The sequence below is a fragment of the Cololabis saira genome, chromosome 3 (assembly GCF_033807715.1).
Source record: "Cololabis saira isolate AMF1-May2022 chromosome 3, fColSai1.1, whole genome shotgun sequence".
NCBI lineage: Eukaryota > Metazoa > Chordata > Actinopteri > Beloniformes > Belonidae > Cololabis > Cololabis saira.
The window spans coordinates 17,706,602-17,994,959 of NC_084589.1; the positions used below are offsets into that span (position 1 = coordinate 17,706,602).

At 40.1% G+C, this 288,358-nt stretch overlaps 4 protein-coding genes across 7 annotated transcripts in view; 1 reads left to right on the top strand and 3 right to left on the bottom strand.

Moving 5' to 3' along the window:
• The first annotated feature begins 3,127 nt into the window (after positions 1–3,127).
• On the top strand, positions 3,128–148,062 carry LOC133426545 (RNA-binding motif, single-stranded-interacting protein 3-like). 3 transcript variants are annotated; one of them, XM_061716390.1, is made up of 16 exons: positions 3,128–3,418; positions 3,510–4,492; positions 43,358–43,527; positions 53,676–53,734; positions 61,245–61,336; positions 100,751–100,908; positions 104,627–104,706; positions 118,529–118,635; positions 121,516–121,559; positions 126,232–126,328; positions 129,123–129,173; positions 141,433–141,549; positions 141,967–142,050; positions 143,456–143,580; positions 143,828–143,875; positions 145,726–148,062. In XM_061716390.1, exons 2-15 carry the CDS (start codon positions 4,418–4,420, stop codon positions 143,832–143,834), a joined length of 1,266 nt encoding a protein of 421 aa, XP_061572374.1. In that variant the 5' UTR covers positions 3,128–3,418; positions 3,510–4,417; the 3' UTR covers positions 143,835–143,875; positions 145,726–148,062. The 3 variants fall into 3 exon arrangements, with proteins under 3 accessions (XP_061572374.1, XP_061572373.1, XP_061572375.1); XM_061716389.1 differs by having other exon boundaries at positions 43,355–43,527; positions 145,726–148,061; XM_061716391.1 differs by lacking the exon at positions 143,828–143,875 and having other exon boundaries at positions 43,355–43,527; positions 145,726–148,061.
• Positions 148,063–148,370: 308 nt separating this feature from the next.
• Positions 148,371–167,222, bottom strand: entpd3 (ectonucleoside triphosphate diphosphohydrolase 3). The gene is made up of 10 exons (XM_061716392.1): positions 167,004–167,222; positions 156,559–156,696; positions 156,108–156,225; positions 155,778–155,937; positions 154,990–155,149; positions 154,653–154,880; positions 153,541–153,804; positions 153,351–153,461; positions 150,964–151,101; positions 148,371–150,221 (listed from the first exon to the last, which is right to left on the bottom strand). Exons 2-10 carry the CDS (start codon positions 156,691–156,693, stop codon positions 150,033–150,035), a joined length of 1,503 nt encoding a protein of 500 aa, XP_061572376.1. The 5' UTR covers positions 156,694–156,696; positions 167,004–167,222; the 3' UTR covers positions 148,371–150,032.
• A 7,700-nt stretch (positions 167,223–174,922) lies between these two features.
• Positions 174,923–198,877, bottom strand: ddc (dopa decarboxylase). The gene is made up of 14 exons (XM_061716393.1): positions 198,730–198,877; positions 197,255–197,462; positions 194,480–194,593; positions 194,260–194,379; positions 190,147–190,281; positions 188,918–189,061; positions 186,729–186,795; positions 186,349–186,443; positions 185,006–185,073; positions 180,145–180,221; positions 178,781–178,800; positions 178,579–178,677; positions 176,808–176,909; positions 174,923–176,378 (listed from the first exon to the last, which is right to left on the bottom strand). The coding sequence occupies exons 2-14, from the start codon at positions 197,453–197,455 to the stop codon at positions 176,178–176,180; spliced, it is 1,443 nt and encodes a 480-aa protein (XP_061572377.1). The 5' UTR covers positions 197,456–197,462; positions 198,730–198,877; the 3' UTR covers positions 174,923–176,177.
• A 5,173-nt stretch (positions 198,878–204,050) lies between these two features.
• grb10b (growth factor receptor-bound protein 10b) overlaps positions 204,051–288,358 on the bottom strand; it is a 91,901-nt gene continuing 7,593 nt past the window's right edge. The window contains exons 2-17 of one of the 2 annotated variants that reach the window (XM_061716396.1): positions 263,198–263,323; positions 258,230–258,323; positions 245,873–246,152; positions 242,614–242,755; positions 219,339–219,495; positions 215,038–215,153; positions 214,450–214,524; positions 212,834–212,971; positions 212,546–212,656; positions 212,103–212,201; positions 211,671–211,748; positions 211,355–211,471; positions 209,957–210,023; positions 209,767–209,854; positions 209,572–209,665; positions 204,051–208,823 (exon numbers count right to left, since the gene is read on the bottom strand). In XM_061716396.1, coding sequence (XP_061572380.1) covers positions 208,677–208,823; positions 209,572–209,665; positions 209,767–209,854; positions 209,957–210,023; positions 211,355–211,471; positions 211,671–211,748; positions 212,103–212,201; positions 212,546–212,656; positions 212,834–212,971; positions 214,450–214,524; positions 215,038–215,153; positions 219,339–219,495; positions 242,614–242,755; positions 245,873–246,152; positions 258,230–258,323; positions 263,198–263,248 — 1,854 coding nt within the window. In that variant the 5' untranslated portion in view covers positions 263,249–263,323 and the 3' untranslated portion in view covers positions 204,051–208,676. Of the gene's footprint in view, positions 208,824–209,571; positions 209,666–209,766; positions 209,855–209,956; positions 210,024–211,354; positions 211,472–211,670; positions 211,749–212,102; positions 212,202–212,545; positions 212,657–212,833; positions 212,972–214,449; positions 214,525–215,037; positions 215,154–219,338; positions 219,496–242,613; positions 242,756–245,872; positions 246,153–258,229; positions 258,327–263,197; positions 263,324–288,358 lie in introns of both variants that reach the window. The other variant, XM_061716394.1, reaches the window with a different exon arrangement.

Below are 288,358 nucleotides of genomic sequence, written 5' to 3' on the forward strand. Positions count from 1 at the left end.
CGAGGCACAAACATACTTTTCACAGCTATAACAACTTTTTATCATACTAAATATTCTAAATTTTGGTTTATACAATATGTCCCGTGAGCATTTGATCTGATATACATCAAACAAGGCTTCTTTAGCCAAAGAAACATTCACAACGCTCACATTCTGAAATACATACAATGCACCAATCCTCATAAATATATCCTCTACTTCACTTGCCCATGCACCTTTTATTGTGGCATCCCATTTTAATATTTTCTTGGCAATTCTATTCTCTGGCATCTTCACTATTCTGTTCCATAAAGCTAACATACCACCTTTCCAACGTACCTCACATGGCTCCCATGTCAGTGAATGTCTGGGTGCAAACTTTAACAGCCTCCTTCAGGAGTCATCTTTTTAGCAGCTTCTTCACAGACAAGCAGAGCAGTTAAATGAATTAGCTCATTACTTAGCTGCTTCTGTTCGCGACACTGGCCTTGGCCAGACCTGGCACTCGCAAGTATCCTGGGTAATCTGATCACCCAGGTGTGAACACAGTCAGGACACACGGTGGATTGGGACACCTGTGGCCGTGTTCTGATAATTATGTATGCACATTAAAGGACCAGCTACTGATCTGATGGGACTCAACACAAGCATTTAGTTTTTGCAGTGGTATGTTTTCTCACTTTTCTGATCTCTAGAAAAATTATATTCTGTAAAAAGCAGCACCACAACTCACAGGATGCCTAATTCACAGAAAATCTCCTCTTTTTCAGCTTCACCATCACTACACTGTCAATAAACAATGCAGCTTTGAGGGCAACACTAAAGCTCTGTTTCTCTTGTCAGTCTTGGGAGCCTCCTTTCCAGGTGCTTACACTAAATGCTTTCAAGCAGAGCGGCTCATATTTCTTGCGTTTAATAGTGATGTTTTAACGCAGGGGTAGGTAAACCTGGTCCTAGAGAGCCGTAGTCCTGCATGTTTTGGATATCTCCTTGCATCAACCCACCTGATTCTAATTAATGATCGTCACCAGCTTCTCATTCAGGTCTGCACAAGTGTGTTAGTGACACATTCCTTTGTATCAGGGTGTAAGGAAGCAGGGAAACATCTAAAACATGCAGGACTGTGGCTCTCTAGGACCAGGGTTCCTTACCCCTGTTTTAACGTAACACAAGAGCAGAATACAATGTTGATCGTTGCAAGGCACAAACACACAGAATTCATCGCACTTAGTAAACATATAGATTTTTGCCATCTTTCAGGCTTTTTATTTTTAAGACTGGGTCAGATTGGAACCTGGAGCATTTAAAAGCTTCAGTGTGTTAGTTTGAAGGGAGCTGACACTAAGAACTGCAACATCCCACCTGAAACATGTTTATGTTTAAATAGCAATATAGTTCAAGTCACTGAATGTTTTATCTGGTTTTAAACCTAGAGATGTCTGAGGTTTTTTGTGCATACAGAGCAAATAAATGAGAGCTGATTACAAGTGATCGCTCAAGGCACGTGTGGGGATGCTTTTTAATACCAAGTTGTCAACACATTTACTTGGAGCTGATCGTTTGTGATCAGATCATCCAGGACAGATGATTATACCATCTTTGAATAGCTGGCATTGGAGAGGACACGTTCAATTACAACATTTTCAAATGAATGATGACATTTCAAACCATATGAGCAGTTTTATCAAATGTGTGACAGGCAACTTCATCAATACATTTGCTACTTTTAGTTGTTTAAATGTTTAGCCACGATGAACTACTTGGAGTTTAAGAAAATATTCAACCCTAGTGAAGAATATTAGAGAATTGTTTTCTTAAACTTTTGTGTCTTTTTTATAGTTTTTCTATTTTACATCAATTAAAGTTATCAAATACGAATCGTATTTGATAACGATAATGATTTCCAGATACAGGGCTGGAGAAAAACAGTCATTATCAATGAAATACACATGAGAGACCGATTCAGCTGTGTACAACACAGCCTAACTATTGCACAATAGATTGCTCAAAACGCATGTATTTAGCCCAAATGACATCATCCACTGGTTTGTGGACTGTTTTTTACTAATCATCACTATTTTAAATTTTTGTAACAATTGAGTAATTCACCTTTGTGTGAAAGTCAACTTGCTCATGATGATGTGTATATTTTTTGAAGACTTAATATAATCAATTAGGACAATTATAAATAAAATAAAAATGACCCCCTGTATAGTTTTCATGGTTGTCAAACTGTGGAAACCCAGAACTGTTTTAGCATCAGCATTTCTGCAGTAAATTTGGGTTTTCAACATGGGAATCTGTGGGGATTCATCCCTTGTTTCTCAGGTTTGATGCTTTTATGTGAACTCTCCGTGAGTAATTAAACTTATCTTACAGGAGGTTTTGAGTTTGGATTCCGTTCTTGTGGCCCTTTTCCCACCACAGTGAACCTGCATTGTCTGCTAACCCTTGTCTCTTCTCCCTCTCTCTCTTTCTCTCTCACATGTATACTCACACACACACACTCTCTCTCTCACACAGGGAGAGGGAGAGAGAAAGAGAGAAAAAACTGCACAGGTTAGAGCAGTCTTTTCATGCACGCTTCGGTGTGCTTATGTAAGAGCACTACTTAAACCTGGTTACATCATATAACAGGCAGCACTGTGTCAGTGGGTCACTGTGCCACACAGCCACGTACTATGTGCACCCTTCATATGAGGCCCTTCACTGGGCATAGGTGAAAGGAGCATGTGTGCATTTTGGAGCGTCATTCAAACCTGCAAAGCTCACATGTGACAGCTGTTTGTAATGGAGAAGGAAAGTGTGAGCTTTACGCTGCTCTGATTAACCGTTGCTGCACCTCGAGAACCAGCAGAGGAGTCTGTTTCCGAAGCGCCCCCCCACATGAGGATACCCTACTTTGTTCCCCCGGCCCATCTCCGTTTTCCCAGCAGGACGGCCCCATGTCTGTCTTTCTCAGTTTCTTCTGAGAGAAAACACACACATGGACTCGGAGGAGGGCAGGATCCACCACTCCCACTGTCCTATAGTGATAAACACGGAGGCAGAGAGACACCGGCAGGGAGAGGAAGAGAGGGACTGAGGGAGGAGCGTAGCTGCGCTGAAGCCGAGCCCCTCCATGCCTCAGCACGCAGAGTGGAGCAGACGCCAGCAGCCACACAAACGCACTCTCCTCTCGGTTACATTCACAGTCACACACATACCGCACACACACACCGCCGCCGCCGCCGCTGCTGCTGCTGCCACCACTCGCATACACACAGGAACACACACACACACGCTCACACGCAAACAGAGACAGTGACTGCTGCCAGGCTCAGTGGGAAGCAAGCCGTCAGGAGGAGAGCTTGAAAAGAGAGAGGGATCGCCGAAGGGAAGAGAAGAAAAGAAAACAGAGTTGGAGGGGCACCTTGTGGATCAGAAGGGATTTTCCTCTGTGAGTGCACGTCTGGATAAGGCTATCTGCTTCTTCCTCAGCGAGAGGAGTTTTTACCAAGGCTTTCTCTTTTTCTCATCCTCCACACCAGGCTACAGCGTTATCTACCTATCTATCCCCGGAGCTTAACAAAAGAAGGAGGGAGTGAGGAAAAAAGCAGTCACAGCTTCAGCTCCAGACCACCCTCTCTCCTCCTCCTCCTCCTCCTACTCCTCCTCCGCCTCTTCCTTCTCCCGTTCTTTCCCCAGCTCCACATCCATGTGTGAGTTCATCGCTGATTTCACTGTCTTTTGAGGATAGAGCGGAGGGCAGCGTGCGTTCTCCAGGATACAGCTGGGCTCCCACTGGGATCAGGGTCTCGTCTGGTGTAGAGAGAGAGAGTGGAAAGAGGGAGACTGGGAAACGGATACACAGAACGAGAGAGAGAGAGAGAGAGAAAGAGAGAGAGACACTGGGAAGCAAATTGAGGGACATGCTCAGGGCAGCAGAGAAGAAGAGTTAGTCTGTTTTCTAGAGCGGAGAGTGCACAGACCCAGCAAACGAAACCCAACCATTCACCCCCCTTCTCCTCCTCTTCCCTCTTCTTTTACCCTCTTTCAGTCCTGCACTTTGATTCCTTCTATTGTTTCCTGTCTTGCTGTTATCCTTCCATATCTTCCTTTCCACATCCCACACCTCCATCTCCCCTGGCATCTCTTCTGCTGCTACTCCGGCAGCTCTTCTTCCCGACCCACAAGAAAGGCAGGTTTTTTGAGGCTCTCTTTCGAGCTCCAAAACAAATCGACAGACCAAAATCCCACGTACTATCTGTCCCTGCAGCCATCCCTTCTTCTGTGCTTTGGACATCTTCGCCAGAGAGAGGAGAGCGTTCTCTGTGCATCCTCCACTGTTGCCAACAGCCCTCTCTGAAGGATCCAAGCCAGCAGCTGGAAGTGATCTTGCCCCACCTGTGAGCTTCCATCTCCAAGCGTCCAGGACCTTCAGTTGGATTCCAGCTACATGGGAAAACGTTTGGATCAGCAGCCAATGTACCCCCACTACACCTACTACTACCCCCACTATCTGCAGACTAAGGTAGGATGGCCGGCACGGGTTGACCTATTTTACCTAAAGGTGTTTAAATGATGCCATGGGTGTTTTAAATGGCTTGCAGTTGTGACTTTTGCACTGTAGGATTCCCCAAAAAGGTCTGATTGAAGCTGTCTAAAGAGCATATCCTGGTGTGTGGTTAAGCAATGCAATAAAAGACCAAAAAATTACCAACTTTAGGTCCCATCATAAAACGATATCTAAATGCATCAAGATGAATGCTGGGAGTATTTGTGAAAGAGAACGAGGTTCCCTATCTCCCATCTGTCCTCCGGCAGGGAGGTATTGATATCACTCGACTGTGTTTTTCCTTTCCCATCCTCTATGAGAGCTTGACTCTGTCTTCCCCTCTCCAACCCCACCAGCTCCCACCAGCTCCAGGTTCAAGTTCAGGGCAGGGGGCCCACCCTTCCCTCAGCCCTTGTTTTCCTCTCTTACTTCATCCCTTTCCCCACTCCGTAACCCCCATCAGACCCATCAGCCGCTACCCCTCCCTGCACTGGCCGTCCCCAGTGCATATTATGGCATTTTGCGGGGAATGATTAATGGAACCTGAAATACCATTTAGATTACCCCAAATTCAAAAGAACATGAGGTTGCTGTCATTCTTACTTCTTTCAGATCCACACACAGAGTACATACACCAACTATCTTGATAATTTCATTTCACAAAGGCACACACTGACACACTCTGACTTTTCTACCACCAAGAGGCAGAAAATGGATTACAAAGGCCTGATCGATTGCTCCTGCATCATATCACCCGCCTTCCCCTTTGTCTGCTGTGATTCATCTGGGTTTTTTTTTTTTGCTTTTTTTTTCTTTCTTTCTTTTTTTATGTGTGATAGTAAATGTGTGGAGTTCGCTGCAATATTTAATAAATGTTGATGTGTCATGGGCAACGAGATGGGAAGAGAAGTAGAAAGAAAGTGTGGGAGTGGGATGCTGTGAGAATAGAGGGATCATGCTATTTTGTGGACACAGTGTGGGAAGAGCAGGTAAGAAAATTATTGCTCGACTGTTAAAAATAAGTTGAACAAATAAACCAACAGCAACACGTTTTTGTGTATACCAAGATACTATCAGTCGTGTTAGAAACCCACAAATGCATCGTTTTGATTTACTTTTCAATTTCCTTGAATCCAAAATTGAATTAACACACTTCATTTTGTTATAAACGTTGTGTTACAGAAAGTTCCACGCAGTTTAGACAGGAGTTAATAATACTGTGTCGCCTTTGTATGATCACAATTTGACAATTTTTGTGTAAGGCTGGAGTTGTCAAAACACGCAAGATTAGAGAATCTACAAAATTGGACCAGCCTCATAAAATACACGTTAGGCTGCATTCACATTCATTTTCTAACTTAAAATATTGACTGTACTGCTTGGCAGCTATTTGTCTCATGCTCCCGCAAGTTGTGGATTAAATCACTTTTTGACATTTGCTGCAAAGACGTGTGGACTACATAGACGAAATGATTAATTGAGGAAATTTCACAGGTTGCTATCAACCTCAACGTGCCCTGATTAACCAGATATCAGTCCCTAACTGTTGGATTGTATCATATACAAGTTAAATGATAGACATATTTACATTTTTGCCTATTTTGTCTGCCTTTGTCCACATCCTAAATATAGCAAGACTGATTCTAAAACAGATTTCATGAATTTGTTTAAACATGTCAAGAGTGGCATCTCTTTGCATTTAGCTTTAATATCATAATGAATCTTCCCCATTAAGTGCAGGATGTAGCTGTAACAACGCGTACATACTGAATTTGATAATCTGATGATCTCAGAGCTGCACACATTCATATGTTAGAGTTGTCACATGCCCTTAAAAATGTGCTCAAGATGAACAAGGATTAGCTGAGAACAATGTTTGTTAATTAATATGGAAGAGTAAATACAGTAAAACTCTGGTACTGGATTGAATTAGCGGTGTTGTCCTAAAATGTGGTTTTAATTAAAGAAACTCCAAGGATATAAATCGTTATTATCTCTCTAGATGTCTTTCTCCTTTGCAGGACAAATTCCAATATAAAAAACACAAAGTCAATCTTTTTTTTTTAAATTCATATAATATTAAAAAATGTCCACAAATCGTTTGCCAAAATTAATTTTAGCAAAGCATATTAACACTTGCTGCATTTAGTGTAGGACAAAATATGATCATCTTTAATCTTCCAGCAATAAGAATTAGGGAGTATTTCACTGCAAGGCGCCAGTAAATTCCACACTTCACTCTGTAATCTGTAGGTTTATTGCTCAAGAAATGATGCTGCATGCACATGTAGGTCGGATTTACTTCAACGTTTGATGCATGTCTGTCACCCGGTTTTATACGTGCAGATGTCTCTGTGTTGCACCTCGCTCTTGTTCCATGATTTATCTCCATCAGTTCAAGGTCATCTCATTTCTCTCAAGTATCTGCAACAGGCATCTGGCCCAGACTATCACTTCATTCCTTACACTCCATCCATCCCCCTCTTCCCACTACCCCCCTCTCCCCCTTCTTTCTGCTGTCAAGGTCAAATCAAATTGGATCCTACCTACACTGAGTGTATGCTCTCAGCTGCGGTTGCACTGTGAGGATGTGTGTGTTCACAAAGGCATTTTGTGAAATAAAGCCTGGCATCTGTGCATCAGTTTATGAACCTGTAACTTTGTCCGGCCGATCATGTGTGAGGCTGAATTTATATGATCACTTTTGTGCAGATAAAGCGTGAGTGTGTATGACAAGTGGTAATGTGAGTGTGTCTGAACGGTGACTCCCCCCTGCCTGACCCCTTTTCAATGCGGCTTGCTGTCATTAAAGCTCCCTAGATCCCAGATGAACAATTGTGTGCGTGTGTGTATGTGAGGGTGCAGCCAAGGCCCCTGAGAATAGCTCAGTTATACATCTGTATGGACCTTGACAGTGCCCTGTAGTATGACCTGCCTGTTCTTCTCTCTGATCTCATATATAGGTACATGTGTGTGTGTGTGTGTTAATGTTGGCACGGAGCAGTGCTGGGACTCCCATTTCTTTGTGTACAGTGGTAAAAAGAAAATGTCAGACTGAACCTTTTGTATTTATGGTTTGATCTTTTACCCCGTTCTCTTACTCAAGACATTTATCTCCTCTTGCTTACTTATCTGATTGACCTATTAATCTTAATTGTACTGAGTGGCAGTTCACCTTCTGTGGAAATCAAGCATGTCTTTGTCTGTTCAAGTACGCTACTTCACTCATGCACATGTGCACTACCTTTACACGAGGGCTGCTATGAAATGACCAGCTTAAACTAACAAGGATAAGCCAGCCAGATGATAGACTGCATCTGAATGTGTGGCTCTTAAACACAAATTTGCTCATGTTCTGCCTCCATAATGGGCTATAGGATCAGTTGGTGTACATTAGCAAGGGGCAGGGAGGGACAGTGTATCTTCTTGTGTGGTCTGAGTGGTCCTTAATCATGCCTGTAAGAGGAAAGGAGGGGATGAGGGGAGGATCGAGGCTCAAGCGCTGCTTCATTGTTGCATTCTCTGTGTGATTTGTTAAAATGTATCCAGGGGGTATGTTGAAGCTGGGGAGATGAGCTATTTATTCAAGCTATCATTCTCAAGTGCAAGCAATATTAAGGATTTTATTAATTTCCCCAAGAGCTAGTTTCATTTAGTATGCTTTAGATGCATATTCATCTGCTTACCAGTCATAGCTACAACTGCATAAAAAAAATTGGGACATCATTGAAATTTTGACTTCCTTGCACAGTGTGAATCCAAGATATATGCTATTTTTACTGTCCATTTCATCCGTTAATATACATAAATTTTGGATTTTAAGCCTGCAATACATTGTAACAGAAGTTGAAGCAGTGACGTTTTTGCCAATTTACATTGCAATGTCAATGTTCTTTCTCAGACCACTTAAGAGGAGAAATGTCATTGAGGATCCAAAACAATGAAGTCATTATAGGGATGAAGTTATTCTTTTGTCCTATTTTTTTGCACACATGTTCAGGTATTGTCCTCATTCAATTATTTGCTTCAGACTGCTCCCCACATCCTCTGTTGTGGACCAGTCAGAGCAGCTGGCAGGCCAGTCTGTAACTCTTCTTCCTCAGCCATGTCTTTGCAATGTGTGCAAAATGTGGTTTTACATTGTCTTTTTGAAAAATTCATGGACATGCCTGGTATTCTAAAGTCTCTAAAGACGTTTTTGCATTAGTGTTGCCATCACAGAAGTACTTACAAGCCCATACTATCACAGTCTAGATGGTTCTTTTTACTCTTTTGTCCAGAGAATACAGTACCCATGTATTTAAAAAGAAAAAAAACAGATCCGAGGTCCTAATTTGTGTGACCACAATACATGTTTCCACTGTGTGCTGGTCTGGTGCAGATGCCCTCGAGCCCAGAGACGTCAGCACCTGTTTTGGATAAGTCTTCTTTCTTGCACAGTAAAGTTTTAACTGGCATTTGTGAAAGTTACTCCATATTGTAATGCTTGAGAAAGTAATCCCTTGCTCTTGTGGTCACATAAGATACTGATGAATGGTGGGTCTCGATACAGTGGCGTCTGAGGGAAAGAAGAGCATGTGTGTTCAGCTTAGTGTAGCCCCATTACCCATTACCCTCCAGATTATTTTAATGGTTCAATTATATTATGTGTACTTTGAAGGGCAAATATGTACATTTCTTACAGTCTTTCAATTAAGAACATTTCCTTTAGACAGTTCATTGATTTGAATACTGCTTTTGTACCAAATCCTTGCAACATACAACTGTTTGGAACAGCATCATAACCTTTTTCCTTCACCTCTATATTAGCACTAAACTGTCTGATGACCAACTTTTCAGGAATGTTTTACAGACGTGAAAAGCAAAAACAGATAAATATTAACAAATGAATTTGACATGTGAATGAGATACTGTAAAACATTGTATACCTTGGATTTACTTGTCTTTTTTCACTGAGCCTGTAAACTAGGATTGTGCATTCAAACTTTCGATTAAATTCAATTGAATTTTATTTATATAGCGTCTGTTACAACAGAAGTTGTCTCTAGGCGCTTCCCAGAGACTTTAAGCAAACTTTAAGGATCTAATTTAATACCTGCACTGCTGAACGTATCTGTAGACTGACCCTGGTCTCTTTTTTTTTTTTTTTTTTAACAAACTCTACTAAATTCTGTCGGTCCAACTGAACACCAAAAGTATTTTATTTTTGAGACAACGTCAAAGGTTATAGCACATAGGGCTGGGCGATATGATCTAAAATCAATATCACGATAAATTGGGCAGTTTTACCTCGATAACGATAAATGCATGATAGCCAACCTCCCACCCCATCAGAATAATGATATCTTCTGATTGGCTGATAGGTTGTTAACTCCAGACAGCTGCTCTGAGGTGAGAGCTCAGTGTTAGGTCTGAGCTTTTTCCATTGTAAGAAACCCCCCCCTCCACTATTGTACACGAATGGTACGTCCCGGCAGAAGCTGCTAAGCAGTGTTGTCTTCATGTTCTGCACTTCCTTCCTAATGAATACTTAACAGAGGATACGCAAATGAGTCTCCTGACTCTTATTTCACACAAACACTCAGCACACAGTAGTGTAGTCTACCTTGGACTCGTGTGTAAGATGGGCTGTTGGAATTACTGTGCGGTGAAGTTAATTTTTCAGCGTGAGAAATGCCATGTTTGGCGTGAGTTATCTGGACTTGTTGAAATGCGTGAGTCTCACACTCAATGCGTGAGACTTAACAGCCCTGTTATTAGGGCCCGAGCGAAGGCCCTATTGTATCTGATGCACATCAAAATGTGCATCTCGATGACTTTTCTCAGTCAAAAGCGTTACCGTGGTGATGATAGACACCAAAAAGCGCGCCCCCCCTTCATCTGATTGGTCCATATTTGATAGTTCCTACTTTCTGACATAACTTTTGAATGGTTTGACATAAAGAGTCGTGGGTGGTGTCATCGGACTTCATTTTGAGTCCTTGACCTTTATTGGTGGAAATTGCTGCTTGCAGCTTTACCGTAATTTCGTCTTATTTTCTTTTTTTTTGTCAAACCGCAGAATTAAGTCATTGCAGTGAATGTCAAAAACGTTATATTTTCGGTTTATCGCCCTGGCCTAATAGCACACGTCAAAATGTTATTCAGTGAAAAAAAACAATATATGAATGTTTTTGTCACAACTATGTAAAAGCTCACCATAAGTGGCAGCTGATACTCATTTGGGGGCCCGTACCTCCAGTGATGCAGTGGAGGATGTTGGTGGCTTCACTACATAAGCAAAAAGCAGTGTTTTAATGGTTTTAATTGACATCAAGGTCCATATTTGGAGGTTGGGTGGTACTAAAAGTTATGTACATCTTCATTGAGAGCTGAGGCTTACAAGTCATTGTAAACTCTTTCATAAACATGGTTCTTCACAAAATAAGTCAATCGACTAACATTTTATTAATATCATTAAATTAATATCAGTTTTATAACCACATTTGTAACCCCCCTGGTACTTTCCCTTCAACTTAGCCCTCCACAAAATAGGAATCATAGGAATATTTGAGTTTGGAGCCAACAGTGTTTTGTTAATGTGACCTTCCAGGGAAAAAGTAATTTTTGGACAAAAGTAACATTGTTTGCTATGCAGTTGTTGAATTGCTGTGGTGAAGTCGAAGGGCAAAGTTAATTATGGATGCAAAGCATCGATTCCTGATTTTTCCAAACCCCCAAAGAGTCCTCATCAAAGATGAAGAAAATGTCTATCTATACGATTCAATAATGTACACTTCACTCTGTTTTCACATTCAACAACCACTTTTCATATTTACAGATATAAAAGTACATCTCTAAATGAGCTTTCCATGGCCTTTAAAGTTCTGATAATATTTCCATGTTTTTTTCATCTTAATTTATGTCCAAAATTCTCTAATCCTCAACATGTTTGGCTCTACTTTGACTCTGTGTGTGATTTTTTTTTTTCTCTCTCTCCATATGTCTCTGTGCAAATCTGAGTCTAGTAGAGCTACTCAAGTTTTTTAATCTTTTTACCCTCTGATAATGATTGGCTTTGGAATCTTTGATGATAATCACTGAGAGCAAGATAAGAGAGGAAAGAAAGTCGCATTATCAACCAGCCGATCATTAGTTTGCTGCAGATCAGTGTGCTAATATGCTCAGTGGCACACAAGGAGTTTTAATTAAGGTAATGAGAAACAGCATTCAGCTGATATCAAAGCAATGACACATGCGGACACGCCTGGACATCTAAATAGAATATTGCGTCCCTTCAAAAATGAGCTTTTCACATTCAATTACTCTCTATTATGCGCTAGATAAATGTGGTCAGTCGTTGGCTTCGCGATGAGCAAACATAAAAGCGGGAGAAAGATGGGCACAAAAAAAAACGGAAATAGGAATGTGAAAACACAAGAACAGCCCTCAAAAACTGATTAAGTTATTGCTCAATTTTCCATATCACATTAGCTTCCTTCTTGATTCTTTGTCTCCTTCAAAGCCCCTGTTACTCCTCTTGTCAAACACAAAGAACTTTGGCTTAGCCGAGCCGGCGACCATAAATTATGCAGCACACATACAGACACAGAATGGTGTGTGTTTAGCGTGCTAAGTAAACAGAGGATATAGGGTTTATGGCTCAGCGTGCATTCTGCTCATGCCGTTTCTCCTCACACATCTGGCTGGCTGCATCAGTCGAAGTTTTACAGCCGGCAACATTAGTGTCTGCATGTTGTTTAAAGACCCAGCTATTTTGTTCGGATCTCAGCTCTGATCTCAGTAGCACCATGTGCCAACATAAGAAAGAAAGAATGGCCTTATGTTGCCTTCTCTTAATGCCCAACCCAACACTCTCCCTGCTTTTTCTCTGCCCCTCTCCTGCCTCTCTCCCACTGTGTTCTGGGCTCTCTCTCTCCCTCTTCTACCATCTGTTCGTGTTGCCTAGTTTTTACTGCTTCAAAGGGACTCTCCCAGCCACCCATATATGTCCATTTATTATTCTCCGTGGGCTGTTCTATTCTTGTCCTAGTACAGTAGCGGACGCTGACCATTGCCTCAATAATGCCAAAGAGGGGTGAAAAAGCTTCAGCAGGTCAGAGCATACATGGGAGGGTTAGGGAAGCTCACCCCTGCCAGTTTGGTAATAGAAAAATATTTGATGGGAGGGAGAAAGGAAGAGAGAGGAGGAAAAGAGATGCAAAGGGGTGTAGAGTGAGATGCATCAAAAAGAAAGCAGATGGCTGTAGAGAAAAGAATTGAAAAGAGAAGATGAGATAATGTTGCAAAGGGAAATAAAGAGCGATGCAGTGAAGTTGCAGGCTGGGTCAGGGAATAATGGGGCTGCTGCATTTTTAATAGTTGGCCACTTTGTAGCGACCCTTGTCTAATGGATTCTCTGCCTCTTAAAAGCTCCTGTCAGAGCATTCAGCCTCAAACAGTTATACACGGAAATTACTCATAGCTCCAACAGCCACCAACACTTCCTCATAGAAGGTTCAACAATATAATGTTGTCTGGCAGCCAACAAAATTCCAGCTAGTACACAGATGTATTGGTAAATTGCGTTTTGAACAACATTTACCCATAGGAAGCAGGAGCTCAAACACTAAGCTAAAAGATGTTTAAGATTTGCGGTCATGTCACAACTCTGGGACGTATGGCTGTGTCCGCTGCCGTTATGAACACAGGTTTCAGTGCCTGACAAAGACTTTATTGGTGAGCGGCTACAACATCTAGCTGTTAGCTATTTTAAGGGTACTGTATATGTAATTCACTGTTAAGGGTTTGACCCTGGCCATGGATGTAGGAGATGAAATTATTCAGGTTTTCACAATTGATGGCACAGATAAATGCTTAAATATTAAACGTAACGTGCCTTTTAACCTTGTCTTGGTTCTACAGAGCACTTTAAAGTGTATTTTTCATTCACTTTTACATCTTCAACTGGGATATTTTTTTACTACAACCTTGCACTCAGTCTGTTTTTATCCTTTCCATATCTAAGATATGTGGTTAGTTTGAAAGTAAATGAGCATCAGACCAGAGTGTTCAATTAGACATGAAGTGAAAACACTTGCAATAAGATTAATGCACAAAAGGGCATGCCTTAAAGCAGCTTGGAATTGGTTTTCATGAAGTACAAAAAACAAAGTAATCATGCTTTATGCCCATTTTTTTTACCAAAACCTTTAAATGCGTTTTGAAAAGTTTTATATTTTTACTTAATTTCTATAGTGACTACAGTAAAATTACACAAATTCCCAGAAGGCATTGGAATTTCTTCAGTGCGTTTTATTTAGAGCCCGTTGGTGCTGATCTGCTACACTAACATCACACATCTCACAGTTAAAGATTGCACATAAGATCACACTTCGTGGTGTTGGTGGAGATTCAATTTGGAGGTTCGTGTCTTTCTTTTTCTTTTTTGTCCTTTCATACTCGCCAAAAAAGGTCACCAAAGTAGTAGAATACACAAACCGAAGTGTTTTTCCTGCGTAGCATAGTTTACTCAGGTTTCAGTGAAGAGCCTCATCTGATCTTACATTATGAAGTACACTCATCAACAGAATTTGTCATTTATTGTAGTTCACACCTTTTTGTCAATACTGGTGGCTAAATGTAACACTTTTGCTCTGGTTATTTGCTTGTTCAGCTGAAAGCATACATGAGCAAGTTTCTTGTAATGAAAACCTGGGATTGTTGTCAATTTTTGTTCAGATGTTCTGTTGTTACAGAACCATTGGCTAATAGTGCACCTGTGTCATGTTAATTTTTAATTTTGTCAAGTATATAAGGCATTATGTATGGGCCAATGTTACCCAGAACACCTAAATGCTCTTTCAGTTTCTTTTATTTTAAGTATTTTAGTCATAGACCAAAGCTTTTGGAATTCATGGACATGGCTAATTGTTTGGATTTAGAGTAAGTGATAATCATTTTTAAGGTAATGGTGTTGCTGAAAATATAAACCTATAGCTCACAAGTGTCTGATGGGAGTACGATGGGGTGGGTTGTGAGGGTTTGTGCATCAGTGGATAAGCGATCTTCACACCCGGGACCAAAGAGATAATTGAAAGGATTGCCAGAGGGATTTTCCCCACTTCTCTCATCCTTCTGGGATGTTTCTTCTTTATGCTTCTCTTGATACTCTTTTTTTTTTTTTCCCCATTCACATTCCTCCTTGTGTTTTTTCTGTCTCTGTTTTGTCACAAGGCAGTGCAGGTAAAAAAGTTTGAGGGGGAAATCCGTCAACGAACATCCCTAAACAAGTCTTTCGATTTTGCAACATTTTCATTTGAATGTTCATTTGATTTGCATGATGCACTTAATTGGTAGTTAATGGAGAGAAGTGATGGTAATAATAGCAAGAAGTATAGTAAACAGATTAAAAATTTTCACTTGCAAAAAAAATGTGAATAACCAAATAACCTGTTGCTACAAGGAAAGACATTTCAACTAGTCTGTTAGAGTTGCTCTCGTCACCTTTGCACTTCGTAGCATGAGCCTGTAAAATGTAATCCTCCCATGGCATTTCCACCAGCACTAACAGGAAATATAACTGCGCTATAGTTGAAGGGATCACCCGCTTCTTCTGTATTATGGTTTCATATCTTTTAATAAAACATGGAAATCCTCCCTACTGTTTCACTTATAACAAAGTAAATTTAAAAGAAATGAGAATGCATGCTGTATCATGTGGGGAATGTGATTAAAATGCAACACAGCCCAGCCATGTAGCTACAACACATCCCTCTAGTGATCGTAAGGGGTTAGGGAAAGCTTTCCTTGTGTGTGCCAGTGATATGATGCCTACTTAAACCTTGAATCAACAACAAATCCATCATAAGATAGGTTAGGGCCAGGGAGCTCACGCGCATACTTTTACACCACGTATGTTTTAAGGTTACAGTCCACTAAATAACATATTTTAGAGAGATTTCTCACCTGACACTGGATCAAGTAAATGTACACCACTAACTGGGGGTGCAATGGATCAAAAAACACACGGATCGGATAGTTTCTCGAATCAGCCAAAAAAAAAGATAAGACAAATAAACATGAGTTTTGTTTTTTCGTTCATTAACACTTTTTCATTTTTAAATTGAAATATATAAAATCAGCTAAAAATGCAGAAGGCATCATATCTTCTTTTTAACATAATTAATGAAAAACGACTTAAAGTGCAACATAAGAAGGCAAGTCATCTTCCTTGACTCATGGATAGTGAAATGAAGCCAATGTCCACGCCATCAAAGAAGAATAAAGGAAAGAAAGCAAAGCATACCTGAGCTTATATTTTCAAATTATACATTGTCTGGGGAGAGTGTGGACCTCTTTGCAGTTACTATGTCCCCTGTCTGCACCTATAAACACGCCGATAGCGTTTGTGAGGGCTTTAGCAAGGTCGGTTTGTGCAACAAGGGGCTGCATAAATGCCGCCGTGATGTGCGGTTGTTGAGTGGCCTTGGTTTTCACTCCTGCCAATGAAACACCGGGGTGATGTTGCTTCAAATGTGTGGCCATGCTTGATGTGTTTCCACTGTCACATGGCTTTCTTGTGCCACAGTGCCTCCACACCGTCACGGTTTTATCCACTAACATCGTTCCTTCATCATTATATTTGACTGGGAAGCCAAAATGCTCCCATACAGGGGATTTAAATGATGCCGGGTGTTCAAGCTCTGCCATTCCTCTGCTCGCCATGAACACGTTGTGGGTGGACTGAACGTGCGCACAACTTTTTATTATATTTTTTCCCATAATTTAATCAGCAGATCACATGTGTACCAAACCGAATATATTGATCTGAACGGATCACGGATCAATGATGATCCGTTGCTCCACTACCTCTAACTCTAAGGGTGTGTTCACTATCCGCACCATTGTGGGTATCCAAGAGTGTGAAAGCCTTGCACCGTTTGTTTAATCTTCGATCTAAGACATCAATCATGCTGTTGGTACAGCGTCTTGAACATGAGCAAATTGAGAATGTGATTCGCCGTAATACGGATGATTCATGACCTGTTTGCTAAGCATTAATTACTTTCAATCTTAAAAAAACGTGTGTTATTACAAAGAAGTGTTCTGGAATCAATACTTACCTATATATCTTCATTAAAATGTTATCAGGAGAGTAAAGGTAGGCCAATAAAAACTGACAAGAGAACCAAGTTTTTCCGTGAGAAAGGTAATATATTCCTGAGAAGCTGCGATCATAAAACCCGTGTAAAAGATACTTCAACTTGGTAACCCAGAAACTCACCTTTCAAGCTTTTATTCTCTGATGGTTTAAATTCATGTCACATTTGAGCGCTTGTCCATGGGAAGATTTTTTTTTCTTTTGTTTTTGAATCCAGAAGCACAGTGGGACAGTTCCCAGAGAGAGCAAACTCTGGAGCTCGACCTCTTTCTCACTTTGAAAGAAAAATATGTAAAGAAATGGAGTTAAACTCAATAAAACTGCCACAGTGTTTGCCCTTGCACACTGTTTAGCTGGGTTACAGACACACTCTTGTCCCAGAGCCAGAGGTTGCTGGCCAGGCCAAACGTCTCCTGTTCCCCGCTAATGAAAACCTGAATAAAACCCTCCCTGCTCAGCTTGATTCCACACACACGCACACACACACACTCTCACACACTCTCACACACACACCTATATTTGAAATCGAGCACAAACACAAGAAAACACAGACAGCCACTCTTCAGGATTCTGCTACTCTCACATGCAGAACTCATACAGTCCCAGCCAGGGATTATCCAGTGAAAACACTTCTTTTGTTGGACCACAGTCAAATTACTTTCTGGAGCGCTCATGCTTTTATCAGACCTGTCTCCATAACCGTGCGTGAAGACTGTATATGGCTGTGTGTGTGTGTGTGTGTTTGTGTGTGTGAGTTTTAAGGCTGTCCAGATTTAGGCTGCTGCTGATTGCAGTGGGTTCATCCAAAGTGAATTGTCACAAATGTCGCCTGAAAGTATCCTCTTTAAATTTCCCTAAGTTTTTGTGTCTCTTTGTGATAAAAAGCGCTCATGCTTTTATCAGACCTGTCTCCATAACCGTGCATGAAGACTGTATATGTCTGTGTGTGTGTTTGTGTGTGTGTGTGTGTGTGTGTGTTCCTGCTTATATGCCAGCGATTGTCTAAAGATAGTAGAGCACTAAATCAGCATGTTGTGTTTTCTGCTGGCAGGGTGACAGGGTGTTTGTGACATTTACACTTGGCATTTAGGAATAAAGACAATGACAACAGCAACATGGACCTGTACGTCTGCCTGAACTCTGGAACTGCAGTCAGTGTATAGCTATACCTTTTGTTCAGTGGGTGATTATTTACAGCAGTACCAACTTTCAGCCTGGGCAATGGCCAACTTAGCTGACGAAGCACAGATTGTTAAGCCGGCCGCATTCTACTCTTCATCTCCTCTGAGACTCCCAGCCTCTTCCAGACATGAGTGAGAGTGCGTTATAAGAATGTTTCGCTGCATGGGCATGTGCGAAAAATGTGTGTTTCTGCTTGTGCCTGAAACACACAGAAATAAGGCTAGTGAGCCAAACTAAGAATGCCCAGAGACTAACAGCAAAAGGAGAAGAAATAAAGCACTTGCTTGCAAAATATGCGGTGCAAAATATCTGTGGAGGTCCCAGAGAAATGTTAATGAAAGTGGAGGGTTGGTACTGGAGGAGGGTTGAACCTGAGAGGTGACTGAGAAGTGAGTACTTTTATGACGAAGTTCGAAACGGGTTTATGTGTGCAGCTGTTGGATGCAGTTACGCTGCTGCTGATATTGGTGCAGCTGAACAGTAAAGCAGCAGATTAGTGGAGCCACCAGAGCCACTTCACTGTAACAGCTCTGAGACTTATCATTGCCCTGACATTTCAGCAATGTACTGTGCCGTACACAGGGTAGTTACCCCTGTGAAGTGCTGTTATATGGGGAGAAATTTGGAGGTTTTATATTGCTATCCACACTTTGTACCATATGTCCCAGCTTCTTTATATCATTGGAGGAGATGGGAAGTAGATTGCAGGCAGCGCAGCTGTTTTCATCTTTATTTCTTTAAATGTTCTTGTAAATTTTCAGTTCCTGCCAGTAGGAAGCCAAATTACTTCATATTCAATCTTCCCCACCCAGACAGCCCAGTACTTAAAGTCAAAGCACTCTCCAACAATAATAGTTCATTCGCTAAGTTGCTGCAGAACTGTCTTTCTACGTTAGTGTATCTGCGCGTTTGAGCTTGACAGTTGAGGGTAAAAATAACATAAGAAGTGGTTTTAAATGTTTGAGGTGTGCCTGATTTAACTTGAAGAAGCAACATAACAGCTTCAAAAGCAATAAGATTGTTTGTTAAAATGACACGTTGTTTGCCCTCTTGCGTTTTCAAACATATTCCACTGCTCAGTGGGCAAGGCTACTTTTTACCAGAAAGGTGTTTGAATACTAAGGCTCACAAATAATTAGGTCTTTTATATTAATACACTGATGCTCAGAAATACAGGTGAAAGTGGCAGGAGCACATAAGTGTTGCTTTAGTTTATAACAATTTATTATACTAACGATTAAACAGAATGCACGGTGAACTGCACTAATAAGTTGTCATGTGCTGAACCATTGGAGGGGACAGATTCATTTGTCTGCTGCATGTGTTACAGCAACAATCTGCATTTTTCATTGATTTAACTTCCTGTATGAATAATTTAGAGCCGAGAAAGCAGTTTCTTGATGTGCATGCTTGCATCTTTGTATGCACTTGCTTGTTGCCTGGCTGTGCATGTACTGCATAGCTGATGTGTGCATTTACAGGCGTAGTAAGTGTGTGCATGTGTCCGTGCTTGTGAATCTTATCTTGAGGAGTTTCATGTGCACTGTACATCCTTTTTTATGTAGTATGCCTTATAGGTACGCAGAAGTTGTTTTTTAAAGCTTGATAATGTTTTGTACTCTGCATGTTCGTTTCTGTGGGTGTTTTTAAGGGTTCCTTCTGCCATCTGTGTTATTTTGGTTGTGACCTATGACTGGGTGTTTGACTCATTGCAACAATTTTTAAGTTGGCTGTGCTCCTGAAAATTTCCCAAACTATCTTGAAATATAACATCAGTTTTGTTTGTTTATCCACCACTTTAAATGCATGAGTCTTCATCTGCTCTCCCACTGTTATTTAGTTTGATCCTAGTCCCCTAATGATTCTCTGCATCTTGATGAAATATGACTTGCGCAGAATTAGAAAAAAATAACAAAATCCATAGTTTTCATCTAAATAAGTCTAAGAAACGATTTAGGAAAACGTGCATAGTGCTACATAATATTCATTTTACCTGATACAATAAATTAGGAGCTGTCACTTTATTTGCTTGATTACATTATGATCTTAGTGTTACTGTTGAGTTTGTTTTTACTTTTTTGCAGCAGCCTTTATTTATCTTGCCTAAGCTGTCACTGAAATCCATCTGCGTCTTCATTCCATTGTTCTACTGTGCATTGGGTTGCATTTGATTTACGCTTGATGTTGGTTTGTTTCTAACACTAGCGTTATAAAATGTAAGAAATGGCTGCTTGAGTACCATTTCATATATACAGTAAAAGCACAGGCACATGCAGTAGTAAATAGGATGCTCATCAATAATGTAGATATATATGGTCAATGTACTTCATAGTCCTTCACCCTAATGTAAAACTTACAACCTAAGAATTTAATTGTCCACACATTTTTTTTTGAGGATGCATTTTAATTTCAAGCCATTTTACTTATTCCAAAAAGACAAAGACTCTTCATCAAAGTAGAGGAGATTCATTCCTGTCAGTGCCTGTCCATCTTAGGTTGAATTTTTATCTTACATCAAATGGAAATATCACAATAAAGGACAAAACATACAAACAAACAAACAAGAACAAAAAAAGAAAGAATATTTCTGGGACACTGAATGTTGCTGGGGAGTGTTACATCACACGTGATGTAACTTAGGTGAACTTTGTCCAGACTGATGTGAGTGGGAGCACCTTTTTTTGGCAATGTGCTGCAATGAAGATCTCTCCATTCACCTGTCAGCCTGGAAAAAAGAAAAAATCTAAAATGTGTCTTATTCATGCAAGTGAACACATTTGTGTGTAAACTGTTCATAGAGTCAGATCTACATGTGAAAATGTTAGTGGTTCCAACATTTTTCAACTATGAACAATACCTACGCGTAGAGCTTGTATAAATGAAGAGTGCACATAAATATAGCTTGTTATTATCTGACTTTACAACATTAGTGCTTTATATGATATGGCCCCTTTTTTGTAATATGCAGCCACCTTTAAATCAATATGAATACATTCTTTTTTTAAAGTTACCCTCATCTCCTGATTGATTTGTTAGAGCTATTTGCGGGCAAACGTGAAATGACCCACAATTTAGAAAATTAATGCAGTATAAATTTTATTCCAACCCATCATTTCTCAAAATGCTTTTAAAAAACCAATACACTGGCACGGTGCAAAACAGTCCCACAATGGATAGTGATAAAGCTCACAATAACACATAATGGCAGTTTCAGTTGGCAGTTTGGTTTTCTGTTCTCCTACGTGGCTCTTCCATTGTCCAACATTTTTGCTCAACTTCAGTTAAAATGACCGTTATGACTGCGTCTGATTTAGTTTTTTTCATTGTTCTCTTTTTTAACATTGGACATGTGTATAGACATGCAGGCAGGTCTAGGATGAACCTTTACACTTCTTTGTATGATGGTACCTGGGCAGATGTTTACGCTAATTAATAAGGAGTAAGAGTAGCCAGTTTGCACCACTAATGATGACAGAATCAAAGTCTTGAGTGAGGTTTATGAATCCAGAGTAGGTTTTTAGTAAGTAGGTGATTTATTTGTAAATCTAATCAGATGTATAAAGTTTTCATGAATGAGGCACATTATGTGGACACAACCGATCGTGTTACCAAATACATTATAATTAGTGCTGTCAAGCGATTACAGTTTTTTTGCGATTAATTAATGAAGCTCTGTAATTAATTAATGTAATTAATCTCTTTTTTAATCTCACCTAAAAATTGCATAGAAAAGCCCTCAACTTGAGGTGTTTTCCTTTAAATTCATTACATTATTGTGGCAGATCAAAAGATTGATGTATAACAAGAAAAGAAGTGATTAAAAAAAGTAATTTATTTATTTTTTTAACAGACTTGAACAGATGCAGTCCTAGCCATTTACATCCACTTGGCAAGAACATTCGCCAAGTGGATGTAAATGGCATTCTCCATTCGCCTGCGATCATGTAGGTGACGTGCGCATGCGCGTGGTCCTTTCCTCGTGTCTAGTTTGGGGAGGAAAGTTGCTGTGGCAACATCGTTGCTGCTCACGTCAGCTGTGGCTGCGCTCGCGACCGGGTGCTTTGCGTTTATGTGGCTAAACTTGAGCTGCTTCAGTGGTGAGCAAAGTCCTTTCCACAAAGAACACATATCTCTCTACCTTTATCAATGGTGCCGTTGGGGCGTATTAGGAATGTAAATTCCCTATTCACTGGACCGACAACTTTCACATGCTCCTCCATTTTCACCTCTCCTCATCGCCCCCCCCCCACGCCAGTCCAGCTACAGTGGGAGTCTACCAGCGTAGTTAACCACGCCCACACACTGGGACAGCCAATCAGTGTCCACTTCAACTCAAGCACAAGAAGCCCACCACACAAACACAGATTTCAAAATAAAGGCAACGTGCAAACAGAAAAAGTAAAGTTAGAAATGAAAAAATAGATTAAGCGATTAAAAAACACTACATGCTAAATATGCCTGTAATTAATTAATAACAATGAACGCGCTAATTTGACACCCCTAATTATAATAAACCTTAACCCTCAAACAGTTTACTGTCAGTAAATCTGAGCTGGTCTAAATCTTCCCATCTATCTCAGATCTAATACTCTAAATGTTCTTTACAGAGTTTGTAGCAGCTGTCAACTGTTATATCCGACAGTGAAAGCTCCGAGTGCAACAGGAGAACCATTCAGGTCACTGCTGTGGCAAAAGTATACTAACTGAAGTGCTCTTACTCTCCCTAGCCTCAGTTTTATCCTGTCAGCAGATATCTCTCCGAGTCAGGTGGCTCTCAAATACAAAGTAATGTGGGGGGCAGCCAGTACCGTGCAATCAAGCTGCATACTAGGCTTACACTAACTAGAACAATGGTGGTGGGTAGCTGTGGCTCCAACCACAACTGTGAGTCCCATGGAATCAAATTGTCAACATTCCTCCATTTGGAAGTTCAGCTATTCGATTGCAACCCCAGCCACAAGTCGAAATGCTGTTGACATTGAAGCCCGCTCAGCCCCTGATATGTTCATTGAGCTAAAATTGTAAACAAGGGACCACATGCTGTGTATAGAATGTATGTATTGTAAAAAAGTTCTTTGGAGTGTTTAACACTTTTTAAAGTCCTTTTTAGAACTCCAAATCGTAGCAGTTGGGACAATATTGTAAGTACAAATTAAGAAAAAAAATACTTATTTGGCTACATAAAGGCAAAATGCGTAAATGAATGCATATTAGCAAGTAAAACAAATGAAAGGAAGTTGACAAGAAAAAAAAATCTTGTTCATACTGACTGAAAAGAAATAAAAGTCAAACCACATTTTTTTCATACCGTCTTGTTTGATTTGGGATTAAAGAATCTAAACACAGTTCAAAAAGAAAATGATTGCAATAATGAATGACTTTTGCTCTTTAGTTTTAGTTTTACGCCATGGTGCTATTAAGTTCTCCACAGACTGATGTGAAATTGCAGTAATGTGGCCTGGATTTTTTTTCCCAAAAGTCAATGTATTCCAGTCGTGGACATCTCTTCTGGGGGGTATTGTGATCACAGCCGCATGCTCTCAAGAAGCAGTTCAGCTTTTCAGGGTGCCTGAATTTCACGGCAGAAGTAATCCAGGACGGCACAGATGAGACGCGTTACGGTGCTCTGTCTGCATACACTGTAATGAACTCACAGGTGTACTGCTGTGGGCACAGCATTGCCTTTCACGGGATAATGGGCATTACGTAATGGCACTCCCTCTTTCACTCCAGCCTCAGGTCATATTCACAAACTCAAAGACTCTGGAGTGAAGAAGACTGGCACGGATTTGATTACAGCATGGAGGTTTAGGTTATTTATATCTACACTGAGAGTCTTCCTCCAGAACAATTGAAGTCTCAACAGAAGAGTAAAAGTGGAGCAAATAATCCAAAACAATGAATCTGAATGAAAGAGGGCAAAGCCAATTGGAAGAATAGGGGCAGAGAAATATATGAAGAGTTTATCAAATAATATGAAATGAAGGTTGTTTAAATCACAGGGTTCTCCATCTTGTCCATGGGGAAGGTGAAGCCTCACTTCGCCCCAGCTTTAGATTATTTTATCTCAGGAATTTCCCCCCGACATATATATTTTCTCATAGAGCATCACAGTGTTTTTTTTCAGCATGTCAGATGGAAAGTTGATGGCAGCCATGGAGAGCTAAAAACCGCATAATCTGGACTTTACAAGAGTTGATCAGAGACATGAAGTCTAGATGAACAACAGATTGAGTGATAAAACCCAGAGAAAAGGAGAAAAGAGCTGACAAAAGTGTGGAGTGGCAAAACAGAGACAAAGCAGTGCAGACAGAATTTTTTCTTCTTTTTTTTTCTTCTCAAAAATACAGCCACAAGCTGTTGGTTGCAGTCTGCCAAATAAGCTCAACTTCTCTGCCACAGATAAGCCTGGTTTGTGCGTGTGCTTGCCTGTGCACACATGTACATAATTCATAAGCGTGGCCAAATCAAGATCTAGAGATTATCTGAACCAGTGGCATAAAGAAGATGCAGAGAGAGGGAGAAAATGGGAAAATAGAGTATAGCAATGGAAACGTGCATATGTAATGAAGGAAAATAACTAAGGAAGTAATTTAAAATTACATTTATTCATCACATGCTTACACGTTCATGTACACACACTCCCATCAAAATGCTTTTCCTCTTCTGTTTCTCTGTTTCCCTTGAATGCCTCCTACCCCGCACCTTTTTTTTTTCTTTCTTTCAAAGAAGGGTAATCCCTCTTGTAGCTAATGTGCTGTGACATTTCATGCTACAATAGGATTTGGGAGACACTGTGTATTCTCATAGTGCCAGAGCCTGGATGATAACCTCACTGTCTGGGTGATTTTGGATGCCAGCAACTCACGGACTAGTTTTTATCTCACTTTGGAAATCTAATTCTCAAGGTAGAAATTCAATTCCCAGTAATACAGGCCGTGAGGTGACACTTTGGGGGTTATTGGTAAACCACAGTCACCGCACACTGTCATGCATCGTGTCAGATTTAACCCCCCCACCGCCACCACCACCACCACCAAAAAAGAAAACAAAAAAACAGCAACATGCTGTTAGTAACATCTGATACACAGATTTAACATGGCATCAGCTGCTATGACAGATTCATGTTTTTGAGTGGCGGTGCAGGTGTCAGCTGTTGCAATCATACTTAGCAAGCGGTGCAGGTTTGAGACGCCACAGCACGCTGCTGCATTGACTTTCCTTTGTGAGAAAGAAATACTGAAAAATAGTGAATACTATCTAGGAAAAGATGGGGTGGTAAATCATCTGGTGTTGTGTTTCTGCTGGTGCGACTACTCACATCTCGACTCGGGGCAGAGTGGCCACACGAAAAACACATTTAGAGATGCCAATGGCAAACTAAATTCAGTGAAGGCCCCGACTCCAACTCATGGTTTCTGAAGCTATTTAATAGTTTGGTGAGGTACTTTGGTCAAATACCAAATATGTGTATATCTGATGAAGAGGAAGATGAGGTGCTGTTCAGCCTCAGAGAAAAAGCAAACAGGACTTGGGCTAAGTGTTAAATTGCATGATGACATAGCATATTTGTACAGTAACAACACCTCAATCGTCTCTCTGAGGAGACTCAGAGGAAATCTAACAAAATGATGATATACAGATTTGTGCTTCCTGTTCAGTAGGCAGCTCTTCAGTGTAATTTTCTAGCAGGATTTCCCCTCGGGTCAGCTCATGGCCAGAGCGCCTATCTCCCCTACACACCTAATGTGTAATGGATGGATAAACTGCTCTTCGTATGCTGCCTACGTTACCTGCATATTAGCATTTGCACAACTCCTTTCCATGGAAACATCTTGAAAATAACACATTCTTAAAGACTATTTAAACAGTTCAGTCTGAACTGTCCATGAGATTATTTAGTTAAATGACTGTAAAAGTCAACAAGTAATATTTATCAGCTTCTGCAGGGATATTCTTACTTGATAACTTGTCAACTAAAACACCTTTCCACTGGACAGCATTTTATGATGACACAAATCTCTGGATTCTGGACCTGGAACGACCAAATACGATTGTGATTGGTGTCAGGAAATACAAAAAAGTCAAGCTTTTTTTTTCTCCTTCTCGGACTATAAAGCCTGTGCAACCAGGGCATTTTGCACCAGTGGCACAGCACTGTGGATATCAAGTAATGTTATTGGAAAGGATAAATGTCAGTTCTTTGAATGGCATTTAATGGCACCCTAAAGGTTGCCTACTAAATATTGTTTGTGCTGTGCTGTGGGGTGCCAGTATTTTTCAACTCTAAACTGTTTCTCTGCAAGAGACGGCTGGATTATTTGAAGCTTTGACACCTCCAGAAACAGTTTATCTGATTTTGTTTGACACATGGAGTCATATTGAGTCATATGTGGAAAAATTAAATTAACTTCAATTTATTGCAAAATACCTGTATGGATTTTAAGCTACAAAATTGTTTCTTAAAACAATTGTTTCTTGGCTTCTTAAAAAGACTAATGCTATAATGTAAAATTACATCAAAATGATGATTTGCAGTCGTTGCATGACAATAATTACTACTCTTCATATTATTTCCACAAAATTCCAATTGTAGTGAAGCCTGGAGTCTCGAAAAGGCTCATTCAGTCCACAATCTGTAAATTTTATCGCACAAAATTGAGCCTTAAATCATCAAATGAATGAATTAAATTCAAGTCGTGCAGAAAGCCTTTAGTGCTGTGCAAAACATCTTCAGCTTCAGTTAAATGCAGATTACAAGTGAAGTGGGCCAAGTATTTATCTCACTAACAGCCATACTAGGGAGCTAATGTCTTGTCGTTTTGATTTGCTGTAAGATTTCTTTTGAGAGCGTGACAGCAAGCATGAGACAGTGAGAAGTGTCATGCTTAGATTCATGAGACGGGCTTGGCAGGGCTAATATTGTTGTTTTGGCTGGCTGCGTTATACCTGGAGGGAACCCACTGCTGTCGCCGGTACGCTGTAGCCAATTTAGCTGGAGCACAGCTGCTAAGAGGCTCCCCAAGGTTTGTGTGTTTGTGGGCTTCAGGATTAGCCACAGCCCCAATTAAAGCATCACAGTAGTTTTTAAAGGATAAATTATTAACAGCAGAAGTGACCTCTCTGGTGGCCTTTCTTCCCTCCTCAGCTGCTCACTTGTCCTTCCTATTTCTCTCCAACCTTTCTAAACCTTTGTGAAACTTGCAGCCTTTTCATCCTAATCTTTCTTTGCCTGTTTTATTCTCCGCTGTTCATTTTGTCTCACTTTTTACCAGTTTAATACAGTGGTAACAACCTCAAAAAACATAGTTCTATGACCTCTAAAAAATGATGAAAAGCTTTATTAAAAAAGAAGCTCGATGCTTAATATTTTACATTAAGAGCCATCCACTCTATCCCGGTTGCCACTGGGTGAGAGGTGGGGAGCACCTTGAACAGGTCACCAGTCCAGTTACACAGAAACAAATGAGACAAAAAACCATTCACACTCACTTCCATTGACAGTTTAGTCTTCACTCAGCTGGAGTACCCAAAGAAAGCCCATGCAGACGGAGAGGACACAGCGGAGATTCAAACTGAGAATCTTCCAGATGAGAGCCGACAGTGCTACCACTAATCCACTACAGCCCATAGCTTTCACATACTGTATTTCCTCTAATTAAGGAAGAAGCCTTTATATACCTTAGCTTTTCCAACTTATAAATATCTATCTAGCCATCTGATTTATTGCTAGACTTTGCCTCGATTGCATTGAACACGTTTGCCTGTGTGCAGTATTCTAGAGAGAAGGACTGCTCCCTGCTCATGAATTTAGATATTTTGGACAGGAACCCTACTGTTATGAGGGATGCATACAATAGCATATACAATTTATACAAAGTTGGTTCTGAATGAATAAATCAAATAGCTTCGTTAAAACATCACTTTGACAGATTTTCCCGTACAAATGTATAATTTTGGAATTAACTTTATTAATTTTCCTTTCCTCTTCCTTCTTGGCTTCTATTGAGGGCCAGCCTTAATCTGATCGTGTGATCCCACCTCCAGGCATGATAAGACGCATGTCTTTTAATTGAATCCCAAATTTTTATTTGAGGAAATAGAATATTGCAATTAAAATCGGAAACAAGCAATGTAGGTTTTATGTGTGTTCAAAGTTTTTACTGAAAATGTAAACTCCCATTTCCTCACAAGGCTGAGATGGTGGAATAAAGGATTATGTTTTCTCTGAAAAGAGCCTTTGAGAACGATTGCTTTCCTTTGTTTTACTCCACTGCCTCCTTTTACCTTATTTCTTTCCGAGACATAGCTTTCCTCCGTGAATCTTTTGGTATATTGATGCCTGCAGGATACAGTGGGGCTTGATTGTTGCTGTAAGCAGCCCAGCTGCATTCTCGTTTTTCTCTGTGTTCAATAGCAAAAGCATGTTAGTTGGTAATGGATACTTTTAACCTTTACTGAGTAATTTGATCAGGCCTTTAAATCAGTCCAAGCATACATAGTGTCAGGATTATTATCAGTGAAACCACTAGCTGCTGCTCACACTGCTCAGTTGTTGTGTTTTAAAAGTGTGATGCATGTTTCTTTCTGATTTACTGAATTGTTTGGTTCTGCTGTGTATCATCTGTTGTGAGGACAAAGGAGGAGAGAGCTGGAACAGTCCAGACACCTAAATCCATTTACCATCACTGTATAATCTCCTGAAAGTGACAGGGCATCTTCTCATTGTGGCCTTTCATAATCTAGATGCAATTTTGTCTTTGGCAGTAGCCTCTATTAATTTACTCCTGGATTATGGCACGGTATAAACAGTGAGCTTCATTTCAGCAGTGAAGCTTGGGGTACATTTTTGAATTAGCATCCCAAGTGTAAAATTATGAGGCTTCACTCCAACCTTGTGCATCTGATACCAGTCTGGTCAGCTGTATTATGGATTTCTTTTTGCTTCATTCTTTCTATGTGTTTCTGTCTCATTTTCCACCCGAGAAAGAAAAAAAAATATAATGATTGGACTGAGTTCTACCTTTGTTCTGATACCCTTTTATGGATTTTCCCTCCAGATATCCTCAGGTCATCATCTGATCTCAGTCAGTGGGCTTGGATTCCATTCAATATGTTCTTACACTCTGATCTCTTCCTCTGCTCTTCTATTCCTCCCTCTTACCCTTGCTCCTTCTGCCCCTCCCTCTTCCCCTATTCCCTGAATATTTGCCCTTCTCAGATTTGATGAAGGAATTTAATTATAGCAGGGAGAGAAACATGAAGAGTTAGGAACAGATTTTAAGAAGGAGGCAGACTAATAATGAATGGCCAGTGAACCTAAGAGTGGACAAGGTAAAGATAACTATGGTTAAATCAGACTCAGCCAGACCGAAAAAGAGACATATCAAGCCTTGTTAGTACATTTGCAAAGGCTGTGCAGATTTGATGCTCCAACACTGCCTCCATTACTTGTAAAATTTACCAGTAAATCCTGCAGCACCCGTGCAGAATCATGTCTGAAAAGTTATCTATGAGGGGAATCACGTCTTACAGTTTCACATTCTATCCAACTCCAAGATGTTCTTTGTTCTTGTTTACAGACTTTTCGCATGACTTCCATTAACATAGATTATGTGAGTAGAATACATCAACCTTGATTCTGCTAACTGTAAAGCTCTTCTTGATGCTGACTGCCTAAATACATCCTGCCATTGAAGGGAGATGGATGGGTTTTAGTAAACTTGCAAAATTCATATGGTTAAATATATGTGGACTGCATGAAACATGAAATGTTTTGAATAAAACATTATGAATTTGCTATGTAACCGAAACTCATTGGGTGACAGATGCTCTTGTGGCTCGCGGGCTCCCACTTAGTTGTCAAATGTATTTAGAGTGCTGACCCAACAAGCTATGATCATGGTTGGACATTTTATGTTATAATACCACAGTGATATTTTTAGTTTAGTACTGGCATTGTAAGGATGTTACCTACGTGATGTAAGCATCTAGCTCTCACTGCATCCGGACTGGTTACTGGAATTGAACAGCCTTCCAGTAATTCTAGCTTATTTTCAGTTTCCGTCATTTACTGTATTTATATGTGCGTGAGTGTTCTCGTTTTTGTCCCTCATTAGGACCATTTTTGTAGTACTGAACTTGTTGGGACAACTACCCCTTCAGCGTTTTTAGATTAGACCCTGTTATTATCCCAGGATGAAGAAAGCCTCTTTAAAGCGCGCTGGGCAGTGTAAATGCAGGGCGTATTATTGCCTCCCTGGTGCCTGAAGCTGAGTTAAGGCGGGGGGGGGGGGGGACATGACTCGGGACGTGTTATTGAGCGGTACTACGTCACATGACGGCTCACTGTCTGTTTAGTTGGCCTCTCTCAGGAAAATATCAGAAAAGCTGGCTTAATTCAGGAGGTGGAGCAGGTGGGGGATCCTTGCTGAATAACAATATGATCTGCGTAGCGACTTCCCCCAAATCGTGTTGCACAATTATGACCTGCAGTCTCCCTCTGCCACTCTGCCACAACTGCCATGCTGTTGTGTTCGTTGACCACAAAGAACTTCTTTCTAAGTCTCCTCAGTTTGTTAATGACCTTTGTTTTGTGTCTTGCAAAACTCAGGTAATTTTAAAATGAATAAATTACACAAGCCAGTTTATGGCATCCACTGCTCTGAGGAGCTCGTGGACAGCCTCATTCTGTCTTCAATAAATCCCACCCACAACCTGCCATCCTGCATCTATGCTGTTTACATTAGGCTTGACCCGCGATTAGGTGTACCGTAGGAGGTGAATTATTGACGGGGGCAGCTCAACTCTCTTTTTGCATTAACAATCAGTTAATGCAGAAAGGACAGGTGACACGCTAGATTCGGGTGTTAAATGCAGGGTATCCGCCAATTACTAAAGCCAAGCAATGAGGCAGAATGCCATTCCCGGTGTCCTGGTTTGGATTAGAATAAAGGTGTGACTTTAGATCAGTTAAAGGTTCATGTTTGGCATAAACTGTTAGGGTTTCTGTATTAAGCTACACAGAGTGAATGGAAAGTTGTCCTCATAAAGATTGCTGGACAAATGCATTGTGCAGCTCCCTTGAAGAGTTGATGGTTCATTTAAAGGAATAACTCCTGGTACTCTGGCAGGTAATACAGCACCACAGTGAGTCAATGTGTTTTCAGGCTGAAATCTTTTCATCAGTAGGCTACCTGATATAAAAGCAACAGTCATAACTCACATTCCAATTCCTCTGCTGGCCTGCAGCATTCATCCACATAACATACTGTATGCCTGGATTTCTGATGTTGCTCTGCTTATAAAGTAATTTTAATTGATTCGCTAATGAGTGTAGACACCCCACCCACATGCACCCTCCCCCAGATACAATCATAGACATATACACAATTGCCAATTCCTATTGTTCAGTTTCCCATTGTTATGAGAAGATGAATCCAACATAGACACATTTCGTGCAGCCTCACACAAATACACACTCTAAATCTTTTTAGCCTCTCATTGTTGCTCTGGAAGAACACTATTCTGTCTGCACACTTATTCTATAGTCTCCTGCTTTGACCTGATGCTATATAAGCATTGTGTCTTTTTCTTCTGCCCCTCTTATTCTGATGGTAATTTGACTGGCGGACAGGAATGCGGCAGGATTGTTTTGTCTCATTCAACAAAACATGGTAAAAAGTCATCCCTGGGATTAAAAAAAAAAAAAAACCCCTACGGCAGATTTCCAAGACCCTGTTGTCATGTCTGTAGTTGCCTGTCAGCTCTGCTATTGCCTGTCAGACACCCTCATTCATATGCTAATGAGCAGAATTTTGATTGTTTCCTCGTATTTTAATCTCCTGTACGGTGTTGGAGGGGTGAGGGTGGAAGTGGGAAGAAAATAGGAAGAGTGCCGGAATGAGGAGGAGATGAGACTGAAGGAAAAGAGATGATGGACAACGAAGAGAGAAGAGAGCATAAGGTGTCTGCAGCTAAGGAATGGATGGAAGGGGACGTTCGAGATGAGGAAATTAAGGTCTGTAGGGGAGAGAAGCCCTTCGTCTACCAAGAACAGTAAACAATACGGGAGGGCGGCATGAAACCATTATCATGCATGCAGGAAACAATAACATAGAGATGGATAGAATCACTCCTGTATCATGAGACAGATAAGCATGTGCACCTTATGAGGAGACATTTAAAGTTCATTAGCCATGAGAGAGAATATTTTAATAAAGCATTTAAAATTGTGAGGGGGGTGGGGCTCTGGGGAACAATAAAGCTTTCCTACTTTTCCCTCTTCTGGGCTTTATTAGACCAATCACGATTCATGAACCCTATCCACGGCTGCTGTTCATGCACATACATCTGCGTTAAAACACTGACCAGGGGGCAGTAAGAGGAGGAGCAAGAGAGAGACCCCTTGAATAAACTAAGATAGCATTTGCATAAATATACATAATAAAAGAGCTTTGCGCAGTGCTCCTCTTTAATATGCATGTTTTTTCCTCCCTCGTTGGAACTTACACATGAGAGGTCATATTTACCAGAAAGACTAGCACAAAAATGTATTTTGGAATAAAGTCAGAAAGGTGGAGATAAAATCATCTGGGTGGGTTCTGAAGTAAATGCATTGTCCTTGGACAACACTCTGTAAAAGTTTTCTTTTGTAAGGGCCTACCCCTTCATTGTGATTAGATTTGGGATTTGCTGTAATTGTTAAAGCAGCACAATATAACTTTCAGTTTTTGTTGAGTTTGGCGGCTCCTTTGGACAAAAGCAGTAGTGTGGAAGGGTTCCTACCATGACAGAGGTGTCATTAAACCTGTTGGAAGTTGATGTACCATCACAATGACTCTGGAAATATTATATTAAGGTGGAAAAGTTACATTGTGCTGCTTTAAAGACAGAAAGAAACAGGAGTAAAGAAGGAAGTTGAGTATGAAGCAAACCAAACCTATACTGAATGATGTGCGTACAGTCAAAAACGTACACCACTAAATAGGGATCAATACTAAGAAAAATATCATAGGACCAATGGTGTATTAAAACAGGTTGTTTTTGACTAAGACTTGCTGTTAAGCATGAATAAAATGACGTAAAAAAAAAGTTTGTTCTCCTCTATGTTTGCTCTATGGGATTATAGACGTTACATTTTATGATCATTTTTGGAGGCAGTGCCACATCTTTCCAGGCCACACCGGTACAACTTGTAAATGTGTTTTAGTCATCATATATATTTCAGAGGGCAGTCAATCAATTACATCTTTTAAATGTGGTTAATTGAAAGATTTTCATTGTTAATTCACTATTATTTAACAAATATGATGCTTCGTGCATTGCATTTTACAGTCTAGTACAGCTGCATCGCTTCTTGTTTCTCCAAACTACAGGTTGGGCCGGGGTTCATACGTCCTAAAATGTGCATGTGTTAATCACCATAATAAATAGTGCCATGAAACAAAATGTACGCGTTAGTAATGCTTTAACTTTGACAGCCCTAATGTTTTATGAAACACATAACCCGAGTACACTCACTTTCATTTGGGCCTTTGAAGTTTTAGGATATATTTTAGCCTTTCATGAGACACAACCGATCCAAAAAAATCTGCTGAGGAAAAGATGAGGAATCAGCCCACGATCTCTGTTTGAAAAATCTAGCAAAGTGAGCAAAAATGTATGTACTTTCTTCTTCGGGGTGGCATTAGTGGGGAAATACATCTGCTAAAATGATCCCAAACTTTACACATGAGATGTTCATAAAACTAAACAATTAAATGATGTGTAAACTCATCCAGCAACAATAAAATCCCCAATAAAAGATAAGTAGTAACAAAATAAGGCTGCACCAAGGCTGTTACCTCAGTGGAGAAATGCCACTTGCTACACTGACTGGGTCACATTCACTGATTTGTTCTATTTTAACCTTATTACCAAGTTTTTTAAGGAATGGACAGTTTCATCCATTGAAATTCCAAGCGCTTGTTTTTAAATTAAGTTTTGTAATACAAACAGATTCACTTACGGTATTTGGCAGCTGTGTTTGAATAAATCTGTTAAGCATAATGTTTTGTTTTTAACATATTAAAATGGAACAAATATTATTTTTTTTTTATTTAAAAACTGAAATCATTTATTTATACATATAAAAGTGTTGCATCAGAGTCAATTTAAGGAATACATAGTTGAAATCACGAAAGCTACTGATGGAAACAATGCCTACTTATGGAAACACAATGTTAACCTGGTGTACATGGCACATCCTTGTATCGTTAATTCCCTGTTACATTCCCCGTCAGCTCATTACAGCAGCGTGCATGTTCAGGGACACACGACTCAATGTCTGAAAGGATTCAGTCTTTTTGAAAGGATGTGTGCTAATCTTTTCACCAAATTTGCCAATGCATCTCCACATTATCACCAAATGTATCAGTTCTCAACCAATTTCTTTGTGATCAAAAGGCTTACAGAAATTAAAAACAAACACAAACAGCCCTTTCCAAATTGGTGCAAAAGACATACACCGTGTCAACCTGACTAATGAGAAAATAAAACAACTAGCAGTTAGTTTTGTGAAACATTATTCTGACTTGCATCATTCAGTATCTGTATGTGGCAATTAAAGTAGTGTTGTAATGAGGGAAAGATTGCCATCATGGCTAGCACAGTATGATAGAAAGAAAGCTCTGGTAAGAAAATAAAACTTTTGGTTAACTGAAAAATTACAGGGAAAAGAAAAAAACATAAATTGCATGTTTTCTTCTTGACAGCAAAACCTGCTGTGTACCCAGCATCCTCCTTGACCTCCCTATGTTAATTTTAACTCGTCTTTGCGCAGTATGGAGCCCTCTATCTCATGGCTCTTAATTGTGAAATGCAAAACTGACCCAGCAGTTATACTCTCCGAGCAGGTTTTTAAATCTTGGACCTATGAAACGTTGCAAACTGCTGATCCATGGTGTTGCCAATGTGTTTTATCTCATGTTTAGAAGTTTAGACTATTTCTTATGGCAACATACTAATGGTCACTTATTGCATTTCAATTTTTTTATGGTTAAGTTGGCACATACTGAAAATAAACGGTTTAATATTTACAGTTTACTTAAACAGGTTGTTTTTACATTAAAAAAATCAGACATCTTTTTGCAAAGTATTTGAGTGCATCGACCTAAGAAAAAAGTACACGGTACAAAAGCAAAAACATAATTTTGCAATTCAAGTAAAGTAGTTCATGTTTTTGCTCAAGCTCACATTTGCGGTTATTTTATAACATTTTCCTTAAACCGAAACCCAAACAGTAACTTAGTCTTGATCCCAAGAGCAATAGCTGGGCAGGCTAATTCAGATTCAAATCACTCTCAAGTTAAACAGCTTGCCTGTACAGTTGCATACAGCCCACACCTCACCTCCCTCTGGCCTTTTCAAAAACACAGCCACAGGAATTTGCCGTGGAGTTCAGCAACCTACCACAGTCACTCTCCATCACCCCCTTATCTCCCGCAAGGTCACCGAGCAAGAAGTCCAAACTGGATGTCCTCTGGGGATGTTTGTGCAACTTGTTTATGACAACCCAAGTGTGTGTTGATGCTGTTGTGGCTGATGTTAACAAGAGAGATGGAGAGGTGGAGAACTGGAACATGCCGTTCCACTGGGAAGCTAGTCTAGTTGACCTGATCTTTTGATGGGAAATGGTAGGAATCATATGGGATGGAGGCCGAGAAGGCAATGGGGAGGGGGGGAATCAGGGAGAGGTGGAAGCCAGCAACACAGCAGCAGGAGTGAAAGTACATGAAATGTAGTAGTGAGGGGGCTGAACAGACAGATAGCAAGAGAAAACCAAATCTAGATAAGCATTACAGTTAGTGGTGTTTTTACAAAACCGGTTAAAAATTCAGGAGACATTGGGCGCATTTCAAGTCAAAGGTTAGATGTTTCACTATGATTTTTTCATGAGTCAAAATACAAGTTGAAATTACATCTTTTATTTGATTTTAACAACCTTAATATGCTTTGGTCTCCTGTTGCACTGTTTCTTTGATGCAAGCTTAAAATAATGTGTAGGCTATATTTCTAATAGTTCCACTTTCTGTATTTTATTAAAAGGAACTTTTACCATTCTGATTGACCTCACTGTGATGTTAAATCCACACTGATGTAATCTGCATGCATCCCGGTAAAATGTGATATCAGCTCATTTTTGCCTTGACTACAGTACAATGTGTCTGCAGACTTTAAAAGCCACAAATTACAATAATTATGGTATTTTGGCTCAATGGTCTAGCTAAGTGTACTATTAGTGTTGTAATAAAATACAGTGTTTGGTCTAGTAAGTTGGTGTCCAGTAATACACAGGGACAACAATAGAAGGGCTCTCAGAAAGCCTGCAATTTGTAATTAGCACATTAGGGAAATTGTTATTGCCTGAAGATTTGTATTTCTTTTACAAACCAGTTTTTAAATCTCAAATATTAATTTCAAAGAGCCCCCATTCCCGCTGAAAGGGGTCAATAGATTGAAGCACTGCTGCAGTTCTCTGGAGCTGCATTAGCCTGACTCCAAAGGCAATAAATCAACTGATGCCAAAAGGGGCTAAATCAAAATCATGTCATTAAAAATAAAACTGTGTAAATAAAATAGAAAAAAAAGGAAAAGGAAAGAAAAATATGCCTGGAATTGAATCAGTTGCAGCTCCATTATCATCCCTGTTTTTCCCCCCATCATGTTTTGAATGTTTATTATGACGAAGGACGATCAGCAGTGATCTTCTCCAGTTTTAAAAGTATCAAACATGTGCTGAGCTACTGTTCACAATAGTTCAATTTGACATATATTTGAACGTATTTTACCATAAAATTCCATTGAAAAAGCCCAGATGACTCCATATATTGCTGATCATGATTTTACCTCCTGCAGATCAGGAATTCTAGGATTCTCATGGATTTGGATTTTAAAATAAACATTTTGAAATTAATTTTAAATGAAAGTTTAGGATGCTTTTAGGCTTATATCCAAAACATTTGTATTTCTTTTGTGTTGTTCTTTAAAAATATTTAAAAATAACTAATATATTGTGTTGACGATTCCCAAAATGACTTATCTCTTTGAAATATCTGATAAACAAAAGCCAAAGCTAAATTTAGATGCTTGTATAATCGACAAACGGATGGTATATTAGGTGCCGTGTTTCCATTCCGATGTTTTCATAAGCTTTTCCTTAAACCCTTCCGCTTCTGTGTTTAGAGGCAAGGAGAGTAAGAGACAATCTCAGAGCTGGACCCAAAAATAGCCTGCATTCTTTCCTCTGTCTTTCAGGAAGCATCAGAAGAGGCCGGAACAATCCTCTTTTTTTTCTCTCCCGTTCTCCCTTTTTTTTTCTCCCAGAGACCCTCCTCTTTCACTCACCCTTCCTCACTTAATTTATTTTCATTCATCTTTCACCATTTTGCTGTCCTTTTTTGTCCCCCTCCTTTCGACATGTCATCCAAAGTTCATCCCTCTCTGGGACTGTGAAGCATTCTCACCCACATCTCTACTTCCAAGTCACTTACTAGAGACTTCCTTTCCCCCTTCCCCTGAGGAGTTCACAATGAATGCAGACAGGCTGATTGTTAAAGCTTGTGTGTTATTGCCTGCACATTTGTAGAGCTCAGGAGTAACTCATTGTTTGCAAAGTAAATGACTAAAGAACAGTTTATTGGGGCAATCAGATACAGTCAAAACCTGCTGATATAGTACTTGTACACTGATATGTATACTAGTGGAAGTATTTTTGCATACGTGCAAAGATCAATTTCATGAACTCCTCTTACCTTCTAGCAAGCTGAATTTCAAGTGTTGATGCCTGAAGGCACTGAGGATTTGTCACTGCTGTGTAGCACTTCTTTTCATTTAAATGAATACCATTAGCAACTAATCTATCAAATGTGTTAACTGCAACTTTGAAAGCTTATAAATTCCAAGACCTTTTTTTTCCCTCATTTGGTTTGTTTTTTTTAATCAAATGTTGTTTATTTTTCAGAGTTATTGTAATTCCCTAGTGCTACAAGTCCATGCTTGGCTGTTAAGTCAGAAGTTATCTCACAAGCTACAGAAGTACACAGACTTGCCAGGGGGAGCAGTTATATGTCACTTATCCTTGAGAACTGCATATTTTTATTAGATACATGAGCTTTGCTTTGCTTCTTTCGAGTGAGGCCAAAGTCAGAAATCCTATTACTGTTCGATTTTCACAAAAATACATTTGCAACTTAAATATTTCTGCCGATAAAAATTGGACAATGCCCATTAATTGTCCAGCTGGTCCTTAAATTGTGCATCTCTGTTCTGCATCTGGACCTCTAGTCATACGCTGAAATGAGATACTTTTTAGGTAGACTCAAGCCACCTATGACCCTGAACTAAATAAGGCAGGTATAACAATATCCTGGGATGAGAAGGACGAGGGATGAGAGATGATATTTTTACCCACACTCCTCCTTACCATTTCCTATACTGTATTTCAAGATGGAACTTCAGCCCCAGCTGAGTGTAACTCCACTCACTGCAACATAAAAAAAAAGGGAAGGCAAAAGACTGGGAGGGTTGGGGCTGATTTAATGCCCAATGTACTCTTGTAGTCATGAGTTTCACCAAGAAACTGTACGTAGGCTAAAATATTGGTGAAACGTTTATTCCAATCTTCTGCTCATCTCCCCTTCTCCACTTACCTTCAGCTAATGAACTTGTGCATAAATAAGATGGTAAAATGATTAGGGTTATTATTAGTATACCATTGTCCAAAAGAGAGAAGAGTCTACAGATCACTGCTAGAAAGAAACCTCCATGGAGAAATGCTGCACTGGTCAGAGCTGAAAAAGAGTGTTGAAAAGCCGAACGCAGGTGGCAGAAAACTTATGACATTTATAAAGAGAGACTGAGCATATATTATATGTTGCTGAGGAATGCAAGGCAATCATATTTTTTCTGATATCGCTGCCAAAAACAACAATAATGCACATACTTTGTTCACTACTGTTGACAGGCTAACAAATCCCCCTGAGTCAGTAGACCCTGAACTTCTATCCAACCGTGCCTGCAATGAGTTTGCCTCTTTCTTTACTGTCAAAATTCAGACAGTCAGCCAGTGTTCCTATGCTAGGCGCAGGGTATGTGCCCCCCTCTGTGTCCACTGAGACAAACCACAACACAATTTTGTTCAATCACTCATAAAAACTTGGATGACATTATATATACATCACCTGAATTCCACCACTTGCTGCCTTGATACTCTGCCAACAGGGTTTTTCAAAAGTGTTGCACATTCGATGGCCTCAGATCTTCTAGAGCAATTTATCTTTCTTCAGTGCTTAAAACCAGCTGTCATTAAGCCACTTTAAAAGGTCACTTATGAACAGCTTTAGGTCCATAATCCATAACCCTAGCCCTAACCCTAAAGTCTTCCAGTCAGGTTTTCAGCCAAACCACAGCACTTAATGACAGCCGCTCCAATAGTAATATTATGTAATAATAGGATAGCAATATTTCAGTCTTTCTCTCACTGAATCTCAGTGCTGCCTTCGACACGGTTGACCGTGACATCTTAATAGACCGGTTGAAGAAGTGGGTGGCACAGCACTTACCTGGTTTGAGTACTATCTAAAAGACAGGGACTAGTTTGTGTTTTTTAGGGAACTATAAATAGGAGCTAACCAAAGTAATGTGTGGAGTTTCCCAGGGTTCAATTCTGGGGCTTCTTTTGTTTAACATCTATATGCTCCCACTTGCTGAAATTATGAACAAAGAACAAAATGTGTTATCATAACTATGCAGATGACACACAAATCTATATAACCATCTCACCAGGAGACTATAATCCAGTTCAAATATTGATCACATGCATTGATCAAACTAAAGAGTGGATGCTCCAGAATTTTCTTCAAAACATAAATAATAGGGTTTGGAGCCAAGGATGAAAGATTAAAAGTCAGCACTCAAGCTTCAAGTAGTGAAGCTAAAAACTAACAGCCAAGCTAGATATCTGGGAGTGGTTCTGGACTCAGATCTGAATTTAAACAGCCACATTAAGACAGAAGTGAAGTCAGCCTATTATCACTTAAAGTACATATTGCAGATGAAAGAACTGATGCCTCAGCAGGACTTAGAAAAACGTGTCCATGTTTTTATCTTTACTAGACTGGACTACTGTAATGCTGTTTTCACGGGTCTCCCTAAAAATCTATCAAACAGCTGCAGTATGTCTGAACGCTGCTGCCAGAGTCCTCACTAAGAGCAAGAGATGAACCATATAACCCCAGTTCTTAAATCTTTACACTGGCTTCCTGTCTCTCTAAGAATAGATTTTAAAATCCTGCTGTCGGTTTACAAATCTCTGTTTGGTCTAGAGCCAAAATGGACCAGCTAGAGACCTCAGATCGTCAAAAACAGGCCTACTTTCTGTACCCAGAGTTAGAACCAGCATTCAGCTTTTATGCTCCTCACCTGTGGAACAAACTCCCAGAATGCATAAGTAATCTACCACAATACAATGTGACCTTTATTTCTTGCAACACATTTGTTTTATTCTTTTCTATTCTTGAACGTCCTAATCTGGGAAGATTATCAGTTGTCTTTGGTGTTTTCCACTTGTAAATAATCCATCCTGTTGCACTAAGAAAGCCTCCCAATTGTTTGGAAATGGCTTCATAACCCTTGCCACATTGATGGGCATCAACAGCTGCTTCTCAATGATGATTACTGATGTTTTTCCACCTTAGCATTATGTTAACACACACTTGAATGCCCCAGACCAGCAAACTGATACAACTTCTACATTTTATGAAGGTGGTTACACTTACTAATGATCAATTTATTTTGTGCATTTGATTAACAACACCTGGCACATGCACATGCTTACTCTTTGTTTTTATTAGATACATAGTGACATGGTGTATTATGTCATTTGTTGTTGAGGTGATGCTATATCTATCTAATTTAGAAAAAACAGTAAGGATCTTATCAGGGGCATTGATGTGTGTTGCTGCTCCTTGCCTCACTCCTCCATGCAATCCAGCATCCCAGTAACTGTGTTTGCTTTGTGTGACAGTTTGTGTTGATGCCTCTGAGCCTTTTTCCCACTGCGAGAGCTGCTCCACTGTACTAACTGTGTCAACAATACCAGCTAAGAGGCAGCCTTCAGTCCATACACACGACTGGAGACTAATCCTTAAACAGAGAAACTGGGAGAAGGAGTGAAGGGGATGAAAGCAGAGACAGACAGTGTGTGGGAAGTGGAGGGCAGAGGTGAAGAGAGCAAGACATGGACCAAGGGTGGAGTCAAAATTGACAGTGGGTGACAGAGGAAGATAGGAGAAAGTGTGGATTCTAGAGAGAAAGAGATTTTAATGTTTCAAAGGATTTCCTATATCACAGCCTGTGACACAGTACACACACAGCTCACTATCAGCCAGACCCCGACAGCTGCACAAATTGGCTGAAAGAGGTTCCCTGGGCAAGGTCTTTGATCAGGTGTGTGTGTGTGTGTGTGTGTGAGAGAGTGAGGGAGAGAGAAAGGGTGTCTATGTATGTGTTTATGTAGCGAGACGAGAGAAAGGATAAGGATTTTGTACATTTCTGCATACCTGGACATATGTGCGTGCAGTTGGAAAAAAAAAAAAATTCTGCACCAGACCATGATGGAGTAAAATGAATGTAAAAAGATAAGAGTAACAGCATGTGTGCTAAGCATTTCTTAAATGTGCGCATTTGCTTTTGCATCTTAATGCAATGAATGAGCTGCTGCTCTGCTTCCAAGCACGTTTGCAACACGTTTCATAGATTTTGTGAAAGTTTGCTTTTATGAAAGATCGCAGTGATGCCTACAATCTTTTATCAATGTCTCACCATTTCCATTAACCATACATCCGTTTTACCTTTGAATGTCCTGCCAATCAAGCCATTGTGTAAAGGCTTTTATAGGGTCAACACAGTTCAGGCTTTGAAGCTATCAGCTTTTCATGATCTTGGTCACAGATGCAGTTTTCAAAAACATGCAGGCACCTCCCGGTAGAGATTATCCACTCCCTCTTTTTATATTTACATGTAGCATGATACACTTTTACAGAATGTCCATGCATGTCTGTTGTTCGTCTGCTGAACTTGTTAACAGCGTCTCTCTGAGCTGCCAGCGTGCCTGTGTGTGTTTTTGTGTGTCGGGAACTGAGGGAGATACAGGTAATGGATTAATATCAGGGCTGGCTCCGGCTTCACATCGCTCTGCAGTGACAGCCTGTCATTATCACAAACAGTGGCTTACACACAGTCAAGCTCACATGCGTTCACTTACATTTGTTTCTTCACACTCAGACACACTTACACATGCTCCACTCAAGCACAGCCACTCTTTCTCTATCATTTGTTTCTCTTCCTTCCATCCTCTCTCCACCTCTGTTGGAACTTGCTCTTTCCTACTGTGGATACTGTCTGGAGATGAGACCTCTGTGTCCAGCAGCATCAACAAAGAGTACATTCAGTACAGTTGTCATAGGAGCCATCAAGCTTGTTTACTTCCTCCAAACTGACCCTAATAGTTTGCCTAAGGCAATGAAGGGTTGGGTGCTCCATCAGTGCCATACACTCATTAATCCTCATGCTGCCCTTCCTCCCTGCCAGAAACAGTCATCTTAATAAGCCATTTAGTCAGTATTGAGCTGTATAATTGGAAAGCGGAGGCCAATGAGATGTTTTGGTAAGCTAGTGATACAGCACTGAGGCCAGGATAAGACTGTAGATGGCCTGTTTTGTGCTTGCAATACATTACACATGACACACATTTCTTAAAATGCATTTCTGTATTGACTTCATTACTGTTTGGTATATGGCTTTCAATGACATGGTTAATGTTAGACTGTCTTGATAGCTATTTGCATCAAGACATTTTACTCTGATTCCTTTCAATCGCAATTAAACAAGCTACAGCATCAGATTATAATATTTAACACATGCATTTACCAAAAAGAACCAGATGAGACAAAGACTTTGCAAGTTTTAATATGGAACAGTTGAAACAGAACACTAACAGACACATGATTTGTCGGTAAGACTCACTATCTCTACAAAATGATCAAAACTGTATCTGAAAGACAACAATATTCTAATTTTGATAAGGTAACTCCTGTCATGACCCAACAGGAGTGTGTGTGTGGCTTTGTTGGTAATGTGAACTCTGTGAAGAAGTCATTGCTAACATTTTAGTTTTTGTTATTGGTGTGGTTTTCTCTGGTAAAACTACCATAGTCATCGGACTCTGCTAATTTCTTATATCCTGCTCCTTAATTTGTCGTGCTTCCTGCTGAATCAAGACATTGGTGCGGGACAGGAAAAGATAACTCAGCAGGATGTGAGTTTGGTACACAGACGATGTTTGCATACGATTGGGATGAAGACAGATTTTTTTGTTTGTTAAATAGAATAAATATGTAGTATATTTAACACAGAAAACACAATCCATTAAGTATTAACGTTTTTATTTTTGTCTCTCCTCTTGCTCTTTCCAGCAGTCTTATGCTCCCCCCCCCCAACCTATGGCTCCACCCAGTCCAGGAACTACAGGAGGAGGAGGTGGAGGTCATGGAGGAGGGCTGGCCGAGCAACTAAGTAAAACCAACCTGTACATCAGAGGCCTGCCGCCTGCTACCACTGACCAGGACCTCATAAAACTGTGCCAGCCGTAAGTTCTATTCTATTCTATTCTATTCTATTCTATTCTTGTCTATTCTATTCTTGTCCATTCTAGTCTATTCTAGTCTATTCTTGTCTATTCTATTCTTGTCCATTCTATTTTATTCTATTCTTGTCTATTATATTCTCTTCTTGTTTATTCTATTCTACTATATTATTGTCAAGTCTATTCTATTATTGTCTATTTTATTCTATTCTACTCTATTCTATTCTATTCTACCCTACTCTCGTCAAGTCTATTCTATTCTTGTCTATATTATTCTATTCTACTCTATTATTGTCTATTCCATTCTATTCTATTCTATTCTTGTCTATTTTATTCTATTCCATTCTATTCTATTCTATTCTATTCTTTCCTTGTCTATTTTACTCTATTCTATTCTATTATATTCTATTCTATCCTTGTCTATTTTACTCTATTATATTCTATTCTATTCCATTTTATTCTATTTTACTCTATTCTATTCTACTCTATTCTATTCTATTCTATTCTATTCTATCCTTGTCTATTCTATTCTATTCTACTCTATTCTATTTTACTCTATTCTATTCTATTCTATTATATTCTATTCTATTCTATCCTTGTCTATTCTATTCTATTCTATTCTACTCTATTCTGACCATGTTCTCAGTCAGCTGATACATTAAACTGAGCCTGCCAATGAAACTGAGTTCAGTTCATTTCTGCTCAGTTGAGTTCAGCTTGTGGTAATTAGTGTTGCGTGAGTCCTACAGCAGCTCCCAATGAGTATCAACAGTTTGCTCTTGACCTCTGTGTTCCTCCTCTCTGCTTCCTCAGAGGAAAAAACACAACCCTGCTGGGCCCAACCCATCCGCTCCCTCCCGCACAGCCTCATCTACTCGCACAAGGACACACAAATACATCTCTGTGTCTTAAAGCCCCTAAGTCAAGATTTATAAAGGTTTTTGGACATTTCTCATGTAGCATCAGTAAGACAAGTTACTTAGCACATTCTGTGATAACAGTAATCAAATTAGTAATGGAATATCATTATTTCATTGCAGCTCTTTCAGTTCTGAGATTTTACGTATCAAGAGATAATAATAAAAACAAAGCATTGCAGGTTTTTTAGGTCTTAATGTGAGGTAAATACCACCTCAGATGAACAAAAGCACATTACGTATTACACATGGTCATTATTAGTATAACAAAAATCCACATGAAGCGCAAAAGAAGTGACTTTCATACACGTTTCTTCCTCAAAAATGCCCTTTGTTTTCTGTTAAAACTCTCAATTTATAGATTGAAGGTTTGTTCATGAGCCTGAACATAACTGGTCCAATTAGTGGGAGAACATGATGGTATAAATGTTTTCTGTCTCTCACTTAATCAATCAAAATCAAGAAAGGGGTGGTACACTGTCAACAACTTTCGGAGAAGAGACTTATGCTGCTCAGTTTTTGCGGCCGAGCAACAATATCAAACTCTTTTATAGGATGATCACAATCGCACGGAGTGCAAAACCAGCTGTTTGTGGGTAAAGACACTTAGCATGCAAAGCAGCTGGATCCTTGTGACATCTGCATGATCATGATGGTCATGAGAGAATCATATAATATGCAATCCTTCAAGTTATGTGTTTGTGACCATAACACATGATTTTGATTAACCACCATCTGACCCTGGTAGTTGTGTTAGATGTGGCAAGAGTCACATCTGTCTCCAAGCATTTTTCTTTTCTTTTTTTCCATGCAAAGCTTCTGGTTATAAAGTTATGAAGTTAATAAATGCAACTGCAGTATTTTCTGTTCTTAATAATAATTATTGTTTATTTAATCTATGAAGCTATAAATGATCTTATAAACAATCCCACTAATTCCAGCTAATTCTAGAATGAACAAAAAGATGGACGAAAGTCAAATGTGGAGACACCACCTGCTATTCTTTGCGTGCTCTGCAAGCCAGTTGTATTTCAGGGTAGTCCTGAAGGCAATTTGGAGAAACAGGGTAGAAAATAGGGGCCAATAAAAGTTTAATTGGGAGCCCAGGCATTGTGCCAAGTGCCCAGTAACATTTAGGAAAAGTCACTGGGGGAGGAGGTGATCTGTGGATGCTCTTGGGCAGAAGTCACAGCATTTGGGGTCTAACTCTCTCCGGCTTTCTTAATTAGACAGCCTGCTAGTGTCATGTCACTCACTCAAGTGACGTACAGATGTGAATGCAAAAACACACACCCGGGGATTTCCTTCATGCACGTTCACGCAAGTGCCACAGTGGATAATAGAAAGAGAGTCCATTGTTACTGATTTAACGGGTATACAAGTTTTCAACTCCGCGTCATCCATGTTGCTACCAAGCACGGCTTGTTTATGTTCCCATCCGCCCCTGCCATCCTCCTCTCCCGGTCCCCCCTCCTTCCCCATCGCTGTCTCCGTGCCAGTTCTCAGAGTGTCAGTGAAAAGTGCTGTTGTCAGCTGACATTTCCAATCACTCCCTTGGTCGCCCAAACTATGGACACACTTTTAACGTCTGGGGACAGAGCGGAACGTGAGCGGAATCTGAAGCGGGGGACAAGGGCAATTTCTCTCACACTCACCAGCTTTAACTCACAAATGTTGTCCGTCTTTTCCACACGTGTCACTGATTCACCACTCCTATCTCCCCTTCTATTGAATCCCCAATCCTTCTTACACTTGTTATTACCATAACCTTGTTGAAAAAAGTGTCATTTGTGACTTAATATGCAAGACAATTATAACCATCAAATCCACAGAAGCATACAGTTCTAACAGCTGCTATGACAGACCCGCTCCCTCTCTCTTAGCCATTACTTTAGTGTGATTGGTTCAATCTCACCAATAGCATCAACGCTTGTTGTTAACAGGCAAGTACCGGCTGCATGAGCCTGACTGCCTGTGGACTGATGTTTCACTCAAGGCAATTAGGAAAATACAGGACAAGCCCCATCCTGAAATGATTTGGAACAGAATGTATTATTTCAACGTAAAATACAGATTCTGTAGTTTGCAGAGTAAGTGCTAAGTCTACTCCGTGATGACTTTAGTTGAACTAAATGTGAGAGGCTGCATTAGACTGGGATTTTGTTTTCCCCACTGCTCACTTAACAGAGTGAACTAATATGTTAATGTGTTTGTAGTTATTAATTTACAACAACACAGTTTATTGAACCAGTCAGCATTCATTTAAACTTACCTGGGTGAAGCACTTGTACTCCTCCTGCACCAGCACAGCAACACTTTCCCTGTCACCAGCTGTTTTTGCCTTTCAAAGACTTCTTTTTGTTATTTCTGTCTGGCATTATTTACATCTATTCCACTGAAGCCTGTGAGGAACAGCTTGTATTTATTGGAGAGACTCTTGTGCACACACAAATGTGCTGTTTTTCTTTTTTTTGTTAATGTTGCAGCCTTGTCTCTTTTTAAGTTCAAAATGTTGCTCTTTTTTTAAGGTTTGATACGCTGTTGGTTTTAGAGTTAGAACAAAAAGGTACATTGTTGTCTGGCTGTAGATTCCACTATTGTCCTGACTGCAAGTTAAGCTTGCACTCTCCCCGGAAAAGGCGATTAATCCTGCATCATTTTGTAAGAAAAAGGATCATAGAGTGAGGACTAGTTTTCACCTCTGTGTTTGTCGAACCTGATTTGTGCAAACAGTGGCGACATGCGACTTCGTGAGCACACAGTCACACTTTTGTAGGTGCATTTATATCGTAAGTACATATTCAATTTTCTTGTTTTTGTCTGGTTTTCAAGGGAATGGCGCCTATCCCAGCAATCCAGGAAAAACCCTGGAGGGGTTGCCGGTCCTAAAATGATATATAGATTCCAAATATTGAGAAGTGTCGTATTAGTGTGTGTGTGTGTGTGTGTGTGTGTGTGTGTGTGTGTGTGTGTGTGTGTGAATAAGAAACAGACTGTTATTTGCTTTGTTGAACTTAAATAAGGTTAAAAAGAGCTGTATAAGTAGACCATCAGCAGACCTTTTTTATAAACTTGTGGTTGTTTAACTTGTGATGATGCCAGCTGCTGAATGCACCAACTAAACCAGCGTTCACAGGAGATTATGATTTAAACTTCATGGAAAGCCCTTTTGGCAGATAAACTTAACGATCCACAGGCATTAAGCTATCTTCCAAATTCACAGTACATTGCCTTTGAGTCCTGGAAACGATCCAAGGCTTCATTTCTTTATAGTGTCTTATGATATTAAACTAAAAATGGGGAGTGAATTTGAAGGCTTCTGAGGCACTACACTCTCTCTGTCTTCCATCAGTGTTTGTCTCTTTGAGTCTAACCGGCAGAGAAGTGGAAAAATGAGGGAGATGTAGGAGGCTAGGCAGCTGTATCGGATTCCCAATTAGGAGTTACCACACACAGAGACTACCTGCGTGGTCGCGTGCACGCTCACACGCGAGTAAACACACAAAACTAAAACACAACCCAATTTACAAACATGCAGGATTTGCATGTGTACTTATTTTATACATGCACTCGTAGACATCCTGGAGAGTCACAGAAATGATGCTGGCGCTCGTCTACGTTTGTGAGTGTGGGTGGGAAGTGCGGACATCAAACGAAGAGCATCCATAGGCTGACGTTCCACGAGGGAATGAAAACACAGTTCTCAGAGGGCCCACAGCTTCAGATCAGTCGTCGATGCTTCAATCCAACACACACGCACAGACACACACAGACGCACGGATGCAGAGCGAGAGTGCAGGCAGATTTGTCAAGCCTGCCGGAACTGAGCAAATTAAGTTTCACATGGACAGGAGTCGTTAAAGATCTCAGCAGTCTAGAAAAACACTGTGAGCTTAGCAGTTCTACTGTTAATTTTGCACCAAAACATAATAAATTGGCACAAATTCTAAGGGGTTTGTATTATCTTGAAGCAGGCTTGTAGCTTTTCATAAAAGGACATTCATGGTGAAAGTTAGTCCTTAAACCCTGGTCTCCCTCTGTTCCCTTCCTGATTGATTGTGTGGAAATGTGTTCTTCTTTGGTGTAGTATTGTTTGATGGGACTGTTTAGCATTTAAGTCCAGCCAAAGAAAATAAGGAATTTTAATGCAATTGGGGTTTGCATGTTCTTCACGTGCTTGCATAGGTTGTTTTGTTTTTTTTTCTAGGTATTTCCCCCCCATTCTCCAAAAAAGGTTCACCTTAGGTTGATTGGTGATTCTGAGTTATCCTTAGGAGTTAGCGTAGGGCTAGGGAGGAGTGATATGTAACACTTAAGAAGTGAAAGAGGCTGACAGAGATTGAAAGAGGAAAGAAGCTCTTTTTCACTTTTCTTCTTTGACGCTGCATTTACATTAGACTAGGACTTGTGCTCAAGTTTTATGCATTGTGAAATACTATGTCTACACTTTCACTTTTACTTTTATAGTCTGAGCTATTCAGTGTTGGAAAAAAATCCATTCACTTCAGACATGGTGAAATGTCATCCAATACGTCGGAACATCCAAACCAGTGAAACACCAGGGATGTGCTGACCCCAACCATCTGGCTCCCAATAGTCCTTATTTGGAGTCTCTTAAGTATTCCAGTATTTTTTATGAGTGTCTGACATGTGATTGCCTTTAGGTGGATCACAGGTGGATGTTTTTTCAATTCACCCCAGGCAACAGCTGGAATTAAGGAAAAGGCTCCAGCTGGGTCCAGGTCAGGACATTCTGAACTCTCCTCTCGTATTATTCCACGCCTGCTTCTTCGTCGGATCTATAATCAACGTTATATTGTTACATAATTTTCTTTCCATGAAAGCACATTGTTTTAGTTGAGATCAAATGGAATATTACCACTGAATCCAGTCCAGAATGAGACACCATTTTGGATGGTGGAGTGTTTTTGTAATTTGACATTTCCTTTAAGCCATGGCGTCATGCTCTTCTGTTTTTGTCTTCTCTTTGCAGCCTGAACTAACTAACACACAAAGTAAAGCATTTTGTTTTCTTTTCATATCCATACATCTACTGAACTTGACTTATTCATCCTTGCAGTTTTGTTTCACGCATACAAATTGTGGCAGTTAACAACTCACTCCCGGGATGCCATGGGATCTTTGTAATGCATTCAAACAACACAATATACACTTAACACATGCACTATAGGTGTTTACACACATAATTGAGACTCATGCTGGTATCAAATTAGAGTCAAACCAAGGCAGAAGTTGACAAAAAGACGTTCATGCCATAACCACTGGTTATGTGTAATGTGTGCGACTGCTATTTGGCTGTATTTCATTTGTGACATTGCCTTGTATATCATCTATATGAGTGTTTGTCAGTATGAATATGCGTCAGTCATCTATAAAACAGCGCTCGAAGACAAGACTTTAAAGCAAAATCACCAGAGAAACATGTGCTTTGTCCTATACTTTGAACCTGCTGTACATATCCCAAAATGTCTTAAACTGCCAAAAAGGAAATGTGCTTAAATTTAGCATTGTTCCAGTGTTTGAATTATGCATTGCAAAAAAAGCTTGTGATTTCTTCTCTGACAATTTTGAGATTATAAGCTGCTCATCTCCCTTGTTACGTGTGATAACAGTCTTTTAGAGCCTTTTTTTGTCTTTATTTTTCATGTCTCCCGTCCCAATAGAGTTTGATGTGAGGTTGTCAGGCGAGCAAGTCTAAATTATTCTTCTCACTGACTGAAGCAGTTGGCTGACAGAGTCTCTCTTGGTGGTGACAGCTAAATGATCTCTTCTTTATTAAACACCTCTTACTATCTCTCCATCTCTCCCTGACTACTGCGCTTCCTCCTTGCCTTTAGTGTCTCCTTTTATCTTTTGACTGACTGTTCTCCCTCTCCTCCTCTATTTCTTATTCCTCAGGGTCTCTCCCTCCTGTACCTTACTCTTCTCAGCCCCCTCCACTCAGGACTTCCTGTGTAGTATTCATATTGAATCGTTTATGTCTCCATCTTTCTCTTTTTTTCCCCTTTCTCTAAAAAAGAAAAGGGAATATACCTCCATCCTTCACCCAGAGCAATCAGCCAGTCAGCCAGCTTGTCAGTTTGTCAGTCTGTTTGACAATCGTTGGGCCAGCCAGTCATTCATTGTGCACCAGTGCAAACAAATTAATAAGAGCGATTCATCCACAAAGCCAGACAGGGATCCAGGCTGATCTCAGCGATCCAAGCATTCTGTCTCACTATTTTCCTGGCTCTACCCACACTTCTTTCTCTGTTATCCTCTTTCCTCATACTTGCTCGGCCTTCCTCTTGGTTTTTTTTCTTTTTTTTTGTCTGTTTCCTTCTCTTTCTTTCACGGAACACAGACAGACTGGTCTGATAAGAAATCATTATTAACTTCTACTTGATAACTTGACAACAGAGCTTCTGAAAACAGAAGTAGAAAGAAGGGAAGTGAGGGAAACAAAGAAATAGCTGAAGGTGTATAGCAAAAATGGCGAGGCGGAGAAACAGACAGGAGATGTTAAAAACACAAAGAGGTAAAAAGATTGTGCGTATCTCCTGTTGGCTCTTTTGGCAGGACTGGGCCTCATGCAGATGTCTGGTCACTATAATCATTTATGAGGCAGTAGGCTACTCTGTGTTCTCCGGCTCAATGGAATGATTTTAAATGAACTAAAATAATATGGGAAGTTTCTGTGAATATGCAAATGTATTATTGTAGCTTCAAATATTTCATACAGATGTGGACATATTGTATGGTACCCTTGCATTAGCAGAAGGAAAACCTACAATGGAGATTACTTGAAACTGACTAGTAATAGTGAATAATTAGTAATAGTGAATAATTACTGAAAAATGTACTAATGACATTCAGCCATTGCTTTTGAATTCAGGTTCAACAGAATCATTTTTAAAACCAATCTGATGAAACTGGCATTCATAAAGTGGTTTGTACTTCTAGAAATCATTTTAAAAAAAGCGTTCAACATAGTAACATGTTAAACTGAAGTGTGTCCTATAATTAATACCACTAGGGTCTTCAAACTTGCAAGTTACTTGCAGGGAGTCTGTGTATTTCAAACTTTGTCACTCTGATGTTTGGTGTCATGGTGTTCACCACATTGCAATAATGGACCAGAGAAAGCAAAGGAGGGAGTTGTCTGTGGAGATCAGAAAGAAAATTATAGACAAACATGTTAATGCTAAATGTTAGAAGACCATCCCCAGGCAGCAGGATGTTCCTGTGACCACAGTTGAAAATTTCATTCAGAAGTTTAGGGTCCACAGAACTGTAGCCAGCCTCCCTGGACATGGTTGCAAGAAGACAGTTGATGACAAGTTAAACAGACGGATAATAGGAATGGTAACCAAATAGCCCAGAACAAACTCCCTATGAGATTCAAGGTGAACGCCAAGGTCAAGGTACATCAGTGTCGGATCACACCAGATCAGACTAAGGAGGACTCCACTGTTGAAAGCATATTGAGACTGGAGTTTGGCAATCTGCAAAGTTTCTTATTGACGAGCAACAAAGCTTCTGAGAGAATGTCATTTGGGCAGATGAGACAACATTTTCTTTTGGTTTTCTGCAAGTCACATCAACTCTATGTTCACAGATGCAAAAATGAAGCATCCAAATAAAAGACTTTATCTACTGTGAATTATGGAGGAGGCTTGGTTATGTTCTGGAAATTCTGTGAATAATGAAACTGAACTAAGAACAGTAACAGATGGCTAAGAACAAAACATTAAACTATTCTATTGCTCTATGAACCCTGATCTAAATCCTGTTGAACATCTGTGAACAGAGCTGAAACATACAGTCTGGAGAAGAAACCCTCCAAACCTGTGATAGCTGGAGCCGTTGGATCATGAGGAGTAGACCATAATACCGGTCTACAGGTGCAGAAGTCTCATTAAGAGTCACAAAAATCACCTGATTGCAGCAATTTACTCAAAAGGTTCTGTAATATAATATTAGACTATAGGTACAGTGTTTTTTGTCCAGATCAGTTTCATCAGTTTGTTTTCATTAAATAATTATGTTAAAACACAATTTAAAGCAATATATGATTTTCATTAGTATGTTTTAAGTAATTATTATTTATTATGACTTTTGTCACTTTCAAGTCACCATTATGGTTTGGTTTTTTTTAGTTTTTTTTTTAAGGGTATCAAAGAATACTTACAAATTTTTCCACAAATGTAATTAGCTTTGAACAGAAACTAGAGCTAGTGCTGGTGAAAATCTATATTGTTTTATCGATATCACTATATTTGACAACCTGAAATTGCTACATGACAACGATGGAAAACGAGTTAAATGAATTAAGCAAATTTTCAATTATATGATATGAAAGTGAATGTTTTTGCCAAAGTTAAATCTCAATCCATTTTGTACACATTAGATAATTGTACATTTTATTATGTGGTGAAGGCATGCAATGTCTTAAAACAGTCTACTGGTGTAATGGAAAGGTTGGTCCTTTCATCAGCCTCTTAGACTGCTCTGCTTGGCTTACAAGAGAGAGATCTATTTAGTCCATTTAGAAGTGAGCAGAAGTCAACTTCTTTTGTAGCTTTTTCTGGTAATGTCTGCTCAGACCTAATGTTTTCCTACCCACAGAGATGCGTAACCCCACCAAATATCTTTTTCTTAACCTAAGAAAAGTGTTAAAGTAAAAACAGCATACCAAAAATGGAACAAAACTGCACCTGAAAACAAAACTGACAGCTTAAAAATCACTAACCAACAGGGAAATGCAACCATTCAGGATCTAGAGTTTTTTGTTTAAAAATCTTGCTTTTCATTCACCCCAGCACATCTATCAATTCTAACCCCTAAGGAGAATCTTTATTGGTCATTATCCTCTCTGTTGAGCAAGGAAACCCAGGTCCACATGGTTTAAGGAAAGAGTATGTAAAACCGTTGGTCATCCCGCGCTGTTTCAGTGGCCATGTTTTTTTCTTACATGTTTTTCTCAGATCTCAGATCAGAGATGGATAAATATTCATCAAAAAAGATTCTTATACTAAGGCAACATCTGGAGATGATGTTACCTCAGACTAAGATCAAATACGCCAACAGGCTGACCGACCAACATCCTTATCCTTCACCCGGTCCTTTGCTAAATATTTGCAAAAAACCCAAATAGCCAAAGTGTCCAAAGTGAGTCAGCGGTTAATCAGAATGTTTCGTTATTGTTTATTTATTCATTTATTTATTTTACAGATATGGGAAGATTGTGTCAACAAAGGCAATCTTGGACAAAAACACCAATCAGTGCAAAGGTAAGTGAGCATCACTCGCCTCAATTCAGCATGTTTATTCGTAGCTTTGCAAAGGCACTTCAAAAATGTAGATGCTGATATTGGATTTGAGTCTGGAAAACATCAATTAAAAATTGATTTGCTTTGGCAGCTTAAAGGCAGACCAATCAAAGTAGACTGCTGGGAATGGTTTTGCTTTCATGAACCCCATAACTTTGTACTTTTTTTTTCTTTTTCTTGTGCATCCCCAATTAATTAATGCCCCAAAGGTTTTACTAAAATGTCAAATGTCACAAAAGTATTAAAACCACGTGTTTGCCTTAGATTCATGTGGAAAAAATTGTAGCAAGAGCGTCTATTTTTCCCCAATCGTACACATCACCACAATGCTCTCTGTTGTAAAGTCCATGTCAGCCTTTCATCTACAATTTGATCTAAATGATGCACAGGAAAAGTATTTTTATCTTGATTCATGTCTCTATGGTGGTGATTTCAGGTCTCCACCCTAATGATGCTCAGAGTTAAGCAGCTTTTGATAGCCAGATGTAAGCATTGTTGTCATAGATCAAATCAAAATGAGCAACATACAATAGCCACAATGTGTTTGGAAAAGTCTCAGCGCTGAGTGAGCTTCACTCAAGTGTCTTTTGAGAAGGGCTTGCTTGATTGTTGGAGTGGTCTAACCAAAGCATTAATCAATGTGATTGTTGTCATCTGTTTCTGAAGAGGCACATGAGAGCATGTGTTCAGCGTGATTGCTTTTCATCTCTGGGGTGCTCAAAAGTATACTGTCATGGATTAGGACAACAGCACACATGTCCCGTATTCAATAATACGAGAGCAGGAAACCCTAGTTTGATTGATTGTGATGGCACCGATGTAAATGTGATTCCTTAAACTTTGCCCACACTGATTATTTAAGATACATTTTTTTGATAAAATGATCACACTGATTGTTTCAACCGTATAATGAGAAAACCAAATCTTTTTGAAGCTCTACCCTAATCTCTTTTACGCCACTTATCATCTTGGATCATTCTAATTGGTCAGTACCACAAATCTTACAAACCTCATCATTCCAGTATCTGCCTCAGCATCACAGAACCAAATATGGCTTCAAGCTTTCAACACTTATTGAAATGTCTTTCCTGATATCATTAGAGCATACCCAAAGGTAAGGCATAAAATTCTGACTGGGGAGATTGGGTGATAATCATCAGGTATTCTTCCATTTTCTCTCCTCATTAAGATCCTCTTATCTGCTGTCTCTTAAAATTAGGTTCTAAAACGGTCTTTTGGTTTTGGCGCCAGCATCATGAAAAGCATCATGCAGCATGTCTATATGAAACTGTTTAACTTCCACATTTAATAGCTAAATTGTCCCCTGAAGTCGTTGGCTGTAGCCAGCAGCTCTTGTATCGGATACAACCCCATGACACGATCCCTTTCATTCATGGGCATCTTTTCTGTTCTCAACCTTCAACTGATCAAGGCAGATGGCTCCCCTTCCTGAATCTGGTTCTGCCAGAGGTTTCTTCCTGTTAATAGGGAGTTTTTTCCTTTACATAGTTGCCTGATGGTTGACCAGGATGGGGGATTGTATTGAAGAAAAGTTTTTTTATGCAATCTGTTGGTTTCCTTAGCGAACAATTAATCGTATTAGTTTGACCAATTTTCTTTTTAGCTTACTAGAATCTGTAGTTTGGTGTTACACATCTCCAAATATGTTTACATGCATTGTGGATTTTCCCTGGGACAATGGTAGTTTCCTTTTTCCAAGATAAAAGTGTAATATGTGCTAAAGATAGTCATTGGATATTTATGATAACTGAAATGCTGTTTTCTACCTTTGCAGCCTGCAGTAAATGTTATTGGGAACTGCTGTTGGCTTATGGGCTACACTTTCAGAACCTTTTTTTTTCTAGAGATTATTCCTCCACACCAAAGATTGATCATGACAGACTGACGCAAACTGGGACAAAAATGAACCACACTGTTAGACATGTTTTTCAATTAACAGTCGTTTTTTCTTTCTAGTAGCAGTTTGATCGTTTGTTGAGGAGCCAAAAATCCTAAAAATCCAGGAAATAAAAACTGAATATGGTATGCTTCTTTGAAATAATGATCCTAAAGTTGCTGTGTGTTTCACAACTGAATAGTAGGGGGTTAATCCCTGCATAAGTTTTATTCTTCAGACATTCGTATATCAGGCTGCACAAAGTTTATTTTGAATGCACGTAAACACGCAGGATGACTTTAATAGACTGTAACCCTCATCAGTAATTTCATTGCTTGCCGTGTAGACTTCATACGTCTCATGGCCAGTTGTTAACTCACAATGAAGGAGTTTCATTATTAGTCAACCATTAGAGTGCTGTACAACCGGATAAGTGTTGGTTTGATTGCAAAGGCATTCAGCGTGGACAAGATAAGTGCTTGGCGTGACTAAGAGAGTTCAAATTGGCACAGAGAGTTCTCCTGGAAAGAGAGCGATGGATGGCCGGATGCACAGAGAGGTGGAGGGAGGGGGTAAAAATAACCTGGGGCTGACAGAAAAGGAAGGGGATCCTATGAAACTGATGATTTAGCAGACAGCTTCTTTTCAGAAAGGTTTGTCAGAGGGGAAAGAAAGAGAAGTAAGAGCGTGAGCTATGTAGGTAAAGAGAGGTCATTGTACGTAGCGGCTGATTTGTTTACTTACTGCTGCGAAAACCTTTGCAGATGTCTGCAAAGGTTTTTACTTTGTATTCATTCAATTTGAAAATGATGCTTCTGGAAGCAGCGATGTAACAGAACAAAGATGCTCACAATAGAATCAATCGATTGTCCTTCTCCTTTTCCTCTGAAGCAATATGAGGAAGTTATCTGTTTTGCAGCAGATTTGCTCACATTGACAGGTTTCTAGTTAGCAGTGTGGAAGCTTTGGGGGAGTGACAGGGCAGAGACACCCCAGGATGGAGGAAGAGAAAGGGAACCACTTAAGGTAGTAAAGGATTTCCAAGCCCTTCAGCGCCCTAACTCCTTTCTCCCTCCCCCTCTCCCTCCTTCTTATCCTACTGTACTTGGTTAGCCTATTCTAATGGCCCAAGACCAGAAACTCTGGGAGCTCAGGGCATTGGAAGGATCTAGTGAAGTGTGCATGAATGTGTCTGAGCTCCCGTGTTTATCCGGGCTTCCATCTGTGACTCCGATCGCATATACATATGTGCTTCGTTTTATATTATTTTTCATTCATAAGTGGAATATGTGTCAGGCCTGACTGAGCAAAATGAATTTTAATCTCTTTGTTGTCCTAAGGCAGCAGATGGAAAAGATGGGGTTTGAATGACAGGGATTATATAATTCACAGATATTGCATATTTTCATTCTTTAATTTTGTTTATGCCCAGAGAAGCTGTCATTTACATGTCCTGAGAGTTTTCACCGAACTAAGGATTTGCATCAAGGTTAAATGAAAATATAGGGATTACATGCTGAGGCGAAGCGTGCTGTAAAGATTTGGAAAAGCTGTCCATCACCGTGTGGAAGACGGGCATCTGCTCACCATACGAGCGTCCATCCTGTTTAGGTGTCCTTGAAGCAAGACAATGAATCTCCACAACATCCTGTGATCTTTTCTGCCGCTGATGCTTGACCCTTGAACTTCGTAAAGAAAGGGACAAGTGCGTTTCAGAAAACACAGATCTGTTCTTGAGTGATGCGTCGCCTCAGAACAAATGGCTTGTTCCCTTCAAGGCTGATGTTTTGTCCCACCAAACCTGTCACCGAGATGAGCACTTGAAGATAAAAACCTCCCTATCTTTCATGCCTGTTGAAGTATGAAGGATGTCTGGCGATAGATGTCATGTTTTTGCTGCTGGCCGACATCCATCTGTGATAGAGCTGTAAAATACACAGCACGCCTCAAATGTCTTTAGACTGACTTAAATGTGCAGGGCAAAGCTAGATTACATGCCAGCATCTACTGTGACTCAATATTTTATTTAGAGAGCATGTACACGGCTCCTGAGAAATGGATTCAATTTTCTGCTACTGTAATACCGAGGAAGCATTTGATTGGTATATCACTGTAAACAGAGCCGCTCCCAGAACGGGCTCTTGGTTACATCGCAGATCAAATCTGAAGCCTCTTGTTTGATTGCTGTAAATTCATGTAATCAGACGATGGCACCTGTGTTGTTTTCACTGCTCAGAATCTAATGGTCAGTTAATGGAATTTATTACGTTTCATTTGTTTTGTCTCAAACCCATGTCTACGGGCCGTTGGCTGTCTGTAGCTGCTGCGTTGTGCTGCAGGGATTTCAAGTCTACAAATTACCATGAAAATGAAAAAGGCAGCAAGCTACTCTAGATTTTTTTAACAATGTGAAACGATTAATAAATCATTACAAAGATATAGTTCAACTTCTTGTTATCAGACTCATGTCCACCTCTGTTTTTTGTAATACATTTTCATGTAAAATTTTTCAGATTTCTGTAGTATCTGTAGTGCATCAATATTATTAATAGATAAATAATAATATAATAATAGATAAAATTTGCTTAAACTAAATGGTGAAATCGTGCTCAGATACGATTGAAGAGGTAATGATTAGTTAAAGGTCAGATGAATGTAAAATGATCAATGAATTAATCAGGAAGTGATAGCTAATGAATTAACACATTTAGATAATGATGAAGGCCTTCTGGATAGCATGCACCAAGCACTGGCCATACTGCAGCGGTTTGGCACAGCGCTGGAGAGAAGAGCACACAGGTACAGATTGCATCTGTGTTGGACCTCAGGTTGGCAGCTAAAAACCTCTCCAGGAAGTAGTTAGCTGACTTTAAAAAGTTTTTAAAGTTGTACAAATTGAAAGAGTATTGTTCCACCTATTAGTGAAACGTTCTGACTTTACTTGTATTAATTAGGAGGAGATGAGCCACGCCTCCTGGGGTCACCAATCATTCCCGCAGAAACATTTTATTATTTTATATGTAACAAATATATGTATATATTTTTGATATATACTTCTTTTAAACCACGGTTATTGAATTTTCTTTTCCACACTGGAGCCTTCTTCTTTATTTCATAGTAGGCCCTTTGTATTTCACCTTGTATGGCAGGCTACAGCTCCGGAAAGTGGGACATTTTCAAAGTCAGCTCCCCCACCGTGTTTGCGGTCTGTCAAGGTATTTGTAATTGGACGAGTCAAGATGTCGTCGCAGAGCGCTGCGCCATTTTTCAGCACAAAGTACAGAGACGATATGTGTGTCCTTGTGCTGTACTTGGCTTAGTCTTTTTAATTCTCATGTAATGAGTGAGTTTTGTTGCTGAAATTGTTTAATCAAACCAAACAATAATAAAAAAAAGAAGGTTCATATATATATATAATATATGATACAAATAATAACATGTAGTGCATCAACAATTATGCAGGATTTAAACATTTTAAATATAGTCACATTGCATATATGTTAATAATTTAATATGGAGCGATGCGTGAAACCACGCCCACAACTAACTACGCCGGCCGAGGCTTCCGCCATTTTTTCGTAGCGGTGTATCGCGTCATCGCGTCAGGCAGTCAATCAGCACAGTGCTCATCATCATAGCCTCCCCGCCCACTCAGAATCCAGCATAGAGAAGGAGGTTAGAGACTGGGAAGATAAAGACATGGCTCAGAGGCTGAATTTCTAATTTATTTAGCAAAAACAATCAAAAGCCTGTTTTTAAGACATTCAAGACTGTAAAATAGGTATTAGATGCCATAATAGGTCCCCTTTAATTTTGGCTGTTTAAAAAAATCACATTTTAAGTGGCTTTATTTACCTTTGGGGCATCTAGAGTACACCAAAATCATTGAATGCTTATGAATATAGTATAGATGTTCATACTCGCATACTTTTTTCTTTGCATATCTATTCCCTCGCGCTTTTTTAGATCCATTTTTGTCACAGTGAATAATACATGCACAATATATTTGTATATTCCGAGGGAGAACTTGCATTTGTGTCGGTATAAGTAACTTTTGGGTAATTTTGGGGTTTGTCATTAGCAACAGTATAAATATTTGTGAGTGCAGGACGGATCTTGGTTTGAAAGCCGCTTGGTGCCTTTCAACAGTAAAAGTCATCTGCTTATCAGCAAAACAGAGCTTGGTTCCAAATTTAGGAAAAGACAGGCAAGAGCAGATGTTATGAATGGTGTGTGTGTGTGTGTGTGTGTGTGTGTGTGTGTGTGTGTGTGTGTGTGTGTGTGTGTGTGTGTGTGTGTGTGTGTGTGTGTGTGTGTGTGTGTGTGTGTGTGTGTGTGTGTGTGTGTGTGTGTGTGTGTGTGTGTGTGTGTGGTCTGTGTGTGTGTGTGTGTGTGTGTGTGTGTTTCAGGCATTCACTCTTTCAAACGAGCTCATAAGTAAGGGTTTTAGATCATATAGATATGTTAACATTCAGCTCACTTAAAACGGCATTTGAAATCTTTCTTTATGGCGTCTCAAGTGTGTCAGTAATTCTTTTTTCTCATTGTCATATAGCCCAAGTCTCACACAGTTCTCAGTTTTGTTGTCATATGCCACACACACACACACACACATGGTCGTTCAGTCTGGCAAGTCTCACTGCAGACAGACTGAAGACAGACTGTCTTTTCTGCCTTTTTGACATTTCTCTGCAGACCCACCCGTGTGATCCAGTAAAGCAGTGCATACAGCCTTTTCTGAAAGGAGAGATTTATCTGTATGTGTTCAGACCTTTTGTCCTCCAGTTCTTCCTGCTGGGCCCCACCCAAATCCCCAGAGCCTCAACAGTCTAATAGATGCATCGCCCACATACACACAAATTAATGTAGACTTTATAGTAATAAAACTGAGAAAAGCTCATTCCCCTTGCACATTTATTTCTTAAACAAGACTCTGAATCACACAAATGACTGCAATAAATGTAGACTTTTTTTCTTGATGTTGCTGTTGCAGAGGCAATTGTGTCGGGGTACTACTACGAGACTTTCTGTATTTGGAAACGTGATGCTGTAAAGAGGACAAAAAGAGTCCGTGTGCGATGCAGAGGGATATTTAATGCCAGACAATAAAAAGGCAGTACATCTCATTATGTTAACTAGATTCTTCCGCAGTGAGGCGCATGTACATTAAAATGTATAGTGAACATGCATTAAACATGTGTTTCGGGGGTGTTGATGACTTGTACTCAAAGATGCTGAAGTCATAAAAAAAAAAGTTCACCAAAATGTGTATCATAAGCAAGATAGGAATGTTTACTGCCATTTTACAGCCATTTTATTAAAACTTGCTGAATGGCAAACGAGCGGCTTTCAAGTGATACGTGGTCTGAGTTGCTTTTTGTACATGTCATCGATATATTCAGTAGTGAGTACAAAAAGAAAAAAGATAGGCCTTGATGTTTGATTGAAATTAGTTTTGCACTTCCAAAACCATATTTGGAACGTAGTCTCATCCAGATTTTCTTTTGTCTTTCTCCCCCATCCCGTCCTTTCTCTTTTGTTCTTCTGTGGTGTGTGTTCTTTTTTTGTGTATAGGCTACGGTTTTGTGGACTTTGACAGCCCTGCTGCAGCCCAGAAAGCTGTGGCCTCGCTCAAAGCCAATGGAGTCCAAGCACAGATGGCAAAGGTAAGCCTCAGCTGACCCTGCACTCCCTGCTCTGATTGTTTTGTTGCTATTGTTGAGGTGTTAGGCTCTCTAGAGGTTCTTTAAACCCTGAAGTAAGCTGGTAGATATGAATGCTGAAGATTGCTTCCTTGTTGCCATGACGCCAACAATGAGATGATCACAATCTTTCTAATGACCACGAGATTTACTGTGTATAATTTTTAGAGCTGATTCATGTGCTGATTCACGTCAGGCTGATGGGTGCAACTTTGATTAAGTCACTTATGAGATTATTTATTGTGTCTCTGGTTATTATTAACTTTGATCATATAGACAAAGAGTATCAGTTCTTCAAAAGAGAAAATAATGTTCTATTATTAGTGCTATTGCTTATATCTGTAACATCATACTCAAAATATTTATCTATGATGACATAAAAATAAACTCCTTCAAAGAGCAGAGGGGGCAAGGTGATGTTTTAAGTGCTATTTTTGTATTTCCACACACCCATGCACTCATAGAAGGAAATCATATTAGTTACAGCTTTTAGGTGAACCCAAGCCGGAAGGGACTCCAAAACGTGCCTCCAACAGACTCTTAAAATACATTGAACTTCAAAATCCCCTCAGGTCATTATTGTTTCATTAACAAGATTCACTTCTGATCAGTAAGCTGGTGGTTCATTTGAAAATAATTACACTATATGATGAAACAAATATTTGACCTCAAAGACATTTATCAGACAGCAAGTTTCTTTCCAGCTCTTCTAATCCAATTATGTGCCCCCAAAAGGGCAAGATGATGATAATGACCAAATACATGGCTATGTCCAGTTCTACTATGAGCCGGTTTGAAGTTGCTGACTGACCAAAGGTTGTAGCTCAACAACAAAATACGAAGCAAACAAGGGAAAGAACAGGAGGAAGGCATGGTCTTCACAAGGTGCTTTTAGATTTGAGGTGTTATCCGTGAAACAAAACGTAACCTGTGTGGGCGTGTAGAACAACGTATTGTCCTTACATCAGCACGATTTGTACGCAGTCAGACAGGTGTAGTTTTCAAAACAAGGATTGATGAACATCGGGATGAGCGTTTTTGGCTGAGTTTTGCTTCTTGCAAAGCTTGGTTTGTCATATTTGTGTCCAGTTGTTCAAATAATGGACCATCCTTCGTGGTTCTGGACATACCCTGATTTATGGCGTATGGAGTATTTTGCGGATCTCCTCGTCTCCCCAGTTACTCTTCTTGCTAATATAGGTCCTACCTGTGGCTGTTGGTACTCATCAGCTGTTTCCTTTTTTATAAAATAATTATCAATAAATAAAAAATAAAAAAAAATCCCTGTGGGTTACGTGATCTACAAACCCTGTTTGTAGATCACTCTGTTTCAAAAATGAGGTTTGAAACAGTTTTTTGTGTTATTCTTCACACTGTTTTACTACGAGGAAGAATGCCCCATCTTTCTGTTGTCTTAAACTTATCACAGAGCAGAGATAATTGCTGAAAACAGAGATACCTGCAGACAAGGCTTACCTCTATGTTTTTGCTCCTAATGTGTTGTGTTCAAACTCACCTACATAATTTTAAACAGGATACATTTTTAAACGTTTTCCCTCAGTGGCTTTAATAGAGTTAAATCAATTCTGTGGCTGAGATGACGAAGGACTGCAAGTTACTGACAGATGTGCCACGGCTTTGTTGCCTTTGTGATGGTGACTGTCGATACTTCTGTACAAAATAATGGGGTGAGATTATCATATTCACCAAGGCGTTAATGAGTCTATCACTTTTGAAAAGAGCTGGAGCCAATACATGAGTCAGATGACCTGTGGATGAAACCTTTCCTATTAGAGACACAATCCAGATGTTTGTGGGTATAAGTGAGCTTTTTGGCCAGTATGGGCTTCAGAGACAGCATTTAGGTTACTCCGCAGTAGCAGCAGAAATTTGCAGACTATAAGGCTTTGCCAAAACATGTTGGCCTCACTAGCACAATCATATTATCTCCTACATGTCTGTGAAAGAAAGACAATAAGACGTCACCTTGTTTCGAAATTCATTAAGGCTTCATTGCTGCATACTACCTTTTATAAAAGAGAGAGAAGTGCAATTAAAATTGGCCAGTCTTCAGGCAGCAGTAGCATCCCATTGAATTAAACAGCAGCAAGCCTTTAAGCCACCTTTGCCTTGCTCCTCTATTAAACCTCTTTTCATTAGTCCTCCATCTCTTCTTTTAATTCTAACAGCTTTGGGGTGGGGGCATCACGAGCACTGTTGATGTGTTTAGCTGGTATTATAGAGGCGAGAACCCTCGACTCCTCTGAGATTGACTTTTCCAGGAAGATGGAATGGGGGCAAAGAGTTAATTCCAAATGAAATTACAAATGCTTCTTTCAAACTCAACCTCAATGCACAAAAAGCATGAGTGCACAGCCATTTTCAGGCTGCGCTGGGTTACACAGGTACCTTCAGAGTTTTAATGTGCTTACTGTTGTTTTATGTGCTATGCACATAAAAAAAAAGAAAACTGACAGTTTTTTTTGCCAAACAAATCGTGGCTCCAACCTGAGATGTTTAGCACTTTAAAGAAGTTATTCTCTCATATAATCAAATTAATAATATAATAATTTTACCTTTAAACATATTGGTCTCCCCAGCTGCTATCACAAAACAGTTGTCCAAACAGTATGATCATGCCATCACCATGCTTGATTGTAGGGATGTTATTAATGACAACATCCTCAGTGTCTTTCTTTTTCCTCACAGAGAAATAGGTGAATCTTTGATCACATCAGAATATTTTGCTTTTCATGGTCTGACAGTCAATCAAGTGTGCTGCCTTGTAAACTCTGCAAAAGGTGGCTGCAAGTGACTTTCATTTTGAACAGACAAAAATGGGATATAGTTCATCAACATATCAGTCTAAAAACCTTTTTGCTTTCTCGCTGTGGAGTATTGCCTACATATTTATGAGAGGAAAAACTGAGTTGAATCCATTTAAGACTGGTCTAAAACATAATAAAATTTGCAACACTTGATACATATGCACTGCATATATTTATTATTGCAGAAAATAAATTCACCTGTGCAGATGCAGATAACATAGCAACAGTTTTGTCAGTAGATCTAAATGCTTTCTCTCACTTTATTAACTCTGAACTTGGCCCACAATTTGCAATCTGGTTCACCGTGCAAAGGCACCTTCATGGCATTTTTCAAGTTATGCTTTAACTGTCTTACTGAATTAATAGGTGCTATAATACTGAAATGAAATGCAGTCATCGTTGTGCAGTGCAATCCACAGCACAGACTAAAATGTGACAATGAATTTCACATAACTGCCTTTTTTTATTTAGCTTCCCCTGAGTGTTGGTCACACATTGTTAATCTGATGTTTGAATTTATAATTGAAAAAGCCAAAAAAAAAAAGAAAATTGCGAAGCTACACATGAGTAAGAACCTTGAGTTTGTGTAAATCTTTCTGAAACGGGGACACATCAACCGAAACCTTCGCCAAAACCAGTTAAATTACTCATTAAGATTTATAAAATGGTTTATAGTTGAGTTTGGTTGCACCAAGATGATTGTTTTACATATGGTTTTAAAACACACAAATAATACAATATATATTCAAGAATGTTTGAACACAATAATTTTGGAAATAAAGAATTAGAACTGAAGAGGATACTGACATTACATTATACAAAGCAAAAGCTTTCCATCATATTTTCTTAAACAGCCTTGAATAAAAGTAAAATAGAGGCCACATAATATAAATGTATATTTGGGCTTCTACAAAACCAAGCACAGCAACCATCACACTGTATCATGGATGATGTAAAGTATATAGACTGTGAATGTTGTCTGAGAGGCTGAACTCAAGGCTGTTTATCTCATGGTGGAAGCAGGCTGCAAATTCATCTGCTAACCTCAGAGTTAACCACGATTAGAGCAACTTCCTGACAGTGCCCATGAATTAATTAGAGCTCAGCTAAAGCGAGATTAGACTGTCGGAGTGTTTGTAACTGCGTTCAGTGTGAGAAACCTTTACCCATTAAATCGTGCAGCTTCCTCTGACATCTTCTTTGTGGCAGATGCATGTTTTGGTTGTGAAATAAATGAAACGAGGGGAAAAAAAACAATATAACAAGATAAGAATAGAAGAAAACGGGGCACTCTGTGTTTGTCTGTATCTATGTTCAGCTCTCTCAGTCTTCTTGGTAATTACTGTTGACCTGAAAGATGATTACTGCTACAGATGTATTCCCCCTCTGTTTTGCCAGCTCATTCACACTTAGTTTTTCTGCCAGCCTCTTGTTTTCTCTCTGTTTAAGTTTATCTGTCCGATGAAAAGACATTGAAAACTTTAGTCATTCTGGGACCCATTCCAGTGATATTGTCTCTTGCTTATTGAATACATACCATGTTAAATGATGCACCGTTATGGGTGTAATGAGTAACAAGGATGTGTGTAGTTTTTTTTTTGTTTCGATTTTCTGTTCTGCCTGTTTTCAATGCTTTTTTTCCTATGACTTCTTGACGAACAACACGGGAAAAGTGTTTGAGTATGTGTGAAATGAGTGTGAACTCTTCTAAAAAGGGAAATGTGCAAAACCTTCGGCTGTGTGTTAAAATTCAAAACAGGCCATTGCTGTTTCTTGGAAACGCAAAAGCATCAACTCGACAGTGCAGCACTCTCGGCGTGTGTGTGTGTGTGTGTGTGTGTGTGTGTGTGTGTGTGTGTGTGTGTGTGTGTGTGTGTGTGTGTGTGTGTGTGTGTGTGTGTGTGTGTGTGTGTGTGTGTGTGTGTGTGTGTGTGTGTGTGTGTGTGTGTGTGTGTGTGTGCATTTGTGTGTAATAAGAGTACCACAGGATCAAGGTCACTATGTTAATTAGAGTGATGGTACCACTGGCAGTGACATTTCACACCTCCTTCCTCTGCTCTCTCCCTTTTCTTCTTTTCCCTTTCGCTTTCGTCCTTGACACCTTCTGTCTTTGCCTCCACCTTTCTGTTACTCCTTTCTGCTTTACCTCCCCTTCTTCCTTTTTTTTCTCACCTGGTTTATTCAACAAACTGCAACCTCCCCAACCCCCCCCCCCCCCCCCCCCCCTGCCTCGTCTTCAATGCATGTGTGTTTTTGTTTGTCTGCAGCAGGTGCTGCAATGCCTTCTCCAAAGTCATTAGTTACATGGCTGAGTGAGGACAGAGAGTGATGGGCAAAGGAAAGGTGGAGGAGAAGGGGTTCTGTGTGGGTTGAGTGAAGAAGAGCCTGATGAGAGCTCACACTGATAAAGTGAACTAGAGTTGGGTGTCGAGACCTTTTTCGATATTTGGCTTTACCCAAATCTAGGGTTTATGGAAACACGCCCACTATTGTGGCAGTTGTCGCTGTGTTTTTCTTCTGTTTTGTTCTCTTCAGTTTGCTTGCTCTGGTTTGAATCATTTGATGAGTTGTAAATGTGTAGCATTTTATCCTTCAGTTCGGGTTCTTTCCACACAGACCTAAATACGAGAAGATCCTAACTGCTTTTAGGTCAAAAATGTCACCTGTGGGAACGAAAACTAAATACAGGAACAAAATCCTTCATTGTGGAACATATGGTTTGCTGCATGGCGAACATATGTAGACTGTTTTTTGTCCTGATGATCCTGTATATATTATTTTTACTCATCACTATCAGCAGATCATATAGCTTGAGAGGGAAGTGCACCAAGGACTGGAGAGGAATGTTTTTGAGCACTGGAGCCGCCAGAGGTACATAGAGAAACGGTACAGGAGGTTGCTTGCAATAATCAGACAGAGTTGATTCAGCTCTTTGCTAATCCTGCAGAAATTAAAGTTTACGATCATCAATCAAATCATGCCATTGTTTGCTTTTGGCCGTATTTTGGTTTGGTATACTTCCTTACTGGGAGAACTGTGCCCAAATTTGATATTTAAAGGGAAAGTTCCGTTTTTTACAACCTGGACCTTATTTCTGGCATTTTTTATGGTTGTATACTCACCCAGAAAAGTTTGGTGTCATTTGGAGTCCTTCGGAGGATATTAGGAGTTTTGTGCAAGCCGCTTTTCCATATAATGGTAGCGAATGGGGGCACAGCGGGACACAGACGATGCAGCGTCTAAATAACACATTATTGCCGCGAAACTCGTTCATTTCTTTTATGAATCACTAGATCTGCTTCTGCGCGTCTTCCAGGACCTGTTTACATCCGGGGCTGTGTGTGTAACAAAGAAATCAGTTTGTAAACAAGACCTCTGAACTCATGACGTCATCTCTGTGCGCGCATCCCGGACAGGTTCAGTGACCTCTTCAGCCATATACTCTGGCTCAAAACGGTAAGGACGTCCATCATATTCAAAGTCGTCGTCCACAACCTCAGAATTTGACAAATATTCAGACATGTTTCAAATAACTAACAGTAGCAAACTCCAGCTGTACACGGAGCTGTGTCTGGGATGCGCGCACAGAGATGACGTCATGAGTTCAGAGGTCTTGCCCCCATTCGCTACCATTATATGGAGAAGCGGCTCGCACAAAACTCCTAATATCTTCCGAAGGACTCCAAATGACACCAAACTTTTCTGGGTGAGTATACGACCATAAAAAATGCCAGAAATAAGGTCCAGGTTGTAAAAAATGGAACTTTCCCTTTAATTCAGATTGACTTTTAGGGGTCTTTGTTTTTCCCTGCATCTGAATACAACTGCTATTTTCACATTGTGTAAAACAAAATAGACTAAGCTGTGAGATGAAGTTTGCTGTAAGCAGACAAAAGCATTTAGTTGTGAAAGCACCTTTAGTCTATCATCTGTTTTACAGAATCCAACGCCAGCATCTTGCACTGACGCTGGTGACGGGAGTCTTTTTTTTGGCAGACTGGGGGTTGGATGGCTATTCCAACCTTCAACCAGAAGCTGCAACAGGTTGAGAACCAGTTTGTGTGCCGCTGTGCCAAAGAAATTAGGCAACATACTGTAGATCGAGGTGGTATAAACTGTCACTGATAGTTGCCTATCATTCCCAACTGATGATGGGAGCCCAATCGTTGGAATTCAAAACCAGCTAAATTTAATTTTCAGCTGTTCCTTTGCCCCAAAGTGCTTGGATATTAAAACATTACTTTTTACATTACTTTTTTTTTTTGCATTTCTCTCTTCTCTTTCAATTTCTATACCAATCTCATCTATTTTCTTAACAAAAAAGATATTACTTTATTCCCTCAAACTTTGGTTTTCTTTTTGTTCTTCTTTCACCTTTTGGTTGGAATGCATTACTTGTTTTTATCTTTATAGATTTTTTTGTTGTTGTTTTTTTCCCCTATCTTTCTGCCTTTCTCATCCAGTTATAATATGCTTCGATCCTCTCACAAGCCAGCATCTATAATATGTAATTTGGAGGCAGTTTGCTATCTAGGGCAAACTGTGACTGAAAATCTGTAAATGGAGGCTTACTGTAATACTGCAGCTGTATTTTATTTAATATTATTTAATTTATGTATGTATGTGTATGTATATATACTGTATATATGTATATATATATATATATATATATATATATATATATATATATATACCTCCAAAACATCTAACATGTATGGTCCGATGTACTCATTTCTGATCCTGTCCATACTTGTCACTTCCTAAAGAGAACCTCACCATTTTCATTTGTGCTACCTCTAGCTCTGCTGCATGTCCCCTCCTCAGGGCCTCCGTCTTTAAACCAGTCTCTGTTGCTCTGGACTGTTGACCCTAAGTATGTAATCCTCCTCCTTTGTTATCTTTTCTCCCTGTAACCTCACTGTTCCACTTGTGTCCCTCTCATTCACATACATGTAATCTGTCTTGCTGTAGCTAACCTTCATTCCTTTTCATTCCAGTGCATACCTCCCCCTCTCCAGATTTTCCCCCTGCTCCCTGATTTCACTACAGATCACAATGTCATCTACAAACATCTTGTCTGACTTCATCTCTCATTTTTCACCATGGTAAACAAGAAGGGGTTCATGGCTGATCTGTGGTGCAGTCCCACCTCCATGTTGAACATTATATACATACACATATATATATATATATATATATATATATATATATATATATATATATATATACACATATACACACACATACGGTAAAGACCATATATATATAATATGGTAGATTATTTAAATTATTAATTGAATTATTCAAAATGACTTAATCAAACGGGGCACCACCTGGGCTCTAACCAGGAAAATGATAACTTTAACAGCAGAATCAGTCTCAAAATAGGGATTATTCTACCAGAATAACAGTAAAAGCTATTATTTCTGCAGAATAATGTTGAAGGCTCTTACGAGTTCGGCTCGAGCTCTGTCAAACCAGCCATTGTGACAAAATATGTGCAAAACAACACAAACAACTTCTCTCATTAAAATCAATCAGAATTTATTTACATTTAGGTGTCAAGCAAATGGAAAAGCAACACCTTGAGTAAATCCTGACGGCATGCTACATTAAAAACTAAACACTAACTATACAGTAGAAGTAATAATAAAAATAAAACGTTAACCACATAAAGGAAAAGAAACAAACAGTAAAGCACGGGATACAAATCTTCCGATCATCTGTGTCTCAAAACAACGTGGCGCCAGGGGGCACGGTGGCGCAGCTGGTAGTGCAGCTGTCTCACAGCAAGAAGGTCCTGGGTTCGATTCCCGCCGGGGGATGCTGTGGGCGCTGAAGTGCGTGTTAGTTCCCCCATGACTTCAGTGCCCACACCCTGGGTGGGGTTGGCGAAAGGGCCTTTCTGTGTGGAGTTTGCATGTTCTCCCCGTGTTCCCCTGGGTAGCTAATGGGAGCTACCCTCACAAAAACATGCACACAGTCCTGGGCTATACATGCCCCCTCTGGCCAACCGGGGCGCCAGATGGGGTGGGGAGGATCCGGCCGGAGGTCCACGCGCTACGTCCGGCCGGAGAAGTCCCACCCTGTCTGGTGAAAAGATGCGGCCTGCTCACTCCTCAGGTTAAGGAGGAGACCTGAGCTCAGTGCAGGGCCCTCCCGGGGTTGGTAGAGGATGGCAATGCCCAGGACTGTCACTTAGGTAGGAGCACGGGGTGCTAAAAATGGGAAAAAACCGGGATAAAAATATTTAAAAAAAACAAAAAAAAAAACAACATGGCTCAGTAAAGATGGCGGCGCCCTCGTCACACCACGTGCAATAAGGGAAATAGCGATCACGGTGTTTAAACCGTGAATAACTGGCCAAACGGCGCCACAAAATGAACAAACAACAGTAATATGCATACAGTAAACAAATAAAATTAAAACTAAATTAAACTGATTACCCAACAACACAGCCTCACGCCTCCTTTGATTCCGGGTCTGCAAGCTTTTCCAGGTGTGGGAGAGCCCTCGGTTCGGTTCGGCTTCACCATGCGGTGATCCCGATGGCTGATCGCTCCTGCCGGGATCCTCCGGTAGCGAGCGGCCGCTCGGCCCCTCTTCTACTTCTAACTCTGAAATATAAAGACAGTTTTGCAGAGTGCAACAGCCGGGGCGATCCTTCCGGATCTATGGAGCCTCTCACGCGGCCTCCACGCGAACGTGAAGAGAGTAAGCTGAAGCGAAAAGCTGAGTTTTGTCCATCGAGGTGCGGTGACGTCATCAGCGCCTGGCCAGTGATTGGACAAACGCCCTTCGGGCGCCACCATATTTCACACCTCCAAAGCATGCTGGGCCTTGGAGTCCTTTACAAAGCGGCCATTTTAGGAGGCATTCGAAGCTGATTTCAGACCTAGGATTGAGCCAGTTTTAAAGTTGAATTTCACCGAAACACAAATGTTCATAAACATTCATAAGAGTTCAGAGTTCACATGATCACATGACGGTAGCACAACATATATATATATATATATATATATATATATATATATATATATATATATATATATATATATATATATATACATACGGTAAAGACCAAAAGTTTGGACACACTTCCTCATTTGTTTGAATGAGAAGGTGTGTCCAAACTTCTTGTCTGTATTGTATAAATTAGGTATTTGAAGGTTGATGAAGGATGAAGGTTGATGTAACAAAGAGTGACTCATTTTGCTGCAACCAACTGTTTACCTCATTCCAAAAAATTAGTGTGAGCTGTGGCTTCTTTGGATGTAGATCACACCAATACTGCCTGCTGATAACCACATAATTATGAATATTATAATGCATTTCTGCCTGTAGGTTACTCTTCACACAGTATTCCACACACACAACTGCCAACCCGAAGAAAATGAAATACAATTAGTATCGTTTTTTTTAATGAGGAATATAAAAGAAGTACAATATCGTGGCTGATATATACTCAGCTTTTTGTCAGTTGTTAGTAAATGTAGCTGTCAAATTCGAGAAGGAAGAGAAGGACTTTTTTGTGTGTCACTATTACATTTAAAGCAGAAAACTAAAGCCTACAAGTCAAGTGACTAGTTTCCAAACAGTCACGACATAAAAAATACTCTAGATTCCAAACACAAGAGATAATACAATATCATCTTTGACATTGTCAAGCTGCGACACAGTGAGAGAGCCCATCCAACATCACTGTATGAAGGACGGAGTCTGTGTCTCTGCATATTTGTGTGTGTTTGTTTTTCACTTTTCTTGACAGTCATTCATCCTGCGTATATGACAGATGTACAGCTAGCACCCAAGGGAATACTTTGTTGAATGCATACTCTATCACTTCAGTCACTCTCAAATTTTGGGGTGAAGGGTTGTTTTTTTTACCTCTTTTTTTTTTTACATTTTTTTTTTTTACAATTGGTGATTTGTTGAAAACCAGAGAAAACACATGGCCACAAATATCTCAATATGGGATTGAGATGATATTGTCATTTACATATTTTGAATAATGTTAGAGTAAAAAAGCAAAGAATGGCCAAGTGGTCGAAGCTTTGTGTACACGTGTATTCATTGTAAATCCAAATGACATGCTAAATGTATTTTGTAGGGCTTCCTGCCCTTGAATCCTTGAAAAAATAAAAACCTGTGCCTTTTTGTGAAACCACTTCCCATCCAACAAAAGCATGAAGAAGACAATGAAGAGAACAACAAAAATGGAAAGATGAGTTAGAGGTATTGTTGTGAGTGAAGCAAAATCAAATTAAATGTAATCTGGCATGAATGTGCACAACCATCAGCTACTCTCCAATCATATTAACCCTGCATTACCAGCCCTATTTTGTGTGCCTCTGTGTGTGTGCACTTGTATTTTTTTTTTTTGTTAGTGCATGTGGTGGGTGATGGGAGGGAGATGGAAGAATTAGTTGGAAAAGAGAGAAAGAAAAGGAAAGGACAAAAAGGATGTGATGACGAGATGTGGGAGAGATGGGAATATGGACAAGGAAATAAAGACAAATGTCTGTGTTTAGGTGATAAATGTGCCTCATTTCCATTGATACTCAAAAATATATATTCATCTTTGTTATAGCGATCGTGATAATATCACATTCCAAAGCTTTTTGGTTTACCATCTATAGTGACATCGACCAGTAGCTCATGCTTGGCTTTTCTCGACCTTGTAATGAACCATGTGACTACTTCTCTGTGCCTTATAGTAGCTTCCATGTTGTATAGAGGTGCATTATTGACAAGCGGTTGTATGGATTTGTCCCGTACTGGAGATCCTCCATGATCAGGACTGTCCAGTCTTGGTTTAGCTAATCTTGATAGGTTCCGGTCATTAGTATGTCTGTTTTTGTCATTACGTCTTCACAGAGTGCAGTTAAATTGTTCAGCATGAAGGCATGTGTCATGTGACACATGCAGTTCAACACTTCATACTTCGAACTTTGTCTTGGATATTTACCATTGTGATGGCCAGTGGTTCTCGTACCAGGAGATTGCTGTCATCAGCTCTCACATTCACTAGGCACAGAAAATCTAAAACTTGTGAAAACCTTACATCTAAGCTAATGAATAAAAAAAAAACTCTAACTCAGATGAGGCAGCAGGTCACCATCGGAGAAAGGGTGCCAAGGTAGAAGATTAGCAGAAATTTAGCACTACATAGAACACCAACTGATCCTACTGGGACCACCACAAAGGTCAATAAACTGTGCACCACAACAGCAATGATCCTAGAGATACCTAGCTACAAGATGAACACCACATACCAGAAGGATCAGTATCCCCCTTGGAAAGAAAGGCTAATGGCGCTTTTCCACTAGTACTGACTCGGCCTGCCTGGACTCGGTTAGGCGCTTTTCCACTAGCGGTTTAACCGTTCCGAGTAGATTCTTTTCTGTAACTACTCTGGCGAGGTTCTAAGCGGCCTGAGGCGAGCCGTATCTGACGTCATCACTCTACATGCCACCGATAGGTCAGGGGGTTGGCCAGTCAGAGGTCTGAGTCAGGATGTGGACATCGTTTGAAGAGCGACTCTGACGGCGGCTTCTTGTTCATTTTTTTGACCAGCAATGGCGGCAAAAGTCTGTTCCGTGATCTGACTCTGAGGTGCAGATGTTCATAAACCTGGTGGCCGAGAAGATAATTCAAAGGGATCTAGACGGGCGATAAGGAACGAAAAGGTCTGCCAGAAGCTTTCTCAGTAGCTGCTCGCGGCTACCAACGACAAGCTAAAAAAAAAATTAAAAAACCTTGCCGCTTGAAGTCTTCTCTCACTCTCATTTTTTAACTTGATATTGAACACACGCCACAGACCAAGCAGCACATTATACCATCTCCTTCCTTCTTCGTTTGTGTCACACACTCAAGTACGTCACAGAAGCTTCGCTCCAACCCTGCCTACTTCTGCTCCAGGTACTGGATTGTAGTGGAAAAGAAGTTGAGATGAGTAGAGACGAGTAGGTACTAGTGGAAAAGTGACAAAAGAAGCAAGACGTATAGGCAACATGGAAAAAAGCAAACCAGCTACTAGAGGAACTGAAAGGGGAATAGAAAAAAAAATCCAAGAAACTAGTTAAAAACTTTGAGGGGTCCAGGAAACAAAAACTTACATCTCTGGCTATAACCTGAAAAGGTAGAGAAGTAGAAGCTGGAAGAATAAACATTATGCTACTCACCATCACAGATAGTAGGTCTCTCCATCCCAGCAGCTCAACCTTGTTACTTACTAACTGCTACTACAGTATGTGCTGAAATTTCTTCAGGGCATCTTTAACAGTCTGCATCGTGGGTTGTGCCTGCTGTGGTTGACCTTTGCCTCTCTTGCTCTGGTCCTTGTAAGCCCTGCTGCTATGCTATGATCAGAGCCTCTGTGTCATCCTACAGGCCATACTTTTTAGCCACTGATTGGATTTTAGGATGTCAGTAACGTCATATCAATGCATCCCACAGAGAAACTTGGTCATTTTATTTTACTTCCTATTCCTCCTCAGCACCGTCTGTATTATCCTGCCTGAGGAACAATCTCATCAGTTCACCTTGCCTCTTGTTTCTTGTTTCTTTCTTCATTGTGGCTTTTGCACTCACTAATCCTTGCTCTCCAATATTTAATTGTTTTAGAGCATTAGGGTGCTGGATCGGGTGACTTGAAGTCACTGACCTCAATTTCCTTTTGTGGTCAGTTTACTGTGCTAGCTGGGTATCATTGACCAGCAGGGCATGCCTTTTATGGCTTTGATCTGGCTTCACAGCCTGTCTCAACCCTCTGCTAGTAAGAGGGTGTCTCATAGGTGATAGATCTTCTTGCCTGTGGGATCTTCTATGTCTGCTGTCCTGACTTCTGGCAGCTCCATTCTCTTGGTCCCAATGACCTCCCCTCTTTTTGCCACTATGCATCCACAGTTTTCCGATTGAGTGGGTTAAGGCCTATGCAAGAGTAACAGGATCGAGGACAGCCATTCCCTTGCTATATGTAATACCTGATGCAGTGTATTGGCCTTGGAGTTACCTTTTAGGGTTGTTTTCCACAGCTGCAGTGAGTCCCCAGGATTGCTGCTGTGGTTGCAGTAATATATATAAGCTTATTTGTCTCCATGATGTCCCCAGTGGGTATAATCACATCCTCTAGCGGATTTTCAGAAAGCACTTATTCACTTAGCCTTGGCGAATAGTCATAGGTATGATGCAGCTTAGGTACTGTATGGTCATCAAGTGGTTGTTTGCTTATTAAGGTGGCCAATAAAAGTTTCTCTAGGACTTTCATGATGTGTGATGTTAGGTGCTATAGATATATAGTTATTATGAGAAGATGGATGAGATCTTTTTGGCTCTGGAACCAGGCAGGATGTCTTTCACAGTACTGGAACCTCCAACTTATTCCATATAAATGTCCTTGCCTGGTTTGACTTCAAATTTCTAACCAAAATGTCATCATCTCTCCACTTTTTTTTACCACCATCTTGAACAGCAACCAACCACTTAATTTAATTTTCATTTTGGAAAGCAAAGGTTTTTTTTAATGGCATGCATTTGCATGAATGTTAAAGTTCCCAGTTTTGTTGGAATTATAGACACAGCCCTTTAACCTGAAGAGTTGCAAAACTTCATTAGTGATCTTGTTGAAATATTGCATCCTTTTATATATATGCGTCCCTGCATCCGCTGGCGGTTAAGTGGCAAAGGCTGAATCCTGAAAGAAAGTCCCCAAGAACTACCAAATTTGGAAATTTATTTTTTGGAATTCACAATGTCTACCACCACATATAGAGGTATCTCCCACCGTGATTTTGGGACTTATAACCCATACTCAGTGCAGATCTTTCTGTACAGTATAACTACATACATACATACATACATACATACATACATACATACATACATACATACATACATACATACATACATACATACATACATACATACATACATACATACATACATACATACATACATACATATCTGTGTGTGCAGTTAACAGTGACATAAGATCATTGTTAGACAACTGGAACTCTTCCTGAAACCAAACAGATTAGCTGTGGTGTCTACAATAGATCAGTGTTGCTGCCCAGACCAATCTAACTGGGAACAAAAAAAAAAAAAACAGGCCCATTGACTTATTGTGTTGGCACCTCTTCTGCCTCCTAATTAGAGTTTTTGTTATTCGTTTAAATACCTGCATTTGCTTGCCTGGTCAAATATTGCAGAGGCTAGCACATCATGTCCTTTGGCATAGACACGAAAGAACATCTTGTGCGTATCTCAGAGTCGGAACTGGCTTTCATAAATTGACAATATCTGATAAATGTAAAATAGGTAGAATTTAAGTACAAGCAGTGTAGAAAATTAGAATACATCTCAACTTAAGCTGAAGATGTCAGGAAAAAAAAATTCCCAATGGAAGAAAATTATGAATTTCAAAATGATCTAATGTCTTTTCAGTACTTGATAAAACATGGCACTTTCATACCGTCTCACATTAAATTAAAAATAACACAATAATTACATGAATACAAGACTATTCTAAATATATATCGGGAGAAACTGAAAACAGGATTTGTTATTTTATTCATCATTTATTGAATGCCAAGTCTATGGGGTAATTGATCAAATCAATACGATTTTCGCTTCCTTCAGATTCCCAATTACCATGTTATTATCCCCAGGAGAAGGAAAACGAAACAATTAAAAAATAAGGGAATATGATTAAATGAGGAGGAACGGAGTAGGGATGCGGAGATGGGGGTGGTGCCTGCATGATTCAGAACAGGTCTATAAGGATAGGAGATAACTGAAAACATTATAAAATGCCTGTTTTCACATTCTCTCCCTCAGCGGAATTACCCTTTGAGTGGGCTGCTGGAGTGAAGAAGGTTGCAAGGGAGAAATTGATGGAGGGAGGGAGAAGAAAAGCCCAAACTGTCACATGAGAGGATAGAGAGATGAAGTGAACATAGAGTGGGCAACCTGAACTCTGAGAGAGAGAAAAATGCAGTGATCAAGGAGAAGTGGAAAGCACGGGAAGGAAATAAATGGACAGAATAAATGGAGGGTTTGAGAAAGAAAAGGGTTGTTTTGCATTTCAAAGCTATTCCACACTGTTTAAGTCCTATACATGTGTGAAGTATATTAATGGTAGAGAAAAGGGATGACTGAAATGTCCCTATTTTATTGGGACACAGTTGCATCTATTTTCTGATAGGCTGTTCAGTGGTCACATCTCTCATTGTTAATGGTGGCGAGCCATGTTTGTTGTTTATCATTGGGCAGACAGCAGAGTCGGCTCGATTCACACTCCCAGGGCATAATTCAACCATCAATCAAACTTTGTAGACAGGAGTATCCAAACTGCTTCTGCAGACAGAGAAAGAACGTTTAGAGTAGAATATCACAAATCAAATGCTGTAACCTTTAAGAATGTCTGAGTCTGCACATGCCCACTGAAAACCAATGAGGCTTTTCTCTTACTCTGCCTTGCAGTCTGACTGCTCTGCTTCTTTACTTTCTTTCATATGTTTGTCCATTTTACCCACGTGTCTCTGTTTCACCTGCTCTTCTTGAAAACGCTCTTATCGGAGTTGCCTTGGGACAGTTGGGGTCTTTTTTGACTCGTTAAATAAACTGGGGAAACAAAAGAATTGTACTGCTGAAAATGCCTGCTGCTCCTTGCAACATTTACTCCGATGAAAGTGGCTCCAGAGAAAGTAATGGCACCAGTAAGTAATGCACTGAGTTTATTACTTCAGCTTCAGGCCCTGGTACATTGTTTTGATGGTTATTTATAACATGCCGTTTCACACAAAGGCAGAGTTAATGCTCAAAATATATTATTGCTCAACCAAATGTGTACTTGCAAGGAAAGAATCAATTGAAAAACATTCACAACATCAACATAATGAACAATTCAGTCATTTAATGCAAGAAAAATTATATTAGCTGAATAAATGTATCAAAATATTTTCATCATTTCTAGTTCAGACTATGTTTATCTGGTCTCATAAGGGATATTCTCTGTTTTTTTTTTTATTACAAAAGCCTAAGTATTTTATTGTATATTCCTTTTGGTGTGTAGTTTTGCTTAATTTCTAAAGTGATGGCATTTCCCATGCAGCTCAAGTTTGTTTCATTTCTGTCCTTTTGTAGATACCTGAACTTTTTTAAGAATTGCCAGGAGATTATTTGATGTAATTTAAGGATTCTTAGTTTAAACACCACCTGTAGATGAGTATTGACTGATTCCATTTAATCAAAAATCCCCTGTCAGACACAAAGGCATTAACAACCTTTTTATTAAGGCTCTACAGAGATCTATGCAGTAAAGTGTAGCATTATAACAGCAGACACCTTAGTAGAAAAGAAACGACCTGTCACGATTGTTATATTTGTTTCCTGTTTTATTTTGAAATCCCATGTCCTTGTGTTTAAGTTTTGTCTTGACTTCCCTTAATCCCATCTGCCCTGATCGTTTGCACCTGTGTCTCGTCAAGCCCTCTGTGTATATCTTGTCTTGTCTTCCCCTTGCTCCCTGCTGATCTGTACTGTTACCTCCATTACGTCAGGGTTTGTTTTTGTTTTTTTTCCCCCCAAGTTTAGGCTCTTGGTTTTTTTAATGTGTGTAATTCCTGCTCAGCAGCACTTTAGGTTTACAATAAATCTTGTTTCTTGGAACTCCTCCTGCCTCCGTTTCCTGAATCTAGGTCTTACTTATTCACACGCTGACACCACCAGTCTCTGACACCATATTCGGCCGAGCTGTGGTCCGTGATGGAATTGTCACCTGTTGCTCTAAAGATGTTCATGTAGTAAAATTATTAACCATTATCCAATCTGCAGTCATTGTAAATTATGTCAAAATATCAATAGTAGAGAAAATTCATGTCATAAATTCATATTTGTTTGAGAGAAGGAGTTACTTTGAGTATAGAAGGGAGCAGTGTTCCCTTGTTCATTTTAGGTAAATAAGATAATCATTTCTTTGTTAAATAAGTTTTCATATAACTTTTGGTTTGAATTATTATTTTTTAACTTAAACATAATAACATTATGATTCTTATGGAAACTAGAATAAAATTGTTTAAGAAAAAGGTGTGGTGCAGATGTGACTTTGTAAGTTTTATCCAAGAATGTAAATGGTCCTTTTTGCAAGAACAATGCAAATAAAATTAAAAAAATAAATAAAATAAGATCTTAGAAGGCAAACGTGGCACGAGGAGCCTTGGATCAGCAAGTTGATGTTACAACTGCTCTTATGAATATTAAAGGTTCCATATTGTGTTTTCATTGACTTTCAAAGGTTCAAAATTGACCTAAACTGTAATATACCCAGTTTTTAGGCCATCTAGCTGTAATTTTAAAAGGTGCATGATTTGATTAGCCAGTAATAAAAAAGCTTCAAAAGAGCAGGCATATAATGAGCTTCTGTGACTTATTTATTTATTTTCCGAAATGGTTTTCTGTTCACTTAAGCAGATGCAGATGGGTCTACAGCACATGCATCTATTACCATATAGGATTAGCCCTGCTAATCCTATATGGTGGGATTCAGATTAAAAAGAAAGAGGCTCCAATGGTTCCTGTCAGCGTGGCATGTTACTGGCAGTAACGTGCTAGATTGATTTTATCAATAATAGCTGATTGAGACAGAGGGAGAGGAATGCCAAACAAGGTGCTCACAGGTCACACAGAGAAATAGAAGATTACTGTAGTCGTGATCAGACTACGACAAACGACTCTATTATGGATTGATCAATCTGAATAAATCTGATCAATATGAATAGAGATCAAAATTGCATGATATTGCACCTTTTTTAAGAATTTCTTTGGTTTATGCTTCTGTTTATGACTTTGTAATAAATCACATATATTTGCTATCGTTTTTCTGTCTGTGTGCTGTTTGTATTATAAGATCAATATTATGTGAAGGGCTGGTAGCTATAAGTATGTGCATTTTGAACTTATAGCATTGCTGTCAGCCAAAACAGCATAGGGCCCATTTGCGTTAGTTGCTCCTATGATGCAGCTTGAACAAAGCTCAGTCTCTGGAGAACATTAAACCTGATCAACTTAAACAGCGTTGGTTTAAGAACCCTTGTTAGAGTCTAATGGCTTTGTAAGAGGGGAGGCTGGGGTTTGTAAAAGTAAAACGGATAGATGATTGCGAGAGTGCTGTCATAATGCGTCCTTGAAAGAGGATATAGGGTAATTAGGGTGCCGTTTTCTTAGTGGTGTACCAGTGATGAGATTATTTAAACTCCCGTTGGTGCATGTGTATGTGTATTGTAGGGAGTGAAATTCTTCCAAGACTGTGCACATTTGAGATGAGAGAGTTAAATGTCCATGCAGGTGCCATGCCAAAGCCATATTCTTTTGCAATAGCCGTAGCAGTCTCAGAACTTACATTTTCTTCCAGCAGATTACATTAATTACCCTAAATGTTACCACATGTGCTGTACTTCATCATCTGCAGAACAGAGACTGATGTGAGATTTTTGTTCAAATTTACACACTCGAGATTATGAAAGGCAATCGTTTGCTCAACTGCTTGTTCTTAAAACTGTAATGGATGTGGCTTTTGCTGGTTTCCATAACAAAGCATTCTGAGGGAATTCCAAGACTTGATTCTGAAATTTACTTTGTGGCTGGGGTTTCTGTACCACTAAAGCAAACCAAGCTGAGCCAAACCAAACAAAACTTGGGAAGGTAGTAAAGTTGGCTATGAAGGTAATTAAGTTTATCATTTAATCGTTTTTTTTTTAAGTTTTGCAATTTTATGTTGTAGTTCTCAGTTAAATAGTATCGAACAACTATGTTACAACCTGGCAACCTTCCTAGTTCACAGTCACAGTTACCAATGCATTTTTTTCCCTACTTTTACTCTCTCAGGATCAATTTGAACGCATCAAAATGTATCTAATATCGCTGTGGTGAATCTTTTATTTTTAATACCACTCTATAATCTATAATCATTCCACTATGATCTAATATATGGATAGTGCATTACAAAAGATTTACATCATAATAACACCCTTCGGGGATAAAAAAATAAATCTTTAATAACTGCTAACATGTACTCTGAATTACGACTGGGCAAAAATATCATATCATGATTTTTTTTTTTTTAATAAAATCATGATTTCGATTTTATCACAATCTTAAATCGAAAAAAGAAAACAGACAATTGGAAAAGTATTTACGGCTTGGCAGCTCCTACCAGTGGCTACTTTAAGCAGTTTAAGCATTTGAAACCCTCATTTGTGTACTGTCTTGAACGGTACCATATCTTTTGAGAAATAAAACGTAACAGCTTCTGTTACCTCTTTCCATCGCTCGCTTGACTTGTCATTGGCCGGGTTTCCCAGATCAGTTAAGTAGTTCTTAACAGCGAAAGACTTCTTTCAAACCTTCTTAAGGAACCTGTGAAAGAAAATCGCGTTTCCCAGAGTCGCTCTTAGCTTAAGTATCTCTTTCATTAAGAAGGAAATGAAAGATGCTGCTGACCCAGTCTTTACAACCATCTTAGTGAACAAAGACTCACAGATCCAGGCGCGTCAGGCAAAACAATATTACACCAAGCAATGAGATATTAAAACAATGCACCCCGCACAAGTTTTGATCTATTTTATACTTTAGATTTATATTGTTTAGCATTTATTGGTGACAGCAAAGGGGGAAAAAAAAGAAAAATAAGGAATAACAAGTGTGTTCCTGTATATGCTTTATGCATTACGCACAAATAAAACGATCATCATGAATATCATTTATTTGATGATTTGGCTGCTATACAACATGTTCTCGCTGCAAATCAACCGCGTCACCGTGCGCGAAGCAGAACTGTTTTTATGAACGCATTCGTGCGTCAGCACTTCAATCCCCTGGACGTGTGTCGGACCGCGCTGTCCAGGCAGCCGGGACACCGATCCTCCTGCGCCGCGCCCGAGCGCATCTATGTGATGACAGGGAAGCAGCAGCTGATCAACGGGATCCTTTGATGAATCGTTCATTACAGTCTCAAATATAATCAATGGTGTCGGTTTATATTAAAGAATCTTTTTGCCCAGAAGAAAAAAGAGCGAAGACAACGACCCATAACTATTTTCTTCTCTTGAAAAAACCCACCTGCGGGATGCAGCAGCATCAGAAGAGCAGGAATACGTGCGTGGCAGGGATGATCTCTGCAATCTGAAGCCCTCTATAATTGTAAAAAGAATTTCACTTATCACGGGTTCTTTTTGGAACATAACCCCTGCGAAAAACCAGGGATTGCTGTAATTCCACGTTGCGATTTGCGAAACTCGCCTTCTCTTGGCTCATGTTTTTGAACGCACACACACGCCCACCACGTTTCCTCCCGGTTTCTGCGTGTGGGGAAAAAAAGCCTCACTGTAGCCAGAAATAACGGAGTAACGCACCGTTTGGATGAAAAAGGGTCATTGAATTATATTTATCATCTTAATTTTTCATTATAACGCACAGGCAGCAGGGAATTAGTGCGTTAGGCAGCAGCGCTGCTGTGAAAATGCGCTGATAGTGATCAGTGATCGATTTGCCTGGCATCGATTGATTTGGTTTCAGAACCGGACAGCTGCTCCAAAGAGCTTCTGAAAGAGCGAAACTAAAGGACGGTGTTAAGAAGTCATCTGGGAAACACCCGTATCTTAGGGTTCTCTCTTAGTGTCAAACCTTCTTTGAACCTCTCTTAAATCCTTAAGAGAGGTTGGATCTGGGAAACCCGGCCATTGTGTGTGCCTTTGTCAAATGTCTGTTAACATTGTCTGTTTTGTTCTCACGCTAGCTGCTGCCTCGGCCTGCGGTGGTGCTGGGCCACTCGCTGTTTGGCTCTCAGCATACTGCTTGGGGTGTTTCTCTTCAGGGGATTAAGCAGATTCGTCGTGGTACCACACTTTCAAAATTACATTTGCTTGAGCTCGATCACTTGGGGAAAATCCAAACCAAAGTATTTTTTTTTCCAAACAACTCCGTTTGGCTTTCAGTCATCGCTCTCCATGCGCTACCGCTACACACAAAAACAAGGATGCGGGTAGGAAAGCATGTCACTGCCTGTCATTCGCTATGATTGGTCGGTAAGGTTGATTATGTGAATACGTCTGAAGAGTCGGTGCATCAGCATAGAACTGCAATCTATAGAATGTGCCCTAGCCAATTCCACGGCCTCTGCAGTTTGAAAGATCGTCACATTGTAATCCTTCACGATCTAATATCGTCATATCGCCCACCCCTACACGTAATCAACAATCCTTTACGTCATAAAATATGGCATAAATACCCATTGGCCCTATGCACTATGCACTATGCGCTCTATTTTACAGCGGAAAATGTAAAACACCAGTATAAATGTTTGCATGACACAAGAGCACAGCAAGTAAGTAAACTAAAATGTAAATATTCAGGCATACTGTATAAAACCAATAATAATAAACATTACTATGTTGCAGTACATTTAGAAAAACTTACAGAGTAAAAAAAGGGAAAAAGGAGGGAGTGAGACATAGTTTTAATTTTTGGGATTATGCTTGACTATTTTCCAGAAAGCTTTACCTGGGGTGGTTTCCGTTTTAACAAAGCAAGAACCCGAAGTACAACGCTAAGAAAACACAGGAATGGCTTTCGTTAAAATTTTAAAGCCTTTGAGTGGCAAAGCCAAAGTGTGGTTCTGAATACAAGAAAGCAACTCTGGAGAGATTTGAAAATGGTTGTGCAACAACGGTTCTCATCAATCACTGTGAACATGAACATTCCTGCCAAGAAAGATGGGAGAAACTTTCTAATAAAAGGTTTGCCAAGTTTGCAGAACCATTCTCCAGATGATTTGAAGCTGTAATTAGTGAATAACTCATAACTAGTAAAGGGTGTGAATACTGTTGTAAAATTTGTTATGAATGTGTTAATTTTATTTACACACTTTGTTCTTTTCAGGGTCATCAAGTTTTTTTTTCTGTAATTCTGAATAAATCAATGTTTGTCATTTCATGAAAGAAATAGGAAGTCAATTGAAGATGTTTCTGAAATGTATGTTAATGTTAAGGCTTCTCTTTTGCACAGTGGAGCTTTAAGGCCATTGTGAATATGTATAGTAGTGCTTGACGAAGGTTTCTCCAAGTAATCCTTTGTACATGTACTGTACATACGGTTCCATTGGCATCTAGGGGTTTGTACATCACAGGTTTTAATCATTTGCTTGTATGCCTTGCTCTCTACACCCTGTCATTCTTCCAGATTCCTTGAATAGTTAAGGAGAAATATGACATTCAATTCTTGTTTAAGAAACATTGACTTTTATGCAGAATGGCTCTTTATCAGCTCTTTAAAGGAGCATGAGGCAGGATTGAGGCAGGATTTATGAAAAAAAATTGTATACGTTTTAAGTTTTCTAGTAATAATGTCAGATGAAGCATTCCAAACCAAAAATAATGAGCCCTCTAGTGTATCTCTCTGTTGCCTTGAAACAGGCTGTGTGCTGCAAACGCGCTGGGCGGCGGATGTGACGTCACTTGACGCTGCATGCACGTTCTCCCCGTTCTCCCGTGCCGGCTTCACTGTTGGCTGCAGTACCCCCGACGGCCGTCGGGGCGAAGGGTGGCGCTAGAGAGTCTCATTTCTTAAAAGGAGCCTCATGCTCCTTTAAAAGTAAGGATAAAATTCACAAAATGAAAAGTTACTGCCTTGGGTTCATAGTATCTCCAGAGAAATAAAAAAAATAAAGGTGTTTTTTTTGTTTTTTTTTTCTAAAATCTGCTCCTTCTCAACATCCCAACTTTCTGGGAATGGTGTTGGGTGTGTACAACACAACATCAGTTTGGCAAATAATCGACACTGCCCTGTAGGCACAAAACTGTTATTTCTTAAAATGACCATGGAGACACAAGGTTTTCATTTATTTATATACGTATTTTCAAATAATCTCTTTATATATCTACCTACACCCTCTTCCCCTGTTGTCGGTTCAACTTTATCTGCTTCTGTCAATATGTTTCTTGCTCATTCTTGTTTTGCCTCACTTTTTTTGCTCCAGTTTTGCTCCCCTCTCGCACTTTCTATCTATCTTCGTATTTCTCAGCATCCCAAGCTATCCCCCAGAGGTTAATCCCACTGGTTTCAAATAGAGATAACCATGGCAACAGGCCACAGCTTTCAAGCGTTCGCTCTGTCTGAAAAAAGGCATTGATCAGGATGAAATAGTGTCAGGTGAAAGCACAAAAGACACAACAGACATGCGGGCATACACATTTGTGCGTGTTTATATTGGAGGCAGTGAATCCACTAACCCTGACTTGGCTGCTCAGTCAATAACATTACACTGTGTGAAAATCATCCAAGTATACATGAAGACACTTTTGTTTAATCGATGCTTGTCAAAAATGACAAATCCCTGTGAAAAGATGTATAAAAATGATGAAAAGGATGACAAGGGAAACATGAACCATGCGTTAAACGTAAATTGAACTTTAATAGCCAATTCGGATGATTAGAAAAGAAGGGAGACATTCAGATGAGTCGTAACGCTCTCTGTTTTCTCATCACTGGGAAGCTGTGCAGAACATAAACAACTTTTACTAAGCACAGCATTCTTGAGTAAGCTTAATCCCACATCTATGAACTTGGTGGCTTTTGAACTTTCATTCTTGTTACTCTGATTACATGGCTTCAAAGTTATGCTGGTAGTATATATAGGATTTTATATAGCTTTATTTTGATTGCACTAGGATTTAAAACTCACACTCTCACAGCACACAAACTCATTCCTATATACTTACAATCATACTTTATGTGGATAGCTGATTTCAGTGAGACATATGCAGTGAGAGGAGTGGGGTTGATGAATAAAAGCTTTCACTTAAGTGTAAGCCAGTATTGCTCTACTGCAGTTTATATGCCAGGCCCAAGGAGAGTGTAGGTGGATACAGGCAACATAACTAACAGAATGTCTTACAGAATGTCTTATATAATAATTTATAGCTAATAACTAATTTAAAGTCATAAGTGTAATTATACGTTAATTACATTTTGCAACTGTTTGCATTTTGGTGATACAATTTTATTTATTTTCAGCATAAGTGTTCAGGTTTCTTAAAAAAAAAAAATTCCAATAGGTGTTTATTTCAAAAAGGAAAAAAAAGACATTCTTCTGTGTTATGTGACTCATTGAAAAATGAACAAACTTTTTTCAGTTTCAGATTATTTTCCCTCTGCTTTGATGTGCTTCTTGTTGATGAGCCAGGGCTTCATATTTTAATCACAGCAGTGCCAAGAGCACAAATCTACTCTTCTCTTGCCCTTTTCAAGAACTTATTTTCATTTTGCAGTCTTGTTTTAATATGTTTTCTTTCTGGTTGTGAGTTTTATTTTAATTCTGCAGAGACGGCCAGAGAACAAGCTACATAGCATTAGCAAAGAGAAAGAAGAATGCAAAATGAATTCAATAAGTTTGTCTAAAAACTTTCCTTATTATATTTTCTCTCATGGTATTCAAGAAAGTGTTTCCTCAGTGATAATACAGGTAACCAGAAGGTCTCCGTCTGTATTGCAGTTGTCAAATAAAATGTTCTGATATAGAGAGACGAACAAGGATCAGTGAAAAGAGAACAAAGTGACAGGATACAAAAGGTTTTGTGTTTTATTTTTAAGATGGGATGAACTTGCTTTGGTTTGTTTCATGTTAAGAGCTGGTACTGCAGGTTCTCTATGAGCAAGAGACCAAAAACTGAAGACTGCAGTCTGAATCTGTCCTTGACAAACTGGTTGCTTCTTATCAACTAATTCCCTTGCATTAGCTCACATTCAGGATGCAGTTCAATAAAGCAGAAACATTAAAAAGATGTTCAAATGTATTGGTTGAACTGAATAAAAGCTTTGTAATGAGGGATAAGGATATAGAGCTGATTATTCAAACTGGCCTAGAAATGCAAAACACCAGAGAAACCTGTTACTGATGTTTTGAATAATGATAATCTCTATGATTAATAATAGCAGCTCTCAGCATATAATCCATGATGTTAAGAGTTGCATGAAACAACCTTGTTGGCAACTAAGTGGCACCTTAATTGCCAACAAGGGAAATTGAATCATTTCCTTTTTACAGGAAATGATTCCATTTCCTGTAAAAACAAAAGGGAAGCTGCCCATCTCTAGAAATAACCCTGTTTGCTCTGATTGGCTGACTGTGTACTATGTGCCTTTCTGCATCAGCTGTGCTGAAATTTTGAATTCAAGAAAGCATCTCATTCATACAGAGTTTGATGGTTGTACTCAATGCAGGATGAGTTGTTGTTTTCATTTAAACTCATCATAAGGGTTGTATCACTCTCATCATAACTCTCATTGTTTTTGTACTGTAGTTTTGATGTTTTGAGTTTGGCATTTTGGCCTTGGAGTATTGATCTGGTGAAGTTCATTTTCATTCATTTTTAATTTTACATGTATGCCAGCTTAAATAAGAAGAAAAAAACATTAAACAATACAAACAAACAAATGGAAAAATAAACCTCCGGGTATTTAACAGAAAATAAAAAAATTTCCAACTTTAAAAAGTATACAATTATATTCTAATGAAATTCCATTTTTCACTTCAATCCATTTACAGCCTCATTCTTCAGGCAAATGAACAAAGCAGTTGGTTGGACAGAGGACCATGGAGAGAACTCAAGGACACTGGGTGGTGGTTTGTCATCAAAAGGCAGCCTTAAACTGAAGTATAGCATTTAAAAAAAATACTCTGGTTAGGACCATAATTTCAAATTGAGCTACATGTTGCACTCAAGAAGACAGTAAACACTTGGGTACTGAGCTCCTTTTACAATAGATCTTTAGACTTCATCTTCCTAAGGAGTCATCACCACTAAAAACATGGTTTAAAAATCAATCAAATTGACCTTTTTAAGGCATAATTAAGTCTAAACAAAGACATTTTAACACTAAATTTAAATTCATGGGGATGTGTGCACTTTTGTGGCACTTTACGTTGAGTAAAGTGAAACTTCCAATGCAGTGACAGGCGGTTATATCCTAAGTGCCTGAGGGGAATGGTATGGATGGGCTTTTCTTCCTTCTGCGGTCAGACTTTACAATCAGAGCTTCTCCCACTGAACCACCGATGACTACTAAATACTTTTGTCCTGAATATCTAACTGTTATACCATTCCACGTGCAATGACAGTCCACAGATTTACAAAAGTGCCACTTTCTTTCCATTTTACACTTTTTTGTTTCAGCATGCAGATATGCGAATTATACCAGGGTGCTCAGTTCCTACCCTCTTTATCAGAGGAACAGCAGCTTCTAAAGATGAATGCAACAAATCTGTGGTTTTATTGACAAGGCAGTCAATATCTGCAGGGGTAAAATTGAGGTCATTTAGCATTGTTTTTTTCAACATATTCTCTAGTTGGAAGATGACAAGCGATGGGCTCCTTAAATATGATTTTACAAATGATTCATATTATTAATATACATGCATTTTCATCAAAAAAAGTGTGTGTGTGTGTGTGTGTGTGTGTGTGTGTGTGTGTGTGTGTGTGTGTGTGTGTGTGTGTGTGTGTGTGTGTGTGTGTGTGTGTGTGTGTGTGTGTGTGTGTGTGTGTGTGTGTGTGTGTGTGTGTGTGTGAATATATATATATATATATGCGAAGGATCCTGTTTCTTCCTGTTTGACCAATAGTAGAGGAGCTACACCAAGATGGGCAGCCCTCTTCATTTGCATAATGAGGTTAAAATGCATAAGGTAAAGTAAAAAGAGGAGATGAGGGAATGTAAAAACAAAGAATGCATGTATAAGGAAAAACTAAAAAAAAATGTGTTAACGAAAATGCATGTATAAGTAAAAGGGGAAAAATATATATACATTTCTTTTCAAAAATGCACATGTAAGGAAAAGGAAAAACTAAATATATATATTTCTGCTTTTATTTCTAATTATGTCAGTTTTGGTCCTCGATAATTTAGGGTCAGCAAAAAAAAAAGAAAAAAGAGTAACTGAGCTCAGTTTTACACTCTTGACATCATATGCCATGGTCAAAGTGATGAGTATGTTTTAATCATAACCATATACAACTTTCCATATTACTGTACTGTATAAAAGGTTGAACACTCATTCTGATCAAGTGCATGAATTTTCAAGGAATCCATTAAACTCTCAATCGCATATGCATTTAGCTGAATCCTGTTGTTACGTCTAAAATATCAGCCCTTTTTTCTTCCTAATTTCATTCTCTCATTACATTAATTTCAATCTCTCCATCACTTCCTCCTGTATGACTCCCACCTTGTTCATCTCCGGACAGTGTCACACTTCTGATTAAAGATGATTGTGTGTGTGCGTGTGTGTGTGTGTGTGTGTGTGTGTGTGTGTGCGTGTGTGTGTGTGTGTGTGTGTGTGTGTGTGTGTGTGTGTGTGTGTGTGTGTGTGTGTGTGTGTGTGTAATGTGTGTTCCTAAGTAGATGCTGTCATTAATGTCTCCCTTTAAACTAGCATGAAACACTCCTCACAGTACTGATGATGCCGCTTCTAAAACCAGCTCTCTCACACACACACACACACACACACACACACACACACACACACAGAACTATCTCTCAAACACGTTACCACAGTGTGTAGCTGCAGAGTCACAGACTACTCCTCTTCTCGGTTGCTGAGCCCATAAATCATTTAGAACGAGGCTTCCCCTGAAGCCGTCTGTCTCCTCTGGCAGACAGCGTAACATCAGACTGACAGGGCCTCTGTGACACTGTGACACATTTATCTGACATACAAAAGGTTTGTTTCAAAGTCTCCTTCCACGAACAATCAAGTTTCAACATCTTTCTGTTCTATTCAACCATTCAACTCTTCAAATTTAATCTTTTAATAGTTGGCACAATTATTAACATGTGAAGCTAACATTATGTTTTACATCCTTTCCTTACTCTGAAAGATACAAAGTATATGTTTTTTTAGCATATTGCATTGTGGGGAGTATTTAAGAATTTAATGAGCAATTGATGTCCCACTTTTTATTTTTCTTTGTGTTTATTTCCTTACCATTAGTGATTTGTCTTACAAAAAGAAAAGGTTTGAATTTCAACCCAGTTATTTGACTTTGTTTCCAGCTGTTGTTTGAAAATCCATATCCCTCACTGTCAAACAAGTTGTTCTTTTTCAGATGGGTGAAGTTTTATTAGAACTAAGCAACATGAATAAAGTGAGAATAACAGAAATCATGCAGAAATAAAGATGGAGACATAGAGACTGCTGATGTTTTAAGCAGATTTTATAAGCTGCCCACTGGGAATGCCTGAGTGTGAGATAGAAAAGGAAGATTTGTTTGAGCTTTATTTACCTCTTACAATAACATGTGCATGTGCACTTGTGCTAACATGCACTGTTTTATCCTGTTAACCCACAGAAACACATAAGACAAACACATGCCGACCCGGGCACACTCACACTTATTTAAGTGGCAGGTGCGTGAAAGCCGAGCCAGTCTGTTTACACATTCATATTAAAGGGAACTTCCTCACTTTTGGGGACATTACGTAAACGCTTCCGGGACTTTTCTTTGAATTCCACAAAGACTTGGTTTAAGGCTGGGATTAGTGGTGGGATAAGCTGTGTAGTGGTGTATATATATATATATGTTTTAGAGTAAATGGTTGTTATGTCCCCTGAACCTATAAACTTCGGCATGTGCGCAAGTGCGTGTGTTGCTGTGTTCGCCTGTCTCACAGATCATCTGTCTGCATTCCAGGTAATTAGACCAGCCAGCAGCTGAGTCCCATTAGCTTTGATTACAGCATTCAGTACAACAGAGATGGGGGAGGGGCTGAAGAGAGAGGGAGTGTTGTACATTCTGACGTTTGGAGACATTAAATCAGTTACGAGAGTGTGTGCGTGTGTGTGTGTCGGGAATGTTGTCCAGGAGTTTTATGTCTACCCGTGGTGCTGCTTTTCTAAGCTGGGTCTTAATTTAGTCCGCTGGTTTTCAAAGTGAGAGGCGGTCCTCCCCGGCGGGGGCTCCAAGCTGTTTAGGATAGCGTTAGTAAACGGAGTAAAGAAATATGACATTAGTTATAACATAAGTTATCAAGAGGAAACCATGCAGAGAAGTTTAAATGCGTGGGATTTGATTAAAAGGAAAGATTAGAGATGTTGCTTTGAGGAATTTGAATGTTTGTTTTTTTCTTCATGAACTAATTAATCTCTTGGGGAATACTGTTCGTTTGGTTTCGTTCGGTTTGTCTGAATTTAAACAAACATAACCAATAAACTTTTTTTTTTTCCCCAAAACAGACTTAGAGATGTATATTTTGTAGTGTGACCTTTTTTCAAAAAATGTTTTCTTGTGTTTATCAAAATGAGAGGTCAGGCATTTTTACTATCGTACTAAAAACTGTAATCGAAAACCCTATTTGAGTCTTGGACCCGTCTCTGGTGGATCCAAAGAAAATAAGTAATCGTAATGGTTTTTGTGAATAAAAAGGTAGAACCAGATTGAATATGGAAGCATGAAGAAGGATCAAAAGCCACTTAACCACAGGAAATGACATTTGTGTGGTCACTTTGAAGAATAAACATGTAAATCAACAACGCAACATTTACCACTCCGCCAGTGTGTTGTTTAGTCTATGCATCTGACATCACCGACACTAAAAACATGACACAAATTGCATCCAAGCACAGCTGAATTGCTTAAATGTTGAGGCCTTTTGATCTGCATGCAGTCGAGGAAGTATTACATTCACCCAGGGCTTCTCTGGCTGCCTGTACCTCCACCCTTTTTTGTTCCTACTCTCTGGCTACATACCTTTTTTTGTCTTTATATATGCCTGACCCTTTTGGAGGGTTTCAGCGTCTCGACATTGGGTGATTGATTCCAGCTCTGGACAGCTGGGAGACAAGCAGCCTGCAGACTGGTGTGCAACGAGGGCTGCTCTCTGCTCAGTCTGTGATGAATTACGGGTCTCTTAATTCACAGTGGAGACAGTGTAAATGAAAAATGAGAAAAGTAGGCTAAGGTGAGAAACCATATTGAAACTGCAATCTCATGAGCAACATATGACAGCAGAGAGCACTGCAAAAGGCAAGAAGAAAGAGAAATATGTAAATTGGTGCGTAAGGTGTCTATTACCAACATTAGTGACAATAATGTCAGAGCTCCAGCCGTGTTTATCTGTGTGTAGCTCTGGTTATCCAGACACGCCTCTCTCATTGCTTCATACAGGTCTCGCAGAGAGTGAACATTCAGAGTTTGAACCCAGAGGGTAAAAAAGGAAAAACCCTCCAACCTATCTTAAAACTGAATTAGCCTGTGAATCATTGTCAAGAGTGATTCGATGTCTTTGAATCATTAGGGTTTCATTGTCGTTTTACACTAATTGAAGTCTCAGAGTGGAAAAACTACTCTTATATGCCATTGCATGACAACTGCCTCCAACTGCAATGCTCAATGTAGTATTTTACTTGTGTTTATTGATGGAAGGTTAGAGGTGGTGGCAGTGGTGAAACACAATCTAATGATATTACTCTTTTTGCTTTAACTTTCCGCACATTAATACGCAGGATAAATAACAAGCTATGGCACGGAATAGAGGCGTTCTGTTCGCTGACTTTGTGCCCTTGCTGTGGCTGAAACATACATCAGTGCAGTAATATATACGTTAATGATGCATGTAGGCAGATGAACACAAAGCTGAGTGGGTGTTGTGTTAAGATGTCTGTGGCTGGGAGAGCATCCATTACCTGTACGTCTGGCTAAAATGAAAACTAATACAAACATATCTGGTTTTATACTCTGCTTCAGTGACACTTTTTTTTTGGTGTGACTTTAACATATTTATTGACTCATGCTCTTAGACACATTTTTCTCACTTTAATGTCTGGATGGACATCGAAGTACTTACTGATAGAACTGTATTCTTACATCTCCGTAACAATGGATTGTTGGCATTATTAACAGACAAAAATTCAAGGCAGGAGGATATGACATAATAAATGTGACAACTTTAATGTAAGAAATGGTTAAGTGAGTTTGAACTCCTAAACCAGGCCTTGCCAGTATTTCACAACAAAGATGGTTTTTCTTTGTTATGCACTATGAGACGAGTATAGTTGGGGTATTCACTTGGTGTGAGATTAATATTATTTGAAGCCAGAAAATACAACATACTTGCCTTTAAAATTGAATTTTTCATTTTTTTTACCACAGAGAAAGCTTCTTTTTCGTGCTTTTCAGGTAATACGTCTCATTTCATCAGTAAAAGGCACACAAATAGAAATAAATACACTTTCTTTCCTGGGACTTCCTGAAATTTTTAACTGTTAAAAGACCTGAGTTTCTTATTCTGAAATGAAATATTGTTTATTTAGCTGAAAAATAATTGCCTGACAGAGTTTGGCACAAAGTGCTGAACCAAGACTCATCCTGGATAGGCTAAACTAATGCCTTGTGTACACCTTGTATTAAAATCCATCCTGAGCTATCTGATCACACATGGACAGGTCAAAGCATGCCTGTTTCTGCTGCACTATCTGCAAAGAAACAGGTGTGTGATTTCTCTTATGCGATGCACTAAACCACACCCAGTCACCTGGAAAACGTAGAATACCTTTCCTGTATCACACTTTACCATGGAGAATAACAAAAGGTTTCAGATGGCTTGAAACAAAATGGGATAGGCCAGAAATTAAAAGGAAGACTATTAATATAAGGACTTCTGATAGGCAAATCAAAACAACACAGACAAGCTGCTTGCTTGACACTTTAATACGAAATCACGGTCATGCAAAACCCTTGGTCCCTTGCGTGGATGACTTGTGACTAAACTGCTAAAAGAATGCGGCCACATGTGAGCCAGTCCCAGTGTGATTTAACAGGCCAGATCTGAACGCATCCTCAAATGTGCTCTGTGTGTATTTATAGCTCTACTTAAGATCGTTCACTTGTTTTTCTTTTTCTTTCTTTCTTTTCTTTTTTTAACCCAATCTTGGTAACCTCACCTGTCATCAACGAGTCTTTTAACGCCTGCACACAAACATGTGCATTTGAAGCAATTGCAGCAGATGAAGCAACGCAAAATTAAATGATGAGGTAATCAGTATGTAGCGTTGATTTCGCCAACTCTCCAGTCATTATGAAGACGGGTATAACATTTTTATCTCCATGGTTAATGAAACCCTGGGGATATCAGGGTTTAGAGTTTATAAAGTATTTATGATATGTTCATTAAGTATTGATTAAGCCGTTAGACTGCGTTTAGACACCCAGACAATCATTATGAAAGATTAGAACTCGGCCTCAGCAAGAGCACGGTAGGAAGGCAGAAAATGCAGGCAGGGAAGGAGGTTGCCAAGATGAATAGAAATGAAGGAAAATAGAGATGACTGGGGTGTGAAGACCTGCAGGAGTCGAGGCACAAAGGTTATGAAGGGAATGAGATGGGAAGAAAGGGAAAAGTTCTCCTCATTAATTATTAACTAAGCATTCAGATCGTGTTTTAGGCAGCAAGGCTACCATTAAAGGAGATTAGGTTTTAATCTTAAAGAGAGGAGGGGTGAATAGCAAGTAGGCAGAGGAGGAAAGGAGGCGGATGAAAAGAAAATTGGTAGAAGACAAGAGATGGAAAAGAGATATGCCAAGGGAGACCTAAGGAGAGGTAAGAATAGATTTATTAAAAGGGGAAGTGTGCATAATTGTTTGAACTCGGAACTTGCTTTTCTAGATCGCTCACTAGTTTTTTATCTGAGTGTTGTGTTGTTTTTTTGTGATTATTTTCTACTAGCCACTCTGGCTTTACTTAGTTTTTCCTCATTTTTTCATCCATTTATTTACAGTACCTTCTCATTCCCGTCAAGGTTGTCAGAGGCTGCAAAGTTCCATATCTGATGTGAAGTGTTTCTATTTGAGAGACAAACAGAAATGTAAAGAAATGAGGTGTTCAAGTACCGACTGCCCCCATATATGCATGCGCGCTGGTATACGGACAGACTGCTGGCATTTTCCACTGGTGTTTAACCACTGCTTTGCCCTTACTTTATCCTCTATATCTTCAGCAGGTGTTACATTGCAGGATCACCAGGAAGTAGCAGGGTAAGAGCTGCAAAAATCATGCAGCAATGAGGTTTAATGAGGCTGAAAACACAAGCTGACTGGCTGGCAGGCATGCTACTAAGTAAGGGTGAGGCACAGTTGGCCGAGAGCTGTTTCCAGCTCATGACAGATGTTACAAAGAGAGACACGGAGTGACAAAGAGATGGAGGCAAGGAGGGTACAGAGACAGAGAGGAAGGGGAGGCATTGAACATGCAGAGTGAGATATTACTGTGAGCTAACTTTGTGTAAACTGCAACTTTAAGCAAAGTCGAGCAAAGTTCATTGATATGTGGATGCGCTATAGCACTTCAGCTTATATCCCAGGTGGACTGCAAATATACTGGTTTTGCACTGAACTGTGCCTAGAGGTAGTGTGGAAAGCAATTTTAATTACCCATAAAAAGGCCTATATAGAAAATGCGCGGGTCTCGCTCTGTCTCTTTAATTCCCAGAGTATACTGTAAGATACAATTGACTTCAAGGATTTTCAGGCAGGAAGCAAAATAACCACCACAAACATCCATTACATTCTGCATTCAGATGGAAAGTGAAGAGGCTGCAGCTTCCCCTTTGTTTGTTCAAATCCACACGTATTACCCGTCTTAAATTAGTATAAAAAGGCCAGACGATGTGTGGAAGTCACTGGTGTAAATATTAACCAATATGAATTTGAGCCCAAATTTAACATTCAATATGTAATTACATTGGAGCGCAATCCTTTAAAATGAATTAAATGTCCCTTAACCAGCAAATGCCCCAATTATAAAGTCATGTGAAAAAAGATAGTGCACCTCTATTAATTGAATAATTTTACATTACCGGGAGATAATTATTAGTTATCTAGTCCTCACCAGATTTTCAAATTAGAAAAATGTAGACAGATATGTCATTTTTTATTGTTGAAATGAGGTTTTAAGAGCTGCTTAGGCCCAGATTATTCTTTATTACAGTGTGCCCTGATAAATAACACATCATAAATTAAAGAAGGGATACTTTATTTTTCACAGGACGGAACACTGAAAACCCTGTTGACTAAAGTTTTGCTGCAAATCCTACACAGAATCAGTGGGAGATTTCTGCATTGTCAGAGTAAGAGTTCATTTATATTGGCAAATAAGTATGCGTCTGCATCAATCTCCTCCCACGCAGAGTGAAGGATTTTGGGTATTTAATCAATGCAGACCAGCTTGCATTCAGTCCTGCAAACAGCTAGCAGCACATAACTCACTTGAGATGACACATACTTAGGTTAAATACTGGCTGGTTAGAAAGCTGTTGCAACGTTATCTGCAACAAATCTAATCTCAAAGAGTCTTTTTCTTCAAAAACAATTAAGAAAACAAGAAAAACCACAGGTGAAAAGCACAAACAATAGCTGTGCTGAAGATTCTTCATCATTTTAACAATTTCTGTTTACCACAAGGCAGATCCTTCTGTTTTTCACATCAGAGCAAAGCTTATGACACAACAGGAGCCCACAACTATAACGAAGAACAGCCCACACCAAATATTAGGAACAACATGCTATAACATGAAGATGTGCATTCGTGAGGCAACGATGCAGCGAAGCATACTCAACTCTGAGCTGTAAAGGTTGCACCTAGTACCACACCAGCACACTGCTAAATGCAGGATTTGGGCACTACTTCATCAGAAAATGTGCAGTCTCAACAACTACCACACAAAGACCAACATATCATAGAGGATACCTGAATGCTAATACAGTCCGCACAAGCAAGAACAACAACAACAACACAGACAGAACATAGGCAAGACAAAGCAGGTTTATCAGCACATTTGAGCAACAAGGAAATTCAACGTGCTTTGCATAATAAAAGTATGAATAGTGAGGAGGAGAGAAAAAAGTTACAGTGCAGTGGCAGAGTAAAGAAAAGTTGGATTTAAAGTAGAGTTACAATTCAGTATTAAAATGAACATTGTTCAAAGTTAAATTCAGAATAGCAGCTGTAAACAAATGAGTTTATAACCAGGATTTAAAAGAATTGATGGATACTAAGGACTTGTTTTGACACAACTTAGCCTCAGTGCTGAAAGGTTAAAAGTAATTAATGCATCAGTTGTGCTGTATTTGTAAGTTCTTTCCATATAAGTGATGGTTTTGGTGACAATATATATACCGTACTAGAGTCTTGGTAAAAGATACGAACTAGGTAGTGTTTCAAAATTATAATTTTCTCCCATGATTAGAACGTACACCAAATATATTTTGATTTCCTGGCCCTTTATTACATGTATCTGTTAAAATATTTGTTTTTTGGATGGAATGAGCTCCCAATCACTTTTAATCACATTTTATGTCTCACTATTTGCGTTTTATAAACAGAGGTTTTACGATCCCTTTCCTCTTGCCAGGGTAAAAGTGTAATGCACCGCATAAAGTCTGGAGCTAATTTGGAGCTAATATACTTTAGGTATGACATAGCTAGCTGATGTGCTCGAGTTTCTCCAGGGATTTCAAGAAAATTACTTTAACTTGGCTGTGTAGTGGTACCTTTTCTAACTTTAGCCTTATTCGCTTAAGACTGATTCCACTGCTGAACCTTTTCCCGGGTGTTTACATCTGTAAGAACCTTGACGTTTTTTTTTCTTCTGTTACAAAAGTTTTCTCACACTAATATGGTTCTTAGCTTAAATCTGTGTCAACCGAAGATTTAATGCGTTTTTTTTTCTTCTCTTTTTTGTTTTTTTAAACCCACTAAAAAACCTATGCGCTGCAGATTGCCACTGGACATAAAGTCTCATGAAGCTTTCGAGAAGGAATCTCAGTCTAAGGTCAGACACATGATTGTCGAAGATGATGAAAAAAAGAAATGAATACCCAGCCTTGTAGCAAGGATTAGACTTTGAGTGACATTAGTTCTTGCACGCAGATGAATCTAAGACCAACTTCCACAACTGTTACAGCTTATGTCTTTGATGTTTTTGTTTGTCTGTCACTGCTTTTGTGCATGCGAGTGCACGCAAGCACGCATACAGACATGAAAGACAATCCAAAGCCTCTTTTTTTTTTTTTTTTCTCATGTGGGAAGAAAATTGTGTCACCCTCTGTGCTGGATACTGCCACAGGAAAATTCTTGCTGACGCACAGAGAAATTCAGAATCCATCAGGAAATGTAAAATATTTCGGACTTCTGCAGTGAAGCTGTTCTCATCATTCGGAGTGACTTATTACATCGATGACTATGGTCACAGTCTTCCAGGCTTGGAGCTCCCACTCTTCAAACAACTCTGATGCATGCAAAGGAAAAGCCTCCATGGATAAACGAGATATTTAGGTTTTAAATGAGGTCCACAGAGGAGCTTTAATGTCACAAAAAGACAGAAGTCTCTCAGGAAAAACCACTAATGCACATGTTGGGTCTGCCGTAGCATGAAAATGACAAACAGAATAAACATCTGATATACACAGCTTACAAGAGGATATATATTGTATACATTTGTTTTTGAAAACACTGGGAGCAAAGTATGAATTGTGACAGTGTTGTCTGATAAAATGTTTCTTCCCAGGCACTTTAGTGTACTTATTGAAGTCTTTTTTTTTCTTATTTACAAATTCAAGCATGTATCTTTCTCAAGGCATCTCATAATGGTCAAGCATTCATCTTACCACCAAGATTTGCAAAGTCATTCCCAAATATATAATACATTGTTGCTATATATGAAAGATACACAATATTACTATAAACTCTTCTGAAACATCAGAAGAGTATTTAGAGTGACAGCAGAGATACACTGGGGGGCTCTCAGAACCAAATAGTTTCATGAAAATATGAAGTACCCGTATTTTCCGCACAATAAAGGCGCACCTAAAAACCTTTAATTTTCTCAAAAACCGGCAGTGCGCATTATAACGTGGTGCAGCTTATATAGGATAATTACGGTAATTTCTGTTACTGTAGTTGGGGATTTTGGGTAGGCTTCTGTAGTTGATGTCGCCGAAGTAACGCCACTAAAAACGGCGGTAGAAAAACCTAATGATTTATTACAGTCCCACATGACTTGTGTAAAGACCCCCAAAATGGCACCTTTAGAGAGACACGCGTTCACGAGTTCAAACTCAAGGCTGTCAGCCACGTGGGAGCAGTGGATGGCGGAAGGGGAACACACGTTTACCACAACGGGACGGCAGCGCGTCGTACACCACCATCCACCAGTGGATTGCGGATGCCTGGGCTGATATATCAGCCTCAACTGTGGTCCAAGCTTTCACAAAGGCAGGAATCGTCACAACGACGTTCAAAACACAGCAGCGATGCTGACTCGCATAATGGCAAGTCCCTCGAGATTTCGAGGGATTCGGGGATGGGGAATGAACTGGAAAAGTTCTCCTCTGCGTTTGTTTTGGGAGTGAACGAAGTTTTCAGAAAGCTGGTTTTTATTTTGTTAATAAAGTTTGACTTACGGTACTTTTCTTCTTGTTTTTTTTTTTAATTTCCTGTAGCACAGCTGCATCAGGTAGATACTAACTCAACCCCAGCCAGTATAGTATGGTATCTTACCATATGTGCTGTGCGCCTTATAATACGATGCGCCTTATGGTGCGGAAAATACGGTAATGGCTTGAAATTACGCCTTAGTAATTTGAAGACTCATGCGTGTGTCGTGCTTCCTTGTAACAGGTTCTGTGAAACGGAGCACTGTACATAAAACCCTCCTCTACATCCTTACCTCTTTAATTTGCAAGCACCACACACAGACACTTTGGTCTCCCGCAGAGCATCATTTGAATGGAGTGCTGCCAAACACAGCTCAAATAATTGAACTATACTTGTCTGACTAACTGACTGGCACATAAGAGAGAGTTTCCCTCATTCCCGTGGAATAATTTAACGTTACTATGTTATCATTTATCAACCCGGAGGGGATTTCCTTATTACTTTAAGGGATTTGGGCATGGAGCCAGTGCAATGTGGGGTTTTTTAAGAAATCTTATAAGCAGAGGACAGTTTGTCACATGACTTCAATGCAATATATTCTGCAATGATTTAGTCATAGAAATGTAAATAACTATACTGAATATATTGATACTAAATAATTATATTCAATGTATTTTCAGCCACAACCTAGCTTCTTCTTTATTTTGAGAATTTCATTCATTTGACTGGAAATATAAATATTGTGTAGATGTGTTGAGTGTGTAATGCCTGTCCTCCTTCACAGTCAGGTTGTGTTATATTAGGTCTTAATTGTTCCAAGAATAGTGTAAAGTTGAATTATTTAAAGTAATTATCATTAATGAATAAGTTGCATAAACTGATTCCACATATTTTTCCACTGTCTTTAAGGAGAAGCTGCATTTATTTTAACCCAGGAGCAATTGTTTAAGAAGCATTTTCTGTTAATGTTCAATTTCCTTATACTGCAGAGTAATATGCATCTTCTGTTTTACAGTTGGCACTGCAGCCAATGAGAAGCTTCCCCTCATCTTCTTCTACCGTCTCTCCACAGCAACAGGAGCAGGACCCCACCAACCTTTACATCTCCAACCTGCCGGTGTCGATGGACGAGCAGGAGCTGGAGAACATGCTGAAGCCCTTCGGTCATGTCATTTCCACACGGATACTGAGGGACGCCAGCGGCCTGAGCAGAGGAGTCGGCTTTGCCAGGTGTGCTCTCAGAGAAAGATCTCACCGTTAGTCAGAGTGACACCCACACTTTGTAGGGTAAAAGGCCAGTCCATGGTTTACACATTCATGTCTTTCAACTGACTTGAAAAAAAGTCTCTGTTTTTAACAAAATGACAGGGAAATAGAAAAGGAAGGAAAGAAGAAAAGGTAATCTGTGTTGATTTTTAGTACTTCTGGAATTATGAATTATAAATATATGGAAAAATACATCTCCTCCTACACAGCTTTTAAAGTCAGGGAGTGGGCACAGTCATAGAACTGGAGTTGCACCCAATAACTGCTAAGCCTTGTTCAGATGCACGTGTTTATCATCTTTGCAGACTAGGGCAGACGAGGACATTTACATCACATGGATCCATGTGGACTTCCATAATAGCATGAATTGCGGCTCATGAGATTTACTAAGCCTGGCAAATTAGTTTTTGGAAGTAATGTAGAAGTATCACGCATGGTCAACTCTGCATGTTGCTATTTTAATAATCACTCTCACAAGATCCACTAGATTTACTAAAATTCTCACTTCTCTAACCCATGAGAAAAAGGTCATTATTAAATCATTAAGTTCTAATCTGCGAGCATAGCAAGAATATTTAAAACCTTTTAAACTCGGCCAACAGGCAGCAATTACCAGAGCTTCCTTTTGTTTAGTTTTTTTTATGTAAAGGCTACAGATTTTGGAAGTGAAGACATGTAAACCCTTCATACATAACATAAACCCCTTCCCATCAGTAACCCCAGGACCTGACACGACACACTTGAAAATGCTGACTAATAAAGTTCAACTGGAAAAACCATGGAGCGTTGAAGGAAATGAACAATAAATGAAGGAAGAGAGGGAATCTTAATGCACTAGGTCTTACGAGACCCTTTCTTTTTGCTGATGTCTTTATTCTCATTTTATCCACCTACCATGGATTTATTCTTTTTAGCGAAGCATTTTTCTGACAGTTTCAAGAAAAGTGCTGAATAAATAGAATGTTTCGATAAAAATATCATTATCATCATATAGGAAGGTCTCAGGTGGGGCTTAGATTTCATCCAGGTAATTATGAAAAAACGTGTCTCGGTGATAAATATGCTGTGATAATACCTGTCACTGGCATTCTGAATAAATTGCCTCCTTCCAGCATCACCTCCTCCTCTTCCTCCTCCTACATGTCATCAAGGGCAAAATTTAAGACTTGCTTGTTTCAGCAGCAAATATTCAAATTTTTGGGAAGCAGACGATATCTGGTCCTTTGATTTGTAGTACTGACGCTGCGTTGATGTGAGGGGATTTACTTCTAGTTTTCAGTTACTGGAAAGTTACTGGAAAAGATAAATGAGAACGTACACATTGACTCATATTGCACATAAATAATACAGATTGATAAGTGGTCCAGATACTGTAAATTAAACGCAAAGAGACAGCAATCAGCCTGATTTTATTAATTGGTATTAACAGCAAAATACATTTCCCGATCCAGTTCCACATAACTGCAGCACTGGCCCCCTCACCCTTTGCAGGCATGTGTGTGTAAGCGTACGTCTTCTCGCTTACATCGGAGAGTGTGCCAGTGATTAGAATGCAGTCAGGGATTCATTCTGGGTCACTGATTATATGAAGAAAACCCAAGACCCACACAGAGACATGCATGCTCACATCTACAAACACACACAAACCCCTCAGTCACCATTTTTCTCTTCTGCACAAAAACACACACAATGACACACTGGCTCTTGCTTGCCAAGCAGGCAATTAGTCATTGAGCTGTGATTGGGTGAGCAGAGCTGAATAGGGGCAGACAAAGAGGACATGACACACAACAGATCAGACTGAATGGAGCTTTTAAACTGGGACAAAGGAGAGGAAACCCCATAGAAAAGACAGTCGCACATACACACTCACAGACCTACCTAAGGCATTTTTCACCGGAAATACATTGAAAACCAAGTACTAATACTCTTAGGGCCCGATTTACTAAGATCCTAAATAAAGAGTACTAAATTGCGTGTGCACTGAAAAAGTTTGCGCGTGCAGTTGTTGCGTGTTTTGCGAGTGATCAACTAAGATTGCGTGCGCAATTGATAACAGGTGCAAACTGCAGTATTTAAATTAGGTGTTGCGTGTCTTAAGGTTTGCGCCATGGAGAGTCTGGATGGAAAGCACAGTCACAAGTCACAAGCGCAAAATGAAATTGAACGAGTTGGAGTTAGAGATATTAGTGGAAGAGGCAAATAAACACATTCATGAACTACAGCAAAGAAATTTAAACATTACCAAAAGAAACGCAATATCGGAGAAAACCTGCGATAGAATAAATGCTGTTGGTAACACAAAAAAAAGAAAAACGTCTGGTTTTTCATATTTCAATTTTAGGCACAGATCAAAAATACGAAATAGAAAAACGGGCCACAGGACCGAATTTGATTTTAATATTGAATTGGTCGGGTTTACGTGATCCGGCGGTGCTCGGCATGATCTGAGGAGAAAAAGACATCAGCTATAGGCTATCAGACGCAGAGCTGGAAAGCGCTTTGATTCATCTATTTATGAGTTAAGTTTTTATTCAGATGTCAACAGTATATTGCAAATAGTATATATTGTATAGCAAACACTGACAGTAAATGTGTGACAGACGGGACCAGCATCCGAAAGAAGAGACGTGTTCAGAACAGCGCACAGCGCACACTACAGGCTGATTTATGGTTCCGCGTCACACCAACGCAGAACCGACGGCGTAGGGTACGCGGCGACGCACGCCGCCCCGCGACCCTACGCGTCGGCTACGCCGTCGATTTAACGCAGAAGCATAATTCAGGCGAAGCTGCAGTCTGTCTGCGCTGATCCTGCACAGCAGGTCGGAGCGGATTTGGTCATGATGTTTAACCTGTGTTTTGTGATTAATAAGCACGGGTTTTAATTAAATGTAATTTACGAAGGATGATTTCACGTTCAATAAGATAAGTAATCAATAAAATACAAAGTTTTGGCACAAAGGCTTGGCCTGCGTGTGGGCGAGTGGAGGGGGGCACAATAAGAGAAGGTGGCAAAGATATAAGGCGAAGAACTAAAGAAAAAGTGACCTTTTAATAAAACTTGTGCAACCATTTTTAAAATAGCATGCAGCAGAATAAAGACTCTCTCTCTGCGTATTCTTTGATTTTGGATGTCGCCTCCTTGCCACAATAACAGCAGCAGCAGATTAGCACCTTCCTTTCAAACGTATTAAATACAGACGCAATCACAATACGCGCAATTACTTTCAGGCTTGGTAAATCTCATTGCGCGTGGTAAATGGAGCAATTTGCATCTTCCCCTCCCAGTATTTAGCGCGTTCTGGCGGGTACGCCCCATATTGATTATTCATCAGGGCAAAAGTACTAACTGAATTGCGTGTGCAATTTTGCGCATTTCAGAGACGCAGTCCTCTTTGCACGCTGTTAGTAGATCAGCTGGCACTTTGGTTTGCGGGTGCTGTCAAGTTTGCACACGTTTTAACACACGCAAACCTTTAGTAAATCGGGCCCTTAATAGGCAGGCGTTTAGTCTTACTGAAATATTGGACATCCTTGCCAGCACTCCACGGCACTCCGCATATCCACGTACAGTTCACTCACTGTTGCACATTTTTTGGGAGCCATACAAGTGTTTTTTTACCTGTGCTATGAAGAAATCTTGGTCCTGAGGCCCATCTTCTCTCTCTCTCTGTTGCAGGATGGAGTCAACTGAAAAGTGCGATGTGGTGATTCAAAATTTCAATGGGAAGTTTTTGAAAACGCCTCCAGGCATGACGGGTAAGTGTCAGTAGAATAAACAAAGTTGTTCTCACACTAAATTTAGTTCTACGTGAAATTGAATGCATGCAGTACATTTTGGCTGTTACACAATGTTGTAGCATAAATACATTGCTTTTATCAAAGTGGGAGTTTAGTAAATCAACACACCTTCATGTTTTTTATCTTTTATTAGACTTTTAATTTTGGTAATACCTCTATTTTTTATGAATTAATTCATGTTGTAAATATATATGTCATCTTTTTATATTTATCTATGTCTGAAGCTAAGACATCATTGAGTTGATTTAGTTGCAAGATCAGCGTGATTACTTCTTTCTCTGTGCAAGACCGGATTGGACACGCTCATGCATGAGGCACGTGTACATACATAGACAGACGTCCCCTAAAGCAGTCAATCTGTCTCTGATTGTCCCCAAATAAACAGTGAAAACTTGTTGTATTTTTAACACATAAAAAAGGAGGAGGACCAAAGTGAAAGGGACAGAATGAGAGCAAAGAGATGAAGATATGAAACGCTTGGGTACAGAAAGAGAAAAAATAGGTGGGAAAAAAACAGTAATCAAAGCCTGAATAATTTTTGTTATGTGATGATTATAATGAAAGAGCTCAGAGTTAAAAACTATTATCACAATATAATATATATATATATATCGTATATATATATATATCGTATAAAAAAATGTCATATGAGAATATCATACTAATACAGGTATATGAACATTTGGACACATTTACTGTATCAGATTAGAATATACTGTATTAAAAGCCTCTGGAGACCAAGCTGGACTCCTACACCTCAATGCAGCATATTTAAATAATCTACATCTGCAATGGACCTTTAATCATCTCCCTCTGGAAGTTGGTGCAATTATGCGATCACTGCTAGTCTGCGCTCATGGCATTTGTCCTCATTGTCGATCTCTTCAATTGGATTTCAATTGTTCTTTTGAATGCCTTTCATCCGTCCCATCATACACTTTTCTTGGCCGCTGTCTCCTAAAAATCAGCCGTTGCTTGTTGACATGAAATACATAATTACTGGTGCACTAGCACAGAAACGTCTACACGGACTCCAAATTTAAAACTCGGGCATATTCCAGAGTACAGTAGGAGCTTTACAGTCCGTTGATAGACTCAGTCAGCGTTCTGAAAACTTGTCTGACAAGCGCTTAAATGGAGCAGACTTTCATCAGTTTGCAAACGATCCACACAGCAATATTTAGAGCTCTTCTACTGCATATTTTCATGTTAACAATGGATTAAATGATTTTGTGCAAGCTGAAGGGCCAGACAACAGCAGTGAAGAACCCAAAGGGTATATGATACCAACCACTTCACTCCATGATGTATTTGCATCTTATTGAGCTTAACCCAAGTGGCTGAGCATTTAATTAATGCACAAGTAGACCCATGTCTTCTATACCCACCAAGTAGCTGACCTCCATAATAAATCAGATGCAGCGCTTGTCTTTCCCCCTTTTTTTTTCTCTTATACAGTTTGTCTCCTTGTATATGTATTAATGCACATTACATTCTTACAGCTCACAGATTAGTGGAAGGAAATGAACCACTTCATCTCTCTATAGACCCTCTAAACACTCTTACACACACATTGTGCTTACCGATTTTATTAATCCACTCAATCCAAAGCCAGGTTCATCTGAATAATAAAATCACATCAGATCCATTATGTGCTCTTAAACCATATATCACACCTGGATTCTTATTGTCGTGAAGTCCAGTGTCCTTGTAAACTGAAAGAAGGTTGTCTCTAATTAGCAAAAGCACATCCCCCGCAATATCCATAAAGGACATGTAACTGCAGGAAAGTGCACGCACACAGAAATCCCACACAGAAGGTGAAAAGAAAGTCAAGAGCAGCCGACTAAAGGCAGAAGGGAAGAATTTGTGGCTAGTACATCAATAGATATCACCTACAGAAAGTAATACACTTTAAAAGAAATAAAGATATGACCAGAAAAGAATTCTATGTGTTCTTTCCAATTAATTGTAACATACACACAATATAGAAAAACATTGTTGTAAGTTGTATATTCAAGTTAATATGACTTGATCCTACAAACAAACAATGATACAATGAGAGTCATTCTTGGAATAGAAATCAATTTTTTCTTGGGTTTATAGTCCTGCATCTTTGGCAACACCCTTGTTAGCACAAACACACAGAACATCTCTAAAATATAAAGACTTTTTTACGCATCCTGGGAAGTGGGGGATTCAGAGGGATGGCTGTTGAGAGTTGCAGAGGAGCTTAGCATTCATTGAGTGGTAGTGCAGTTGAAATATTGGAAGGGATCCGGACCTCGGTGCACGCCTGCCCCCAGTCTGTTGAGGCTTAAGTGGTGAAGGAGCAGTAAATATGTCGTTGCGACAACACGGTCAGCTAACGTTTCCTTACTTCCTTACTGTATAAGTGTGCTCTTAAGTGTCTTAGGATTTTGTTCTTACATAAATCTAAGATAAGAAAGCAATAGTAAATGTCAAAGAACTCGTAAAACTGCACAAGTGAGCTTTAAAACACATGTTCGTCTCAAGAGTGGATGGATGAAGAGGTCCAGCGATACCAAAGGTCACCCCTTCGTATTAGCTGGAGGTCATGTTCTCCCTGAGTTGTGTCTTCAGGTCTCACTATTGACGCCAGATTGACGTATTGAGAGGCTACAGTTATATTTTAAACTCTAGCTGCAGGATAAAGTGCTGAAATTGATCACATAAGCAGAACTTCCATCAGCCTTCGCTACCAGGAAGTCTATTGATCTGCAGCTTTTTGAGTCTTCCAGGTGGTGTTGTTCATATAAATAGAGGAGATCAGATATATAGTTTCATCTCCCTTATGTTTACTTATAATTCAGACAGAAATGTAATAAAATCTGATTTGGCAAATCCATACTACTTTTTTTTTTTCACGAAATCTGAGATATGCAGTCTGTGATCTCCGGAGTATAAAAAGCGTTTAAAATATTCTCTACTGTTCAGAACGCGTCAATACTGTAAGTGAGAAAAGTTGCTCTGCAAATTTGACTTCTTAGTCTAAAGTGTAGAAGCGGTAATCACTGGCTATGTATTTACGCTGGGTTGTGGGCCTGTCTCCTCTGTTTGTCATTCAATAATAGTCTGCCTCCATACCGAGTGTAGAAGTCCGAGTCAGTAGGAAACCGTCTCTATCTAGCCATAAGGAGCACAGATGCCGCACGGTTTCTAAATGTGATATAAAGATAAATCTGTCTCATCCTCGGTGACAGATTTCGTGAGCACTTGGTACAGATCTGTAAGGAAATTCATGTTGTCTTTGAAAAGTGGATAAGTGATGATTCTTTATTCCCTTTGATTTCATGAACAATCATGAGAGGCTGCTCCTGCTTTATTATTTACAGGCAAAGTAATGATTCATCTCCCAATCATGTAATGATCGGGAAATGAATCCCCCCCACACGCACATCCTTTTTCTGTTTTAGTTAATTCATTATTTCCTCCCTTTCTGCCTCCACATCACACATTTTAACTTCCATTCCTCCATCGCTACCACTCCCATGATATTTCTTCCTCCCCCAGAGGGCACTCTTCCTTTCTTTTTTTTTTCTTTTTTCTTCTTCTTTTACACCCATTCATTCTGTTTATTTTCCCCTTCCCTAGCTAATAGTTGTATTTGTCCACGAGCACCATAAAGGAAAGACAAACAGTGCGAGGGAGATTCCACATCCCAGAGATGGCCCTCAATGAGCATGAGGCATTACTTCCCCATTCGTTGTGGAACTTCATCAATACAACGATAATTAATGTTAGAATGCTGATAATAACACTGCACTCTCTGTGGTACTGCACTGTCAGAGCTTGTTTTAGCTTACATCTGTTATGTGAACGTGTGGGCCACATTATTATCATGTTCTGAAAGTTGTAAAAACAAAACTTCTTGTTCCTTGAGCTGCTCTCAGGGGATGTTTTGGATTTGTCACTTGAAATGAGAACAGCTGAACAGGCGTAGTATGGGACATCACAGCATCTAAGGTGTAAATATCATCCGAATCTAAACAGATTTTCTGTCTCAGCCTCCAGTCTGTTTTGGTGTTTAAGTAAATTTGTCCCTTAGATTTTTATTGCCTAAACAATGAACATCCATCCACCTATCCATCCAGTTCATCCCATCCCAGATCAAACCTCTCAGCAAACGCTGTCTCTGGGTGGAGGAACCCTGTGAACAGGTTCCCAACCCGGCACTGAATTAGCATTTTAGAGAAAAACGTTTTCATTTCTGGCGACAAATTCTTGGTAGGGCATCCTCTCTTGTGTGGTGCTTGAGAATGTAACTATTTGGAGTGCATGTCATTTCTCCTGAGGCTTTGAACTCTTCAATGTCTCGAGTCTTAAATAGAAAAAAAAGCGAATGCATTCCATTCATCCCAGTTCACTGGTTCCCCCTTTAGTCTCTTTTGCGGATTGGGCTGCATTTTTCAGCTGAATGATTTCCCTTGTTGTTTGCTAATGGATTGGATTTTATTTTTAATGGGAACTTTCCCATGTGAAGAACTGGGTCCCACAAATTGTATATATTGTAAATTAATTCTGTCATTGTGTCTAAGAAAAATTTTGGGAGTACCACATTAAAAATAATGGAGTTTCTAAGACCACCATGTTTTGTTGTAATGAGGAATCTAATACATGCATGGCTCCGACGCTCCAATGTGACTATGTATTTCAGTTTTTTGTTCCAAACTCTACTCAACATCAACCCACACATTTAAATGTATGTATTTATGTGACAACAGGGATCATCGCCACTGCACTTTGTTTGACAGAAACGACTTTTTTATGCTGATAACTTTCTACATTCTGCTTTTAGGAGCTTTGACTGTTAATTTACGTAACAGCCATAACGCGGAGAGGTTTTATCCACAAACACTTACAAGTCAGGAACACACTGGGAGACAATCCAGGACTACAATTCTTTCCCCAGGAAGCTTTCATATTCAACTGGAAAATTTTGCTTTCCAGTTAATGTGTTAATTTCAAATTTAACTTAAAATTTAACAGTTATAAAATATAGTAGATCTCATGATAAATTTATAGCAATTCGTAACCGTATTTTGCTTTAAATGTGGTGCGACTGGAGTTACAGTACCTGTGGGTCTCAACCTTTGCTCGTATTTCCTTTGCCTCCTGTTTTCTTTCCTCTCTTGTGTGCTTTTTACCAGAGCTAAAATAAATGTTTGTTTGCTCTGCTGGAGTTTCAACAGTTTCTTTAGTGCCCTACTGCAGTTTGCAATATCCCACAGCTCCACTGACTGTTAACAGTATGTGATCTACTCTTCACAGTACAAACCACCCAGCTTGTTACCAATAAACATGTCCTGTCATTTAAACATAAAATGTCATGGATTGGAAACTCCATTTCAACTCAATAAGCACTTTTCCTTTTACCCCACTGCATTCTCATGTAGCTATTCTGACGAGCACTGGTCAGTCTCACGATGCACATTGTGGTTGAGGTAAATACAGCACCCTTGATTCCCAGCTTTGTCCGTGCCTTTTTATTATGTTTAAACTGCTTATTGCTGTAACAATAGGATGCCCCAATGGTTATTATTATTTTCTTTACCCAAATAACACTCAGAAAATACAAAAGATTTTTTTTTTTGTGAAATAATTGAGTGCACAAAGCTGCAACTCTGTGATTGGTAAATTGAGCTGGTAAAACAGCTATTACAAGATTTGGCTAAGAAATAAAACATTCCAGTTACAAAGGAGGACAAATGTTACTTGTCTAGTGTTGTATTTTTCTCTTTGCATCTCATACTTTCATTTATCATGGGTCTTGGCAAAAACGTAGGTTGTTCAGTAACAGCAAACTCATTTATAGTAGCAAAACACCACTTACATTGTAGCTTAGTAGTTGGGTGTTTTTCTTCTTTCTTTTTTTTCAATTTACCTTAACGTGTATCAGGCTTATGTCTGCTGCATTTGTCAAAAGACGTGCAGTAAGACTAGTTGTGCTAAGGTTGATGCTCGGCCAAACAACAATGACATAAGAGTATTTGTAATTGCTCATGTTGCTTTCTTATTTCTTTCATCTTTCTTTATAAGTACCAGTTTGTATATTGTCAAAGACATACAGTATGGATAGTTTGTGTGTGTTTCCACGTTGTTCATTCATCTACGGGCTATAACCTGGTATGCAAGAATGTGGAAGCAGTAAATAAAAATGTCTTTATAGGAAAAGCCCAGTATGGCCCATGTGCAGATAAACCAGACCCTCGTCCTGCAGCAGTCTCAATCCAAGCTCCAGATGCTCCAAAGCAACCAACACATTTGAGCACTGTTGATGTATGTCTCTGTGTAGGCGTGTTTGTGCATGTAAACACTGGCTCGTAGCACTTGGCCAGTGTTTAATGTCTGAGGCCATTTTGCAAGCCCAGATATAAAAACAAGACAACAACCTACTGTGTATTATCATTATTATTATTTCATTTTTTAATGCCTGTGTGATTTATACAATAATCAGGGCTTATAAGAAAGAGAATGAGAACCATATTCCTCATCTTTCCCGCTAGAAATCTCCTGTTATCGTGCTGCACTTTTTGTTCACTTGATGCTAATTTGAATTAATACTTCAGAAGTGAATGAATGAGCAAAGATGTGGTGATTTATTCACTAGCCATTCATTACCAGGGGCCTGTCGGCTCTTTAGGAATTTAATTTGCTCCAGTACTATTTTACATTTTTGCATAACCGCTTCTAACAAGAAATAGCCCCCTATTTTTAATTCCTTTAAGTCACAAACCATCAGAGGTGTGATTTTTATGCAAATATATACTGTAGGACCAAGTACTAGTTTTAGATCAGTCAGTTTGTTGCCTGTTCTCAGGGGGGGGGGGTTCCTGACAGCAGAATCGACATACTGTAGTCTGTGTGACTGTCTCTGTCTGTCACTTCAGTAAACGAAACCGAGTAAAGATATAGCTTTCAAATCTGTATCAAGACTGCAGTCAGTCATCCTGTCAAACCGTCTCTCAGTCATTTGTCATTGTTCCGAGGATGGTAAAACTGACTTAAACCCAGAACACAGGTTCACTAGGCAGGGTGATGTGGATTTATTACAAAAGTGCAAATAAAAGAAAAAAAAACTAATCACAGACTCCAGCTTGTAATGTCCAAACTGGTGGACAGGAAGCAGCCTGCCAGACAGGCAGGTCGGACAGATTAGCTGTGGCAGAAATCCTAGGAACAGGGAGGATATGGAGCATTAGACAGGCTAGAGATCGAAAAGGCAAAAATCCAAAACGTCTCTGAATTATGAAGGTCAGACATGGTTGTTGTTACTGGACCGGTACAAAACAACAATCCTGTGAAGAGTGAAGGAGCAGAAGAGCTGGGTCGATATGTTGCAGGATAACAAGCTGATGCCACACGTTATGCCAGAGAGCCGAGGCCATGCCCATAACACATAGGCACAGGCAGGGGGGCTTCAGGCATCTGCTCAGACACGCACATCTGTGTTTCAATCATGTGTTTCAATCATCCAGTTGTATATATATATATATATATATATATATATATATATATATATATATATATATATATATATCTTAAATTAATTATTTGGATTTTTTTAAACAGTATAGTTTAAAAGATTGTGCTACCTTAAAAGTATTTCTCAGACATAATACCGCTTTCACAAATATGTGAAATGACCATGACTTTCTTAACCTTCTGGCATAGTTATGGTTTGCAGTGTTTGAGAATTGCGTCGGGACCTTAAAAGGCAACAAACCTCTCCCTCGACTGCCGTGGTTATCCAGGTGAAGAGTTCTGCCTCAGGAGTTATGTTTCTTTATTTCTTTCTTTCTTTTTTCATTTTCTTTCTTTTTTGGTTTGGCTACAAAAGCATTATTAAAAAGAATCATGTAGTTTTGCTAACTAGTCCTAGAGAAACAGCTTCAAGTGGAAATACACAAAGTCGTGTATAGTTAAGCCGCACATGATTCACTGGAAATGACCCAGAATGTCCAAACTGAAAATCTTGGAACTGTACCATCCCTCCTCCCACCAAATGTTGAATTTTGTCTGTATTTATATGTTCATGCTGACTACGCTGTTAACTATTGGTATTGTTTCTGTGGTGCTGGCTTGTAACCTCAACACATCATTTGCTTCTATAATGTGACGGGGTGTTGAAAACATTTTGTCACTACACATGGGAACAAGCCTCTCTCTGGTTTTGTTGTTTTTCCAGTGGCATTGGCATACGACCATCATTGATTGGCCAAACTGCAGCTTTGCAATTCAGCAGTGTCACTACCCCGATTTCCACTGGAAAACTGTGGAGATAAAATGTGACAATTTCAAGAGAGAAAGTTTAGTCAGGAAATTATAATTATTATCTGAGTTCGGAGAATCCATCTTTTTTGGTAACACTTTATAATAACTATCCATTATAACTAGTTAATAGATCATTAGTAAACAGTTCATTAATAAGCTATTAATGAGTTGTGAAGTATTTGTTAACAGTCTGTTAAGGATCCATAATGGTGCTTATAGATAGTTAAAAGGTCATTAATAAACTGATAGTTAATGAGTTCTAAATGACTTGCTAAATAACAGTTAACAGTTTGTTAAGGATTTATAACTGTGCCTTATAGATAGTCAATAGATAACTTACAAGCTGTTAGTTAACGAGTTATGAATGACTTGTTAACTGCATGTTAATGATTTATACCTATATCTTATAAATTAGTAATAGATCATGAGTAAATCACTTACTAATGACTTGTTAGGTATCAGTTAATGACTTGTTAAGAATCAGTTAATAGTTTATATACGTTATTGGGACGTTATTCTAAAGTTGCAACTATTCCTCATTTATTAATTGTTAGTAAATGAGGAATAGTTGCAACTTTAGAATAACGTCCCAATAACACACATAACCTAATAACTAATACTTAACTAATATATTAACTCACACTTTACAGATCAGTTGTTAATAGTTTGTTAACCATCTACTAATACCAGTGAGTAGATGGTGTTTTATTTATTGACACATACTGAGCCATCACATGGCAGAACAGCAGTATAAAAGGTTTGGACACTTTTTGTGCAAGACATAAAAACAACATACCAGTGAAACTTTGTAGAAAAGCAAGTGGATGGAACCATAATTTGATGTGATATTTAAAGTATCACATTTTTGTACCTCAACTTTGTTTCACCCATAGGCTTTTCTGTGTACTGTATTTTACCAAAGAAACACCACGGATGAAATGTTGAACATTGAACATCCTCTGTTATTTCCACACACGTCACTCAGCTTCCTGAGTCTCTGTGACTAGCTCCCGCCAAATTACACGTTTGAATTGTATTATAGGTCGGGGGTGACGAGGGGGAAACAAGCCAATCATGATTGTCTCATGGGCTGGGGGAGGAGCCACCCGGCCTCCTCCATCATATTGGCTGGTTGTCACCTTGTCAATCACCCCGCATCACACTGTACTTTGATGAGTGAAAACCGGTGACAACCTAGAGAGGACACGCCCAGACACGCCTTCACTCGCTCAGCAAGCTCACTGGATGGGCAACTAGCATTAGCTAGCTGTACCGTGAACAGGATGAATACACGGTCTAGTAAAATGTCCGACAGCAGTGTTCCCAGTAGCGATGCGCAAAATACCGAGATAAATCCAGGTACTGTCGGGAGAAAGAGAAAGAAGTCAACAGCGGGGACTTCGAGTAAAAAGAAAACTACTCTTCTGGACCCTGCTGCGCACGTGGACAGCAGTTCGGTTGTAGCTCGGGTCTGGTTCACTTAGTATAGAGGGTCCAAGTTGTGCTAAGACATGTTCATATTAGTAGATTTATTTTGTTTTTATGTTGTTTTTATGTCTTGCACAAAAAGTGTCCAAACCTTTTATACTGCTGTTCTGCCATGTGATGGCTCAGTATGTGTCAATAAATAAAACACCATCTACTCACTGGTATTAGTAGATGGTTAACAAACTATTAACAACTGATCTGTAAAGTGTGAGTTAATATATTAGTTAAGTATTAGTTATTAGGTTATGTGTGTTATTGGGACGTTATTCTAAAGTTGCAACTATTCCTCATTTACTAACAATTAATAAATGAGGAATAGTTGCAACTTTAGAATAACGTCCCAATAACGTATATAAACTATTAACTGATTCTTAACAAGTCATTAACTGATACCTAACAAGTCATTAGTAAGTGATTTACTCATGATCTATTACTAATTTATAAGATATAGGTATAAATCATTAACATGCAGTTAACAAGTCATTCATAACTCGTTAACTAACAGCTTGTAAGTTATCTATTGACTATCTATAAGGCACAGTTATAAATCCTTAACAAACTGTTAACTGTTATTTAGCAAGTCATTTAGAACTCATTAACTATCAGTTTATTAATGACCTTTTAACTATCTATAAGCACCATTATGGATCCTTAACAGACTGTTAACAAATACTTCACAACTCATTAATAGCTTATTAATGAACTGTTTACTAATGATCTATTAACTAGTTATAATGGATAGTTATTATAAAGTGTTACCTCTTTTTTTTTTCCAATTTCTCTAACGTTTCAGGAACTATATGGTTGACAGAAGTGATCATAAACATAAATTTTCATAAGATGCAAAGATTTTTTTTATTATCTGTATCTAAACTTTACTTCATATTCTATTGACAAGCACAAACTGCAAAAACGTTTGCTTTTATAAAGATGGTCACACTTGCTGATTAACAACAAAAGCACATACATTTTGTCAGCAGCACCTGGTTGCAAGACATATTATTTTAAAGGTAGGGTATGCAGTTTCTGTGTGGCATCGTGCCTGTTAATGTTTACAAAAAGCCAACTGCTCCCTCCCTGTAGTGCTCCCCAGGAAAACACACCCCATTATCATCTTTTTCAAGGCTCATCCCCTCCCCCCGAAATCGTGTGCACAATCCCTCTCCCTGTCTGTGATTAGCTGCAGTAACATCTATGTTTCAGTACCAGGGAAAGTCTGAAATTAAAACATGGCTGTCCTCCTCCTCAGTCCTTTCAGCTGCCATGTCTCAACGTATTCAGTGAGCGCCTCAGCGAGGAGGTTCCTGTTGGCCAACCTGAGTACCTCTACTACTACAGGGCCGTTTTTTGCCCCATAAAGGTTCATGAAGACCATTTTTACAAGGTCGTTCCTGGTAATGGAGACACGCACAAACGGCCCTGAAAAATATACCCAGAACCCCCGCTAGTGGAAATGCGCCTCTTGTTATGGTGCCGTTCCAAATATTGTAGTCACGTGCCAATGAGTTGAACCTCGTAAAACGTCCTCAGAATGGAAACAAGCTTAGTTTTTGTTATGGTTTGGAGGGAAGGCCACCCCAGCTCTGTTTCCAGGCCACGGAGACAGGGCTGTATATGAAGATCTTTATTTATTTATTTATTTATTTATTTTTTCACAGTGTATTCACGACATGGGCAGGCAGCAGGTGACAAGGAGATATTAGCCAAATGTAACACAACGTTTTCTTGGTTTGAATTAATACAGAATAATGCTAATAATAATTATTATTATTATGCAGAAATATATAAAACCTTAGAAGCAAAACATATAGGCCTACTTTCCTTTTTTACATTGACGTATATTTTGTATGAAATTGAATTCCTTGACTACATTAAGCACAGTGTTGCTTTTTTTTAAATTTTTCTTTTAGATTCTAGAGTTAAAAGGGAAACAATCGGGATATGTGAATAGAAAAGGCAAAGGATGATGACAGAGGCCCACAGTGTGGCCTGTTATTCAGATGAAAGAATCCTAGTTAAAACACTTTAATGAGAAAGTGCAGTGATCCTAAATGGAGTGTAATCACACAGGACTGTGTTTTTACATCTGCTTACCTCTGGAGTACTCTTACTGGCCCCAGGCATTCCAAAGGACTTTCATCCCAATCTTCAAGCTCTCAATCGTTTTCTCTGCTGTGAGCACCTCTTCTCATTTTCTAGTTTACTGAGATGAAGAAATGTCTGTCTTGAAGTAGGTGAGGTAATTGTGCAGTTTATTATGGCATTCTTAATGTGTGAGTAAGTATCGGCATGATCGTACTGCAGTCTGTTCGTCATTTTGGTTCCATTGAAAGAAAGTCTTTACTTTACGCATAAAGATTAGGATTTGATTTGACTGTTTGAGATGATTGTCTGTTTAAAAAAAGAAAAAATCGGAGTTAACGGGTTATTTAATGCTAAATGATGTAACTGAAATTTAGATATCACTGTGTATTACGTGCTGTTATGAATTTAGGTGCCTCAGTGGTTTCTTAATGTGGAGAAATCTTTGTTTCTTTGAAAAATATTCAGGCGGATCATCAGGAAAATGGCCAAATAAAAGTTATGTTAACACCACATTAAACTGTGGATGCACATTAAATAGTTAATATTGAGTGCTGGTGGCACAAGCAGCCGGGGGAAGATGATGAGGTTCCTCCAGGTGCAACCTTGTTCCTACCACAACCGTAGAGTGAGACATGACTCCGTTCCACCTCCACGCCATCCACACAGCCCAGGGGAGTAGAATTAGGGTGCTGCAAGCCAAATCAACTCAAATCAACTTACATTAGCATCCTTGATTTGATACATTCTGTCCAATTATATTTAGTATTGAAGAGCAGGAATAACCTGATTCAATCCGGGTAAGTAGCAGTAGCCGGGTAATGGAGCGATGAATATTAACTTTACTACATGAGGTTCAGCTCTATTAATGATGATACTTCACTGGAAATGTACATATTCAGTTATTTAATAATACGTTTGTGACTTGTTACCAAAAAAAGAAAAAAAATATGGTGACTTAAGCTTTTTTGTCTCAAAAGATTAAAATATATATCCACATGAAAGCAATACATTTCGTTGATCTAGAAAACTGAAAAGTTGGTAAATACTACAAATTGATATCCAACCTACTTTTATCCTGCTTTTACAGAAATTTTTTAAAACATAAAACAGTTGCTTCATGTCAAACTGTACCACAGTTGGAGAGGTGGGAAAATATAAGTTAGAATAGAAAATGCTGTTTAACTTTTGAATCTAGTCATTTTACTACCAAGCCTCACTGGGACAGATGATGAAGATGATGATGTCATTTGTTCGTCAAAACCCACATTTATAATATCAAGCATCACAGAACACATTAACCAGGGAGTATCTAAATACCTTAGCTATGAAATATCTAATCAGGGTGTCCTGCGTTACATCTTTATGTGTTTCTTGAGTCATGTTCTTCCAGAAGCATTTCCCAAAAACAGAAGCCATGACTTGCACTGAGTTGCTGTCTAACAGTTTGCTGATGTTTTGTGAGAGAGGTCACACTAAGTTAATCATATGTGCAATCAGGCTTTTCTACTTTTCTCTGGTTCAGAAAAGAGCCATGTTTTCTTTGGAGTGATTAGAATCAGCATCTATTTCCCTGAGGTCACAGTGTGCGGTGTTATTTAACGTGTTGAGATGCATGTTTGGGTTGTTACTTGAACCATACTCACCATGCTTTGATGAGTGGCCTCTGGCTTTGTTTCCGAGTCGGGAGAGATGGCGCGATAATGCTGCGGTTTTAGATGTTTTGATAAGGATTGGAGGAGATGAATGCAAGAGCTGTAGCTATGTTGTGTTTTGTTTAAACTACACTATAATGCTCTGTCTTTAAATCTAGTCCTTAAAGAATTTTCAAAATGTTTTTTTTCCTTGCTGTTGCAATGATTAATCCTTCTCTTTGCTTGTCCTTGTCTTCCCCCACTCACGACCCACGCTGCAGCTCCTGCAGAGCCTTTGCTTTGCAAGTTTGCTGACGGAGGCCAGAAGAAGAGGCAAACCCAGGTCAAATATCCCCAGAATGGCCGACCATGGACACGAGAAGGAGAGGTGAGTCCCCCACCCTGACCCTTCATGTAAATGTCTTTTCAGTAGTAAAAGCAGTTTGGGGAGAGTGTCACACAGGCAGAGTTGGAAAAACACAACCCTTGTGGTCTTAATCAGAATGAGTGCGGAAATGGTACAGTTAAAAAAACCACAAGTACTATTATTCTAACTTAGCTGCAAGTACGACCACAGGAGATCCACACACCGCTTATAACATTTCCTACTCAGCTTTAGAGTCAACAAATGACACTAGTCTCAACAAAACAGCTGAATGGCTACAATGAGCTGGTCAGCTTCTCAACATCCAGTATTTGTACTTTCTTGGACATAGTTTAAAATCGAATCAGCTTATTTTCCACATCTTCCACAAGTTTAAAACCAAGAAAAAAAGGAGTTATCAGCTTTCATTTCCAGTAACCTCTTTTACAGTAATATGGAGATGCTGCTACCAATATGTAAGCCAGTGTGGATAAATGTGAGGTATTAGCTTTCGGAAAAAAACCGCAACGATGAGGTTGTTTAAACTATAACTTCCAGCCTCACATCTTCAGGAATAAAACCTTGCAGCAGAGGACTGGACTGACTGCAGCACAGTGACTTGAGTTCAGATTTATGTCGACACCACAGCTGTAATCTAAAAACCAAGGGAAAGTGAATAATAATGTCACCACCCACACACAGAGTGACGTTTTCCTAATGCTCACATTACATGAACGTTGGGAAAGAGCAGAGTGGTGAAGTGGACTGAAATAACAGCAGGCTGCGACTGCACTGCAACAAGAGCCGCCACAACAACAACAGCACGCTGTGGTGGATGGGTTTGACCTTCGTGGGTGTCTGTGTGTGGCACGCACACATTGCAGATTTACTTTTTACTGAGAAAGCTAACAGTAACGCCTCCCTACCGTCTGAGTTCTCGGTGTTGGTGGTACTTATTTTATGTCCACATCTATATCGGTTAAATGTAAAATAAATGATCAGTGCTTCCAGTGAGATCCCTCACATATCTGTCAGTGTTTCATGACCTGCCAAGCCCTGCTTGGCCCCCGAAGCGTCTTGTCAGACGTGTATGCATTTGTCGGAGCCAGGTCTCTAAGACCAGGCTGACTAATGGAGACATCTGGCCGTAGAAGATGCTTTGAGGGGCTTCATCACGCTCAGTCGACCAATCCTAATCTCCCAGAGTCCCTCATTCCTAAATGACTTTGGCCTCGGGACAAAGACATGAGCACATATTACACACACAATCACTCACACATGCACTTCTTAAGGTATCCACATGTGCACATGTGGGATGTGCAGCAATGCAACAGATGGGGAATGTTTTCTAGCTTTTGCTTTCACTGTTAGAAAAAGGGAAGTTAGAGGAAAATAGCTGATATCCAGCCCTGGCTGCGACATATTTTCTTGCAAAATACAGTTTAATAGATTGGTGGGAAACCAACACTTAATATAAGTTTATTTCTCAAGGTGAGCTGTGGAACTCTTTTGCATGTTTAATATGTTTTTTTCTTTATTTTTTTCTTACCTTTTTAAACCAAAGCTTTGTCGTGGAACTGGTGTGGAAATGAATCCATCCCGAGTTATTAACTTTTGCTCTTTAATGTTGTTGATATCATTATATATATATATTTTTTTTGCTGCTTCTTCAGTCAGCCTCTTTCCTAGAAACACCACTTGAGGAAAATCTCAACGTTGCTTCAGAGTTCAGCGTCAGGGCACTTTTTCAATTCATGTGCTAATTTGGAGAGAAGAGCTTTGTGCTGAGTAGCTACAATACAGCTTGGAAATGGCTTGTAAAAGCCTGCAGAGAGAAGATGAGGATGAATGCTGATTGAGAGGAAAATAGACTTGTTAAGAAATAAGTAATCGAGAACTAAAGCACCGTACAGTAGTTTGTTTAGGTTGACTCCAAAATTGTCAAGAGACGTTGAGATGCATGATATTCTTAGTAAAACGGTTCAAAGTGACACTATCAGCCCTGTTACATTTGGAACACACTTAAATATGATATGTGCGTCACTCCAGCTGCCCCTTCTGACATATGATAATTGATCAATCTAATGGTCGGTCTTGAATGTGTCAACCAAAAATAAATGAAGAAGAATTTGTAGGTATAATAACTACAGCAAGACACATTATATGTAACTGCCTTTTTCTAAAAATGTAACATGGTCCTGGTTTTGCTTCTGACTGGATGGTATATATTTCCGCTGCGATGTAAAACCTTATGAAATTAATTGGCATCATAAGTTCAGCAGCTAAAAGCCGACACTGAAAAGATTGTGGCATTTACTTGTCGTTTCATGACAAGCATGTTTTTGCAATAGTGATGTAATAATGTTTCAAACTGAAAACATTTTAACACAATCTTTATAGTTAGTTTGAAATATTTCTGGGTTTATTCGATATGAATTCAATTTGGATATTTACTCTTTTTGGCTGCTGTTTTGTTCCTAAGTGACACATATGACCACAAAAATACAGTATAAGTACAAAAATGGACCACAATGAAAAAAAGGTCAAACTAAACTCACCAGCAATCCAAATTAGACACTGGGTGAACATGAATAGAAGCATAATGATCAAAACCATTGGGATAAACACTTGCACACTCAAAAAAGCAATAATTGCTCCATGGTTCATGGCTGCTTGTCCTTCAGACTGGATGTCTTTATCCTCAGTTGGACCAGTGTTGGGACCTTTGTTCATGGGTCCTATTTTTTTATTATCCATCCATGTCTGAATTAGATTTTAATGTTACGCCCCGAAAACTGTTTTCACATCAATGTATAAAAATGTAATAAAAAAGTGGTTAAACACAAGCTATTCAGAAGTTGGTTATTTACATTTGGTGTGTCTGTGTGTCTCTGTTTCTCCCAGAGTGGCATGGCGTTAACATATGATCCCACAACAATGCCGAATGGGTAGGTGGATATTTTCTTCTTTAATTTACAAACAATATGTCTGTGGTTTCTAACTTTAGACATTTACAAACTTTTCTTTTGATGCCCATTCTCTGCAAAGTATCTTTCAAAGCAAAATGTCTTTTACTGGAGTCCCACCCGCAGTGAAGTGTCACTCACACTGGAAAGCTGCAGAGATGAACATACGGATCAGTCAAGTATCAGCACTGATTTGCTCAAAAGCACTTGAATACAAATGTGGCCTCACATATTGTATATTCTCCCACTCAAATTGATGCAGAATACAGGGTCGTTATCACACACACACACACACACACACACACACACACACACACACACACACACACACACACACACACACACACACACACACACACACACACACACACACACACACACACATGTTTACTCCATCTTTCACAGACTGATGCAGATGCAGCATTAATTTATGATTCTTTGGATACGAGTTGTCAGCATGTTGGTTTTGATTGCGGACAGGGAAGCTGGGGGTTGTTGCAGTGCTCCTGTAAGACTCCAGTCAGTGGAGGGCAATGCAACGTTTCCCAGCTGAAAGCAGAGAGCAGTGTGTATGCCTGATTCAGTTGAAGCTGAGCTTGTACTTGTCTGCTAGGAATGCTTCTGGTGATGCAGTCCCAGGAGATCCTTCCCCCTGGCTCTGTATTTGTCTTTTCCTCTTGTCAGCTCAATTTCATCCGTGCTTCATCCTGCCTTTCCCAGTTGTCACAGCTGGATCTGCGTTATCTTCCCTTTGCACTTTTCATCTCATTTAAAAAGCAGTCCCCTTTTACGTGCTTGGTCCTGTGTTATGTGCTAAATTGTATTTCACTTGTTTTCAACTATTTTTTTCCTCTACACCATCTTGTTTTGACTCATCCATTTCATCCCTGCTCTCTACTCCCAAGCAGCTGCTTTAGTTTCAGTGATCTCTGGTGTATCATTTTGTGTGCGTGTCTTTGCGCATGCATAAATGCATGCTCGCACGCAAGCATCTGTACGCTTGTGGTGTTTTAGCCCTCTCTGACCTATCTTCCGAGGTCATTCAAGCTCCTTCCGGCAAAGCACTAAATGACTATGAAATGCTAATGCAGTTAATTAGAGAGGCAAAAAACCAGGAGGGAAGGGGTTTGAATAAAAATGGAGGACTGAACAGGGTCAGGAGGAGGGCAAAGGCAAAAATAAAGTCAGCCCAAGGAGAAGGGAAGGGTATGAATCAATTGCACGTCTGTTAGTCTCAGAACTTGAGGACAGCTGGTTTTTAAAGTCCAACACCAGTCTGATATTATTAAAAACATGTGTCTCTATTGGCCAGACTGCTTTGGCTTGACGCCTGTCCTCTTCTTTTTATCAGGACAATAAAACATTCACTTACTGAATGTCTCCTTTTTCTCCAGTCTTTATACTCTTAAACACCTCTGCCGTCCTTTGCTTTCTTGTCCTTTTGTCTTTTGAGAAAAACTGAGCTTAGCGCTAAATCATTCTCTAATTTTTTTACCAGCAACCTCCTGACAGAGCGTTTAGATCACACCAGAGGTTAGATTCAATCCTGTGGTAATGTTCTGCTCGCAATTACATGTTTAGTACATTGTTTAAACGGCCGTGCTAGAGTCCCCATTGACGGTTTTCTGCCCAGGGTTAATAGCTTCCATCAATAACCTTGGATCTGTCCTCTGTCTGCTACTTTTCTCTCTCTCAATGCACATCAGTCTAATGAAAAATACAATAAACACAATCAGAGAGCCATATTGAATAACCCTGTTGGTTTCCCTAATTTGTATTCATCAATGCCAGTACTACAGTATCTCTAATGCAAGTCATATATTAATTGAACTTTTAAAAAAATGGATCCATACCACTACATTAAGGGATTTCTTTTTTTGGCAATACTTTTACGATCATATTTCAGTCTGCACTTCAAATCTGACCCAGCTACTGTATGTTTGTACATTTCAGAGGTTTAAATCCATATCAGTCTGGAACTGTTCGGATTTTTTCTTCCTTATTTTACCTTTTCGGCTTTTCACAAAAACATATTTGAGTTACTGTTATATAATGAAAACAGACTCCTTAGGTTGTGGCTTGGGGCTTTAATTTGAGGATATTCATATACAATCAGTTCCCCTTGAGGGCTCAAAAGTTACTTTGATATGTTGAAAAAAACAGAAAATCATTGTTTTAATTGCTCGCATGCAGAACAAAGGGTCTCCTTCAAACTAGTGCTTTACCAGACCGTTACTGTTGTTGTCTTCAGCTGTTTGTGTCCTTGTCTTTCTGCCTTTCGTTTTATTTTCTGCAGGGGACTCAGTCATTGCCGAATATGTTTCAAATGATTGTCCATATTTACTCTCAAATAAAGTCCAATAAACTTTATTGCATTTGGCTGCATTTGAGAAGACAGTCAGACCGCATTCTTCTCTTTTTGTCACATCGTCAACAGTCCTGAGTGATCCAGGGCCATTCGGAGTCATGCACGTTCATGTCATTACATTAACTCCATGTGTTTTACATATGATGTCATGTGCTTTTGGAGCAAACGATGCGCTAAAACTTTTTCATATGTTTTGTCCTGCCCTACTAGTACAGGTTGAAATGTTGTTGTTTTAGGTTCAAGTACTGGTCTTACTTTCCAGGATTTATTTCCATTCTTGAGGCTTCTGAAAGGCCTCTCATACCTTGTGGTGAACGCTCTCTCTTTTGAAGTCAGCTATCATCCACAACTGTCTCTTTCATGGGCGTCCAGGACTTTTTATGTTGCTGACCTCATCAGGCTATTCCTCAGACTGCACCAAATGGTTGATTTGACCTCTTATGCTATCTCTCTGATGGATTTGTTTGGTTTTAACAGCACAAAGTACAGTCTGTTTCTCTTATACCGAGAGCTCTTTTAACTGCATGTTTTGGTTTCAAAGGAACCTCTTCCAAAAGCTAATGAAATAAACTCTTTAAGCTGCTTTTTAAATAAATAAATGAGAACTAAATAGCTCATATTTGTCCATGAAACTGTTTTATTTGAGCTTTTTTAAATAAGGCTCTGCATTTTAAAGAGTTATGATTGCAAGGGTTTACGTTTAGGACAGCATTCCCCAGTCTAAGTCCTTAAGGACCACTGTCAGCATGTTTTAGACTTTTCTCTGTTGCAACACACAAGATTCACATGAATGGATCATGAACAGACTTTGTGGGTGTTGGAGGAGGGAAACATCTAATACATGCTTGGCAGTGACCCTTGAGGACCCAGAGTGGGAAACAATTATATACTAGAGGCAATATGCAAAAGATAGAATGCATGCTGTATATAACCTGCACATGAACAAAAGCTAAACCTGCTTCTAATGGCGAGATCTATCCATCTTGCTGCACAGAGGTGAACCATGCTGTAATTTGGAAAGTGGGGAGAAGCGATTGTTGCACTATTCTTGCAACCAAAAAGCATAAAATCCAACAGTCACACTCTGCAGTATCTGGAGGAGGAAAATGAGCACATGCAAGCAGTAATTCAACGATATTCCAGTGTTTGCGTTATTACAGTCAAAGTGCAAAACTGGACCTGACTGGACAATGTGATATGAAACAAAAAAGAACAATAGGACAACACAGAGACCTCAGGAGCTCATTTTATCCTTGAAATTGTGCTTGTGTCACCACGGAGTGGTAGCAGTATCTTAATCTTATCCTGTCCCTGGGAAAGCACTGAGACCCAGGACTGTCTCCGTGTTCTATGCACTATATGTCAAGCATATCTTAAAGAATAAATACAAAAGAATATATATGAATATACGTATTATTTTTTTTTTGTCTTTTTTTGGGGGGGGGTAGGTACTTTTCTTCCCTGATTAAGAAACACTTGATTTATAGCAAGTAGCTTTGAATACAATCATGGCTGATAAATAGCTAGAGGAGTGCTTCTCTTTCTGTCTCTGCCCCCTCTCTTTGCCTCCCCTCCCTTACTCCATTATTCAGTCAACAGACACTTTGGGATCGATCGGGCACAGCAACATGGCCTGGCGGATGAAACATGTCCTCTCTAGGTACACAATGATAAATAAAGCCCTGCGAGCCACAGCAGCCTACCGCTGCAAAGTTGAGCAGGTGAAATGGAAAGAAAAAAGGAAAGAGGAGCAAAATCAGAAGGGCAAACAAATGTACATGAAGTAAACAGAGCATAAAATGTAGATGTTGCAAATGCAACCTTCTCTATATGTGTGGGTGAGAACATAAAGGGCAGAATTGAAATATTTCACCCACTCACACATTAGGTTGATAATCCATTATTATGCATAGCAGTGGAACAGACTCCTTTGTAAAATGATGTGTTCTCAAATGCAGTGTCAAGTTTCGTTCTCAGACATCTTTGATGGTATGACACTGAAAGAAACTGAAATATTTATTGTTTCCATGATAGCTTTGATGATCTCTGATCCATTTTGTCAGCAGTGACTTGAAGTGCACCGGGTAGCTCGAAATAAAGACGATCCCTGTTTCACTTTTGCATGTGTCTAGATATTGAAAGTTAAACCTTTGTGTACGAAGAGGTCTCTCCACTGATAGTGTATTTTTGTCAATATAAAATCCTCTTTCCTTCTCGGTTCTAACCTATTTCGCTGAGGTCATTGGGTGTTACAGATGATTAAAATGTTTCTTCTTTGCTCCACAGGCTCTACTCTTCGCCATATAGCATCTCCACCAATCGGATGATTGCTCAGACATCAATCACACCCTTCATTGCTGCCTCCCCTGTCTCCACATATCAGGTTGGTGGACACTTCAGAATTAAGGGCCTGACCGTGTACATGTCAAGGGGAAACATTGATCAACTTCTTGTAACACTTCATTCATTGAAAAAATAATAACGTGACCTTAATAGGTTGCAGATCGGCTTAACTTAATGTGTTGCATGATTATACTTGTGTCACACCAATAATCTGTATTTAACACGTGCGGACACAGAAATCCTTATTTAGAATATTGCATTGTGCATATTGCTTTTACATACTGACTTTGTATATCCATATTTATTATGTTATGATAAATGACATTATAAATATGTTATTAAATAAACGATCCCGCGTTCTCCCCTTTCTGTTGTACTGAGATCAGAAGTGAACTTGGTGAACTCAGAGCTTAAATCTCAGTGAGAAAGTGTCCCTTGCTTTTATATGACCCAGTAGGCTACTGAGGGAGCCCTTATGTGCTGTAAATACCCTCACGAGTCGGCAACTCAACTCCGTGGCTCACACACCCTTCATCACTTAAGAAGTTTCACTGGCATCTTAGCAACCACATAATAGGGAGCCAGTTAATAAATTTCACCATTTAGAAAGAACCAATTTGGTGTTACGGCAGAGTCATAATTTATGTTTATCTTTATATCACAAAAAAAAAATCACATTTCTCTTCTTGTGCTGATTTTAATTATTTTATCCTTCAGTGTCTCAATGGAATCTCAAAATGTTAAATGGAGCACTAAAACAAAAAAAGGCCATTAGAGGGTTTCATGAAAATATTGCTCGTAGATGCAGGAAAAAGTGGCAATAGATTGTACAAATGCAGTTTTAACCTCTTGTTTGTGGGGAAATAGTCTGCATAGAGATCCCCAGACCTACCTTTCCCCAGTTACCTCCTCAGTTCCTCCAAAAGGTTGCCAAGGTGTTTCCAAGACAACAGAGACACATAATCTCTCTAGCCAGTCATGGCTCTCCCATGAGGCCTCCTTCTTGTGGGAAATGTTCAAAACACCTCTACTGGGAGAAGCTCAGGGATCCTGGCCAGAGCAAAGCACCTCAACTAGCTCCCATTCAGGAGCAGTGACTTCAGTCCTTCTACAAAAAAAAACCCTGTCCTTAAGGGTGAACCCTATTTGTTTCCCCACATTTTAATCAGTTGTATTTACAGTACCATTCTTCCAAGCACTGTCCACAGCTCATAGACATGGAAAAAGTCAATTTAGCAGCCAAATGTATTTAAGATTATTTCTCTCAAAAATTTGAGAAGTTAGCTCCCCCCCCCAAAGAAAAATCCATGTATTTGCACAAAAAAAGCATATAAAGTCAATAATCAGGACTTACTCATACTCTATGTGTGCATGGGGATTTGCATATCAGATTTCTTTGTACTTTACCTAAGTCATGAATAAGCGTATGTCCGTTTTTAGTGTTGACTTTGGTCTTTTAATAGGATTTGCTTAAATAAGGAAAATTACAAAATAACACCTATCTCATCTTGTGAAGTCATGAATCATTAGGTCTTTGTTTTTTTTTTTTGTCTTTTTTTCCTCCTTAGTCAGATGATCAGCAGCAGCAGCTTTCTTCCCAGGTTTTTTTGACTTTCAAATTAGTTGAACAAACAATCTTTAGCTGGTTTACTGTTCAAGAGAAGCCTCAGGCTGCACAGAAAAGGCACCTAGGGATTCATCTTCATCAGGAGAGATTTAAGCACAGGAATCTTAGCTATCAGCTATGTGCATTCATGACATTTTTTTGTCTAGCAATGATAAACCACAGGGTTATGTAGTAGTACCCCTCCTATCGACCTTTTCATTCATACACACAAATGCATCTTTTATGGCTACATTCCCATGTGTGTCTCATTCACTCCCCTCCACACACCAAGTTTTGTCAAAGCTGGCAATGCAGCTGTGGTTCTGTGAGTTCTTGACTCAATTCTTGATCCTCAGTTTGTCAAACACCGATTTTAAAGCAGCCGCCCCCCCTAAGGTTTTGAATAACATGAGAAACTGCTTTTAATGAGACAGACAGATGCAAAGACACACCTTCGGCATTGCAGAATTTATAGCCACATCCTGCTTTCGAAAGAAAACACAAGAGGAAATTTACTTCCCTTGAATTAAATCAATCCCCAACCCCTTCCCCCCACCCACACATCATGCTTCTAAACAGACATACTGTAGATTAACAAGCATGCACATTTCCATTATTATACAGAATATAGACGCACCATATCTCAGCGGTGACAGCGTGGCGTTCAGGTTCCATATGTTAAGGCTGGGTTGCAGGAAGTGGGACAAGTTGAAAGTAGCAACATGTGGCCAAGACAGACTTTGATGATGTAACTCTCACTGTTAAGCAGAAACTGTTACACTCTCCTCTGTGGTCTTTGTAACCTTTGGTAATTACAACATAACATGCTGTATAGTGGACCCTCAGTTACTGATGTGATATTCGTGAAGACGTGCCGCCGCAGGGACCGAGCTAATGATTCATTTTCACTCTCCTCTTCTTTGTTTTTCTCATTTTCACTCCCTTCCTGTCACTCTGCATTCTAATTGTTCCTCTTTGTGATTTCTCCTCCACAAATTTTTACCCACTTATTGCAACCTTGTTTCTGAACTTTCTTTCTAACTCGTCTCCTCCTGACTGACCCTCTGTATCGGACTACTAATGCTCATCCCCTCCTTAATGCTTTATTAATTGCTTTATTTTTTTATGTCCTTCATTTTGTCCTACGCCCCATCCATCTTTTCTGTTTCCTTCATTATATCTGATCTTATTATCCTCTCCTCTTTTCTTTTCTTCTCTTCTCACATAGGTCCAAAGTACATCTTGGATGCCACATCAACAGTATGTTATGCAACCTACAGTAAGTGTTTGAAGCAGCTTTTGTCCTTTTTGGCCTGTCCTTTCTGGGAGCAAGCGTGTATCACTGTTGGTCTGTTTTAGTCTGATTGTTTACAAGCATTCAAATGGTGATTTTGATACTATGTTTTTCCCTTCCACTTTATATCTTTACTTAAATTTCAGTGACAACATTTATATAGCTACAAGATTTTAAAAACTATGGGCAATTGCTGTGCAGGTCCCTAATGCTTTGTGACAAAGCCTTTTTAAACTGTAATTAAAACATCTTTGTCCTCTTTATAATGTTATTACTTAATGATTAAGGAATGAAAGTGATACAAGGTCACTGTGATTGCGAAAGCCCAAGTGGTACAAGAGAAACTTTCAGTTTTCAACAAGTGCAGTTTATATCAGCCAAACTCAATTAAAGCCAAGAGGAAGGAAAACATCCCTGCATACTATCCTGCAGAATCAATGTGTGAACATAGCCTCCTTAAAGCAGCTGGAAAGGCTCAGTTTAGTCGACTGTAAAAATCCACAATAAAAGATTGCTCCCTGCTGGATTGAAATGAAACTACACATACAGAACACGTATGTATAAAAGACGATGTAATCCTTACTGCTATTGATCACATACAGTATATACACGTTCATATAGTTATTTACACAAACTTATATTTCCTCCTCACACACACAAGCACATTTCTTTGATTTAAACCCAAAGTGGTGTGCATTATCCATCTTAAATACGTGTAAACTATCATATAGTGACTTTTGTAGTCGGTCTAGTCAATAACTGCCATAATCTTATACTTACGTACCGGTCCTGTCTTCTGCTATCATGCTCAAATATCAATGTGATAAAAACCCAAGCGTTTCCCTCCTGTTATCCATGGACTTTGTACAGATCTTGAAATAAGCGACTGAGCCTGCTCAGGATTCATTTTAAGCACAGAGCAAAGCCCCAGCTGAAATCCATTTGGCATTATGTTACTACATCAGCATAGTGTATAAAATGATTGTTCTTTCATTGAGTCATGGGACAGGGTCCAGTATTTAATTAGAGTCAGGAGTGAGCTGCGTCCTATTTGGCCTCACTTCACAAGTTGATTACTCCTAAGTGGAGCAGAGCCAGAGGATTAAATAATCATCGGCATCACTGGTACAATAGATTCATCCTACGGTGACCTTGAAAGCGTTGAATGAAAATAAGCTTTAATTGTAATGCCACAGGAAAAATGATCCAAGATACAGGGAGAGAGATGGAAAACTGATGGAAAAGCCAGTCAGGCAAGTAAAATAACATTGTTAGGTTAAGGCAAAAGAAATCTAGTAACATGGGAACCTGGGAAATTAAAATGTCCAGCCAATAATCCTCAAAGCTTTACTTGCATTACAATGTAGAGGGTCTCAGGGCAGTCAAATATATCTCAGGCACAAAAAGAAACAACAACCTGGCAATGATCAAAGTCAACCTGAGGAGTATACAGTATATAAGGAGGAATAAAGACAGGGACAGGTGAATGAGTTACACAAAAATGAGGGAAAACATTCATAAATAAGGAAGCTAGACATTAGGTAATTATTTAACATGAGTTTACGAAGCGACTGAACCATGCAGTCTAGACTGAAGGAGACCCAAAACCATGACATAAGAAGCAGATATTAGTTCCGTTTTACTGACACTACTTGGTTAAAAAAAGGTTTTACTTGTACACGTCTTCTGAAAAAGCCACATTACTTTGTTAGCAAGAAAGTGAGAGAGAGAGTAAGAGAGTTCATCAAGCCAACTGCTTCCTTTAGTAAAACATTGCATGGACTTTAATGACCTCCGACAATGGAAGTATTCTTGTAATTAAGAAATGTACAGTACAGCAGTGCACCTATGCTTTATGTCAGGATACAGAGACAATGATCAAGACCGATTTCTTTCATAAATTTGATTTGATTTGCTGCCGTTATACACATTTTTTACTTGTATACTCAATGACTGAACTCGATGACTCGATGTATGGGTGGCTGAAGGTAGAGCCAGCATATATATGTGCTTTTATTAAGAATGCACAGAGGAAGTCTAACAAATACTATCTTGTACAATTGTTAAACATGTCATAGAAATTCTCCAAAACCCTCCTCGTTGTTTTCCTGTCTGTCTTCCTCTCATTTATATCTGGCAAATCCTACATACATTCTGTTGTCATGTTGGATTTAAAAATATGTCCTTGAGAAAGAATGATACCCATCTGTAAATGTGTTTTTTAAACAAATGTCCCATCTTATTAGTTGGCAGGCCACTTGATATGACAGCCTAAGGCTTGCGAGAAGACAGAGGGATAGAAGACGAGAGAAAATGAGGGTTTGGAAAAAGAGAAAGTAAATAAATGGGAGAACTCTTTGGATTTGACAATGCTAGAACGAGGGTGAGAAGCAGGCACAGGAAAAAGGAGAGGAAAGAGGGGATTACAAAACAATAAATTGAGAGCAAAGAAGTAAACAGCTGTTGGAAAAGCTTGTCTGGGCTGTGCGTGCTTACTCCCCATGCCTTGTCTGTGCTGAGTCAAAATCCCTGTTAGACAACAAAGGCGAAGGCTAGTCATTGTATTTCCTGGATGGAGACGAGCTTGCCAAGTGAAAGCTGCATCAGAGAGGGAGGCAGCGGCTTCATTCTTCTCCTACGGCAGTGGATGCTTCCTCCTTACTCCTATACCGCAGTTAATAACTGCTAACTTTGATTGATCGATTGCATCTTCAGTCATTAAGTCTCGTGTCTCATGAACGCCTCAAAAACTCAGTAAACTGTCCCCTGTGTATTGTGGGAGAAATTCTTACACACTTGTGTCCCCGAAACTAGAAAGTTTCAAAGTGTATCACTGTCAAATTAGCATAAATATTTGGCTACTGGAGAGATGGATGACCCTAATCAAAAAGTTGGAGTCAGAAAAACAACAGCAGAAACACGGCCTGCTTTTCATGATTCATGAAGTAAGGCGGGCTTATTCACAGAAACATGAGGTTAAAGTCTGTAGATTCCAAGATTAAGTCAGGTAGACAAACATTAAGCACAACTATACACATTTAAAGATGATTTCCAAGACTTGGTTTGATGCCCAGACTGCTTAAACCTCTTTTCTATACATCTTATGAGGATGTCTTTGTGCGTAATTACTCACAAATCCCTATACTTTAAATGGACACATTACTCCAACTGCACATGGCAAGAAAGACAGGAAATGAATCCTGCTTCAGAGGGATGTAATAAAACATGAAATAGTATTTCATATCTTCCTGAATTGAATTGTCACATTAAACCCTTTTAAAAGGAAGAATTTGGAGCAAAACTGTTAATATTGCAAATTGCAAATGATGCAAAATCTTTCTTTTTTTATGCAAAGATCTTGTGTGTGCAGAACTGTCCCCCACGCATGCCTGCAGGTGCATGTAGAGACTGCAACCCAGCAAAATTTTCTATATGAAGACTTGTACAATCCTCAGCTCTTTTGTCTTTATAAACAAACAGATAGTGTGTGCAAGTACATCACAAAGGGAACTCATAATACATGTTCTTTGCATGCTCACGCACAGAGGTCGCATCGGGAAAGCAGCGGTTGGTGGTTTTCTCAATAAATGACTGTTATTATCCCTTAATACTGTGTATTTGATGCTGCACAGTGCCTGCAGTATTTGGCTGATAACATTCAAATCGAGTGAGTATTCAGCTCGTCAGTTTCCGTTCTTTAAAAGAAAACTGACTAAAAAAGAAAGGGAGGAGTGGAAAAGAAAGCCAGTACAAAGTGAAGCAGATTTTTTTTTCCTCCTGCAGTCCTTGGGGCAAAAGGATTCCTGTCAGTCTTCCTTGTATACTCATTTATAACCCTAGGAACTGTGTCTGATGCAAGAATACAACAACATATACATATGCTCTACAATAAAACTCATCACACTCCAATTCATCCATAGTGTCCACGTCTAATGATAGCCAGTCTAGCACTTGTACAGCTATGAACCATAAATCAAAGCAGACAGTTAATCATTATGGGTTTCCTTTTTCTTGAAGCTGCTTCTCCTGCATGGACTCCAGCTGTGAGGCTGAATGTAGGAAGATAGGATGAGAAGTCATTAGAGAGAAGGTATTTAGACGGATGAGAAGCTTGAGTATCAGCTTGATTCCAGTTGCTAAATTTACCTGGCTGAGCCAAAGCTTTGATGGGGTTTGTAGGAACATCTGTTAAGCTTATTTTCAGTGTAGCAAGAGTTACTACCCCTTCTTTTTGGACCTATGGCTTCCTTGTAAATAAAAGAAGAAGAATCATCTGATTCCAGTGGAGCCTTAGAGTATAGAAATAAAACAACATATAACTTTTTACCTTACCATTATTTATTTAACATAAATAAAGCAAAAAGTAAATTCCTGTGGACAATATTAAGTATTCCCACGATGAAATAGCTTGTAGATCCACCTGCAGACCTCAGTCTCTCATATTTTCATGGCACAGTTTTGGCCCATTCTTTCTTGCAAAGTTGCTTCAGTTCATTAAATTTTTTGGGGTATTTGCTTATGCACGGTTTCTTAAGGTTATGCCACAGCACCTCAGTTTAGTTGAGATCAGGACTTCAGAACCAGATTATTCCAAAACCTTGATTCTTTTACTTTTTCTGCCATTTATGATAAGATTTTTTCTGATGTGGTTCAAATCATTGTCCTGTTGAATCACCTATCTGTGGGTATAGGACAGGGGGCTTTGTATTTCCCTCTAAAATACTTTGGCATACAGAAGAGTTCATGGTCAACTCAGTGGCTGCAGGCGCCCAGATCCTGCGCCTGCAAAAAAGAAAAATCATCACTCCTCCGCCACAGTGCTGAGCAGCGGGTATGAGGTGTTTCTGATGAAATGTTGGTGCACTAAAGCCAGACAACTCCCCTTTGGTCTCATCTGTCTAGGATTTTTGTGGTTTGTTCAGAAGCAGGAAACTTCAGTCATGTTTCTATGATCTTTTTAGACAGAAGATGCTTTCTTCTGGCAATCTCTCCCAACTGTGCTGTCAGGGACTTTAACAGTCAACAGGCTCAGTGAGGCATGTGGGGTCTGAGATGTATTGCTTGGGGCTTTTGTGTGTTTCCCTGAGCTTTGTATGATCTGACCTTAGGGTAAATATTCTGGATCATCCACCTCTGAGAAGACTGGCAAGTGGCTTGAAGGATTTACACTTTTTTATATTTATTCTGACTGCAGAAGGTAAAACACCAAATTAGTTTGGAAAGGATTTTCTTATCATTTCTAAATGGATGTGCAGTAATTTTTTGCTGTGCACAATTGCTTCTCTAAGACCATTGTGTATGTCTTTCTCTATAAGCATTGTGTTAACACATACGAGTGCTCCAGACCAGCAAACTGCCAAAATACCTTCTTTTATTGAGCTCTGCTCACCTGCTGATGATGTTTTCATGAACGGCTGATAATTAGTAGCACCTGCCTACAATCTGCTCTTTAAATTTTGACACTTACATGTTGTTGCTTGTTTGAGACTGAATTTATAAGAACAACTGAAATCACAGGATTTTTATTTTCTTTTTATTGAAAATAACATGAGGTTAAAACCGGAGTACTCGTCATTCACTTGCAATGCTGTCGATACGGTTTCCAGAGCATTTTTGGTTACCTTTGGTTTGGTTTCCTAAAATATTCCTCAAACAGATCTCCTATTGGAGACATCAGGAAGAGGACTTTTATGGCTTTTATAATCTTTGTCGGTAATGTTTATACCGTATGTCCAGTACTCGAGTTGTAAAAAAAAATCAGGGGGGATGGTGGATTTTATCATATGGGGACGGATAATTTGTGCTGATTACAAATAATATAATATATTACAAATAATAGCACTGACCAAAACACCTGCAGAAATACTGCAGGAATGACATAGCAGCAGTTAAATGCAGCCTTCTGTAAGCTTTAAATATCCACTGGGCTTACATCAAATACATCAAAACACTACAATAAAAAACACTTTTCTGAACTTATCAATATGACTCTGTCCTTCATCGGATAAGTAAAATGGATCACTGCAAAAACTCACAATCTTAACAAGAATATTTGTCTTATTTCTAGTTAAAATGTCTCATTTTAGTTAAAAAAATCTCATTACACTTAAAACAAGACTCATCACTGGAAAAAACAACAATTTTCACCTGTTTCAAGTAGATTTTCACTTAAAATAAGTAGAAAAATCTGCCAGTGGAACAAGATTTTTTTTGCTTGTAATAAGTAGATAAATCTTGTTCCACTGGCAGATTTTCCTACTTATTTCAATTGAAAATTTACTTGAAAAAGAGGTGAAAATTGTCAAATAAGTTATTTTTCTGGTGATGACTCTAAATGTTGAAATAGCAGTAAAACCACATTCATTGATGAAATGACATAAGGGATGGAAAGGGGGGATGGCAGTTTTACAGGGGGGATGATTTGGACCGTTTTTATTTCAGGGGGGATGCCATCCCCCCTCATCCCCCCTCAACTCCAGTACTGCGTATGTCTATGCTTGTGGTGCTTGCAGACAAATGACTTAAGATGCACAACTATTCTCAGTTTTGAGTAGTCTCTCAAAACTAATGACAGTTGTGCATCTTAAATCATTTGCATGCATTAAAAAGTAACTCTTAAAATAGTTTGAACTTATATTACAAGGTATATGGGTGTAAAACCTCACACATACTGAGCTGTTTAAACATCTGTCATACTGCTGGGCCTAAAGTGCAGAAGTGTAATAACTGTGTTCTTCCAGCATGCTGTGTCGTCTGTAAAGGTGCTGACTGCTCCGTGGAGCAATACAGCCACTTATCCACGGATGCTGTCTGTGCTCATGGGAGGCGTAGTTAAAGAGCTTTCACAAAAGAACAGTGTTTACATCTGCAGGGATGTTGTCAGGCATGTCAGCGGAGCCTCCTGTTAAATCTTTACAGAGCTGCTGGCGTTGTAGTTGAGCTCTAGTGAAAAAGTACAACTCAGAGCATCAAGGTGTTAGACTGCATCAAAGCATTTCACGTTGAGCAGATTTACAGTAAAAGCCTCTCTGCTCCATTCACAAGCGTGTTCTTCGCTGGAGCCCGGGGAGCCAGCTGACTGGTTGTGTCATTCCCACCTACCATGTCAAATGGATCGTAATCATCAACTGTAACCAGCTTGGAAGTCCAAACTGCTTTTTCTATCTACATATCTTGAAAAATACATTAAAAATTGATTTATAATTGTTTTTACTAAAAAAAAAGATCAGGGACGGAAAGAACACCATCCTTTTGCGTTGCTACTGCATTTGATCTTTTTTTGTTATTCAGTTACAGGAATATAATTATGTTGCACATATTGTTTGAACACTTTCACTCATCAATATCCTTTTTTTTTTCAATAAAAATTGAAAAGTTAAATGACATTTTATTTAGTGCTTAAAATAAGCTTATTTGGCATGAATTGCAGACAAACCTGGGTCGTTTGTGTAGATGTTTCTGCAGATCCTCCCGGGCATCATGCTGGCCGCTAAGACTCACAGCCTTCCTCAGGTCCTGCCACAGATATTATATGGCCATAAAAGTAATGGCTTTTGCTGAGCCACTCAAGGACAGTGAGGGAATTTCCTGAAGCCACTCTAATTTGGCCTTAGTTGTATTATTCAAGTCATTGCGGTCTTGAAATATCCCGGCAATGCTTTCTCTTCTTGCAACTGAGTAGCAACCCTGCATGCTCCTCTATAAAGAACACCATTAGCCTGAAGAAAGGCAATATTTTACTTTCAACACGACTAATACGTGTTTGACCACTGGTGAAAAGACTTTTTTTTATACACTTGAGTGTTAGTCTTTTTAGTTTAGTTAGTTCTTTTTATTTGCCATAGTAGAACATTATTGACACGTAGAGTCAAAGCCACTTGTCACTGCAGTGCATTAATTAAAAACTTAAACTCATATATCCAATCAAATCAAACTAACTAAGAAACTAATGTGCAGGCTTTGGTGATTCATGAGTTTGCATTTAAAATAGGTTTTATTTAAGGTCAGCCTTTGGAATCTTATCATGAGCTAGGAGTACGTGTTTCATTTCAGCTCAGTATGAGCCACCGTATCGGCTTAAATAGTAAAAAAAAAAGGTTATCTACATTCGCCAGTAAAACCATGAAAGTACTGCTGGCAGGAAGACAGAAAGTTTGGAGAAACTATACTTTTCGTACTCACTCTGTCTTTTCCACTCCCGCTACCGCCGTCCATGAATTCTGACATGACTATTGACGTGACTATCGTCGAACCGTCTCTTTATTTGGAACTGACCAATAAACATTCATCTTACATGTTCCCAGTTTAGGTCCCGCCCAGGAAAACCAGCCAAGAAGCTTGCAAAGCTTTTAGATTCGCAAACAAAACTTCAAAGTTTTCAATTTTGTACTTGCAATTTAAAAAAAAAAATGATTACAGTTTATATAGTTTTGTTCTCAATCTGATTTTTGATTGAAAGTTCATTTTTCTTTGTTTGCATAATAAAGACAAAAATCCCTCCATAGTTTGCCATATTGTGGAAAACATTGGTTTTAGACTCAACGTCTTGACCGAGCATTTCCAGTTTGGGACTGCAGAGAATCAATGATACTAAAATCACGTAGTCAAACAAACAAAACAACCAGGGAACCAACATGCAGGTTCATGCATATGTTTCATCAAAGTCTCCATTCAAAGAGAAGGTATATTTAAGTCAGCATTTGACATCTTATCATGGTACACTTGATCGTTTCAGCTCAATATGAGAGTATCTTTCAGTGTCAGTTTAGTCTTTAATTTATCTTTTGTTTGTTTGTGTTTCCTCTGCTGTCCTCCTAAGCTATAAACTCAGGAGTAATTCAGCACATGGTTCAGCACTTCCCCATTTGAAAATTGAGCATTCAGTTTCCTGTCCTGCAATGAAAACCCCACACTTCAGTAGTGTTGACTGACGTTGTTTATACAGCCATATAAAGAGATTTAGTGACTGTTTGAAGTGATGCTGGCAGTTGGGGATGGGTTGAATTTGATCCATTTCCATTTATGATAGATGGGGGGCTAACATTCACCTTACCACTTTAAATGATTGTTTTTATGGATAATTCAAAATAAGCAACAACATTTTTATGAAAAGCAATTTTGTTTCCAGAGGATTTATCAGTGTTTGTCTTTTCTTTCATTAGTCTTGAAATGTTGCTTAACAGAGTCCTGATTGTCAGGGTTCTTTGGTCTTTTTGGTTTGGTTGCTGCAAGAGTTTGTAGTGTCACACAGTAGAGTCTAAATCATTTGGATCATATTTGTGTAATCTTTCTTTACAATGGACCAGTCAGCTGATGCATAATGTCTAGATTCAACTGGAATTCTTTATTTTTAGAAAAATTGTAAAATATTCATTATTATAATCATACCTTACTCGCCCCTCTTCCAATATCATTTCATAATCTAGATATATGTTAGGCCAAGGTTTTTTGTGGTGGGTAGGGTTATTTTCCACTGAAAATAAGAGTTACAGTAGCTCTTTCTATTCTGATGCTTGTGGTTCAAGATAATGAAATATTATGTCTATAACTTCTGTTCCCTGAAGGAGAGGAATGAGGTACAGCACATGTAGCATTGGTTATCACGCCATCACATGTCGTGACTCAAGACACCTCTAATCACGCCTTTCGGCAAATTACAAGTGATAACAAGTGGGAGACCCCCTTCACACTGAAATACAACCGTCATCACGGTCATCCTTCTGTTAGATAGCCCCTCTTCACCAGGCCCAGCTGCACTGTGGGGCAGTCAAGTGTTGTACCTCGTTCCTCTCCTTCAGGGAACAGAAGTTATAGACATAACATTTTGTCCCCATTTCAGTCGATTCACTGGGTATAACACATGTACATATACAGTATACAGGCCCCCAAGAGAAGCCACTGAACCGAGGTCAAGACCAACACTTCAGTGCTGAACAAACCCAGCAGAAAAAACATCGTGAGCCACGGAAGGGGCTGTCACATCTAACTGGTAGAACCAAACAAAAGTGTGGCCAACTAGTGATGACCAGTTGGCCGGAGCACATATAACATGCACAGAAACTCCCCTACACAGAGCCCATGAGATCAGATCCCAAGAGGAGACACCACATTTAACCACAGGTCTCAATCTGCAGTCACCTCTAAAAAATACAACAACGAGGGAGTGAGAGCCTGGTATCATCCCATCAAAACCCACATGACAGGCAGATATTGCAGCCACATAGACTCTAATTTTGGAAAATGATAGACCCTGTTCCCTGTTCCAACAAATCCTAAAGAAATATTCAACTTTCACAACAGAGCACTGAAATGGAACAACATTTACATTTCAGTTCTAGGACCACTGTATTTATTGGCATATAAGCCTCTTGTGGAAGGTGCCTTTGCACTCTGGTTTGTTGCCACCACTGCTAGAGGAATGCCCTCTCTCTATAAGTCTGACTTTTCAACAGGTAAGCATGAAGCTGCCACGGTATTGGCTGTGGAAGAAAGATATGTTCTCCTGCCTGAGAGAGGAGATCTGGGCGTAGAGGAAGCTGCCAGCACCAGTTTGTGTCCCAACTGACACTGAAAAAGGCAGTGGAGAAATTTGCAACCGTTCTGTGCTCTGAAACACGCGCTCAGGGTGATACAGAGCATATGTCCAGCTGGAGAAAGTGAACTACTGGCTGAGGTTAAGTGAGCTTTTCCAAAAATTCACGGAGAACCCCAATGCTTGATTGTGTGTCAAAATCAGAGACAATTGTTCTGTGGCCTGGTCTCTGGAGCTTTCCATCAAAGCCCAATTATCCAGACAGCTAAACCCCAACGAAATATCTGCAGAGCTGCCATCAGACCTTTACAGCGGGATACACCGTTTAATATATGGACTCAAAGGTGAAATCAAAAATGACTCTCATTTACCTGACACTGGGTTTGTAAAAACGGATATATGCTTCACGAACGGCGGTAGCTTGACGATTACTAATAAGGAAGTGATAATGGCTAGCGATTGGCTGAGCCGACTGTGAAACAATCGTATTAGAAATAAATGTAATGCTTGATATAAACTTTCCTGGCATGGTACAGAAAAATGTTCCCCCCCCAGAGTCCTCATGAATGGGAAATCAAATGACTGAGACCAAAACCAGGCTGTAAATATGTTTATTTCTGCTCTAAAGTTGGACATTTTAACATAGGATTCAATCCACCCTCTATCAGTCAGTCAAGAAATGGCAACAAAACTTTTTCCGCATGAGCATCAATGTGGAAGTGAGATGGTTGGCACTTTGCTGCAACAGGTGCAGACGAAGCGGGTGACAAAACGCACAAGCTTCAGGCTCCACGAACACTCTCCTGACGTGGACGCTGGCAGACACACTCGTTGAGCAGCAGTGACCAGCACCGACACGAGCACTTAAGTTAAAATGACATTTCTTCGAGGTTGGGGAAATCCGAGTTAGCTCGGAGCTCCTAGTTAGGCTGACTCAGCAGAGGTGAGGAGCGTGGGAACTGAAGGATGACCGGGATGAAGGTTGAATTTAAATGTGGGCGGGCCTCCCACTTGTCATTTGGCTAAAGGTGTGATTAGAGTTGTCTTGAGTCAGGACATCCGAGGGCGTGATATTCTTTACCTTTAGTGTGTTGTACTGAGTGAAAAGACTGAAAGGGAACTCTTACATACATACTCTTTATGCAGTTGTGATAAGATGGATCGGTAGACAGATGTATATTTTCCTACTCAAGTCACTGCAGGAACTTGGATAACAGAAATGTCAACCACAGCCACTTTCAGCTCAGATTGCACTTGCTGATCTTCCTTTGTAAACTTATTTTGAGATTTAACTCTTATCTTAGCCCATTAATGCCAAATGTATCATCGTTGAAATGTGGATTTCTCAGATCAATGCACTACCCACAAAATCCGAACTTTCCTGCAAAATATGATGGATATCTTTTAAAGATCCCATAAAGACAAAATTCAACGAACTAGAATTTTTCAACCTATAATTAAATATGTCAAGTTTCACAGGCCGGCAAGCGATTTTACTGAGGCTTGTCGTCTTCCCTTTTCTTCCACTTCCATCTTCCCTCCTTCCTTTTCGCCTGCATACATCAACACCCAAAACTAATTAAATACAATTATATTTGATTTAATGAAACTAATTTTATTTCTTCATTCATTTACTTACTTATTAGAGTCCACGGGTTGTTTTTCTTTGCTCAACAACTGGAACTAACAGTACGTCCTCCTCTCCTGCCTCAGGGTGCTGTGATCACGCCAGCCGCAGCCATCGAGCCCAGTTTGTCTCTCCACCCCTCTAGTGTTATGGCTCCTCTCACCCAGCAGATGAACCACCTCTCTCTGGGCCCCACAGGCACTGTGAGTTACCACTGCAAACCTCCTCCAGATCACACAGCTTTGAACCAACATGTTTGTATTTTACTCACATTTGTTTTCATTATCCAGTAGTGATTCATACGGTGTCCCCAGAGCATGCTGCACAGACCAAGTCCTTGTCGAAAAACTTAGACACTGACCTTTTCTGTCAAGGGATGCAACTAGACAATGTAATATATTGTGATTTATTTATTTTGTCTCGTTATACTTTTAAAAATCCTCGGGATATACAAACGTTAGCATCAAGTTTTGGTTTGGTTCAAAATATTTAAGAACGCACTTGTTTGGTGAGGTCCCATCAGTGAATCCCCCCCTCCATAGTACCATTGTTACAAAGTGTTTCAAGGTCATATTGCTTGTGTATTATTGCTGTCTTTGCCCCTCCTTCTGTCTCTGCAGTACATGTCTGCTGCAGTGGCTCCTATGCAAGGAACCTACATTCCCCAGTACACTGCAGTACCTGCCTCTGCCATTACAGTGGATGTAAGTACAAAAACACAGTCACCCACCTAATATACAGAGTCATTTAAAAGGCTTCATTGTGCAAACCAAATTGTAAGTGTGTGTCACATGCTTGATGATTGATTGCTTCACCAAAGTCCCCAATATAACAAAGAATTGTTTTAGTGTGCAAAAGAAAACCAAATGTATGATGATCAGCATTGCTTTGTTCTTGGGCAGCAAAAGAACCTTAGATCTTATAGGTACAGTATGTACATTAGGAATTGAATTAGTTTTGCAAAAAAGAGTAATGGAAATCCACCTAATAAGTTAAAGAATCTTAAACGTTCATATAAAGCCCCAAAATAAAGCAGCAATTATACAGTTGTGACAAGGTGCTGCAGGGGGGCCAGTGCTTACATTGAAGATAAAGGTATTTGTTGTAAAATGTCCTCCTGCAAGACTTTTTTGTAATGAGCATAACTCTCGTAGCATCTCGTCCTGTGAGACTTTTCTTCAAAACGAATAAGATCTCGACTCCTAAGAAGATAAGTGAAAAGATCTTTAGTTGGGAACAAATTATTGTGACTGCCGCTACCGCTGTTGCAAAAATAGTTAACAGAAGACGAAGACAGTTGATCATTCTCCGTACCCTCCTCTATCCCAAGCGCCAACCATCTAATTTCCAGAGTCTCATGCAGAACCAAGATTTGTTGCAGTTCCTCAACTGTACACTAGAGGCTGGCTGCAAAAGCTTGATCAACCTCCATTCATCTCCACGTTAAAAAGTCCAACTTTAGAGCAGAAAAAACACATCTCATCCTGGTTGCCAGTCTTGTTTGATTTCACATGACAACTCTGAGGGAGTGAACTTATTTTGTACCTTGCCCAGAGAATTTGTATAAAGCAATAAATGTATTTGTAACATGAATGATTGGCAGCGAGCAGAGCCAATGGCTGGTCACTATCACTCCTTCATCTGTAATTGTCATCCTACCATGCTTAGCAAAGCAGCCAGTGTTTGTGTTAACAGCGTCGACTAAACGCGTCTGTCATTTTCAACATGTCAAACAAGATATTCCCCTGTAAACGTCTGCCAGCAGCTCTGGAGATATGTCCATGTTGATCAGCTGAAGGAGCTCACATCGCTGCACAGTAGAAAAAAAAGAGGCTTCAAAACCTCTCTTCAGAAACCGATGGCTCACGTGACTTAATGCTTTGCCATCACAATTTTGCACTAAACGTGACTATCTACACATTTGAATTCCCCACCCCATAAAAGCCTTACAGGGTTGTTACGACATTTGACAGTTTCTTCAAATTCTAGGTGTTAATATACAGGTTTTGCGCAGTTCTGGTGGTAATGACTATAGAAATGAAAGCTTTTATTCATTTCGGTGTAATATCTGGTACCTGACTTTCTTTGCTTGTTTCTGTGTGTGGCCAGGGTGTGGTATCAGACCCATCTCCACAGACAACTGTCCCCTCCTCGCAGGATGCCAGTGGGCAGCAGTCTTTATCTGTGGAGAGTACAGTTGACCACGCCACAGCCTACTCTTACCAACAGACTAAGTAAGTGTGATGAAAGAACACTGATTTTCTTTTTTGTCTTTATGTACAACTATTACAACTATAGATGCTTGGGTTCGGATACATTTTGACACTGATACTAATTTTTGTTATATTAACTTATCATTATTATTATAACTTGGTAATAATGTGCAGGTAACCTCAAGGTGCAGACTCAGCAGCTCATTCCAAGTTAAAGGAAGTCTTTAGAAACTAAATGTGATTTGTGTAACTATTTTTTTTTCTCAAGATACTAAAGTGGTTGATCAATGGACCCAAACAGGTGTTTAATGGTCAGGTGTGTTACATTTCTTTGTTGTCTCTACATCAGTAAAGTTAATAAAAAGTTGTGGTTTATTTACATTTGATATTTGCTTTTGGAAGCTTTTGCTCTGAACACACATTATTCATTACCCCACCCTTAAAAGGAGACTTCATGAGGGCAAATGTAAAGAGTTTATCAAAAGATATAATTCTTTCATCTTTTGACTGATTCTTTTTTTCAAAATAAAAGTTAAAAAAAAGTTCCATACCATTTGTGGAACATTATTGTTTTGGGCATTTGAGCGTATGATAAAGCCACCAGAATGACAGGAAGGGAAAGAAAGAAAGAAATGTAAACAGAAGACTTGGAAGAGCTCATGATCTGAAGCATTAAACTTCACCTGTTAAACACATGAAGTGGCCTGATGGCATGGACATGCATTTCTTATATTGGCACTGAAAACAGAAGCATAGTTAAGTCAACTGAACAGGCCTTCATGGGTCTTTTTTTAAACTACTTGTGTCATTCAACTGAGTTCAGACTGACTGAGTTGCATTTTTGCCAAACTGAAGATAAGATAAAAGGCAGACGGACCCTCACACAGGCACTATTAAAGACAGATGCAGTAAAGATCTGGCAATAAAGGACTCCCATTGAAACTAATAGTCCTCAGTTGAATTGCATTTTGATGCTTTTCATTTTAAATCTGTTTTTATGTTGAAACAGAACCTTAAACATGAAAGCTGTGCCACTCTCCGAACATTTGTTAAATTAAGCACACGTCTTGTTAAGCCTGTTTGGTGTATATTCTGTCAGTTTTCACAGAAAGGTTAAAACTGGTGAAAAAGGTGACACATTTATTTCTATGGTCTTTCTGGACAAATTTTCCTTTTCCAATAATGACTTAGGATTTTGTCTTTCATCAATATTCTATAATCCCATTAGGAAGGGGTGCCAGTTCGAGCGAGACTATTCTTAAAAGAACAAAGAAATGTTTCAAACCGATTTAAGTCATCTATAATTTGATCGTTAACTTATTCTATTGTAGGTATTTTTCCACATACATACTATCAATTTGCACATCAAATGTGTGTTTCAGAGCTTGTGGAAGTTGTGATAAAATGGATGACAACTCCAGATAGACAAAGGTTAGATTGTTGGATGAATACACGAGCTTGACTCCTGCATCCCTTTATGGATTATACTTCTCCTGTGTTGCTCAGATTGTAATGCAAAATAAAAATAAAAATAAATCATGTTGATTGGTGTAAGCGTGAGCCTTATTAGCCACAAAAACAACCTGGAATCACAGCAGAACTTAAACTGGATACATTGTTACAGGATTCAAAATATATAAGCAAGAAGGAGTGAAGGGGAACAGTGGTAATCCACGAGTCTTCATGCAAGAGAGTGCTAGTTTGAGATTCATGTGCAAAATGGTTTCCCCGTCAGTCTGATTTATCATCCCACTCACAACTCTTTACTTTTCTGTGGCACTCTCACCTCTGAATGGGTATTGTTAGGCATTAAGAGTACATGTTTAGAGATGCATGTGTGTTGTTGTTCCAGACTGCCTTTCCTGTCATACCATGTGTACATTCCCATGTGTTCAAGAGAAAACAACAAAAACAATTGACACTTTTAATATCTGAATAAATGCAACTTGATTTTCTGTTGAAGCCGACTTGAAAAAGAACTTTTCAAAAATCTTATTTCAGTTGTCAATAATGTCTTTCTGCCTCCTAGATAACCTTCTAGTGTCTTTTACACAACACAGTTGTCCAGAGAAAATGATCCATGTCCTTTAGAAACCATAACCAGCTCCAAAGTTTCCCCTGTCTCCGCTTTTTCACTGATTTTTTTTTTTTCTTTGTGTCCTTTAGATAATACGTTTGGTAAGGATCTTTGCTACGTTGCCTTTAGACGGACTGCATGAAGGTGATGGAAACAGTGGAAACGGCAAAGAACAAAAACACAGAAGTGATGTGGACAATGCTGAGGGAGAAATGATTCCAGGGTGCAGAGGCACCAACAAAAAAAAAGACAGAGTGAAGAAAAAAATCAATTATCCTTCATACTTGGCTGAAAAAGACAGACAAAACAAATGATTGTTGAACTAGAGGACACTGGAATCAATCACAGTCCTCAACTCTCATTTGATCATTTTTCACCTTGAAACTGGACTTTGCTTCTAAAGGAAAAAAAAAGAAGAAGAAAAAGACTGAAATGAAAAACTCAAAACTGTACAGAAAATTTAACATTTGAATGTCCAGATAGATTTTCTGAATTTTTTTATAATATAAAAAAAGAAAGAAGGAAGCGAAGTCTAGGCGAAAACAGGCTGTCTTCCTTTGATATCAAGCTACATTATTTTCTTTCTTTTTATTTGAGTAGTTTTCTAGAATATCAATGTTTTCGTAAATCTTTATTGCCTTAATTTTCTCAGACTTTGGGAAAGAAGTTTCCAAAGTACTGAATTTAAAAATAAAAAAAAAAAAAGAGAGAAAGAGGTTCAATCATTTGAGATGGTTTTTGAGAGCCTCTGAGATGAAATCTACAAAGCTATCTGTACAGGATTTAAACAAATAGGATGTATTTGTATGAAGATGAATCTTGAATTATGTGGTGCAGTGCAGGTGATGTTGGTTGGTTTAGATTAAGAAAATCTTTATTGTGACTCGTGGGAAGGATCAAGCCAAAGGCTTGAAAAGGCGGTTTGGTTTGGTTCAATCATGGATAGAAGCTCTGTTCTTCACTGCATTTGTATTTTTTGTTGTTTTTGTTTTTGAGTGCAATCTTTTTAAAAAGGTTTTTGCTTTATTTGTGCTTTGCTTGTCTCACTGCATAAGGAGGAAACAAATTATTTCTGCCTTTGTCAAAAATAAAATGAAAAAAAAAAAGCTGAGATTTTTAAACGTGCAAAGAGCAATAGTTTTAGTATAATTGTTGGCAGTTTCATGCGTGTTTCTTAACTAACGCAGCCTACAGGGGGCATATTTTATACCAAAGATGAAGAAACTATGTTGTGAAGAGATCTTCCTTGTGTTGCTTTTTTTAATTATTATTATTATTTTTACCTTATAAACTAAAATGGTCTTCTTGCTTGTCATCCTGTTGGCGTGTGGGAATATTTTATCACTAAATGAGAACAGGAGGTAAGTCTAACACAAATGCCTCAACCTCAAGAGATGGTTTGTTTGTCATGTGATCAAACGTGATGTTGATCTGAACCATCACGTCTAAGGAGAGATCCACTCCCCTGTGGGTTATTAGAGTGTACTTTTTTAAGCTTACATCCATCTTGGGCCTCCTTAAGCTGCATTTACCAACATCACTCTTTAAATGTCAACACTGAGATCTTCTATCTCACGATGACTGCTTCCGAAAATACCAGATATTTTAAATGTTAAAATTTGAAATGTATGCTCTTAGTCAAACAAGCTGCTTTATGTCACTGTCTTGCCAAACACCAGCCACTGAAAAGGTGAGCATCAATGATTTCTGTATTAGTTAAGGGCATTTCTGTAAAAAATCATTTCTGCTAATTCAGATTTTTTTTTTTTTAATGTTTATATGTCTTTTTTTTCAGAGTTGATTTTAATGTTTTGAGCTGCTAGTCATTTTTCAGTATTGGGGATATAGGTTGTCTTGTGCTGGGTGTGTGTGGAGAGACATGCACCTCCAGAATGACAGGGATGGACCTTTTCAAGCCAAAATGAAGACTTAAAGAAATAAAGATCCAAATTATTTGTTCTTAATACAAGCGCATCAGATGACAGCGAGGGGAGATGGGGAGAAGAGAACAAAATAGTGAACTCTATATAGACTTTGGCACACGCTGGCTCCAAGGTCGGATTGTCGCCCTCCACCAATGAAAGGGAGCCAGTGGGGGACGACACGACAGATGGACAAAGAAAAGGGAGTTTCAATAAAATCAGTTACAAACCTCTGGAAAATAAGTTATCAAATGGAAGGATGAAATAAAAAAGAACAAAAGTAATATTTATGAGATCCTTTTTTTTGTACAGGTGTAAAAGAAAATGCAACAGAAATAACTTTGATGATGCTATTTTTTTATTTGCTCAGTCACATGCCTCCCATGTCTTTCAAAGTTGTGATTTTGACTGTCTGTAGAACTAGTGGATATTGCTGTAGTTTCCGATGTGTCTTTCTGTTTGTTTTGTTTTTGTTTTCTTTTTAGAGAAAAACTTTCAATAAAAAAGAAAATCTTTCAGTAAATAGTCATTTCTGCAATTACAAAGTGACAACACTAGATGGCAGCATTGTACTCAATACATGACGGGTTAAAAGGCTTATTCTCTATTTGGATGCATGGATCTTAAAGTGAGAGATAAACTTTGGATTTAGTTTGAAATAAAATTGCTCTGTCTACTTAGAATTATAATTTTGAAAATAGTATCTGCATGTGACTGAAGAATTTAGTGTCAAATTAGGTAATGTACGAGATGACCTCAGGGAAATGCATCCTTAATGTGGTTTATGGAGCAGTAAACACAAGAGATGCAGTTAGTGGATAAGTTTATTATGAACTCAGTAGAGAGATAATGATTATCAAAGCATTTGTAAAACAATCCTGGAAGTGCATTAAAGGAGAAACATGCATAATCTTTTCCAGTGTAGTGACAATACTACCAAAGTATTAGTAGTACTGTATACAATATATACCAGTATTTTCAAGACACAGTTTAAATTCATGTCATCAACACAATAAAATCTAGCATATCTCCATGAGGAAATCATTCATATGTGAAATCATATGTGAAATAATTGGAATGTTTAATGAGTTCATTTTAAAATAAATAAGATTCTGTTTACCATTATTATTGTATAATGAAGTGCAACACATGACAGGAAATGATAGACCTAATAATTAAAGATATATTAAATCCCACAATGCCAGTATTGTTTACAATGCAGATTTCTCCTAAAACCACTTTTGTGTGGATTTTCAGTGCTATTTGGACAAAGCACCATCACTGTATGTTTCTGTTTGAAACGGACAGTGGCCATTTCCTAATTGCAAGTAGCTCTCCTAAGTTTAGACTTGTCCACTTGGTAGTGCAAGTTTGGCAGGTTTGACTCAGTGGGATGATGCACTTCAGAGGGTGGGAAGAAACAACTTGGGTCTTGCTGCCACTGAAACAGCAGTGTAAATTATGTCACAGGCCCTCGCATCTGTGCAAATGCCAGAGGGATTTTCAAATACTTTCTGTTATGCTACACCAACAACATATTTTAAGTAAGAACTACAATCTTGCACAAAAACATCTTGACCTGCATTTCATTAGACAACAATTGTAATACTTCCAAATTCACAATTGTGAGATTGCTCTTCTACCATCATTTCTGCTAATTTATGCAAACCACATTCTGGGTTATTTTGCCATGCATCCTTGACAAAATGACAATTTTAACCATATTTGGCTAGATGCATATTTTGTACTGAAACAATACTCCGGCCGTGACTGCTGACGTCCACAGGATTACAAATACAAAAAAGAAAAAAAAGTATAGGGTACTTTAACTACATAGAGCAGCTTTTAAACACTACAATAAAGCTGTGACAAAATGCAGCAATTTTGAATGTAAGGAAGATGCATTAAGTACATTGACATTTATTTTGTAGGAATAAACAGAACTGACAGGTGATGAAACTGCTCATGCTGTTGCCTAATACATGGATACCTCTGGAGGCTTTTTTATTTGTCCTAACGACACAACTACTGTGTGGATTTGTGTAAACCAAAGTTGAAAAAATAGGCAACAGTATCATTATTTAAATATGTGTAAGCTTCCCTGAGGTTAAAGAAATAACAGAATATGTGCAAGATGAGGTTTTGAACTCAAAGGTGGATACACAGGATTCTCACAAGCACACTGTGGGTCTCAATTTTCACACTTCTCTTTCACATTGAATGGCTTGCACGGCTGAGTTGCATTGTTGGGTCATTTGCTTTACTTTTAGTTCAACTTCAGCTATGATACCAAATATCAGGCACTCAGCAAGCATGGCAGTGTGAATCCTGCTTCACTGGGTTATGCTAAAAAAAAGACAACATTTCAGTCAGTAACTTTCAACACGCATGCACCGGCACATGCTACTGTAACACCGTCTGACAACTTCCACAAGTCCAGCTGCCCGCTGAGCTTTCAGTGATCACTGAAATTCTCAGTAGCAGGTGCGAATGAAGAGGATACAAATTACGACAACTGCAACAATGATAAATGCTGAAAACAGAAAGATAAGGCCCGCGAAGGCGGGGTCTGTCAGCGGGGGGATTTCTTTCACTTCAGACGGGATCATATTGGACATGCTCAGCATGTAGCCCAAACTCCAGCCAATGCTAGTGTTCTTTACCTAAAGAGGAGAAGAGAGAAGAATTTGCATATTGTTTTCTTTGAACGGTGCATGATGCTTGGAGACAAATATGCCTGCAGAGGTTTCGCATGCCCGTTCTATTATGTAACACAGTAACAGCCCAAGGCAAAGGGTGAGTCATAACATGCAAGGAACATCCATGTGAAAAAATCTGTTTGGTGATTCCCATAAGAAAGCAACTATCACACTCCCTGGGATCCCCAAGGCTAAATGCCACACAGGGGACACACTAATTCTCTTGTTTGAAACTGGGAACATTGCAAACTGTTGAGGAGCAGCCTTGAATTGTGGCTAAAGGTTAATATCTATGCAATTAGGAAAGTCTAACTGAAAACTGAAGAGCTCATATCTTTCTTTATGATTCATGAGTCATACAGTATCACAGACAAGGAATCCCCCTTCTGCAAAGAGATTTCCTTTGTGTGCCTTCGACTCTGACTTCAAGTATTTGAGAGCAAATAACTTGTGTGGAAGTCATCTATCTTTATCCCAAGTCTGGGGCCTCATTTAGGCTAGTATCTGCAATAAAGGCTGCTAAAATGCCTGTCTGTGTATGAAACAGTAGCTACCACAGTGCCAGCTCATTTACAACAAGTCTTACAGTTTGAGACAAATTCTGATCGTCACATTCTTATTCCTCTTTAAATACTGTATAAACATGAGCATTATTTTGCAGCAGTTGCAACTATTATTTTTTTATTTATTCAAATATTCCACTGACCTCTTTTTCAAAGTAGATATTTTTCCAGCTCTCACTGTCAAACTTGTATCCATCTGCTAGCAGAGTGAGGACATAATGAGCTGCAAAGCAATAAGTCCTGAGGTATCTGTCCGAGATCCACGTTTTCTGTTCTCTCAGCTGAAAGGAAAACATAGATCAGGGTCAGTGAGGATGGAGAAAAAGATATGATAGTTTTCACAACAATGAGTTTATTAACAAAAAATAATAATAACACACACACACAGACACACACACACACACACACACACACACACACACACACACACACACACACACACACACACACACACACACACACACACTTTTTCATAAAAAGTGATCATTGTTGTCATGTTTGATCATGTGTAAGCATAAAAACATCAGAGCAAGTGATTTATAACCACTAAGCAAACTGAGGAAGAAGGCTGGCTCTATTCTCTGTATGTTCTGGATAATCCACAGCTAACTTTGCACAAATCTTTTTTTCTCATAAATTGAAAAACATAATGGACAGCATTGAGCCCTCTTTTCTCCACCCAGTCACAGACTTCTTCAGATCTGCTGCAACACAAACCGCTACCGGAGATCCTTCCTTCCCACACCCGGAATCATCTACAATGACTCTTTAAAGACTCTAAACACCAACACTTGCTGCACTATATAAAAACCCTTCCGGGGCTATATAATAAAGTATGATTAAACTGAATGATATTGAAATGACTGGGATGGAACTGAACTGAATTGAATTTGCATGCTATAGTTGTGGTTAAAAGCAAAGCTGCCAGTAAGTGCAGTCATGTTTTAAAGGGGAGGCGCACAATAGAAGAAAAGAAGCTCAGCAGTCCGCTGGTGCGCCACAGACTGCTGAGCTTGCCTTTTCATACAAAAAGCACGTTGTCGCACAGCTTGGCACGCTACTGTCAGCCATGGCAGACGGAGAAGACAGGCAGAAAAGGCCTTTCCTTGATGGTAACAATTATTTAACTTGTCTTTTTTGAGCCCATAATTTTTTTTAATTGACAAAATTTCTTTCATCAACAGTCATTCCCTCAATCTTTTTTCCTTTCACTTCTCTTCATCTTACCCAGTTTCCATCACTCTATCCAGCTGATTCCCCTCCTCTTGGACTTACTTATCGTTCTCCTTTAAGCCAATGCATCACACATCAACATCAACAGCTCTGCCTGGCTATAAGAAGCTATTCACCCAACAATTATATCACTTCTACCAACTAAAACACACAAACCGAAGAGGACCAGGTCAGAGGAGGTGAGGAAAGGCAAGGGATTGGATACATCCTGGAAAAGCTTTTACTCTTGGTGGTCTAGTAAAGCAATGTCTTACTATCTCTAGCTAGTGTGCTGTGTATTCCCTCTGGGAAATCTGATTTTGATGTACTAATAAAGGCATCCTCTGTCATTTTTAATTGTTTGTTTGTTTTGTTTCATTGATCATTAGACACCTTGCAAACATGCTACACCATTCTTGGACCCAAGTCTAGACTGATGTCTGGGCACAATTTGTTCTAGTAAATCTAGTGTTTTCTGTGCTGGCTCTTGTCAAACTAGCTATATCTCACCAAAACCCTTTAACTTTGTAACAATTGTTTCTAAGTTTAGTAAAGTAAATTTAAAGGAGCATGAGGCTCCTTTTAAGAAATGAGACTCTCTAGCGCCACCCTTCACCACGGCGGCCGTTGGGGGTACTGCAGCCAACAGCGAAGCCGGCACGGGAGAACGGGGAGAACGCGCATGCAGCGTCATGTGACGTCACATCCACAGCCCAGCGCGGGAAATTTGGGCCCGAATTGCAGCACATTTTTCAGCACACAGCCTGTTCAAGGCAACGGAGAGATACGTTAGAGGGCTCATTCTTTTGGGTTTGGAACGCTTCATCTGACATTATTACTAGAAAACTTAAAACGTATACGAATTTTTTTCATAAATCCTGCCTCAATCCTGCCTCATGCTCCTTTAAGTGACTAGCTGTATTTTGACCATTAGTTTATCAGACTGCAGAAGTATCCGCGCCTTGTCTTTTTAAAAAATAATTTTTATATTAGGATGCTGTTTTGAGTTGTGTTTTTGTGTACTTTGACCATAGCACAGCAAAAAAACAACAAATTCATAGGATTTTTATCCACAGACACATGGTCCATAGGCTACACTACAGGTGGGACTGTGTCTAAAACTGGGATTTGGCCACCCCTTGTTGCTGTAAAGCAAAATACTTTTCCTATGCTGGTCTCTGTCAGTTCTGTCACCTTTGCTTCTTTTGTTGGTACTGGTCTTTAGCTTGTAAACAAGTCTGCATGTACCACTATCTGTGGATAGGAACTCTTTTTCAAGTTCAAAATACTACAGCATTCAACTGAGTTGAAAACTTACCACTGTCCAGTGTGTGTGGCAGAACGTCTTCACGGAGGCTCTGAATTGATCAAGCTCTGATGTGTCATTGATCAGCAGAGCTCTGGCAGTGTAGAAGAATCCCGCATACGCCTGGAACAAATACAACCACATTTGTTTTGCAACTTCACCCATGTAATTTGGACCTGTTACCTCTGGACAGTGCATTTACCTTAAAGTCCCCGGTGACTGGTGGCTGCTCAACCTCATTAAAGGAACACTGGGATGAGTTACAGGTTTTGAAGTCAAAGATGGACCGTACTAATTCACCACATTTCTCAGAGTCTGCAACCCCAACCATGAAGAAGTCTTGATCTGGGTTGTAGTTTTTAGGTTTCTGGGTGCACTCCGTGTCATAAATGGTGGAGGCCTTCATGGTAAGATTGAAACCTTCAGGGTAGCATGGGTTTATTATGTATCTTGGGTCAGATGATCTCTGGAACGTCAAAAGGAGTAGAAGCAATAGTAGAAGAGAGTGAGGCAAATGTTTAATAAAAACAATGGTGCAAACAGCAGGAAGAGACATGGGACGATGAGATTAGAGGGACGACTTTTAAATGTTTACTTATGCATTTGCAGACATATTATCAGCTCTATGTACGGTACTGAATACAATTATATAAACCTGAAAGTCAACGTGCCCTGCCAGGAATTTGCAGCAACATTAAACCCTTTATTAAACTCTCTCTGCTTAGTGTATTTCTCCCTCTGGTATCGCCATTAGTTTCAAGAGTAACGTTGTGAGTTATCAGGAATAATGCATTTCTTGCTGGCCAGTATGATACCATTCATGTTTCAATCAATATTCTTAATGACATAATGCATCTTTGACCGCTCTGCCTTTAGCCTGTTAGGGACAGCAGTATTCACTAATTACTTCTTAACAGGGGATTAATGGCTTTTGGTTTGGGCTTTTACATGCATGATGTTCCTTTTCTTGAGGAAGCTCAGTATTCCCTTTCACAATGATCATAGTTTTTTCAGTTTGGACCTTATTCTGTTCTCTCACATCGTCTGTTTGCCCTATTCCTCATTCTACCATTCATTTAATCTGCTCTTTGTTTCCATTTATAGATGCTTTATCAGTTGTACTTAAAATTGCAATTGTCAATCACGATTTTCAATGGTCCATTGTGTTACTACACAATTCCTAAATTGTAATTACATTGCCATCTGGATGTGTTTTTAGCAATGCATTGTCAGCACACTTACATCGAAAATATGACCCTTAATGGCAGATGTTCCACAGACCCGAAGACAAAACAAACAAAGAAAACTACGTACCTGGACTACTTTGTCCAGAACCCTCTTCTCAGCCTCGTTTTTGCCGTAGCAGAGGAAACTGTGTGTGTAGATATTGTAAGGGTAACCGTACAGTTTCACTTCCTTGTAGTCAGGTCCACTGCCCTGCTCCTGAACTGCAAATGCAATCTGAGTTGAAGCTCCACCAAGGTCCATAGAACCAACCGTCTCTTCTCCATTTGGGCGCACATACGCGTTGAGCAGGTTTTTCTGCAAGTATGAAGGCAAAGTAATATGGAATAAAACATGTAAAGCCCTGATTCCTGTTCAAACCTACAATTGAACAAGTACACTTGCATATGTGATGACAGTGTCTTACTTCCAGGAACTTTCCCATCAAGTAGTTGACTGTGATCCACCCATACAGCCCTTCTTCCTGACCAGATATGATGGAAGCATTCTGGAACTTGAAGGGCAGAGAACTCAAATATTCCCTGAGACTTGCCAGAACTTGGTCGGACCTCTGTTCATTTTCAAGTCTTAAAAAGCAAAAAAAAGGGATAAGAGTTTTAGCCTGTGCTGGAATTACAGTTATTGGTTTGGTGGCAGGGAGTTAAATAAGGAGACTGAGATCACTCGTGTGTATAATGTAATACTAGAGTTCGTCAGATGATTGTTAGAGTTAACTCATCTCTAGCCAGAGGACAGAAGCTGTAATGCTCACAAACCAACACGAAGTTGTTTTAGGTAATGAAAGAAGTCTCAAGGTCATTAGCAGATAGTCATTTTTTAGTGTTTGGATGGTAGTTTCCAGTTTTCATGCTATCAAGACATAATGGGATTATGGCGCTTGTCAGGAAGGGGATGATGCACGCCACATTTGGATTTACTCTCCAGCATGTGAGCTTTTAAGATTTTGTCCCAGCCTGCTGTCTTATTTTCATGCCAACTGGGGCATCCAGGTGATTTAGGGGAATTCCTCCACCACTACCACCTGCCCACCCCCATCCATTTCTTAATCCAAAATTATTTAATAGAAGTTTTATTCAATTATTTATCTCAATTTCACACTTACAAGAAGTTTTCTTTTTTTTTTTCCCCCTATAGTGGGTAAAATAACTCTTGAGCTAAATACTGTAGGGTGAACAGTATTTAACGGTTTCTTACTGTAGGAGTCGCATTCCTGCTGTGGCTCCAAGAAAGAGAATGGTATTTCTGTGTTTCTCAACAGGAATGGTATTAAGGATTAAATCCATGCAATTTTTGAATCCTTTCCATGTCACTTCATCTTTCTGTGTGTCAACTTTCATCTCTGAGATAGCAGTACCTGTGGGCACAAACAGAACCAAAATCTCATCTACAAACACGTCCTCCTGACTCTTTTCCATGTATTACCACGTCAGCTTCCAAACTTTACATTTTTCACATAATGATCGTTTTCAACCCACTTTAAGCCCAGCACTTGCCATTGTTGCACTTTTAAATGCAATAACTTACCATCAACTTTACAGTTCATTTTTTCAGTCACCACTCCCGTTTCATTTTCCTTCTCCCCTGGCCATTCGTACAGGTACACATTGGAACGAGATGAACCCGAGTCTATCACGATGCCGTACTGGAATGGAAAAAAAAGGATCATTCCATTATATACATTTAAAACACACGTATATATGTGTGTTAATACTCACAGACTATTCTGTATCAGAATGAGTTTACTACTGCTTGAAGATATTTAGTAGTTAATTGACACTTTCCATCCCATCCCTTTGACCCTCTGCTTTCTCTCTGTTCTCAACCTTCGGATCTATTCGTTAATGGATTATTTCATAACCTCATGGCCTGGTATACATTAATGAACAGAACTGCAAAAGGCCACACATAACTCATCAGACTACCATTCTGATTCACACCAAGGTCAGGTATGTGTTTTTAATATCGGTGGTTTCACCTCCAAGTTGTACTCTTGAGCAATCCAGGCGCCCTGGATGACAGCTACAGTAACTAGGGCAGCGATACTGGCCAGCAGGAGAAGCAGAACTACCGCTATGCGACACTTGAAGCCCATTTTCTTTTTGGCACCCATTTCCTGTTGGCAAGAAACAAAAGAAAAAGTAAAAGCAGATGCATGGCTCTCACTAAAAGCCTCTTATAGCTCTCAAAATGATGACCTGTGGAGATATTTGAAAAGTGATGACAAATATAAACGGTAAACCTCATTTACTTTTAGCTGAAAAATGCTGGCAGCAGTAGAAGTAATGATGAGCTAAGCTGCATCAAACAAACACATTATAAACACACAAAAAAACATGCTAAAGATATAAACCGACCGTGAGTTGGTACCTGAACTGCACATAATGTCACAGAAAATGGTCTTACCAATATCTTATAAATCACATGCAGTATTGAAAGTGGGAAAGTGTTGTAATGTGTGAGGCGAGCATCTCTAAGGTTAAGACTTGAACTCAGAAGCAACCAAACAATAATGACGAATGAAAAAAACAAGACAAACTTTCCAAGGATGTGCACTTTTTTTCATTTCTGCTTTTATGTTTTCTGCTAAGGTGTTATTGTTTTAGTCTCTGAAATGTAGCTTGTTGTTTTGGGGTTTTCTTGATGTATTTCATTTATTTAGCATTTTTACAATTATTATTTTCTCTGAAATGTGATTTGATTTCTGTTTTGTTGGGCCAACTGCTGTGTTTTACCCAGTGTTAAACTCCTTTGTGACAAAGAAAGTCATATTAACCGTGGATTCACACCGAAAGCGTCAAAAATCATCTGTGGACGCTGCATCGTGCCGCTGGCAGACGCCAGCAGACGCTTGCAGCAGTTCTGCAGCGCTTTCAAACTGAGCTGCAGAACTGGAGGGAAAAGGTGTATATACATATATCTTCTGTTTCCTCCCTCACCATGGATCACACTTTGGGAAGCCTTCTTTATATTTCAGCAGTACATTAGCTGAGGAAGAGCCGGGCCCGGCACCGTCGGTCCATCTGGGCCCACAAAGTGCTGCGAATCCTGCAACTCCGCGGGAAATTTCATCGTCTGATATCAGAGCTCCGGTTTGACGATGCCCAGTGAACACCACTGACAGATACACGGTTAGTAGCAAATTTGGTCATACTATTTAAACTGTGTTTTGTGATTAATAAGCACTGTTCTTAATGATTTTGCGTTGGATCGATGTCACAAAATACAATTCTTCAGAGTTCAGGTAAACATGGCAGTCAAATCAACAAAAATGTCAGTTTGCTAGATGAAATAGATTAATTCCTGATAAAATAGGTTTGTGTGTGCACAGCTATGCTCATGTATGCATGTGAATGAGTGTATGTTTGTGGGATAACCCATGCTTTATATGCTGCTGCAGTCACACTTAACCTTGAATGCAGCAGTGGGTTAAAATCAGAATCCAGTTAAGTTACTTAAAATGTGACCACATGCCAACTGACAGTCTCCATGGTTCTGTTTTTTGTTTTGCAATTTGATTGAAGCTCTTTATACAATAGGATGCATGAAAGAATTTCAGTTTGATTCAAGATTCCCGGAAGGCATCCATTGCTGAAACCATAAATTCTCATCAGGTTCTAAAAAACTTGCCAGAATACAGTGAAGTAAGTGACAGCTCCTCTGTTAGGTTGAAACCCTGCAGGGTATCGCTCCACCTTTTTGGCTCAGTTGCAGCTGGAACTACGAGTACATGTAATGTATACTTGAAAACAGAAATTATACGCTAGTATTCATCGACACAGCTCACAGCACAGGCGTGGTGACCTTGCTTGGATCTCATGCCAAGGTTGCAGACTGTGCCGGCAGCCTGAGTAATACCACAACATTCAACATACATTTGTGTCGTTACCCAAAATCGCACAAATCGCACTTGACAGAAAAAAGCCTCCATTGAAAGCCAAATAGCAGGATGTGGTTTTTGTTGCTCTTTTCAGTGTCTTATTTTTGATGCAGATAGTAGAAAAGTCAACCATCTGTTACTACCCCGATATCTTTATATTCAGGAATATAAAGTGTTTTATTCCCAATCAATTAAGTCTGGAGGGATTTGAAGCAGCACACGTAAAAGTAAAAAAATAGGCATATATACAGTAGGGTTTCAAAAAAAGAAGTTCATGTTTTGTTTTTTTCTGGGTTTTTTAGTGGAAAAGGTGACTTCCTAAATGTAGTATCGGAAGAAAGTACTTTACATGACCACAGCAGTGGATATCCATTGTAATGCAAATTGCTTTTGTTTTTAAAACTTTCCTTTTTTAACAAAAAGAACTAGCAGCTCCCCAAGTAGTTCCCAAAGGTAATTCTCCAGGCAGCGGAGCCACTTCTATGCATTGATCTCACAATTCAGCTGGTCAACGCGTGACGTCACCTCAATCAAATTGAATGGACATCGATGGTGAGAATACATCCAGAGCATTCATGTTAGGGAGAGGTTGGTTAACCTTATACATTCTGCAATCTATAATCAGTGCATCTCCTCCTCCCCTAGCTCCCTTCTATTCCGAGTGTGACAGATGTCTGACAGACTAAACTAGTTTAAACACCAGAGGGTTAGAGAGCTGCAGTTGTTTCTCCACAAACTATCACTACAAGAACAAGATAGGAGTGAAGGTAAATCACTGATTAAAGAGTGTTCATGGCAGCATATGTAATGTTCTTAGTCATTAGTATTAGGTTGTAAATTATGTTTTCATGCCTTCCATGCCTTTCATTTTTTTGTGTTTTTATTTTTTTGACAGAGATCTTCATTGCACACAACTTCCTTCCAATAACACCCTTGGGGGTAAAAAAAAAAAAAAGGGGAAAGTCAGAACTGAAAATGCTGACAAAAGAGATATTTTGTCTGCTGAGGTTGCTGCATTTATTCAGATAGAGGAAATCTGTGCTGAGGAGCAAGCTGACCGTAAACCTGAGAGTTATGAAATCAATTTGACACTAAGAACAGTACTGAATGAGCTTGGGAGGAAGTGTCATGAGTTCATGCTGCTAATGCATTTTGCTCACTGATTGGTAAATAAATACCACATAGCAGATGCATTTAGACCTAATCTGGGCTACATTTGGCACTTTTGGTTCAGTTGACCAGATTTTGCCCAAAAGTCAAGAGCTTGGCCCAACATGTTTTTCTGACCTTACAGGACCAGATGTGGTCCGAACGTCATATGCTAGTTTTGACATGAGTTGAGGTGTTGTGGGGTGAAGGCACGGCCATTAAGCCACACAAAATAAATAATTGACATTACACGTTGACTTCAATCCTGAGTAAAATTCCGGGGAAAATACCTGATTGTATTGTTGCACTTTGAAAATTCCTGATCTGTGTGCAACCCCTAATGAATATCTTATAGATCTTGTTCATTTAATAGATCATAAGCACTTTTAATATGCATTAAACTGTCAGTGAGCGATCCTGAAGGAAGTTCCCTCAGCCAAATTCAGTCGCAATGACAAAGTTGCTCTGAAAGTCTTCTTCAGCATAATCGGTTTGATGTGCGTGTAAAAGGAAAGTAATAATACCTACATATTCATCCTCAACGATAAAGATTGGTTTGAAGAGACAGTTTATGATTTACCTGCTGAGAAAATATGTGAGGACAAACAGTCTTAAGGGAATGATAATAATATTACACATTCAGCTACCATACAGTTGCTCTGTTGTTCACAAAACAGATCAATGACGATTTACAAATGGAGGTTTAAGAGTCCAAGCGGTCAGATCAGAAATGTTTGCAGGGTCACTAGCAGCACATCCAGGTCACACAGCTCACACTCTAAGATCAAACGCCACTTTTTGTTCGAAAACACACCCTCTAATGTCTTAACCTGATTTGTTTTTCCTTTAATGTTGTTTGTTTTCACATATTTTTTTACTGCTTGTGCAAAAGCAATGACTGAATATGACTAGCACTGTTCTCTTTTGTGTTTAGCAAAAGAAACATCTACACACTACATACTTAGGGCCCGATTTACTAAGATCCTAAATAAAGAGTACTAAATTGCGTGTGCACTGAAAAAGTTTGCGCGTGCTGTTGTTGTGTGTTTTGCGGGTGATCAACTAAGATTGCGTGCGCAATTGATAACAGGTGCAAACAGCAGTATTTAAATGAGGTGTTGCGTGTCTTAGGGTTTGCAGCGCAAACTTTGCACCATGGAGAGTCTGGATGGAAAGCAGGATAGTCGCAAGCGCAAAATGAAATTTGACGAGTTGGAGTTAGATACATTAGTGGAAGAGGCAAATTGTTGTGCCGTATTCAGCACCCCTGCCGTGAAAAGCACCCCCTCGTATATTCAATGATAAGTAGATCAAGAAAAAAAACAACACACTGACACTTCAATATATTTATATATACACACTCACACAAACACATACTTAGGAGTTTATATTATATATATTGACAAATATTATGGAAGACAACACAGTAAGCAGGCTATTAATTAATGACATCAATAACCATTTACCCAATTTTTGTTATGTGTGACTGTGATTGTGGGAAAGTATGACTATTGTGGAATCCATGAGCGCATTTAAACATGAATCATTAACACAAAACTGGACGCTAAACAGAACATGACACGGAATGAGAATATCATTTTTGTCAGACGAGGGGGTGCTTTTCACGGCAGGGGTGCTGAATATGGCACAACACCGGGGTGTGACTGCAGAACAGGCGCACAATAAGAAACACTTTTTTCTCCATGAAAACACGTGATTTATTTATTATCACAAATAAAAAAATGAATGTGCCTCCTGTGGCAACCTTTTGCTGAATAATACTCGATTTAACATTCAAATAAAATATTTCTCCTTTTGCATGTGGAGATTAGCACCTTCCTTTCGAACGTATTAAATACAGACGCAATCACAATCACCGCAAAAACTTTCAGGCTTGGTAAATCTCATTGCGGGTGGTAAATGGACCAATTTGCATGTTCCCCTCCCAGTATTTAGCGATATCTGGCGGGTACGCCCCATATTGATTATTCATCAGGGCAAAAGTACTAAATGAACAGCGTGTGCTATTTTGCGCATTTCAGAGACGCAGTCCTCTTTGCACGCTGTTAGTAGATCAGCTGGCACTTTGGTTTGCGGGTGATGTCAAGTTTGCACACGTTTTTACACACGCAAACCTTTAGTAAATCAGGCCCTTAGTGTATATACTGATCTCCAAAGGACTAAACCTGGCTGCGAATTCGGATAAAAATTGTTGAGAACAATACTTATCTTTTTTTCCCCAGTTTTTTTTTTTGCAGAAACAAAGACAAAGGAGCTCTCAGATAACCTGCCAAGATCTCAGTCTCCAAACATCATGTCTTAGCCAGAGGGCTGTAAGACATCAACTCCTGTACTGAAAGCAGACACCTTTGCACTGACAGCTAATGTAATTGACGCCTACAAAGTGAGAGATGACTGTATTAAGGCAGGAAAGTGTTCTCAGGTAGCGGTTTACTCATTTTGTGATCTATTTAAAAAAAAAGAATGGTAAAAATAAAGCTTCCGGGACAGAATGATGATAGAAAGGTGAAGAACAACTTCAGAAACATTTACTTTTAGGATCACTGTAATGACAAATAAAATCCTCCAATTGACCACAACTGACCTTCAAGAAAATTTAACACAATCTGGAGAGTGAGTTTACGTTTCTCTGTCATGTTAATGCCACAAAAATGCAGATTCTTCAGAAGAAATCCCACCCAAAATCCTTAGTACAGAATCAAGCCTCGTCAGGGTCAATCCTGCTGTGTGACTGTGATGCAGCTTGTGGAAGCAGAAACATTTCACTAGTAGAAGAAAAATCACCTTTAAATACAAAATCAGCAGTTTCTCGAGGTAAAAGTAATGTTACACATTTTGAAGCCGCTAAGGATTGCAAAAAATCAGCTTCCAAAACTGGATATATTTTTTTTAAACACAACATAACATTTGCACTGGACTGCATAGACGAGTGCAAAGGTTGAAGGTTTTTGCCGAGGCCCTCGGACCTTCAGACCATCAACAGTGTTTGAACTGACCTCGAAAGAGCAGTTTATGTGAAACAGATTTGAAAGCCATGTGTGGATACCCCAAGCTGGGTCCCTAAAACAGGGGGGGGGGTTAATTAGTCACCGGAAGTGCCCAATATTTTTTCGTTTATCCTTTACCTTCTTTGGCATTTAAAGTGTAAAAGAGTGGAAACATAATTTTCTAAAAGTGAAAGTTTAAATTACAAGAAAAAAAACAATGTTTTATAAATCATCCTTATTTTAACTTGTAGAAATTGTTGAACAACTCTTTGGAGCAATAGTTGCACTGTGGTTGCAGTACACATATAGCATCCGGTTTAGCTGCGTTATCTCTCTTCGCATTGGAAACAAGCACAGAGAGGATTAGGCTATACAGTACCACACGTCTCTATCTTACAAGCTCACCATTGGTCTTCAGATAATTGAAATTATCTCTTAATCCATTTTATTTTATTTATTGAAATTTAAATAATAATCTTTTAAGTTTTATTGACCAAAAATGATCCCCATTCTTATCAGCACATACAAAGAAAATTACGATGACAGTGTTTGTGATGCTTTTGAATTACAGTATTTGAAATTGCCACATGAATGTTTTTGAAACACAGGAAAGGTGCAATCACAACCTGATAACATACACATAGCATGAGCGTTTTTCTGACAGATGCTGTTTTTCATCTGTGTAAAGCTCAGAATATATTTGTGCCAGAGGTGGAAAAAGTACAAAAATATTGTACTTAAGTAAAAGTACAAATTTTCTGCTTGAAAATTACTTAAGTAAAAGTAAAAAGTACCCATTAAGAACATTACTTAAGTAAAAGTATAAAAATACCTCAACTTAAATATAATAAAGTACCAAAAGTACATGGTGTAAAATGTACTTAAGTACAAAAGTAAAAAGTACAAAGTACAAAGTACAAAATTCAAAGTACAAAATTATTTTCAAAAGGATTGCAAAGAAATGAAGAATCCAAGAATTTGCTTACAACTCTAAATAATGGTGATATTATTCTGACCCCTTTAACGTTTATTACCCCATTTTAATTTCTCCCTTTGCTCATCACTGCTGCTGTACCCCATTGGCCCCGCTGACAGGTTCACCCCCAGCCTGTAGTATGCAGTGACAACATTAAGCAACCCCAGCTGATAAAAGAGGAGACTTTTGAACATTTAAATGCCAAAACCACCTTAGAAGGGGTGGAATCAAAGAATGGTGCGCATGGACACGCGTCGGCTGCCGCTCAAGGCTGATTTATGGTTCCGCGTTACACCAACGGCGAGGCTCTGCGTCGATTTAACGCGGAACCATAATTCAGGCTTCAGTCCTCATCGGTACTCGACGCGACGGCGGTTCCTCCGGCCTTCCGGCCCGCCTCTGCGGCGCAACTCTCCCGGGAGCTGCGGCTCCTTCTCGGTATATTCACGCGCCCCCCTTCCCTCCCGTCCGCCTTATGGTTCCGCGTTAAATCGACCTTACGCCGTAGGCTACGGCGTAAGGTGTGCGTCGCCGCGTACCCTACGCCGTAGCTCTGCGCCGGTGTAACGCGGAACCATAAATCAGCCCCCGCTGTGCTGTTCTTTAATTTGTAGCGAGTAACGACGTGTCCAATTTTAAATATAGCGGATTAAAAGTACGATTTCTTACTTGAAAATGTAACGAAGTAAAAGTAAAAGTACAGAAAAATGAAAGTATCAATAAAAGTACAAATTCTCAAAAATCTTACTTAAGTACAATAACGAAGTACTTGTAATTCGTTACTTTACACCACTGATTTGTGCTACATTGTTCACGTTCCAATTGTTTAAAGTTGGTTTGTGAAATGTTGTTGGATCTTCAAGAAGAGGTGGAGAAGACAGAAGTCATTTATTGTCTGGATTTCACCACTATTTCTTGGTACTTTATCGTTTTTGGAGCTTTTTTTTTATGTGTTCAAAGTTTCATCGTCTTTTCCCTCCTGGCTCAAAATGTCTTTCATCAAATAATCATTCAACATCCTGTAAATGTGGTTTCTTTTTGGAAGGCTGCATGCAACCTGCATTAACTAACTTCCTGAAGGCCTGAAGTCTGCATGGTCTGAGATAGACAAAGATGGATAGTCTTGTGGAGCCACAAATGTGCCCTGAAAGTGGCAGAGATAGGCAGCTGCACATGTGTGACAATGCTAGCTGTGGTTTTGAGCAGCAACAACGCTCTGTTGGTGCTTTCAGGATGTGGTGTCAGAAATTTTATTTACGATAGGTGCAATCTGCTCCTCGATCAAGAGGTCAGCTTGCAAGGAAGTGAGTCACTAGTTTTTCAAGTTACAAAAAAATGGTTGCATCTTTTTTTTGTCTGTCAGTGAAAAGCTATGGCTGTACTTGTATCGGCTAGGGGGATGAAGCAAGTTTCAGCCAAGAAAGACAGGGTGTGGATCCGTGATATCCTCAAGCATTGAGGAGAGCTGGGAGAATTCAGTGTTGTCCTAAAGTCTCAGATTTCAGACTTCACGCTGAGTTAGGGGCCAATTACACAGCCTGCAGTAGGGAGAAGCCTTGGGACTCATAAAACTGTGGATGATTTGGAGCAGCAGGGACAGGTGAAAAATGATGGCTTTAAATAAATAAATGGGTTTTATCTCTTCATTTTTTTAAATCCTGCTGTGCAAGTTGTTGAAAATGTCTTTTCCTCACCCAGTATCTCCACACCCTTGTGCTAAACTCTCCAGTCCCCTCGTCCATGCATACAAGTTAGCAACATGCTCAGTGTTGCTGGACACAGCAGGTGCAAGCTACTGAAACTGTACAGAGGGATGGGACTGTTTCAAAACTTACTCAGTAAGTGGGAGGACATTTGATTATTTGTTTATAGTAGGCTATGATAAAAGCTCAACAGAGTCACCCACCCAGCGTTATCATCGTGCAGCTGTATGAGCCCGCTAATAGGCGGGACCATATGTAAACCTGCACCCTTTCCGATCAGTTATTCTGCCACAGCCCTTCCATCTGCTCCTAACAGTGACTTCAGGAAAAATACTGCATGTTACCGTCCTAGAATATAGTGGCAACAGAAATGATGGGTTCCTGTTAGCTTCAGTTACTTTACAGTCCCACATATGTAAACGTCCTTTAGCAGTTCATTTGTATCTTTTCTTCCTCTTGTTTTTTTATTACCCTGTTGACTTCCCCCGACTAAATATTTGATTGTCCAGGGTCAACCCTTAATTTCAAGATTCACTATTGTGTTATAGCTAGTTTCTTTAAATTACCGCACCACCGTCGTTAGTGTAGTAAAAGAACATGCTGGTTTTTTTGTCTTCACATTTTAATTTCATCATACTTTCATATAATTTTAATCATGCAAAAGCAAAACATTAAAATGGCAATTTCAAGCTTGTGAGTATTTTCATTAATTATTTTCAATGCACATTCCCATTTTCACATAATTTAGACCTGAATGAATGATTAGGTTTCTTTATACAAAGGGTAATTGAGTTTGTGTAATTAGTGTGCTACAAAGTTTCATTTGGCAGCTTTGATAACTCAATACGGGTCAAAGACGAGGCACCGATGCTGCAAAGTCAAAACTCGAAGATGCCACCTCCATAGACTCAATACTATTGAGGTGAACCAGATGAACTGTTATGACCGTTGTTGTAAATATACTAGTCCATTGTCATTGCCCCCAAAGTTAGGTAAATACATAGTGCAACAAGAAGAATCAACAAGTCTAAGTACAAAGTTGGCATATAAGCACTAACAACATCAACAGTATCTCTTGGACTTTTCCTTCCATGTCACATTCCTTCCTATGCCAGCATTTATAGACGTTATCTTGTCTGCTTGTAGTGACTGGTGCTGAGTGAAACAGATATTACGCAGATCAGATCAGGTCAGCCTGCACAGAATTGTAGTACTGTACAATTTATTATAAAACAAGCTTTCCTGAGTTTATGATTGTCTTTGAGCATTATCCCCATGATGTGCGGGCCAGCCAAACAAGCACCTTCAGTAACAGACTTATACCACCACGTCACAGGAAACCGTTCCTGCCAATGTAAATCCTCACTCCATGTACAATAACCAGCTTGACACTATATTTTACATCTTTATTTTATTTTATGCTTATATTTTAGCGAGAGTGGGTGCAAATTTGGGTCATTTTATCATTTTAATTTGTGGCTTTTGTTATATTTATTCTTTATCTTTGTAATTTGTGCACTGGAGCGCTGTGGCGAAAGAGACAAGGTATAAATTAAATATTACATTTTTATTTGTATTTTATTTTTATTCTATTCTATTCTATTCTATTCTATTCTATTCTATTCTATTCTATTCTATTCTATTCTATTCTATTTGACTTGTTGATTGTTTGATAATTGCATGTGATGCAGTGTGTTTGGATCTTACCTTGAAGAGCTTTGCAGGTCAGGGTTGGGAGTGCTGAGAGTGGGAAACAAAACAAGGAACAGGGAAGCCGCCGGGTAAAGGAGGGAGAGATCCAGAGAGCGAGGGAGCGTGTTGTTGATTGGGAGAGTTCTTCAGAATGACTGGCCCACAAGAACACGAGTGGTGTACCCTAACACAAGTGAGAGTGGGGGTAAGAGGAAACATTGGGAGGAGCAGTATACGCTCCAGCTCTCACCACTCCCCCCGCACCGGTGCAACAGTGCTCAGCCAGAGAGAGAATGGGGCAGGGCTGCTCTTTGTTCACTGTCCGGGTCTGATAGTTAAGTACAACACGAGTATTTGCGAAACTGAATGAAACATCAAGGGAAGTCCGGACGGGTCAGCAGGAGAGTTAATTCATTCAATCAATAAGATAAAGTGCTTTGTGGTTGAGTGTTCACTACATGGCTTATTATCACAAACTCAGCTCTTACTTGATAGGGTTCAGTAAGCAAAGATTCCTGGGATTGTATCCACAATCAAGGATGTGTTGATACCTGCAAGTCCCCCCTTCTATATTAACCAGCTGAGCAAGTCATCTGTGTGAAAAACATGAGTCATTTATTGTTTGACAAAGGGTGTTGTACTGTGAACATACTGTGGGCCTATAGTGCAAATATGTTCAACTTTAAGCACAGGCGGTAAAGGGCTGAAATGTTTAAGTGTGTTGAGTGTCTTCACATGTGCACACAGACATGAGTTTGACTTTTGCAGCACTTTTAGAAACACGAGAAGCATTTGCAACTATGTGCCCCTGTATGCCTGTGCAGGATTACTTACTGAACAGTCAGCAGACTGCAACGGACTCTAAAGTAGAGCTCAATGATCAAACCACAACTTAAACATGGAAGGAGTTGCATACATTCACTCATGTTTTACCAAGTTATTAATTCAGTATAGCAGTCACTCAGGTGCTCATAACCTAAAACACTCTAGTTACTCATAATTTTGCTTTTATGCATATTTTAACATCAACTTTTAGTTTTTATACTGGTGAAGCATGCAACTCATGTAAGAGAAACTAGGGCAACCAGGAGTTAAAAAAAAGATGGTTTCCTGCACTATTAAGGATGATTAGATCTAGTTTCAATTTAAGAGCTCGGGATCTTTCTTTCTTTTCTTCTTTTTTGTTACCATACAGAGACAGTATATGATTAGAAATCAGTAAAGTTAAATGATTTATATACAGTAACATTGATAATCAATCTCTATAAGGCAGAAATGCAGAATAAACCTTTGACAAAATACTCTCTTAGCTAGTCTACAGTTATTATCTGTGGCTGTGTTAGACATTATGGTCAAATGTAGGTGAGAGGGCAATCTGCAGCCCTGCAGAATTACAGCCTTATTTATTGTCTGTGCAGACATACAATTATTTTGGTCAAATGTTGTTGCTCTGTGTTAACTCATTGTGCACGGGAATTTTTCAAAGAATTTGTCAAAAAAAAAAAACACTCAAGGAGTTATCACAGTTCTACAGGAGCGTGGAGCTGCCACTCAGAGAAAGAGAAATAGTCATTGTCATCATATAACGTGAACTTTTATTGTATAAACAATATCTCAATATGTTATCACGTAATTACAATATCGTTTTTCATGTTTGAACAATATAATATCAGGTCATTACAATATACATGTTTATAAAGTCATAAAGTCATAACGATAAACCTTTCACGTTATTGTTTTGTGAGAACGTAATTTTTTTGTCGTAATGTGATAGATATGTATATTGTAATAATGTAACAATATATTATTCAAACATGAAAAATATATTGTAAGATAAGATATTGTGCAAATGTACAAAATTTATTGTGAGAAGATTAACATTTCACATTATAACGTGATATGGATCTAATTTGCTTTTAAAGATGGTGGCAGTTCTTCTGTACTGCTCAGCTTGGTTGAAAAAAATGTGACAATTTTCCATCAAGGAATGAAAATATTTACCATTCTGTATTTCTGACATTTTTCACAATGAATAAGTAAAAATAATGGTTTCTATATCTAAGAAGCCACCCCTGTAAATTCTCTCACTGTAGCTACTTGAAGACTCAAACCAATGACCCAGCATCTGTGCTCTCCTGATCTTTGGACTTTCTAAAAGCAAGAAACTGATGGAGTCTTTTAAAGTGAATTAGAAGTGTGATTCAGCAGACAGTGAATCTTACTTATAGCATATAAAGTATTTTTAGCTGCATAATAAGAGAACTGAAACCCACCGGTCCGAACTAACCAGGAAGGTAACACGCTGTAAATCAAATCTACACCAAAGGAGGAAATGGAAGAAGCCTGCTGGATACAGATTATACACATCTCCCTCGCTGCTGTAGTGCTTCTGCTAAAATGTAGGTTCTGACAGTTGTGAGGTATCAAGAAAGCCAAATGACAAATGATGGACCTCCAGAACCTCTTATTGAATGTAAAACTTGAAAAACTGTGAAAATATTTAATAGGTGTCATCAAATTCTTTTGTAAGGATGTATTGACTAACTGATACCATAAAATAATTGCATTGACTTGCATGGAGAAGGCAGCCCTCAGCCCTAGGTTCAAAAACACTATTTACATCCGGCTGGAATAGCAGGGGAACTTTTCCACTCAGGCCGATCATTTTTTAAGGGTTTGTAGTGACCTTTCTATCCTTCCTCTTGAATTTGTTATTTTGGCTTATTTTCACCAAAATCATTTTTAAGAGATGAAAAAGATCAGAACATCCAAGCGGAAAGTTGACCAGGAAGTCTGAACCGACCCATTGAAGCGAACATTTTTAACTGAGCTCAGTTCAGAAACGAGCTCCTCCTCACCTAATCCCAGCCAAACAGACCTCCCACCCTCCCCTGTCAGATTCCCTGTCACACCTCACATGTCTCATCTCCCACCTCGGTCATAGATCTTGGTGCTGTTACATCATTGTGTCCATGGGGAGAAGCAGAGGCAGAGAAGCTGAACTGGAACAAGGCTGCTGGTCCTGACACTGTTAGCCCCCAAGTCCTGAAGGTCCATGCAAACCAACTATGTGGGATTCTGCAGCAGCTCTTCAACCATAGCCTGAGCCTGGAGAAGGTTCCCGCTGTGTGGAAGACACCCTGTCTTAGTACCAAAGGAATCACATCCATTTGCATGCAACATCATGAAAGTCCTGGAGAGACTTCCATTGGCACACCTGAAAAAGCAGACAAGCACAGTTCTGGACCGTTGTTTCATTACTGTCATGGGTTTGGAATACAATAAATGCCATCGCACACTTCAACAAACCCACAGAGATCTGGACAAAGCAAACAGCATTGTGAGGATCGTGTTCTCTGATTTCTCAAGTGCATTTAAATTTAATACTATTCAGCCTGCTTTTTTTTATTGTAAGAAACTCCAGATGTCAGGATTTAGATGAGTATGTAGGACCCAGATGCAGGAGACGGAGGCAGCAATGGTTCCAAAAAACAAGATTTATTACAAAGAAAACGCTGCCGAGCAGGATTATAACTAAAAATGCAATAACATGACAAGACGTATGGTGGTGAAAACAGTATGGATCCACAGGGAGAAAGGGAAAGACAAGACAAGATATTAAACAGAGGGCCTGATGAGACACAGGTGCAGACAATCAGGAAAGATGGGAGCAAGGGAATTCAAGACAAGACTTAAACATAGGGACACGGGATTTCAAAATAAAACAGGAGTCAAAATACAAAAACCATGACATATCCCAAAAACCGTGGCACAACCGTGACACCAGAATAGACAGGTGGATTCTTCCAAATCCGCGTGGATGACCTGATAATTAGACCACAGGTTGTGAGACTGAATGGTTGTGCATCTGGTCAGGTGGTCAGCAGTACAGGACCTCCACACCGGACTCTAAACATTCCTTTTCACGTCTCAGATGTCCAGTCAAAGTTAGAGTCCTGTGGTATGAAATACTCGAATGAGTCTGCAGTTGTGGATTTTAAGAGAATTGGACTGACATTAATGTATATTTATAATGTATTTTTGTCAATATGTATCATGTTATGGCATTATTAAAACTAATGAACTATGTGACTTTGTCTCTGATGATTTTGCTGCATCTTATTTGTTTTGTCTTCTTAAAATATATTGTTCAGACAATTACTAATTCCTAGAATAAAATTCTAAATTCTTCTCTTTAAATTCACAAATGTGTCGTTAAAAAAAAAAAACCCAAAAAACAGATGCTGATTTCTTCAATTGGACCGAGGAGTGGAGTTTAGCCATCTCGTGAAGTTCTCGCAGCTTGACATCATTAACCGTTAACATTTACTTTAAGACAGTTGACATTGTATTGAGATATGGAGGGCTGCTTTGGACATTTCTGCCAATTGTCTGCTCTCAGACACTCAGCCATGTATTGACCGCCCTGATGATTTTCAAAAACAGACCGTGCAGGAAATGTTGTGGTCCTGTTGTCGCAACACCAGTGGGAAGACAGATGGACTTCAGACCCACAGAAAGACCTTCCCTTAAGTGCTTCAATGTCAACAGCACTTTCAAATGTGGTTTTCTTGATAGGCCTACCACATTGACCTCGCTTCCTCTTTCTCCTCTTCCTCTTTCTCGACAGTTCTTGCAGTAATTTCTCACTTACTTTCATTTTAATTCAGTAAATAAGTCCTGTTTTTTTCACTTGTAGGCTAACTTGCATAATCACAATACATGCAGTAACTATGGTGCTGCAGCCAAACACATTTATGGTGCCTCATCTTCATGAGGCTACTAACAATTTTCCTTGTTGCACATATTTTTTCCCCTTTTTTTTCCGCAAGTTTTTACAAATGCAATAAAAAGGCGCCCTCATGTGTTTAAAAACTGAAAGATGATTTATTCTGATTTATCACATTTGTTTTACGAACCTCATTTGGATTTTTCTGATGATCAGAAAAGGATCTTGACAGATACAGTACACTGGGTACAAACATGCAAATGCAATTCTCCTAATGGGAGCATTTTGTTGTGCCAAATTGGCTGAAAATTACCCCTCGAGCCTCTAGTGTGTGGGCTGCTGCACTTTGAATCCAGCCCATTTCCCTTTATCCCTCAGCCCGTATACTGCCTCCCACTCTTACTCAACTGGACTCAGGCTTTCTTGTTGCTGCTTCACAGTTGGAAAGTTGCCTTTATGGTCAATAGTACAGAAAACTCTCCTCCCACCACCAGTGTAACAGAAATCTCCCCATGCATGATGATAATGCATTAAAAACCCATATGTCTTGCATGTTAAAACTGTGAAACACTCAACACCCTGCTATTGAATTATGAAAAGGAAACTCTCCTCCTAATGTAATTTTAAGTATTAGCGTTAACTGCATTCAGTGTACAAAGTTTAACACAATGCATCAAATGTTGTCCTTGTAATGTGATCTAGCTGCGACTTCAAATTCACTTATGTGCTGATGGTTAGCAGATGGCTAGATTGTAATATTTTCAAATCTGATGATTCCCAAGTGAAAAAGAAAAAGAATAAAAGAAGATATCTGGGATGTGCCTTTAGCAAATAAGCTACACAATACGATGAGTTTGAGAGAAGACTAAGTATTGTGAAGTAAACAATGGGACTGACAATATGTTGTGAAACTCAGTTTACAGGCAGCTGAGCTCAAAGTTTTAGAGTTGTTCTATACCTGATTGTGTTGCAGTTTCAGTTATGTCTCTGGTTTGCACATGAAGGACTCCAGACATCAGTGACAGAGACAAAAGGTATTTATAGACTGAAAAAAAGTGGGTACATCTTTACTTTTTCATTTACCTATTATACGTACTTAAATATATACAAATATACTCTATTTCTTTGACTTTTTGTAAATGTCTGAGACGAGGATGCTGTTTTCCAACCTATCAACTAAAAGTAGGGTGTTCTCTTTGCTCACTTGAGGCAAATACCAAGAGACTTTTAAAGCTTTTTCAGCAGCCAGCTGATGACTGTAAAAAACACAATGAAATTGTTCCAAAACTGAGACGAAACAATAAAAGTACAACATTTTGCAGAGCTCCAAATGCAAAGTCGAAGACCAGTTTTTGAGTGTTTTTCATAATGACGGCGAATAAGATATGTACTGGCAGCAAAATCCTTAAAGTATACCTCTAATCAGTAATGTACCTGGAAATGGAAAAGGCCCAAAAAATTGTGGTGCATAAATATTTGCGTAAGACTTTGAAGGGTGTAAACGCCTCAACAGTTAAACAGTGTGATGCAATAAAGTAAAGTACACAAAACTATGTTTAATGAAAACAAATATTAGCTTATAAGATGAATTGTGTATTAGTATGCATCAGTGTCAGTATCATCAGTATTATTGCTTTGATAGATAGATTGTTTGCTTAACACACATATACTGAAGGAGTACAACAATAAAGCTACAGTATGGGCTAAATGCATCTACGCAGGTTTTCCTGTGGTTCCACATCATACTGGTATTGAGTGCTTTGTAATGTTTCGTGTCAGTCTGGCCAGCCCAAAGAGCTCAAATAAATGTTTAATTATAATTGGTGAGGCAGTTCTAAAAGCATCATTAAAGTAACCACTCAGAGGAGTCAGTAATGGTGATGGCATAAAATCCCCACACACTGACTGCACAGAGAGGGGATGAGGTTGCGTTCAGCTTCATTTCAGCCTAGAATTATTACAAATTAAAATAGTTAAAAAGTGAAAGGTTGTCATGTTTGTCTTTCTCTAGAATCTAAAAGTTTTATCAATGAAGTAAACACTTTTTTAGATTAAAAGAAATAATTTAAGATTTAAAAAAAAGAGTAAAAGTTTATCAGCAATGATTGCAGCTTTATAGTGCATTGATTTTATCTCATATTACAGTAGTTTAAATATGAATTATTAAGTGGTTCATTTATTTTAGTTGTGCCACTTTATTTTTGCGGTTCAACACTCAAAACTAACATGAAGAATTGTGTCATATACACTGTTCCCCATACAGTTGCAATAACTGTTCCTTAAAAAAATTCCTCTTTATTTAATTGACTTTTTATTTATTTTTATTTACAAACATTTTGTGAAAAGAGATTTAAATATGTTTTAGGCCAACTTTATTGACAACAGTGTTTAACAACTACAATGAAGACACAGGCTGGAAAACTAATTAACTAGCATGAAGAAATTAGACAATTTGTCTTAGAGTGTTATTCATTAGGCTGCTTGAAATAGTCCATGGTGCACCATTTCCATTGTGTGCCTTTTGCTCTGCTCAGTGGAATTTCTATTGGAAGTCCATATTTTATTCATACAGGTCAAGTAGACAGTTGTAAGTACTTGAACGAAGATCTTTGTAGCTGCATTGTAATGTCCCTAAAGTCCCATCATGTTTACCATTTAATCTAAAAGGACAGGCCATGTGACCCAGCTCTTTAGTCTTTTCTTATCAAGATCACTGAACAGTTCAAAGGTAAGTCCTCCTCGAATACAGCTGCTCTCATATCACCTGTTGGAGCAGGTGCATGAGCAGGCCAGTCCTTTTAAACAGTAATCAGGAAGTGGGAATTAAAGTCTAATGCACTGTATTTCCAGGGGGCTGGTGTTTGCTTTCAGGGATTAGGATCCTGAGAGGAGGCTGATTGACACAGCATGGTGGCTGCACATTGTTGGTTGTGTGCGTGTCTTGTCATGTTTAATTGAATACACTTCAGCTGAGCGGCAGCAGAAATATATGAGCTCGCTTCTTTAAATAGTATTGTAGAAAAGTCTTTTTGTTTTTGGGGTGTTTTTGCATCCGGAATTTTGACAAAGCATACAAAAACGATTGTGAAAGCTTGCCACATCAACTCGTGCCTCAGGCTGAGCCTTTGTTATGTCCAGACAGGTTGAAAAGCATCGAGTTTTATGAGTGAATCTGATGTATTCATGAGAAATGAATCACAGCATACAAACAGCAGCAGAATTTATTAAAATAAACCCATTACATTGCAGGCAGTTGACACAAAAAAAAAACACCTGGACAGGAGCTGACTTTAATACAATGTGAATCAACAGCAAAGTGGGGTGATAACACGTCATACATGACCTTTTCTCCACATACACAGTCAGACATAAGTGGTCAGGAAACTGTGATGTGTCAGTTCATTGTGAGAGTCCGTCTTAAATGTATTTATAGTTTATGAAAAGAGACTTCAGCAAATTTAAAAGATACACATCACACAATGATGAACTTTTGATTTTATAAAAGCGTTTAGTGTCAGAGTCAGAGAGGATGTATTCCGTGAAATTGTACAATTTAGGATCGAAACTTTACATTTTAAATTAAAATCATTTGATGTGTTGTTTTTATCAGAAAGCAGAGATTTAATGTCATGCGGTACACACTAGTTATGAGGGGGAAAATTAAATAAATCACTGTCTTGTGCATCAGGTTGGAAAATACTGGCGTGCTGTGCATAAGATATAGGAATGAAAAATCCAAACTCAGCAGTCTAAAAGGTAAAATAGAAGGATTATTTCTTCCCAATAATCTATTATACTTCCCTAAATCAAATAGGAATACTATAACAAATTAGGTCACAAAAATATTGCACTTATATAAGGGTTAACCTGATTACGCGGGGCAATGTTAGGATACTTAAACCTTTACGCTTTATGAACTCTAATGGATCTTTAACATTGTCAGTGCCATCCAAGGGTGATGTGTCAAAATGAGCACCTACAAAAAACTGCAGCCACACATAAAAACAAAATCTAATTCACTCAATGTGCAATAAGTTTTCTGAAAACGTACATTCCTACTAAAATAAACCTACAATATAGAATATAGTGTCTGTAGGGAGATAAGTGCACAATGATGACAACAACGACATTATTACTAATCAGGGACAGATAGAAGCGGAGACAAAGGCTGAAGAAGTTGCTGATCTAAAATGCAGCATGTGGGAACTGCATCTCTCTCTTTTTCTTGAACATTTGTGGGGTTTTTTATAATATCTTCATATTCATTAATTTGTACAATTAATGCAAAATAGCAACAATACTCTTGACAACTGGTTGCAGACAGAAATATATTGGCTTGCTAAGCAAATCCTTAAATCAGATTTATGATATCTTTATATCGGCGAAATTTGCAAAACGTCTGTCCCGCCTCTGGTACTGGTTACAGCATCAGGATGGGCAGCCTCCTCCCAGCCGCCCAGTCACTGAGGATGCTCCTGTAGAAGCTCAAAGGCGAGCTGTGTGATGTGTCGCCACGCTTCCTGGATGTGACGTGACTCAATAGTGCGTGCGCAGACGGCCAAGCGCAGAACATAGCGGCCAGAGAGCTGGGAGGGCACCAGGTGGATTTCTCTGCTCTTGTTGATCCTTTTCAACAAGTTCTCGTTCAGCTCATCAGAGCCCTGAGAGGAAGGAGCAAGCAGAGGGATGAAGACAACATGCATGTGTCCATATATTCCATATATTATGTAAACCAGCTGTACCTACTAAAGCGGCTAGTGAGTGTTGTATATTACATGACATAAAAACAGAAAGAATGACTTCCAGTTGTTACAGGGCTCTTTTTTTAGTTTCAGCTGTTGAAACTAAAGCTGATGTGAAGTCATTTGTTGAGTAACAGGACTTTATGAAGGCTCAGTTTATGTCACCGTTCTAAAGATCATTGCATTGCATATGCTTGCTTTTCTCTAAGAACTAATAAAGACTCAACTGCATCCACAGCTCAATACTGTATGATCATCTTTAATGAGATGGGTTTAACATCTATTTTCCTTGTGGGTGACAGGAATCATCACATCATAAGTGGATCCACACTGGTGGTATCTTGTTACCTTGAGCCTGAAGCAGACCAGTCCCATGACAACTTCAGCGCAGACCTCAAACCTCTTGTCTGCTCGCACCAGACTCTCAAACTCTTTGGCCAGGGCCACTTGCTGCAAACAGAAGACATATTAATCCACTTGTATTGATCTTATTGATCAAATGTATGGATTATTCAGCACAGATCATCTCATTGATTATATTATCCCAGAGAGTTGGAAAACAGTGTCCTCTTTTGTGTCTTTTTGTGTCTGAAACTCTATTGTTTCTTAGTCACTTCAACAAACAAGTTATAGGTTTACATAATACAGCTTATATATCAACATATATGTCATGACAAAAGGTGACACAAGATCCAACAGTGTATTTGTTGCGGTAAATCCTTCAAACTGTTGCCTGGACATTAATTTTAATGCATGCGAGGGTTGTTTTTTTAAGGTTGTAGCTTTAGCAATCTCCACTAGAGGGCAGTGTTGTATAAATACACGGAGCAAGGCGCAGTTTTTCCCTCCAACCAAAATATACTGCATCTCCTCTTGATAGTGCAGCCACTTGCTGTGCACTAATGTGATCACACACACACACACACACACACACACACACACACACACACACACACACACACACACACACACACACACACACACACACACACACACACACACACACACACACACACACACACAGTGTTTTTTTTAATCTTTTCTTTTCGTACATGGTGCGGCGTGCTTCATTTATCCACTTAAGATCAAAGACAGACTGGATTGAAGGTGAAGTGGCATCAGTGCACTCTCAGTTATAAGGACAAGGCTCTACTGCACTTTTCATGCAAGCTCCTCTCTAATTACACCTTGGGTTTAAATGTCCAACATCTCATTGACCACCACCTTGTTTATTGATTATTTCCAGAAAGTAATTCACCACAAGTGCGCTTGTTCACAAATATTTTGTACATGATGTTATTAAAAACTCTTTTACCATGTTCTTGGGAGGGCAACAGGTTAGTGCTTATGAAGTCAACTAGTGAAATTAAATCTTATTTTCCCAAGAAAAAAGGAGTGGCCGACGGGTAATCTATTTAAAAGAAAACTGTCTGACAATATAAACGTCAATGATCAAATGCCTGACTGCATTTTTCAAATTTAAAAGACACATGTACAGCAAATTAGTGTGTCATATAGCTGCAGGGATCGGTGCCTGCTTCTTCATTTCAAATGGATTTTGAACATGAAACAGGCTCATTTGATTGACGGAGTAAACTGGAGGGATGACGAGGAATATGAAATAGAGAGACTGGCATTCAGACGTAAAGCATTTAAAGGAAAAAAAGCCAGAGACAAGATGCTGGCTTTGGGAGAAAATGCTGCTGCAAAAAGGGATAGACGGGTCAGACGTAGCCGTTGGGATGTTGAACAGTATGCTGATGAAGATAGAGTTAAGAAGAGAGCAGAGACGTGACTCTAGCGATAAGAAGGATTAGAAGGGGAGAGGTGTGCCACAGAAGGATGGAGGTGGCATTTAGCATGAAGGCTTGTGCGGCTGCCACGAGGGGTTGATTTATCTTATTTCTCTCTAGAACTAAGAGAGAGGGAGTGAGAAAGAGAGGGAAAGAAAAGATAAGATCAAGGGAAAAATTGACGCCAGGCTGATCACCTTTGGCACAGCTGCATCAGTCCTTTAGAAGCACATACATCCAGTTTCACTACACAGTTAAAAAGAAACAAATCCAGGGAAATCAGAAGTGAAGCGACCATTAGGTGGCTCATTTGATGAGTCGCTCACCTTCCGTATGTGAGCTTGCAGTCCCTGGAGTCCATACATGCGAAGTACGAACCAAATCTTTAATGAACGAAATCTTCTTCCCAGAGGGATCTGCCAGTGCTGTAGCATCAGAGCAGGAGAGTGAGTGTTTCTTTTCTTTTTTATCTCCAACGTTTGCAATTCAATTCCTGATGTCATCAATTGTAACAATAATGTATCTCACCCTGTAATCGGTGACCAGCCCTGTGGGAAGAAATACAAACTGAGATCTATTACATGTTAAACATGTTTTGGTCGCGGATTACGGTTACAACAAAACTATTGTAGGTTCAACAAGCCTTTTACTTTCAAATTGTATTGGTGCCACAGACTAACTCAGAGTACAGTTTTAGTATTCATTCAGTAAAACCAATGTTTCATTTTGTTGTTTTGTCCCCCCAGGTGTTGCTTGCTGTCACTGTGCCCACCTTGTCCATCTCGCTGATCGCATCACTGTCACTCTCTACGGATCTCAATGGAGACTTGTCTTAGCTCGTGCTAATAAGCACTAATTAGATTGAAGTGTCCAGATTGCACAAGCAGAGGCTTTTTTGAGGCTCCTCTGTGTGGTGGGAGGTAACTGTCTGTCTTTCTCTGTGTCTGCTTGTATGTCAGGCAAATTATAGTGCAAATCTGAGCCCATCTGCAGGCCGCACAAATGTCACCAGGACACACGAAGTAACAGAGAGAGAACTTCATTATGAGAAAATCTTTTTAAATGTCTTCCAGGGCATGCTTGGGAATAATAATCATGATTCTATTTGTGAGAAAAAGCTTTTTATTTGCTTTGTGTGTAAAGTTTTCAAGGCAGAGTGGTATCTGCCTGGGTGTCTCTGAGGGTAAAGACGTGGGGGAAATTTACCTTATTTTGCTACATATGACAACAATGTTTGCATCATCTGCCGATGTGAAATCATGTGTAATCACTTTGAGTTAATCAGATGTGTAATCATTTTTAGTTAGTCACATACGTTATTATTCGTAGTTAGTCAAATGTATTTGTACTTTGGTTGGTCATATTGAATCATAATAGGACAGAAGCAGCTGTCCCAGAGAGTGACCTTTTATTCACCTCTCTTCTCACTCCCAGCAGGATTTTTACTCCTCTCATAACATAGATAGTTGAGGCACTGACGCCTGCGACGTCTTTGAACATTCTGTCTCAAGATAATCATATGCGCTACTGATGTGCGGGGGATGCCTAATCATACTCCTTCAGAACCAGATATATCAAAAACCTCACAATAGTAAGGTTGAAAAAGCAGATTCATCATCCCAAACAGTACATAGATGCCGCAGCGTACAGTCATATTTACCCGTCTTGCTTGTGTTTTGTTGTTCTCGGGCTACGCTACACTGCAGAGCAATATTTCAGCTGCCTTTGAAATGTAAATATATGCAGATGAGTTCAGTAACACTTTTGCTGGTGATAAACCTTTTTCACTGTTTGGGTAGAAAACAAGGTCACGTCTGTTTGTTGCTGTCATTAGACCCCAGGTTTTTTCTAAGGTCACCGAGTCAGATTATTTAAGTGAAAAATAGCTCTACCTGATTCCTGGTTTTCATGTTTCAGGTAGAGTGGCTCCATTTTAAAGGCCCCAATGATGTCTGTTCTTTTCTTTACCCTGTTGACAAATATAAGAAAAAAACATACAGTACCAGAAGATTTCACTCTACAAAAAAATCCAGTAGATCCCTGCACTTTTTAAAATATGGAAATTCAGTTTTTTTTCCTTTTCCTTTTGTCTTGTTTATGTTTTTGTTTTTAGGAATAGTCCATGGACTCACGAGGCCATCGTCAGCCCTCGTGTGTTGCCCTCCTTGTGTGAATACTGTACCTACTCAGGTAAAGATCAGCGAGTCTACCTGTGCGAGTCCACCGAGCAAGAACACCAGTAGACTTGCTGTCCTATTGCCATAACAAGCAAGTCTGTGTGACTTCTGACAAACGGAAGTCTGCTCCGTTGCTACCTCACAAATATAAGCTACATTTGAATACCATGCTATCATGGTGACAGTTCCAGTTCAAATCTCTGTCCTGGTTATTTACTGGCCCCCTGGACGGCTGAATGACTTTGTGGATGGGTTCGATACACCACTTCCATCCCAGATTTAGACAGTTCAGTACTCGTCCTAGGTGACATCCACTCAGACAAACCTTATGCTGAACAGTTTCTGTCCCTCCTAATTTCATTTACCTTGATTTCATACTGGTCACAACAATACACATCTCTGAACATTTTCTTCATTCGCTTTTCTGTTTTCCAGCACCAGTAATCTCAGTCCACCAGTCCTCTCAGTCCAGGTTTCATAACCTGTCCTCCACGCACTTGGCCTCAGTTGCTATCACCGTCTTGCCTCCTCGTATTCATTCTCCTTGCTTGAGGTAAATGCTGCTACAGAGACCTTCAGCTCTACACTGCCCTCTTGCCTGGATAGTCTTTGTCCTTTATCCACTAAACCTACACACTCTACCCAGCCTTGCCCCTGGCTGACTGAGAATGGAAAAAAGAAATGATTCAGTTCTCTTCACCTCATTCTCTACCCCATCACTAAAGCAAAAATGTCTTATTGCATTGACAAGATCAGATACTCAGAAACTATTATCTGTCTTCGAGTCACCGCTGAGCCCTCCTCCACATCCACCTGTCCTAAATCACAGCAGCTTTGCTTCCTTTTTTTACAGACAAGGTAGCTATTATCAGTAATTACTTTGATCGCCCATCTGGTCCCAACCTGTCAACCTCCGTCATGGGCTCAAGTCTTGAGCATTGCATGGTTCATGCAAACATCGCTTGTAGCGGTCCATCTACATGCTCCTCCCTCCTCCAGTCGGCAGTGCAAAGCTCATTTCTTTTTCTCCCCTCACTGAATGCGAAATATCTTAGAGACTAGCTGTCGGATGGACACTGCTCCTTCAGACCCCCTTCAAGTCATAGCTTTTTGTGCCAGCAGTCATCAGCAAAATAAATTCCTTACTTTCCACTGGTAGGCAAGACATAATTAGACAGTAAATAACAAATAAAATGAAATAAAATTATGAGAAAAGAAGTGAAAATAATAAAAACCACAAGTTGCTGAAAACTAAGGGCAGTAGAGTACCGCAGGTACGCATCTCATTCGCGGTTTTCAGAAAGTATTTAAAGGGGACCTATTATGGCATCTAATACCTATTTTCAACAGGCCTTGAATGTCTTAAAAACAAGCTTTTGATTGTTTTTGCTAAATAAATTAGAAATTCAGCCTCTGAGCCATGTCTTTATCTTCCCATTCTCTAACCTCATTATCTATGTGGGATTCTGAGTGGGCGGGGCTATGATAATGAGGCTCTGTGCTGATTGGCTGCCTGAATGACGCGATACACCGCTACGAAAAAATGGCGGAAGCTCCGGCCGGCGGAGTTAGTTGTTGTTGTTCCGGCCAGAGTTAGTTGTGGGCGTGGTTTCACGCATCGGAGGCCAACCGATGCAAATTGCATTTTGGTTACGTAATGAAAGGGAGCAGTGTAGTGATTTCATGACCGATGAAATGTGGTCCAGTTTCCTGGTGTTTGTAAGGACTCTGACGGCAGCGTTCTGGATCAGCTGCAGCTGCCTAATAGATTTCTTGTTAAGGCCTGTAAAGATGTCATTGCAATAATCCAACCTACTGAAAATGAATGCATGAATAAGTTTTTCCATGTCTTGTTTAGACAGAATACCCTTAATTCTAGCAATGTTTTTCAGGTGGTAATAGGCAGATTTAGTGATAAACTTTAGATGGCTGTTGAAGTTCAGGTCTGAGTCAATAATTACACCAAGATTTCTGGCTTGATTCGTAGCTGTCAATGACATGGAGCCAAGGTGAGCGCTGATCTTTTCCCTTTCATTTTTAGGGCCAAAAATTATCACCTCTGTCTTTTCTGCATTTAGCTGGAGAAAATTCTGGCACATCCACTCATTGATTTGATGAATACAGTTACACAATGAGAGTAGGGGACTGTAGTCATGTGGTGACACTGAAATATAAAGCTGTGTGTGATCCGCATAAAGTATGGTAGGAAATGTTGTGATGTTCCATAATCTGAGCTAGCGGTAGCACATAGATGTTGAATAGAAGTGACACTTGAGGAACCCCACATGTGATCTTGGTTCTCTCAGACTCATGGTTTCCAATTGACACAAAAAAGGCCCTATCTTGCAAGTAAGATTTGAACCATTGAAGCACTGAGTCTGAGTCTGAGTAGTATGTTATGATCAACTGTGTCTAATGCAGCACTGAGATCCAGTAATACCAGAACAGAGGATTTGCCTGCATCATTATTCAGATGAATATAATTTAACACTTTGATGAGTACGGTCTCAGTGCTGTGATGTGGTTGAAATCCAGACTGAAATGCGTTAAAAAATTTTGCATCATAAAAGCATGAATTTGCTGGAAAATGACCTTTTCAATGATTTTCCCCAAAAAAGGCAGATTTGATATTGGCCTATAGTTACTAAGTGTTCCAGATTAGATTTTTTTAGAAGAGGTTTTATTACTGCAGTTTTTAAGGCCTGAGGAAACTGGCCTGTTTGAAGAGAAGTATATATTATCTGCAACACATCCGGAGCTATGCAGTTAAAAACTGTTTTAAAAAAGTTTGAAGGCAGAATATCAAGAGGCCATGTTGTGGGCTTTAATTTTAAAACCGTTTCCATTGGGCTGAAATGTCCTAGATTGACCAGATGGGAGTCTTCACTTGATGGGAAAGCACAAGTGTTATCATTCCTGAGCTGCAGCTGCACATTGCTTGTCTTATCTGTTGGCCTTAAAACAAGCTACATTCATGCAACTTTCTCATCCCTGTTCTGGTTGAGAACTATCAGCCCTGCTTCCCTTCCTCTCCAAGGTTATGGATCGAGCAGTTTCCAAACAGTCATAGACTTCTTCACACAAAGTAACCTTCTTGATATAAATGACTCTGGTTTCAAAAAAGTCCACTGAAACGGCTGACAGAAGCCCTAAGAGCACCAAGAGCAGCAGGTCAATCCTCTGTGCTTATCCTTCCTGACCTATCTGCTGCCTTTGATACAGTTCACCACAACATACTGTACTGCGGACCACACTCTCAACCTTGGGCATCCCAGGATGCCTCGATTACTGCAATGCCCTCCTAGCCGACCTTCCAGGGCTTTAAACCCCTGTACTAGCACGGTGTTCACACTAGGGAGTAGACTGGCCTTGCCCTCTCCTCATAAAAGACGATCTCTGTTGAGAGTCTTCTCTGTGGCCACGAGAGCAGAGTCGTCCCTCTTTACGTTTAAGAAGATGTTGAAAACTTCCTCTTCAAAGAGCACTTTCTGTTATGAACTGCACTCCCCATTTAAATCCCCGAGCTCCACTTGAATCTCATCTGAGTGGCATTTACTTACTCTTAAGAAAGTTACTTTGAATAAAATCGTCTGCTCAATATAATGTAATGTAATAATTCCACATGTTGGGAAACCTGAAACACCTGTCTTATTCCAGCATGACCTCATGATGACCTAAAGCAAAGCATAAATCATTAAACATTTGCAGGTCCTCTTGCATTGAACGACTCTTGTACATCTTTGAACTGTGGTTTTGGGCTCATGATGCTGCTGCAGCATGAATCTATACAAACATACAACGAGGAAGTTTACTTGTTGCATGTGTCTGACTGGAGATTCTCAGTTTTATTTACTTTGATCTTCTGCTTTGATCAGTTTTAGTCTTCTTTGTGGTTCTTTGAATATAAACGATTCCAGTAGATGCAAGTGGTTTTACAGTGCTATTGGACTTCACCCTGAAACTTCTTCCTTGTTTCTTAATCTTTAACAACTCAAATAAAGACCAGGTTCAGCTAAAAAAAAGGACATGCTCATCAACATTCGGAGCTGTGTTTTAAAAAAAGGTCTCCTTGGATAACACTTAAATGGCTATAAATGTGCCATGTCAGGGCTATCTGGTAACAGATATCATGTAATATAGTTGTGGACAGAGACAGAGGGGATGGAAACTGTCTGAAGAAGCTCTTCCTATGACTATATTTTAGGGATTGAAAAAGTTTCCATCTTGTGGCCAGCATGCCTCCTTTTGTTGATGCTGACAGACGGGGCAGGTGGAAGGCGTAGCCCTATCTTTACTGAACAAATGAAAAAGGTGTGGATGGATATCATCCCTCATGGTCCCATAAAACAACAATGACTCACATCAAAAATAAACTGGGACATATTTTGACAAACAATATAAACCATCCTGGATGCTTAAAACAGCACGAGGATTCTCCCTCTGCGCAGCTCTTTGCATCACCCACAGATACATCTTCTGCAATGTTTTCTTTTTATTATTCCGCAGATCTAACTGACTTTGCACATGAATGCAGCAAAACATAGATTTAAATCAAGAGGTGTGTTGGACAACTTACCACATGGTTGAACAGTCAAAGTTGACTAAAAGCCATTTGTGTGGATTGAAGTTGAAAGAATCTGCATACTATAAAGAAATAGAATTAAAAATCACAAAAAGAATATACTATTGAAGTTACACAGTTGAATATTTAAGAGGTATTAAAGGCAAAACACAAGCAAACATAACATAACAGCATAACATGCTATTACATTTCTATCAATAATTTAATTTTATTTTCCTTTTTCTGTTTTTCATTTGTTCTTGTTAAATCATTTATATGCTCATCTTTATTTACAATATCTGATGCAGAAGCAGCATTGTTACCAACAGTATTATCCGGACTAAAGCAGGCTCGCATTATTTGAAATGCAAAAGAGGAACATCCAGAGAAAGCCAGAGACACACTGGAAATAATACCTTCCTAGCTGGGATTACTCAAAGAGTTACCTATCTGCTGCTATCTTTTTGTTGGTTATCTTTTCCAATATCCTTTCTTTTACCTCCACAGATGTAATGAAACCGCATGGAGGGACAGTGTGATACAGAATCCTGACTGACATAAAGAGAGCCGGTTGCCTCCTCATCCATCACTCTCATCCTAGCAACCAACCCTCTGAAAGGCAACACTCATCAAAAAGGTACAAAATGCATGTTTTGTGTCTTTACTGAAGCTTGTAGAATAGAAAAATATAAGAAACCACTTCCTTTCCTATGTCCATGCATTAAAATAATATAATAAGGAAGAAAACAGTAAGTAAATGTGACAGTGTGGATCATATTTGTGGTATCAGTCGGAGAAAAAATGAAACCGTTCTACGGTCAATTTCTGTGTCTCCCCTCCAACATTGCTTGAACTTGTGTGTCTAATAAACAGTGATATATAAAGGTCTGCCGCTGCCTCAGGAAATTATTCCATCCTTATCTCTGCGTCTCTGCACAGCTTGGGAAGCAACAGCTGCTTTGGCAGCCTCAAAAGGCAGATTGATGCCTCTGTGTCTCCCGCAGATTGTTTGGCCTATTGTTCGGTCTCCCATGCTTCCTCCTTGACATTAACGTTATGCTCTTTTCAAGCATCATAAGGTTAGTGTTTCCTTTCATAGATGCAATGAGCGATATCTCCCATGCAATTAAACAGAAAGTGGTTTTCTTGTTATTCGGCGAGAGCATGTCTCTATGGAGAAGGTTAGACTCCTCAAGCTTTGGAACGTACTGAAAATGAAAATGTTATTCAAGCTGAGACGAAAGCTGAAATTTGATTTATTTTCTTTCTTGATATCTATGCTGCAGTTTAATTACACAGTTTATGCCAAGAACTGACGAATATGTAAAGCACCATACAAAAAGGAAATTTTTACATGCCTCAACTCCATTCAGTAAAGGTCTAAATTCAGGACAGATGAATGCGCTTCCAGCATAAGCTGCATCAATGTGCATCCACATGTTTTCCTTATTACCTGTAAAAGACATAAAATTGGGAAGTTATCTTCACGAGTAAAAAAGATTTACATTTTAATGTATTTTACAGTATTTGAAAAAAAACACGCCTTTTTGGAAAACTGACTGAACACATATTTGCTCACTTCTCAGGACCTTTGATCTGGATTTCCCTTTCGAGGGCCCTGGCCATTTTCCAATCAAAGGATCGGAATCAAAAGATTTATATGTGTTGTAAAACTAATTGACCACTTCCTCTTATGAATCAGAAAGACTGAGTGTGTGGCTGCGACTTGTTGACTCACATAGGGGCCCCAGCTTGGTGATGTGATCAAAAGCACATGATGGAGTGGTGCCAAGAGTCGCACAGAACTGAAACACACATATACATAGATATATTACCAATATCCTGCAGTGTTTGTTATGTTCTACCCTTTTCTATTTTCACTTTTACAAAATAAGAGATTGAATCTGAAATATTTTATTCAAGAAATTAACATTTAAACACAGTACATACAGTTTCTGTTGCTTCTATACAATATGAATCTATTAAAGATGGATGATTTTCTGACACAGACGGCTCAGAGCTGCCAGGCCCCTGCAGTCTCCTTGCTATACAGTAGCTCAATGAGAGCAATCTGTAGGTCCAGATGAGACAGGGATTATTGCACTTAACTAGATAGAGGTACATTAGGTTAAACAAAAACAATGTTATCCTTCACCAGAAGCCTCGGGGCATGTACAGCTGCGTCACAACTAAATGACATCATTCTGACTGCGAGCGGGCCACGTACCCGCACCATGCGCTCGCCCTGCCCCCTTCCTCACCGGTTCTAAGTGTTTGGGAGGTGGGAGACAGCAGCAGCGTCAACAGACACAGGTCTGACAACAGACAGTCTTATGAGCTAAGTAGGTAACGTTACCATGAATAAGGATCGTTTATAAAGTCTTATTGTTAGTTTACATTCATATTTATAAACCATATCTTTTGAGTTAAGTCATCTTAATTCTGGGATGATCACTTGTCCATTATTTAACTAACTTTGTCAGCATTCCCGAGTAATGCTAACACAAGCAAATGTTTTGTCATCTCATTTCAGCACAATGCCACCCAAAAAAAAGCTGAAACAGCAGCAGGACTTACTCTGTTTTTGTATTAAGAAGAGTAACGTCACTGTCACGGTTTCACGAACAAGGACAACAACTAATCATACTCGACTCGACTAGATATTATGTGCAATAATGTCCTATCATGAGAAAGGAGAATGATAGTAGGCTACATGGAGTAGTGAGGCAGTTGAAGGAATGAAAGGTGAAGAGACTGAAGAAGCTCAGGTGAGGTCTTAAATTGAGTAGTGAAATATCTGCTAGCCTGTTATTACTTTCTAAACAAACCATTTTATCATGAAAAAAACTGTAATACATTCAGGGAAGAGAGAGGAGAGCCAGGTGGAGCCTCAGGGTGTGAGGTAAGGTTTAAAAATCTGATTAATATTGATTATAATATAATATAAGAAAGGAGAACAGGTGAGGACTGATGGCAAGATGTTTTTGAAAAAAATACATTTTCAATAATTATTTAATTATTTCCACAGTGCTGTAAGGGGTTGGGTTAGGTCATGATTAGGTTAGCAGCTGCACTAAAACACCCCACTAGTGTGCTGCACATTCAAATGGGGAAATGTGACTCCAGAGTGATCAATGAGTGGATTTTTTTTTGGTTTTTAAAATGGGCCACCTTTACGCCCAGGAGCTGTTATCTCAGATGTGCATCTCTAAAGCCATTGTGTTTGTTTAGTAGCAGCAATGCAGCAGCACGAAGGAAACAGGAAAAGGAGAGGGTGGTACAGGGCTTGAGGTGAGGTCTTAACATAAATGAGTGAAAACTTTTACTGTAAGGGCTAGCTAGGTTGTGCTGTAAACAGACTACACATCCTCAAATCCGTTCAAATCTTCATTCTGTAACATAAAAACCGTAACAGATACTTTTGTAAGTCAAATGCTGATACTGTACATTCATATATAAATTGTTGTCTGCTGTAAATACATTAATGCCATGCAGGGACATCAATGGCTTGAGGCAGGGAGCCGAAGTGAGGGACAGACCAACAGCAGGAGATCATTTACAAGAGTTCACAAAAAGGTGGAAAATAGGGATATCAAACGACTCATATTTGGCAAAAGCGATAAATCAAGGCCGTAAGTCTATGTATCGATCAATTTTGCTGCAAAGCAGTTGAGGACAGCGCAACTAACCATGCATTCTATTCAAGCGCTACAACTGTACCAATACTATTTAGATTCAATCAATAAAAATGAGACCTTTTGAGGAAACCTTTTCCGATATGTCCCCCCCAATGTTAAACTCATTCCTACGCCCTTGCATACAGCTAGTAATTCAATAATGAACATAGTTTATTCAGTGGAAAAATAATATTATTCTACGTGTTTATTTCTGATAGTCAGCTGTGTGTTGGATTTTTTTTTTTCTTACATAGAAAGGGATGAGTCCAGCGAGCTTGTCTTCTTCCACCATCTTCTTCAGCATGTCCTCTCGGACGGCATACTGGTCATCTGTGGGAACCTTCCTCATCATTACTGCTCCAATCAGAGCAGCACGCTCCACTGAAGAATGAGCCTGAGGTGGAGAGAGAAGCAGCGTTTGTGAGTCACACAAACTAAGCTGTGTGGTCCTGCTGAAAACCGTGTTCATACATCTAGGCTACATTCCTTTAAGTGGTAACAGTAAACAGGTTGAGTTATAGACACAAGAATAAGATTTTTAAGACGAAGAGCTTGAACGTTTTAGGTACAGTAAACCTTACATTTGTGAAACACAGAACCATTAGCAGTAGAATAAATATTAAATAGTTTGAAATCAGAGCTCTATGATGCAGCTGAGTGGATTTTTTTAATCCAAGAAGAAGATGACCCTCTCCAGAGCACTTTAATGTTATAGATATAAACAGACCAGCTATGATGCATTCAGCTTGGAATGACTCTTCTGCCTTTTGTCACAGGAGGTTTTTTCTATTTTCCAGGGATGCCAGAATGTACAGGACTTGTGCTAAATGTAAATAAACTACAGTGGGATAAGGAAGACAAGATAGGGGCACGGTGGCGCAGATTTAAGATTTAATGTAGATTTCGAATATGAGTTTGTTTCAGTTTGGGAAATTTAAAGTCCAGTTTTGGAAATGTCTTTTCACTTTTTTGTATCTGTATCATCTGCAGTAGTTTACTGAAGAAATCTACATTTTCTTCTGAAACTGATATTTGTTGACAAAAGAACAGTGGTCTTGAACAGACTATCGGAAAACACAGCCGTACTTCCTGCAAAGGTCTGCGTGGCCCTCAGGCGAGTCTCTGATCCAATCTCAAAGTCAGGCTGGTATTAAAACCTATCAGAGCTAGATTCTGCCTCACCGACCCCCTGTCTCACTCAATTACTGAAAACCTCTTTCACTGTTACTTAGTAGCCATTAATGACCGATGTGGCTTGCCGACATAGACTCTGCAAATACACTTATTTTTTTAGATCTGATTTCATATAGCGAGTGAGCAGCATAAAAATAACTTTATGTAGACTAACCTTCCTAAAACACTCTTAATATGCTTCTTCTACAACATCAAACAGATAACATATTCATCTGACATGTATTCTAGAATAACCTACACATGATTTAAGAAAAATACTTTTAAAAGGGTGTCTTTTATGTTTACCTGTTCAGAAGTATATGCCACTAGTTTGGAGAGGATTTCAGCCTCAGACATTTCAGGGTGGAGCGTCTGCACCCGTCTGACCCCTTTACAGCGGGCAGCGAGCAGGGAAACCAGCGTGGCCTCGCTGGCTGTACCCTGATGGAGAAATACAACATAATAATCAGCTGAATGTAACTTGTATTTTCCAAAAGGCAAAAATAAGAAACACAAACTGAAAAACAAAGCATTCAGAAATTGAATTAAAAAAAAACTGTTTTAACAGCAAGAGTTTGAAGGCAGTGGTGAAGACAAAGGTCTGGAACAAAGAGATTTTGTTTTCTTATCTTCTGTCTTGTATTATATATGCATCATAAAGATGTTTTAAGTACCTGTGATAATAAATTGGGGTAGTTTAGCAATGACGCGCAAACCTCATATGTGAATATCAAAGCGTTCAGAAACTGAATGTAAACACAGTTTTAATAGCAAGAGTTGGAAAGCAGTTGGTGAAGACAAAGGTCTGGAACAAAGAGATTTTGTTTTCTTATCTTCTGTCTTGTATTATACCTGCATCATAAATATGTTTTAAGTTCCTGTGATAATAAATTGGGGTAGTTTAGCAATGACGCGCAAACTTCATATGTGAATATCAAAGCATTCAGAAACTGAATGTAAAAACAGTTTTAATAGCAAGAAAGCAGTTGGTGAAGACAAAGGTCTGGAACAAAGAGATTTTGTTTTCTTATCTTCTGTCTTGTATTATATCTGCGTCATAAAGATGTTTTAAGTTCCTGTGATAATAAATTGGGGTAGTTTAGCAATGACGCGCAGAGCTTAATGGTGGATGCTGGGGTGGTGATGGTGATTTTTTTTTTTAGTTGTGTATTGAAGCTTTGCATGAAAGGAAGGCAGAATGGATACCAATTGTTCCTTTAAATAGACCAAAGAACTAATGAATATGTTTGGAACGAAGCATGTAGAGGGATGTAGATGAGCTCAAACACACACATTTATAAGAACAAAATCAGTCTTTGCAATTTATTTTAGAAAAGGAATATCACAACATCTGAAATGGAGGTCCTAATATTGATCCTATTATTTCTTAGCCTGACTCAGAAGTCATTGCCTGCAACTGGTGGACCACTTTCAGATTGCTCAGGTTCCAAGCAGCTGTAGCAGTGAAGCAAAATGTTTTCCAATGTTGAGTTTCCATTGTGTTTACTTGTTTTCATTTGCTGTGTCTTTAGTCTGTCCAGGGACTACAGATGCAAATGAGCTGCCATCTGACTCTCAGGCAGCTGTTAAAATTAAAACACGTGACTATGTGGTAAAAATCCTAACATCTTAAGTTCAGCTGCTAATAGACATTATAATACCTCATGGATGAATATAGGATGGGACTTTTAAGGATTTGTGGATGCAGTAACTTGATACTCAATAATGATGTTGCTGGTGTTAATTATAATTTTGAGTTAGCGTTATCTCTTGTATTGTGCATACATCAAAAATGCACATTAGAATGAAATTGTCCGTTGGCACACCATTTGACTCAATATAAAATGTAAAATATTTAGGAAAAAAAATATGAATATGAACTTAGATATGAATCTAAAATTTAGAGAGACTAAAATGTTACACACAACCATACTTTATGTCAATATGCAAAAGAACAAGTGAAAAAACTGGATATTTTTGGATATAATATATATATATGTTGCCCAGCTACCAGTCTCCCTTCCAATTTTATTTTATTTCATTTCAAAAACAAAAGTGGAGTGAAATTAGAGCAATTAAGTATTCATGCAACAGACCATTCAATCAGTTTTCAAACATATCACTATTATTACCCGGGACCGGGTGTCAGAAAACCTGGTCAAAAGCTGTTGACAAAAGCAAAGGCTGGTCCTCCAAAATTACTCAAGTCGACTTCCTGTTCTTCTCCTGCTTACAAAACACATCAAACCTGACGTGTAATTATGGCCACACATTGCCCCTGATCCCCTTACAGTTTTCCAACTCTCATCCATCCTTCTCCACTATATGGATATACTGTTCCTTTCCAAACATAATTAAACAGGCATTTCACCATCTTATGTACTCTTGTACTCTGCTACAAATCTTTCATTTCCCAGCTGACACGAGAGACACCATAGAAAGCTATCTTAAAAAGAAAATGCATGAAGAGAAGTTGCATTTTTCCCTAAATGACTTCAGACAGTTAGAATTTGTAATCTTTGACACACTGGTGTTATCAACAAGTCACATGGGGATAAAAAGCGACCTTTTAAGGTCACCACTTTTTTTTGTTGCTTTTTTAATCTTCTTAAATAATTTTGTCCCTTTAGTGGTGACACAGTGTTTATAATAATAGGCTGGCAATGTGCTGTCGCAACACTCATTAGCCCTGCTGCTCTAGCCCCATTTGTTGCCATAGTGAGCTGGTAATCTGCTCTAAAACAGAAGAATAGTGAAACAGAAACAAAAAACACGATGAACCAGATGAGCACACACACATAAACACGCCTTCGGATTCAGGTGGTCACAATAGAGGAGACATGAAATGATCTGTCATCAGAGTGCACTCTCATGCACCACCACTCTCCATCCTATAAACACACACGCAATCATTTATAGACTGCATCCCCCGCTACTGCTTCACCATTTCTGTCAATGGAACACTAAACTCATGCCTCGCTTTCTTCAACACGAAACAATCCCTGTAACCATCATTGTCGTCTCTATGCCGTCTGTCTGAAAATGACACGTTAAAAGGCAATTTCCTGCCAATTACCGCTGGTTTGAACATCAGAGAAAAAAGACAATAAATCAATCTCGCACAAATTGCCTATGATTATGAGCACAGAGGATCAGAAATGTATTTACCTGTAAACACTTTCATAATACTTTAGACGTACCTTTTTTGGAGAAACTTTGTGGTACAAGCATACATTAAATTCACTATTTAGGGTAATTCTGATGGAATTTAAAATGATGTTAAAAAATGTATTTGGAGCTTCATGTAGTGTATCAGCTTTCAAAACATGCTCCTCAATTTCCTTTCCCAGATTTCCCTGGTTAAAAATATGGGAGGTGTCATCAGGCCAAAAGAAATGTGCAATCCCCCAAATGAGTTCTGGAGCTACCCAAGCACCTTCATCCAGATTTGCATATCAGGAAAATTTCAATGTCTGAGCTACTCACCCTAAGGCTGAATTGACCCAACCTATTGAGGGAACTCATTTTGGTCTGGTGACCAAAGTTAAGGTTGTAATGTAAATCAAGAGCTCAAGTCTGTCTTCACCACAGCAGCCTGATTTACAATGATAAATATTAATTTAACCACCCATCTTATGGTCATCCAAATCTGAGGCATAGCGCCTCATCCCTGTTCTTTATAATCTGTTGCAAAACATCTTAAATGGTAATGTAGTCATACTATGAAAATAGTGGGGGAAAAAAAAATATATCATCAGCAAACAGCATGAGTCTGGATTTCTCAACCTGGATACTCTCCTCACTGTAGCCAAAGCTTGAAATTCTATCCATGAATACAATTAACTGCTATTAACTATAACTATACCCACTATATATACTATTAACTATAGCCTACCAGGCCTTCTGATAACACCAAGGACATTGGCTGAGGAGTAGCTCTGGGGCAACGTTCACAGACTTACCGCTCACACACACACATTTGCTGATAACCACACCTCCCTCATTTTCAACGCCTTCCCTGGCTCCCCTCTTATCACCGCCCCCCCCCCCCCCCCCCCCCAAACACAGTCTCCAGGTTCGAGCGCCACGAAGGCCGCGGCGCTCACTCGCTCACTTGGATGCACCGTGCCGGGATCCCCACCAACTCATTGGAAAAATTGGCGCATTATAACATGTATGTCCACGACAGTGTTAACCGAAGTCAAATTCTCTGTTTGATGTATTCAAACCTTGTCATTAAAGTCTGATTCTGATTCTGATTCTGATCAAAAGGAAGAAGCAGGGTAATTTTCTCGAAAACCTATGTACAGTCAGAATTCGTGTTGCAGAAAATGGAGCTTCAAGCCTTTATTGCTTCTCTACAAACGTACATGCTCAACACATACTATGCTTGTGTAGCAGATGCACTAAAAAAGATACCTGAATAACACCTCCTCCATGGCCATCTGTCCCAGCTATGAAGCACTCAGGCAGCTGCAGGAGCTTCCCAAGCCAGTCTAGCATCACTGTCTCCAGCTCAGTGCATGCTGGACTGGCAGCCTATGGGAAATGTAAACATATTTTTGCAAAAACAGCAGTTAAAGCTTAAAAATATGATTTGACATACAGAATATTAAATTGCTTTAGTTGTGTGCCTTACCCAAGAAAATCCAATACAGCCAATGGCTCCACACAGCATGTCAGCCAACATAGCAGGATAAGAGGAAGCCGCTGGAAAGTAAGCAAAGAACCTCGGGCTGTGCCAGTGGGTAACCTGGAAAAAGATCAAACATTGTAAACGTTGTACAGCCCCAGGAGGCTTGCATTTTTGGCCCAATCGGTGATAAGTAATAACACCCTCATTGGGCATAGACCCCAAAACACAGGAAGGGCCACTTGCCGATTTATGGCAGCCTCGGCCCAGCTATAAAGAGCAGGCTCCCCCCTTTCTCGGTCTCTTTCTCCCAAGCTCTTTGTCCTTGTCTCCTGCTCCCAATATCCTACCTCAGATCTGTCCACAGTCCTATGGAGTTCTCTGTGAGCTATGAAGAAGGCCACAGCTCCTATTTTAGCATGAAGAGCCAATAGCTATGGGCCGGCCTTCTCCATTATTGTGTCTGAAGAAGCATCTGGTTGCCCTGAAATGGCAAACAGACTGCAACGAGTGACCCGCGAACGAGGGACCCATAGATGCCCCTACGTGAACGCCTTCGGACCAACCTGGATCTGAAGGAAGCCCAGCTGCAGTGCCCATGCATTCCCCTCATCTACACTGAAATGAGTTTGTGAGCCGGACCGCTGATCCCGTCACAACTATGTTTATTAGTTTAAGTGTGTTTGTTTATTTTATCATCTGTTGCATCCACGTTGCTGGATCTTGATGACATGCTCTTCCACAACAGAAAAAAACCCTTCCTCATTTCCCAGTTGAATGACCAGAGCACACATGTGAAGTTAGTTTCACATTGGTGCGTCTCTGTGTGGGAAACATCAGAAGAACTTGGTTTGGTCGACACACACATAGCCACAACACACACACATAGCCACAAAGACATGTACACACACACGCACGCACACACACACGCACGCACGCACGCACGCACGCACGCACGCACGCACGCACGCACGCACGCACGCACGCACGCACGCACGCACGCACGCACGCACGCACACACACACACACACACACACACACACACACACATACACACATACATACACACACACATGATCATATACAGTACATACACGCACACACACACATAGACATACACACTGGCTTGTTCACCTGCATGCTTGCTCTGTAGTTTTTGGGGTTAGGTAGCGGTAGCGTAGCTTAGCTCAGACTGTGATCAGATTTCAAGATTTGGGTCGATTGCTGCTCGTGTTTTGGTCGGCTCCGTGTCGGTTTTGTGTTTTGTTTGTGGTTTATGTTGCAGATTTCCAGTGCTTGATGTGTGCCTCCGTGTCTTCCTGCTTCCTGGATTGGCAGTGGATGTCGTTGTTGGTTTAATAGATGAAATCTAACAGTTGTAGCTACGCCTGTTCTATTGATGCCTCTTGTTTTGCCCCTTTGCTGCTGTAAACTGCAAATTTCCCCTCTGTGGGACTATTAAAGGATTATCTTATCTTAAGAAATTTGCTCCGAAAATTTCGAGATTTCTGCCTGCCGGCTCGGGAGCTGATTTATGGTTCCGCGTTAAATCGACGCAGAGCCTACGACGTAGGGTAAGGCGTAGGGTAAGGCGTAGGGTACGGCCAACGCAGAGCCTACACCGTAGGCTCTGCGTTGGTGTAACGCAGAACCATAAATCAGCCTTTATTCTGGCGAGGTTTGAAAAAGACATCGCAACAACGGGAAAGCGAGTCATTATATACATTCACTGAGTGAATATTATGAAAGTAAAATATATATTTCTCGCTAGAAATGTAAACAAAACGCATTTTTATGCAGAAACTAACTCAAAATATTGATTTTATTCACTAAAAAATAAGAAATGTCCGCCATGTTTTTTTTTTGGATTCAGTCCGCAAATGACGACGAAAAACATTCTGGGAAATTCTGGGAACAGCCAATCACAGAGTGAGCTGTTGACCGACGGCCGACGCCGATTCGACATGTCGAATCGGCTGAAAAGCTCCCGACGGGACGTGCGGGACACACCGGGGAAACTAGGCCGACAGACGCGCACCGACGCTCATCAACCGACAATCGGCTTGGTGTGTCAGGGCCTTTAATGTTTAGTTAGTTGTTGTTTATGTGTAGTTTAGCCATCAGAATTTATATCAAGTGTTGTTTCACTATCTTTTAACATTTGTGTAAATACATTCTGATTAATTTGAATGAGATAAGTTGTTTGTTCTTATTTTATACATAATTTTCACAGCTGCTGGTTGCAAAGGTCTGTGCTCGGACTCCTTCCTTCACTGTTGTTCAGTAATGCCCCCCCTGGCAACAGGCTGGCATGTAAGGAATAACAGTTACCTTGAGGCTGATTTTGCTGTTCAGTTATTATTTTCCTGATAAGTCAGGTGGTGCATCATTTTGATTGATTCGTTTTGATTATACATTTTCATAAGTAATCTTCTTTATTAATTATCAATAACTATCGTAAGACGATTATTAATAACTCTTTTATAACTGAACCAGCACCCCCTTTGTTGCACAACAATATCACATGCATTATTATGAAATGCAGCTGTACCATTATTAAAGACCGTCTTATTTCATATCATTTCTGTTCAAAAGGTAATGCAAAACATTGTATGAAAAGTACATTTGTTTGAACATGCCAGTATATATACTTGCTAATATTGTTTAAACATATATTTTTGATATGAAATTATTTTATTTTGAAAATCATCATAATTAACTTATCTTACAGGATAATGTTTGAGTTCTGTGATGAACAACAATTATAAAATGCCAGCTTACCCCCGGCATTATGACCCTCTCCACATCTTTTATGATGTCATCATAACTCTCGGGCTCCAATGGGGCCTCAGTAGGGATTAAGTAACGGAGATATCCTGGTTCCAAATCAGGGTAGACTGGTCGCTCTTCTATATTTTCCAAGTAGTCAGCCACATAGTCGACCATCTCTTTGCCTCGGCGCCGAAACTCTGCAGCATCCATTATACAACTGGAACGCAACACAGAGATTAATCACTTACAGTCATTTGTTTTTTTATGCTGGTCAAGAAGGTGTGATGAGTCTTCCTCAGGATGTCTTATTTTTGCAGAAGGGTAAAGCAAGCACAAATATAAACTCAACAAATGTCACTTTTAGTTATAAAACCAAACTGGGATAAATCATTATACTGACACTCACATCTAAACATGTATACATTTACTTTGGCTAATCAACATTAGCAAATTTTTAACACATTGTGGATATATTAAAGAATCATTTGTGACTCTAACTCACATACACTACATACTCTTGGTGCATCACATAGTTCAAATATAATGTTACGATCTATTCGGTGAGGAAATTAACAGTAATTTTTTTAAAGTTAATTTTAAAATGACAGTGAAAAACCACTCTGGCTACTCAGATTACGTAGATAGAAATTGTACCCAAAGTAAGAAGTATTTGCTCCATCAGACAACACTATCAAGATGGGTGGTTATGTATTTTTGACTGATTGACAGGTATTTCAGCTTCCAAGGTTTTTTTAATTTATTTTTGCCATTAACTGACCTGTAACAATATATGTATTATGCTACAAATGCACACAGACCTGTAGCCACGCTTCTTGACTGTTTGTATAAGCCTGCAGATTTGAAATTAGTCTATGAACCACTGACCCAGGCTTAAGCCAGTCTGGTGAGCTGACTTTCGTTTCACTACTCTGACATGGACAGAACACCTTGGAAGCAAAAGGCATTACTGTGTTAAAAATGAGATTTTTTTCTACAGACCTCTGTTCGGTAGTCAAATTATATCATAGTCTGATACATCAGAGTAAACAATTTTATACATTTGTAATAAGATTTCAGGCTTGAGTTCCTTGATCGTATTAGCATAGAATTATTTTAAAATATGGGAAACATTCATTAACATATATCTCAACAGAAAGCCAAGAGCTCACCATACATTTAACAGGAAATTGGTGTCTTTCAACAATTTAAAAACAGTCAACTGCAAAAGAAAAGGTTAGAGTTTATTTGTGTGCACGTTTCTGTCATAACAGCTATTCAAACAGGACACAAGCATATGAACATTGCCCCATGTTCAACACAACAGTTATATCATTCAACAAGTGTCTCACTGTGCAGGTCCTTCTCCCTTGTTGATAAGCAGAGCCCTTATCCTCAGCTTTATCTCAAATAGGATTAGACATGCTGTATGGATTTGTGTGCATGTGTGTGTGTGTGTGTGTGTATGTGTGTGTGTGTATACTCACTCTTGCAGGTGAGAGTTTCAGCAGCGGTGTTAAGATAGTAGATCCTCACCTCCTCTTGTGTGCCCACCAGTAGACAGGCAGCCAGGCACATGGGGAGTGTGTTTGTGCATGTAAGCAGGACGAGAGACATTTGCTCCTTTTATCTTGCCTCTCACTTCCCTCATCATCAACCCCCACCAGACCAGCCAATGGGAAAGGTCCTCACAGCCAACGCAAGAAAGACTGATTCATAAGGACTTCGGTAAAGCTGCACACACGGTAATGACCAGTGATAGAGCGCAAGACATGCTATTATTGTAAAGATCCATTAAAAAAAAAAGATCCAGCAACAGCTCCAAAATAATTAAATAAAGCAATAAGGTTAAACCAGGGATTTGAGAGAATTTGCAACACAGCTGGGTAAACATTATTATTTAAACATTGTTAATATATATCATTATGAAGCGTGGTATCTCTACATTGTGTTTAAAAGTGATAAAAATGAAACACTGAGTTTATATATATATATATATATATATATATATATATATATATATATATATATAAAATGAGATTTGTATTGTGTTTAAATGCTTTGGAAGGGTGTACTGGCTGTCAGGGATGTGGTGAATAGGACCCAGATACAGGAGACCAGGAGGAAGGAGTTCAAAAAAACATGTTTATTTCAAACTGACACATGGATGAAGGAAACAGTATGGACGAGCCAGGGAAAGACAAGACAACCTATACACAGAAGGCTTGACAAGACACAGGTGCAGACGATCAAGGCCGATGGGAACAAAGGAAGTCAAGACAAAACTTAAACACAATAGGACACAAAATAAAACAGGAACGTAAAGACCAAAACTGTGAAATTAACTAACTTAACACAAAGACATATAAGAGCCTTTATGGACGACTTAACAGTGATGACCACATCTGTGCCTGGGTGCAGGTGGCTCCTTCAGGGGCTTGAACAGCTCATCACATGGGCGAAGATGAGCTTCAAGCCAGCAAAGTCAAGGTCCCTGGTCCTGAAGAAAGGTAGAGTGGCCGATAAGTTCCGCTTTACATTGGGAGAGACCAAGATTCCAACAGTGACCGAAAAACCTGTCAAGAGCCTGGGTAAAATCTTTGACAGCTCCCTGAAGGATGCAGCAGCAGTACAGCAGACCAAGAGTGACTTGTCTTCTTGGCTCACAGCCATCGACAAATCCGGTCTCCCAGGAAAGTTCAAGGCCTGGATGTACCAGCACGGAGTCCTGCCTAGAATACTCTGGCCCCTGTTAGTAATAATATATAAATAAATAAAGTAAAAGAAGACCATCAGCCAGTTTCTCAGGAGATGGCTGGGGCTCCCTCGGTCCTGAAGCAGTATTGCCCTGTATGGCCATTCCACCAAGCTGCACCTCCCGTTCAGTGGACTTACAGAGGAGTTCAAAGTCACCCGCTCCAGAGAGGTGATGATGTACAGGGACTCAGCAGATCTCAAGGTGACATCGGCGGGAATTCTGGTCAAGACCGGGAGAAAGTGGCAGGCTCAAGAAGCCATTAGAAGAGCGGAGGCAAGGCTGAGGCATTAAACCTTGGTTGGAACCGTGGCAATGGGGAGAGCAGGCCTTGGCAACTTTCACAAGCCACGCTACAACCACGCTCGTGGTAAGGAGAAGCGCAAACTGGTCCAAGAGGAGATACGGGCTGAGGTGGAGGAGGAACGCTGCAGCAAGATGGTCGGCATGTCCAAGCAGGGGGCGTGGACAAGGTGGGAGCATGCAGAACCTCGCAAACTCACCTGGGCAGAGCTCTGGAGAGCTGAACCTCTGCGCACAAAGTTTCTCATCCAATCAGTATACAACGTCCTCCCAAGCCCGGCCAACCTGCACACCTGGGGCCTGGCAGATACGCCGGAGTGCAAGTTGTGCCAGAGGTGGCGCACCATGGAGCACATTTTGAGCTGCTGCCACGACCAAGTTCTAAAATCCTTGGCAGATTCCATCTGCACAGCGATACAGAACAGCAAGACCCAGGTCACCCCGAAGCAATCAATTACATTTGTTAGAGCGGGGCAGAAGGCCAAACACCAGCCAAACTCCACAGGAGGACTCCTCAATTCCGCTCGTGACTGGCAGCTCCAAGTTGACCTGGGAATGCAACTCAAGTTGCCAACTAACATAGCTACCACTTCACTCCGCCCAGACATGGTAATAACATCGGAGTCCACCAAGCAAGTGGTCCTGCTGGAATTGACGGTCCCCTGGGAGGACCGGATTGAGGAGGCCAATGAGCGCAAGAGGGCCAAATACGCTGAGCTCACCACAGAGTGCCGGAGCAATTGCTGGAGAGCCCGCTGCGAGGCCAGTCGAAATCGAGTGCAGAGGTTTTGCTGGACATTCACTCCAGAGAGTGCTCAAACTCCTTGGAGTTAGAGGACTGCAGTTGAGGAGAGCCACCAAGAACATCCTCGAGGCCGCAGAAAAGGCCTCGCGGTGGCTGTGGATCCGTAGGGGGGATCCGTGGTGCGCTACTTGGACACAAGCCGGGGATTGATCACCCCCGGCTGGGTGAGGGTGTATGATCGTTAAAGACCCGAAACACCCTATGAGGCTGTCAGGGATGTGGTGGATAGGACCCAGATACAGGAGACCAGGAGGCAGGAGTTCAAAAAAACATGTTTATTTCAAACTGACACATGGATGAAGGAAACAGTAGGGACAAGCCAGGGAAAGACAAGACAACCTATACACAGAAGGCTTGACAAGACACAGGTGCAGACGATCAAGGCCGATGGGAACAAAGGAAGTCAAGACAAAACTTAAACACAATAGGACACAAAATAAAACAGGAACGTAAAGACCAAAACTGTGAAATTAACTCAAAAACATGACACTGGCCCAAATTATACATTCAAAATCAAGCACTATAGGCCTGTATCAGTGATCATCACATCTAAAAAAATAACTAATAATTATATGGATAAGCTATACACATACATATACAGTACATATATACGTTTCTAATTCAGTTTTGTTAACATAAACATGTTAAGTCAGTAAATTTTAAAGCCTCAAATATATCTTTTCAGCATAAACTGAATAACAATTCTGTTGAGGTATAGATAATAATTATAAATGCAAATACAAACTAGTGGACATGAGGAGTAGCACAGGAACCATTTTCAACCATCTTCAGTGCAACTTGCACCTGGCTGCCTGGGCTCTTCTTTTCTTTTTCCCCCACCAATTCCAACCATGATAATATAAGTAAGATGTTCACCAGCCTCTGTTTTCACATAAGCTACATGACACAATGCAATAACTCTGCAAGAGGGCTTTTTTAAGCCATTTGAATTCACTTTTATAGATAACCCAGCCATTTTCCAGGTATATGTGCCAGTGTAGTGGCCACTCACGAGCAGGAAAAGCAGCTGGCGAGCACGCTCAGCTTCAGACAGGCCAAACGTCTCCTTCAGATGCGCTTTCAAGGTGTCATACTTGTCAGCTGCCGGTGGGTTTTCAAATGAGACTCACCACCCTCGCCGCAGTTGAGTTGGAAAGAGCTGCTACTACATAGTAGTATTTGGTGCTGTCTGCCGTAATTTCTCTCAGTGCAAACTGTGCCTCTTCCTGAGCAAACCAAGCAAAACTCTGGTAATTTGAGAGAACCTGCATTTGTTGCCATGTTGCTGTCTGTCCAGTTAACTCTGGAAACGTCCAAAGAAAATCGGGGTCACCAATGTAGGAGTTTGGGAACAAAAGAGTAGAGAAACGCTTTTTGTGGACTAAGAAAACACTTATGTTGTTTATTCCAGTCTCTCGTTACTAACCGACCATTACCAACGGTAACAGAACACTAACAGAAAACACATCGTCATCATTAATAACGGCTAGATTCTTGTGAATTCTAACATACTGAAACTAAACAGTGTCCTGCTCGTGAGCGGCCACTACACCAGAATATTTGAAAATAAGCCCTTGCCTGAATAGAGAGTGTGACTCTTCTGAGAAGTCATGGAGAGTAAACAATCTTGGTGTTTCATATAGCTCCTATTCATGTTGTTTGTTATCAATATCAAAATATACATTTTCCATAAGCATCTGGATTCCAGCTCCACACAGCCCTGAACAGAGCGAAACCGGTGAAGAAACAACTGAGTGGAAAAAACATATGTGACAAGCTTCTGCACGTCATTAGACAACCGGGAACATTTCCCTTATTTGTATGAATCAGAGAGGTGAATTTGATGAGGATGGTGTGAACCATCTAATCAACTGTAAACTCTCAGTGTGTGACCACCGGGGGTTCAAACGGTGGGCTGAGGAAGTGGGAGGAGGAGTTTTTTGCTCAGCTAATATATCCCAGATGTTTGATCCAATTATCAGCTACTTCAGTTAACCTCTAGGTAGCATTGTGACTCATCAATGAATTCACTTTAATCTTTGTTGGTGGGGTTTTCCCATTCCTGCCTTACAGGAATTGACTGAACTTTCACCCATTGCTAATGTTTGCTTTATTTTATTTTATCATAGCTTTGTCCCGGTATTATGAGGAACGAATGCATCCCCTGTTGGACTGGGAACCTGTGCATCTGTTTCGCTTCAGCAGATACCTGTGACCCTCGATACAGCTGAAGTGGGTATGGAAAATGAATAGTGAATCAATTGAGAACCAGTTGTCAGTGTGTTATTAGTAGTATTGTCATGTTGTTGGTTATTGTGAATTTAAAAGTGCAATGTGGCCTATTTCATACGCTGACTGGTTGCGTATCACAATAAAATCATTGGGTGCTCAAGGAGAGAAGGCAATTGAAGGCCATAAAGACCAGGAGCTTATCCGCCTTTTGGCTGCAAATCTATAGACATGTTAATCTTTTGTCTTCCTCTTTGCACACAATAAACCTTTAAGCTTTTAAAATTTCACTACTTTTGCATGACTGATAATCCAAGGGGCGTGACACACGGATGGAGTCCAAGGTTCTTCAGGTTTCTTATTGTGCGGTTGCTTTTCTTACAACCACAGTGCACATCCCGCATAAATAAGGTTTTGCAGGATTTACTGACTGTAGCTGTATTGTAAATACATTGATTTATATGTAAAAAGAATGAAGTCCTTTCTCTCGAGAGTTTATTTTATCAGCCACTGAAGTTCTCATTGCATTGTGCCATCTAGTGGAAAAAAAATAAAAACGTGATTATCTTTGTCTAGAAAGCTACCTGTTAATCTGTAATCTGATCAAGATAAGAGAAAGAATTTATGACTTGAATTCACCATGCAACATTTCCTTCTTTAAATAGTAGTTGTCACAAGGTTTCCCTGTACAAAGACAGACACAATGAATTTTGTTTTATATCAATGTATTAATGTTTTAATCTAATAACAATAAACAGAATATATCAGTCCTTTATTTGTACAAAAATACCTGAAAAGGTTACAATTAAGACTCATAAGCCATTCAACTATTTACAAATTGAAGCAAAGCACATGAACACAGCAGCTCTCTCCTACAAAAAGGGCGAGTTACTGTTTTCTTTCTTTTTTTTCTTCTTTTGCATTCCCTGAAAGACATAATAGTTTATATATAGCTAAATTTCATCTTTACTCATTTGTACAACCATGGTATCTTGCATTGTGATAATGTTAATGAAAATGCACAAGAATCAGATGATAGCAGATTAATCCCTCTTTGCAGGATTGGGGCCAACTCACTTTGAGCTCCAATAGTGCACAGACACTGCAGCCGAAAAACAAAGCACTCATTCCCAACAGCTTTACTCAGACTCAAAAGGGTGTAGTTATCAGTTTTTGAATCATACCTCAGAAGTATTTACTTAACTGCAAAATACAGCTTTGTCATTTAGTCCATGTGTTAGGCCTGGTTTGTGAAGAGGAAAAGGAGTCATCAGAGGCACCTTCTGAGCTTACGAGTTAACTGACACTGTGCTTCACCCTCAGTCATTTCATGTACGAGTTTGAGGGTTTAATGTACTGATAAAACAAAAAACAAACTGTGTGATAAAATAAATTGAGCATATTTTTCTACATTACTAGAACTGATAGCAGAAAAAGTCGTTTTTCGAATCGTTCAGCTGTTGTCAAATTAAATCGTAGTTCACATGACACTGACTGAATCAGCTGACGTATTCCCGACATAGGATCTATTGCATCTACTGCATTGTTTGCAGGATTGTTTTCAAGTAATCAACTGGCAAAATGGGCGGTGCAAATAAAAGTGTTAGTCCCGCAGTTAAAGTTCACCAGTAGTGTCAAAAATCCTCAAAATCAGCCCTGAGCAACCCAGTTACATTCACATCTGCTAAGTTTAAAAATAAGTGAATATCCAAACACCCTTGTTTGTTTGTCCATGTGTTTATTAACTGAATGTACTTTCTACTTCTGAGTAAAATCTCAAACAAATTTCAGGGCTATAAGGCCTGACTCTCACACGGGCAATGTCTGCTACATTTCACAGCAGTCAGATAAAAACTGGTGCTGGGAGTGAGGAGACGACTGCACTAGGTTAGACTGAAACTGTGTGGATGTCAACACATCATGTCTCAATAGCTTAAGATGACTTCCAGCACATATAAAGGAATTGATGTACTCTCATATGGTCCAGATTTATCCACAGTGACAGGATCCCATTAAACTAAATTAGAAAAAAAATGTGTCATTCCCACCTGAAATGCAGTGTTGTAACCCATTTAACCATGATGCTCTGGTGTACATGTAGTTTAAATTACATGAAAGATAAGTTCCATACTCTGCAGTTTTATAAAGGTGACTGGGCTCAGGTTTGTACAGTTTGTGTGGGGTGCTGGTTGTTACCAAAGTATTTACTTACATAATGTAACAATTGCAAGTTTCGGGGATTTACTGTAACTTCTGTGTTTTATCCTACATCTACATCTTCTCTCTTAAAAGGCAAGGCATTTCAATTGTGATTTTTGGGTTGGCCCACTTGTGCAGTTTCCCCCAAATGTTATGTAGCTTTTAAAGTTTATTTCAACTTTTTTCTTCTTTTATTGGAAGCCAGGATAATATAGACATAGAAAAATTTATCACTTTTGAAATAATTTAGGGTTGGAACAGAAATGTTCTTTTTTTTATAAGCCGTTTCCGGCGTTTAAATTAGAAATCAGTTTCAGTTTTTTTCTCAGTTTGTTTTGCAGTTGGATTCAAACACCCAGTGGTTGTCTTAGGCTTCACATTGAACCTTTGAACAGATTTGGGAAAAATAAAAACACTAATTGAAAAGGGCTTTTTTAAAAAAATTCTATTTAGTGACATAATGCTTTGGGAAACTTTTTTTTTTCTTTACAACATTCCACTTGTCACCTACTGGAATGACAAAGTCAACACAACTGATGTGCTTTAAACATCACTTCATAACAAGTGTTGATCAGAATTATTTTGATAACATCAATATAGGCTATGTCAAAACAATTATAATTGTTACAATAAATTTCAAGGACAAGAGAAAACAGTACAGAACAGCGCTGAGAAAAAAAAAATCTAAAATTTTCAAGTAATCAGTCATATCCCAGATAAATAAATACACTTTGCTGCATCAATAAAAACAAAACAAAAAGGAAAAACCGTCATTGCATCTTAGATAAATAATGGTGACCTTGCACTGAGCGTCAATATAGTGCTGCTATTCTGCACCTCAGATGTTTTACACCTGCTGGTTGATTAAAGATGGCTGTTGATGTATGCAAATACAGATTTCTAACAATCTGCTGGTTGTTCAGCTAATAAAGCTGCCTTGGACTAAAACCATGTTTAAAAATACAAAAAACAAATTCAAGAAGTTAACGCTGGATTAATTGGGAAAAAAAAAAAAAGCCAATTATTGTGAGATGTTTGAGATCAGGTGATCGTGAACACTGACAGTGGCTTGTGGGAAGTGACGACCAAGACTGTGAAAAACATAACTCTTCCCAGAGTTCAAGTTAACTTGGTTTTGCCCTTCCAGTATTTCATGCTTGTTTCCGTCCTGCCGGACAGTATAACAGCTTCTCCTGCACTGAACTCTTCTTTTCTCTGTACTTAATCACAGGAGTGCCATCGTGTTCTTGGAAAAACACAAAAGGAAATTTAAAAAGAATTTGGACTGACATGGTGTGAGAACTGAAGGCTTCAAACAAACACAATGGGAGATGTCCTCCGCTAAGACTTTCTCATTATTGTCACAAAAAAGCTCTGCACGTACAAGTCAGTCAATAATTCCAATTCAATTATTCATTATTCCATTATTGCAATCTAAACTATGAGTCCTAAAATATTAATAATTTTATTTCTGCATTCAAGGAAGGCTGCAAAAACTGTAGCAAAATTGAGCAAAGAGGTGGAGATGCATCATGTGTTTAAAATACCATCCACATTGTGCCTGCAGGTGTTTTATGACCGTCGGTGTGGATATACAGTATTTACAGGTGGCATCCACTGGGTAGTAAGTTCTTACTGTATTTAATACCGTTTGTTTCCAAGTACGTCCAGGTATAAAAAGGCCACATTACATGGAATGTTATTTACAGGATCTATGCAAAACCATACTTCCAGACATGTACATGTTTGACAGTTTCTCTGTTTTTGAACAGTTGGGAGGTGATTTTGTGCAACATATGTGAAGAAAGGGCAGAGAACGGGGACTAACAGTCACCACACGGTCTACAGATCTTTGACGCACATTTCCAACACGTGAAAGCTGTTTGTGTAACACTCTTGAAGGGAATGCTAGTGGTTATCCTTCCCTGTGCAGAGACGACGGGACTCGGACAAAAACTGGTACAACCAGCGTTGTGCATTTGCTAGATCACATATCTGCATACAGCACCACTTGTCAAGTTCTTCCACTGTACCTGAATTTAATGTTCAACATTCCAATTAGAAAAGCTGTCTGTCTGGTTCGGATAACTTGAATTGTTATTTTACCCTGAATGGCACCATGCCTTGACCGATGCATCTTTGTTTTTATGGAGGTTGCTGGGCAACTAGTTTATGGAGGTGGAGTAACTGATAAAGTATTGAATGATCTTACTGTAGCTTATGTAAATGATAAGAACTGTAAAAGCTGGACTTGAATGGAATATTGGTAATAATTCATAATCAGAGCTTAAAGGAATCCTGCAAAGATCACTGATTCTTCAAATGGGTGAACAATGCAGATGTTGTATTCCAAAATATATATGTATATATTTATTTTTTTCATTTTACTCCAACTTCTCCCAGCCTGAAAGGATTCAAATCAAGACTTTCACATGCCCCAAAATCTCATCCATGTTGAAAATGGACATGTCAGAGCATGCTGATGACACCAGAGGGCAGAGGCACCATCTCACCTGTGAGAAATGTGCAAGTAGAGGTCATGCACCATCATAAGTTACACCCACTTTACTTAGTACAAAACTAAGAGAAAATAGACTTCACCTGCAATATCACCGTTGAGATCAAATCGAAACAAAATGCCATAAAAAGTTTGAATGAGACCGTAGCTTGTTGGTAGGGAACAAAGTTGTCCGTACAAAAGCTTGAAACGTCCTGCTGATTGTCCAGTTGAAGGTAAATACAGTCTGTGCTGGAGCCGTGAGATTAATCCTCCAAGTCCCATGCTTATCCATGAATACTAGAGGCAAGACTGTGGAAAAGTTTGCAACAGCGTTGACACGAATGGCAGTGTTCATTTCCTTTATCTTTGCTTTTCTTAACTGAGTACTTTGTGCATCTGAGTTTGTTTTTTTTCTTTTTCCAGCCTTCCATGCAAAGCACAAGAAATCCAACCGGTCAGCAGCCTCCAGCAGACTCACGACAATATAAAATGACAACAACGAAACATCAGTCAATTCACCAGCTTCTTAGAAAGATAAAAACAAAAAGAACCACTCAAGAGAGGGAGATTCTCTTTGTTTCGTTTGCTTTAGGCAGAGTCAGGTCAAGTGTCAAGGGTTATGGGTGGGGGTGATCCGAAGATGTCATAAGGCCACGACGGTGCACGGGTGTTTGAGTTTACAAGGCAAAACTCCTCTGTTGAGCTGGTAGAACTCCACCAGCTGAATCAAGTCGGTGAATTTGGTTACACCGTCATCAAGGCTGAAGAAGGATTGGCCGTCCTCTTCACACTGGTGGGTCAGCGCGTCCGAGCAGACAGGTGAGGCACGGCACAAGAAAGTTGACAAAGACAAACATCAGAATTAAGACAAAAATTAACAATGCTGCAGCTGAAATGTTTTTCTTTGTTAGCAAAAAAAAAAAAAAAAAAAACTAGAAATAGATCATTCATCAGTACTGAAGATTGTTTAGCAAAACGATTGATCCATTTAAGATCAAGATTACACTTTCTATAATAAGTATCATGGCAGACTTTAGCCCACTGATGCAACAATACAATCCAGTGTTCTTCAATCCAGGTTCTCAAGGTGTTTTAGATGTTTTCCTGCTCTGTCTGTGAGCAGAAACTAGAAACATCTAGGGCAGGGGTGTCAAACTCGAGGACTCGATTCCTCGAGGACTGCTGTCTTGCATCTTTTAGATGTTTCCCTGCCTTAACACACCCTGATGGACATGGCTGCGTCATGAAGGGACCTGTGCAGACCTTGATGACGTGCTGATGACAACCATTCACTTGAATCAGGAGTGCTGGTGTAAGGAAACCTCTAAAACATGCAGGACTGGAGTCCGACAGGTGATCTAGGGGGTCCTGAGGACCTGGACTGAACATCACTGATAATCTGTGAAAAGACACGGCTGCCTTATGAATCACTGTGAACAGCGGTGGACATTAAGATGTTTTGTTTATTGTTTGGACTGAATCTTTATCTCGGATGAAAAGAATCAACGTTAAAATATCAGAAACAAAGATGTGCTTACTGGTAGTATCTGGAAATGTTTGATTTTCTGGTGATGGCACAGTGTGAGCACAAACGCCTTGGGGTTACTCTGACTGACTCTCAGCAGAAACAACCTACACGAGGAGACAAAAAAAGGAGAAAAATGTGAGAACCAGTGCCAATACCAGTAATACAGTCTTCTGTCCGACTACATGAACCGCTTCAGCTCACTCACCCATCTACTTGTCCCTGCTGGTGGATGATGCGATGGGATTCCTCTCTGGTTATCCTGCCGTAAAACCACAGCTGAGCCATGTGGATGACTGCGGAGGAAACACAACATCCATGTGATGACATTTGCAAAACAAAAGGTAGGAACAACTGTGATAAAGTGTTCATTTGTTCTCAAATGTCTATACATTTACCTGAGCTTAGTGAAGAGTGGTGTAGGGGACTGTGGGAACCTAATACGTTCATTCGCTGAGTCCTCTTCTGAGAAGGACGCCACACAGAGACAACACATTAGCCGATTAGATCATGATGTGGTCATGTCTTCATTTGATAGAAAACCGCTAAGGGTTTACATGAATTAGCAGCTGCTCAGTTGTGAAGAAATCTCAGTTGACAGTGTGACATGGACATACTACACAGGTTGAGATGATTTCCTGAAGTCTTAAGGAAATGTCAATGACAAGGTCTCATTGAAAAAAAAAAATCCTCCCCTTTCTTTGTGTGGTGGGAATTTGTTTAATCACATTTACAAGTTTAGTTAAATTTGTGTAAATCTGAGCATTTCTGTTGTTGACTGTTTTAGGTGCTCATGAGTAGTTAGTGTCTTACTTACAGGACTGTCCCAGAAAATTAGAATATTGTGATAAAGTTCTTTATTTTCTGTAATGCAATTAAAAAAACAAAAATGTTCTGGATTCATTACAAATCAACTGAAATATTGCAAGCCTTTTATTATTTTAATATAGCTGATTATGGTTTACAGTTTAAGATTAAGATTCCCAGAATATTCTAATTTTTTGAGATAGGATATTTGAGTTTTCTTAAGCTGTAAGCCATGATCAGCAATATTAAAATAATAAAAGGCTTGCAATATTTTAGTTGATTTGTAATGAATCCAGAATGTATGACATTTTTGTTTTCGTAATTGCATTACAGAAAATCACAATATTCTAATTTTCTGAGACAGTCCTGTAGATCACATCGCTCTCAGTTTAGAGAATCATGGAGTAGTTTTGATAGGTAGCTCGGCCAACAGGAACTCAGAATGAATTTTAGCAGAGCAAATTTTTAAAACCTAAAAAACAACAACTTGAGCTTCAAAAAATTAACTGTAGTTTGGAGTGAATGCTGCAGCAAACATATTTACTCTGCATTGCTTTTTCCAGCAGAGAGTTCGTTTGTGTTGCACCATGTCACCAAATCCGTGACAGGTTACACATTAACCGCCTCTTCAGTTTCAATAAAGTCCACTCGAGCCACAAAATCACAGAATCCTAGTGGGCTGACCTACTCATTTACAGGAAATGTGGTAAACATGCAATGAATGGAAGATTTTTGGTTGAGAAAATAATAAGGTAAATAGCTTGCTGTTGCAAAAGTGACACCATGTAAATATATTCGGACCTTGTAGGAATAATGAGGTGAATATTTGAAGATTCGCCGTCTACGTTCTTAAAATTCTGAGCAGTTGTTACTTTGGGTTCCCATAATAATTCCTCACTGATTCTCCAAACAGTGAAGGACGTAAGACTCTAACTACTTAGTTAATAGACGTATTTTTTAAGAACACAAAAGCCAAGTCCGTGTCTCACCCTCCATACGTGTCCCTCCTCCATGGCAGCGCTCTGAGCTTCTACCGGGTTGTCGATGACCCGACCTATCCTCCCTGAGAAATCCATGGCCACGAGGGAGTTCTCCGATACGCTCCTCTAGAGGGAGGCAGAGACACACAACAATCAGAAAGTGGCTTGGAAGCCGGCGGCGTAGCTCACAGTGCAGCTGCAAATGTACACCATGGCATGTGAAAATGTAAACCTGCACAATGTTTGCAAAAACAATGACGCCATATCAAAATAGGATTCTTATTTAATACCTGGAACTGTATTACAGCCGATAAGAGAAGCTTACCATAGGAGCAGAAAAGTGTGAGAGCAGGGTTTTTCTTTGTTGAGGAATCTTATAATTCTGGTACAGTACAATCCCATACTGTAAAGGAAAAGGAACAGCTGTAAACCACTTATTTCAGATTATTCTCAGCTTTAGCTTTTCTGGAAAACCTACACATGACCCCTAAATCCCTAGAAAACTCTTATGGTTATTAAGATGTTTAACCCTTGCAAAGCGTTAAGGCTGGGGTCAGAATGAGCCAGGCCAGAGCGAAGGCCCTCAGCTCCTCAGAGGTCTTGCCTAACCCGTAGCACCTTGCAAGGATTAAAACCTTAAAAACAGTTAAGGTTTTGCATCAGCACATAAAATGCTGCAAGCTAAAGTTTCAATCTCAAACAGGAAAAAAATGCACAATAAAGGTAAGTGATATGTATGAGACATTTGCGGTGTTACCTTAAAGAGTCGTAGCGCAGTCATCCAGCAGGTCCGGCCTTGTTCATCCTCTGCACACAACAGTCTCAACTCCTTCATCTCCCCTCTGGACTTATTAGGCTGCCAATCAACAATTTACAGGATCAGAACAGAGATCATACTTTTAGCATTAAAAATATACTTTAATCCATCCATTTTCTATACCCGTTCATAAGTCCCACATACTATAAAATTGTTCATAATTTCTACCACTTGTACCATTATTACCACTGTTGCACAAAAAAGCTGGAAAGAATAAGCACTCCATATTTATGATACAACAATAAATAGACTCAAACCCTGCATAGGTTTGCTGATGTTTCTTTGTTGACACAAGGAACCAAACATAATCACTACTTTCAAAATACTTTATCATCTCACAATATCCATGAATTGAATTCATGCTTCTGTTAGCTGAGACTCACTTTGATACAGAAGCTGTAGTCTGAGGGCGCACCGTGGTGCTTTTTGCCTGTGATGACGGTAAAGATATTGCTGTCCTCTAGATCTGCTAGTAGCTGTAGATGTCTGGGCTCCTGCAGACAGAAATAATTAATAAGTGAAAACATGAAAGCGAGAAAACAGCCTGAGGATTTAGTGACTGACAGACGGTGATGTGTAGAAACCACCATTAATAACTGTGAGATTCGCTGAAGGCTGTTATGTTTAATGTGGAGGACGCTGTCTCTGCACGACGGGAAAGGCGCCCTTACCTTTGAGGTTCCTTTTGTCGAACAGTAGAGACCCGAGCGGCGCAGGAACATGTACACTTTCTTCCATGACTTTCTACCGACCTCCTTGATGTAAAGATAACCCTGGATTTCTGGACAGCTGCTGGTTGCAAGGAAGTTCTGAAAGACGAAACAGGAAGCACAAATCATTTTGACTGCATCCACTCCAACGATGCCCTTCGTCAAAGGGCCCTCTGCCTCAGGAGGGCAATGCTGGATTACATGTCAAGCCTCTAAGCTCTTTGTCACTGTCTCAGCCAGATACTCAAAGCTGCAGCAGGTTCCATCTGTAGATCCATTAAAGACTGGAGGATATTGGTTTTTGTCAAAGAGTGTAATCTGGCCTTGTATCATGGCTACCAGTTGAGATGAATGCTGGCTTGGACAAAAAGTCATATTACAGTGTAATTTCTTGTCATTCGAGTATCATTTTCTTTACATAAAAGTATGAAGGCATCAAAGTTTTACACCAAAACTGTAGAAAATATGCAGAGAAAAAATTCCAAACACACTACATGCATCTCGTGAAGCCTATAATTTTCTTGAGGATGTCTCTGTATATGCAGCCTGTAGCTTTCCATGTTTCCTAAAAATATCACACTATGAAGTAGGAGGTTAAGCTAATAAAGCTGATTTGGGATTGTGGTTTCAGGCTGAAAGACAAACTGTTCCAGAAACCTCTTCAGTATTCGAAGCACATGTTTCCCAGTGTTTTGGAAAAATCTCACAATGGGCCTCATACATTTTCCAACATTTGCAAGAACGCACATTCACACGCAATGATATTTCAAACAGCCTCTTTTTTCCCCTCAGCCAGTCCACCTTGCCGTGCTTTCCTTCGCTTTGACAAATGCTCCTTGCGTAACGGGGAATATTGCAAACACCTGGATGAGCTCAGCTCGGCAAACTCCTCTGTTTGGACAGCACCCTAATTGGGTGAAAAGATTTTGTGTTTAGAGGAAGTCAAACATTGGGAATTCCTGACACGACTCCAGCACACCCCCGGTCCCACTCGGTGTCGAGGGTTGCAGCCGTGTGATCGGCAGGGGGGTTTAAAGGCTTTCTGTGAGCGGTGAGGATGAAGGGAAGGATTCCACTTGTGGCTCTGTCTCTGACAGCCCCATTATGTGATACAAGAGAGAACCCGACTGCTTGTAAACCTCCGTCCATTAAGAGCAAACTCCTCAAAATCCCAAGAAGTGGTCCGTGAGGCGGATAAATACAGATCTGACACATATGCGCAAATCTGTATACCCTGCAAGCATACTTCAGATGCTGAAGTGAGGAATTATGTTGTTTCAGATCCTCTTTTTCCATCCTTGAGCGCTTGGCCTGCAGTGTGTGTGCAACAGACAGTAGACGGCCGTGTGTCAACAGGGGATGAACAGTAGTTATTACTGCTGGCTCTGACGAGACATACTGTCTAAGGGTCAGGGGTGAGCAATGCCAGCTTGATTGTACAGTGTGCAGCAGGTGCTGACTCTGAGCTAAACGAAATCGTGTGCGTGTTAAGCGGCGCAGCAGCGGTGGCAATCAAGCACATACCAGGACAGAAGTGTGTGTGTGTGTGTGTGTGTGTGTGTGTGTTTGGCGTGTACCTGAAGTAGCTGAGATGGTGGAATCGTGCGATTGGTTTCCTGGCACCACGCAACCATGTGCTCTGGGAAAAAGGTCTGATGATGGAAAAGGGTGGAAGGAGACAGCAGGAGGGGAGAGGCAGAGAATGTCAGTGACTGTGACGGTAATTGCAGGGCAGTAATATCATGACAGAAGCAGACGTCACGCAAATGTCATTAGCACGGATGGCTGTCATAGTATTTCACAAGGCTGTGCAATACTGCAAACACTCCCTTCTTTACTCCCCACAGGGCTGAGGTGAAATGCCACCCCAATTAACAAATATAATTAACAAATGTTATCACTTTTCAAAGCTGACAGCAGGTACCATCTGTAGATGCATTAAAGACGGGACAGTATTGTTTTTTGTCAAAGAACAGAGCGTATTCTGGCCTTTATCATGACCAGTCTTTACTTTCCCCCCACAGGGCTGAGGTGAAATGCTACAGCCCTTAAAAAATATAATTAACAAATGTTATCACTTTTTGTTTTTAAATAAATAATGAAACTGACATATTTCAGCGAGAGTAAAGGTGCAACTTGAAAATCATCGTAGAAAAAGCTTTTACCAAGGGATTTCTGAAGAATTCATATTTGGCATAGTTCTTCCTGAAGAGGAATCTACTGTCACTGTTCATGGAGGCCTGGACCTGAACCACCAACTCGTGGTCTTCTAGACAGCGCTCTGTGGAGAGACAGATGAAGAACACATTGACTGTAAATGTCAAACACTTAAAGAAAACCTATAAATGTCATCCAGGTTCTGCAAAGCACTTTATAGGGTTCCTCAGTTGCTCGTCCATACAAACACCAACACGGCCTATATTAATATATATTAATATATATGTGCTCTGCAATCACACACTGGAGGGCAGGTGTGGGTGCAGTGTTTGTCCAAGGACACCGGGAAACCCAACTTCTGATTGGAAGAGGAACACTTTATATTCATTATATTACAGTCATTTACAGTCATAAATATAGTTGTAAAGAGATGCTATTCATTTCTCTGAGTATGACACACACACACACACATACACACACCCACACACACACATGGTACACATGAACTCATTTCCAGTTCCAGAAAACTGACCTCGTTACAACCGAAAATGATTAGTCATAAACATTTCCTGTAAGTATGAAACGGAAAGTACAGAGAAACCCAAAGAACATAAAACTGTTAATTACCGTCAGTAGTTTGCTCTAAATTTAAGCTCCCAGTTATTATTTTCTTAAAAGAAATGCAAATAACATGTTACTATCTCGCCTTTTGCCAATGTCAATAAAGGAACAGGATAATCTTCCTATTAATGAGTTGTTAGCTTACAACTTTATGCCATATTGTAGCACGAGCTTAAAGAGACATACTGTACATGGATGGTGTCACCGCACACTTATATGGATATAGTTTTAGCCCAAAAACGATTCAAACTGGGGTCCTTACAGGTCAAAAAAAGAAGTAAACATGGAAACATGGAAACACTGGATTTCATCTGCAGACTGGTCCCCCCGATTCGTGCTCTTCAAACCAGCTGTGACTGCTAATGTTGAGGCCCAAACTTTACAAAGTGATTAAGAAAAATGATTCAACCCAAAGTGTTATCTTGTATGAGTGTGGTCAAATATGATGAGATGAATTATTTCCTCCACTAACTGTGACCACTAAACTGGGAATGAGTAAGACAGCTGCAACTGACTTCCTTTTTTTTTTGTTTTTTTTTGTTACTTGAGCGGAAAAAAAGAAAAACTTAATTTTTACATTCTCTCCTCAATTTTACATGTCCCTTCCTCTTCATTCGCACCATCACGATGTGTGCAGACCGTCACGACTCATCTTTTTCTTTCTGTTTCATCCCATTGAGTGTGTAATGAGTGAGTCATGTTTTGGGACTGTGACTCACCCTGGTAGCTCTCTACTCACTCTGCCATAGCTGCTAACCCTTCAGAAATGACAATAGAGGTCAGCGTTACTTATCTCAAAGGGTCATTTTATCCTTTTCAGCAGCGTGCTGAGTGGGTTGAGATATACAGGAATAACCCTCTCCATTCAACCTCTCAATTGTTCTTCTATTCTCGTCTGCTCTTCAATTTCATGTGCATACATTAAAGATCAGGGTACAGTACGCACATATGTAGTGATGACATACAATCAGTGCACACACACACACAAACTTATAATTTCAGGTTCTATATTTTTGCAAAATGCTCCAAATGACTGACTAAAAATATGTTTCCATATGGAGCAAATACAAGCTCAACAGCCAAAAGAGGGTTTAAATATCGTTCAAACGTCTAACTACCTTTGTGATAAACACATCTCTGGATACTGGCAAGGCACTGAATAAAGGCCAAAGAAATCAATATTTAAAGATAAAATAATTTAAACACAAATGTGTCGACAGCTTGGGAACAAAAATCAATCAGATACAATAAAATATGCTTTTTCAAAGCACCATAAGACATTTGGAAAAGCTATAAAGAGAGGCAAATCAATGCTTCACATACTGCAACTTAATTACTGCAATCTCAGTAGAGACATGCAATTTGGTAACAAAAACCACTAAAAGAAATCCAAGCCATGATATTTACGTTCGCACGCATCTGCAGAGACAGTTAGATGGTTACTTTTTTTTAAAGTGGAAAATGCAAAACCTTTCAATTTGAACAAACACAGAATAAGCTGTTGCTTCATCGTATGTAATTTACTGCAACCTCTAAACATTAAATACAATAAGTAGTTATTCCAGAGGAGAAACGCTACAGTTGCAGCACAGGTGCTCCAGAGAAGGAGGAGAAGGGCTATAATAGAATCGGGTGTTTCTGAATTCGAGCCAAAAGTGATGTCATTCACAACAAGCGCGGCTAACTGTATTTGACAGCAGCAGTTAGCAGCAGCGAGGAGAAAAGTAAGCAGATCATGAAGGACGGTGAAATATTAGGTTAGAGCTTTTAAATCTGTGCTCTGAAATATGCAGTATATTCAAGAATCTATAAAACACGCACAAATACACATATTACCTTGACACGAGTTGTCAGTTGAAAGAGCAGAAATGAAATGCTTTTGCAGCATGTTTGGCTACCAGAACCTCAGCTCTATATAATATCACACCTCCTCCTCTCTGACATCTGTTTAACTGAGCAGACAGAAGCAGCGAACACAGACCCAACTTGCCTCCCCTATGTTCTTTATAATCGGCCTCTCTTCAGGAGGCTTTTTGTGACGTTCATCTGGCCACAACTTTCCAAAGCTGCTGTTTTACAGTCAAGTCTGACACAAAATTATCCTGACAGAAATGCAATGTTCCCCACCCCCACAATGCAGCCAAAAGTAAAATACCTCAAGAGTATATTTCTAAGTTATTGTTTTCTATATTTGTAGTGTGGGGCGTTTGGTGGGATTTGGAAAAGTAGTTGTTCGGGTGTTTTAGCTTTCCACACATGGGCTGTTTTCTTTCCTCCTCTTCCCACGTTGACGCTACTGTAAAGCATGTTACCACTAATGACCAGCAAATTAAAACACACTTGAATCTGATCTGTTTTGCGTTCTACATGGAATACCATTAATATATATTTTGCAACCTTGAATCTAAAAAAAAAATAAATAAAAGCAGCTTTTAAATTCTTCATCAGTCACCCTGACGTGTCATTTACAGCACTGGATATATAATGTTGCACCAACTCTGACACAGAGAGGAGCAAGACGAGAGAGGTTTGGTTACAGCGCTCATCAGATACGTCACTGTCTTCTGAACCACAGCCATTAACCATGCCTCGCTCCTCCAGCCGCTTTTCATCTGCTAATTACCGTCCTGAGCCCCTTTTGTAATTCCTTTAAAGTAGCACATGAAGAAAAAATAAATCTGCATTTCACATCTTTCATCACAATCCTATTGAAGAATAAGTTCAGGTTAAGTAATAATGCAGGGCAGAACTGTCCCGAATCGTTTGTTTCCATGAATAATACATTTTCCTCATTTAACTGAATCCAAGCAGAAACATGAAATCTGCTGACCGGAGCTGACACTATCATGACGTCACTCACGCAGCGCCAAGTTCATGACTAAAAAATAAGTTTGAATTCAAATGTTCTCTCTCTCAAAAAAAAAAACGGCTTCAATCCTTATAAGCAATCTTCATTTTTGTATTTGTTTGGGTTATGAAATGGAATTAAAGGGAGTTTCTGCAACTTTTCTGGAGAACCTGCCAGCTATAAAAGAAACACTGGGAAAGGCTGTGTCCACTTACAGGAGAAGTTCTGTTTATTTGGAGGAAAAACCTGAAGAACTGTGGAGCTAAAACATGCTTAAAAAAAACGCCATCTAACAACACTTTATTCAATCTTAATATATCCGCATTATCATCATTCTTAATGCTCTAAATCGTAAGCATTTCTCATCAACCTCTCCTCATTTAAATGTCATTTATCAGCAACCCAACATGGAAAACTCTTGGCATGCCAGAATTTGTCTTTCATCTGCCTCTTGATTAATGAATGAGAAAAAAATGAACCTTTAAGCACTAAAATAACTCAGCTTTCCTGCGACAGCAGCCTTTCACACAGCCGTTATGTTGTTCTTGATTAGATCACTGGACATTATGGCTCTGCGTGTGCTTATGCCATATAATACACCCATGCACTTATGCCTGAAAATATGCCTGCGTGAGAGTATGTGCCTGTACCGTCTACCCAAGTGTGCAGGCATGCATGCATGGAAATGCACATGTGGGAGTCGCTGACTGGGTGCATGTCTCGGCCCACTTAACGGCCTCTGTGTTTCTGTGTGGGTAAAGGAGTGTGCGAGTGCCCGTTCATGTGTGCTGTTATGTACATCTGAAAAGTGTTTCTGGCCTGCAGGAATCAGCCTCTTACCTAGCCCAAGCAGCGGGTGGTGTTCAACAAGTGCCCAACTGTTGTCATCTACACAATGGCTTTTATAAACCAGGAGCTGGCAGAGGTCCCTGGCTGTCATGTCTGCGGGGATCTCAACGGCTTTACCCATGCCGTCCTCGCTGAAGATCTTCACAATCTGTGAGAAGAGAACAGGGACTTGATCAGAATAAACTCAGACTGTGTGAAGCCAGTTGGATCATAACATTTAAACAACAGAACACAGTTTAAATAATAATTTTTCCACGATTACTCTTCTGGTCGTACTGATTTGTGAACAAGCTATTTAACGCTGATCTTTTCTTTTTTTTGGGGTGAAACTCTAATAGAAGGGCGAGGCCAGCAATTTTCTCTGGCAAAGCATTTATCATATAGCACCTCATGAACTATAGCATACAGAGGCCTGTCATTATAACACACAATAGAAAAGAACAGGCATTCAAGACTTTGTGGTAATTGTGGTGTTAGAAATCACAGACGAGCATCTCTTTAAGCAACTTGTTGGTATAATATAGAAGCAAATATGCTGCAGCGTATAACAAGCATCTGCTCTTGTGAACACCAGGTCCAAGTGGGTATGCACACAGCTGCAGCTTGAAGGCAGGAAGGCAAGAGGTGTCCAATTATAGCTTCTTGAGAACATGTATGCACACATTCAGGGAGAAAACTTGATCAAACGTGATGTTTCTTCCTTGAAATGTAAGCCAGCATATGTTTAAATTGTGCATGCACTGGTTTATAATATGGTCCTAAATGCAAAAATGCACGTCGTTTTTCACAATAAGGCACCAAGTGCTTAACAGCCAACATCCCATTCGTATAAGAGCTACCCTTTTCATGCACAGATCCCTACATTTTTTCCACCATATCATCCAGGAATTCCAAATGTCAACCATATTATGCTAAAATGTTCTAAATTTCCATCTGCTGAGCCTGCACAGGTTGTTTTTAAAAAGGATATCATGCATTGACCTTCACAGGATACAAATATCTTCTGGCTCACAGAGAAAACTAGAGCAGCATACTTAACCTACAGAGGAATCCAGTCTTGTTAACCTACGCAGGAACCCCGTCTACTTAGCCCTCACTTGTAATATCCACGCTTTAAATATCATGACAAAGAAATGTTATTTCTTCCAAAGCAAAGATTCAGCATCACAGTTCTCCGAAACGGACCAAAAGCTCTCTCCTCATCTAAACGGCTCAAGGCGAGAAGCAGAGGAGCCTCAATCATTCAAGGCTTCTGACATATTTGACTCTTTTTATATAAAAAAAAACACAAAAATTGGCCCTTGTAGTATTTGCTGACTAGATTTCTTGCCCCCAGGTAGATATGGCAGTACTTCAAAAAAACAGACTCAAATCATGAAGAAGATAAAGAGGCAAGGAGAGGACAAGACGTACACACGCACACACCGGGTGAAGTAAAACATAGAAAAGGAGCGCGGTCTTACCTCCACGGCTCGCAAGAGGCAGCAGTCCGGAGAACACGAAGGCATTTTTTGGACTCAGTCTGTCCCCGCAAAGTCACATACACACTAAGTCACACCTAAGACAGAAAACCGTGCCGCACTGTCACCTGGTCTTCCCAGAAAGGAAGATGACAGCTGCCCTACCTGTGTTATAGCTAGTACCTCAATCTATCTCCAGGCCTCTGGCTATATACAAAAAAAAAAAAAGAAAAGAAACAAAAGAAGAAAGATAATACTCTATGTGACCCGAAGCCGGTGTGTGAGCAACCACACGGGGCACAGACAGAAAACCCTCAGCGACTGAACGGCAGCAGGTACAGCGCAGTCCTTCCTTCCAGTGCCGGCTCAGTCTGACAACTATCGTTCTTCCTCTCCTGTCTTCCCTCTCCCTCCCCCTCACAAAGGGTTACAGCCTCAGCCACGGGCTCCGAGGCACACTGAATCAAACCACACGCTCACCAACCAATCATAAAGCTCCAGCGGGCTGATGTAATCATTCCCACACAGACCTAGGCACACACACACACACATACACACACACACACACACACCCTCCCTGAGAGGCATACACACTCCGGCAGACACACAGACGCACAGTCATGCACAGGCACAGCCAACTTTTTCAGACCTCTTGAAGCTCCCTGCCTCAGTTTCTTTTTAGAGCTCGCTGTATGAGGGATCATTTGAGAAGGGCGTGGGGCAGCGAGGAAGAGAAGGGAGAGGAAGGAAAGAAAGGATGGAGAGAAGAGAGAGTTCTCTGCTTCTCTGCTCTTGTCTCCAACTTTTCAAGCGAGGGTTGGTCGGCTTGTGTGTTTTTCCTCAGCCTTCCTTCGAGTGGCTTAACTTTGAACCCACTGCTCAGCAAGTAATATGTCTCATAAAGCAAATTAAATGAAACAAAAGTGGGGCAGCACTTGAGGACTTCTATCTTCAGCTCCTGCCCAGATGGCTTGATTCGTGCCAACATTCTTTCTCTTCAGAGAGCAAAAAAAAAAGCTCTTGGAAGCCTGTGCACACACAGCCCCCTACCTCTAGATTAAACTCTGATATTTAATGCAGCATTAGACAGTCAAAAACTTTGGGCACGCCCTGTCTGAGGGAGGCAAGAACGGCTTCACGAAAGTAACTTTTACCTTTTACAGGTACGTGCATTTGTGCATGCGAGCGTGAAGTGTAATCAGGAGGAGAATTGAAAGGGGGGGGAGTTTGGAGGAGTGAAATAGGGCTAGTGAAGAGAGGGAAACTTAAACTGCAAAGAGGGGCAGGGGAAGTCTGGGCTTGGGAGAAACAGGGAAGTGTTTTGTACACATGCACAGAGGCACGTATGTGGGTGTGTGCGTGATAAGGGAGAAACCAACACAGACGGATGTGAGAGGTAAAAAAAAAAAAAGAAAAAAAAAGAGTGGGAAGCGGAGGGCCGAGGGAGCGAGAGACGCAGCCTGGTGACACACTGCAGCAGAATGTGCAGTATGAATGGTGTCTACTATTAACTGCACAGCTGTGTTCCTACCCACCCCCCTCACTGACACGGCAATCACTCAAACACACCAACACACGCTCACAAGCCTTCGTCACAGTTTTGTGAGCAATAGGGGGAAGCCCGAAGAAGACTGCACACATCACAGATGGTGCAGTGGAGCTTTCCACATACTGTGCCATTATTGCAACAGCTCTTCACTCACTTTTCCTTTGGAAAGAAAAGGTATGTGAACGCCTTGCAATTAATTGTTTTTTATATTAATTTGCGAGAAAATGTGACACAATAATAGATAAACACAATGCACTTAAGCTGATAACGGGGAGACAACGATAATTGTGTCTTTATTAAGCACTCTTGTTAAAAACTTGCAGTGCTGGAGGAAAATTTAAGTCCACCCAAAGAATAACTACTTCGACAAAAGCTAATTGGAGTGAGTATTCAGCACACATGGAGTCCAATTAATAAAATTAGTTACTTTGAGTTAACAGAATACATTTAAAAGAAACAAAGCCAATCCACAGCACAAGAGGAATAATTATTTTGGGGGGTTTTGTGGACTGATGAAGCTAAATTTGAATTGTTTGGGAGCAGTTCTCACTATGGACTATGCATGGTGGAAAAGGGGCACAGTTTACTAGCAATCGAAACATATTCACAGTGGTGAAGTATGGGGGAGGGAACATCATGCTTTGGGCTTTCTTAGCATCGTCAGGGCGTGGACCTCTTCGCATCATAGACGGGAGAATGAATTCCCAAATTTACCGAGATATTCTGCAGGTTGATATCAGAGTAACTGTCCACCGAGTGAAGCCGAGTGAAACTGGGTGATGCAGCAGGGCAATAATACGAAGCATCAAAGTAAATTCAACAGTAAATGGCTTCAGAAAGAGAAAATTGGCTTTCTGGGGTGGCCCAGTCCTAGTCCAAGCCTTAAACATATCAAGATTCACGCCACACATCCTACAATCATGTCTGAGATGAAGCAGTTCTATAAAGAGGAACGGCCCAGGATTAGATTTGAACGTCGTGCAGGTCTGATCAAGAACTACAGAAGGTGCTCGCTTCAAATATTACATCTATTAAAGGTAAAACACCCAATTTTTTTACAAGTGCTGTGAATGTTTAATGGGTGTGTTCAGTAAAGACACAAGATATTATTATGATTTGCTTAAGCTTAAGAACATTGCGTTTGTCTTTTATTATGACTTAAATGCAGCTCAAGTCACATTGTTTTGTAAATTAAGCAAGAAATTGGTAAGCGGAGGGGGGGCAAAACAAAACCTAGCAAGGATGCAGGATAACGCAATAAAGTGGCCTGTTCTGACATAGGAGGTTCATCAGGTTCATCGCAGGTTTCTAGATTACTATAATGCACAGGTTGTGTCATAGCCTTTGTTTTGCTAGAACTGAAGTGTTGCCAGTTACATCCAAAGTCAAGTCCCGAGCTGTAAGTGTTTGTTATGCTCTGGTGGACAGCAAGAGCCTTCAGTAGCGTTACGCCCTGTCTCTCGCTCAAGCATGAACAAGAATGTCTTACAGCACAGGGAACTGATTATTCCACATTTGAAGACACATGTGCAATAATCTTAAGAAAATAGGTATGCACAGTGTACGCTAACATAACTTACAGATCCCACAATCCTGCTTGATTCCTATGTAGGTGTATAATTTAGTAGTTTAGTTACAGTATTCTAACTAACCTTATGTAAACATAATCCAATCCTCTCATGCCAATATGACGAATACAGAATAATAGATATGCTGCAGGTGAAAAATGATCAGTTTAACTACTTGAACATTGAAAGGGGTGATTATATAATCACAATGCAAAAGGCAAGAGATGAGACTAACATGCTGTTCGGAGGCTTGTGTGGTGCAGGGAGAAACCAGGACAAAGAGTAGGCGGCTGGTTAGAATAAGAGGAACATAAAAATGCAAGTAGCCACCATGAAGTCACCAGCTTATTTGTATTTTTAAGCCTTAGGTTTGTCATGTGGTCATTGCCACTGAAGGTTTATGGAGCCAAAACTAGAATACGGATCTGACAGCGATGACATGAAACCAAATACATTAGGCAATGCCTTTGTGGTGCATACTTTTAAGCCAAATAAAGCATTTGAGGTACATTCATTTACAGTTGCAATGAACAAGCAAGTTCATTTTATAGATTTTTTTTTTGCATCATATTGTACTTCTCCCAATGCTGCTCGTGGTTCTTACTCCTCTTTTGTCACTTTTAGAGGGAAAAAACAACATTAATTTAGTCATTTTTGTTGCATTTAGTTACATACAGGTACACTGATAAAATTACTTTCCATCTTTCATTCCTCACTTTTGAACAACTGACTGCAATACTTTTTTCTTTATTTGGCAAGATTGTTTCTTTAAAAAAAAAAAGGCTTTGAGCTTTGTAACTCAGTTGCCAAAACCAACTCAGTTCGAGGGAGACTGAAAATGAAGACAGAGTGTGGGCATAAGGCAGCTAGCATACCAGACGCACCTGGAATAACGGAAAATGAACATCTAGTTTGGCAGCAGAAAACTGCATTTTCAATAGTTAATGCACTTCTGTTATGAAAACCCACCGATTAAATGCAAACATTTGGAAGACCTGTACACTGTGTGAACGAGCAGAGACACCAGGCAAATTGCAACCACAGTTGTAAATCTTAAGTTCTCCACTGTTTTCAATTAGACCACGGGTTGTGTGTGCGTCCATGTGTGCTGTACATGGTTGCAGTGTGTGACACAGAGTTGGCCCCACCCCTCACAGACAAGCTCAGATAAAGATTTTCCGTGGAATACCATAAATGCATCGTAAAACCATATCTGAAATTAGAAACATGTTGCTCTTTATGATGCAATAATGTTCAGTTCCAAAAAAAAAAAAGAAGTATTTCTTTCTCCAGTACCAAAAACAGAAGCGATAAGCTAAATATACCCCTTTCCAGCCGTAAACATAGTAATTTAGGATCAAAAGGGATCCGCGTATTTTTGGAGCCAACTCCAAGTGGCTTTCAGAAGAACTGCAGAGTCGGTCTGTGGACTGTCGCAACCTTTCCTCCCTGGAGCCTAGTGTTTGTAAATAAGCAGCAGAAATGATAACCAGCATCATTTGAGGCAGCACGAATGATCAGAGAGGCAAACTGACTTTTTTCTTTTCTTTTCTTTTTCATCTTGCATATTAACTGAAACAGTCAGGTGAAACAGATCAGCTCAAAGAGAATGATTTCAGGTCTAGACTTAAATCAGCAATTTATTTGTGTCACGGGTTGCCTCCGTGCAAGGAAATCCAATCTTCAAACGCACGCAAGTTAGTACGAAAGAAAGAAACAAGCCTCTAAAGATAATTTTGTGCTTTTAAACAAGTCCTCATTCAAAAGGAGGAGCAGAGCCGGGCCTCTCAAGCACTCTGATGACTCAGGTCTGATAGCTGCTCTGTGATGTAATCCCTCAGGGAGAAACTGAAAGCTTTGGACAAAGCACATACACACACACATGCACGCACTTCTCAGACACACAGGCACCCAGATGTGCTTAACTTATCCACAGTATTTTGAGATGCGTAGACCAACATTACAAAGCACATATATTGCACATTTGGACTTTCTTGCACACACGTGCATATTCTTCACAGAGATACACAAAAAGTCACAGCTGAGAGATACCGGGCAAACACAACTGAACAAAGAGAAACTTTGCATGAGTGCGTGCGTGCGCACACACACACAAACACACACAAACACACACACACGCACACTAATTTCTTTGAGAATTTGCTCTTCCTCTATAAATAGCTCCACTGGCATTACATACACATTACAAGCCATTACATCAGATCAGAGTTTCTAAACAACCATTATCCATTACGTACACAATCCTGCACACACATTAGGAGCCATTACATACAATGATGGCACGAAGAGTCTGAAAGCAACCTGGATAACAGCTGTGCTAGTGAGAGAAGTGAGTGTCGGTAAAACAGTGTACACCTTAAAAAAAAAAAAAGAAGAAAAACCCCCCCCTGAAAAACTCCCCAGCCCTGCTGCTGTCAAAAATAGACATTCAAATGTCTCCAGTGTCGAGTCAGACGATCACATGCAAATTCAACGATGATGCCAGCCAGCTTGTCAGCTCTTCCCGGAGACGTGAAACTAGAGTGGAATTCTTTTTTGATTAGCCTGCACAGGGACTTTCTTGTCCTGACTTTGGCCTTGAGGTTATGTGTAATTCTGGCCTATGCTATCCGTAACCACAGCCCTTAAATGAACCTTAGCCGACTATGGTCTCAGCATCTTACTGGCTGAGATTGTTCACAACAGTGAACAAGATACTCAAACATTTACCCACTCTTTTTCTCGGAGCTCATAGATTCCTGCATATTGGGATCAGCAGGGGAATTCATGCGTCAAACTGGTAAAAAGGCACGGTAATTGTTAATGGGATTATTTTTAGATGTGTGTTTGAAATCCAGCGTAGCACGGCCTCACTTTTTATTCTATTTACTTGTCATTGCTTGCACAAAGCTCATGTGATTCTCACAAGATCCTGTCTTTTCACAGGTCATTGGTCTTGCCGAAGCAACACTGTCAACATTCTGCTACAGTGCATCTGCTGCCTCTACTTTTCAAAACCATTACATGTTTCCAGCAAAGCACTGTAACCATTGACTGGCTGATTTGGCTCACATGACCCACGCAGGCCCCACATTCCCACTAACAAGTACCCTCCATAAAAGCCCCTCTGACTGTAATGTGGTGCTGTGTGTGGTCTGGGCTGCCCCTGGAAATGATGAGATGGAGACACAAAAAACCTGAATGGGCCTCGGACAATTGGCTGTCCCCCGCTCAGCGGTTACCGTCAGCAGGAGTGGGAGGCACTGCTGAGGAAAACTCTGCTGATTCATGAGGGAGGCTCAGCAAACAGTCCCTTGTCGACCAATTACAGCATCAAATTAAAACCCAAGACACAAAGACCTATCTGGGCTCACTGAAGCAAAAGAAAGTAAAGCGAATTTAGCTATGCTCTGAACAGGTATGATGGGAGGGAAGCTCGTTTATTCTTCTCTGACCAGATGTCACGGACATCACGGGCCTTATCAAAGTGAAAACATTGTTCTATATTTTGAATTTTGGAGTTGATAGTCAGTTCAAATACCCGAATACATGCTGTCAAACAAGTGACGAAGGAAAATGATGGGTTCAATAACTTACACCATTTGGGTGTGCACCTCCATCATCAGAAACAGGAGAGATAGAGGCTAACATTTAAGGAGAATGTTTAGAAACAAATTAATGAGAAAACTGACTCATGGTGAGTACTGACACTACGTAGTTATTTATAGTGGCACGCTGCCACCAGGACCACATCATACACTACATCCTGGGCATTTAGCGAGCCCACAGAGCCTGCTCTGTCTGCAAACAATGGAGTCTTAACACACAATCAGACTCACAAACTTGTGTAATTGGTTGAAAGAGCCGAGATCTAAGCGGGGTTAAATGTGTTTGGCAATCCAGGTCATGTTGTCCAAATTTAGGTCAGACATTTGGATAAGCCATACATAATACTAATCAATTGTGCACACCCAATATTATACATTTGAAGAAAGGGGCAAGATAACATCTCCTTTTCCAGCCAAGGCATGGCTATAAATGGAAAACAGCTTTCTTAAAAACATAAAAATACACATTTGGTATTCATTTAGAAGATAAAAGAAATAGCGTCATCTGAGTAATTTTTCTTGTCTTGCAAGCATACTTGTTGGGTTTTCCCTTTCGCAACACCTCCAGTGGATACACTGATATCAGACTATGGGACATTAAAAACGAATGAATCACGGAGAGAGAATATGTGTGCATATAAAAGAAGAAAATACTTTTTAGAGGCAAGGGTTACGATTATGCAAAAACAGTCTCTTCCCTATTTACTGTGAATACCTGCTGAGAGGCACCCCACATGATGCCAAATATTTTACCAACACAACTAAAAGTGGGAGCAAAAGCTTAATTGTGCACTAACTGCCAGAAAACCCTGGGCACCAAATGTCCTCTCAGACCACTGCCGACCTGGAGCCATTGTCCATTTACAGCAGGAGGGCAGAAGGAGGGGCCAGAGGAACTGTAATTGGGCAAACAATGACATCACTGCATGCATTTTGGCAACAAAGTGGAAATGGTCCACTTCCCGTAAAGTAAGCAGTGGCAGGTTTGCTCTGTGGTCACGGGTAAACTTTCCCTCTGACTTGAATGTCTTACATTTATGTTTCATAGATTTGATCAAATGTTCACATTTCTGTTGATACAAATGTGAAGAATAGTATATATATATGTATATATATATGTATATATATATATATATATATATATATATATATATATATATATATATATATATATATATATATATATATATATATATATATATATATATATATATATATATATATATATATATGTGTATAAATGTATAAATATGTATAAATAAATAAATGTATATGATAAACAGTATGCTGCTGCTGATATTCCATGATGCACTCGGCCCTCCATGTGACCCATCGGTTTATGGACTGCAATCATATTGATACTTTTATATTTAACTGGAATGAAATGTATAGTTATGGACTGAAACTAAACTGAACTTAAACTTTACTTGCTAACTTGTAAAGTGCACCAAGATTACATTTCTTCTACATTTCTTTCTATACTAATAAGTTGAATTGAGATTTAATATAAAACTTCTTGCAACTTTTTCAATAAGTAAATTACCTAAGTTTGTGTCTCCTAAAACATCCCACTCTCTCTGCCCCTTCTGCATATTCGTGTTTCTTGGCTCATTTTCTGACTTTTCACAGCAGCAGTTTCATAAATCTGAGTTGTCCTACTTTTCCCAGACAGAGGGAAAGAGACTTAGGGAGAGAACAGCAGAGAGAGAGAGAGAGAGAGAGAGAGAGAGAGAGAGAGAGAGAGAGAGAGAGAGAGAGAGAGAGAGAGAGAGAGAGAGAGAGAGAGAGAGAGGACAGAGAGAAGTCACGAAGAGGGAAATGCAGTCTCCATGACCTACATGAGTCCAACAGCTCTGTTCAGCTTTGACTAGAATAAATGTCTGAAGGCAGATACACACATCTTTGTGCAACAACATATATGAACATATGATCATCATTAGAGCACGAGAATATAGGTCCTAAAGGAGGCTACCAAGATAATGAATTTAAGTTGCACATGCTGTAGCTTCAATTGTATCAATATTCACTCTTGAGTGAAGATTATTTTGATACACTTTTGAAACGGTAACAATGAAGACGCAGACAGTAAAAGAGATGAAACCAAACTCTATGATGGATGGTTGCTGGGGTAATGGGATCTCACCCTTTCAGCTGGAACAAATCTGTGGCTTCTTTCTGAAACGACTTGCCTTCCTGAGCAAGAAGTTAAGGAGGGACCATCAAAGGTGTATCATTCACCACTGCCTGGGTGGTCCAATGCTGCTCCAAGAGAGAGACTTTCATTTTACATATATTTAGCGTCCTCTTGTCCAGGATGTACCCCTGCCTCTCGCCTGTAATGAGCTGGGATAGGCTCCAGCAGACCCCCGTTACCCTGCACAGGATACAACAGGCATAGCAAATGGATGGATAGAGTTCTCTTTACATTTATAGCCCTCAGGCTTTTAATTCACCTCTGCCAAGGTTTGTTTTCCTCTTTTTTTAAATGTTTTTTATTGAATTCAATGTCTTTCTAGTTCAGCTTGTATTTAAAAGAGTCTTTCAAATGGTGTCAATCATTTAATGTCTATTGCTGCTCAGTGTTTTTGCCATAAATTCCCAAATAACAGTTTTGTATGTGTGCTAATAGCAAAAAAATCCAGCATTACAAAGAATAAAGCAGAGAATCTAAATGTTTATTTTATATGCAACAATTGCAGTTTTCCACGAGAACAAAATTTCTCGCATCTCGTAAATTTAACACTAAGAAAATTTCATCAGAAATTTTTCTGACGTAGAGTCTACCACAAATCAGTTGCTGAAATATCAGCTGTGACGTGATGGCTCTATGGAAGGTATCGATGACGGCGTGTTTGTTTTGGTTTAGTGGATTAAGCTTCCAGATGACCACTGCTGCTTCTTGCAAGTTTATTTAACTATTTATCTAGCAGATTATTTATCTATTTCCTTTCACAGCAAAATCTGATGAAGAATGAAATTTAAGGATTTTTTTTTTTTGGGGGGGGGGGGGGGGGGGTGTTAACTAATCTATAGCACCTCATGTTTATTAGTGTTTTTCTACTTTGTTTCCAGAGTTTCTCAGTTTCTGCATGACTGGATGTCGCAACTTTCAGCTAAGATCACTTTCCAAGGCCTTTAGGACATCCCTTATTATTTATCATTATCATAGTAGATATGTAATGCATTATGTAGATGCACGGCCAACTCTTCACTACTATCTACACATGCAGTTTTTCAGCTCTGCAGCCGTGCAGTGAAGCTTGACTGCATGTGGCTAGTTAGCAGCATCTAGCCAGCTACGCAAACCTAAACCAAAACGGAAATCTTATGTCAGATTAATTGAATTTCAACACGTTTCCCAGAATAAGCTAAGATAAGCTTCTCTCAGAGGTTCTTAATCGCTGCGCTATTAGTGACAGGTTGCTGGCTGTTGGTGTTTTTTTAATTTAAATTTTTTTCCTCCTCATTAATCAGTCTTGGAAATAGACTAGATATGATATGCTTTTCTGCTTTCACTAGTCATTGTAAAGAGTCAATTTCAAAGTCTTATACATTTAAACAAAGCTTTTACTCAAACTAATCATCCCAGTGTATCATATTACTAAACAGGCCATGCGTATGTGTATCTCTGCTTGGGTTGGTGTGCCTTTGTGGCCCTGTAGCAGTAGCGGGTCTAGCTTGCAGGTCGAGGCATGTTTCCATTTAGCAGCTCGGGGATAAATACGGTGCTGACACATGAGATGTTCCAGACTAAACCGCAACCTGCCTGGTTCTCCTCCAATTGCATTTGTTCAATAGCAGACAAACAATTTGTATTTCACAGCAGTGAATGCTGCAAATCCACTCAGTCACTCAGTGCATTGTCATTCATGCCTTTATTTCATCACGTCTCGGTTATCATAAGTCGATTTTCACGTGTTAAAGTAAAAGAACAAAAAAAAAAAATCACTGGAACATCTTCAGGTTGTCCAGAATGCTGCTGCAAAGCTAATAACAGAATCTTCCAAGTATCCACGTCACCCCTTTACTAATCCAGCTGCACCGGCTCCACATTCTCTACAGATTGCATCTTAAAATTCTGGTTTTAACACGTACAGCTCTAAATGATCACGCACCAGTTTATATTAGAGACCTTTGGCAGCCTCACGTCCCCCAGCAGGTCCCTGAGATCACGTGATCAGGGTCTGCTCGTTATGAAGCAAACACGGCCGAAAATTAAAGGTGGCAGAGCCTCTGCAGCAGTGTCTCCCTCCCTCTGGAACGCCCTTCCTCTCAGCATGAGATCTGTTCAATCTATGTCCTCTTTTAAAAAGCAGCTAAAACGCATTTTAAAACTTGCTTTTGCTTAATTCTACTTGTTTTTATTTTTTTAAGTTTCCTTTGGTGTTTTCTGTTTTATTGTGAAGCACTTTGAGATTTTTATCTGAAAGGTGCTATATGAATAAAAATTGAGTATAATTTGCTTACATTGTGTGCATGTTGGTTGAAATGCATCTCAAAGAGCAAAAAAGAGAACAGATATACTATATGCATGCCAACAAAAGGTTACCATGCAGATGGTGCCCGTCTTCTCTGTTACTGCTGCAAAGCATTGGAGTCGATGCAATGTTAGGAGTAATGAGGCCAACAGGCATACACACATCTAATATACACACATGGATGAACACACACACACATACACACGCACCCAATAAATCATACAGTTTGAGAGCTTCATTTATATCCTTCAGTTATTCATACTCAAAGAAATAAACAATCTGACCGGCGTGTGCGATGCACGTCACACATGTGCAGACCACGAACACATTAACGTGACTGGCTGGTGATTACACCTGTGTGTCAGTGTTCTGCGTTCCACTTTAAGATCTATTCAAACGTGTACTGGCTGCTCGATGAGTGAGCCAGCAGATTTCTGGCAATGTGTCAGCTTTCATCTCTGCAAAGTGCGCCTTGCAGAACACATCAGCACCGCAATGAGAAGCAGAGCATTCACGCTCATAAACTAACTGTCAAACACCCACAGACACACATGCCCATAAAGACAAGCACGCACATTAAACACATGCACACACAAAATACACAAAACAGAGCAGCCTCACGGGCACGCCCCTACTTTTAAATATACACAGCAGTGCACATGGCCGCAGATATTCTCACACATCTAAGCCAAGCGTTTGGGTTTCGACAGCATTCCTTTCTTTTACAGTGGAAAAATCTGCCCTTTGACACAGAGCAATTCCAACATGCAGGAAGGCAGCAACTTCAGAATGCCATGTTCCACTGCTGCGAGGAGACATCAACTAATACTCATTGTGCAACTACCGGATACTTGACATTTTGTGTGTTTAAAATCTGTTTTGTGAAATGGGGTTTCCATTATTGCTTAAAATGAACCATATTTGCTACGTGAACACACATAGGCAATGCACACAGTGCAATTGTACAGACTTTTTTTTCTTTTCTTTCTTTTGTAACCAAGCAGCTGCTCTGGTAATATTCACAAGACGTGCAGAGCGTCTTGTAGGATAATTGAGTTCTCACATGCAGTCCCTTCAGGTGTTCTTCAGGGCTGCAGTGCTTGAGTAAAAACGGCTGACTTGAAATTTTACTCCGGCTTCCTTCCAGAGTCCAAAAAAACATTGAGGTTGATTGACAATTCTAAATTGGCTGTAGGTGTGTGTGCCAGCATGCATGGTTGTTGATCTATATATACAGTATGAGACCCTGCAATAGACTGGTGACCTGGCCAGGATGTACCCCTGCCTTTGGCCTGTAATGAGATGGGATCGGCTCCAGCAGACCCCCGTGAGCCTGTGCAGGGGTATAGAAAATAGATGGATGGATGAATGCATGAAATATGAAGCATCAAATGTATTTTTGGCACTTGCAGAATATATGAAATGCTCACATTTCTTCATCTTATCAGAAGTCAAAAACAGCTACTCTTTGACTCGCAAAATCGTAAACGTGATTATTTGAACTTGACATTTAATTAACCCACCCCGTGTTTTCTGCAAGTTTAGAAGCCGCTGGCATCACGAGCTCATCACTTAAATTACCCTTGAGCTGAAGTACACTTGATACTGGCAGAATTCACAAAATGCTTTTTTGATAAGTCAGTGTCTAGATGACACAACTGGAGGGAAAGTCAAGTAGAAAGACAGAGCGTGAGAGGTGAAGAAAAGTGAGATGAGATGGAAAAACGATCGGCATCACTATCATTAGAGCCAGTGTTAATGATCCCTTCAGGGACACTGTGGAACCAGTTTCCAAGAACACAATCCAGATAAGAGAAAGACAGAAAAAGATGTCATGGAAACTAAATTAAACAAGAAATCTCACATGCTTAACTTACTGAAATTGTGATGACAGGTAAACCTATTACAGCAAAGGAAATTTGAAAGCGATATAAATGGGTTTTTTTCACGTATTGTGACTATAGATTGATGTTAATTGTGGACTGAAGTTAAATGACAGATGACAGATGATAGCATGGCAAATGAGCACGACAGAATGTTCAGAAAGTGTGTACATAATTGTTTTGTGTACTTTTGTTTTTTATGCTGATCCTTTTGCATTCATACCTGCCTTTATCTTTCCAAGCTGTTACTTCTGTTGGAAAACAGATGATCACCTGCAATATTTGTCTAACCCTGTACAATAAACACATACTAACTAAGGTGACAAATATCAAGACATTGTTATTCAAACTTGCTCTACAATGCTGCTTCAGAGGGCAAAAAACGGATTTTCCATTACAGCACGCCAAATAAAGACAAAGGAAGACAATGTCGAATGTCCTGAAGAAACACAAAGATAAATACTGCCACACAGAAATATCCCTGCCATTAGGAAGTTAATAAACAACAGACTGGAGATGCAGCCGGGTGTCAGGATCCCACTATACAATAGAGCAAACTGAGTTACAGGACATCCTGTCCAAGTACACTAAATCCAACAAAATCTTGCATTCCAGCACTCACATCAGCGTTCCCACAGCAGAACCAGTGGGGCAGCACAGCCAGTACACTACACACATACGCCCGTAGCACGACTGCACTCCTTAATACACTGGTGAGAATGAGAAGTTACACCAGAGAAAAAAAGATGTAGATATTCTGACTGTCTGCAGATTCCTTATAGGTCTGTTAATACGTGTTGCATAGTTGTAACGCCCACTTTATTGTATTTGAGGTGATGTATGTATTCAGAAATTATATAAAGCCATAATCATACTGACAGCAGTCCTGAGAAGGAACAGGAAGTCAGTGTTTTAAGAACAAATGTCCATCTATTAAGATTTTTTTAACACAGCCAGCAGCAGACTGATGTCTACACAAAGAAACCGCAGCCAGGAGTGTGATTTAGTTTCCAAACTAACCAGCTGAAATAATTTTGATGGATCCTTACATACTCCCGCAAGAAAAGGTACGTAAACTTATTTTTATTACTTGTATTTCTGATTTAACAGCCTTAAAATGTGATCTGATTATCATCTCAGTCCTAATGACAGACAAACACAATGTTCTCAAGATATTAACACAAAATTATACTTTCTTGTATCTTTATTGAACTCACCCATCAAACATTCACCTAAGTCAAATAGTTTATTCTGTACACCTGGGGCCTGATTTACTAAAGGTTTGCGTGTGTAAAAACGTGTGCAAACTTGACATCACCCGCAAACCAATGTGCCAGCTGATCTATTAACAGCGTGCAAAGAGGACTGCGCCTCTCAAATGAGCAAAATAGCACACGCTGTTCATTTAGTACTTTTGCCCTGATGAATAATCAATATGGGGCTTACTCGCCAGAAATCGCTAAATACTGGGAGGGGAAAATGCAAATATCTCCATTTACCACCCGCAATGAGATTTACCAAGCCTGAAAGTTTTTGCGTGGATTGTGATTGCGTCTGTATTTAATAAGTTCGAAAGGAAGGTGCTAATCTCCACATGCAAAAGGAGAAATATTTCATTTGAATGTTAAATCGAGTATTACTCAGCAAAAGGTTGCCACAGGAGGCACATTCATTTTTTTATTTGTGATCATAAATAAATCACGTGTTTTCATGGAGAAAAAAGTGTTTCTCATTGTGCGCCTATACTTGTTCTGCAGTTGTCATACCCCGGTGTTGTGCTGTATTCAGCACCCCTGCCGTGAAAAGCACCCCCTCGTCTGACAAAAATGATATTCTCATTCCGTGTCACGTTCTGTTTAGCGTCCAGTTTTGTGTTAATGATTCATGTTTAAATGCGCTCATGGATTCCACAATAGTCATACTTTCCCACAATCACAGTCACAGATAACAAAAATCGGGTAAATGGTTATTGATGTCATTAATTAATAGCCTGCTTACTGTGTTGTCTTCCATAATATTTGTAAATATATATAATATAAACTCCTAAGTATGTGTTTGTGTGAGTGTGTATATATAAATATATTGAAGTGTCAGTGTGTTGTTTTTTTTCTTGGTCTACTTATCATTGAATATACGAGGGGGTGCTTTTCACGACAGGGGTGCTGAATACGGCACAACAATTTGCCTCGTCCACTAATATCCCTAACTCCAACTCGTCAAATTTCATTTGGCGCTTGCGACTATCCTGCTTTCCATCCAGACTCTCCATGGCGCAAAGTTTGCACCGCAAACCGTAAGACGCGCAACACCTCATTTAGATACTGCGGTTTGCACCTGTTATCAATTGCGCACGCAATCTTAGTTGATCACCCGCAAAACACACAACAACAGCACGCGCAAACTTTTTCAGTGCACACGCAATTTAGTACTCTTTATTTAGGATCTTAGTAAATCGGGCCCCTGGAGTCCAATCACTTAAATGAGTTTGGTGGCGTGGCATAGAGCTTTTTTTATTGATATAATATACCAAAACGTTTTAACGTTTAAATTAGTAGATCATAGTAAATATCTTTTGCTGCGAACACTGCCCTGCAAAAAGGACATCTCTGAAGATATATAATCAAGAGTTGATCTGCACTAGAAAGGAAAGGAATACAAAGTAATATTTAAGGATTCAGCCAGTGAAAAGTTTGCATTCAGACAACTTGCCTATAAAATGGAGACAGTTTTGGACTAAGAAGTAGGCAACCAGCCACGATGACTCCAAAGGTGCAATACTAAATGAGGAAAATAATCACAGGAGCTGGCAACACCTCCTTTTATGACTAACATATAGTCATTGCACGGGCAGGTGTCCATAGCAGAACATCATGGAGAAACTGTCTGCTCTCCACCAAACACTGCTACATGTTTGAAGTGTGCCAAAGAGCAACTTGGCAATCCATAGGACTCCTGGGATACTGTTTCGTGTACTAATAAAACAAAAAGTACAGTTCAGGAAGAAATACTCAGTGCTGTGCATACCAACGTCAAAATATCATCTTGATGATGAAGTATGATGGCGGGACCTGCATGATTTGGACCTGGAGGGGATAGCAGAACAGTAATTTACCACAGTATCCTGCATAATAATGTCAGGGTGGCTGTCTGCCAGCTGAGGCCAAGTAGAAGTAGGACGATACAACCAGACAATGACCCAACATGTCGAAAGAGGTCCAGGTCCCGGAATTACTTTGGAAAAGGAAAATCTGCCTTCAGATAGACCAGAGCTTAACCAGAGCTTAACTAACGTCTGCAGGAGAGCTGTTCACACCAGACATCCTACAAACGTATGAGTTGAAGCAGTTGTGTAAAGAAGAAGTCGAAAAATCCTCTCATTGTACAGGTTGATTCAGAGCTACTGAAAATGCTTGCTTGAAGCCACTCTTACCAAAAGAGGCTCGACCAGGCATCGACTCCAACAGATCACTTACTTAAAATATATATATATATACTATTATATGGTTGTAGTTAATAAAAAATGTAAAAATGTAAAAAGAATGATAATTGCTTGAGTGTTATCAGCTTATCCACACTGGGCCAGCTGTGCTGTTGGTTAGCACGTGGCTAACTTATCTCTGGTTCAACAAGGTACAACCTGAACAACAACATGCTACCGAAGGTTGGAGCTGCAAACTACAAGGATGCCCACGTGCTATTTTACAGGAAAAGACTCACAAGGATGTTGAATCTGACAGATAACAGCAGGTTGTCTGAGTGCAGAGCGAGCAGTGCTGGGAATCTTAAGAAAGCGGATGAAATTTCTGGATTGAATAGAGAAGACAAAAAGCCAGATAGATATCATCATTAACTTTATAATTTTTTGTGTATCTGTGCATTTCTACACTGTGATCTACCTGTATATATAATGCATTGCAAACATGTATTTTTCTGTTGGTCTTTAATGCAGAGGCAGCACGTGGCAGGGGACTGAATGTTCAAGGGTAAATATTAACATAATTAGCATGTAGGGCAAGACACATGTCTCCTGTTGTTACAGAAATGACCTAGACTCCTGTTAAACCTTACTTTTATCAGGTTTAAGCAAACAGACCTCTTCATTTTATGAAGACACTGCAATTGAGATCAAGCTAAATCTCAGCTGCATGTTAAACCACAGAAGCAAACAATAGTAGGCTACAACGGGGTTTAAGACATCACATGACGGAGAGGTTTAACACAAGGTTAAGGTAAGCGAGTGACAATGCAATTGGCTCTCATTGTTTTGACTAAGATGAAGATTACTTCTCATTTTATGGCCAATTATTACAGAAAACCAGATAATTCCACAATTTGTACAATTTCTTGCAACTATATTTCAATACTCAACATTTATTGAGTTAAGCTACGCTTAAGTCTTAAATTTGGCACATACAAGTCCTATAAGCAATCTAGAAATGGTTGTATTCTTGTATTCTAAGTCCATCTCCTAATTTTGTAGACCATAGACAAAGTCGTTTTAGTGCGTGCGCCCAAAAGGACACACTGGAAGGAGGATGGCTGGGAAGTAAGGAACGGAGAAAGACAAGGGTGGGGGCAGGCGGCTGGGAATCATATGACCATGTCAAACGGCTTGCCCAATGATTCCTGACAGCCCTGCACTGCGTCCTCATGCCTTCTTCGCAGAGGTCAAGGAATGAGGTAACGAGGAGCAGAGAGACAAGTATGAGAGTCTGCCAGAAAGCGCCTGGAGAATGGAAAATTCTGTAAACTTAAACAGAGACACTCAACAGCAGGTTGGCGGTAGATATTTGGAGGGCAGGCGGACGGGTACACACAGGAAAGACAAAGACTACACAAGAGGGAGATAGAGGCGGAGAGGGGAGGGAAAGATGACAAAAAACAGGGCACATATGGCTTGAATGATTAATGTTAGAGGTCTTGAGAGTGGGCGCCATCATTTGCTTGCTCACAATCCTGCTGGTCAGGACAAAAAAAAACAAAAAACAACAGAAAACAAAACAACTCATTTATAGATCTGAACCACTCCAAAGCAAAATACAAGTTTCCAAAGACAATTGTGTTCCTGCTGTTCCTCATGCCTCGGGAATTGGACCCGTGTGTGATGAGATGATGCCATGGGGGAGTTTTCTGTGGAAAGGTGCTGAACTGTATTTCATCTGAGTAGCAGCTACAATGAGACATATTTTCCATTGCCATCAACAACAGAGAGACACTGCCAATGCTGTAAATAAGTTGCAGAGCTTGCAAAGACAAAGAGGCGGACGTGAATGCAAGCACACACGGATCTGAAACAAGGTTCCATGTCAGCTCGCTGTGTTTGGGGGAGTGCAAAGCCTCGTGCAATTGTCATTTAGCAAGCAAAGGCAAATACGGCGCCCTCATTTATTTATTTATTTTTTTTCATTTAAAACTTTTGTTGTAGTTGGCAGTGTACTAGCCTTCCACAGTGTCTGTCAACCGACCATGGACTGTGTTTATGACTTATAAACCAATCACAATCTGTTCTTTTCAAGCCATGAAGGCGTTATTCTCAAGCTGATAATCGATTGTTAGGAACACTGATGAGGGTCCTACTCTTTAGTGTTTTTGGTGTCTCACCATCAGCCGTCAGTGTTTTTGTTTTGTTTTTTCAACCAAGTGAACATGAAGGATTGAGACAGCACTGTCGCTGAGGGATTCGCCCCAGGAACAGGGATTCTCTGTAGCGTTTGCGTGTTCTCCTCCATTCTCGCGTGGGTGGGTTTTCTCCAAACACTTTGCTTTCCTCACACAGTCCAAAAACCTTTGCATGTTGAGTTCATTTGTGATTCTAAATTGCTCATAGGAGCGAGTGTGAGTGCGTGTGGTCGTAGTGTCTCTATGTGGCCTTGTGATGGACCCGCAACCTCTCCAGGATCCACCCCTGCATTTCACCAGAATCGAGCTGGGATCTGCGCTAACAGGCCCCTGCGATCCTACATAGGAAGAAGCCAGTATAAATAATGGATGGAGGAATTTGACATCAGCCCAGTCAGCTGGAGGGAACAGCTACCTACTGGCTGTTCAGCCTTGTAAATGAGTTGTACAAGTTACTGTAACATTAACGGTTTTGTTTATTTTTAAGTACGGAGATTAAATATGAAAAGAAAGCCATGTAACATGTTTAACCTGGAAGGCAGTGCTCTGAGTAGTTTCCTGTATTTGTCCTGTTGTATCTTAGTCTGGATTATGTATCCCATGGTTGAAGGCACTGCCCATAATGCCACGTCAGTCCTCCTTTAAATGTCTTTTCCACCCAAAAAAGGCAGAAACAGGACAGCGGCTTAGTGAAGAGATTCAGTGGAGAAGCTCCAATCTTCATCCACAACCTCAATTTCAAAGATGTTTTGTTGTAAATAGGATTATAGAAGTTATTCATCTCAGCTTCTAAGAGTGTTGGTATATTAAAACTGAATGTCAAGACATTGTAGAACGTGGTCACAGCCTCAGTAATACGCAAAACAAACTGGTGTGGGTAACTTTTGCTTGGAGTCTAGTTCTGTTATTGGTCCATTAACTTTCCCTCATGTGTAAAAAAGAGCAATCACTGTTTGTGGTGCAGTGAAATCAAATAGTTGGAGCTTTTGAGCAGCCATGATCTTTCATTCTTTACCATTTTTTGGCACTTCTTCCCCTTTGCATTAAAATTTGATGTCATTGCCCCCAATGTTGTTTGAACTCCCATAATCCTTCACTAGGTTAATGTAGAGAGATCCCTCCACTCTGCCATAAAAAAGCTCTAATTCCCTTGCATCTCATCCAATTGTCTACTCCACTCCCTGGTCTTTACTGTGCTCTTAATAGGCCATCTGAGAATTCAAAAACCCACAACATTCCCAATCCTGAGCAACTCCCACACTCAAATTGGCTTCTGACAGTTTGCCATGTTGGCCTGTTTTACTTATTAAGAATAAAAACAATGTCAGAGCAAGTAATTAAGTGCAAAATGTACAATCACTCTGCATTCCCTCAGTCTCTGACCAATTTACCAAATAAACAACAAAAGTGTTGAATTTAACCTAACACAATTTCCCACAGAGAAACCACATACATTTCTCACTCATACAGGTAGCAAAGACATTTCAGCTTCCAAACTTATTTCAACAACTATGTCCATTGACATATATACATTTCAAAAGTCTTTAGACATTCACAAGATGCTACAAGGTTTTTACACCAACAATGAACAGATGTCCAAGAAAACAGAGCCGGTCATATAAAACTCTGGCTTGTGTTTTGGCATGAAATCACTTGAGTGGAACTGCAGTGTACGGTTTGGTATTACAGTAGCCATGACAAGAGCAGGCCCAGATTGCAGCCAGGGAGTGCATTTATGAGAAATAGTCCACCCTCTTATTACTGTAAACCAGAATATTGCTGTAACTCGTGTTGCGTCCATATGCAGACTATTAACAGGGAGTCCACATTCCAGGAATAGAAAGAGTGCTCTCTAAATCTTTTTCAGCACGTAAGCACAGAGATAGAGAAGAGTAGTCATGTGTGCAGACACACACACGCACACACACACACACACACGCACACAGCTCCTACAGTCTTCACCTTTTTCACATACAAAGACACTACGCAACACCACCACATGGAGGACATTAAAGTGCTTGAGATGAGCAAAAACATGGGACACATGAAGACTGCTAAATACAGATCATTTTCAATATTTAAATTCTGCAATCATGAGTCCCACATGAATCAGTTGTCAAGATAAAAGTTCATTTTAAAAAAGCCAATATCTCATCTGTTACTGACAGACAACATATTTCATGGGTTTTCAATGCCACGTTAGGGATGGGCGATATTTTACCGTTCACGATAAACCGTCAAAACAATTCCCCACGGTAAGAATTTGTCATCTCGCGGTAAAAATGATAAATTCCCGTTGATGACGTTTTTTGTGTAAAGCTGATTTATGGTTCTGCGTTAAATCCACGCACAACGTACGTGAAGGAAGGAAGGAAGGAAGGAAGGAAGGAAGGAAGGAAGGAAGGAAGGAAGGAAGGAAGGAAGGAAGGAAGGAAGGAAGGAAGGAAGGAAGGAAGGAAGGAAGGAAGGAAGGAAAGAAGGAAGGAAGGAAGGAAGGAAGGAAGGAAGGAAGGAAGGAAGGAAGGAAGGAAGGAAGGAAGGAAGGAAGGAAGGAAGGAAGGAAGGAAGGAAGGAAGGAAGGAAAGAAGGAAGGAAGGAAGGAAGGAAGGAAGGAAGGAAGGAAGGAAGGAAGGAAGGAAGGAAATGAGCCAGAAAGAAAGAAAGAAAGAAAGAAAGAAAGAAAGAAAGAAAGAAAGTGAAAGAAAGAAAGAAAGAAAGAAAGAAAGAAAGAAAGAAAGAAAGAAAGAAAGAAAGAAAGAAAGAAAGAAAGAAAGAAATTAGCCTAAAAAGGAAAGGAAGGAGGGAAGGAAGGAGGGAAGGAAATGAGCAAGAAAGAAAGAAAGAAAGAAAGAAAGAAAGAAAGAAAGAAAGAAAGAAAGAAAGAAAGAAAGAAAGAAAGAAAGAAAGAAAGAAAGAAAGAAAGAAAGAAGGATAAATTCCCGTTGATGACGTTTTTGTATTGGTATTTTTTTTATCGTTATCAGGATAAATGCCAGAAATTATCGTGATACATTTTTTAGTCCATACCGCCCATCCCTATGCCACGTGCATTGTTTTTTGTGTTTGTTTGTGTGTTGTTTTGTTAACCTTTTGTTACTCACATATTTGCCTGAAGAGGGCTCTCCAGGAGGCAACGACCCAGGACTGAGGACAGGTGAGCTTGCTGGACTGCAGAGCTCTGGGAAAGGGTTGGGGATGGCCGGGAGAGACGATGTCCTCAGCTGCTCCTCCTCTTGCAACCTCCTAAACAACAAAAAAGCAAAACAGAGAGGCTTGATGGAATGAGCAGCCTTGTGTTATTTACTGAAATCAAAGGCGTGACCTGGAACAGCCTCTTAAAAAGTGAAAAGAAAAAAATGTTTTCAAACGAGAGCTGCTGACCGAAGTTGAATAAGAGCTGGAGAGATAGTTAGAATTAATAAAGCGCTGCTGCGCTGCATTCTCATGCCCCCCCTTCCCTCAGATCTGGCCTTAATGAAAAAGTCCTGAGGCGAGCGGAAAGCATGGACCCCCACGGCCTGCTGGCTGATTTCTTGTAATATTTATCACACATTAATACCGAATAAAGACTTCAGATTAAAGTGGTTTCTGAATTAAACAGATGCAATGCAATTACTTGGTTTTACAGATGAGTTTAATCACTTCTGAAAAATGGGCCGATCGCTTTGTGAACTTCAGATCGGAACAACACAGTAGAAGCCTCTTTCTCTCAGTCTCTCTGTGGAACCCAGTGAGTTCAAAAAGGATCGGGCCTTTTGAAGTCGTCCCCTATGAGCTTGAGAACAGGGTTATCCAGAGGTCAGTCCTGTATAAAAGGAACTTGAGGCAGAGCGTCCGTGTGAGTGTGTTTGAGAGAAAAGAGAGCGAGAGCTCATAAGACAGAATACTTCATTACCTGATCAATCCTCCTCAGTTCCTGTTAGTTAGAAGGCGAAAAATTGAAACTGACACCAGCTCGGCTTTGAACCTGTTTGAGTGTAATGTATGCATAAAGATATGCTTCTTTTGAATGATTTTGTGTGCGTATGTGTGTGAGAGTGTGGCCTTGCATGTGTGTGGTTTGGTGCGCTTTAAATTGTTAGAGACATAAACTCAAACAAATGAGAACTTTTTACTTTCTCCCACTGCTGGTACTTTCTGAGGCAAAGCAGGAGCGACAGGGAGAAACGGGGTCATCCATGGGTTGCAGACTGGAAGCAGGGAAGAAGCATTATTCCCAATTATCAAGAGAGAATGAAGGAATGAAGATGGGCAGCAAGTGCTGCAAAATCTGGTTCTTTACATATGGAAAGAAGAAAAAAGGGGGCTGAGCTCTGCATGAGTTTGTGGCTATATGAAACTGCATTATTAATGGTTTTTAATGTTTATTCAGTAGTTAGTTCACAATTAATCTAACAACTATCTTTTCACTTATTTGTTCTCTTTTTGTTTGTTAATTGTAAGAAAAATAAAAAAAAGTCAACAGTTGAAATCATCAAATTAAATGTTCTTTTCAACAACTCCTCTAAACCCTATAAACAACAGGTGCAAACCAAAGAATAGTCCTCTAAAACAAACTAACGATGGATTCAGTCAGTGTACCCACACATAGATTAAGTAAAACACTTTTTTGAGGGTTGACAGAAACATTTACCGTTCTTCTTTCAAATAGATTAAACCTATTTGAGTCTTGTTAAATGTATGAGAGATTATTAAGAAGGCACATAAAAGTGAATCTAAAATAATTAAAGATGGCTTACAGTATATCACATTAAAAACAAAGCTAGGAGGTTGGAAATGCGTAGATGTGTTAAGCAACGATGGGTCAAGACACGGATGTGGGAAAGGTAAAGACAAAAGCGAGTATCCTCAGTATAAACCCTGAGTATCCTCTTCACAACATAACACAGTGATTCAGCATCAGAGTATCTGCAGTCAGAGGTTTCTTCAGATCTGCTGCAACACAAGCCGCTACAGAAGATCCTTCCTGCTCACAGCAATAAAACTCTACCATTACTCTTTGAAGAGACTTATATCATGACTACTACAACAATGAATTTGCCTTCGGGGATTAATAAAGTATTTTTTTATTTTTTTGAGAGGCGTAATCTCTCCAGCTTGTCCTGGGTCTGCCAAGGGGCCTTCCCTTCTCCCAGTTGGACATGCCAGAAACACCTCCCCAGGTAAGGTGGCGGGCAAACCCTAAGAATGCCCAAACCACCTTAACTGGCTTCTCTCAATGAAGAGGAGCAACCGCTCTACTCCAAGTCCCTATAAGGGCTGTGGTTCCCACCCTCCATCCAAGAGAGAGTCCAGCAACTCTGCACAGAAAACTCGTATTGTTTCTGTCACTACCCACAGTTCATGAGCGTAAGTGAAAGTAGGAGCACGGATCGACTCGTAAACATACAGTCTTGTCATTGGGTTTAGCTCCCTGGGATTGCAGACTATTACAATGTACCGCAGATGTTGCACCGATGTGCCTGTCAGTTTACAGCTCCATTCTCCCCTCACTCATGAACAAAATTCCAGGATCCTTAAACTCTTCTCAGATGGACATAAATAAATCAAGTAATCTCATAGTCCTTGCCTGAATGCATGTCACATGGGCCCCATGACGGAGCTAGGCCTGCATGAGGGGTTTGTGGGTAGAGGCCTGGCTTATAATGTTGGGCCTGAATGAGTAACGTGGATTCGGCCTATTGTGAACTCACCACGGCAGGAGGGGCCGGGGTTGGGTGGGATGGGGTAGGATGAGCCAGGGGAAGCAGCTGAAGGCACGGACCTCAGGGTTCTGACCCCTGGTCACCAACACTCACTCGTGGGTTATAGGGAATAATTGAGCAATAAAAATACAACAAAAAATAAAAAATAAACACAAAGAAAAGACAAGAATTGCATTTGAGGAAGATAACAATCTGAATCGTGCCTCCAAGAAAACTAAAAATTGTCCTTTAATCCCCCCCAGAATTTTTCATTGCTGACAAAGATGCTGGTATTTTTTCTTTATTGATGAAGAAGAACAAAAACAAAAAAAAACGTCCATTTTAGATGCATCTAAACCAAACTGCACTGCGTAGATGCAAAATTAAGAGCGTTGGAGGTGGGTCAGAGATGAGAACGAGATCCCTTAAGTCGCTGCTTTCTCGGGCATTTTTCCAATGTTTCTCCTTTCTTTTCTTGGACAACGTTCTGATTACTCATCTTTGGCAGACCTGATACAGTGCAGCCACATATTTTAATGAATGAAAGCAAGAGCTCCATTACAACTCACCGGCTCTTTAACAAACGTCAAATGAGTTTGGTTCGCTACAAATGCAGTAGACTTTTTCGAGCACTTCTGAGTAATAAATCTATTCTGGGGTTCAGTTAAATACTAACCTGACGGCGAGGATGTGCATGGGCTGTGACCTCCTGAGGCTTGTCTGGGGCAGGTCCGCAGACAGCGAGGAGGAGGAGGGAGGTGGCTCCGGGGACACCTGCGAGCGCTGAAGCTGCCGTGCCTGGTTGTGTTGTGTGTGATGGTGGAGGTGCGAGGAAGAGGTCCGTCCGTTGTGCAGCAACGGGGTGGACTCCGTCTGCTGGCCACTGCAGGAGGAGTACAGGCTCTCCAGGGAAGAGTTCATATCATTCACCAGGGCCTCTAAGTCTACGTCATCTTCTGAAAGAGGTGAGAAAGAACACATGAGCCAAAGAAACGTATATGGGGAGAAAAATCCTAGGAAGACTTGCAGATGCTTAGACCATACTCATACAAAATGAATTAAAAAGTGAAAAGAGAACTTTTGGACAGAAAGTCACAAGACAACACAAAGACACATGTACTGATGCGTAACCAGTTTTTTTCAGTGCTCAATTGGAAAGACTTTCATCACAACATGCATTATGCTTCCTATTACACGTTTCAACTCTTCCCTTTGGGGTTCAGAGCACACAAGCAAGCATCTGCTCTGAATTCACCACATTTCAAACATTCAGCTTTTGAATGTCTTTAAAAATGAGATGTGGAATTTTTTCAGAGGAAGAATCAGTCCTCAAAGCTGTTTGAAAAACCTCTAGGCACACTTGAATTCAAGAAGTGCATTTTCAGTTACAAGGAGACTCGTTTAATTGCTTCATGCTATAAAAATTTCATCATCTGGGTAAAGAAGATGCCTAACTTTGGTGTTTTTGAAATGCAATCAGAAGCAGTACTCATTTTTCATTATGAAACGAAAGCTTATGACTTCATCATCAAATTGCTCAACTACACTCTTGTACCACCACAAGGGGGAGACAAGCTCTAGTTGTGAGAGACACGACCTTCCAGCCACATAACACTACTGACAAATGATATTAAATAAATTAATTATACATCTGACAGCTTGAACAGAATGGTTAGAAAGGTTTTAAAATATCTATCCAAACTGGAGAATACAGGACCATTATTACTTACTTCCTTGCAATGTCACAATTTAGTTACTTTTAGACTAACATGCACAACAACAAAATCCTTAATAACTGATGATATAAATTGGGAATTAAAAAAATAGTTACATTAATCTTGTATTGATGTCAAGCTCTTTGGGCATTTCTTAGTTTTTTTTGTGTCCCTGCAAGTCACAATTACAGGGTTAAGAATGTGCTACATACGACTCCTGCGGCATCCCTGCAGCGCAGGGTGCAGGACAGCTGACAGCTGGATCACGCGAGGTGATCCAAGTGTCATGCGTGTGTCATGCCACTCTTGAGCAGCCAAAAGTCCCAAGGCTCAGCGGAGAGCTAACTTTGGAAACACAAACAGCAGTTTGATTGATGTAAAGTTTTAAAAGGGGCTGAGGGGGTTCAAAGTGAGCCCTCAAGACCAGAGGAAGAAGAAGGGAAAAAAAATAGTTTCCTGTGGTGATCCACCAGTTTTCTTTCTTTTTCTGAAAAAAAACTGTGTCTGTGGGAACAGCAACAGCAGGAACTACAGGACTGCAGGCTAGTAAATATCTGCATTCTCCATTTGCAGCTACCAGCTTAAACTCAAATGTCATCTTTGAGGAGCTTTTCCCGAAAACGTGTCAGGTAGCCGTATCACGAGTGCCTGTGAATCACAGGTGGTTAATCTGTAGGTATTAATAGTGACAGGTAAGCTGGAGCAGCTACTTACAGATAGCCTGGGGAGCTAAAGAGCTATATACCAAAGGACACACGGTACATACGAGGCCAGACAGAAGGCTAAGAACGGAGTAAGGCACTTTTAAGAAAAGAAAAGCATAAAACTAAAATGCAGCAATTATTAAAAAAGTTGAAAAAAAGAATCAACTATAAGTTTTTCTCTCCCTTCTGGCTTAATAAAACAAGCCTAATGCTTGCTGTGAAGACAAGATGTACTGTACATTAAAAGCAATAAAGTTGCTCAAATAACTTATACCTTGAACAGGTCAACAGCTCATCTATCATTGTCAGTAGGTGAGACGGGCCCCCTCCAGCTAATGAGGGAAAATACATTCTGACCTACTTTGGCCTCTGGAGGGGATGAGGAGAGTTGTTTGCACACAAAGGAACAACACCCCCACCCCCAATCACACGCCTGGATGTAACATTTGTGCGTCACTATCAGTCATATGATCACAAAAACAAATGTGTGTATCACCATCGAGCAGCCGAGGCCATGTGTCATGTTCCCTGGCATCAGGCAGACAGCTTGATGACACTCACAACTTGCAGGGTGAGGAAGCAGGCACGCACAGGATCTGAGGCAATAAAGCTTTAAACCGGGAGGCAGCCACTCAGCATGTCACTGTTTAACACAGAGTTCAGAAAACAACGTTTCTGATACCCAGAAAACGCACGCCGGTCACAGTCCACTTGGCCTTGCATTATTCCAGCGACATCAGCCTAATTTAATTTGCTCATTTGCATCCGTTTCTGCATTTCAGGCCTGAGACACAATTTTAAAAGAGCGGGTTTGGTGACAATTTAAGTGGTCGGTGAGAACGTTAACGAAAATATTCTGTTGTTGCAAACCAGTAATGTCAATGGGTGATTGTAATGAGGAGCAAAGATGGACAGATGATCTTCACTGTCTTCACACATGTTCGAAAAGAATAATTTCACTGTTTAAAAACAATGTAAGAAATAACCTTTAGCGAGCACTACACTACAGAGCTGCACTCTCAAATGCCATTAAAAATGTAACCATATATATGAAGAAAGGTTTTGTTAATCTTGTCCGGAGGCGGCATTAACATCTCTGGAAAGGACCATCACACAGTGGAAATGGACTGTGGTCGGGTTTTTTTTTTGAAGAAATGGGCATCATGTGCTCCAGATCAAACATGTATTGGACCATCCAAATTGTAATCAGGAACCAGTCCAAAAGTCAGCTTCTGTGGTGGTATGGGGTTGCACCAGTGCCCTTGGCAAAGGTAAGTTACACTTGTGTGATGGGAGCATTGATGCAGAAATGTACACTGGGATTTTACAGCAGCACATGCTGATATCAGGAGGACATCTTTTGCAGACATGTCCATGCATTTTTCAACAAGACGATGCAGAACTGCAGTCTGCACGCGATACGAAAGCACCACAGAGGAAGAGGAGAGTACAGTTAACGGTCTGGACTTCCAGCAGTCCTGACTTGTCCTTAGCAGGGAATGTACGGGGAACTTTGAAACACAAAGTGAAAGCAGAAAGTATGGGACTATATAGGAACTGAAGACTTTTATTTCTTTGGTATCATCAGTGGAAAAAAGCACAAAGGGATAAAAAGTTTGCTGTTCAAACATTTAGTCGACCAGAAAAAACTTGAAATATCTTTAGTTTGTACCGTCTCTTTTTTTTGTGATACTTTTCTGTCTTTTGGTCATGGGCCATTTTAACAGCACACAGACACATCTGTCGTCAATGAGAGTTTAGCAGCTGTTGCTTCCAGTCACCAAATACAGAACCATATTTCTCTTCACTGTTTTGGACATTGCTGGCACATGTAGCGTAGATTTGAAATCTAGGTGTAAAGTTCACAGTCCCCTGAACTTCCATTTCATCATCTTGTGCCTGGAACAGAAGTTTACATAACAAAAAAGTCATGGACACAGCAGCAGCAGATAAGAGCATTAACAGATGGCAAACTGGGGTTATGCGATAATCTATAAATGTAATGGGGATTAAAAAAATAGCGTGTGACCAAGGAATTTAAACTTGTTTTATCGAGCAGAAAGGATGCTGACTGTTGTAAAACACCTCATTCAACAGCAAAGGCTTTAACGAGATAAAGCTTTTCTTTTCAGAAAAGGTGACTGTCCTGAATCCTGTCGTCTTAAACACTATTGATGCAAAAGAGAAATGTTTCTTAAAGCAAAATTATTCAAACTTCCTGGTGCTTCGTGGTTTTCTATGTGAGCTCCATGGTTGCAGTCCATGCATGGATTCCACAGTAGGACTCCCTGTACTCCCCCTCCCCACTCACATGGTTAGATCCTCCGTCCTCCCTTAATCATCCACAAACAGTGAAACATGAGGTTTAATACAGCCTGATTTTCCAAGCCACACTTAAAACGGTAATAAACTGTGAACGTGTCTAGTCTGGTGAGAATCTGTAGCAAATCTGTATTGAATATCGTTGATCATTAGTGAGCGAGACGTGGCCAAAACGAGACCAATGTACTGATGGTTGAGCCATGTGGCTCTCCTTAACCCAGGAAACTAGTCTGTGCTTTTATTTTAATTCATCCCCTCTAGCTCAAAGCAAAAAAAGAAGGAGCTACTTTCATGTAGAAAAGACTAATGTAAGGGTTGGACGTATACAGTGCATCAATTGAACACACACCTACACACAAACACATAGGAGGCACACAATGGGAATCAAATGCCTCTGATTACAAGCCCAGCTGAGGCCTTTCCATTGAAAGGGATCGGTGGGAGTATCGCCAGAGAAAGTACACTGTAAAGCGTGGCTCGGCACTGTGAGTACAATACCCCCGGTGACAGCACACACACCCACCGAGGGCCGAGCCTCCAAAAGGGGCGGGAGGGAGTGAGAGGGTCTAAAGAAAACAAGGGGGGGTACAGGAAGGGAGAACAGACTTTGAAAGAAAAGAAAGGAGCGATGAGAGGAAAACAGGGAGAGACTGAGGCGTGTTTGAGGGGAACCATGGAAGCAATAAAGGAAGACTCGATTATTCAAATGGAATCCGTCTTATTTTCCCACAGTCTTAATTTTAATATGTTTGTGGCCTGTCAGCTGCTATGCACCGTGCTGATCTACACTGAAATATTCTCACAGTGTCTGACACATCCTTTTAATCACGGTGCTGTACTTCTTTATTCAGCGCTCTCTCCATTTGTTTGCAGCAAGCCTCTTTGTCGCTCAACATCCTCAACACCTGTACGCACTAGACTCTAGATCTCCCCTCGTGGAGAAAGTTCTTATTGGGACTCCTCTGTCCTTGCTGACTCCATTTCTCCTTGCTGCAAGCAACAGATGTAAAGCTCTGTTGGTAGTTCAAGCCCCAGTTCTACCAGTCCACATCTGACACACATGGAGTCATCAGCGTGTGACTGCGGATGAGATTCAGAAGCTGTTTTATATAATAAAAAATGCTGAATGAATGTGGCCTGTAATCCAAAAAACTTTGAGTTGCTAATTGGAGCAAAAAAACTCAACGTCAAAGTTGTCCTTGTACAGCAGATGCCAAATGGTACCAGTGTAAATACTCTACATTTACATAATAGTCTATTCCATGTAGGCTCTCCCCCTGCAAAGGTGAAATCTGAATTACTGGAAAATGTAGGTCCTTTTATTTGCACACCTGAGGTCATAACTAGTTAAGTTACACAGCAGTGCCATCAGATTATCACTGCATTGATACGATGGATGGGATTTGTTACTGAATACTGAAACCTTTTTTCAGTTTTCATGCTGGTCTTATGGTGGAGTTGATGAAGAACTCTATCGAACATCATTCACACACACTTTGAGGGTGTAGAGGCACTTGAGATATTTTTATCAATAATCTTTCAGCTGATTGGCTGCATTCAGCTTCACATTAAGGTCAGGAATAAACCAATAACAGCAATGCTGGTCTTTTATTCTATTTCATTTTTTGCAACAAGACAGTGAGGATGAGCCATATTTAGAATGTTTAGCTAACATGATGATCTGGGGTCTTTTACTTGCGTCGTCCATGAACACATGGCAGCGCCAAATCCAGCGGCATTACATTTTTAAGTCTGCCGATGATTCAGTGATCATCTCACTACCTGAAGACCCTGATCATAGCCTGCATTAGAGGATTTCACTGTCTGCTGTACGTCATCCTTCTTAGGCATAAAAGTATCTAAAACCTAAGAAGAGGATTGTAGATTTAAGGAGAAATCCTGAGGTCATCCCTCCAGTGATAATTCCTCCCCAGGCTGCTGAGCAGGTGACGGTCTCTGCTATGCAGTTGATGACATGCTGAGCTTTGAGCTTCAAGCTTCAGGTGGAGTCTGTGTGCAGGGAATCCCATCACCGAACACACTTTTTTGTACTGCAAACTTCATGATTTCAATGTCAATTCAACCTTCATAAGAATGTTAAAAACAATGTATAAATAAATTAAAGATGGACTGATCTAAATGTTGGCCAAAATTAAAGTATAAGTAAGAAAGCTTTCCGATAACATCGCCTCCATTACTCTGAACTACAAGCAGGAAATGTGTGTGAACGTTCGCAACAAGCGCCAAACATCTTTCTTCTGCATTGAGTCTCATGTTGAAATAAGTTTTGTTGCAGTTCCTGGGCTGACCGCTAGACACTGGCTGCAAAAGGGGGCAAATCTCTTATTGACTACCATGTTAAAATGTCCAACTTTAGATCAGAAATAAACATATTTACATTCTGGTTAAAATAATTATTTCAGTCTCGATCGTTTGAGTTCACACCCATGACCACTCTGATGAGATGGGGGTTAAACCACGCCAGGAGAGTTTAAATCAAGCGGTACATTTCTTTGTAATATAATTGACTGGCATTCGGCTGGAGGAATCGGTGGCCCTTATCACTTCCTCATGGGTAATCATCACGCTACCACGCAAAGCAACCACCCGTTTGTATGAACCTTGTGTCGGCTAAATGCAACAGTCATTGATGACATGTTACATTTTATACCCAAGGTTCGGCTGAAGTAGCTGGGAGCAAAGCTACCTTTGATTGACATGCCGTGGGCGTGTTCTGGTTAGCTTGCTGAGCAACATGGCTGGGTCCCATGAAAAGAAAAACTTTTCGCTTCAAAACCGTGTGGGTCACGTGACCAAATGCTTGGTCCATTCTTATATACAGTCTGTGGTTGAGACCGTTTAGCTTCGCTTGTTCCCAGCCGCCCTGATTGTTTGTGCCTATGTCTCGTCAGCCTGTGTGAGTATAACTTGTCTTGTCTTGTCTTTCCGTTTCTCCCTGCTGATCTGTCTATTTTTCTATCCGTTCGACCATATAATCTTTTATTCTGTCTGTTTGCCGATCTACCCGGTTGGTTTTTGTTTTATTTTATTTTTCTAACGAACCCTATGTTGCGTTTTTGCAGGTAGTAACGTTGTGGTTGTGTAGGTGGTGTGGAGTTATTTTAAGGTAGGAAGACAAAAGTAAAACAGCAGAGTGTGATTTATGCAGCATGAAAGTCTCAAGGGGTGGCAGCAGCACGGCAAGATTCAACACCACCAACTTGATGAAGCATTTTTAAAAAGCAATAAGTAGGCTGACTTTGTGTAGGCAACCAGCATAAAGCAGAAAAGTAAGCAACAACAACAAATGTCACAAAGTTTTATTGGGAAGCGCCAGAAAGTCCCTGCAGACAGTACCAAAGCAAGGCTGATAATGAAAAAAGTTATTGAATTCATAGAACTAGACGAACAACCACTTTCAATTGTAAAGAATTTGGGGTTTAGTTGTGTGATAAAACATTTGGAGCTTCGCTACGAGATCCCGAACCAGCAGTTAATCTCAAGTGGGTATGTGTATACTTCTAAATGCCGAGAAAAAAGTGGTGCTATTAAGCGTCACCACTGACCTCTGAAGACAACACAGTGGGTAAGACTCCAGGTCTACTTTGCAAAAACCAGTGCTACATTTTAAGCAGATTCAAGGTTGACGTATTTAATCCATTAAGGACGTTTGTTTGTACAATATACCAAGTCTCACAGTAAATCATACTCTTTCTGTGTTTTGTTTTGGCTTCTCTGTCCAGGATAACCAGAATATAACTTTTCACTCACATTGGAAAGATATTAAGCCTCCTAAATTGTTTTTCAAAGCAAAGTTGCAGAGCACTGACAAATCACAGGGGCTTGCTGGAGGTTTTCCCGCCTGTCGATAGGTAAAAGTCATGAGTACGGTGTGGACATGATGCCAGTCACAGTGACAGAATCCACACACGCTCACTCCTAAGGTCAATTTAGAAAAAACACAAAATACAAAAGTATGGCGAGAACATTCAAATACCACCCAGCTAGGATGTAAAACAAGCAGCTAGGATGTTAAACAAGAACCTTCTAGCTGTGTGGCAACAGTACTAATAACTAAGACACTGTGCTACCAAATTTGTATCAAATCATAAAAAAACAAGATACTTCCACCATGGAAACGCCTCTCCAGTTTGATTACACAGCTCATGTCGAGGCGGAATTATATCAATGCAAAGAAAATTCCCTCATTATGCTGCTGGTTGTCACCATTGCTTGGATGCATAGACTAAACAGAGTCAATCAATTCTGGAAACGCATCTATTAATATGTTTATTGGCTTTATTACAATTGTTTATTTTCATCAAGATAGAAAGTTCCCCAGCTAATCTAAAATACATCACCAAGTCTGACAAGATCCTCTGGGAAACGGAGATCTTTGCTCTCAAATGGCACATTTACTTTTATTAGTAGAGTTTCTAATAGTGGATGGGAAGACACAGTCTTTCTCTATCAGGCTCCACTTCTGGAACCAGTTATGCACTTTAAGATTAGGATTTAAAACTTTCTTTTTACAATAAGCTTATAGTTCATGCTGGCTCAGGTAACCCTGAACCGGCAGTTCTAGCTACGCTATGTCACTGCAAGTCCATGCTGTGGAGGAATGTCCCATAATAAAGTAACAACAGTTCCTCAAATCCTAACCAAAGCCCTTTTCACCTCAGTCTCAGAAGATTAACATCATTTAATTTGATGTTTTCTTTCTATGTTTTCATCTCCCCCCCAACTTATTTTCCTCTGCTTTGCACTGCTAAAGAAAGTAATGTTTGATTTCTCTCTTACAAATCCAAAGGGGAATATTTTGTTTAAAAAAATCTATTTTTTTGGCTTAAAAGGCAATATTTGGGTAGCAGAAGTCACTCAGTACGTGCACATGCAGCGATTCAAGGTGGTTGGAGATCTGATCAGATAATGACATGCAGAAGATTGGATCAACTTATCTGATTACACATGCTGTTCTGAGATCAGACTGAATCAGATTGAATAAACCACTGTAACCAGAGCATGGCTGACTCCGTGACGCTAGGTGGCGCTGTACCCGAGGTAACCATGGTAACCATTTCAACAAAGAGCCACTTCCGGTTGACCTCCGCTTAACAACAAGAAAAAGTGCATTCTAAGGGCCAATCCCAATTCTCCTTCACTCGCCCTTCTTTTCTCCACTCGCACTTCTTTTCTTCCCTAACCCCTAAAAAAGAAGGGGGAGATTTTAGGGCACTTGAGATCTAGGGCACTTGGCCCAGGTGCCTGTCCCATTTCTCCTACTCCCCCTCGTTTTCATCCCTAACCTGATCAGGAAGCTGAGAGCCAAAAGCTGTTTTAATTTCAGCTGTAGCGCTGTTAATATGGCACTTTATTAAGTTTTAATATTTTTTCAGGTATAAAGGTAACCTTAAGATCCACAACCGGGGCTCAGTTTATCCAAATAACGCCTGTTAAGAAATTTGACCCGATGTTTTCGGAGATGAGAAGAGCCGCCGCCCCCGGGGAGCAACCTCAGCTCACAGCCCGAGAAGAGACGTGTCCGCCGGGTCAAGCTGCTGCGTCAGCCCCGGGAGAGAAACTCTCTCTGGGACGCTGCTCTGTTGAGAATCACGCCGGCTGAAATAAATCATTTAGGAAGATGTTGGTTTAATAGATGAAATCAAACAGTTGTAGCTACGCCTGTTAAGAAATTTGCTCCGAAATTTAGAGATTTCTGTCTGCCGGCCTCGGAGTTTATGCCGCGTTCCATTTACCTCGGAAATCGGAAGTGGGAACTGGGAATGGCAGCCATCTTGGAATGGTAACTCGGAGGTGGTGAAGACTCTCCCACTTTCCCAGTGGGAAACCCCACTTCGAGGGGCGTTCCAGTTGAAAATTCCGACTGGGGACTGGGAAATCCCCACTTCCGAGGATAAATGGAACGCGGCATTAGGTCCGCGTTAAATAGACGCAGCCTACGGCGTAGGGTACGGCGTATTTTGTTTTTTTTTATGCCACAGTTTGCAGATTGATTGTTGATGCGTGGGCTAACGTGTCTGCTGGGATTATTTTGCGAGCTTTTGCAAAAGCGTGCATTTCCGAGGCACCGCACGGCACTGAACGTGACTCTGACAGCGAGGAATTCGGACTGGCACAGCTGATTTAGCGGAGCTCTTTAATGCAGAAACAGAGGATGAGACTTAATGGGTTTGATTCATGTAAAAACTGAAATAAAGTAGCCTACAATCAAACAAAGTTTTGCTCCCGCTGTATTTTTAAATACGCACACTCCTGTGCTTGTGTGTGTGTGTGTGTGTTCTTGTGTGTGTGCCGTTTCGGTCGGTGCGCCGTGTGTGTTTTAAATACAGAAATATGACACAAGGCTGAGGCTATGCCTTTTCACACGGCGCCCGTATGGTCGCGAAAATACAGTATTTATATATGAAATGTCAGAATAGGAAATATTTTGACGACACCCCTGAAGCAGTCACACGACACCCCAGGGAGCTACTACTGAGCAGCGTTGCGTCGTCTCCTTTCACTTCCTGGTGAATCCCCTCCCCCCGGGGGAAAACCCCACCCGGGGGAAATTCTCGAGCATGCGCAGACTGTAATATCCATGTCTCCGTACACATGGCATTAACAAGGCGGTTGCGACTGGCTTATCTAGGTGCTGCAAGCGGGTTGATGAATCCAGTCTGATCAGATTACTTGACTGACTTAAGGTGTTCACATGCAGTTTAAAAGTCAGTACGATGTGTGCAAATGATCTCCAACCAGTTTGAATCGCTGCATGTGCACGTACTGACTGTCAACTCAAAACTTCCAGCTGACACATTTCTGTTTCAAGCTGTTTTACACATTTCAAGCCATCCCATATTTTATTTAACTTAAGTATTATTATTAATTGTATTATTCTTTTTTTATTTCCATGCCAAGCTTAAAATCATATAGCTTTCACTATACCTCAAAAGTGAGAAATTAAACGTTTTTGTTTTGCGGTATCAAGACTCTCTTTTTGAGCCTAAATTAAAAAAAAAAAAAACACAAAACAATCAAAATGTATATTCATAAGATTCCAGTAGAACACATCGTAAGGTTTGAGCTATAGGCCCAAGTGGTGGCATCTGGGGGATAATTTGCCACTTTGTATTTGATGTGTTTATAGTGCCAAACAATTATACACAACACACATTTTTAATAAGTTGCCTCACACACAAAAAAAAGGTTTGATTGAAAAATATCAAAATGAAACCAAACTAGTCATCTCAGGTCATCCGCCTCTTATTTCCCTCCATTCCATCTGATCCTGAAAAATGACAATGTAATTTCTGCTCCATTTACTTCCCATTTTAGAGCCAAGCGTTTTCATTCACTGGTTGAGTCCTCACTGGCTCCCCACCCTTCCCTCCCATGCTGAGCCAATATTGTGCTTAAATCTCATGCTCCGATTGTCATGGATGAACCCTGTATGGCACAATTACATAGACAGCAGGGTTATAATCGCACCCAGTGTCCATGTAGATCAACCTTTGAACAGCTGAAATGTTTACAGCAGCAGACACCCACATATATATGACACCCCTCAGCCCCGCCCTGCAACAGTACAGAATAATAAACACAATTCCCCTGCAACCCTGTGTTAAAATGAGGGACCCAGAAGACCTTTAACTTTTTTTTATGGATGAAATGAGTCAATAATAGTGTATCTGAACTATGTCACAAAACCCTTAAAGGGGACCTATTATGGCATCTAATACTTATTTTAAACAGGCCTTGAATGTCTTAAAAACAAGCTTTTGATTTTTTTTGCGAAATAAATTAGAAATTTAGCCTCTAAACCATGTCTTTATCATCCCATTCTCTAACCTCATTATCTATGCAGGATTCTCAGTGGGCGGGGAGGCTATGATAATGAGGCTCTGTGCTGATTGGCTGCCTGAATAACGCGATACACCGCTACGAAAAAATGGCGGAAGCTCCGGCCGGCGGAGTTAGTTGTGGGCGTGGTTTCACGCATCGGAGGCCAACCTATGTAAATCACTCCCATCGTTACGTAACGAAAGGGAGCAGAATCTGAACGGCTCGTAGAAGCCACATCACACTGGACGGCTCATCCGGGCGGCTGTACAGACACTGCAGAATTTGGTTGCTTTCCTCCTTCTCTGAGTTGGCAGGCTGAGGGGAGACCACTTTATATATGTTAAAGCAAGAGAAAACGTGTTTTTCATAATAGGTCCCCTTTAAAGTATAGAAATGAATGGCCACGGATGAAGCTAATAACATAGGTTTTGGAAGTTGAAGACTAACCTTGATGGCTGGGGGAGCCCTGGTTAGCAGGCGGCTGGAAACTTGGACGAATCAGATCTGCCGGTCTGTGATTGGACGACCGGTCAATATTGTCCTGCTGAGGGAGAGAGAAGAGGAGAGTGGGGGGTAAGGGAGACAGAAAAATTTGGAGTTATCCCATTACAAAACTTTGTTACAGGAGAAACTTCAAAAATGCATAATTCAACCATTGCTTGAAATGTCAGCTGTTCAGGAAAAGAAAACTTTAATTTGTTGTTTCAGGCACAGTATTGATCTTAAGCATAGATGGCAGAACGCTTGTTAAAACTGTGCTTGGAAATAAACCTAGACCGAGGCCAAAGGCTTTATTTAAAAGAACAAAAAAGCCTAAGTGAATTTCAATACACCAGATGCAAAATATAGCTTCTTTCCCACAAACAGTGAGAGGTATAAGATTTGACTGTGTAAAGTGTAAACAGATAAAACACCACCAAACACAGTCTGTCCTGGGTTGACCCACCGGTAGAGTCCCAACAATTTCCAAGAAAGGAATTAATTATATTTCTAAGTGCAAATGCATTTAACTGGATTCCTTTCTGACATTTATAACTACTGAGGATGACAAATTATGTGTGTGTGTGTGTGTGTGTGTGTGTGTGTGTGTGTGTGTGTGTGTGTGTGTGTGTGTGTGTGTGTGTGTGTGTGTGTGTGTGTGTGTGTGTGTGTGTGTGTGTGTGTGTGTGTGTGTGTGTGTGTGTGTGTGTGTGTGTGTGTGTGTGTGTGTGTGTGTGTGTGTGTGTGTGTGTGTGTGACTGGATTCCGACACAGTGGGAACAGAACGTACTGGGCCCATCGACTGCTCACAAAAACATCTCGAGCTTCTGTGTGCTTGAGTCTTGCACTGCAGACCTCCTGTGTTGCTATAATGAAAGGGCTCCAGCAGCTGCTTGTTCTGCTCCGTTTAGAGCAGTGACATACAATAAAGTCAGATTTTATCGCACAAGACTGTCTTGTGCAATAAAATCCACGTCCGCCCAATTTCCTATTCTACATCTGTACATGTATGCATATATATATTTATTTTTATTTTTGTTCTTTACACACCTGCATTACGTTGCCTACGTTATACCGTGATGCTGCAGTGAATAATGATAACAACTATGGCCTTCATCATACACTTCTATATTTGTACTTTGCAGGAATCTTGCTTGTTTCTAGTTACACAACAAAGTACATCACAGTTTGCTTCACCTGTCCCTGGCACACAAAAATATGAAACTCCAGGTGTATTTTAGGATTTTCTGTTAATTTGATCAAATCTACCTGTTCTTGCTGACAATTATGCAGTGACATTGTTTTGGTACCTAGAAATATTAACACAAATATTCATTTTTCAGGCTAAAATGCTGAGATCATTCAAGTCCTACAGCCCTTCTGCAACTTCACAAACAAGACTTAATGAGAAGTTCAAAGAGAATCGCCTCACAGCGGGTCTTAAGCTTAAGGCAGAATTCTACTCTGATGTCTCTATTTGTTCAAATAAAAGCTTAATTGAACAAACAGGAATATTTAATAATTTTTTTGCCTGAAAATGTTTACTTTAATGTTTGTTTGTATGTCCCGACTAAACTCAGGGCAAATATTCCAGTCTTTATGGCACGGTGCTCCACTTCCATTTAAACTTCCCACTTTTTAAAAAGTCCCATTTCCGTACCAACCAGCCCAGCCACATCCAATCATTATGTCACATTATTCTATCTTTCCATTGTCTAGAGGCTTCAGAAGTCTTCGTCGACCAAAAAGGATCATTTTTATTTTCTTGGACTGACCTACTTCTAACTATCAAACTTGTCAACTAATGTCAACCATGTCAAACCTCTGACGCTGATAAACCCCATGGATGCCATGCACATTATGTGCCAGAACATGACTGCACTAGACTTGTTAAAAAAAACATAGTTGCTTATCATTTTAAAATAGTTTCACTGACAGTATAATAAATGTCATTTTTTAGAGGAGGAGTGGAGCTTGAAAAGTACATTAACTTCCTCCAGTGTTTCATCGTTAACTTGAGAACTGGTGGCTTGACATTGTTGACTTGAGGATTTAATACTACGGGAAACAGCCCTATGCATTATTTTTCACCAACTCCGCTGACTTACTCTGCATGCGATCATGTTATTGGACTCTATAAGACAATAAAAAGACTTTCCTTTTTGGACAGCTGGGGAAAAAAAAAGTCTTTCTATTTTTACCTTTGCCCTCGCTCTTTCTCCTTCTGTTTCCCAGCCACTATCACACTCTTCTACACACGAGTAGAAATGCACAGGCACGTACACACTTATACACACATGTCACATGTGTTGCTTAAGTACTTAAAGAGGAGTCAAAATGGGAGTGAGGGTAGGCCAAGTTTTGACAAAGAACATATAAGAGCCCTTTCATATTGATGAGGCTGAAAGGAGCTCTGAACAGGAGTCGGGGGGGGATTGAGGGTTCAGCCTCTTAAAAGGGGTCAGTGGAAGGCCAGAGATGGGGTTAAGACCCTAAAAGCAGGGGCCTATACGAGTGTCTAGAGGCTGAGCCTCAAACAGAAAAAAAAAAACAAAAAAAAGGTTGAGATGCATGTCAAAGCTGCACCCTCAGAAGAGTTCAGACTTAGGCTAAAAGTTATCACTGGGCGAAGAATATAACTCAATACTTTTTTTCTTTAACACTCTATGGCATCGGGGTGTGACTGCAAGGAGCATACCAGCAGAGTGCTGTTGTTCAGAGAACTGTGGTCCATGAAGAAAACACTAACACACAGATCTCGAGCTCGTCTCCCCTCTGCTTCGCCTCTGGTACTACGAGACAGAACAGAGGCGTGACAAAAATGTCCCGCCGTTCCGCCACGGGGTTACACACATACACACAACAGAGCAGCATATTGTCAAAAATGTCTTGCCTTGAAAGTGCTGTGTGGTTAGATATAATTCAGTGGAATGAGTGCACATTGAAAATATAGACATTTGACATGAATGATGATTTTTCCACAAAATATCTCATCTACACTTGTGATACTTATTCATTTATCTGTTAAAAATATGTCATGTTCTTCATCCATGTCTTGTTTACGTTTATTAATGTATTTTTAGTTTCAGTTTCAGTTTATTTTTATTTGTTAGAGAGGGACAACGTACATTAAGAAACATTTTATAAAATAAAATGTAAATGTACCCAATTGTAGCCAAAAGGCTAGTTTACATTGGCAGTCCCCCTGCCAGAAATAATAGGCTAGTACCTAGTAAAAAAGATTAAAACACAAGTACAAACACATCAGCAATAACATATAACATATATAATTCAACCCTTACAATATACACAGTTCATCCCCACATCGATAGTATACACATCAATGTTCACATCTTTTAAGTAACCAAAAAGCAAATACACAGGTCATTCTGGCATTTATGCCATTTGAATAAAATACAGAATAATGAGTGGTACCCACAAGCCATTAGCCATTTTCCTTTCCTGAAACTAATCTTTGTCTGAGTATTAACTGGCATATGTAGAGAATACAGGAAAAGATAACTGGACACCGTCAGTATTCCTGCTGTACAAATACTCACAGTCATTACTTACTCAAAGTTTTTAACTCATGGCCTCAGTTTTAACCCCTGACACATACGCGATGCATGTGCAATATTCCTCCATCATATACAAGGAAAGGCTTACGCTGCAGAAAGCTTTATCTCATGCAGTCTTGTGAGGGTTGCTGGAAGGTTACTACAATCTTGTTAATATGTAGCCTGAGATAAAACAATCCAGCTGTCTCGGACAGATGTGCTTGTTTGTTCAGGGATCTGGCAGATTTGGGGAGGCTGACGAAATGTTTACTAAAAGTTTTGTTTTGTTTTTTTTAAGTTTTCCTCTCCTACGCCACATTTAAGTGTAATGTAGCTAAGTTTCATTTGATCAGATAAAGCCAAGGATGTGCTGTTGTTCATATACTTATAATAAAAGAAATGCATTAAATGATGTGTGAATTAGTAGTACTGTCTACTAATAGTCTGTTCACTCGTGATATTTGTTTTGCTTTGCACACATACAGTATTTATGCACCAGTCATGAGAGAGAAAGAGAGAGAAAGAGAGCAAGAGAGAGAAAGAGAGAAGTGAAACAATCCCTCCAGTTTCCTCTGAATGTTATCTTAACTTGAATCCATTTTGCAGTGCTGCTGCAGTTTTATCACGGGGAAAAATCTGCCATGACCCGGGAATTTCACAGTGAATGGGTTTTCTAATTCAGCGTGTCAAGGTACGTCTGTTTTAGCTGAATGCTTTGCAAACAGCCAAGGGAGTGTGTCAGCGCATGTGTACTGTCACGCATGTTTGTCCCTGTACACATCTGTTTGCGTTACTGTTCATATACTGCAGCTCCCGCACCCACCCAGGACAAAAAGAGAGACAAAAAGGCCTAAAAGGCCGCCTCAAACCATTTGGGAATAAACTTTTCCAGTCTCTTTCCAATTTCTTTCAAGTTGGTCTTTCAAATAATAATGTATAACAAAAACAAAAAACGTATTATGCTCTAAGAATGTTTGTTGCGCCCAAGAGAAAGGGACAGGAGAGGCTCTGCACATTCTTCATGAAACATAAAAGATCAGCAGAAACATATTTATATTGTTTCTGTTTGGAAACTATGCTCAGACACAATATACATGAAAACAGCAGAATGCAAATCTGGAGACCCGTGGTCAGAATTTCTGCCACCGCATTGCTAAGCAAGTAAAACTCTTATGTTCATGTTGTTTTCTTGTTTCAAGTTTGTCATGGAAACTTCTCTTGAAAAGGAAACCAGACTTAGAGAATTGTGTAAGATCTCTATCCTGATGTAAAAGTCAAATGGCAGAAGAGTCGTTTAAATAACAAAAACACACGCACACACATAAACACTGGATACAGAAAGATGTTTTTGGAAAGAAATAACGAGAAAGTAATTTACCTGATAATTTGGATGATGCAGGAAATAATCCGGACATCTGGCCACAGCCATGCTTTACGTTTTTCAGATGTTTCGGGCAATTTGACGGGTCGGTTCAGTTTTAATTGGCAACAAACAGAGTTGAGCCTGTAGACAAACAAAAAAAGAACAACTGGCGGTCAGTGGAAAATAAGAAAAAGAAGGAACAGGAGGGTGAACTGGTCCAGCAGAAGTAAATGGAGATTCTGAGAAGACAGACGTAACACAGAGCACATCTTAACCCATCTTAACCACAGCAAACATCGACAAGAAGTAAAGAGTTAAGGAATGAACATGGACTATCAAAAGCGCAATATAAGAGCAAAGTGTAATTAGTGGAACAATGATGAACTACTGTATTTTGTCGTAAATTACAGGCTGAGTAACAGAGCTCATAGAGGATGCTTTAGAGCCTTGTTTAGTTAAAGAAATTACAACTCCAGACCAACAATTTCCTTGAATTATGCTATGTTTGAGTTTATCGTGAATAACTAAATAGTCTGAGATGTGGTCTTGGTTAACATAAGTAAGATACTGCACTTAAGATGACAGAAATGCATTTGTATGTTCTTCACAGACAGCCTCCTGGCTACATTTGGTCAAAATAACCCATGATCCAACAATGTGAACTCCAGTGTATTTGAACTTCTTAAAGCGTCTATCCTACTAACCTCTTGGCACTGCTGCTCTTGAACAAACGCCTGTAAAGGCTCACCCAAAAATACTTACAGGCATGTGTCCAGGTCTGAAGTTAGACCCTGGGATATATTTAGGGACAAGCAGCTCCGGCTTGTAACAGTGAGGGCCTTTAACGCAGCAGTTCATGACCCCTGGTTTATATTTTAAAAATATGAACTGCCGTTTCACAGACAGCTAATATTAACTCATGTTTGTGTAAGCGGTTGTTGGTGGACTGCACTTGTGGCCATGTATTTATATTAAATGTGTGGATTTGCTTCTGTATATGAGCTTCTGCATGAATGTGTGCTGCGTGTCTGTTGATGTTTACGTACAGAGCTCTCCACATGACTGCTTCTGTGTGGGCGTGCAGACTCCACTTTTTTAAAGAAATTTTCAGGGTCCCTGAAAAGCTATAATTGTGTATTTTGCCGTCTATGACTGCCAGGTGTACACCGATACGATCGCTCTGTCTGCAATAGAGCCAATTATGGCACACACTGCTTAAAACAAAACTTCCTGAAAAAGGTTATGAAAACAAAATGATTGTGTGGTTTGTTTGATGATTTGCCTCGTGGTATGGCATACAGTGGCAATCGAAAGTTTGGACACACCTATTCATTCACAATGAACTTGTAGGTGTATCTATTCTGGTAAGTGAAAACATGTGGGTTACAAAACAAGCTTCACCTGTCAATATGCTCATTAATTTGAATATAATCTGCTATAAAGCGTGTAGATTTGTCCAGATTTCGGGGGTTCTGTTATCTAAATGCTCCGCAGTGTTCACTCACACGTGCGTCTCTGGACAGTAAAAGCAAGGTAAGGACATTTACAGATGCAGACAAATTTGTTGGTACTTTTCTGTACCATGACAGATCTATGTACCATGTGATCAAACAATCCATCCATCCATTTTCTATATCCGCTTACTCCTGTTCAGGGTCATGAGGATCTGCCCGAGCCTATCCCAGGCAGGTTGCCAATCCATCGCAAAGCCAAAAATAATAATTTACTAAAAACTGACTAATGAACATTACACAGAATCATAAAAAAAAAGATTAAAAAAAACAGTGTAACTGGCCTTGGCATATTAGTTGGTACACTGAACTTGCACAACCAATCACTCCAATCAAGGGATTTTCTATAACTCGATGAGCCTTCTGCACCTGAAGACAGGTATTTTGAACCACTCCTCGTAGCTGTCTCAGGTTTAAAAGGTATATTTTCCAGACTACATGCTTCAGCTTTTTCCACAGACGTCGGACAGGATTTAAATCAGAGATGGCCACTTCAGAATAGTCTAACGTTTTTTTAATAGTCACTTTTAGTTGTTGGTGCTGTGTTTTGGGACCAAGCTGTCTCACACTGGGGAGTACACTTCACTCCAGAATGCCTTAATAGTCTTTAGATTTCATTGTACCTGCACAGATTCAAGACACCAGCAAAGCAGCTCCAGAACCTAGCTAAGCCTCTTTCACATTTCACAGTAGACGCAGTCTTCTTTTCTTAGGATGCTTCATTTTTGCATCTGTAAACATCGAGCTGATGGGACTTGCCAAAAAGCTCCAGTTTTTTCTCATCTGTTCAAAGAAAATTCTGAGAAGCTTTGTGGCCTGACAAATTCCTGTGTTGCCTTTTTATGATTTGCTTTCAACAGTGGAGTCATCTTCATGAAGTTCAGGCAGGTTGGCTAGAACTTGTGGACCCAAAATGTCATAATGAAATTTGCAACAGATGTCCCAGGACTATCAAGTAGTTTGGAGATGGTCTTACAGCCTTGTGTCACGGTTTGGTACTTCCTGTTTTATTTTGAAGCCTGTGTCTTTGTGTTTGAGTTCTTGTTTGACTTTCCTGTTTCCCATCGGCCCTGTGTCTCGTTAACCCTTGTGTATATCTGGTCTTGTCTTTCCCTTGCTCCCTGCTGGTCCGTAATGTTTGTTCCTCCGTGTTTTCTGCCCAGGTTTTTTGTAGTTTTTGATTCTTGTTTTTAAGCTCTGGTTTTTGTATCCTGTTCAGCAGCGCTTTTGGTTTTGTTTTGACTAATAAATCACTGGTTTTGGAAATCCTGCCTTCTGGTCTCCTGCATCTGGGTCCTACTCCAACCCAATCCTGACACCTTGACCTTTAACATGTTTGCCTGGAATTGTGTTTCTGATCTCTTCAGACAAGTCTCTCCTTTGCTTTCCTTTGCTTTAATTCCAAAATATAAAAATGAATTCCTGTTGTGTCCTTGCCTCATGCTGTATGTACATGTTAAAGGCTGCACTGAAATTCAGTAAGACCACACCTGATGTTTTGCCGTTGAGAGAATTTAGTACCTTTTTTAAAAAGGTGCTTTCTCAGTACAATTAATTGCAAAGAAACACGACTGAAATCACAATAGTGTGATAAAAAAGCTTTTTAGTTGAAATCTTAACTACAGCAATGTTAAGACTAATTTTGGCAACTTTCTCATCCAGTTTTATGGCATATCTGCATGGAAGCACCACAACAGAATGACACCATGAGAATAAGAACGTTAGCAGGTTATTCTGCTTGGTAAATTGGCAGTTTTATGACAGACGTAAAAAGAGTTTCAACCACGAAACATGCATGTTCTGCAATTGAAAGCTTCCCATCATTTCAATAATCCGCCCATCTTTTACTTTGTCCATCAGTAGACTTTTAGCCTGTTTGCTAATTTATTCATCCATCTTCCTCGCACACAGGGAAGTCCGATGAAAACGGGATTCCCGTAGGAATGAACAGGCAGCCAGCTGACTCACAGTTGAAAGGCATCAAAATAAATCATTGTAGATATATATATCAATAAGATTCAGAAAGATTTGAGAAGCATCTGTTGCTGTCAATTTAGGAAAGGTCATGAGGTCATTTCCAAACAATCTGGAGTCCATCATTCTACAGGAAAAAATATATATTAACGAGTGGAAAACATCCCAGGAGTGGATCCCCTCAGATTAGTAACTTCCGACTCAGCAGTGGGCCTTTTGCCAACTGCCATCAGCAACTAACCCAAGGGTCATAAAGCATTCTAACATTTCATGATTTATCCTTTAGAGTCAGTAAAGCCCCCATTAGAATAATTATTATTCCATCAATCCATCCATCTTCTTCCGCTAATTATATTTCATGAAATTGATGTTGCATGCACTAAAAACCACTACAGAAAAAAGGACTAAATGAATTCTGCTCAAAAGTGAGGTGAGGTGACAATTTTGTCTCTTTTTTATCTTCAGATTTACTGACTGAATAGGCCTAAATGAGGGTAAATCTACAACTATTCAATAAGTATAACATTTACATCAAGACTGAAATAATGTCTGTTGTTTTGTGTGTATCATCATAAATATGAATTCTGTACTGGCATTTAAACAGGCCAGAAAAGCATAAACATGGAAGTCTGGGGGCTATTTTGAAAAAATATAACTGTGGATGGATATTTACCTGCAATGTTCCAATGTCCAGATTTCAACCAGATATTTTGCTATTGTGGAACATAACAGAAACAAACCATTACTTTTTAAAACATCAATTAACTCTTTACCTTTACCTTGTCTGTGTCACTATGTATAATTGCCCTATGTGCTTTTAATCCCCCTGGGACAAATACGATTTTTTGAATTGAATTGAATTGAAATGAATTGATGCTGTAAAGAAGAGTGGGCCCCACAACGGTGTAGGAAGTTGATAGAGTTACAAAGAAACTGATTACTTCAAATTATTCCTGCCAAAGGTGCTTCATACTTATTTTTAGTCCTTTTTTAATGCTGTTTCTGACTTTTTGCATGCCAGTGATACAGTGATACAGTTATGCACTTTTATCTGAGGTTTTATTTTCCTGAATCTAAGACCTGGTAGGACCAGATCACTTTTCCTTATGTTCTGATGCATGAACCTGTATAATTTATTTTTTACATAAGAGTATTTAACAAAGCTGCCAAAAGGCTCTGCCTTTTCAGATTGTCACTAAAACTGAAAGCAGTTACAGACGTCAGAAATTGGGCTTGGAAATAATGATCAAACCATGAATGCAACCTGAACAAAGGGTTTGGCTCCACAACCAGAAGTGCCACTGAAAAGGTTGTAATGGCTGTGTGTGCATGCGTTTTTACTGTGTCAGCCCATGTGTGTGGCCCGGGTTGGTCGGCATGCAGGGACAACTTCCATTAGCACATTATTTACAGACACACAGTTCACAACAAAAACAAAGGCAATTAACATCAGTCCGAGCACTCGAAGCACCCCCTCATTAGGCACCACAGACTGGCTGACTATCCGTGGTTGAATTATGTGCCAGTTTTTCACAAGGAGTCAGGAAGTTGTGCAAGAGGGATAGATGTTAGCTAAGCATTAAACTCTAAATAAAATAGCCGTGTCTCATTGACGCTTAAATCCTTGTCAAAACACCCATTCAGATTTTTTTAGAATTACGTGTTGAACATATAATCTCACAGAGTTAAAGCTTTACTTTGCCTTTCAACATCACAGGTGTATACTGCAAATTCTGTTTCAACTGTGAACGATAGAAAAAAAGATCTCAGACATTCCATGCAGCATTAAAATACCTTGCACCATAAGACTCAAAAGGTTCATCCATGCAGTATCGACTCTTGGAGATGGATATATTGGCCAAACATATGTGCACCTGTGCCTGACTGCTCCCCTGGCACAATCAAAGCCATTTCTGCATAGGGATTAGGTTCTCTCAGAGCCCTTTGATTCAAAAACTTCCACTTGAATAATACACTGAAACCTAAGTGTATATGACTTTGACAGTGCAATTATCATCAAACAGGAAATGGGGACTTGCGGTGCAGTGACTATGCCCACCAGTGAGGTTAGAGCACATAGATTAATTAAAGTGATTTTTGTTCAAACTTGCATGAGGAAGAATGTTAGATGGACTTAAAACATAAGGGTATTATAACGCTAATCGTAGGTCATAAATCTTGCAAATACATAACAGTCAGCTCAAGGTGTTCTGTTCAACATTTGGTAGTGGAAACTTTAATTCTTCACATAACCATTTTTTTCAAGTTAGAGATAACCCCATGGTAAAAACATTTTCTCCAGTGTCAAAACTTCCCACAGCAAGTATGAGTTTCACACAAAGGTTGTTTCCGGGAGGATTTTCACACTTCTTATACGAGCTGGAAGAGGGAGTGCTGGCGTCTGTGTAGCGCACAGCTTCTACCCCAGTATAGCCCCGTTCAGTGACGCAAGTGTCAAATATACGAATGGAGCACCAACAGTTGCAATCTCAAAAAACCCGAACACGGCCAGTGCTTTGTGTAAAAGACAATCTATTCCAAGAGCTTTTTTTTCTTCCATTTTTTAAGCCACACCCCTGTAATCAAATTCTTGCTGTCAGTTGGTTCCACCTCTGTAATGCCTTTATTCCACCCAACTTTTCTGTGTGGACTGCACAGAACCAGCAACATATTTTGTTCCACTGCTGTCAGGGCCCTGATCCAAGGTAGGCAGTGAGAATTGGCAATGCAGGAAGTCTGTCATATGGATGATAAGAGCACTTTGACATCGATGTTCAAGTCTAGCCAACTGAAAAGCATGGTAAATATGCAACAAAAAGAAATATACCACTTAGTATCCAACCACAGTGGTCAGAGAAGGAGAGACTGGCTGGACAGGCTGCATTACAAAGACTCAGAGCACTAGATAATACCATTTGGGTAAATCTTCTGGGGGAAGATTGACAACAGCCTTGAATGATTTCCAGTTGTGAATAATCTTTCTCACTGTAGAACTTTCAACTCCAAATTGTTTTGGTTTTATGACCCTTTCCAGATAGTGTATTTAACACCACTGCTGATTTCCTTCCCTCCTGGCTTTGTGCTGACCCCCACTTGAATGCTAGAAACCAGTAAATGCCCCACGCATTTGCTTAGAGATCTGCATACCTGCTCTTATTAACGTCACCAAGGGAAATGACTGGCAGCATCTGAATGCAACTTTCCTATTTGAAACCTTTGAAAGCAGTTAAGTAGTGCCTAGTGTTTCTCACGTAATTATTATTATTTTTTATTATTATTATTGCTTCTTTTTTTACCTAAAAATCCTCAGTTACACAGTTACAGAGGTAGATACTCGGATAGGGGGTACCAAAAATTGGCTTGTCTAAAATTGCCTGGAAACGCAAGTTTTTCCAATTAGGCATAGCTTCCAACTAGCATAATGACGAGACACAGTTAACATGAGAAAAAAAAGACCAACGTCCATATTCGGTTTCTTTGTTTTCCTAAGAAATGTGGTGAATGTGATTTCCATTTAATGAACAGCAGTACACCATATGATACAACACCGAACTCGAGGTAATAAGCCATAAGCACTAAGAGCATTATCCAGTTAGGCCTTCCTTTACCCGAAAGTTAATGTCATTTACTTGTAAAGGGATGAGGGCATCGAGGAACCGAACACAACATAAACTTGCTGTATCATCTCCACACTGAAGCTCACACTTCTGAGACAAATAAGAGAATTCAATCTGGTTCACCACTACAGCTACAATCCAGAAATCCAAACATAACTCGTACAGTGTAGTTGTTCTTCAGCAAGTTATATGACCTGCATTCTTTGTCAGGCTTCAGGTTAATGACATGATTTGTGCTTACATCTCTAAGGTCCAGCTTTAACTTTACCAGTTGACAAATCCTGCATAAATGGTTGGGTTCTGAGGTAAATCTTTCTAGACATTTAAAGCAAGAGTTATTTAAAGTAAAGCCTGATTGAAAACAGTACAATCATTTGCCCAACAGTTCTTCTTGAGTGCAAGGTGACAGATCAGTGACTAATAAAAGACATCAGAAAAATAAGTGTAAAGAAAACCCTACTAAAGGAAATAAAGACGAATTAGAGAAAAATATAACAAAGCAGAATAAAAGAATAAATAATGTGTATACTTGTGTATACTTTACGATACTTTGAATACTGTATACTTGGAAAATGGTGAAATAAGCCACGACCAAACATGTCATGCAAAGGAGGCCCCAATTAAATGAGAGAGAGAAAAAACAAGCCTACCCGGGTTTTTGTCAGGATTGATTGTATTAACTGTCAACCTGTCGGTTCAGTCTTCTTCTATTTAACCGTCTCCCTCGCTACCCGTCTGTGTATCAACCTGTCGAATATGAGCCTGCCTGCCCACCTGCCAGTATCAACACTTGTCTGTGAGCCATTCACAGAGTCTTACATAAATACATCTCAGTACAACTTGTGCAAGATAAGCAGGTCAGTCTACTTCAGACTCATATACAAGAGCCCTGTTACAGCTGACAAAGGCGCATTTATCAGGGAAAAGGTTGTTTGACTCTAAAAACTCATCCATCACTGAATAATACTCAGTGAAATCAAACCCATGGCACAATATTGTGCCACAAACCTGCCTTTCTCCTCAACTTATTCATGAACCAAAACCACAGTGCTCAGCTGCCCGTCAACTGTTCTTTCTGTTCTTTTAATTTGTGTTCACCACAGTCAGCTTGACGTCAGATGATTGGAGTGGACACAGATTAATGCGAGGCGCTTGGGTTCTGTTCATAAATTCTGCCATCTTTGAACGCAGAGAGCACATTCGTCCATGTAGGCTCTTGAGTGAAAAAACAGATACAACACAGAGAAGTCCAGTCTCATCAAACAGCATGCACTGATTAATGGGAATGGCCAAGCATAGAATTAATGGCTTTGAGAAAGTTAAGAATGGCAGATTATGTGAAGGTGTGTGTGCATACACACACACACACAACACACCCAGAGCTTGTAAGCTTCCTTCCTAAGTATTAAGGGGTCAAAAAGGGTCTTTTTAAGTCTCAGGGGTCAAATACTGCCCTGACTTTGTTTTAAGAGATAAAAGTAAAGCTTCCTTCATGGTTTCCGTGACTGCGTGCATGAACCGATTATGACTGTGCGCGGTTCTATTCATAGTACCTTTGGGTCAACTGTGCTGAAGAGTCCAGTGCATCGGCATGTAAATCACTATAGAATATTATAGAGATGAGCATGACAGCTATTCTCCTGGAGAGTCTCCCCTGAAAACAACTGTCCATGTTGCTGCTCCTTGTCTTATTTGTCTGTTTTCTATTTTGTTTTTTCTCCACAGTGGGAGAGTAATCGATTGATCAGTATGGACATTATGTGCGTAATGTCCATACTGAGTCTACGCAGTGAGTCGCAGAGGGCCAATGAACCCCCGTGGGCATCTGCTGATGACGATGTTACCATCACATGGACCTTGAACACAGGTGTAGAAACTAGGAACCTCTAAGTGCTTTATGTCTTAATCTGCCTGAAGGAGAACTCAAGACATGCACGGGGCCGTAAATTCTACCTCACACAAAACTACTCTGGCTGGACTGCCAACTTATACTGCATGCAATCCACAGAGTCCAGAAAAGGATTCCTATAACTTACCGATCATGCTTTGATGTCTTGTCCAAAAGTCGCACTCAGTTCTTTAAGACCAATGTGATATATTGGGATTGTATATAATATGACTCTCAAAGGCATTTTTCAAAAAGGTTATTTTGTATGTAATTTAATTTTAGCCATTTATGTGAGTCATTTCATGAGAAATGTTTATCCCAGCAACACAGCTATTGTGAAAAGCAGTGAGCAGCACAGAAGAACTAAGGGGCTAATTTCAGGCCTGATAATCTTAGGGAACATTAAAATGGTGCAGATTGTTATCACAGTCAGACACTTTAGACTGAGGCAGGGCAAACTGATGAAACATTATCCATCACAGCTTGCATCTTTGATTGTTAATATTAGAGTGCTGGAATATAGTGGATTTAAGTTTCTAACATTACTGACAGTTGCAGAAAATGCGTGCCACTTCACGTTCACATATTTATGGTTTTCTGGAGTCTTGCATATGACTTTGCATTACCAAGGAAGGTTAGGCCAAACAATAAACAGCTTCTTATATTTAGAGGTATGAAATTCAACCTCAGGATTATGATGCTAATCTTGTTTCGGGTTTCGTGTGATCTGTGCAGACCTGCTGTAGCCCTGAGGGGTTGCACATGCAACGTACAGCTGGAACAAGTTTGACATCCTTGTCATCCCTGTCAACCCTGTCTCCAAATGCAAGTGTGAAAATTCCTAGAAAGACACTGCTCCCCAGGGGCACAGAGAAGCAGCTTAACTGAAGAGGAGCTGGACAGAAACAACACGGAGATATGGTTTCATCTCGTGCTAATTAGTGAGATCAAACACATCAGCTTAAGCTGTTTGAAAGAGGGTTATTTCAAGGCATCTCGATGAATCAGACGGTTACTTAGCTGGTAGCTTGTGTTTAAGGTGCACTGCAACTCAAAAGGAGCACTTGAGAAGAAAATAGTCCCATTTGTACTCAGTCTTCCGTTGTACCCGATTTAGGCTCACAGGGTTCCTCTGGAGAGCCACACAGAAATAAACATCCACACACACTCCCGCTCAAGTGACGTCAACATTAGCATGTTCTCATTTCAAACCATTGAGCATTGTTTCATGGTAACATCTGATATCCATACTTCTCCAGGAATTTTAACTCTCAAAAACAAAATAATGTTGATTTGCTTCAGGCTTAGCTTCAGTTTGTAAACACAGCTGATGCTGTCTTATGTCGATGGATCAGACTAAAACAATTAAAAACCTAGAACTACTGCAAAGACTGGCTTCATTGTTTGCTTTTCAGAGTCACAACAAATCCTTCTCTGACTGGCCAAGCCTATCTCATGCTACCATCACCAGTAAATAATACACAGAAAGAGTCCAAACCCCCTCCCCCTGCAACATAAAATCAGCCTTGTTTTATGAATTCATGATAATAAAATGGCAAAAAAATGTAAAGATTGCTTCATTTTCTGCTAAAACTGACTGTATTTCAAAAGAAATTGTTATGTAAAAAAACAATAACAATTAAAGCTGCAAGCAGCGATGAACGGGCCCTCGCACTCACGGCCACCGCCCCCCATAAGTATCAGAAATGACACCACCCACGACTTCCTATGTCAAACCATTGAAAAGTTATAGCAGAAAAAAGGGACAACCAATCAGAAGAAGGGGCGGGGCTAATTCAGGCCAATGAAGGTCAAGGACTCCATACAGAGTCTGATGACACCACCCACGACTCTCCATGTCAAACCATTCAAAAGTTATAGCAGGAAATAGGGACAACCAATCAAAAGAAGGGGCGGGGCTAATTTTCACCAATTATGGTCAAGGACTCAATACCGAGTCCCATGACACCACCCATGACTCTTTATGTCAAACCATTCAAAAGTTATGGCAGAGAAAAGTTTTCCGGGGGGTGCTGTTGAGCCATTTTGCCACGCCCATTAATGCAAACCATGAAATATCAAATTTATCACCAGGCCTGGCTTGCGTGCAAAATTTGGTGACTTTTGGAGAACTATCAAATATGGACCAATCAGATTAAGGGGGCACGCTTTTTGGCGTCTAGCATCGCCACGGTAACACTTTTGAAAGAGAAAAGTAATGCGCGTAGTCGCAAGATGGAGACGCACATTTTAAGGTATAAGTCACCTGGATGCACGTTACGGTTCGGGCCGTATTAATTGCCGAAGGAATGGCATTAATTGCGCCAAAATTACACAATTAATTCAAAATGGCCGACTTCCTGTTCAATTTCGGCCATGGCGCCAAGAGACTTTTCTTTAAGTTGCGACATGATACAGGTGTGTACCGATTTTCGTTCATGTACGTCAAACCGTATTATGGGGCTTGAGGCTCAAAGTTTTTTCCCTCTGAACCAATCAGATGAAGGGTGGGCGCACTTTTTGGTGTCTAGCGTTGCCGCGGTAACGCTTTTAAATGAGAAAAGTAATGTGCGTCGTTGCAGGACAGGGACGCACATATTGATGTAGAAAAAAAAAATTGCTGACAAAAAAGTGTGGATACTGCGGGAATCGAACTCTGATCTCTGACTCCAAAGACGGGAACACTCTGGCTGAGCTAAGACTCAGCTTGTCATTTTATTTGACCTACTGACTTATGAGAGACCAACATATCGATATTTAGTAATGTAAGTCTGGAGCTGTTTTTTCTAATTTTTTTAAATATTTGTAAGTTATAAATATTAGTAAAACCCTACTATTTTAATTATTACTTTTTCTGTAACCATTCTGCCAAGGTTGTAACCGGGCTGAGCGGGGAATATTTCTGACGTCACCACATTACAGGGAGCTGATTGGTCGGGGGGCGGGGCCGTCATCACCCTACTCGCCACCGATTGGTCGGGGGGCGGGGCCGTCATCACCCTACTCGCCACTGATTGGTCGGGGGGCGGGGCCGTCATCACCCTACTCGCCACCGATTGGTCGGGGGGCGGGGCCGTCATCACCCTACTCGCCACCGATTGGTCGGGGGGCGGGGCCGGCAGACGTTTGAATCAGGAAGCGGGAGTCAGCGCGAGAGCGACTGGCGGCTCGTGGCGATTTTATTATAAAAAAGGGACAACCAATCAGAAGAAGGGGCGGGGCTAATTCAGGCCAAAGAAGCTCAAGGACTCATTGCAGAGTCCCTTGACACCACCTACGACTTCCTATGTCAAACCATTCCAAAGTTATAGCAGAAAATCGGGACAACCAATCAGAAGAAGGGGCGGGGCTAATTAAGCCCAACGAAGCTTAAGAACTCATTACAGAGTCCCATGACACCAACCACGACTTCCTATGTCAAACCATTCAAAAGTTATGGCAGATAAAAGTATTCTAGGGGGCGCTGTTGAGCCGTTAGGCCACGCCCATTAATGCAAACCATGAAATATCAAAGTTATCACCAAGTCTGGCTTGCATGCAAAATTTGGTGACTTTTGGAGAACTATCAAATATGGACCAATCACATGAAGGGGGGGCGCGCCTTTTGGCGTCTAGCGTCGCCACGGTAACACTTTTGAAAGAGAAAAGTAATGCGTGGTGTCGCAGGATGTAGACGCACATTTTGATGTATAACACACCTGGGTGCACGTTACGGTTCGGGCTGAATTAACTGCCGAAGGAATGGCATAAATTTCGCCAAAATGACACAATTTATTCAAAATGGCCGACATCCTGTTCGGTTTCGGCCATGGCTCCAAGAGACTTTTCTTTAAGTTGTGCCATGATACAGGTGTGTAGCGATTTTCGTGCATGTACGTCAAACCGTATTGTGGGGCTTGAGGCACAAAGTTTTCCGGGGGGCGCTGTTGAGCCATTTTGCCACGCCCATTAATGCAAACCATGAAATATCAAATTTATCGCCAGGCCTGGCTTGCATGCCAAATTTGGTGCCTTTTGGGGAACTATCAAATATGGACCAATCAGATGAAGGGGGGGTGCGCTTGTTGGCGTCTAGCGTCGCCACGGTAACACTTTTCAAAGAGAAAAGTAATGCGTGTAGTCGCAGGATGGAGACGCACATTTTGATGTATAACACATCTGGGTTCACAATACGGTTCGGGCTGAATTAATTCTCGAAGGAATGGCATATATTGCTCCAAAATTACGCAATTAATTCAGAATGTTCAAAATGGCCGACTTCCTGTTCGGTTTCGGCCATGGCGCCAAGAGACTTTTCTTTTAGTTGCGACATGATACAGGAGTGTACCGATTTTCGTTCAGGTACGTCAAACCGTATTATGGGGCTTGAGGCTCAAAGTTTTTTCTGTCTGAAGCAACGAGATGAGGGGTGGGCGCGCTTTTTGGCGTCTAGCGTCGCCACGGTAACGCTTTTGAAAGAGAAAAGTAATGCGTGTGGTCGCAGGAGGGAGACGCACATTTTGATGTATAACACACCTGGGGGCACGTTACGGTTCGGGCTGAATTAACTTTCGAAGGAATGGCATAAATTTCGCCAAAATGACACGATTAATTCAAAATGGCCGACTTCCTGTTCGGTTTCGGCCATGTCGCCAAGAGACTTTTGTTTAAGTTGTCCCATGATACAGGTGTGTACCGATTTTCGTGCATGTACGTCAAACCGTATCGTGGGGCTTGAGGCACAAAGTTTTCAAGGGGGCGCTGTTGAGCCATTTTACCACGCCCATTAATGCAAACAATTAAATATCAAATTTTTCGCCAGGCCTGACTTGGGTGCAAAATTTGGTGACTTTTTGGGCATGTTAAGGGGGGCAAAAGGGCCATCACTTTGTCAGAAGAAAAATAATAATAATAATTAAAGCTGCAAGCAGCAATGAACGGGCCCTCGCACTCACGTCAACCGCCCCCCATAAGCATATCAGAAATGACACCACCCACGACTTCCTATGTCAAACCCTTCAAAAGTTATAGCAGAAAAAAGGGACGACCAGTCAGAAGAAGGGGCGGGGCTAATTCAGGGCAAAGAAGATCAAGGACTCATTACAGAGTCCCATGACACCACCCACGACTCTCTATGTCAAAACATTCAAAAGTTATAGCAGAAAATAGGGACAACCAATCAGAAAAAGGGACTGGGCTAATTGTCACCAATTATGGTCAAGGACTCAATGCCGAGTCCCATGACACCACCCACGACTCTCTATGTCAAACCTTTCAAAAGTTATGGCAGAAAAAAGTATTCTAGGGGGCGCTGTTGAGCCGTGAGGACACGCCCATTAATGCAAACCATGAAAAAAAAAATCAGATCACTCAAATGAACGACGATCATACAGGACAGCTGTATCTCATGGTCCAGAATGTATGATATTATATTAATCTCTTATACCATATTATATTACATGTTGTTATTTCATATTAGCGTACCCAGTAATATAGCATATTGTATTATTGCATTGTATGTTGCTTCATTTCATATATTTTTGACTGTATTATATTGTAAAATTATATATCATAGCGATTGCATTATTATATAATTTCAATTTATAACACTAATATACAATTCCTCACACACACACTCCTTCCAAATGTTTCTTTTTTTTCTCCATTATGACAATTGTATGCTGTCATCCGTTATGTTTTTTGTTTTTAAGCTCGTTATGTCTGTTATTCAAATATATTAATACATTCATTAATATGCTATACTGTATTTTGTATTGTGTATATTGTGTGTGTGTGTATATATATATATATATATATATATATATATATATATATATATATATATATATATATATATATATATATATGTGTGTGTGTGTGTGTGTGTGTATACCTGAAGTGTGACTACCTGCAGAACGTATTTTAGCATGAAAGCTTGCATATTTAACGTACATCAAGCATCCTGTATCATAGCTACATGTCTGCCGTTTGTAACAAAGCAAACCGCGTGAAAATCGGTTGAAAATCAAGTGAGTTATAGTTATTTTACTTATGCAGACACCTCCTTCCACAATAGAAGTGAACGCTCTAGAGTTAAAGCGATACCGATCCAAGATGGCGGCCACGCCCGACGTTCTCAGGCAGTCAATGCGGCGCCTCGACCAAGATGGCGGCCGCGCTGAACATCAGCCCCTCCCCCCGCGGGAGCTGCGCGCGCAAACTCCACTCAAATTCAAAAGTTATGGCAGAAAATCGGGACAACCAATCAGAAGAAGGAGAAAGAGAAAAGTAATGTGCGTCGTCACAGGACAGAGACGAACATTTTGATGTAAAAAAAACACAAAAATTGCTGACAAAACTTTTGGCATATCATGCCAGGCTTGAACTCTCGACCTCTGGCAGCAAAGACCGCAATAATCGGGCTGAGCTAAGTCTCAGCTATTCCTTTTATTTGACCTACTGGCTTAGGACAGACCAACATAGCGATAAAATGCTGGAACTTTTTTTCCAAATTTTTTAAATATTTGTAAGTTATAAATATTAGTAAAACCCTAGTATTTAAATTATTACTTTTTCTGTAACCATTCTGCCAAGGTTGTAACCGGGCTGAGCCGGGAATATTTCTGAAGTCACCACATTACAGGGAGCTGATTGGTCGGGGGGCGGGGCCGTCATCACCCTACTCGCCACTGATTGGTCGGGGGGCGGGGCCGTCATCACCCTACTCGCCACTGATTGGTCAGGGGGCGGGGCCGGCAGACGTTTGAATCAGGAAGCGGGAGTCAGCGCGAGAGCGACTGGCGGCTCGCGGCAATTTTATTATAAAAAAAGGACAACCAATCAGAAGAAGGGGCGGGGCTAATTCAGGCCAATGAAGTTCAAGGACTCCATAAAGAATCTGATGACACCACCCACGACTCTCTATGTCAAACCATTCAAAAGTTATAGCAGAAAATCGGGACAACCAATCAGAAGAAGGGGCGGGGCTAATTAAGGCCAACGAAGCTTAAGGACTCATTACAGAGTCCCATGACACCACCCACGACTCTCTATGTGAAACCATTCAAAAGTTATGGCAGAGAAAAGTATTCTAGGGGGCGCTGTTGAGCCGTTAGGCCACGCCCATTAATGCAAACCATGAAATATCACATTTATCGCCAGGCCTGGCTTGCATGCAAATTTTGGTGACTTTTGGAGAACTATCAAATATGGACCAATCAGATGAAGGGTGGGTGCGCTTTTTCGCGTCTAGCGTCGCCACGGTAACACTTTTGAAAGAGAAAAGTAATGCGTGGTGTCGCACGATGGAGACGCACATTTTGGTGTATAACACACCTGGGTGCACGTTACGGTTCGGGCTGAATTAACTGCCGAAGGAATGGCATAAATTGTGCCAAAATTACACAATTAATTCAAAATGGCTGACTTCCTGTTCGGTTTCGGCCATGGCTCCAAGAGACTTTTCTTTAAGTTGCGACATGATACAGGTGTGTACCGATTTTCGTGCATGTACGTCAAACCGTATTGTGGGGCTTGAGGCACAAAGTTTTCCGGGGGGCGCTGTTGAGCCATTTTGCCACGCCCATTAATGCAAACCATGAAATATCAAATTTATCGCCAGGCCTGGCTTGCATGCCAAATTTGGTGCCTTTTGGGGAACTATCAAATATGGACCAATCAGATGAAGGGGGGGTGCGCTTGTTGGCGTCTAGCATCGCCACGGTAACACTTTGGAAAGAGAAAAGTAATGCGTGTAGTCGCAGGATGGAGACGCACATTTTGTTGTATAACACATCTGGGTTTACGATACGGTTCGGGCTGAATTAATTCTCGAAGGAATGGCATATATTGCTCCAAAATTACGCGATTAATTCAGAATGTTCAAAATGGCCGACTTCCTGTTCGGTTTCGGCCATGGCGCCAAGAGACTTTTCTTTTAGTTGCGACATGATACAGGAGTGTACCGATTTTCGTTCAGGTACGTAAAACCGTATTATGGGGCTTGAGGCGCAAAGTTTTTTCTGTCTGAAGCAACGAGATGAAGGGTGGGCGCGCTTTTTGGCGTCTAGCGTCGCCACGGTAACGCTTTTGAAAGAGAAAAGTAATGCGTGTGGTCGCAGGAGGGAGACGCACATTTTGATGTATAACACACTTGGGGGCACGTTACGGTTCGGGCTGAATTAACTTTCGAAGGAATGGCATAAATTTCGCCAAAATGTCACGACTAATTCAAAATGGCCGACATCCTGTTCGGTTTCGGGCATGACCCCAAGAGACTTTTGTTTAAGTTGTCCCATGATACAGGTGTGTAGCGATTTTCGTGCATGTACGTCAAACCGTATCGTGGGGCTTGAGGCACAAAGTTTTCAAGGGGGCGCTGTTGAGCCATTTTGCCACGCCCATTAATGCAAACCTTTAAATATCAAATTTTTCGCCAGGCCTGACTAGGGTGCAAAATTTGGTGACTTTTTGGGCATGTTAAGGGGGGCAAAAAGGCCTTCACTTTGTCAGGAAAATAATAATAATAATTAAAGCTGCAAGCAGCGATGAACGGGCCCTCGCACTCACGGCCACCGCCCCCCATAAGTATCAGAAATGACACCACCCACGACTTCCTATGTCAAACCATTGAAAAGTTATAGCAGAAAAAAGGGACAACCAATCAGAAGAAGGGGCGGGGCTAATTCAGGCCAATGAAGGTCAAGGACTCCATACAGAGTCTGATGACACCACCCACGACTCTCCATGTCAAACCATTCAAAAGTTATAGCAGGAAATAGGGACAACCAATCAAAAGAAGGGGCGGGGCTAATTTTCACCAATTATGGTCAAGGACTCAATACCGAGTCCCATGACACCACCCATGACTCTTTATGTCAAACCATTCAAAAGTTATGGCAGAGAAAAGTTTTCCGGGGGGTGCTGTTGAGCCATTTTGCCACGCCCATTAATGCAAACCATGAAATATCAAATTTATCACCAGGCCTGGCTTGCGTGCAAAATTTGGTGACTTTTGGAGAACTATCAAATATGGACCAATCAGATTAAGGGGGCACGCTTTTTGGCGTCTAGCATCGCCACGGTAACACTTTTGAAAGAGAAAAGTAATGCGCGTAGTCGCAAGATGGAGACGCACATTTTAAGGTATAAGTCACCTGGATGCACGTTACGGTTCGGGCCGTATTAATTGCCGAAGGAATGGCATTAATTGCGCCAAAATTACACAATTAATTCAAAATGGCCGACTTCCTGTTCAATTTCGGCCATGGCGCCAAGAGACTTTTCTTTAAGTTGCGACATGATACAGGTGTGTACCGATTTTCGTTCATGTACGTCAAACCGTATTATGGGGCTTGAGGCTCAAAGTTTTTTCCCTCTGAACCAATCAGATGAAGGGTGGGCGCACTTTTTGGTGTCTAGCGTTGCCGCGGTAACGCTTTTAAATGAGAAAAGTAATGTGCGTCGTTGCAGGACAGGGACGCACATATTTGATGTAGAAAAAAAAAAATTGCTGACAAAAAAGTGTGGATACTGCGGGAATCGAACTCTGATCTCTGACTCCAAAGACGGGAACACTCTGGCTGAGCTAAGACTCAGCTTGTCATTTCTATTTGACCTACTGACTTATGAGAGACCAACATATCGATATTTGTAATGTAATGTAAGTCTGGAGCTGTTTTTTCTAATTTTTTTAAATATTTGTAAGTTATAAATATTAGTAAAACCCTACTATTTTAATTATTACTTTTTCTGTAACCATTCTGCCAAGGTTGTAACCGGGCTGAGCGGGGAATATTTCTGACGTCACCACATTACAGGGAGCTGATTGGTCGGGGGGCGGGGCCGTCATCACCCTACTCGCCACCGATTGGTCGGGGGGCGGGGCAGTCATCACCCTACTCGCCACTGATTGGTCGGGGGGCGGGGCCGTCATCACCCTACTCGCCACCGATTGGTCGGGGGGCGGGGCCGTCATCACCCTACTCGCCACCGATTGGTCGGGGGGCGGGGCCGGCAGACGTTTGAATCAGGAAGCGGGAGTCAGCGCGAGAGCGACTGGCGGCTCGTGGCGATTTTATTATAAAAAAGGGACAACTAATCAGAAGAAGGGGCGGGGCTAATTCAGGCCAAAGAAGCTCAAGGACTCATTGCAGAGTCCCTTGACACCACCTACGACTTCCTATGTCAAACCATTCCAAAGTTATAGCAGAAAATCGGGACAACCAATCAGAAGAAGGGGCGGGGCTAATTAAGCCCAACGAAGCTTAAGAACTCATTACAGAGTCCCATGACACCAACCACGACTTCCTATGTCAAACCATTCAAAAGTTATGGCAGATAAAAGTATTCTAGGGGGCGCTGTTGAGCCGTTAGGCCACGCCCATTAATGCAAACCATGAAATATCAAAGTTATCACCAAGTCTGGCTTGCATGCAAAATTTGGTGACTTTTGGAGAACTATCAAATATGGACCAATCACATGAAGGGGGGGCGCGCCTTTTGGCGTCTAGCGTCGCCACGGTAACACTTTTGAAAGAGAAAAGTAATGCGTGGTGTCGCAGGATGTAGACGCACATTTTGATGTATAACACACCTGGGTGCACGTTACGGTTCGGGCTGAATTAACTGCCGAAGGAATGGCATAAATTTCGCCAAAATGACACAATTTATTCAAAATGGCCGACGTCCTGTTCGGTTTCGGCCATGGCTCCAAGAGACTTTTCTTTAAGTTGTGCCATGATACAGGTGTGTAGCGATTTTCGTGCATGTACGTCAAACCGTATTGTGGGGCTTGAGGCACAAAGTTTTCCGGGGGGCGCTGTTGAGCCATTTTGCCACGCCCATTAATGCAAACCATGAAATATCAAATTTATCGCCAGGCCTGGCTTGCATGCCAAATTTGGTGCCTTTTGGGGAACTATCAAATATGGACCAATCAGATGAAGGGGGGGTGCGCTTGTTGGCGTCTAGCGTCGCCACGGTAACACTTTTCAAAGAGAAAAGTAATGCGTGTAGTCGCAGGATGGAGACGCACATTTTGATGTATAACACATCTGGGTTCACAATACGGTTCGGGCTGAATTAATTCTCGAAGGAATGGCATATATTGCTCCAAAATTACGCAATTAATTCAGAATGTTCAAAATGGCCGACTTCCTGTTCGGTTTCGGCCATGGCGCCAAGAGACTTTTCTTTTAGTTGCGACATGATACAGGAGTGTACCGATTTTCGTTCAGGTACGTCAAACCGTATTATGGGGCTTGAGGCTCAAAGTTTTTTCTGTCTGAAGCAACGAGATGAAGGGTGGGCGCGCTTTTTGGCGTCTAGCGTCGCCACGGTAACGCTTTTGAAAGAGAAAAGTAATGCGTGTGGTCGCAGGAGGGAGACGCACATTTTGATGTATAACACACCTGGGGGCACGTTACGGTTCGGGCTGAATTAACTTTCGAAGGAATGGCATAAATTTCGCCAAAATGACACGATTAATTCAAAATGGCCGACTTCCTGTTCGGTTTCGGCCATGTCGCCAAGAGACTTTTGTTTAAGTTGTCCCATGATACAGGTGTGTACCGATTTTCGTGCATGTACGTCAAACCGTATCGTGGGGCTTGAGGCACAAAGTTTTCAAGGGGGCGCTGTTGAGCCATTTTACCACGCCCATTAATGCAAACAATTAAATATCAAATTTTTCGCCAGGCCTGACTTGGGTGCAAAATTTGGTGACTTTTTGGGCATGTTAAGGGGGGCAAAAGGGCCATCACTTTGTCAGAAGAAAAATAATAATAATAATTAAAGCTGCAAGCAGCGATGAACGGGCCCTCGCACTCACGTCCACCGCCCCCCATAAGCATATCAGAAATGACACCACCCACGACTCTCTATGTCAAACCATTCAAAAGTTATAGCAGAAAAAAGGAACAACCAATCAGAAGAAGGGGCGGGGCTAATTCAGGCCAATGAAGGTCAAGGACTCCATACAGAGTCTGATGACACCACCCACGACTCTCTATGTCAAACCATTCAAAAGTTATGGCAGAAAATCGGGACAACCAATCAGAAGAAGGGGCGGGGCTAATTCAGGGCAATTATGGTCAAGGACTCAATACCGAGTCCCATGACACCACCCACGACTCTTTATGTCAAACCATTCAAAAGTTATGGCAGAGAAAAGTATTCTAGGGGGCGCTGTTGAGCCGTTAGGCCACGCCCATTAATGTAAACCATTAAATATCAGATTTTTCACCAGGCCTGGCTTCCATGCAAAATTTGGTGACTTTTGGAGAACTATCAAATATGGACCAATCAGATGAAGGGGACGCGCGCTTTTTCGCGTCTAGCGTCGCCACGGTAACACTTTTGAAAGAGAAAAGTAATGTGCGTTGTCGCAGGACAGAGACGCACATTTTGATGTAAAAAAAGCACAAAATTTGCTGACAAAAAATTTCGTCCAACAGGCAGGCTTGAACTCTCAACTTCTGGCACCAAAGACCGCAATTCTGTGGCTGAGCTATGTCTCAGCTATACCTTTTTCTTTGACTTACTGGCTTAGGAGAAACCAACATAGCGACAAAATGTCTGGAACTTTTTTTTCCTAATTTTTTAAATATTTGTAAGGTATAAATATTAGTAAAACACTACTATTTTTATTACTTTTTCTGTACGTCACCATATTACAGGCAGCTGATTGGTCGGGGAGCGGGGCCGTCATCACCCTACTCGCCACTGATTGGTCGGGGGGCGGGGCCGTCATCACCCTACTCGCCACCTATTGGTCGGGGGGCGGGGCCGTCATCACCCTACTCGCCACTGATTGGTCGGGGGGCGGGGCCGTCATCACCCTACTCGCCACTGATTGGTCGGGGGGCGGGGCCAGCAGACGTTTGAATCAGGAAGCGGGACTCTCTATGTCAAACCATTCAAAAGTTATAGCAGAAAATCGGGACAACCAATCAGAAAAAGGGGCGGGGCTAATTAAGGCCAACGAAGCCTAAGAACTCATTACAGAGTCCCATGACACCACCCACAACTCTCTATGTCAAACCATTCAAAAGTTATGGCAGAGAAAAGTATTCTAGGGCGCGCTGTTGAGCCGTTAGGCCACGCCCATTAATGCAAATCATGAAATATCAAATTTATCACCAAGTCTGGCTTGCATGCAAAATTTGTTGACTTTTGGAGAACTATCAAATATGGACCAATCACATGAAGGGGGGGCGCGCCTTTTGGCGTCTAGCGTCGCCACGGTAACACTTTTGAAAGAGAAAAGTAATGCGTGGTGTTGCAGGATGTAGACGCACATTTTGATGTATAACACACCTGGGGGCACGTTACGGTTCGGGCTGAATTAACTGCCGAAGGAATGGCATAAATTTCGCCAAAATGACACAATGTATTCAAAATGGCCGACATCCTGTTCGGTTTTGGCCATGGCTCCAAGAGACTTTTCTTTAAGTTGTGCCATGATACAGGTGTGTAGCGATTTTCGTGCATGTACGTCAAACCGTATTGTGGGGCTTGAGGCACAAAGTTTTCCGGGGGGCGCTGTTGAGCCATTTTGCCACGCCCATTAATGCAAACCATGAAATATCAAATTTATCGCCAGGCCTGGCTTGCATGCCAAATTTGGTGCCTTTTGGGGAACTATCAAATATGGACCAATCAGATGAAGGGGGGGTGCGCTTGTTGGCGTCTAGCGTCGCCACGGTAACACTTTTGAAAGAGAAAAGTAATGCGTGTAGTCGCAGGATGGAGACGCACATTTTGATGTATAACACATCTGGTTTCATGATACGGTTCGGGCTGAATTAACTCTCGAAGGAATGGCATATATTGCTCCAAAATTACGCAATTAATTCAGAATGTTCAAAATGGCCGACTTCCTGTTCGGTTTCGGCCATGGCGCCAAGAGACTTTTCTTTTAGTTGCGACATGATACAGGTGTGTACCGATTTTCGTTCATGTACGTCAAACCGTATTATGGGGCTTGAGGCACAAAGTTTTTTCTGTCGAACCAATCAGATGAAGGGTGGGCGCGCTTTTTGGTGTCTAGCGTCGCCACGGTAACGCTTTTGAAAGAGAAAAGTAATGCGTGTTGTCGCAGGATGGAGACGCACATTTTGATGTATAACACACTTGGGGGCACGTTACGGTTCGGGCTGAATTAACTTTCGAAGGAATGGCATAAATTTCGCCAAAATGACACAACTAATTCAAAATGGCCGACATCCTGTTGGGTTTCGGGCATGACCCCAAGAGACTTTTGTTTAAGTTGTCCCATGATACAGGTGTGTACCGATTTTCGTGCATGTACGTCAAACCGTATCGTGGGGCTTGAGGCACAAAGTTTTCAAGGGGGCGCTGTTGAGCCATTTTGCCACGCCCATTAATGCAAACCTTTAAATATCAAATTTTTCGCCAGGCCTGACTAGGGTGCAAAATTTGGTGACTTTTTGGGCATGTTAAGGGGGGCAAAAAGGCCTTCACTTTGTCAGGAAAATAATAATAATAATAATAATAATAATAATAAAAATTCCTGCAAATACAATAGGGCCTTCGCTCTGAAGGTGCTCGGGCCCTAATAATAATAAAAATTCCTGCAAATACAATAGGGCCTTCGCACTGCAAGTGCTCGGGCCCTAATAATAATAATAAAAATTCCTGCAAATACAATAGGGCCTTCGCACTGCAAGTGCTCGGGCCCTAATAATAATAAAAATTCCTGCAAATACAATAGGGCCTTCGCACTGCAAGTGCTCGGGCCCTAATAATAATAAAAATTCCTGCAAATACAATAGGGCCTTCGCACTGAAGGTGCTCGGGCCCTAATAATAAAAATTCCTGCAAATACAATAGGGCCTTCGCACTGCAAGTGCTCGGGCCCTAATAATAAAAATTCCTGCAAATACAATAGGGCCTTCGCACTGCAAGTGCTCGGGCCCTAATTAAAGCAGTGATGAACGGGCCCTCGCGCGTGAAATTTTCACCAATAAAAGTCAAGGACTCAAAACTAAGTCTGATGACACCACCCACGAGTCTTTATGTCAAACCATTCAAAAGTTATGGCAGAAAGTAGGAACTATCAAATATGGACCAATCAGATGAAGGGGGGGCGCGCTTTTTGGCGTCCATCGTCGCCATGGTAACACTTTTGACTGAGAAAAGTAATGCCCATCGTCGCAGGATCGAGACGCACATTTTGTTGTATAACACACCTGGGTGCACGTTACGGTTCGGGCGAAGAAGCAGCCGAAGAAATGGCATAAATTGCGCCAAAATTACACGATTAATTAAAAATGGCTGACTTCCTGTTCGGTTTCGGCCATGGCACCAAGAGACCTTTCTTTAAGTTGCGACATGATACAGGTGTGTACCGGTTTTCGTGCATGTACGTCAAACTGTATTGTGGGGCTTGAGGCACAAAGTTTTCTAGGGGGCGCTGTTGAGCCATTAGGCCACGCCCATTAATGCAAACCGTGAAATATCAAATTTTTCACCAGGCCTGGCTTGCGTGCAAAATTTGGTGACTTTTGGGGCACGTTTAGGGGGCAAAAAGGCCCTCCTTTCGTCGGAAGAAAAATAAAAACAACAATTCCTACAGATACAATAGGGCCTTCGCACTTTCAGTGCTCGGGCCCTAATAAGCATAGGCGGCCTTACCTATGTTTCAACCGTTTCAGTTGAAATGGGCCCCGGCCACCAGGGGGCCCCCAACTGACTGACAAAAAAATAAATGCGCAAGGAAGACACAATAATAAATCACTACCCGCCATTAAACTAACCAGCTAACATCCAAGAAAAATGAAACGAACATACCAGAGTGGTGCTGAAAAAGCGAAAATTAGCAGATATAAAAAAGAAAGCTGTGAGTAGTGTCCCCTTTAAGGCGGTGTGTGTGTTCGGGTGTGTGCGTGTGAGACGTAGTGGGTGCAGCGGAGGAGAGAGAGGGAGATGCAGGTGTGCGCGTGTGGAAGACCGGAACACGTGTTCAGTTACTTTTCAGTGTGTCCTCCGTTAGCTTTCAGTTGTCGGCCCTCACGTGTTTTGTTTGCTCTTTACAAGTTTGTAATAAATCTGCGACGTTGCACGGACAGTATTTTTCCTCCGTCCTTTTTTCCTTCACTTTCCCCGGACTCCTAGACAACCGCCGGTTACCAGCAGCGAGCCAGAAACCGTGTTTAAATACCAGCTCTCCCAACTACGGTTCGGA

Coding starts and splice junctions, on each gene's coding strand:
- LOC133426545 (XM_061716389.1), top strand. CDS start 4,418: ATGGGAAAACGTTTGGATCAGCAGCCAATGTACCCCCACTACACCTAC. Junction 53,735..61,244: donor AAACACCAATCAGTGCAAAG/GTAAGTGAGCAT, acceptor TTTTGTGTATAG/GCTACGGTTTTGTGGACTTT. Junction 141,550..141,966: donor CTCTGGGCCCCACAGGCACT/GTGAGTTACCAC, acceptor CTGTCTCTGCAG/TACATGTCTGCTGCAGTGGC.
- entpd3 (XM_061716392.1), bottom strand. CDS start 156,693: ATGGGTGCCAAAAAGAAAATGGGCTTCAAGTGTCGCATAGCGGTAGTT. Junction 153,462..153,540: donor CAGTCACCGGGGACTTTAAG/GTAAATGCACTG, acceptor TATTTGTTCCAG/GCGTATGCGGGATTCTTCTA. Junction 151,102..153,350: donor GCCACACACACTGGACAGTG/GTAAGTTTTCAA, acceptor TTTTCCTTTCAG/CTGAGAGAACAGAAAACGTG.
- ddc (XM_061716393.1), bottom strand. CDS start 197,455: ATGGATGCTGCAGAGTTTCGGCGCCGAGGCAAAGAGATGGTCGACTAT. Junction 186,796..188,917: donor CTGGACTCATCCCTTTCTAT/GTAAGAAAAAAA, acceptor TGTGTGTTTCAG/TTCTGTGCGACTCTTGGCAC. Junction 180,222..185,005: donor TTTGACTGTTCAACCATGTG/GTAAGTTGTCCA, acceptor ATTTGTCAACAG/GGTAAAGAAAAGAACAGACA.